Source organism: Meles meles, chromosome 1 (assembly GCF_922984935.1).
Source record: "Meles meles chromosome 1, mMelMel3.1 paternal haplotype, whole genome shotgun sequence".
Taxonomy (NCBI): domain Eukaryota; kingdom Metazoa; phylum Chordata; class Mammalia; order Carnivora; family Mustelidae; genus Meles; species Meles meles.
The window spans coordinates 185765271-185994108 of record NC_060066.1 but is presented as its reverse complement, the minus strand read 5'-3'; the positions used below and the strand labels follow the sequence as shown (position 1 = coordinate 185994108).

Sequence of the window (228838 nt, the reverse complement as noted above, 5' to 3'; positions counted from 1 at the left end):
AATGATCTACCTACCACAACCCTCCCCAGCGCACAAATAACTCTGCCTCTCCCAGGATTTGCTGTCTCTGTAAGTGACATTACATTCCCCAGTTGTTCAGACCAAAAACTCTGGAGTCATCCTTCCCTCCTTTCTTTCACTTCCAATCCACATCCAATCACATCAGCAAGTTACACTCATTATCTGACAACTTCTCACCACCTCCAGTGTTACCATCCTTTTCTGTCATTATCTGTACCCAGTCTGTACCCCAGACGTGAGGCTGCAGCTCTCCCTGCTCTCCTCGTCTTTACTAGATTCCAGTAACCTGGCCTGCTGTTCCATGAGCCTATGAAGCAGATTTCCACCTCCAGAGATGTGGCTGGTGCTGTTCCTTCTGCCTGGAATGCTTTCCCTCCAAGCATTTGCCTGGCTTAAACTCTCTCTTCAATCTAAACTCCATTCAATCACTACCTATGCAGAACTTTCCCCAAACAATATATGTAAAACAAATGCTTTCACGGACTATCTCCTTTCCTGTATAAATTTCCTCCTATTGTTTTATGTATCTGTTTGTTACCTGCTTTGTAAACTACATAAGAACAAAAACTTTGTCTTGTTTACTGCTGTATCTCCAACACCCAATGACTTGTGTTACGGCACAAGTAGTGTAAGTAAACCGTATTTGTTGAAGAAATGAATGGATGAATGGATATCAGATATGGGTGGAAGACAGTTGTGTGTTTGATTGTTTCAGGATGAGAGGATGTGACTCTTCCCTTCCCCACCCCAGCTTCTGTGCTCACCTGAACCACACTTTAACAACCAAAAGGTTTTTTCTTAGGGTGGAATCAACTAAGTGGGTATAACCTTAGATCTACTATCCTTTCAGAAGGCAGGCAAAGAGGATCTCTCTGTAGCCCCATGAAAGTACCAACTGATCCAAGTGAGTCCAGCACCTTATCCAATAATGGAATTGTGAATGCTGCTAGTGGGTCCCTCAACTCCTATCTGTCCTGGCAAGCCCAGCTTTTATGGTACCACCTGCTACCCGTTTCTAAATCCTGGTCAGGCTCTGCAACTCTGCCCTGCTTCAGGATCTCAGGTGACTGAATACACAATTCATAGCCTCAAAAACCTAGCCAAATATCTTGACTTCTCTGCAAACCTCAAGACCAGCCATCCTCTGAAGATAGGAAGAGGGTAAATCTAAGACAGGTAAATCCAAGCTTTCCATCATGACCTCGGAACCCTAAAGATTCTGCCTCCATCTGTCTCTTCAAACTCATCTTGGACCACTTTCCCTCTTGCTCACAAAGTTCTAGCAGAAATGATCTTTCTGTTTTCCAAATACCCTAAGCTCATTCTCACTTCCAGGCATGGGCATTGCCTCTCCCTCCTCCTGGAATGTTCTATCCCCAGATCTTTGCATGACTGGCTCTTTCCTTTCATTAGTTTTTCAGCTCAAATATCAGTTCTTCAGAGATGCTTTCCAAAAGACCATCCATCTCTATGGCATCATTGTCTTTTTTAATTTTATTTTATTTATTTATTTGACAGGCAGAAATCACAAGCAGGCAGAGAGGCAGAAACAGGCTCCCTGCAGAGCAGAGAGCCCCACGTGGGGCTCTATCCCAGGACCCTGAGATCATGACCTGAGCTGAAGGTAGAGGCTTAACCCACTGAGCCACCCAGGTGCCCCGCATCATTGTCTTTTAATTTTCTTCATAGTAATTTCTATTCTTGTCCATTTTTGTTTACTTGCTTATTGTCAGACTCTTTTCTCTAAAATAGTGCTGACCAATAGAACTTTCTGCAGTGAGGGGAATGTTTGTATATCTGAGCTATCTAGTACGGTAGCCACTAGTTGCCAAGTGACTTAAGCAGTTGAAATGTGGCTGATGCAACAGAGAAAAATAAGTTTTAAATTGTATTGCATTTTAATTAATTTAAATTTAAATAGCCTCATGTAGCCAGTGGCTATTGTACTGGGCAATGCAGTTCTGGAATGTAAACTCTTAGAGAACAGAGACTTTGTTCATTTTATGCTTTGCTGCATCCCCAGAAATTAGAACAATTAAATAGTCCTAACCAAGATATTCTCTAGAAGATGATTTCTTGCCAACCAAGGTCTAGGGTGTGGGTTGATACAGCTAGCACTAAACCCTCAATTGCTTTGACTTTTGTCTTAAGAACAGCAAAGTGAAGGTCAAGATCCCCTTTCTTAAAAACAAAATGTTGTGAAAAGTCGGTATAACAATATTGAAAAGAGATTTTAAACAAGTAACTTCACAATTCTTCCAGCAAACATTGCAACTATTTTTATTTTTGCATACCATCTTCAGATTTTGTCCACATGCAGATAGATGTCTTTTCAACCTTTCACAAACACAGAAGATACCATCAAAATTTTGCCCCCCCCCCAAAAAAAAATTCTGTCCCTGGGGAACAACTCCAAGGCTAAGGTCTATGGCTCAGGTGGAGCTTGATTCCAGAGTCATTTGCCTGTGGCTCACCCAGGGAGGAGCTTCACTTCCCACAGGCACTGGGAAAACACTGTGAGTGGAGACATGGGAGTTGGCCCTGGGTTTGCCGCAACTAATGATCCCGTGGAGCCAGACAGGGACCACAGCAGGGATTCTGCTCGTTTATTCATTCATCCAATAACCACTATACTCTGCTGCAGAATCTCTAAAATATTCTCTTTGATTCTATGGGCTCTACCTTTTCCCCTTATCATCAGTTTATTAGACCTATTATGTACTCATCTTTGGACCTTACAGAATTTTGCAATTGATCCTTCCTACATGGAACTTTTTATTTTCATTGTACCATTACCTTATAGTGTAGCAGTTAGGAGTGCAGGTTCTAGAAAGAGAATGTCTGTTTTTTAACACTAGTTCTATGACTATCTGTGGTGCTTTGGACAAATTACTTCTCTGTCTCAGTATTTCCTCATTAATATAGGGTCACTGGGATGACTGGGGAGCTCAGTCAGTTAAGCATCTGCCTTCACCTCAGGTCATGATCTGAGGGTCCTGGGGGATGGTGCCCCACATCAGGCTCATTGCTCAGTGAGGAGCCTGCTTCTCCCTCTGCCTGCCACTCTCCCTGCTTGTGTGTTCGCTCTTTCTCTTTCTCTCTGACAAATAAATAAAATCTTTTTAGAAAAAGATTTAGAAAAAGATTTCTAAAAAGATTTTATTTATTTGTCAGAGAGAGAGAGAGTACGCACAAGCAGGCAGAGAGGCAGGCAGTGAGAGAGGAAGAAGCAGGATCCCTGTCGAGCAAGGAGCCCGATGTGGGACTCGATCCCAGGACCCCAGGATCATGATCTGAGCCGAAGGCAGTGGCTTAACCAACTGAGCCACCCAGGCATCCCTAAATAAAATCTTAAGTAAAATAAAATAGGGTCACTAATACCACCATACTTGTAGGTCCTCATAGGACCAACAATCCCTTTTTAACAATTTATTCCTTAGTATATCTCATCGGTCACAGGAGTCAGTTGGTCTCTAATAGGGGGAGCTTCAGGGAGGCCCATTGTTTCTCTGCAGAGGACACGCAGTGTTCCACCAGACCCATTCTCCTCATTAACCAACAATCTTGCCATTAACTAGAACCTCTCCCAACATAGTCTTTCTATCACGAAGTACTGCAGCATTTTATCTGGGACATGTACTTAAAACACAGAACAAGAAAATTCTTTGAATACATGCTTTCTTCTTGATCTTTGCAACGCTGTTTGGGCCTGGGAATTCTGCCAAGGCAAACATGTCCTCTACTTCAGGGAAGTTCAAGGTTCTTCACCATCTTTGAGGTCTTTGAGGGTCCTACTCCAGCCAACAGTTCCACAGCATGCTCACAGGATAGCTTTGGGTTGACAAGACCCCGCCTTACAGACAATAAAGCACCAACTGGAAAGAAACCATCACTACCTTTTCCTAGGAGGACAGTGTTTATTAAAATATATGGAATGTTGTCATTGTTATGGTTGTATCTTTTTTTGAAGATTTTAAAAAATATATTTATTTGTTTGAAAGAGAGAGAGAATGAGAGAGGGAATGAGAGGTCGAAGGGAGAGGCAGACTCCCTGCCAAGCAGGGATCCCTATGTGGGACTCGATCCCACTACTGCAGGATCATGAAGGAAGTTGCTTAACCAACTGAGCCACCCAGGAGCCCCCTATAGTTGCATCTAAGTAAACGGAGGATGACAAGCAGATAAGTCAGTCACGTGCCCAAACAGGGACCTCCCAGTCCAGAGTCTAAGCTCTGTCAGTGCAACACAGAGGATCAGGATCATCACAGTAACCAGATTCCCAAGAGTCTAAGCTTTCATAAAGGAATTCTGAAGGTTCTTGTTTGTGATAGTCATGCCCTGAGAGATGAGAAGAGGAGTACAGGTGTTCATGTGGGAAAAGGGGATGGTTCGGTGGCTGAGGAGACTGGGTGCCCTGGGGGTGGGCTCCTGTTGGTGCATCCTGCTTGTTCAGATGATACCCTGAGACCACAGATAACTCGGTGGCTTTATTCCTTCTAAAAATAGTCCAGGAACATCTGCGGTCCAGGAGGAGCCACTCTCAGTACTTCTAGCCACCCCCATCCTGAGGGAGAACTCTGTTGGGAGAAGCATGAGCAATTAGGGAGGTTGAGGTTATTGGTGTTAGTCCTTCTTTCTTTGTCTACTGGTTCCCAGTAAACAAGCACCCTTCCCCCTCTTATTAATAGCCTCATGTTAGGAGGGATCCATTCAATGGTCTCTTGTGGGTGAATTAGGAAGAATTGGAAGTTCTTCTGTCTTTAATTCGTCTAGCTCATTTGGGAGCCATTTAGGACAAAACAAATGCCAACTTATTAATAAATATTCTCTTTGATGAGATAATCTTGTCTGCTGAGAAGCAAAATAAAAGGCTAGCCATTTAGCCCTGAAAAGCCCTGGGATGCTTCAGGCTGGGCTTTATTGGAGATCAGCCAGAAACCTAGGCCATTAGAGTAAACAGAGTCTACTGAAGTGGACATAGTTCTTTTCTTAGGAAAAAAAAAAAACCCTGTTATTTCTAAGCAAAATAGAAAATGCACACAAGATTATTTCACCATAAGAGCAGTTATCAAAATGTACAGACTACCCAAGGTAATTAAATTATGCAGAGGTCAGCAATCCCTGATTGCTTGCTGGTTGCCCTCAGAGTCATCACAGTAGGAAATTTGGAGAATGTAGCTTGTCTCAAGGATACCTCCTATTTGGGACTCATTCTTTTTAAAGTCACTGTTGCCAGCAAATCAGAAGGTCAGAGTGCTACAATTTTACCAGAGAGCACAAGCTTCAACTCTATGCTGCCAACACCCATTAAAAGTCTATTGTAGGGGCGCCTGGGTGGCTCAGTGGGTTAAAGCCTCGGCCTTCGGCTCGGGTCATGATCCCAGGGTCCTGGGATCGAGCCCCGCATCGGGCTCTCTGCTCCACAGGGAGCCTGTTTCCTCCTCTCTCTCTGCCTGTCTCTCTGCCTACTTGTGATCTCTGCCTGTCAAATAAATAAATAAAATCTTTTTTAAAAAGTCTATTGTAATAACTGTAAAGCATATTTTTCAACTACAAAATAATTTTTAATATTAAAGTCTAACAAAAAAACTTATATTTATGGATGATTCCACGAGCAACATTCTCTTCAAAACATGTTTTTTTAAATTCCTACTATATGCCAGGCAGTATGCTAGAACCAGGAGATGGAAAAGTAAGGGGAAAAGAGTAGTAGGGCCCTTCCTTCTTGGGGCCTGCACTTTTGTAGGAAAACGGATACAAATGAAATAACTAGGTAAAAAATATAAAATTACACTTCTGGTCAGTTCCATAAAGAAAAGATAGAGGAAGGGGATTTGACTTAGACTGGGAGGTCTGTGACTTTTCTTACTGAAGTTACCCTTGAGCTGATCTCAAAGATATGTGTACTTAGCAAAACTTGAATTGGAGATGAACATGGTAGCATTTTTTAAAAAGACTTTGTTTATTTATTTGAGAGAGTGAGAGCACGTGCAAGAGCACAGAGGGAGAAGCAGACTCCCCACTGAGTGGAGAACCTGATGCAAGGGTTCGATCCCAGGACCCCAAGATCATGACATGAGCCCAAGGCAGACGCTTAACTAACTGAGCCACCCAAGCGCCCCATAATTGGATTTTTAAGACAATTCTTGATTTTTAAAATCTTTTGGAAATTTGGGATTGGTAGCAAATAGAAAATAACTATATTTTAAAAGGCTTTTAGGGTGCCTGTGTGGCTCAGTCAGTTAAGTGTCCAACTCTTGATTTCTCTCAGGTCGTGATCTCTGAGTCGTGAGATCAAGCCCTGTGTCAGACTGCCTTCAGGTGTGGAGCTTTCTTGAGATTCTCTCTCTTGGGGCACCTGGGTGTTTCAGGCAGTTAAACATCCAACTCTTGGTTTCCTCTCAGGTCATGATCTCAAGGTCAGGAGATCCAGCCCCGCACTGGTTCTGCAGTCAGCACGGAGTCTGCTTGAGATTCTCTCCCTCTCTCTGCCCCTCTCCCCTGCTTGTGTACTCGCTCTTTCTCTCCCAGTCTCAAATAAATAAATAAATAAATAAATAAATAAATAAAATCTTTAAAAAAAAATTCTCTCTTCCTTTCCCTCTGCCCCCCCCCACTCTCTCTCTCTCTCTCTCAAAAAAAAAATGGCTATGGAAATGATCAAGTTCATCTATTTAATTCATTCAATTAATATTTATCGACAGCTCCTATATACCAGGTATTGTTCCAGGCACTTGGAACAGGTGAGTGAGCAAACAGGACAAAAATTCTTGTGATGCTTATAGTAGGGGAAATGGACAACAGTAATAAAAATAAATAAACAAAGTAACTCAATAATGTGTTGAAGGGTGATAAATACAGTGGAATTTAAAAAATAGAACAGGGTAAGAAGGATGCTAGTGCCTGTGAGGGTCTTGTCATTTTAAATTGGATGGTCAAGTTAGGTGTCATTGAGAAAGGATATTTTTTTCAAAATCTTTTTAAGGAGGGAAATTTAGCCATGTGGTTCTGGGGAGGGGAGGGGAAGAGGCCCTTAAGCAGAGGAACTAATATGTGCAAAGCCTCCCAGGCAGAAGTGTGTCTAGTGAGTTTGAGAAACAGCGAATAGGCCGGTGTGTCTGAAGGAACAGGAAGCTGAAAATAGGGACGACCGGCACCAGATCAAGGAAGGAGAGCTTCATAGGCAATTGTAAGGACTTTGCTTTTTTTGCTCTGAGTCAAAGTGGCTCAGTCTTAGCACTGTTGACACTTTTGGCAAGACAATTCTTTGTTGCAGAGGACGAAAATATGCATTCTAAGAAGTAAGCGGCATCTTTGGCCTCTCCCCACTAGATGCCAGTAGTACCCTGCCAATGAGACAACCAAGAAGGTCTTCAGACAATGTCCAATGGCCCCTGAACAGAACTTTCTTCCTCTCCCTGGTCAAAAACCACTACTGTAGATGCTATGGGAAGCCACTGGAGGGTTGTAAGCAGAGGAGTGACATCTTACATATTTTTAAACAGCTTTATTGACATATAATTACATATCATAAAATTCACCTGTTTAAAACGTATATTTCAATGCTTTTTAGTTTATAGTTATGTAGTCAAACCATTTGTTGTAAAGACCATTCTTTCTGATTTAATTGTTTTGATACCCTTGTCAAAATCAATGGACTGTAAATATAAGAGCTTATTTCTGAGCCCTCATTTCAATTCCATTGATCTGCTTGTCCATCTTCATGCCACTACCACACTGTTTTCATTACTGTAGTTTTGTAGTAAGTTTTGAAATCAGGAAGTATGAGTCTTCTAACTTTATTCTTCCTTTTCAGGATTGTTTTGGCTGTCTAGATCTCTTGCATTTAAAAAAATATTTATTTATTTATTTGAGAGAAAGAGTGTCAATGGGGGAGACAGACCAAGAAGGAGAGAATCTCAGATAGACTCCCTGCTGAGTGCAGAGCCTGATGCAGGGCTGATCTCACAACCCTGAGATCAGGACCTGAGCCAAAACCAAGAGTAAGACACTCAACCGACTGAGCCACCCAGGCACCCAGAGGGCTCGTGATTTGCAAATGCATTTTAGGATCAGCTTGTCAATTTCTGCAAAAATTCTGGCTGGGATTTTGATAAGGATTTCACTGAATCTGTAGATCCAGTTGGGGGATATTTCCTTAGCAGCATTGACTCTTATGATTCACTGACATGGGCTTTTTGTTTGTTTGTTTAGATCTTTAATTTTTTAACAAAATTTTTAGTTTTTTTTTCTTTTTTTTAAGATTTATTTATTTCTCTGAGAGAGGGAGATAGTGCACAAGCAGGAGAGGCAGAGGGGGAAAGAGAGAGAATCTCAGCTTAGAACTCAATATAGGGCTCAAGACCTGAGGTGAAAATCAAGAGTCTTCACTCAACCAACTGTGCCACCCAGATGCCCCGATATTTTTAGTTTTCACTGTACAAGTCTTACACTTCTTTTGTCAAATTTATTCCCAAGTATTTTATTCTATTTGGTACTACTATAAATGGGCTTCTTTTCTTTCTTTCTTTTTTTTTTTTAAGATTTTACTTATTTATTTTGACAGATGGAGATCACAAGTAGGCAGAGAAGCAGGCAGAGAGAGAGGAGGAAGCAGGCTCCCTGCTGATCAGAGAGACCAACGTGGGGCTCGATCCCAGGACCCTGGGATCATGACCTGAGCCAAAGGCAGAGAGGCTTTAACCCACTGAGCCACCAAGGTGCCCCTGGGCTTGTTTTCTTAATTCTATCTTTGATTGTTCATTGTATAAACACACCTGATTTTTTTTTAAAGATTTTATTTATTTATTTGACAGAGAGAGAGATCACAAGTAGGCAGAGAGGCATGTGGCGGTTGAGGGGGAAAAGCAAGTTCCCTGTTGAGCAGAGAGCCCATTGTGGGACTCGATCCCAGGAGCCCGAGACCAACTGAGCCGAAGGCAACGGCTCAACCCACTGAGCCACCCAGGCGCCCCACACCTGATTTTTTTATATTAAGGAAATAACCAAGGTAGGGTTTTTTTTAACATGATCTTCTTAATGTGAAAATTCAAAAGAGAGGTGAAAATAATTGAAAGGTTTTATTCACATAGTAAAAATAGCATAAATTTAAGAAATATGGTTAATTATGGGATGTCTCAATTTATGTTTTAGCACCATGTTAGTGACCTAGTCTAGTTCATAGGCAGCTATTTGTTATGATACGGATTTTATGCAGTGTTTCAATGTTTCTTATTCTGTGTAGTAATCTTTTTGAATCAAATGTATATTGTTTGTCAAATGACTCTATATGCTAGTTCAAATGTCTAAAAAAGTATCTTATTTGAATCCTATGTACCTGTCTCTGAATATTTCTTTATAATGTCCTTAAATAAGATCAATTTTAGTGAATTTGATATTACTACTAACATCTTTTTTTTTTTTCCTTTTTATTTGACAGAGAGAGACACAGCGAAGGAGGGAAAGGGAGAGGAAGAGCCAGGCTTCCCGCCGAGCAAAGAGCACGACCCTGGGGTCATGACCTGAGTGGAAGGCACTGAGCCACCCAGGCACCCCTGCTACCTAATATCTTGAATCCATTGCCTATGAATATATTAATATTCAGTTGAGTAAACTGGAAAAGTTAAATTCAGAAGTCTTACAAGAATAGGCCTCTGGCCAAAGGAAATGAATAATCATAGCATAAATTTAATGGAAACAAGCTGCCATATTGAAAATGGAACATAAATGTTTCTGAAGTTTTGGGTTACACTGTAATTTAAACGTATGAATTTGTGTGTGTCAATGTCTGTCAGTGAGAGACCAGAAGGAAAACACCTGTAGATAATCAAAGCAGGGTTTATTGACTCATTGCCATCTGGGAGACAGTAAGCCGTGGGATCCATGGGGTGTCTCCATAAGATGTCATAAAGGATTTACAAAATGTGAGCTTGGGCTGGATGATTTGGGAAAGGGTTTAAGGAAGTGTGACTTTACTTTGGGTTGGATACTTTCAGGAAGCAGGACTAATTCTATGATTGAGTATCTTAATAATTTTTATCCAGAAGTCAGAGGGAACAGAGTAGAGTTAAAGCTGTACTGGTAAAGGAGCAGTAGTCAGTCATATTATCTGGAAAAAGGGCACGTACTCAGTCGCTTTTGTGATTTTGTGTCATGTAGACGACATTATTGTTTTCGTCTATTCAGTTGTAATCATGGCGTAGTCTTGTTTCGTCTGCCTCTATCACAGAGTGGCCTTAGCTGATGTCTGTATTCTGCAAAGTGTTTTATGGTCAGCAGGAGAACACCATGGCTGAGCCAGGTGGCCAGCTCCCAGCTGTGTTAAGGCCGAGGTGGGAGTACCAGCACAGCTCCCCATGGAAGGGGCTGCTTGTTTCTTTCTCATGATATTAAGAATGTGTATGGTATGGGGGCGCCTGGCTGGCTCAGTCGGACGAGCTTGCAACTCTTGATCTTGGGATCATAAGTTTGAACCCCGCATTGGGTGTCGGGATTACCTAATAAATAAAGTAAAAACTTTTAAAAATGTATGTGGTATGGATACAGCACATATTACAAATTAAGCAGCTGACAGTTCATATAAGAAAATAAGTGAAAACTGAAAGAAGTATATTGAAAATTTTTAGTACCATGGTAAAAATAGAGCAGATAAGAGGAAATGTTACAGAATTGCACTGTTAAAGGATCCAAATTTTTGTGTAAATTTTAATTTGTGTTTAAATTATTATTTGTATTAGACTAAGATAAAAATAATGAGGTGAGGGTTAAAGGGAACTCACGCCTGAAAGCCTTCCACTCAGTCCATAAGATGATTAATGTCTGCTTTGTTCTGGGCCAGCTGACACCCTGTAGTTACTGAGAACGATACAAATGCAGCCTTAGGTCCTAAATCCCCCACATTCTCCTCCATGAAAAGAAACCAGGGTTTCTTGGAGGGCAGCCAGTGCCAAATCTCCAGGCAGAGAAACTCCTGGTACATTTTGTTACTGACAGGAAACAGCAACTCTTTGAGGATCTCACTCATGGCATTGGAGGAGGCAAACAGGCCAGTGTGAGAAGAAGATGTTCATGCTCAGGGACAGTTATGCTGTGACAAGCTGAATATTGGAATCAATGACTGTCATCAAATGGAACAAGATTTTTTTAGATTTTTAAAATTTATTTGGCAGAGAGAGAGAGAAAGAACACAAGATAACCAGGGAGCCCGATGCAGGACTCGATCCCAGGAGTCTGGGATCATGACCCGAGCCCAGGGCAGACACTTAATGACTGAGCCACCCCGCTGCTCCTGAGAAAAAGATATTAACAAGGAGTAGATTTGTTTTATATTTCAGTCGTTTTTTTAACGGGAAGTAGGTTTAAAATACAATTGCAATGTAGAGGTAAATGATCCATGTATGTTTATAAATATTTGGAATTATCATTTACTGATTAAGCCAAATCATGAGAAGTCTACTTTAAAGCTAAATAATCACAAATTGTGACCCTACAAGGCAGCACTACCCAACAGACATAAAATGTGAACCACATATGTAACTTTAAATTTTCTAGAAGCCACATTTAAAAAGTAAAAAGAAACAAGTAAAATTACATAGGATATTTATTTCATCCAGTATATTCAAAATATTATGACTTAAACACGGGATCAATGTAAAATTATTAACCAAATTTTTTCATTCCTTTTTTCATGCAAAGACTTTGAAATCTGGTGTGTACTTTATCATCAGAGTTCATCACAATTTGTACTAGCCACGTTTCAAGGGTTCAATAGCCATAGATGTCCACAGGCTACCATGTTGAACAAAACAACCACAGGCCTTGAAAGCCAATGGCTTGGATGAAGATAACTGTGGAAAGAACACGATGCATGTTATGACAACAAAATCCTCATAGGTCCAAACTGTGAAGAAAGGCAAGATGCACCTAATAAAGGGGTGGGCTTCCAAGGAAATCACAAAATCATCTGTTTATAACAATCATCAACACGTATTTATAGCACTTTCCAGGTGCCAGATGCCACATCAAGACCTTCCTGGGGTGGGGAGGAATCTCATTTATCTTAATCCTCTCAACACCTGATAAGGTAATAATAAAGGCTGACATTGATATGCCATTGTTTTAAACATTTTGCATCTATGCATGCATTTATTTGATCTCAGGCAACTCTGTGATGTCTTTACTGTTAATATTCCATTTTAAAGACGTAAGACAAAGAGATTAAGAGCCTTATCAAGTAAGTGTAGCACTAGAGTCTCTAAACCTCTTTGTAAAATATACATTATTTATGACTTTTCTTGTCTTAGAAAGAGAAAAGTCATGGTGAATGCATGTCAAATGCATTGTTTGGACAAATGAATCTGAGATCACTTCACTACACTGCTAAGTGATAATGGGCCATAAAAGACAGCGTGATTTTGTAGTACTTGTTAAAGTTTTTTTTCCCCCAGAGGTAAGATAAAAGCAATCCTATCAAGAACCACTAAATTCCTCATAGCTCTGTAAAGGCCTTTGAAACAAACAAACCAATGAGAGACGCGGTCTAGTTCTGGTGTAATTGCCTTAGGAAAGTGGACCCAGAGTGTTAGTGAGCCTGCTTTCTTATGGCTACAAACCAGGGAAGGGAGATCTTGTAAAATGCTGTTTTGGGCTTTTCAACTTTTTCCGTACAGGGATCCAGTACCATTATGACGTTTCTCAAAAGGGTCCCTAATTTCACATCTATGGTCAGTTCGTGACAAATTTTTTTTAAAAAGATTTTATTTTTAGGTATAGGTCATCTTTATGCCCAATGTGGGACTCCAGCTTACAACCCCTAGATCCAGAGTCACATGCTCTATGGACAGAGTCAGCCAGTCATGACCATTTCAGGAGAACTTTGAATTATAAGAATGTGTACCATTTCATTCGACAGAAAAATATCTTTCAAACTATGTGGTTTTATAGAAACATCCATCTTCAAATTATATTGAATCACAAGGGACCCCAAATAGTCAAAACAATCTTAAAAAGAACAATATTGTATGTCTCACAGTTCCTAATTTCAAAACTTAATCCAAAACGTCAGGAGTCAAAACAGTTTGGTACTGACATAAACACAGACATAAAACCAAAGGAACAGAATAGAGGGCCTGGAAAAAAAAAAACAACTTCGCATATACAATCAAAAAATTTTTAATCTTTGTTTTAACTGAAGTATAATGGACACAAATCTTATATTAGTTTCAGGTGTACAATACCATTTATATACATTACCAATAGTAAGTGTAATTACCATCTGTCGCTGTACAAAGTTGCTACAATATCATTGACTATAGTCCCTGTGCTGTACCTTCATCCCCCTGACTTATTTTTTACTTTTTAAAGATTTTATTTATTTGAGAGAGAGAAAGAGAGTGAGGGAGGGAACACAAGCTGGGGGAGAGGGAAAGAGAGGAAAGAGAGGGAAAGAGAGAAGCAGATTCCTGGCTGAGCAGGAAGCCTGATGCAGGGCTCTATCCCAAGACCCTGAGATCATGACCTGAGCCGAAGACAGATGCTTAACTGACCGAGCCACCCAGATGCCCCGACTAATTTATTTTATAACTGGAAGCATGTATTTCTTCATCCCCTTACCTATTTTGCCCAATCCCCCAATCCTCTCCCCTTTGACAACCGCCAGTTTTTTTTTTCTCTGTGCTTATGAGTCTGTTTCTGTTTATTTGTTTGTTCATTTGTTTTGTTTTTTAGATGCCACATATCCTTGCAGGTCCTTTCAGTAGTACTAGAAAATAGGACATTGGCTAGGAAATAGACTCATGGACACACATCCAAGCAAACATAGATATCACGTGCCTTCTAAAGTGTTGGGCTGAAGTCAGCTCATAGGGTCTTGCAAAAGCGCGATGTTGAATATTCAAGAATTCTGCAAGCAGCTGTTAAAGTGATGGTGGTTTGAAATCGGCCGTAGTAGGAGTATTTATACCACGGAAATCAGTAAATGCTGCTTATTGGTATGTGTTTTTTCTAATCAGAAAGCCACTTTACCAGCACACCACTAATGTGTATCACGTACGTGTATCTGCACTTCTCTCTCTCTCTCTCTTTATAGATGATAGTTTTTCTTAACTCTATCTCTGTCTGCATACAAACATGCACCCATATGTACACATACACAAACACCATAGGCTCACACTTCTACCTTTAATTTTTTTTTTTAAAGATTTATTTATTTGACAGATAGAGATTACAAGTAGGCAGAGAGGCAGGCAGAGAGAGAGAGAGGAGGAAGCAGGCTCCCAGCCAAGCAGAGAGCCCGATGTGGGGCTCGATCCCAGGACCCTGGGATCATGACCTGAGCCGAAGGCAGAGGCTTTAACCCGCTGAGCCACCCAGGCGCCCCTAATTTTTTTTTTTTTTTAGATTTTATTTATTTATTTGAGAGAGAGAAAGAGAGAATGAGCAGTGGGGTGGAGCAGAGGGAGAGAAGCAGACTCCCCACTGAGCAGGGAGCCTGATGCAGGGCTCTACCCCAGGTCCTGTCCAACAGCAGATGCTTAAAATTGACTGAGCCACCCAGGGGCCCCATTCTACCTTTAATTCTATTTCAACATCAGAGTTTGTTCTAGTCTTTACCATTTCCATATTTGTAACTCTATTCTCCAACAGTGAGAATTTTGGCTCCATTATTCTTGGTATATTCACTTTTTATTCCATCTCCTGACCACAAGAGCCATCTGCTTGGCCACATCCCCACTGATTCTGACTGAGAGATGCCTCCTTTGCCCTGAGGGCCTACCGGACCTTTCAAGCCACACAGTCCTGACCCTGCCAGCCCAGGCCAATCTACCAGAGTTGCCTTCTTAGCCTGGGCCCCATTAGCCCTGAACTCATTAGCTAAGTCTTTTTTTTTTTTTTTAAGATTTTTATTTCTTTATTTAACAGAGAGAGAGATCACAAGTATGCAGAGAAGCAGGCAGAGCAGAGGGGGAAACAGGCTCCCTGCTGAGCAGAGAGTCCGATATGGTGCCAGGACCCTGAGATCATGACCTGAGCCAAAGGCAGAGGCTTAACCCACTGAGCCACCCAGGCACCCCCCCTTTTTTTTTTTTAAGATTTTTATTTATTTATTTGACAGACTGAGATCACAAGTAGGCAGAGAGGCAGGCAGAGAGAGAGAGGAGGAAGCAGGCATCTTGCCGAGCAGAGAGCCTGATGCGGGGCTCTATCCCAGGACCCTGGGATCATGACCTGAGCTGAAGGTAGAGGCTTTAACCCACTGAGCCACCCAGGCGCCCCTAATTGGCTAAGTATTGACTTTAATTCCTTACATTTCCTTTCTTGTCTCTCTTCCCATTCAACATTCCTGTTTTCCTATTGTTTTTGAGCTCGTGGTATTGAGTAGTTAATTTAATTCATTCATATGGGCTTCCAGATAAAATACAGGAAGTGCCAGTGTGGCTCAGGCCCTGACCCCAAGGTCCTGGGTTCGAGCCATGCATCAGGCTCCCTGCTCAGCAGGAGGCCTTCTTCTTCCTCTCCCACTCCCCCTGCTTGTATTCCCTCTCTCTCGCTGTCTCTCTGTCAAATAAATAAATAAAATCTTAAAAATATATACATATTTAAAAAAAAAAAAACAGGAAGCCCAGCTGTGTTTGAATGTGGGACATACTTGTACTAAAAAAGTGTTTGTTGTTTATCTCAATTGGAAATCTAACTAGATGTGCTGCATTTTAATTTGTTGAATTTGGCAATCATAGTTAGAGAACTGCAAATCCTAATCAGTCCCTGGGTCATCTGAAACGTGATCTGTAACTCCAGACTTCCCTGTACACACTGGCCTTCTAGCTCTTCCTGGACCAAGTCCCATCCAACTCCTACCTCTGCTTGAAAGGCACACGTAAGTCCCCACCCCCAACCCCAGTCTCATTTCCTGTACAGCATCTTTTCTCCATCCTTGGTCTGTACGTACTGCTTTGGCTCCCCACCAAACAACTACCGGAGTTATAGACAGGAGCACACAGTTTAGGAGACAACTAGAGGGTTTGGTTTACTAATGAGTTTGTGTCTTTTTATCCTGGAATACACATGAGATGAGGCTGCCCCATCAATCCTCCAGGAAGCTTTACCTTCGTTAGCTAGTAGTCTGTAGTATTCCAAAGACCCACTGCATTATTTTCATCCCTCTACTATGATTTTTACCTCCTTATATTGAAAACTCTGTTTGGAGTGGGTCGGTGCCCCCCCCCCAAAAAAAAGAAAAGAAAAAAAGAAAGAAAACTATCTGTTTGATATATTTTTATTTTGTTATGGGATTATCTCCAGAGTAGAGGTGTTAAGGTAAAAAAAAAAAAAAAAAAAAAAGGCAAGGAGAAGAACCAAAATAAAGAGAGAGCAAAGCTACTATATACAAAGCTACCATATACATATACCGTATTGAAACTGGGGGACCAAGACAGGGATCACAGGGATACTTATTTTTTATTTTCACTATCTATTTTTCTGTGCAGATTTTTAAAAATCAAGGGCATTTTTAATCAATTATTTTAAAATCTGTAATTATTTTATTTTAATTTTTTAAAAGATTTTATTTATTTATTTGACAGACAGAGATCACAAGTAGGCAGAGAGGCAGGCAGAGAGAGAGGGGGAAGCAGGCTCCCCGCTGAGCAGAGAGCCTGATGCGGGGCTCGATCCCAGGACTCTGGGATCATGACCTGAGCCGAAGGCAGCAGCTTTAACCCACTGAGCCACCCAGGCACCCCTAAAATCTGTAATTATTTTAAAAAGAAATTATCTATTTATGTGTGGGTCCCTCCCTGCACAGTAAGCTGTTACTTGAGGTGAGGGGCCATGTCTATTTCAATTTGTATGCCAAGAGCCCAGCACTGTAGTCCAGGCTGAGTCATCATCTGGGCTGTTTGTATATATAATAAAAACAACATTTTCATTTCCGCTGATTCATTTCCGTTACTATTACTGATACTATGATATTATCATGATATTTTAAGATAAATTAATATTTATTAAATTATTTAGTTCAAGCATAAGTTAATGAATAATAAATATAATTTCAAGTTTAATTACTACTTGAATTAATTTAAATAAAAGAAGTAAGAAAATAATAAAAACTGGGATGCCTGGGTGACTTAGTCGGTTGGGTGTCTGCCTTTGGCACACGTCATGATCCCAGGGTCCTGGGATTGAATCCCACATTGGGCTCCTTGCTTGGTGGAGGCTGCCTTTCCCTCTGCCTGCTGTTCTCTCTGCTTGTGCTTTCTCTGACAAATAAATAAAATCTTTAAAAAAAAGACTATGAAAAGATTGGATTTTAAAAAAGAATCAGTTCTTTTGAGGTAGAACTAATATACAGTAAAATACCCACATAAATGTATGGTTCAGTGAACTTTGACAAATGTACATACACATGTAACAATGACCACAATCAAGGTATAGAACATTTTTGCCAACACAGAAGGTTCTGTTTGTCCCTTCTCGATCGTTTTCTATTCCCTAACCCTGGCCACTGGCAATACTTAATAATTATATTATATTTATTAATGGATTTTTAAATATATTTAACTTCACACACTTAACAGAAGGTCTATGTTATCTTTTTTTAAAATGATTTTATTTATTTATTTGACAGTGAGAGAGGGAACACAAGCAGGGGGAGTGGGAGAGGGAGAATCAGGCTTCACGCTGACCAGGAAACCCGATGCAGGACTTGATCCCAGGACCCTGGGATCATGACCTGAGCCGAATGCAGACACTTAACGACTGAGCCACCCAGGCACCTCTGTGTATTCTTTTATTAACTCAAAGAGCAAAGGACTGCCTACAAAAATAGGCTACTGCCTACAAAGGACTGACTTAAAAAAAAAAAACCCCAAAACATACTTTGACCATATTCTTGTTTTAATCCATTTTTTTCAGATTCTCTATTTTTAGAGAATAAATTTGCCATTTGGCAAAAGAAAGAAAAGTGGAAAAGCTGCCTAATTTTCAAGGACAATGGTACCAGATGGCAATTATTGAGGATCTACTATGTACCAGGCACCATATTTACACTTTACATAAATCCATCTTCTCATTTGATCCTCACAACAACACTGAGAGGTGGGGATTTCTTATTACCTTCATTTAATGTGTGGCTCAGAAATACCCATAACCTCATCTAATCATGATTGGCACAAATGTACCACACATGTAGCAATAACCCAAATTTCTAAGCTCTAAGCAACCCACCAAATGCTTAAGTGGCAATAAATCTGGACTTTCAACCAGGTCCCCTCCCCAATTCTCAAAAACAACTAGAACTACCACTGTCACCCTGCTGCTCAAGGATTGCTGCCCTCTTCCAGGCCACTGAACTCTTTATCTGTGGCCCACAGTCTATGTGCCCCCACCCCGCCTCTCTGCAGGAGGTCAGTGTAGCTGGCAAAGACCTTCAAACATTCCTGGGATTCTGAGTCCACTACTCCAGAAACAAAAGCCCTCTAGGGGGCAGTGTAGCCTAATACCATGGCCCAACCTAACAAGGTACCTGTGCCCACGTTAAAATTCTGTTAGAAATGAAGCTCAGAGGCTCAGAGAAGTTCAATAACGTGGTCAAGATGGCCTGAGAGTCAGTAGCAAAACTGGCAGTCGATCTCAGTCTGTCTGAATGCAAAACAGTAATGGCTTTTCATTCTGTGGGGCTATCTTGCCTCACCATTCATTAGACTGAAGGGAAAAGGACAGAGCAGAAAGCGATGAAATGATTATATATGGAACAACCATTGTGTGCCACGCCCCAATTCATGAAGGAAACAAAAGAGGAAAGGCAGCACTTGAGGGGAGGGGAGAGCCAGGTGTAAGTTAACGCAGAGAAGAGACTGAGAATACAGGTGGTTTTGCTGATCATGGACTATAAGTTCCAAGCATTATAACCGATCATCAGTCGCTCGGGCATCCAGAGAATGTTCGTGCTTGCCATGCCGTCTGTGTTACGCACTGAAATAGAGCTGGGAGCACATAGGCTGGCACATTTGTGATCTAGTGAGGTGGTAGGGGGTCTTAAATAAACGAATACTTACATGCATAATTACAGATTTGGGTAAGCACTAGGAAGAAAAAAAGAACAGGCTGCTAGAAGAGAGACAAGTGAAGGACTTACTTTAAGAGAAGAACCCTGAAGATTGAGAAGGGGCTGGATAGGTAAAGAATGTTCCAGAAAGACAGAACAGCAAATACAAAGCCCTTGAGGTAAGAAAAAGATGAGGATTTGAGGGGCTGAAGGAAGGGCCAGTCTACTATGACTGAATAATACTATTTCTTCATACCATTTAGTCTAAGTGGCAGGGAGTTCCATGAAGAGGTGACAAACTGAGCAAAGACACAAAGGTAGAAAAACTGTATAAGGGGGGATGGTGACATATTTGGGGGCTAGCAAAGAACTCTGTGCTCTTAGGAATAGCAAATGATGAGTGGCTGGATTTAAAACCCAAGCTGAAGATTTTTATTCAATTTGAAACAAGAAGGGGCTTAACATTTTTAAGCCATGGAGGTGAATTTAGGAAGACGGATTTCAGGGAACAAGTGGGGTGACCTAGAAGCAGGGATAACTGTTGGGACACCCTTGCAATAGCTCAAGCAAGAGAAAAGTAGGACTTGTCTAATGATGGAGTGACAGGGAAGGAATCGGTCCTTCAATAAATCCAACAAATGTAAAATCCCCCCAAAAGGAAGAGCAAAGAATAGCTTTCTGGGGGACAATCTCTGGCAGGAAGAAGACTGAAACAGCATCTGTGAGGTTTTCGAGTTTGCATCTCCTCTGAGGGTTCTCTGCCTTTGGGACCCCCAGCCCTTCGTCAAAACACAACAACAAAGCCTCCCAGAATGGAACGCTAGGCTCCTGGGATCCCAGGGAGGTGGTGAGTCCAAAGGAGAGAGACTGGGAATGTGTGGTGACAATCATGGGGGCTAAGCATTCAGAGGTGGTTCTGGAGTGTAGACACTGCTCCCTCACCTTGCAGCTACGCTCCTCCTCCTTGCTCTTTTCAGATCTTTAGAGGACGTTATGCTGTGTTTCGTATACGTTCCCATTCGCAGGGCATGGATAAGTGGGAATGGGTCAGAGAAAAGATGGATAGAAGGAAGTTTCCTGAGGATAAATGGGTAGGATTTGGAGTCTAACCCGATTAGATCTTGAGAAAAGGAAAGAGAGAAAATAGAAAATAATTTTGGGGGTGCCTGGGTGGCTCAGTTGGTTAAGCGTCTGCCTGCATTGGGCTCCCTGCTGGGGGAGGGTTTCTATTTCTCCCTCTGTCCCTCCCCCTGCTCAAGCTTGAGTGCTCTCCTTCTGTCTTTCTCTCTTCTCTCTCTCTGAAATAAGTAAAATCTAAAAAAAATAAATTAAATAAATACATAAAAATTTAAAAATAAAGGAAAATAATTATGAAGAAGCCTGGGTATGGAATGGGTGGTTTAAGATCTTGTAGCTCCCTTTACACCCATCCTACTTGCCCTAAGCAAACTTCTGATGCTAATTTTGTTTCCCAAGTGGACTTTTCTATAGGGACGCCATTATATTTCTTAAGGTGAATTAGTAAATTGGGCTCTTGTGACTTAATCACCACCTAGGTGAAATGATAGAGTCAAGTACTTGAACTTGCAAATCGGAAATTCTAGCCTAATCAGCAGCTTTAATGATCCACAATATAGGTCTGTCATCTGACATTTTATGTCTCACACAACAGTCATGAAAATAGACTGTTTCCATAGTCACTATGTGTGGGAGTCTACCATAATGGAAGCTAAAGTTATTCTCCAAGACTCAACCTCTTAGAAACAATAGTAATCCTATTTATTGAGCACTTACTATGTGTCCAGCCCTCTTTGGTCACTTGAACAATCTCTCTCTCTCTCTCTTATTTTATTATATTATTATCGTTTAAGAGGTAGAGAGGGGCAGAGGGTAAGGGAGAATCTTTAGAAGGCTCCACACCGAGTGTGGAACTCAACACAGGGTTCAATCTCACACCTCTGAGATCATGACCCGAGCCAAAATCAAGAGTCAGATGTTTAACTGACTGAGCCACCCAGGCGCCCCTAACAACAATTCTTTAGATACATGCTAGTATTATGTCCATCCCAAGATGAAGAACATGAGGCTCAAAGAAATTAAATGATCTAAAGGCACAGAACTAATAATGTAGTGGAGCTGGGATTCAGACCTGGCAAACTTGACTCCAGAATCCTCTGCTTTTCACGTATTTTGAAAAGAAGTTACCACAACCGTGGTAGGTAACCACAAGTTTTTCTGAATCTGAAAAAAATGATCTGCAAAATGAAACTACCCTAAATACTCATTTGTAGATGTATTACTGATGGTGTATTGGGAAATACCCAGCTTCATCGAGAACTGGGAGTCTCTGTAGAACTAGAATACGACTCAAGACAAAGAAGTTAACTGTATTGTAGATCCTGGGGGGAAAAGTGCAAAACCCAGGGATTCCTTTATTCATGACACTTTTTTTTTAAGTATGTTCCACAACCCATGTGGGGCTTGAACTCATGACCCTGAGATCAGGAGTCACATGTTTTACTGGCTGAGCCAGCCAGGTGCCACTGTTCAATGACCTATTTCTGCCTCAAGGACAGTACCTGAAACATAGCAGACTGGCCATGAGTATTTGTTAAACAAATGAAGAGTGCCACCCAACACGGTGGCCCTTCAGTCTTCATGCACACATTTAGTAAATATTCATTCCTATCTCACTTTGAAACAGCTCTAACTCTAAAGTTTCTTCTCTCCTCCAATGTTCAAATTTGCTTCTTCCCACCTCCTTGCTGTCAGTTCGACACTTTATCTCGTACTTCCTGGAGGAAAAAGCACTCAGGCAGCACTCTAGAATCGCCCACTGCCACATGGGCACACCTCCCCCCACCCATACCCATGTTTGCCAGCATCTCTCCAGTTAAAATAAAAACGTGTCTCTCATTTCTACCCTAGACCAAACCTTTTCCTATATTCTGGATACCATCTCCTCTCACCTTCTCAAGGACTTTTCTCTTATAGTTTGCCCTCTTTTTTTTTTTTAAGATTTTATTAGTTTATTTAAAAGAGAGAGAGGGAAAGAGAAAGAGAGAGACCACATGAGTAGGGGGAGGGAGAGAGGGTGAGAGAGAGGCAGACTCCCTGTTGAGCAGGGGGCCCCATGTGGGGCTCCATCTCAGGACCCTGGGATCATGGCCTGAGCTGAGGGCAGATGCTTAACCTTAAGACTGAGCCACCCAGGTGCCCCTGTCCTCTTTTCAACATCACAGATTTTCCTCTTTTCTTGTATCATTTCCATATGTGTACAACCATACTGTTTTGAAGTAAGGTAAGAATTTCCTTATCTTTAAGAATCCCTTCCAAAAAATCTCACAACCCCATTTTTATGTTCTTTTTTCACAGAAAAAACTTCCCAAAAGTTAAAACTTCCTCCCCTCCCCATCCTACCTTTTTCTTTAACTCTCTCCGATCAGGCTTCTGTACCAGAGATGCACAGAAACTTCTCTAGTCAAGGCTATTAACATTACCAATGATGTCATTTCAAGTGGTCACTTTTCTGTCCTCATCTTACCCAAACTGTTGTTAGCAGTCTACACACCTGACTATTCTCTTTCTGCCACTTTCTTCTTTTGTCTTCAGGAGTATTATATCCTTTTGGTTTGCCCCTGCCTCTATGTTGACTCCTTCTCAACATTTTTGCAAGCTAGAGCCTATCCTTGTATGTTTTGTGTCTTGTGGGGTGATCCTGGACCCTCCTCCTTTTTTATGTTTAAGGTCACAAATTATTGGTTCATCATCCAATCCGAATGCATAGGTGGACATTATATGGCCTGTAGCTTTAAAAATGGGAAATTGTATTTAAAAACCTGGATTTCCAATTTCTCTGGGAGAATTTGAAGATCTAACAAAATGGGATCTACATTTCCCCACATCAATAATTTGCTGGAGTATCCAATGCCTGGGTCATTTCTTAATCAGTTTTACTATTTCAAACATCTGATATCCAGCCTGCTTCATTCATTTAGGTTATTTGCCGAAGGTGTATAAGAATATGAGGTTACTGGGGATGCCTGGGTGACTTAGTTGGTTAAGCATCTGCCTTCAGCTCAGGTCATAATCCCAGGGTCCTGGGATCGAGTCCCCGAATCAGGTCTTTGCTCAGTGGGGAGACTGCTTCTCCCTCTGCCTCCTGCTTCCTCTGCTTGTGTCCTCTCTCTCCCTTTCTCTCTCCCTCTGACAAATAAAAAAAATCTGAAAAAAAAGAATATGAGTTTGTGACCCTTGATTCACGCTTTCCCTAAGATAGCTCCTCCAAGCCCACTTAATACTACAAGCTTTTAAAGTTTCTTCTTTCATTTAACAAACATTTGCCCACAATATGACAGGACCTATTGTACCAGAGACCCTAGGGTTACAGTATTGATAAAGCAAGTCACCCTACTTTCAAAGACCTTATCTTCTCTTATATGTCAGTTATAGCTCAATTGGAAAAAAAGCTTACCTCTAGCAAGTGGAGACACACGAAATAATGATAATATAAAGCCAATTCATATGAAAAAATTAAAGAAGAGCAAGGGGATAGAGAAAGCTATTTCAGATAGGTTCATGAAGAAATGCCTCTCTGAGGTGGTAGTTGAACCTGAATAAAATGAGAAAAGCAAAAGTACACCAGAGAAAGCAAACAGTAGGTATGAAAGTCATGGGCCTGGTTTGTCTTGTTCAATCATGCTAAGGCCAGTGTGCCTGGAGCCACAATGGAGTGAGTAAGAAGTGGTGGGGACGTGAATTTGGTGAGATAGCAGGGGCCAGTAAGGTAGGACTTCGTGGACTCTGGGTGAAGGTAAGCCACTAGAATATTTTGAGCAGAGAGATGCAATCTGTATTATGTCTTAAAAGTATTAATGTGGCTGTTGTCTGGAGAATTGAGTGCAGAAGGACAAAAATAGAAATAGCTAGTCTACCAGAAGGATTATCATGCATGTTTAGATGGGGGTGGGGAGTGGAGGGGCATTAGTGAAGAGGTCTGTGGGTAGAGCTGAGGCGGATTTGATTTGAGAATACATTTTCAGCCTAGGGCGTGGATTAGATATGGAGTGTGTGAGGAAGAATGGAGATGAGCATGACTCCACAGTCTTTGGCTTAAACAGCTGAATGAGTACACAGTCATTTACTGGAAAAGGAAAAGTTTGGGACACTTTTTGTGTGAGATGCCTTCTAGATATGTAGAGGGCACAGGAGGCTGAGTCTGGATATGAGGACAGTGGTGATAGTTAGCAGGTTAACTCTTACTCTTTGTAAGGTCAGGAACAAGAGTACAGATGGTGATCCTTATACCATATGTCTAGCTATTTAGAATTTGTGACTAGAGGTGCCTGGGTGGCTCAGTGGGTTAAGCTTCTGCGTTTGGCTCAAGTCATGATCCCAGGATTCTGGGATTGAGCCCTACGTGGGCTCTCTGTTCAGCAGGGAACCTGCTTCTGCCTTTCCCTCTGCCTGTGGCTCTCCCTGCTCATGCTCTCTCTCTTCCCCTGTTAAATAAATAAATAATCTTTTAAAAATAAAGTAATATATAAAATATAAACTGCCAAAAATTGTTTTTTGTCTTAAAACATTCAAATTATCTACTAATATACAAAATAAAATACAAAAATATCACTTTTAAAGATTTATTTATGTGTCATCTCTAAGCCCAATGTGGGGCTTGAACTCACAACCCTAAGATCAAGAGTTGCATGGCTCTACCTGACTCAGACAGTCACCTCCAAAATAATCAGAATTTTAAATCAAAATTATACAAACAATGCTGGAAATAAAAAGTTAACTTTATTAAGTTATTGCCTTATTAAATATTTTTATACAAATAAAGTTATTGTGGATACATTCCCAATTCATTGTAATCTATTGACTATGGAAAGAATCAGTCTCTCCACCATGTTACAGGCAGACAAATATCATACGAATATAACATTTAAGGGTCAAAAGAATTGTTTAGGATTGCAAAATTTTCTTCAGCCACTGTGGAAATTGTGCTAATTCATCAATTGTTTCCAAACCATGAATCTGAAGAAAAGAGGCAATTTTTAAAAAGGAACATTCACTACTACTGGAAAATAATACTTGGTTATGCAAGAATATGCTGCATTTGTGCTAAGAGGAAGAGCATGACAAGTTAATTTGTGTTTTCTCTTACCTAAGTACTTCTGCTGTTCAAATTCTCTTGGCATTGCAAAGCGATGCCTCTTTCTCTTAAGTGGTTCCACCCAAAACCAAGGCATTAGGAGGCTGTTGTCTTTCAGGTTTTTTTTTTAAGATTGTGTTTATTTATTTGAGAGAGAGGGAGAGAACATGTTTGGGGGCCAGAGGGAAAGGGAGATGTAGGCTTCTTGCTGAGTAGGAAGCCCAACCCCAGGACCCTGGGATCATGACCTGAACCGAAGGCAAACGTTTAACTGAATGAGCCACCCAAGTACCTCTCAGTTTTTTTTATATTGTGATAAAATATGTATAATGTAAAATTTACCATTTAACCATTTTTAAAAAGATTTATTTATGTATTTGAGAGGAGGAGGGACAGAGGGAGAGAAAAACCCAAGCTGACTCCATGCTGAGCCCTGGGCCAGACATAGGGCTTGAACTCACCACCCTGGGATTAGGACCTAGGTGGAAACCAAGAGTCAGACACTTAATCAACTGCACTGCCTAGGCACTCACCATTAAACCATTTTTAAGTATTTTTAAGTATATGGTTCCGTGGCATTAAGTATATTCACATTGTTTTGCCACCATACCACCATTCATCTCCAGAACTTCTTTATCTTCCTAAATTGATAATCAGTATGGGACGCCTGGGTTCAGTACAGTTAAGCCTCTACCTTCAGCTCAGGTCATGGTCCTGGGATGGAGCCCCACATTGGGCTCCCTACTCAGTGGGGAGCCTGCTTCTCCCTCTCCTCCCTGCTTGTGCTCTCTCTCACTATCTCTGTATCTCCCTCTCTCAAATAAATAAACAAACAAACAAATAAATAAAATTGTCAAAAAAATTGATACTCAGTACCTATTAAATACTAACTCCCTATTCTCCCTTTCCCCAGCCCCTTAAAATCACTGTTGTTTTTGTCTCTGATTTTAAATTCTTAAGGTACCTCACATAGTTAGTATCATTAATATTTGTCTCTGGGACTTACATATTTTACTTTGTAAAACATCTTCGAGTTTCATCAATTGTGTAGCATATGTCAGAATTTCCTTCCTTTTCAAGTTTGAGTAATATTCCGTTGTGTATATTTATGTATATATGCCACATTTTGTTTATCCATTCATCTCTCAATGGATGCTTGGGTTGTTTCCACATTTTGGTGATTACGAATAATATTGTTGTGAACATACGTATACAAATATCTGCTCAAGTTCTTGCTTTCAGTTCTTTTGGCGCCTTTCAGTTGAGGACATAGAGCAAAAGAAATGGGAAAATGTTCCTGACCTTGAATAGTGGTAGTTATAAAAGTAAATATTTAGAGTTGTACTTTTTGGTGAGTGCTGGATCTTGAAAGATAGAGAAGCTTGTGTTCTTTAATATAATTATAAAGTGTATGTGTGTGTATGTGTACAGAGAGAGAGAGATTTTTGCCAGGGCAGGGTGCCTTTGGATGGCATTAATGGGTGTAAGTATGTAAGTGGTGTTAGAACTGGGTGAATATAGCAACGATTATAGATAGACAAGAGGTTGGGGGAGCCTGGCTGACTTAGTTAAGCATCCAGCTCTTGATTTCCACTCAGGTCATGATCTCATGGTCATGGGATTAAGCCCCATGTTGGGCTCTGCGCTCAGCATGGAGTCTACTTGTCCTTGTCCCTCAGCTCCTCACCCTGGTCGCAATCTCTCTCTCAAATTATTAAATAAAAATCTTTAAAAAGGATTTTGAGGGCTGTGCTTGGAACATCTAGAAATCAGAAAGAGAAGGGAGAGCAAGAAAAGAAACCAGGAAGAAACACCAGGAGACCATGGAGGCTTGGAAGCCAAGTGATATCCAATACTGGGGAATGATCAACAAGCCCGAACACTGTCAAGAGAGTAGATAAAGGACTGATACTTTGCCATTTGATTCAGCACAAGTGGAAATTACTGGTAACATTAAAAAGGGTAGTTTCAGGGATGCCTTGGTGGCTCAGTCAGTTAAGTGTCTGCCTTTGGCTCAGGTCATGATCCCAGAATCTTGGGATTGAGTCCCGCATCAGGCTCCTTGCTCAGTGGGGAGCCTGCTTCTCTCTCTGTCTGCTGCTCCCCCTGCTTATGCTCTCTCTTTCTGAAAAATAAATAAAATCTTTTAAAATGATATAAAAACTTAAAAAGCAGTTTCAGTTAGGCGTGGGGATGAAAGCCTGGCTGAAAAGTGTTCAAGAGAGAATGAGAAGAAAGTATAAACAGAGGGTTTGGCCAGCGCTTTATAGGAGTTTTTCTAGAAAAGAGAGTAGAAAAATGGGATGGAAACTTAGAGGAGGATGTGGTGGAGTCAAAGAAGGTTTGTGGTTTTCTCTGTTGTTGTTATCTTACAGCAGGAACATAACTGATGGCTCTGTGTCTCCAGCCCTGCTCTACCTGAAGTTCCAAAGACATATATCCAAGTGCATCCATTTGGATATCTCATAGGAAAATTAAAATTAACCTGTACCTGTCCCAAGCAGGACTCTTGGTTCTCTCTCCCTTTTTCCCCAATCTGTTCTTTTCTAATTCTTCATTTTTCTCGGTAAGCCTCATTGCCAACCATTCGACCCAAAAGCCATGTGGCCACCTCAGATTCCTCTCTTTGCCTCACGCCTCATAACCTATGCATTTTCTGTTAGTTCTGCTTCCAAAATCTGTTTATCTTCACTATTGGGACTGCTACAATAGCTTCATTCTTGCCTCCCACCACCTATTCTGCATATGGTGGCAGCGAGGGTGTAAATCAGATGATATCACACAACCACTTAACACTTTTCAGTGGTTACGTGTCACATTTTATAAGATTTATTTATCTATTTGAGAGAGAATGAGAAAAAGAGCAAGAGAGAGCACAGTAGGAAGGGGGACAGAGGGAGAGAGAAGATCAGCAGGGAGTGTGGAGCAGATGACGATGTGGGGATAGATCTCACAACCCTGAGATCATGACCTGAACCAAAATCAAGAATCAGATGCTTAACCAACTGATCAACCCAGGTGCCCAGACCCGTCACACTTTTAAATCCCCACTGCTTGCCTTGAGCTATAAAATCCTATATTATCTGGCACTTTTCTCCTTCAACCTCATCTCCACCACTTTTCCTATATGGAACCACACTACAGATACACTGACCTTCTCTCCATTCCACCCAATCTCGCTTTTTTTAAACCTAATAATTTATATTCTAAAGATACCAAAAAAGCACAAAGAGTATTATAGAAAACCATGTTCCCACTACCTAGACCTAACACATTAATATTTAGTCACATTTGTCCATTAGAATATGTTGTTCTCTGAATCTCTATTACCTGAGAAAGTGTTCAGTGTGCAATAGGTGCTAATTAATCAATGTTGAGGTATGCAGTTTACTATGCTAATATATGATGTTTTCATTCATTCATTTACTGGCTATATATTTCCGTGTGTGAATATACCATAACTTGTTTGTCCATCTCTCTTTTGTTGAACATTTAGGCTGTTTCCGATATTTTATCATTATAATAGTGTTACAATGAACACCAGCAACATAGTGGTTAAAAGGTCAGATTCTTGGGGCACCTGGGTGGCTCAGTTGGTTAAGCGATGGAGTCTTGATTTTGGCTTAGGTCATCATCTCATGGTTATGAGATCAAGCTCACAGGGCTCTGTGCCCGTGAGATTCTCTCTTTCTCTTGCCCCACCTAAAAAAAAAGAAAAAAGAGGTCAGATTTTGGAGCAGACTACTTAAGATTGAAGTCCAGGCACCATAATTTGCTAGTTCTGTCACTTTGATCACGTTACTTAAATTCTCTGTGTCTGTTTCCTGAATTATAAAACGAAAGCAATAATAATAACTTTTCATGGTAATGTTAGTAGGATGAAATGATTTGAAATATGTAAGGAACCTTAAAAACTGCCTGACACATAATAAATCTCAATGAGTTATCAACTCTTATTATCGTTAGGAATTGCTGAGTCACAGGACATGTGTATCTTCAATTTTATTAAATATATACATTCTTCTAAGTGATGTATCAATAAATGGCTCCACCAGCAATATATAAATTCAATATTCCTAAATCCTAAAACATGGTACTAATTTAAATTTTCTGCCAATCTAATGGTATGAAATTATATCTACATATAAGTTATCTAATCTCTATACCCAACATAGGGCTGGAACTCACGACCCTGAGATCAAGCATCACATACTGTTCTGACTAAGCCAGCCAGGTGCCCCATATGTTGTTTTAATTTGTACTTTGAGTTACAGTGAAGTTAAACATCTTTTCATGGGTTTATTGGCCATTCATATTTCTTTTTTGGTGAACTAGCTCTGTATACCCTTTATTTACTTTTCTACTAGATTGTATTTTTTTTTTTCTTTTTGATTTTGGGAACTTTTTTTGGATATTAATCTTTTGATGGTTTTATCTATTTGAATACCTTCTAGTTTTTGGCTTGTCTTTGTGTTGCATCTTTTCAAACTTATGTTGTTACAGAATTAACAAATTTTAATGCAGTCAAATCCAACAGTATTTTCCCACATGGTTTGTACTTTTCGGATCTTATTTAAGAAATTCTTCCTTATTCTGATATCATACAGATGTATTTCCTGAAAAATATTTCGAGGCCTTTAATCCATCTGGGATTTATTTTTGGATATGGTTTGAAACATTTATTATTTTTCTTTCCTTCTGGAAAAAATTTTCTCAGCACCATTTCTTGAAGAGTTATCCTTTCCCTACTGACTTGTAATGCCCACTGTTAAAAACCACTTTCCCACGGAGCTAGTCTTCATTTCAGCTTCATGACCTTTGCTCATGTTCCTTCTACTGGTGATGCTTTTCCCTCGTTCTTGAGATCGCAGCTCGTGTCATCCCTCTCATATCTGGGTTATGTCTACATGTATGTCAGGTTCAGTGACTTCGTGACTCTAAAGAGTCTAGAAGGGCTGAGGCAGGTAGGACTGAGGCCAGTAGCCTCCTGACTGTTGCCAGGGCGGCTGTTGGGAAGGCCGCCGAAAAGAGGAGTACCCTGAGACCCAGTGACGGAATCCGGCCCGCGCCCGCGTCGCCAAGGAGTGCGTCACCACGTGCGGTCGGCCGGGGGCGGGGCCGGGGCTAAATCACGTGGCTTGGTTGCCTACGCGCTGCTGGGCCGTGGGAAGATGGCGGACGGAAAGGGAGACGCCGCCGTCGCCGCCGGGGCCGGGGCTGAGGCTCCGGCGGGAACGGGAGCCGGAGACGGAACCGAGACTGAGTCCATGGCTCGGGGTCATCGCCCTGCATCTCCGGCGCCTGGAGCCCCGGGACTGCGACCGTGTCTGTGGCAGCTGGAGACAGAGCTGAGGGAGCAGGAGGTGTCGGAGGTCTCATCTTTGAACTACTGCCGGAGCTTCTGCCAGGTGAGGGGCTGGCTGACTGGCTGGGTGAGGGTGGCGGGGTGGGGAGGCCAGGGGAAGAGGTCCCCGATCCGTTGCCGCAGCCGGGGCCGGACTGAAAGGCGCCACCTTCGCGTCTCGCCGCGCCCCCGGGCCGGGAAGGCCCAGCTCGGGAAGCTCGACCGCTGGCCCCCCTTCACCACTGCCCGACTTTGGCCACCGCCAGGGCGGGTTGTGCTGGGCCAGACTGAGAGCCCGGAGGGCGCCGGCGGCTCCTTGGAAGGGCCGTGCCCTGTCGCCGTTGCCTGTCCCCCTGCCGGGTGGTTGTAGCGCCATTGCCTCCTGAGAGATTGATTGCTCGTTCTGCTGGGAGATGCTTTTTTGAGTGCATATCTCCAACCTGGAAAACCTGGGTTTTCCTGAATAATCCGGAGATATATGTTGAGGCCAGAGACTTATCTTTGAAGTCAACGTCATTTGGGCTCCTAAAAGGTCTGACAGTTGGCTTTGAAAGGCGTCTGGGGCTTTCTCATTAGGGATTGTGGAGCCCATTGGTTGTTTGGTTTTTAATTTTTTCTTATTTTCTTTTATTTTTTTGAAGCGGGGAGGGGGGAGACTGTGGAGCTGTTCTTTTCACCTCTCCTGTATTCCTTTGAGGCTTGTGCTACCAGGAATGAGGCTATTGAGCTTTGTAGTGGCTATTACGATCTTTGAGTAGAAGAGGATTGAGAAAGGTGGGGGGAGTGTGGTCTCTCTTGGTGGTGGTATGACCATTTCTGTGCTATAGTGGGTCCTAATCTGTGGTTATATATTTATTGGTATGTTTAGATTGGTCTGCATGGCCATTTCGGGATTTTTCTCTATAAAGATATGCCATTATTACTTCTGCTGTTTGTTCTACCACGTTTCAGGGCCAACCCTCTGCTCCTCACCTGGTGTATCTTAGAGAATGCAAAATAACAGTAGTATGTCGGTACTTGGACACTTGATGAGTAGTCGAGTTTGCTGAATAAATTGCCGTGTTCCAAAGTTGTAATTTTAGGGGACAATTTGCTCTGGTGGTCCAGTGGAAAATAAAAAGTAGACTTGCGGGGCGCCTGGGTGGCTCAGTGGTTTAAGCCGCTGCCTTCGGCTCAGGTCAAGATCTCAGGGTCCTGGGATCGAGTCCCGCATTGGGCTCTCGACTCGGCAGGGAGCCTGCTTCCTTCTCACTCTCTCTGCCTGCCTCTCTGCCTACTTGTGATCTCTCTCTGTCAAATAAATAAATAAAAATCTTAAAAAAAAATATTAAAAAAAAAAAAGTAGACTTGCTTGATTGCTTTTCTACCTCCTCTATGCCGAGCCAGAGACACCTCATCTCTTCAAATGAAATTTTGTCCTTGCTAATACATTGTATCATTACAAAGTTTTTATGTCTACACCCTACTTCGTTTCCCTTCACTAGGAAGTGTTGAGGTGTAATTGTTCTTTGCTTTTTCTCTATTAATAAATATTCCTACTTACTACACACATTTATTTTAACAAACTTTTACTAAATGCATTGGATGGTGTCAGGCACTTCACCAGGTGCTGAGCAAATGAGTAAGACAGCACTTTACCCTTGATGAGCTTACAGTTAGGAGGAGGTGGTAGAAATAACTATTTCCAAAACCAGTTTTGGTAATGATGGAAAAGGAGGTGTTGTAGAGACAATGTAGAGGGGAAAGCCATCATGGGACATCCTAATGGGAACGACAGTTAACTAGTAAAAATAAATTAAAAGTTTAACTGTGATTTGTAGTTATGAACTTAGAAGTAACTGGGAGAGGCCACTTTAGATAGGGTGGTCTAGGAAGCCCCTATGGCTGAAAGGATAAAAATGCTTCATGGCAATATTGGGGGAAGGGAGGGCAGCGGAGCATTTCAGTGCCAAAAGGTAGAGATGTGAAGGAAAATTGAAGCTTTGGGAGAATGGAGAGCCAATGGACAAGGAGGAAGAGTGAGGATGACGAGAAGATGTAGGTTTGGGGGAAGCCTTCTAAGTTTGTGTTGTCATCATAGATAACAAGAATGGATGTAACTAGTCAAATTGAAGTTTGTCAGAGGATACTATATATATATATATATAATTTCTTTTTTTCTTCATGCCTGGTACTTGTGGCTCTCGTCTATCTCATTTTAACTGAATGTTTAAATGTCTTGAGTCTTGGTGACACCTAGAAATGTCAGGGCACAGAAGACTTTCAGAGGGAAAGTACTTTTGTAATCTGTCTTTTCTATGAGTTTTCCTTTTGCCTAAAATTTTTCCCAAAATATTTTTTTGGACTAATAAATGAAATAAGAAAGATGTTCCTGTGATGACTGATATAATAGGAAGCACATTGGATTGAGAGCTAGTTGGGTCCTAATTGTGACTCTTCCACTTATTAGCTAAAAACCTTGGGTAAACTGTGCCTGTGGAATTTTTGTTTTCTGGCCTTTATCACCTTGTAATGCTTTATACAAACCGTAGACTAGAAAGTTTATAGACAGCTCTTCACAATATTTGCCACAATATTTTTGTCACTTTTTTTCCCCAATAGCCAAGATAAAATCAATTCAGGGTGTCCTTGTTCATAATTTTATGATGGAGGAACAATGTCACCATTCAAATTTGGTTGAATGGCTCCTGGTTTCACATTTGAAAGTTAGAATAAGATTTATTCATCCCCTTACTGTGGTGTGCCTGATATTGCACTATGTGCTGGCGACAGGAACATGCCCTCTAGAAGCACTTAATATGTAAAGTAACCTGACTTGTGTTCTCTGGGATACATAACTGCCACAAAATATTTTCATCAGGTTTTTTTTTTTTTCTTTTTAAAGATTTTATTTATTTATTTGAGAGAGAGAGAGAGCACAAGCAGGTGGAAGGGCGGAGGGAGAAACACACTCCCCTCTGATCAGGGAGCCAGACTTGGGGCTTGATCCCAGAACCCCAGGATCATGACCTGAGCCAAAGGCAGATGCTTAACCAACTGAGCCAACCAGGTGCCCCATCAGGTATTTAGTTTAGAAGTGTTCCAGAGACTTAGGTTGTACCAAGTAGATTTCTCCTGCAACAGGCTGGGACCATATTCTTTCCAGCTCTTGCAGTATGGCTCTATCTTTGGAATTGCACCAAATCAAGAAATAAACCAACATATGAAAGGATAGAGAGCTTGTCTCATTCTGGGCATGTTTTCAATTTTCAGAAGTTTGTGAAGATGATAAAAATGAAACTTCAGAAGTAATAGTTACTAAGAAAACGATACTTAGATCAACTTGTATTCAGTGAACATTTGTATTCAATGACTATGGGATGTGGCTTTTCCCTCCTTTCCCTTAATTCCCTTTCTGAAAACACTGTCTTTCAAACGGTGTGGATGAGATTAACTCCAGAAAAAAGCCTTTCTTTGTTTTGTTGAAAAATTGATAATATCCTCTCAAGTTTTTGCTTTTTTTGGGGGGGGGGCATCATGATTCCTAAAGTTATACAACTGGTAGTTTTCTTTGTAATACGTATTTTGAAGGCTTTTTAAGTAACCTTAACAAACTTGAAATTACTGAGTGAATGATTTTACTATGAGAATACCAAAGTAGTTTTATGAGTAAACCTTGTTTATATGAAAAACTTTTGGGTTGTAGGCTAATAGTGACTTTATAGATTTTTAAATGTTAAAATAAGTAAAGCATATATTTAAGTTTCTCCTAGGTTAGTAATTGAGTTCAGAGGGTCTAAAGCAGATAGACATACAGGCTTCACCATTTAAACTAGAGAGGTACCTTGGTATGTTATTTTCTTTAACCCTTAGTTTTCTCGTTGACAGAATAATAATAGTACTTACTGTTATCCTATTAAATGTATTGTTGTATGGACTAAATAAGATAAACTGTAAACTACAATGTTCCTGAAATTGTCTGAGTTTTCTAGATTTCTTAGCCTTAGAATAAAAAGTCTTCACCGCCTTACTCCCAGTTTACTTATCAGCTCTTAGCCTAGCCAATCCCATCATCATAATCCTATTCTTTTTTTTTTTTTTAAAGATTTTATTTATTTATTTGAGAGAGAGAGCATGAGAGGGGAGAAAGTCAGAGGGAGAAGCAGACTCTCCAAGGAGCAGGGAGCCTGATGTGGGACTCGATCCCAGGACTCTGGAATCATGACCTGAGTTGAAGGCAGCCGCTTAACTAACTGAGCCACCCAGGCGCCCCCATAATCCTATTCTTATTTAGCGGTACTGAACTTGGAGTTCTTGGACCAAAATGCCATCTCAGTTACTCCGGTTATTAAAATTATTAAAATTCCTGTAAATTTCCAAGTGCATTATTTGGGAAAATTAAGTGATCTTAATTTTCATTTGATTCTTCAAGATCCCTCTTAGGCTTTCAGTAAATATTTACCAACTGCTTGATCTCCAAAAGGATAGAATTACTACTTTTACAAGATCTTAGGTCATTAAGCATTCTGTCTTCCCCTCCCACTGTGTTGTTCTGTCCTCTGTCCTTTTCTCTCATTTTCTGTATAGCAAATTTTCCTTGTTTAGGGCCCACGGCACATACCACCTCCTGTGAAGCTTTCTCTGATTTCACTGGATAGATTTCTTTTTAGATGTTTGTGTTTTTTGACACTTTGTACATACCTATGCTTTTAACTCTTGCTTTTCATTCTGTCACTGTCTTAGTTCAGGCTTCATAATGTCCTACTGGAGCAGTCTGTTCATTAATCTCTCTTGCTTTCTGACTGGCTTCATCTACAGTCCATTTTGGTGTTCTTTCTAAATTGTAAATATAATCTCATTAGGCACTTTATTCCCTAAAATTCTTAAATGGTTTCTTACTCCAAAGACAAGATAAAAGTCGGACTTACTAGCCTAGCCTGGCAGACAAAGCCTTTTAGAATCTGGCCACTGCCTCCCTCCCAGCTCCCATCTCCAACCTTTCCAGTTTCCTTTTGGATGGGTGGGAGGGAGTCTACCTTCACTACAGTATCTCTCTCAGTTGGCCTCATTAACCTTAAGGTCCTTCCTTCCTCATCTGCCTATTTATCCTTTAAAACCAGGTTCAGATATTAAGTCTTTCAGAAGTGTTTTCTGATTTCAGCAGACAGAATGAGGTGATTCTTTCACTTACTATACTCCAGTAGCATCTTTTATGTAAGTGTGGTACCTGAATAGTTGTTTCTTTCTTTGTCCCTTGTATTGACTAGTAGACCAACCTGAGTAGGGATCTTGTTTCGTCTTTTTTGTATACTTGGTACCTAGCAATTAATACAGTGCCTGGCACAGAAAACTAATTTGTTGAATGAATTCCATTGTAGAACTTAATGATATACTCAAGAGGTGAGTACTTCAAAAGGAACACTTGATGTAAAATCCGATATGTTAAAAAGCAACTTTATCATAAGAAATTACTGTAAAGGAACAGGAGAGGACACTTTGCGCATTTCTTGGAAACATACCTTATCAACTTAGCCTACATTCTTATAATAATGTACACATTTACATGTGTGGAATGAGGAGTAGTGTTTTTGGAGGGAGAAAATTGGAGGCATTATAGTATTGAGGAAGAGTTAGTAGCCGAATAAGGCAACAGTTTGAAGATGTTGAGATGGAGAAGATCTGTCTTCCTAACTCCTTGAGATTGGTGGCCATGAAAACTTTAAAGTTCTTGAACTCTTTATCTTAAAGGATTTTTAATACTTTATCTTTTCTTTTTGTGCTGCCTTCTCTTGGGAGATGTCTAAATAGAGACTGGATGACAGGTAGTTATAATGGCAGAAGCTAACATTGTACCGCATATGACCAAAACGTAATTGTAAATACGACTTGTGAAGCAGTGGGAACTTTGATGCTATCATTTACTTGGTACCACCCAGTCTCTTTTATAGTAGTGATTTCTGTATCTACCTGTTGATCGTGCTCTTCTGAACAATGTTAATAAAAAGTCTAATAGAAAGCACCACTTATTTCAAGCCTGCAAAGGCATTGGTAAACTAAAGTACGCTTTGTTTTCACTTAGTTCTAGACACCTGTCACCTCTCCCAGAGGCCTTTCTTGACTATCTTATCTAAAACAAAGCTTTTTCTGCTTCTTCCAACACCTTAACACTGATTTCTGTTTCTTTAAATTACTAACTACTATCTGATATCTTATGACAAATGTGTCTATTTGTCGGTCTCTGCATTTGGAATGTAAGCATCATGAAGGTGTTGACTGTTTGTTTACCCAGTGCCTAGAATTGTCCCTGGCACTTAATGGGTATTCAAGATTTGTTAGTCTTTTATCTCCTTCCTTCCTTAAATCCCTGACTAGACTTCTTGAGAGTAACAAGTTTTACACCTGTCTTTATTAAGAAATGGGGACATTTTTGGTTAGCCAGTTTATGTTGCTTCCCCACAGGGATCTGTTCTTACTCTTTGTGTCTTGATTACTGAAGAGTAGAAATTAATTTTATTTATGCTTCTTAAGAATTTCCATGGTTGGGGCGCCTGGGTGGCTCAGTGGGTTAAGAGTCTGCCTTTGGCTTGGGTCATGGTCTCAGGGTCCTGGGGTCCAGCATCAGGCTCACTGCTCAGCAGGGAGTCTGTTTCCCCCTCTCCCTCTGCCTGCCTCTCTGCCTACTTATGATCTCTCTCTCTCTGTCAAATAAATAAATAAGATCTTAAGAAAAAAAAGAATTTCCCATGATTGTCTATATTCCACAAATATTTAAAGACTTTTTTAAAACAGGGTTTGCTTAGCCAGATTGAAACATTTATTTTGGATATGATTGACATCAAACTGGAAAACTTGAACATAGATAAGGGATTGAGCAAGATGGTATATAAAAAAATAGATTCCTCAAACTTGGATTGCTCACTAAAGCCAACATATAAAATATAAACCATTACATGAAAAATTAGAGGGGCTATTTATTTACTTACTTATCAGTCAGTCATCTTTTTTTGTGCCAAGCACTCAGGTAGATGGTGTTATTTTCATTTTGCAGATAGAAAACTGAGGCTCAGGGAAGTTAAGTAACTTTCTCAGGGTCACACAGTTAGTAAGCTGTGGCAGAGTCTTCAGACTCCCAAGACCATGCTCTCTTTCCTGTATCAGCATTTCTTTTTTTCTTTTTTTTTTTTTTTTTAAAGATTTTATTTATTTATTCGACAGCGCGCGCGAGAGAGAGATCACAAGCAGGCAGAGAGGCAGGCAGAGAGAGAGAGAGAGAGGGAAGCAGGCTCCCTGCCGAGCAGAGAGCCCGATGCGGGACTCGATCCCAGGACCCTGAGATCATGACCCGAGCCGAAGGCAGCGGCTTAACCCACTGAGCCACCCAGGCGCCCCTGTATCAGCATTTCTTAAACTGTGTTTTGTTCCATGAGTTCTATGTATTAGTAAGTACTTCTTGAACTAAGGATTCTGTGTTCATATAAGTTGGGATACATATTTTTTAATGTGTCTTATATATGTTAAGATGCATTATAAGTCTCCTAGAGAGCATTAAGTGTTGTGCAGCATTTGCCAGACTTAGCAGGTCCAGAACATTTAACATTTTGCTATGTTCTAAACCTGATATCACCCCCAAATTCCATGTTTTTCTTTCACTATAGCAAAGTAAATCACTGGGGAAGAGTGGATTGCTGTATGTGTACATACCACTGAATTTTGATTCCCGAGTTTCAGCTTAAAACATGATAATGAGCTTTTTTATGAAAAAAGTTTCCCTTTAAAGTTTTTGCAGGTTTTGAATTATACTGTCCCATATGAAAAATATTTCAGTGTATTGTAATTTTTTTTGAAATTGAGATTGAATTCTATTTCAGACATATCTTGAGTTCAAGGTTATTCATTTAGTTTTACCTGAATTTCTGCAGTATAGCTAGCTGGGGAACTATGAATTGTCTCTTTCTTCTCGGTTTTGTGCTGTGTCTGAATTCTTTAATATTTTTTTTAATGCCTTGCTTGTCCTTTTTGGGGTGATCTATTAGGCTTTTGTGCTGACACTTGATTACATAGTATTTTTACTCCCGAGGAAATAGCCTGAATGTGTCACATTAGCCAGTACAGTAATGCTTTATTAATATGGACATATGTAGGAATTATTACCAGATGTGATAGGATGAATGACCTAGTTTGGAAACTGCATTTTTATTATATATGGTTATATAAAATAGGCATATTTTTAATTGTGCTTTCATTTTCTTAAATTTGCTTTTTAAATATGTATGCTTAAAATACATAAGATATATCTTAAAGTAATAAAACTAAATATGGGGGCCACTAGGTGACTCAGTTGGTTAAGTGTCTCACTTTGGCTCAGGTCATGATCTCGGGGTCCTGGGATTGAGCCCCATATCAGGCTCCCTGCTCAGCCTGGAGTCTCCTTCTCCCTCTCCCTCTGCTCCTCCCTACCCCGCCTCGCTTGGACGTGCACACATTCTCTCTCATCCTTTCTCAAATAAATAAATTCTAAAATCTTTAAAAAGAACTAAATATCTACATTTTAAAATTTTTGTGACTCTTACACGTGCTCATTCTAAAAGCTTAAGACAAGATGTATAAATGCAGAAAATGAAACCACCATGTAATCTCATTATTAATAGCTTGGTCTATTAGTCTGATTTTTGGAAAAATATATATACAGTATGTGTGTATATGTAAGTATTAAAAAAGAAATTTTGAGTATAGTTGACACACAGTGTTACATTAGTTTCAGGTGTACAATGTAGTGATTCAGCTTCTCTATATGTTATGCTATGCTCACAAGTGTAGTTACTATCTGTCAACCATACAACGTTTTTACAGTGTCATTGAGTATATTCCCTATGCTGTACCTTTTATTCCCATGACTTACCCATTCTGTAGCCAAAAGCCTGTATCTCCCACTCTCCCCACCTTTTTTTCCCCATTGACCTACCCCCCCCTTCCCCTGGCAACCTTCTGTTCTCTGTATTTATAGGTCTGATTCTCCTTTTTTTTTTGTTTATTCATTTGTTTTGTTTTTTTAGAATCCACATGAGAGTGAAATCCTTTGTTATTTCTCTTTCTCAGTCTGCCCTGCTTCACTTAGCACAGTACCCTCTAGGTCCAACCATGTTGTTGCAGATAGCAAGATCTTATCCCTTTTTTATGGCTGTGTAATATTCTATTATATGTATGTATATGCATTTGTCTGTTGATGGGCACTTAACATTGCTGCCATATCTTGGTTATTGTAAATAATGCTATAGTAAGCACAGGGATGTATTTATCTTTTTGAGTTAGTGTTTTTGTTCTCCTTGGGTAAATTCCCAGAAGTGGAATTATTGGGTCATACGTACTTCTGGGGATTTTTGTTTTTGGGGGGTACTTCTATTTTTACTGCCCCCCCATTTTTACTTTTTGAGGAGCCTCCATACTGTTTTCCTCATCCTTACCAACACTTGTCATTTCTTGTCTTTCTGATTCTAGCCATTCTGATAGATGTAAGGTGATACCTCCTTGTGGCTTTGATTTACATTTCCATGATAATTAGAGCTGTTGAGCAATTTTTCATGTGTCTGTTGATTAGATACCTACATGCTTTTTTTGGGAGAAATTTGGTTCAGGTCCCCTGCCCATTTTTTAATTGGATTGTTTGGTTTTTTTTTGGTGTTCGGTTGTTTAAGTTCTTTATATATTTGGGATATTAACCCCTTAGCAGATACATAATTTGCAAGTATCTTCTCCCATTCAATAGGTTGTCTTTTTGTTTTGTTGATTGTTTCCTTTGTGGTGCAAAAGGATATATTCCCAGGAGTTGATTTTTGCTTTGTTTTCCTTGCCTTGGGATATATATCAGAAAAATGTTGGTATGGCTGGTGTTAGGGAAATTGATACCTATATTCTTTTCTGGGTTTTTATGGTTTCAGGCCTCACATTTAGGCCCTTAATCCATTTTGAGTTTATTTTAGTATATGGTGTTAGAAAGTGGTCCATTTTCATTCCTTTACATGTACCTGTCCAGTTTTCCCAGCACCATTTATTGAAGAGACTGTCTTTCCCCTATTGTATATTCTGGCTCCCTTCATATATTAATTGACCACACAAGCATGACTTTATTTCTGTGCTCTTTTTTCTGTTCTGTTGATCTGTATGTCTGTATTTGTGCTAGTATAATACTTTTTGATCATTATAGCTTTGTAGTATACCTTGAAACCTGGAATTATGATATCTGCAGCTTTGTTTTTCTTTCTCAAGATTGCTTAAAGATTGGAATTTTTAATTGTCCAGGCAATTCATGAATAGAATCTAATTGCAAAAAACTGGAACAGTGTAAAAGAAGAGCGAGGATGACAGTTGTCACATAGCCTTATACTTCAGTACTGTGTTTTTCTAGATTAATAGTTTTCTTTTGGTAACAGTTTGGGAATGTATACTTACAGAATTATTTTGTGTATACACACACACACACACACACACACTTTTAGAAAAATAGTGTTGAGGTTATATATTAAACCCTAATACATCTTTCTCGTGGAATATACACATTTACTATTTAAAAAAAGAAAACATAGTATTCCATTGAAAAACACCCTTGATTTTAAATTCTGCAGGTAGCAAAGCCTTCTGTGCCCTTTTTAAAATTAGTGAATTAAATATATTTTAAAAAAATTATTTATTTGTTTATTTGACAGACAGAGATCACAGTAGGCAGAGAGGCAGGCTGAGAGAGAGAAGAGGAAGCAGGCTCCCTGCGGAGCAGAGAGCCGATGCGGGTCTCGATCCCAAGACCCTGGAATCATGATCTGAGCTGAAGGCAGAGGCTTAACCAACTGAGCCACCCAGGCACCCCTAATTAAATATTTTTATTTTAGAGAGATTGAGAGAGAGAGAGAGAGAACACAAGTGGAGGGAGGGGGAGAGGGAGAAGCAGGTGCCCTGCTTAGCACCTGCTAAGGGCTCTATCCCAGACCCCGGGATCATGACCTGATCTGAAGGGAGCTGCATAACTGACTGAGCCACCCAAGTACCCCTCAACACTCTTTTAACTAAAAAAAAAATTTTAAGCAGTGCTTTTATATCAAAAATACATAGTGCTACAGGAAGGCTTAAGGAAAAAGTAAAAGCCCTCTTTTGCCTTTAGTCCTTCTAGTCACTCCCAGAAGAGTTAAATCTCTTGTGTATTCTTAAAAACTCCAATCTGCAATTTAGATTTTAATTTAGTGTATTGAAAACAATTTTCTATATCAACACATGTTGAGCATGTACCATAATTAAATCATTGTTGTTGGTTTTTTTTTTAAGATTTTATTTATTTACTTGACAGACAGAGATCATAAGTAGGCAGAGAGGCAGGAAGAGAGAGAGGAGGATGCAGGCTCCCTGTTGAGCAAAGAGCCCGATGCGGGGCTTGATCCCAGGTCCCTGGGATCATGACCGGAGCCAAAGGCAGCGGCTTTAACCCACTGAGCCACCCAGGTGCCCCAAATCATTGTTCTTCTTTATTATCATAAGTAAGGTTGCAGTGAACATCCTTAAACATTAAGCAGTGGTTTTAATACCTGTAGTATAAACTTTTTTTTTTTTTAAGATTTTTTTTTTTTAAGGTTTGACAGAGATCACAAGTAGTCAGAGAGGCAGGCAGAGAGAGGGGAGAAGCAGAGAGCCTGAGGCAGGGCTTGATCCCAGGACCCTGAGATCATGACCTGAGCCAAAGGCAGAGGCTTTAACCCGTTGAGCCACACAGGCGCCCTCTTATAGCATAAATTCTTGGAATTGAAATTACTGTGTTAAAGAGAATGTTTATTTTAAATTTTATTGAATACTAGCCTACAAAAAGCAGAATATGTACTTTTGTCAGTAGTGTTTGGGAGTCCCTGTTTGACAAGATCCTGGTGTTATTAAACTTTTTAATATTGGCCAGTCTGATAGTGGCAAGTAATTGCTCTCATACCATTTTACTAATTTTCATCTTAACAGCATTTGCATGCTTTTTCATGTGTATTAGATACTTGAAATTTGTCTTTACTTTTTTTTTACATACCTGTATTTTAAAATGTTATTAGTTGAAAAAAAAATGTTATTATTTGAAAGTCATTAAAATCTGCTTGTCTAAGGATGCCTGGGTGGCTCAGTCAGTTAAGCCGCTGCCTTTGGCTCAGGTCATGATCCCGCAGTTCTGGGATCAAGTTCCGCATGGGGCTCCTTGCTCGGCGGCGAGCCTGCTTCTCCCTCTGCCTACTCTGCCTGCTGCTCCCCTGCTTGTCTTCTCTCTCTCTCTCTGACAAATAAAATCTTGAAAAATAAATAAAAATGGGCCAAAGACATTAAAAATTTTTTTGATTGTCTAGTCTTGGAGAGTGATGATGTAATCTTAAGATTCCATGCTGCTTTGAAAAGGTTCTAAAGAAGCATAGTTAGTTGCAGCCTAACCTGAAGCCATTGGAATATATGATATAAATTAGTGTTTGCTTGTTGCTGTGAGAAATGCCCATGTAGTCATTTTCCAACAAGCGTTTATTGATGTTATATACTAGTGCTACTAGTGTCTAGGTAGACTTAAGTCTTAGCTGAATAACTGGAAAGACCCTAGTGCTTTCCATTAGCTAACTTTTTCTTATATTGTTATTTTTATGTGTTTTAAGTAAGATGCCACTGAATGGATGTATGAATTGGGCCAAATCAGTTTGTTTTGGGGGTTTCAGATTGCTGCTTAAATGAGATTTGATTCTCCTTCAAAATTACATAATTTTTCTGTTGAAAAACATTTGCAAAGGATTATTTTCTAAGTCTCCACACATTTGTTATCCTTATTGAAATAAATGAATAATCTTTTATTAATGCAGTGCCTATATTATAAGCAATCACAGAAAAATATTAATGTGATGAAATTTGGGGGGTTAAGTGGTTAAGCATGTGCCTTTGGCTCAGGTCTTGATCTCAGGGTCCTGGGATTGAGCCCACATCATGCTTCCTGCTCAGCGGGAGATTGCTTCTCCCTCTGCCTCTCACCCCTTTTGTGCATGTGTGCGAGCTCTAATAAAAATCTTAAAAAAAAAAAAAGATGAAATATTTGAAAATCATTTAACATGTTAATAATTTCTGCCTTTAGTGGGTTATTGCTTACCCCTGTAGTATAAATGGCCACCCCAGTGGAAACCACTTACTAATTTGAACTGAAGTTATTTGTTTACATTAGTTATGTTCATTGTCCTTATTTGGCTTTTTCCTTCAGAGTGAAATCTTTATTTCGGTGTGTAAGGGACTTGATAAATGAAGATGTTAAATACAGAAGAATTATCCCACAAAGTTCTAACAGTAAATGTGGATACATCAACTTTGATCTGTCTTTATGTTTTATTGTCTTATGAAATGGAGAGCATATCCAATAGAAGTTAGGAGATTTCACTCTAAATATGCTTTCTAACATTCTTGTGACCTTAAACCTTGCCTTGGGTCTTTTTCTTGAATGTAAAATTGGAGGTAAGAGAAAGCTCCCTGATAGGTGATTGTGAATATTAAGTGGGACAGTATATATATATTGCCATTAGCCATTAGCATAACTTTTGATAGCAGATAGGTACCCAGTGTGTCAACTTCTTTGTTTCCTTTCCATCCTGAATAATGTCTTAAAGTACTTCCTGTAGGGCAGCTTTCCACCATTTTCCTATCTGTATACAGCTCATTAAAAGAAAAAAGTTTCCTAGATGTTTATAGAGCATTTGCAATGTGGTTTTAGATTCAGAGAGCCAGTGATGAGCTTTGTAGACTGGAAGTGTAATTTACAGTAATTTTTTTTTTATGTTGAAACAATATGGATGCCCTTTGGGATCCATATCTAGTGGAAATAATGAGTTTGACCTGTTTAATAGATCATTCTGTATACAATTTTTTTATTCCCTCGATTATTGGTTTTAACCTGGTTTATTGTTTGGCATTTAAATTATGTATCTCATTTTATTGAAATCCATACATACCAAAAGTGATTTGAATTTGTAACACATTGAATTTGAGTTCCTGGGTAAAAGGTGGCCATGTTTTCATAATCATATGTTTGAGGGAAGAACTTTAGAAGTTATCTAGTTCATTCCCTTTCCAGCTTAAAACTTTTAAGGGGGAAACTCCTCACTGTAGGATGTGGGCTGAGGATTCAAATAGGCGGTAGTATCAAAAAAATTCTGAACATTGACATATTTATTTACCACCAAACAAAATTCATGACTAGCATATCATTAATCTGTGAACACCCATCTAAAAAATTTCCTTGTAAAAATTCTCATTAGTGCAGTTTGGTCAATATTATGCTGCTCTCCTTTGTAGGATTTGAATGAAGCAGTGAGAATCTGGAACCAAATCTACTTAGTTGAATTTGTTTTATTTATTTACATATTTGTTTAGAAGATTTTGTTAGAGAGAATGCACAAATGGGGGGAGGGACAGAGGGAGAAGGAGAGAAGCAGACTCCCTGCTGAGCAGGGAACCTGACACAGGGCTCAATCCCAGGATCCCCGGGATCATGACCTGAGCTGAAGGCAGACACTTTACCTACACTGAGCCACCCAGGCACCCCTGAATTTGTTTTAGTATAGTCATATTTTACTCTCATCAAAGATGTGTATCTGAAAAACTTTTTTTTTTTTTTTTTTAAGATTTCATTTATTTATTTGACAGAGAGGAGGACAGAGCAAGAGGCAGAGGGAGAGGGAGAAGCAGGCTCTCCACTAAGCAGGGAGCCATGGGAGGGCTCAATACCAGCACCCTGGAATCATGACCTGAGCCAAAGGCTGATGCTTAACCTACTGAGCCACCGAGGCTCCCCTCAAAAACTGTTTTAATCAAACTTCAAAAATAAGTTAGCAAATCCTTTAAAAATAGTACCAAGCATCAGAAGCAAGTCATTACAGAATACCTGCTATATACTACTAAATATGCTGGGTTCTGGTCTACAGTGATGAGAAACCAGATATGGTTCTTGCCCTCCTAGTTTATTGTGTAGTGGAGAGGATAAACATTAAACACTGACTACAGCTCTATTGTAGCAATAAGCAAATGTTACGTTTGCTTATTGCTACAATAGAGCTGTAGTCAGTGTTTGATGATCATATGTATTTATCCACCTTCCAATTAGCTTGCCCTTAGGTAAGAGGAGTGTAAATGAAACAATTCCATGTTTAATTATTGCTTAATAATTTTGAGGTCTAATATAAATGGGTTTGAATAAACAACATTGTTCTTTTCCAGTTTGTATAGATTATAAATAAATGATTTTCCTTGCCACTTTTCTGTAGTCCGCTTTGTTGACCTCGGTTCCAAGCTAAAAAATTGAAGCAAGTATATGGTTAAGAAAGGAAGACCTTACTAATTTAAAGGAGAGTAGGAATGCAGAAATCTTTTATATTTTAGGCTTGGAAATGCCAAAAAATTAAGTACCCTTTGAACATCGCAAAACCAATAAGACATTTTGAGCCCAGGAGATTACTACAAAGAACTTGGAAAGCTTTTGTTTATGTACCTAAGGCATTTGTACCAAAATATTTTTAGGGTTTATTTGGAGGTTGGAAATTGGGAGTGGAATTAGATGGAATACAAGTGTGATTTTTCACTTCCTTCTTGCATACAAAATTTTAAAGTGGTAGGGTTGTAGGTGGATTTTACGTTTTTGTTGTATTTCAGTATTTTTTAAAGTAAAATTTAAACAGATATGGTAGTGCCAAAGGTATTAGTATGAAAGGATATCCAAGATAAAAAGCAGTGATGTATAGAAAAATTTTTGAAAGAATTACTTAAGTGTTATGTGTTGCATGAATTAGTGGGACATTCATTTTGTTTCTTGGGTTTTTATATGGTTTATACTTAACCTTTTACCTTTTTATTTTTATTTTATTTTAAAAAATACTTTATTTTAAAGTAATCTTTACACCCAACATAGGGCTCAAACTTAAACACCCCAAGATCAAGAGAATACAAGAGTTGTATTCTTGATCTGAGCCACTGACTGAGCCAGCCAGGTGCCCCACCCATTACCCTTTTAAATTTTATCATTTTTATTTTATCAGCTGTTGTTTTAAAACATCTTTTCTTCTCTTCCTCTTCTCTGTTTCCTACCCCCTGTGTCCTTTTCTCCTTTTACTCCCTTACTTTGGGTCTGAAGGAATACTCTCTAGTAGCTTTCTGAGATCTCTCCTATCTCTTGTTTGTGTTAGGCTGGGTGAAAGAATCTAGGTTGAAAATCAGTTTTGCTCAGGACTTTGAAGCATATGTTAAATGTCAAATATCTCCAACATAGAAAACAGTAAAGAGAGTATAAAATGAACCTGACCTAAGAAATGGAATGATTGAAGCTACCTATATACCCTTTCACAGATTCTTTTATCTCCCACCACCATCCTGATTTTGGTATTTAATTATTCTGCCGCATCTCTTTACTTAATATTTGTGCATTTTAATAGAGTCTGTAGTATTATTCTATGTGTTTTTCAGCTTTACTTTAATGCTGTACTATATGTATTCTTCAGCAGCTTTTTAATTCAGCATAATGGAAAAATAAATTCAACATAATGTATCTAAGATTTATCTGTATTTGTTTTATAGCTTTGGCACATTCATTGTTCAGTGGCATGTAGTGTCTTATTATGTAAGTATATTACAATTCATTTGTCCATTCTTTTGTTAATGGATTTAGAGGCATTTATTTACATCTGTTGAGGAGGACATCTTTCCAGTATATCTTGAGATGCATGGGTACAAGAATTTCTTTAGAGTATATGCTTAAAGTGGAGTTGCTGGGTTCATATATAGGTCTGCTTTCAGCTATAATAAATACTGCCAAGTTATGCCACTTATCAGTGTATGAAACTTAACATTGCCCCACGTTCTTGCCAATACTTGGTGTAGTTAAATTTTAGCCATTTGCATGGGTGGACTGTGATATCTCATTGTGGTTTTAATTTTTTTTTCCTGCTTACTTGTAAGGGGTTACAGGTTTAGTTATATTTATTGCTATTCATATTTTCTCTTCTGTGAATTTCTTTTTCTTATTTTTTAGTTGGGTTATTTGCTATTTTATCTTAGATTTTATTTTTAAGTAGTCTCCACACCCAGCGTGGGGCTTGAACTAAGAACCAAAGATCAAGATTTGCATGCTCTGCTGACAAGAACCAACCAGGCATCCCTTATTTGTCTTTTCCTTTACTTTTTTTTTTTTTTAAGATTTTATTTATTTATTTGAGAGCAAATGAGAGAGAGCGAGCATGCAGAAAAGTGCAGGGAGGGAGAGGGATAAGCAGACTCCACACTAAACAGGGAGCCTGCTATGGGGCTCAGTCTCACAACTCTTGAGATCATGACCTGAGCTGAAATCAAGAGTTGGCCACTTAACCAACTGAGTCACCCAGGCTCCCCGACTTTTTCTTTTTTTTAACCCCAACTTTTTCTTTACAGTTTTTATGAAATTATGTATGTTAAACATGAATCTTACTGGTCATATATCTTAGAATTATCTTCTCTTCAGTTTATCTTTTCATTGTTTACATTATATTTATGCACAGGAGTTTTATATTTTTTACAGTAAAAATTACAAGTCTGATCTGACAATTGAAACAAAATTTATTTAAAATTCCTTTTACAATTTTTGTGTACTTTTGGCCCATGTCTTCTTTTTTTAAATTTTATTTTTGGTGCACCTGGTTGGCTTAGTCAATTAAGTGTCCGCTCTTGATTTCAGCTTAGGTCTTGATCTCAGGGCCATGAGTTCAAGACCATGTTGGGTGTGGAGCCTACTTTAAAAAAAAAAAAAAAAAGATTTTTATTTTTAAGTAATCTGTATGCCCAACGTGGGGCTCGAACTTAAAACCCTGAGATCAGGAGTCACACATTCCACTGACTGAGCCAGCCAGGCACCCTATAGCCTGTATGTCTTCAAAAACAGCTTTGTTGAAGTATAATTGACATACAGTAAACTGCTCCTAGTTAAAATGTGCAATTTGATAAGCTTTGGCATATCCAAACACCCATGAAATAATCAAGATAATGAATATATTCATTACCCTTAGAAGTTCTTTCTCACTCCATTGTGTTTCCTCTTTCTTTCCCAACCATCTTTCCACTGTCACTCAACTATTGAGCTGCTTTCTGTCTTTATAGATTAGATTGCATTTTTAAGAATTTCATATAAATAAAACTCTACAATGTCTTTGACTTCTTTGACTTAGTATAATTATTTTGATATTCATTCAAGTTGTTTATATTACTAGTTAGTTAATACATTTTATTTTATGGTTCTGTCATGATTTGCTCATTCATCTGTTACTGATAGACATTTGGCTTATTTCTAGTTTTGGGCTATTACAGATAAAGTTGTTGTGAACATTAGTGTGTAAGTCTTTGTGTGGACAGATGCTTTCTCTTGGATAAATACCTAGGTGGAATGGCTGGATCACATGACAGGTCTTTCAGAGTAGTTGTATCATTTAACATTCCTACCAAATTTTCCACTTTCTGATCAACACTTGGTGTGGCCAGTCTTTACTTTAGCCATTCTGAAATTAGTAGTACCTCTTTGTGGTTCTAATTTACATTTTCCTAATGACTTATTTTTATTTTATTTAATGACTGATTTATTCATTTGAGAGAGAGCGAGCACGCAGGGGACGGGTGAGGGAGAGGGAGATGTTTAACCACCCAGGTGCTCCTAATTTTTTTTTTTTTAAGATTTATTTATTTTTGAGTGAGAGACAGAGAGGGAGCTATCCATGCGTGCATGCGTGAATGGGGAGAGGGGCAAAGGGAGAGGGAATGGGAGAGAGAGAATCTTCAGCAGATGTCCCACTAAGTGTGGAGCCTGCCACAGCTTGATCTCACCTAATGAGAGCAAGACCTGAGCAGAAGTCAAGAGTTGGGTGCTTAACTGGCTTAGCCACCCAGGTGCCCCACTAATGAGTTACTATATTGAATATTTTTTATGTGCTTATTTGTCATCCTTACATCTTTATTGGTGAAGTACCTTTTCAGATCTTTTTTTTTTTTTTTTTTTTTTTTTAAGATTTTATTTATTTGACAGAGAGAGATCACAAGTAGGCAGAGAGGCAGGCAGAGAGAGTGAGAGGGAAGCAGGCTCCCTGCCAAGCAGAGAGCCCGATGCGGGACTCGATCCCAGGGCCCTGAGATCATGACCTGAGCCGAAGGCAGCGGCTTAAACCACTGAGCCACCCAGGCGCCCCCTTTTCAGATCTTTTGGCCATTTAAAAATTGGGTTGTTTGTGTTCTTATTGTTGAGGTTTGAGAGGGATGTGTGTGGGAGTCTGTTTCTGGACATAAACCCTTCGTCAGATATCTATGTGTGTGTGTGTGTGTGTATACACACAAAATATATATATATTTTTTCATGTTGAGGCTTAGATGGCAAAGAGTGGGCAGAATGGGGATGGTGATTTGTATCACTTCTAAGTTATACACATTCTGACTGTGGTTCAGTTGGGACTCTGGAGGGAATACCCTTGGACTTGACACAGATTGCATTGTGGTGATGTGGCCAATGGGGAAAGCCTGAGGTGCTGTCTACCTGCTTATAGGGACCAAATCACAAGGATGAGTTGAGGTGGATGTCACACATTCTGGACTGAACTGTTGGTGAACTTATGTGAGATACCGTGAAGAGCTACTAGGAAATACTGGGTAAGACAGGAGGGAAAAGTCCTATGTAACTAGGTGGGCACACAAGCAGCCAAGCCATGGTTAATTTCTATTAAATTGATCCCTTCTATAAGCATAGAGTTAATGGGGTCAGGGGAAAAATGGAATTGAATATATTCTTTGCCAAAATATTCTCCTGGGCTGTGGCCTTTTTGTTGTTGTTGTTCTCTTAACAGTGTATCTTGAGGGATGCCTGGGTGGCTCATTGGGTTAAGCCTCTGCCTTTGGCTCAGGTCATGATCTCAGGGTCCTGGGATCATGCCCCGCATTGGGCTTCTGCTCAGCAGGGAGCCTGCTTCCCCTTCTCTCTCTCTGCCTGCTCCTCTGCCTACTTGTGATTTCTGTCTGTCAAATAAATAAATAAAATCTTTTAAAAAATGAAAAACAACAAGTGTATCTTGAAGAATACAAGTGCTCGATTATGATAAAGTTCAGTCTATCAGCTTTCTCTTTTGTGAATTATGTTTTTCATGTTATATATGTAAGAAATCTGTCTGTCTCAAGACCATAAAGATTTTCTTCTATGTTTTCTCCCAGAAATTTGTTTGAGGTTTTACATTTAGATCTATGATCCACTTGAAGCTAATTTTTGTATATTGTATGGGAGGTATTGGAAGCTTTTTGTGCTTTTAAAATAAATATCTAAATATTGCATTCGTTTGTTGAAAAGACTGCTTTCTCATTGAATTAAGAAATTGCCTTTGTACTTTGTTAAAAATCAATTAGCCATATGTATGTAGGTGTACTTCTGGCCTCTCTTCTGTTCACTGATCTATTTGTCTACCCTGATGCCATTTATCATACTCTTGTGCTGCTTTTTCAAACAGAAAATATAATATGAAAGCTATATTGCACATAGACACAGAAAGTAGAATGGTGGTTGCCAGGGGGCTGAAGGGAGGGAGTATTAGGGAGTTACTGTTTAGGTGAAAATTCTATGGATGGATGTTCGTAGTGGTAGCACAACAATATAAATATACTTAATGCCACAGAACTGTACTTTGAAAAATGGTTAGGAAGGGGTTTTTTTGTTTTGTTTTTGTTTTTTTTCTTTTTTACTGAACTCGTAATTATTAAAAGCTATATTGTATAATGTCTGGGGAAAAATGAATACTCAGTTTCAGGTGACAGATTTTAAAGTAATCAAGACCCAGAGAGGTCAGCTGGCAAATAATGAGGGTAAGAAGTTTGAATGTACAACCACAGGACATAGCATTTCCACTGTATTACATGGCTACGTCCAAATTGTAATACTTTTCCCCAGTGTGATAAGGCTTGGATTTTAAAATCTCCAAACTTAAAAAGTATTCTAGATCAGTCCTTTTGGTAATAATGATTCATTAAAGCAGAAATGGAGGGTATTTGAATTTATCCTCTTCTCCCCATCTTCCTGCTGTATGCTCGCTCACTCATGTTTCTTGAAAGTTGCCAATCGAAAATGACATGAGGTTGACTCTTTTTTGTTTTTGTTTTTAAGATTTTATTTATTTATTTGACAGAGAGAGAGAGAGACCACAAGCATAGGGAGTAGCAGAGGGAGAGGGAGAAGCAGGCTCCCTGATCAGCACAGAGCCTGATGTGGGGCTCAGTTCCAGGACTCTGGGATTATAACCTGAGCTGAAGGCAGACACTTAACCAACTGAGCCACCCAGGCACCCCTTTTGGGGTGTTTTTAAAATTGTAGTAAATAATAAATTGTGCATAATATAAAATTTACCATTTTAAGCATTTTTAAGTGTGTATTCATTGGTGTTAAATATTTTGCATTGATAGGAAACCATCACCACCATTTATATCCCGAATTTTTCATCTTCCCAAACCAAAACTCTGCATCCATTAGATACTCATTCCCCATTCCTCCCTCTCTCCAGCCTCTGACAACCATACTTCTTTCTGTCTCTTAAGAATTTGGCTATGGTACAACATAGGAGTGGAAACCATTATTTGTCTCTTTGTGATTTGCTAATTTTACTTAGCATAACGTCTTCAGGATTCATCCATGTTGTAGTATTGTCAAATTTCCTTTTCTTTTTTTTTTTTTAAAGATTTTATTTATTTGTTAGAGAGAGAGAGAGAGAATACAAACAGGTGAGTGGCAAGTAGAGCAGGCAGAGGGAGAAGCAGGCTCCCCGCTAGTAAGGAGCCCAGTGTGGGACTCAGTCTCAGGACCCTGGGATTGTGACCTGAGCTGAAGGCAAATGCTTAAGCAACTGAGTCACCCACAGGCGTCCTTCACATTTCCTTTTTTTTTTAAATTTCATTTATTTGACAGAGAGAGAGATCACAAGTAGGCAGAGAGGCAGGCAGAGAGAGAGGAGGAAGCAGGCTCCCTGCGGAGCAGAGAGCCCGACGCGGGGCTCGATCTCAGGACCCTGAGATCATGACCTGAGCCGAAGGCAGCGGCTTAATCCACTGAGCCACCCAGGCATCCCTTCACATTTCCTTTTTAAAAAAAGATTTATTTGTTAACCCAGCAGGAGAAGAGAAATCATAAAGATCAGAGCAGAAATCAATGAAATAGAAACCAAAAAAACAATAGAACAAATCAATGAAACTAGGTGCTGGTTCTTTGAAAGAATTAATAAGATTGATAAACCCTTGGCCAGACTTATCAAAAAGAAAAGAGAAAGGACCCAAATAAATAAAATCATGAATGAAAGAGAAGAGATCACAACTAACACCAAAGAAATACAATTATAAGAACATACTATGAGCAACTCTACACCAACAAATTTGACAATCTGGAAGAAATGGATGCATTCCTAGAGACATATAAACTACCACAACTGAACCAGGAAGAAATAGAAAACCTTAACAGGCCCATAACCAGTAAGGAGATTGAAACAGTCATCAAAAATCTCCAAACAAACAAAAGCCCAGGGCCAGACGGCTTCCCAGGGGAATTCTACCAAACACTTAAAGAAGAACTAATTCCTATTCTCCAGAACCTGTTCCAAAAAATAGAAATGGAAGGAAAATTGCCAAACTCATTTTATGAGGCCAGCATCACCTTGATCCCAAAACCAGACAAGGATCCCACCAAAAAAGAGAACTATAGACCAATATCCTTGATGAACACAGATGCAAAAATTCTCACCAAAATACTAGCCAATAGGATTCAACAGTACATTAAAAGGATTATTCACCACGACCAAGTGGGATTTATTCCAGGGCTGCAAGGTTGGTTCAACATCCGCAAATCAATCAATGTGATACAACACATAAATAAAAGAAAGAACAAGAACCATATGATACTCTCAATAGATGCTGAAAAAGCATTTGACAAAGTACAGCATCCCTTCCTGATCAAAACTCTTCAAAGTGTAGGGATAGAGGGCACATACCTCAATATTATCAAAGCCATCTATGCAAAACCCACCGCAAATATTCTCAATGGAGAAAAACTGAAAGCTTTTCCGTTAAGGTCAGGAACACGGCAGGGATGTCCATTATCACCACTGCTATTCAACGTAGTACTAGAAGTCCTAGCCTCAGCAATCAGACAACAAAAGGAAATTAAAGGCATCCAAATCAGCAAAGAAGAAGTCAAACTATCACTCTTCGCAGACGATATGATACTATATGTGGAAAACCCAAAAGAAAGGAATTCAGTAAAGTGTCAGGATATAAAATCAGTGCACAGAAATCAGTTGCATTTCTGTATGCCAACAACAAGACAGAAGAAAGAGAAATTAAGGAGTCAATCCCATTTACAATTGCACCCAAAACTATAAGATACCTAGGAATAAATCTAACCAAAGAGGCTAAGAATCTATATGCAGAAAACTATAAAGTACTCATGAAAGAAATTGAGGAGGACACAAAGAAATGGAAAAATGTTCCATGCCCCTGGATTGGAAGAATAAATATTGTGAAAATGTCTATGCTACCTAAAGCAATCTACACATTTAATGCAATCCCTATCAAAATACCGTCCATCTTTTTCAAAGAAATGGAACAAATAATCCTAAAGTTTATATGGAACCAGAAAAGACCTCGAATAGCCAAAGGAATATTGAAAAAGAAAGCCAAAGTTGGTGGCATCACAATTCCAGACTTCAAGCTCTATTACAAAGCTGTCATCATCAAGACAGCATGGTACTGGCACAAAAACAGACACATAGATCAATGGAACAGAATACAGAGCCCAGAAATAGACCCTCAACTCTATGGTCAACTAATCTTCGACAAAGCAGGAAAGAATGTCCAGTGGAAAAAAGACAGCCTCTTCAATAAATGGTGCTGGGAAAATTGGACAGCCACATGCAGAAAAATGAAATTGGACCACTTCCTTACACCACACACGAAAATAGACTCAAAATGGATGAAGGACCTCAATGTGAGAAAGGAAGCCATCAAAATCCTTAAGGAGAACACAGGCAGCAACCTCTTTGACCTCAGCCGCAGCAACATCTTCCTAGGAACAACGGCAAAGGCAAGGGAAGCAAGGGCAAAAATGAACTACTGGGATTTCATCAAGATCAAAAGCTTTTGCACAGCAAAGGAAACAGTTAACAAAACCAAAAGACAACTGACAGAATGGGAGAAGATATTTGCAAAGGATATATCAGATAAAGGGCTAGTGTCCAAAATGTATAAGGAACTTAGCAAGCTCAACACCCAAAGAACAAACAATCCAATCAAGAAATGGGCAGAGGACATGAACAGACATTCCTGCAAAGAAGACATCCAGATGGCCAACAGACACATGAAAAAGTGCTCAACATCACTCGGCATCAGGGAAATACAAATCAAAACCACAATGAGATATCACCTCACACCAGTCAGAATGGCTAAAATTAACAAGTCAGGAAATGACAGATGCTGGCGAGAATGCGGAGAAAGGGGAACCCTCCTACACTGTTGGTGGGAATGCAAGCTGGTGCAACCACTCTGGAAAACAGCATGGAGGTTCCTCAAAATGTTGAAAATAGAACTACCCTATGACCCAGCAATTGCACTACTGGGTATTTACCCTAAAGATACAAACGTAGTGATCCGAAGGGGCACGTGCACCCGAATGTTTATAGCAGCAATGTCTACAATAGCCAAACTATGGAAAGAACCTAGATGTCCATCAACAGATGAGTGGATAAAGAAGAAGTGGTATATATACACAATGGAATACTATGCAGCCATCAAAAGAAATGAAATCTTGCCATTTGCAATGACCTGGATGGAACTAGAGGGTATCATGCTTAGTGAAATAAGTCAATTGGAGAAAGACAACTGTCATATGATCTCCTTGATACGAGGACGTGGAGATGCAACATGGGGGGTTAGGGGTATAGAAGAATAAATGAAAGAAGATGGGATTGGGAGGGAGACAAACCATAAGTGACTCTTAATCTCACAAAACAAACGGAGGGTTGCTGGGGGGGGGTGTTGGGAGAGGGGGAAGGAGGTTATGGACATTGGGGAGGGTATGTGCTATGGTGAGTGCTATGAAGTGTGTAAACCTGGCAATTCACAGACCTGTACCCCGGGGATAAAAGTACGTTATATGTTTATAAAAAAATAAATAAATAAAAATTAAAAAAAAAAGATTTATTTATTTGTTTGTTTTAGAGAGAGAGTGAGGGGGAATGGGGGCAGAAGCAGAAGGAGAGAGACATTCAAGCAGATTCTGCACTGAGCACAGACAGAGCCCGACACGGGGTTCAGTCTCACAACCCTGAGATCATAACCTGAGCCAAAACCAAGAGTCAGATACTTAATTAAGAGAGCCGCCCAGGTGCCCCAAGTTTCCTTTAATTTTTAAGGCTGAATAATAGTCCATAGTGTGGGGCGCCTGGTGGCTCAGTAGGTTAAAGCCTCTGCCTTCGGCTTGGGTCATGGTCTCAGGGTCGTGGGATCCAGCCCCACGTCGGGCTCTCTGCTCAGCAGGGAGCCTGCTTCCCTTCCTCTCTCTCTGCCTGCTTCTCTGCCTACTTGTGATATCTGTCTGTCAATTAAATAAATAAAAATCTTTTTAAAAAATAGTCCATAGTGTGTTCAGACTACAGTTTATTTATTCATTCATACATTGATGGAGTCTTGGCTTGCTCCACCTTTTGGCTATTTTAAGTAGTGCTACTGTGAACATGGGTACAAGTACCTCATCAAGTCCTTGCTTTTGATTGTTTTGGGTGTATATCCAGAAGTGGATACTGGATCATATGATAGTTGTTTAATTTTGGGGGGAACTACCATGACATTTTTTGCAATGGCTACACCATTTTACATTCCTGCTGACAACACAGGGGTTCCACATTCTCCATTTCCTTGCCAGTACTTGTTATTTTCTGTTTTTGATTTGTGTTGTTTGGTAATAGCCATCCTAATGTATAAAGTGGTTATCTCATTGTGATTTTGATTTGCATTTTAAAAAGATTTAATTTATTCAAAGAGAGAGCATTGGTGTGGGGGAGGGGCAAAGGGAGAGGGTGAAAGAGCATCGTAGGGAGACTTAGCACTGAGTATGGAGCCCAATGGAGGGCTCAATCTCACAACCCTAAGATCATGACCTGAGCCGAAACCAAACCAACTGAGCTGCCCAGGTGTCCCTGATTTTCATTTCTTCTTCCTCCTCCTCCTTCTCCTCTCCTTCTTTTTTTAAACATTTATTTATTTATTTGAGAGAGCACACATGTGCATGAGCTGGGGGAGGGGCAGAGGGACAGAGACTCTCAAGCAGATGCCCCACTGAGTGTGAAGCCTAATGCAGGGCTGGATCTCATGACCTGTGAGATCATGACTGAGATGAAATAATGAGTCAGGCACTCAACTGACTGAGCCACCCAGGCATGCCACTCCCTGATTTGCATTTCTTAATTGGTAATGTTAAGCATGTTTTTATGTGCTTTTTGTCCATTTGTGTATCTTCTTTAGAGAAATGCCCGTTTGAATCCTTTGCTTATTTTTAGTTGGGTTGTTTGGTTTTTTTGTTGAATTTTAAGGCTTTTTAAAAATTTTATTTATTTATTTATTTATTTGACAGAGAGAGAGAGAGAGACACACACACACACACACACACAGAGCAAGAGAGGGAACTCAAGCAGAGGGAGTCGGAGGGAGAAGCAGGCTTCCCACTGAGAACGGAGCCCAATGCGGGGCTTGATCCAGGGACCCTGGGATCATGACCTGAGCCGAAGGCAGACTGAGCACCCAGGTGCCCCAAGACTGCTATGTATATATCACTTAACAGATACATGATATACAAATATTTTCTCCTGTTCTTTGGGTTCCCTTTTTACCGTGTTGATAGTGCCCTTGGGTGTATACAAGTTTTAAGTTTTGATATAATCCAATTTGTTTGTTTTTACTTTTGTCACCCATGCTTTTGGTGTCTTACTTAAGAAATCATTTTAAAATCCAATGTCATGAAGCTTTTCCCCCTGTGTTCTAAGAATTTTTAGTTCTAGATCTGTATTAATTTTTGTAGATAGTCTAGGGTAAGAGTCTAATTAATTCTTTTGCGTATGGATGCCTAGTTTTCTCAACACTTGTTTGTTGAGAAGACCGCCCTTTCTCTCATTGAATGGTCTTGGCACCCTTGGGGAAACTCATTGACCATACATGTAAGGGTTTATTTCTGGGCTCTCTGTTCCATTGGTCTCTATGTCTGTCTTCTTGCCAGTATACAGTGCTTTGATTACTCTGGCTTTGTAGTGGATTTTGAAATCAGGAAACATGAGATCTATAACTTTGTTCTTCTTTTCAAGATTGGTTGGCAATTCAGGGTCCCTTGGGATTCCATAACAATTTTAGGACGGATTTTTCTGTTTCTGCAAAAAAAAAAAAAAAAAAAAAGTAATTGAGATTTCGATAGGGATTGCATTGAATCTGTAGATTGCTTTGGGTAGTATTGGCATCTTATTAATATTATTAAGTTTCCTAGTCTGTGGACATTTCCATGTCATGTCTTTCCGTTTATTTGTGTCTTTGATTTCTTTCAGCAAAGTTTCGTAGTTTTCGGTGTGCAAGTTTCTTTGGTTAAATTTATTCCTAACTAGATTTTTGATGTTACTGTAAATGAAATAGTTAACTTTTCAGATTATTCATTGTTATTGTATAAAAAAATCAGCTGACTTTTGTGTGTTAATTTTGTATCCTGCAAGTTTTCTGAATTTGTTTATTCTCACTGTTGATCTTAAATGTGGAATCTTTATCATTTTCTACATATACAGTCATGTAGTTTGCAGACAGTGGTGCTTCTACTTTCTCTCAGATTTGGGTGCCTTTTATTTCTTTTTCTTGCCGAATTGCTCTCACTCGGACTTCAGTACTGTGTTAAATAGAATTGGTGAAAGTGAGCATTTAAAAATTTTTATTTTATTTATTTATTTTTAAAGGCTGAAATTTTCTTTTTTTTTTTTTTTTAAAGATTTTATTTATTTATTTGACAGAGAGAGAGATCACAAGTAGGCAGAGAGTCAGGCGTGGGTGAAGGGGAAGCAGGCTGCCTGCTGAGCAGAGAGCCCAATGCGGGGCTCGATCCCAGGACCCAATCAAAGGCAGCGGCTTAATCCACTGAGCGACCCAGGCACCCCGAAAGTGGGCATTTTTTAAAAAAGATTTTATTTATTTATTTGTCAGAGAGAGTAAGCACAAGCAGGGGGAGTGCAGACAGAGGGAGAAGCAGGCCTCCAACTGAGCAAGGAGCCCAATACCAGGCTACATCCCAGGACCCTGAGATCATGACTTGAGCAGAAGGCAGATGCTTAACTGACTGAGCCACCCAGGCATCCCTTTTTTTCTCAATCTTAAAGGAAAAGCTTTCAGTCTCACTATTAATATTAGCTGTGGGTTTTTCATTTATGATTATATTTTATGCTGAGATCGTTTCCATCTATTCCTTGTTTATTGACTGTTTTTTATCTTGAAAAGTTGTTGAATTTTTCAGATGCCTTTTCTGCACTAGTTGAAGTGATCTTGAGGGTTTTCCCCTTTATTCTGTTAATTAATCATTATTACATTGATAGATTTTCACACACTGAACCATCCTTGCATTCCGGGAATAAATCCCACTTGGTCATGGTATCTAATGCATTTTAAAATATCCTTGATTTTAGTTTACTAGTATTTTGTTGATTTTTTTTTAAAAAAATCAGTGCTTATAAGGGATATTGATGTGTAGTTTTCTTTAGTCTTTGTCTGGTTTTGGTATCAGAATAATGCTGATGAATTAGAGAATGCTTCTTCCTCTTTGACTTTTTTGGAGGATTAAAGTTAACTATTGGAGCTGTCCTCATCCAAGCTTTCTTCCTTACTGTTATTAACAACTCAGATGAAGACCCTGTACAGATGCTCTGGTGATTTTTTTTTTTAAGATTTTATTTATTATTTGGTGAGAGAGAGAGCACAAGTAGGCAGAGGAGCAGGCAGAGGGAGAGGGAGAAGCAGGCTCTCTGCTGAGCAGGGAGCCCGTTGTGGGGCTCGATCCCAGGACCCCAGGATCATGACCCGAGCCTAAGGCAGCCACTTAACCTACTGAGCCGTCCAGGCACTCTGCTATGGTGATTTTTTAAAATGATTTCATAAAAGAAATATATGAAAATTTTATACAACTTCACCAGTATTGAAATGACTGTAAATTGAATAAACAAAATAATTGTATTTCTCCTATCCAGTTGATACTCAAAAAATTGTATTTAGATTATAATATACAATAATTTTGACAACTTCCAATTTGTAACTGTCTTAACACTAATAATAGGAATGTAAATTGGAACAAATTTTCTGGAGCACAATTTGGCATTATGTGAAGCCTTAAAAATAATGCAGCCTTTGACCCAGGAATTCCATTTATAGGATATTATCTTGAGAAAATTGTCATGGATACATGGAAGAAGTTGGAACTGTGCTTTCAACATTATAATAATGCAAAATTAAAACCATAATGTCCAGAAACAGAATTTGGTAATAAATTGTGGTACATAACACAGGCCATGCAGCAATAACATACTGATGTTGGAGAAAATTTTATAAAACAATGTGTAGTATAATGCAACTAAAATGCTTCTATTTAGGCATTATTAAAAAAAAAAACAACTTTCAAACTTAGTATTACTTCTTAACAGTGGTGTATTACCTGAATGAGAGTAAGGATTCTTGATTTTTTTTTTTCCTTTTTTTTTTTTTTAAAGATTTTATTTATTTATTTGACAGACAGAGATCACAAATAGGCAGAGAGAGAAGAAGGGAAGCAGACTTCCCTCTGAGCAGAGAGCCCGATGTGGGGCTCCATCCCAGGACCCTGGGATCATGACCTGAGCTGAAGGCAGAGGCTTTAACCCACTGAGCCACCCAGGTGCCCCAGATTCTTGATATTTTTATTTCTACTTCTCCATCTCTCTTTTTTATTTATTTTTTTTTTTTTTAAAGATTTTTTTTTTTTTTAAGATTTTATTTATTTATTTGACAGAGAGAGAGATCACAAGTAGGCAGAGAGGCAGGCAGAGGGAGAGGGGGAAACAGGCTCCCCACTGAGCAGAGAGCCCAACGCAGAGCTCGATCCCAGGACCCTGAGATCATGACCAGAGCCGAAGTCAGAGGCTTAACCCACTCTGCCACCCAGGTGCCCCTCCATCTCTCTATTTTTTAAACAGTAAATGATACTAGTTTTATGACAAAACAATAAAAGGTATTAGAATTCAAAATGGAAAGATGCAAGAAGTATAGTTAAATCTTATGGCAGAATCATTATCTAAAAATAATCTTGGTAGGCTGGGATGATGGATTGAATCCAGTGAAGTTTAATCAGGATGGTTGAATTAGGTAGATACGATAGAGTAATAAGTCATACTTTTCTGGACTTAAAAAACCAACTATAACCAGTATGGAAAGTATGAGGTGTGGGGCTCAGTAGCAACATATGTGAAAGACTTAAAGGTTTTAGTTGACTTAGCCCCCTTCTGTGTGTGAGCAGCCAACCATTTTCCTCCCCTTCTATTTCATCTCGCACCCAGCTTAGTCTCTTCATGGGAAGCCTCCATTGTTTCCTCACTGAGTTGTTATTAAGTCTTGTTACCATTTGACCCCATTTGTTTTAGTCATTTCTGACTTTGTTCAACATTGCTGTCTCTTTGGAGTCCTCCTGTTCTTTTGCTTTTTCAAACTTGACCCATACTGCAGAAACCAAACTTATTCTTGCTGGAAGCCTGTTTGTCATGGTGCAGTCACATTTTACTCAAATTTATTTAATTGTGGAAATTTTGATATGTTGAAAATTAAAATCTGTAAGGTTTCTCACTTCATGTGCGAAATTTGAAATAATGCAAATCCTCTTCTATTATTAAAAGTGACGATTTCTGGGGCGCCTGGGTAGCTCAGTCCTTAAGTGTCTGCATTCAGCTAAGGTAATGGTCCCAGGGTCCTGGGATTGAGCTCCATGTCAGGCTCCCTGCTCAGTGGAGAGTCTGCTTCTCCCTCTCCCACTCCCCCTGCTTGTGTTCCCTCTCTCTCTGTGTCTTTCTCTGTCAAATAAATAATTAAAATCTTAAAAAAAAAAAGTGACAATTTCCTTTTGCCATAGGACATGTAGCTTTTTTTTTTTTTTTTTTTTTTAAGATTTTGTTTATTTATTTGACAGAGATAGAGATCACAAGTAGGCAGAGAGAGAGGAAGGGAAGCAGGCTCCCTGCCTAGCAGAAAGCCCAATGTGGGGCTTGATCCCAGAACCCTGGGATCATGACCTGAGCCGAAGGCAGAGGCTTTAACCCACTGAGCCACCCTGGTGCCCCGGACATGTAGCTTTAATGATAAATACCAGATACCTCTTTTTATTTCTTTGTGAACCACCAGCATGTCAGTCAGCTCCATTGCTGCAAAACCTTACTAGAAGCAGTCACTTCCATGATACTGGTTGCTGCAAAATATTAAAGATAGTGTGTAGGGGGAAGAAAGCAGAATTTAAAAGCACACTTAAAATAGTTGTAGAATTGTGCTTTCTGAGAAGACCTAAAGCAAAGCCGTGAAGTATGGGCTCTGGAGCCAGATGACCCTGAATTCAAATTTAAATCCTGAATCCAGCAGTTACTTACTGGGTGACTTTGGACAAATAATCTGTGTTTTTGTTTTTTCATTAAAAAAAAAATTTTTTTTTTTTTTTAAGTAATGTCTGCACCCAATGTGGGGATTGAACTTAAAACCCCGAGATCAAGACTTGAATGCTCTAAGAACTGAGCCAGCCAGGTGCCTCTGTTTCCTCATTTTTAAAATGGGCTGGTGATAAATCACTAGTTCACAGGGTTATTGTAAATTGTGTTAGTAGCATGTAAAGCTCCTAGGAGAATGCCTAGCTTATACTATGTGTTCAAAAATACTAGGAGTATTCTATTGGGAATATTCATTTTGAACCATTTGAGTTTTATTTATTATTTTATTATTTTTAATGACATTTTTGAAAAGGATTGATTTATTTGAAAGAGAGCATGCACACAAATGCAGGAGAGCACGGAGAGGGAGAGAATCTCAAACAGATTCCCTGCTGAGTATGGAGCCCTACCTGGGACTCAGTCCCAAGACCCTGAGATCAACAGCCTGAACTGAAATCAAGAGTTGGATGCTTCACTTAACTGAATGAGCCACCAAGGTGCCCCATCACTTGAGTTTTAAATTGTAATACATCTCTACATAAAATTTGACCATTCTGTAAAATGCGCCCTCTTATGGGGCTCCTGGCCGGCTCAGGTGGAAGAGCATGTGACTCTTGATCTTGGGATCGTGAGTTTGAGCATACTGGGTGTAGAGGCTACTTTAAATAAATAAAGAAACTTAAGAAGAAAGAAATGCTCCCTCTTTGATATTTTTAGAAAATAGTAAGGATGCTGCCAATCTCTTTGAAACCATGTAGTGAGGAATATAGATAGAATTTGGATGAGGGGAGGGGCACTGGAGTGAGCCACCCGGGCGCCCCAGAGTGGTATTTATTATTTACCTTCCCTTTCTTTTTCAGTTTTGTTGGTGTCTAAAATTTAAATTCCTAAGAAGAAATAAGACCTCTGTTTTTCTCTCCTGCTCCTGATGGAATGTCACGGATGGCTATAATTCATTTAACTTAATCCTGAATTTTTTTTTAAAAAGGTCATAGTGAGGAAAATTGTTCCAGTGATTCTTTAAATGCTCAGAATATGTCATAATGGATATATTAAAGGAGACTTGTTTAATTGGACTAATACATGAGGGTGAAAAGATTCAGGAATATAAAAATGTATAAGTCAATATAGGGCAAGCTATAAACATAAATACCCATGGGGTATTGGATCTTTGAAATTGTGTAACTTGTAGAAGAAGTCTCAATGGAATGACTGGGTCAGAAGATACTAGAATGGTGTCAGGAGAATTCTGAGTGGGAAGGTGGACTGGAAAGACCCACCTCATCTGTATGCACTACTGTACCCTTCTTTTTGTATACTTCAGGCACCAGTTGGTTAATTTGCATGTGTGGTTTCAACTGTCATTCTGTGTTGACTCATTCTGAAAGCTCCATGAGGATAGGCCCCCCATGTCTTTTTCCCCAGCACTTAGCGGTGTAGGATTAGAGTAGGCTCTCCGTAAATATTTGTCCAGTGAATAAAATGGTGGATGGATCAGCAAATATTTCGTGAGACTTGAGAATGTTCTGTGGTGGTAGAAGTGGGTGGAGAATTGTTAGGCCTGTGAGGATTGATAACACATAATATCTGACCTCAGGGAACATAAAATCTGGTATTTTGTATAAATTTGTCAAGTTCTTTGGTTTTAGATTAACCAGTGCAGACAATAAGTAATTTGCTGACTTGAAATGGGCTTTGTTTCTAACAAAGAGTTTAATAAATTTCTTAACAGAGATTGTATAAACTCTTATTTATATAACAGATAAGCACATATTCTGTGTTCCTTCTCTGTACTCATTTACCTGCAAAAAGGATTGTTACGGAGTGAGTTTTATGATCCTCTGTTATTAAGAGTTTTTTTTTTAATTAAAATTTTTGATTTGATCAAATGAGGACATAATGCTCTTCTGAAAATACAGAAGGAGCTCACATCTCTAAAATGTGGTAGGGTAGCAAGATAATTAATTGAATTGCTGTACTAAAATAAATGGCTTGATCATTCAGGTATGCAAAGACCAGCTAATCTAGTATTATAATCAGATAATCCAGCTAAGCGTTTTTGTCTATGGTATAATTGTTCATCATGTATTTCCTTTAAGGTTTTTTTTTCTTTTTTTTAAAAAAGTAATCAAGGCTATTCTTAATTATTGGAACTGAGATAGGGACTGTTACTTTGGAAACTAAGACTGCAGAGAATCCAGTGGAATCCTACAATGCTACCACAACTATTTGTAGTTCTTTGGGCAAAAAAATTAAAGACAGGAAGTTAGAATTTTTTGAAGAAATTATTCCCAGAGGCGGGGTGGTGGTAATGAATTCAAACCACATGTAATTCACTCAAGACAAAGCTACTTCTGAAAATAAGACTTTACTATAGAAGTAGCCCCAGTCAGGGGCGCCTGGGTAGCTCAGTGGGTTAATGATCCCAGGGTCCTGGGATCGAGCCCTGCATCGGGCTCTCTGCTCAGCGGGGAGCCTGCTTCCTCCTCTCTCTCTGTCTGCTTCTCTGTGATCTCTGTCTGTCAAATAAATAAATAAAATCTTTAAATAAAAAAAGAAAGTAGCCCCAGTCAGAGAGTTAGGATTAGCCCAGTCAGAATGTGTTTCTGAATTTTTAAAAATTTTTAAAAATTAATTTTTAAAAATAAAAGTAGTTAAAAATACAAATATAACATCATTCTTTCATAAATTGGTTAGTGTAAATTAAGCCTAATCAATTCTCTGTATGTAGGAAAAAAATGGATTTTATGGAGTTACATAGCTGAGGGTCATACTCAGGAGTAAGTGTCTTTTTGTAGAAGGCAGGGATCATAGTTTTATTCTCAGATACCCAGTGCTTGGCACATGGTTGGGGCTCAATTTAATGTATTAGTGAAACTTATTATTGAATTTCAGAGATCGAAACTCCCAGACCTCTAGAGAGAACAGCCTTAGATATTTTATGGCTTTACTCTTAGATTTATTCTCGTGTCAGAAGAGCAATTCTGGCTTTTCTTTAACTCAGTGGAATCAATTCATGAAGTGATGAAAATAGAATCCTCTAAACAAATCAGAGCCTAAAAAGTTGTATGCATTTATTAGAAAAGGGAGCAACCACGCATTTGAGAACAAAGACGGTCTGTTTCATTGTTTTTATTGTTTAATTAATACTTTAATTTTATTTTTTAGACCTTATTGCAATATGCAAGCAACAAGAATGCCTCAGAACATATGGTGTATCTTCTGGAGGTATATCGACTTGCCATCCAAAGCTTTGCCAGTGCACGCCCATATTTAACTACTGAATGTGAAGATGTCCTCTTAGTGCTTGGCAGATTAGTACTGTAAGTTGAAGTACTTAAGTCACTGTTAAAATTGAGTACTTAGGTTGTAATGTTTGCCTGACTTCTCTTTACTATGAAATCCTGTTATTCAGAGCACCAAAAGTCATACCTTTGAATGAAATTTCCTTTGCTCTGAGTCTTCATACTCTGGTTCCCAGGAGATTAAGTACAAGTGAAGCTCCAGCCAAACAACATAATCAACATAATCTGTAATTGCCTCCAGAGTCTCTTCTCACTCAGGCTTAGCATCCAAGAATGATACAGTTTCTTTCTTTAGGTATAGATCAGTATAACTAACAGAGTACCTGTAAACTGTAGTGGTCTTTGAGGATCACTTTGAGGGGAAATACTATGAAACTCTGGAGTTCATTTAGGTTATTGGAACTAAGAACAATTTTACTAGCAGAAAATATTAGGATATATATAAGATTACCAGCCTGAGTCCATGATAATTTAGCTGCTGTTTTAATATTTGGCTGCCTAGTAGCAAATAAAATTACACCTTTCATGTAATTTTCATCTGTAAACTGAAGAGGTATAACAGCTATTCAGTTTTTAGATTTGTTTAGCTTACAGATTGTTTGGGAGGATAACTTCTAGTCTGGGTGGTCTTGATATGTTAGAAGTAGAGAAATGATCTTGCCAATCTTTCTGTTCCTTTGCAAGTGACAAGAGCCTACACACATGATAGTTACATATATTTATCTCCTTATCAGCTGAATTGACAGTATCATGAGCTCCTGTTTTTGTCTTCTGGAATCAGAATGGTTCCTATTTGAGTACCCTCCTATATCCTAATAAACTAAATAAAACTGCTTGGAATATGATTTCTAAAAGGAATATATTATTTTCCAAATGTTTTAAAGCCACAGTGTCCTTATAATGCCTCCTGGTTTTTCTTTTTTTCTCTTTTTTAAAGTTGAATAGTCAATATAACTACGTTGAAGAAAATTTTAAAGAGTAAGAAACAAATTTCAGATAGTCTAAATAAATGCGAAACGTATATACAATATCATTGTCATAATGTATTTGATATGCTTATAGCCACATTTATATACTGACTTCATTATTTTACATTATAGGAGTTGTTTTGAGTTACTGCTTTCAGTGTCTGAAAGTGAACTGCCATGTGAAGTCTGGGTACTCTTCCTTCAGTCGCTACAGGTGAGTTGATTTGGGCTGAAAAAAGGCCTTTGTTTAGATATACAAGACACCTACTTAATTTCTCCCAGCAAACTCAATGGAAAATTTTGAAGAAAAACAAGTACCTTGTATATTGGTATTCAGTTCATGAAATTTTGAGAAAGAGGTCTTCCAAACGAAGGGATGTGTTAAAAATTGTTTTTGTCTCTCCTTTGGTTTTGTTAAGCCTTTGTATAGCTTAGGAATCAACACAAGTTTTCATTACTCAGAAACAAAGTTTAAAAACAAAAGCAAAGTTTTTAGACAGAATAAAGCTATTAAAAATATAAAATTGTATGTGGTTATAAGGTAACAGTATTTGGATCATTCTGAGTACACTTATCTAGTAATTTTCCATATTTTGTGGAATAAAATATGGATTGTGTCTAGCATAATGAGTCCCTCAGACAACCAAAATAGTCATCATAGATTCTATTCATGCATTTTACTTACAGAAGAGCTACATTGGCTCTCATATTGGCTTGATTATCAGCTTCCTTAATGGGTAAGTACATCAGAAAGTAGCAAGTTATGGAGGGTAGAATAGGATAGGAGGAATATACTACAGGAGGCAAATTTGCATGTTACTGATAGAGACAGAAAAACTGTTCTAAAAAATACAATAGTAATAGCTGTCATTCGTTATCACTGTATGCTAAATACTGCTCTATTCAATGTGTTTTGTGTCTTGTAATCAAATTACAAACGTTATAATGTAGGGATCATTTGAATCTCCATTTACAAACAGGGAGACAGGCATAGAGAGTATTAATTAGCTTGCCCAAAGTTACACTCAGATTTATACCCAGAGCTTGCTTTTTGCCAGCTACTTCTTGGGACACAAACTCCAGTAGTCTGTACCTGTTTGATGTAGGCACAAGTAAAGATTTGAATATTAACATACATACTTCATTATCTGGACATTTCTTTCCTTTGGGATATATAACCCAAAATGAAATGATAATACTGTTAATCTTTTTGTTTTGGGGAAAAGAGGATTTTGGGGGGGGGGTCCTGTCCTTGGCCTGTTTTAATCCCTATAATGTGATCCTAATTCCTCACATACTCATACAACTGGTAAAATCACCTTGCAAACATAACACACTGATTTTTGTCACACTGTGTTTTGAGGCCTGCTAGTAGTTTTGTCCTGGCATACAACGGTCTAGAAGGGCACATCTTACTATTCTTGTTTGGGTTGTTACTATTTACTTATAATAGTATTCTTTGCAGAGAGAATGTCTTATTTCTTTATTACGTTCTTAGATCATATGCCTACATAAAATACTTGCCGTTTCCCTCTACCTGTGTAACTTTTTCTACTGTTTATCATACAGGATATATTTTTGAATATGTGTTCAATAAAATGAATGCAGTAGAGGTACAGATAAATGTAAGACATGATCCCTATTGAAATCTAAAAGGTAAAAGCCCTGAAGTTTTCTTATTTTAGTGATAAATGGACAAGGCAGCAGATAGTTTTGAGCAAAGTTTTGGTAAGAGAATAGTTTTATCAGAGCAGGCTGCAGAGAGAACACTCTCATTCACTACGTTCAGTTTATGTAACCCTCTCAGATCTTTTGCCTGTGGATATGAAAATATACCCTGAAATGGGTTTTCTAATAAACGAAAATGAGGTCCTATTTTTTGCAACTTTTTTAAACCTAATTTTATCACGGATGTATGTCTAAGTTTGTATCTATAGTTCTCCCTTATTTGATGATTGCCCGCGCTTCTGTTATGTGGTTGCACCGTAAGTTATTTGGCCAAATCTCTGTAGTTTATTGTAAATAGTACTAGGGTAAACTTCTTGTGCTAGTATTTCTTTATTACAGATTTCAAGATGTGGACTCGCATATTTTTTTACCTTAAAAAAGAAACAAATTTAAGTTTTAAAATGATTTTTAAAATTCTACCATAGTTTTTTAAAGATTTTAATATTACCCTTTAAAAGTAACTTTGCTGTAATATATACCTGTTGGTAACAAAGGATTATACACATCATTATTATGCAGAATATACTATATTTTGAACAGATGAAAAACAGAAAGCTGTTTTTATTTTTAACCCAGACTGTGGTCTTTCATTTTAGTTTCTGCGTATCATGGTGGATGGTATTATTTTCTGCCAAAGTGTGATGATACAGGTCTATTAAATATTACATATAATTTACATATGATGTAATCAGACACTGCAGATTCTGAAAATTTTACATGGAATCCTCATCTTCATTGTAGAATAAATGCTTGCATCTTAAGGAGAAAGAAGCCTGAAGAGAGTTCAAGCCCTTAAAGGAAAAATTGCAACATTGGTTGAATACTGCTTTTAGTAAACTGTTAATTGGAAATACCACTTTCTGTGTCAGTTCTAAATTTTAAAACCTCTCTCTTGAGAAGGTAACAGCATATTGGGAGTGCATGTGTGAAAAACCTACAATTTTGACACGAAAATTATGGGAAAAATGAATTTTATTTCTTATATTTCACTTAAGTGAATGTAAGATTATATTCTTTGGTCTGTGAACATCGTTAAATTATATTTTCCAGAGAATATTGCTATAAATGGAAGCTTAATGTTTCATGAGAATTTCAGCGTTCTAAAATAAAAAAAACATTAAAATTTTAGAATATGGGAACAACCAGTAATCCTCACTAGTAATAGAGGACAGTGGAGAAATATACTTAATCATTTATGTCAAATAAAATTTCTGATCCCTTTCTCCTGACCCTTTGTGTACATAATATTTTGAAGAACAAACTATTGGCAGTTATATTTGTTTTCTGAGGAGATTGAGCTAATAACCTAGACTTTCCATGATATTTTGGATAGAGCCACTTTTCATTTTTAAAAAGTCATTTGATAGACTTTTTATGAAAAAATATATCACTTGGCCTCATTAAGTAATACTTCTATTAAAAGGAATTGCCTTTGTGAGTACTATAGAATCCTTTAAAAGAAAGCTGTAAGTGGCCTTAAAATAATTTAGTAATGTGAGATTGTAAATTCAGTTGTGGTGATAATTTTACCTAAGGAGAATTTAGGGAAACATTTTAAAGGTGCCCTTTAATTTAGTGAATACATCCTAGTTTCTTTCTTTTTTTCTTTTTTTTTTTTTTAAAGAAAATAGTAATAGAATTCACAGAGCTTTGAGTTTTTTTTTCTGCTTATTTCTTTTTAGGAAATGCAAGATAGTAGTTCCTTTTGTAGATGTTCAGATACATTGAAAAGGCAAAACTATTTTTCACATTGCTTATTAGCCTATTTTCTGGATATGCTGTTTTTGTTTTAGGAGTCACATGATGCATTATTGGAATTTGGGAATAATAATCTACAAATACTGGTTCATGTTACCAAGGAAGGGGTGTGGAAAAACCCAATTCTTCTTAAAATTCTGTCTCAGCAGCCAGTAGAAACAGAAGAAGGTAAGCCTTAAAACTTTACTGACTATATTGAAGGAAGATTTAGATCTAAGAGAATTAGAATTCATTAATGGGTTAGAATTTTGTGACTTACCACCTGTGTGTCTATACCCAGTCTGTTCTTCTTTGAGTAGTAAAAACTAACCATTAGCATTTAATGTTTTGCCTGAATATTCTTGTTTTAGGTAGTATTTTAAATATTCCTTGTACTTACTTTAAAATGTTGCATTGAGTAACAGTGTTCATATAAAGTTCCTGAGATACAAATGAATAATCTGTTTCTAGTCTTTGGTATATGGTAGAGCTTTGCTCATATGTTCTTCACTGGTTACTACAGCTAAGAACCATGAAGAAAAATTGCTTTTTTATTTTAAACTTATGAAATATTGGAATTTGGATTTTGTAGAGAAATGCAAAGAATGAAAATTTTTATTTGCAAAATCATTAGTTTAAGAACAGACGATTTGTGGATTTGAATTGGTATTTGCATATTAAGCACAAAATATTATCTCATTTGATACCACCAATTGTGATTTTATTTGCTTTAAGTTAGTAGAAAATTAAAAGGATCACATTTTGTTAAGTATGTTTCTGTAATAGAAATGAAGTTCAGAAGAGTTTTTATATTTCTGGTATGTCTTTAATTTAGTTCTTAAACAGACCATTTGAATATTGATGCCTTAGCATATCCCAGTTAACTTATTCATTCATCAAGTTTGACAACCTACTATACACATGCTGTTACAGTGAGAAGATTGGCGATGGGCGTTCTTAGAGTTTTCTCTTGGTTCTTTTTCTCTGCTAATTCTGTCGCTTATTAGGGAAAAAAAGAATAAGAGAAAGAGCTGTTACGTAGAAAAAGGTTGGTTTTATTGTTTTCTGTTGAGGTTCCCCGTAAATGTCATCCCTTTGTAGATATAAGCAGATAGAGGCTACAATACCACTTTTCTTGTTAATAAAAGTTGCTTAGAGGACAGAACCAAATCGTTTCAGAATAATCCCAGAATTGGGCAGATCCCAGTCCAGATGAGGCTTGACTAGGGCCTAGGAGAACGCTTACTCTCTTAGTCTCTATAGGCAGGCCTAAGCCCAAGAGGAAGAAGGGTGGAGTGGTTATTAAATGTCCCCACTTTATTAAATATTCTCTTGATGTGCTAATCAAATACATCACACCATCTCAGAAATTAACAGTATCTAATTTCTTTTCATGTAGAAAAAATCAAGAAATAGGAGAAGTACTGCTCTCCTAACGTCTTGTCTCCTTGCTATTCAATAAAGATTAAGTATCCGCTATCTTAAGACTCTGAATGAAGACATGTATATCTAAGGAATTATTCTGTGAACAGCATATAAGTGGTGGGCAGCCTATATAGTCTTCCTGCTTTCTCATTTGGCTCTTACCCTAATTTCAGGTCAGGAGATGAGGAAGATTCTTTTATGGCTCCACTGCTCTAGTAGCCCAGGTATTAACATTCATTTGAAACTAGAAAGCAGTGACTGTCATCTCATTAATTGTCCTCTATTCAATAAAAGTACCCATTTTTTAGCCTCCAAAGAACTCAATAAATGCTTTTTTTTTTTTTTTTAATTTTAAAAAATATATTTTTCCTGTGGTGCCTGGGTGGCGCAGTTGGTTAAGGGTCCGACTCTTGGTTTTGGCTCAGATTGTGATCTTACAGTGGTGGGATTGAGCCCTGCATTGGACTGCATGCTTAAGAGTAGAGTCTGCTTGAGATTCTCTCTCCTCCTCCTGCCCACCCCCCCACCCCCCCCCGCATTCTCTCTTTCCCTCCCTCACTCCCCACCTCCCTCTCTGAAATAAACAAATAAAATATTTTTATTTATCTTGCTTTGAATTCTTGAATTTTGTGTCCTCCCCATCCCCTAAAAAAACAGTTTATTACTGAAAGTATGTAATAAATACCAGTTGTTGGTGCTTCTACCTGGAATAGTCAGCAGGGAAATAATGGGTTCTCCCACCTAGATTTTAGCCCAGGTACTAAAGATCTTTCCATCCCCAGTGGCCTCCCACAGAAGGTGAGGTGGTGACACCAAGCCCACCTAAGGCTGTACTAATGGTTCCCATTCTGAGCCTCAGCTCACGGAACTGTCCCTCCTCGCAGCAGTGATGGCATCAGCTTCCTAGATCCAGGCAGCCCACTGACCAGGAGACCTCAGCCCACTGTCAACAGTGGGGACCCCCCACCACCATAATGGAGTGATTCCAACTCCCAACTCAAAGGACACCCAGAGCTACCATCTGGTATCTGCTAGTTTTTCCAATTGACGTCTACCCTACCTGGCACCCTCCTCCCCCTACTTTCCCGTAACTTATGACATCAAAACAATGGCTTTTCCCCTTTTTCCTTGAGGCTCAGAGCGAGAGCTACAGTCTTTTTTTTTTTTTTTTTTTTCCTCTCTCTCTCTCCCCTACTAAGAGTTAAAGGAAGGGTTTCACCTTGCTCAGATTCACCAGCTCCTTTCCCTTAATCAAGCTGACAAGGAACCAGCTCCTACACCATTTCCTTTCTTCCCCACCCTATTTTATTTTTTGTGACCCCTCTACCCCCGACCTCTGAAGCCATTTTATGAATTGTCATGTGCCACTTGAGCCTCCAGTAAAAACAAAAATTGGCTTTCCTGTTAAAAAAGAAGACTGCCTTTGGCTCAGGTCATGATCCTGGAGACCCGGGATCGAGTCCCACATCGGGCTCCCTGCTTAGCAGGGAGTCTTCTTCTCCCGCTGACCTCTCTCCTCTCATTCTCTCTCTCTCTCTCCCTCTCAAAGAAATAAAATCTTAAAAGAAAAAAAAAAGAAAAAGGCTGTTTTTAATGACCTTAAATGTTACCATTTTTTATGTGTTGAAGTATACACAGGGTGAACTGTCATGATGTTTACAATTTATTTTTAAATGGCTCAGGAAAAGAAAAACTAAGGAAAGATGACAAAACAGTTCAATTGTTGAATCTAGATGGAAGAAAGGATATATGATTAAAAATTATTTTGTACTAGGGGTGTCTGGGTGGCACAGTTGGTTGAGTATCCAACTGTTGATTTTGGCTCAAAATGTGATCTTGGGGTTGGGTTGAGCCCCGCGTAGGGTTCTGTACCCAGCGGGGAGTCTGCTTGGGCTTCTCTCTCTCCCTCCCGCTTGTCTGTCTCTCAAATAAATAAATGAAAATTTTAAAAATTTTATTTTGTACTAAAATGACAAAAATACAGAAAGGATGAGACTTGTTGGTGTATACTTTATTTTCATTTTAAATATAGAAATGTATAGTTGAATTTCCTTTTTAAAAACAAAGTTAATGGACGCCTGGGTGGCATAGTCAGGTAAGTGTCTTACTCTTGGTTTTTGCTCAGATTGTGATCCCAGGGTTATGAGATGAGCCCCTCATCAGGCTTCCTGCTCAGTGGGGAGTATGTTTGAGATTTTTCCCTCCCTCATCCTCTGCTGCTTCTGCTTGTGCTGTTTTTTTTCTCTCTCTCCAAAATAAAACTTTCAAAAAAATAAATGAAAAACAAAATGTATAATTTGAATTTTAAAATGCAATATTAGGGGCTCCTGGTGGCACAGCTGGTTAAGCAACTGACTCTTGGCTTCAGCTCAGGTTGTGATCTCAGGGTCATGAGCTCGAGCCCAGTGCTGGGCTTTATGCTCAGTGTGGAGTCTGCTTGAGACTCTCTCTTCCTCTGCCCTTCCCCCCATGTGTATTCTCTTGCTGTCTCTCAAATAAATAAATAAATCTTAAAAAATAAAATATAAGGGACACCTGAGTGGCACAGTAGGTTAAAACCTCTGCCTTCATCTTGGGTCTTCATCTCAGGGTCCTGGGATCGAGCCCTGCATTGGGCTCTCTGCTCAGCGGGGAGCCTACCTCCCCCTCTCTCTCTGCCTGCCTCTCTGCCTACTTGTGATCTCTGTCTCTATCAAATAAATAAAATCTTTAAAAAAATAATTAAAATTTAATATTGCTTTTTGTGTTAAAAGTTACAGTGGTATAATTGGTTGTAGTATATTGAGTAAAGTAGTTTTACCTCATAGAAATAATAGCTACAGTTTAGAGTGTTTGTTTTGTGGTAAGCACCATGTTAATGCTTTCCATATCTCATTTAGTCCATAAACCAGGTAAGAGATTACACATGCCCAAGACCACGTAGTTTAAATTGGAGGGCAGAATTTGAACCCAGGTGAGGAGATATTAAAAGTTTATGATTGAAGAGTGATAACCACTCAGTTGCTAAATACATGGTTTTTATTAAACTCTAAAATGTAATCGTGCTTAGCGCAATAGGGAATACAAAAGTTAACGAGAGGTATTTGTTTACAAATTGCTGATGGTATAAGAAGGGAGATGACAGAAACATAATAGCAGCTGGTGTTGAGCGTTTACCCTTTGCCTGGCCCTGTGCTAAGTATCTTATCTGCATTACTGGTATTTCATTTATGATTTGTTCCACTTGAGGCTCAGAGAGGTCAGTTAATTTGTCCAAGGGTCTTACAGCTTTGTATGTGCCAGAGTCATGATTCAACTTCACATTGATGATTCCAGAACCTGAGATACTAACTTCTTTACACTGTAATCCTTTCTACCTGTACTTAAAGAGAAGAGTAAGTATAGTGAAAGAAGTAAAATGCTGGGAAGATTTATAGACGAGGGTAGCTTGTATAGATAACATGCCTATATTCATGGTGGAATTTGTGAATATGCTTACAACATATAAACAGAATCTGAAGTTAGGCAGAATAGTATATTGCTAGGACAGATAAATAGTAGAATCTGATGTTAGGCAGAACAGTATATTGGGTTGGCAGATGTGGCAGGCAATATATGGAAGAAATAGATTGGAGACTTTAAAAAAGAATTGCTAGGATACAATGAGAATGTAATAGTAATTGAGGGATAGAGTTGGTAAGGAAGGATCATGCTAAAATTTCATTTCTGTATGATTGAGAGAATACCATTACTGAAAATAGAAGTGAGGAATGAGGAGCCGTTTTAGTAGGAGATAGGATTTTGAGTTCAATTTGGTGTCTGTGGGACTAAAATGGAAAAATCCATGTGAAAGTGATCTGTTTTCCATTCATACTTTTTGACCTTGACTACATATTAGAGCATCTACGGAATTTAAAACCAACACACACAGTCTCCCTCTCTCTCTTCCTCTCCCCCTCCCCTACTCCCCCTCTGTCTCTCCTTTTTTTTTTTTTTTCTCCTCAAAGATTTCATTCATTTATTTTGACAGAGAGAGATCACAAGTAGGCAGAGAGGCAGTCAGAGAGAGAGAGGGAAGCAGGCTCCCCGCCAAGCAGAGAGCCCGATGTGGGACTCGATCCCAGGACCCTGAGATCATGACCCGAGCCGAAGGCAGCGGCTTAAACCGCTGAGCCACCCAGGCGCCCTCTGTCTCTCCTTTTGTTCCTCCTTCTCCCCCTCCTCCCACCCCAGGTCTAGGCTTCACCTGCTAAATAAAAATCTGCAGAGTTGGAGCTCTAGAATCTAGACCTTTTTGAAGTACCACAGGAAGTGGGAGCCTTCCACCTATATAGAAGGAACTATGTGATAAATTTTAGTAGGAAAAGAAGTAGGTCTTCTGTACTCAGAATATTTCTGGAATGATAAACAAGAAATTGGGGAGGGAGACTAGAGTACTGGAGTTAGGGCAGAAAGGAGACAACTTTTATTGTACACCTTTTTTGTGCCTTTTGAATTTTGTGTCATGTGCATATACGGTATTACCTGTTTCTGGAAAGAATTTTTAATACTATAAACAATAGCCAAACTGTGGAAAGACCCTGCTTATCCACTCACTGATGGTGGATAAAGAAGGTGTGGTGTGGGTGCCTGGGTGGCTCAGTTGGTTAAGCAACTGCTTTTGGCTCAGGTCATGATCTCAGAGTCCTGGGATCGAGTCCCACATGGGCTCCCTCCTCAGCAGGGAGTCTGCTTCTCCCTCTTCTACTCTCCCAGCTTGTGTTCCCTCTCTCACCGTGTCTCTCTCTGTCAAATAAATAAATAAAAATTAAAAAAAAAAAGATGTGTGTATGTATATACACAATAGAATGTTACTCAGCCTTCAAAAAGATTGACATCTTGCCATTTGCAACAGCGTGGATAGAGCTAGAGTGTATTATGCTAAATAAAATAAGTCAGAGACAAATACAATATGATTTCATTCATATGTGGAATTTAAGAAATAAAACATACGAATCTGGAGGGGGAAGAGGGAAACAGACCATGAGACTTAGCAGTGGAGAACAAAATGAGGGTTGATGGAGGGATGTGGGTCAGGGGTGGGCTAGATGGGTGATGGATTTTAAGGAGGGCATTGTGATGAACACTGGGTGTTGCATATAATTGATGAACCACTGAATTCTCTTGAAACCAATGACTGCATGTATATTAACTAACTGAAATATTTATTTATTTATTTATTGCTGTAAAAGAGAAGATAGGCAAGGGGGCAACACTCAGAGATGAAGACCCTTTGCGTTTCTTTGCTCCTGTTTTATTGGTTGGTCCTTCAGGATAGTCCCAAATCCTTTTTTTTTTTTTGAAGATTTTATTTATTCATTTGGCAGGGAGAGAGGGAACACAAGCCAGGGGAGAGGTAGAAGAAGCAGCAGTCTTCCCGCTGGGCAGGGAGCCTGATGGCGGGCTTGATCCTAGAACCACCATGGAGGTGAAGGCAGCTGCCTAATGATTGAGCCACCCAGGCACACATAATCACAAATACTTATCACTGTTTCTCAAGCACAGGATGTGTGACAAGGGGTCTTACAGGAATTAAGAAGATCCCTTTATGGGAAGAAGATCCCTTTATGGGAAAGATACGAAATGCTAATCTTTGTGGTCTTTGAGTTCTGCTAAACATAGCCTAAGGGACAATGTATACATCTCTTAGATCACAGAGTGGCTGTTCTGGGCTAAGAAAGCTTGGGGGCGGGGCGGGGACGGGCAACTCCTCCTGGCATTCCAAAGGCCTAAACCCTTCTCCAAAACCTTCTCTGCCCTCAGGGGTTCTGTGTTAGGTTTTAGCAAGCCAGGTATTAATGGCTGATTTCATGCTCTACATTAACCCCAACATCTCCCCCTTTTTGTTTCTTTAAAGTGGCAACAAGTAGTTCTTGAGACATTGCTCTGTGGACATTGCTCTGTGTACATATGCTTCACATCTCTGATGGTGGATAGGGCATTTATTCCAATTTTGCAGACTGTGATGAGAAGTAAAATAGTAATTATTATTACAATAGCAAAGAATACCCATTTTGTGGAAGAGAACCATGTGGCCAGGTTAAGCCACTCTGGATTGTTAGAAAGAGATGGCTGAGCTTCTCTGTGAAGCCTTACGATTTCCCACCACCATCAGTGTGGTGAGGATTTGATCCTTTAGCTGCTGAATGTCAGAAGTTAAATTACCATGGAGCAATCCATGCATTTGCTTCTTTATCTGTTCCCAATCATGTATGGTCTGGTTCTGGGACATGGGGGTAACACAGATGGATCCGTGAGCCCAGTCACATAAGAGGCCTTGCCCGTAGGCTCTAAGACTTCTTGTTTTTCCCCGAATTAATCAATAGCAGCTCCCATTGGTTGAAGACGTCCTAATATTTTTCATCGATAGTTTGTTGAAGTTGAAATTCCCTTGTGGTATTAATAGCCAGCTGATCCACAGAGGCATCAGTCTGAACCGAGTGAGGAAGAAAGGCAACTTACACGCTAGTGGGGGTAATAATTGAGTTAGCCACGATAATGCCACAGTGAGTTGACCTAAGAAGCACTTGGGTCTACTGATGTCAGATGATGCCTCATTCAGAAAGCTAATGGATTTGGATTCTTCCCAACCTCTTGGTAAGATTAACAGGGATAGTGGCATGGTTGAAAATAGGAAAAGGGGTATCTGCCCAAGTAACAGGTTTCCAGAGGGGTGTTTACAGGTCCATTAAAGGACATGAAGCACCTAGGTGGCAGCAGAAAGACAAGAATACATACCATGGTAGTACTGGGGTTATGCACAGATACCATAGCCAAGAATATGTTTTCAGGAATAGAGGGTTTACTAGTCTGTTGTAGAATCTCCTCAGCTTTCTGGGTCATTTTCTTGAGGTCTCCCCAGGTCATGAATTTGGCCTTGCGAGTACTGGGGAAGCACCTGATAGCAGCTGTTTTGCTTCTAGATTCAGGTGACTCCTCTGAGGGCCTGGATTCTGGCTGTGCCAGGCCATGGTAATGTTTAACATTTCTAGCATGGATAGCCTTGCCCACATATGAGGCTTATGGTTATGAGTTCTACTGGTCCCTGCCAAATGCCCATGTTTGGGTCCTTCCAGAGTACTTGGGCTGGCATTTTTGGTGGGGAGTAAGGTTTAAAATGTTTTGCTTTGGCTGGAGTTTCAAAATTAGAATTTAAATTAAAAAGATTTAGAATAAGCAGTGCTTTCTGTAATTGTGCTTTAGGATCCATATCTCTCCCTTTGTGTTTTGTATCGTGCATTTAAGGGTAGAATGTACTCTCTGAATAATAGCCTGATTATGACTGATTTGTCTCCCAATAATTTGCTGTAATTTATTGATGAATTCAATAAAGGATTCTTGGAGGCTCTGCTTAATAGAGGCGAAAGAGCCTTGATGAGTGCCCTGATCAGGGATTCATTCCCAAGCTCAGTATGCACAAAGAGCATTGTTCAAAGAGTAGAGGGTCCATAAGAAGTTGTCCTCCATCTGTGGAATGGACTTCTCCCCTGAAGCATATTGTCGACTCTAGGAACTCCTGCTAAGTGAGTGAGGGAGCAGCTTGTTGTTCACATAAATCATCATACTCAGTATGTCAGACGGAATACTGAGGGTCCCCAAGTACTGCTTTACATAAATGCTTTTGTTGACAAATGAATATTTTTTTAAAGTTTCCAGTTTATTCTTTTTTTTTTTAAGATTTTATTTATTTATTTATTTGACAGAGATCACAAGTAGGCAGAGAGGCAGGCAGAGAGAAGGGGAAGCAGGCTGCCCGCTGAGCGGAGAGCCCAATGCGGGGCTCTATCCCAGAACCCTGGGATCATGACCTGAGCCAAAGGCAGTGGTTTAATCCACTGAGCCACCCATGTGCCCTGACAAATGAATATTTTATCACATTTCTGTAAATCATTGATGTCTTTTTTTTTTTTTTTTAAGATTTTATTTATTTATTTATGGAGAGAGAAACGCAGTCAGAGAGGAAACACAAGCAGGGGGGAGTGGAAGAGGGAGAAGCAGGCTTTCTGCTGAGCAGGGAGCCCAGTGTAGGCCGGGATCCCAGGACCTTAATGACTGAGCCACTCAGGCGCCCCAAATCATTGATATCTTAAGGGAAAGTTTCCTTAATCCTGGAAGAGCAAACATTTGGAGAGTCAGCAGTGATTTAAATAAGAGTCACAAAACTGTAATAATCTCTTAGTTCATTTAGTCCCATGTTAATAATTCTTGTTTAATTTGAATGCACCTTTAGTTAGTTCTGGAAATTTTCACCCATTTCAGTTTTTTTGGTTTTAAAGATATCAAATACCTGTATTTGTCCTAAGTCCTTTATATGAATTTCCTTAAAGATGAAGCTCATTTTGTAAGAGAATAAGAACAATTATAAATGATGAAAACCCAGAAATGGGCATTGTTAATGATCTGATATGAGAATTCTTTATGATGCTGTTGATAAGGAAGGAAACTCAGTTATTTCTGTAACACATGAAACAATTCAGTAGCCAGAATATTGAGTGTTGATGGCCTCATACCAGAAGGTAACATACCAGACAAGCCTAATTAGTCAACAAGACTTTGTTCATGATTTAAATCTTGGGAAAGTTTGTTAAAAACCTTGGAAAGTTTGAAAGGACATGCCTAAGTGGGATTACAGATCTTCAAAGACTTAATAAAGGCAAAACATAGAAACTTTTTTCTGGAGATAGCAGATTTTCAGTCTTATAATATACCAATCTACTTACAAAATCCCTTTATTTTTTTTTAAAGATTTTTATTTATTTACAAAATCCCTTTATTTTAATCTTAGTCTGTCCTGACCACACCTAAAATTCCTTTCCAAAAATTTTTCCTTCACAGACTTTCTACAACTTCCTTTTGCATTCAGATTTTGTCCCAAACCATCTCTTTCCAAACAACCAGTCTCATCTAGGACAAAATTATCTTCTTTTTGCCTTCAGCAAAAATGTATTTCCATTCCTTATCTTTCTTACATATCTCCTACTTTTCTACTTACAGAGTTGCCAAATTTTGCACTCTTAGAAATCTTAGTCTCCAGTGAAGACTAAGTAGTAACCAGTTCTGAACTGTTAACACCAAAACTTTAGACGGCAAATTTGTGAATCAGTTAAGTGCAAAGCATGTTTACCAGCCGACTTAAATATCCTTAGTTTCTTTCCAGTAAGTAGTGAAAAGCAGAAACCTATGTCCAGTAATCAATGATTTAGGACCTTATCCTATTTGGAAAAAACCTAGATGTCCAGTGAATTTAATCGCACTTGCCATCCTAGCAAAACTTTAAAGTTTCAGGTTACTAAAGACTTTGAAAGCTATTTTAACAATCACCCATGAAAACTTTGAGACAGACAATTAACCATCATTTTAAGTTACATTTTTGTTAAAAATTGCAGCGGGGAAAACACGAACTTATTTGGCCTTCAACAGATTTTGGTGGAATAGATGTTTCATATTCAGCGCTGGTAACTTTAAATACATGTCTATCTTAATTAAACTGACAACTTTAACTTAACTGCTTTAACTTAACTTTAAATACTGAATTATGTTCCACCTGGATGCTCCCATTGTCAGTTTTTACCTGAGATACGGTGGGGAATTCTAGAGTGAATCGTGTTAGGTCCAGGGGGTGCTCTTCTTGCTCCTTGATAGTGAAGGGAGAATCTTGGAGCCATGGTGCTTGAGGCACCAAGGATGGTCTGGAAGCCAGTTACGCAGGCTGCATCCAAGGTGGTGCAGGAAGAGAAAAGGGAGGGGGAAACAAAAGAGGCAAAGCGCTGCCAGAAGGCAGAGAAGAAAGGATTCCTGGTTCTAGAGCTCATCAGCTCCAACAGAGGCACAAGTGCCGTGTTTTCCTGACAACAAGGGGGAATAGACACAGTCCATGTCAGGCTATAGAAGACAGAGAATTTCTCCAAAAGAAAGAGAGTTTCAGCAGCTGCTTGGGAATGTTCCTTAGAGTCCCCATCCTCAGGTAGACTAACCACAGTTGGCTCCAGATATAGCCATTAACTTGAGAAATAAGTGAGGGAGAAGCTCCACATCTGTTAAAAACAGTGAGAGAGTCAAGAGTCCCCTTTGTCTGGGATAGCCTGTGTTTCCTCCAGTAACGTGGGTTTACTCAGAGGAGGCCGATTTAGATAATTATCATGCAGTATGTCAGGAGGGAGTTTACTAGCCAAACACATTCTGCAAGAGGCTGTTAGAGTGCTGGTATAGAGCAATGAAGATACCCTAGGTAACCTAGATCTCTTTGCCCTAGAAGAGATCTAACTGATAGATCCCAGATCAGTCGTTTCTTAAATTTGGCAATCCAAATTGTTTCCAGTGGGTTAAAAGGCACCCTGAAGGAGAGTCCTTAGGAACAGAACAGAAGGTCCGTCACCTAGAAAATCCACCTGATGACCAGGTTGCATCCAGCACGGGATGTCAGAGGTTCCTGGTGTCAGACCAACCCGAGGTGTCCCCAGAACAAAATCCCTATGACCACTGCCACTGATACAGGTCCTTATAGGAGGGAGGCCTGCCCTCTTCCCTACTAGACTACCGTGGGTACCGGTGTATAGACCTAAATACTGTGCCATGAAGGTCATGCCTTATTTTACCTTGCCTTGAAGAACCTGCTGTTTTTAACCCATGGAAAACACTAGAAGTTTTACAAAGGGGAAGTTGTCCAGTTTTATAGGTTAATTAGTTAGTAGAGGACATTGATGGAAAACAATAAAGATAGTCCATCATGGTCTGAGTAACTTTCCAACACATGTAATCTTTACAGCCAACTTCTAGCCTGGGAAATGGTCCCATGAAGTATAGCTTGCTAGATGTAGCCCCGAGTAAGGATCGATTAAGTGGAGGGCAAAGGGAGCAAGGTGGTGGAATCTCCTAGTCAGGGGTAAGAGGGAGCTCTTCCTCTTTGTTGTGTCCAACTTGAGAAGTTAAAGGGCAAATTTGGGGAGCCGGAGGAGTTGTAGTTCCCCTTTTTTTTCTTTAAAGACATTTGAATTGTCCTTAGTATGTGAAGGGACCAGAGCGGATCTGACTAGACCTCAGATAGTTAGAGAAGCAAGGCATACCTTTTAACCTTGTTTATGGCAGTGTTTCACGTTCTTTCCAGTTCTCTTCCATATTTCTATTATCTAATGTTCCTCAGTCAGGGAACCATGGTTTCAGTTTAGTAACAACCTCTAACAATCTCCAAAGTTGGTCCTCCGTTACAGAGGCCGTGCTCAGCTTAAGGAGCTGTTTCTCATTTATAGTAGCCCCGTTAACCTTTAAAAGTTGCTTTAAAACATGTATTGTCACTGTCCAAGAGAGAGGCTTTGCCCCGTATCTGGAGTTCTTAGAGAACTTTTAATTCCGTAAAAATACCTAAGCCTAAAACTTCCCCACACTTGACCATGACCCAATGCCAACTTACTGCGCACAGACTTTTCATTTTTGGGGCCGGGGGTGGGGTCCGTATGGTGTCCATTGCAAGATGGTCATGTTGGGGTCACCACATGCTGGGAACAGTCAGCAATCCCTATACCTAGGGATGAAGGATTACGCCACACTTCACTGTGAAAGAGGAGAAGGCAAGGGGGTCAACACTCAGAGACGAAGACTAACTAGTTAGAATTTAAATAAAACTTTGAAAAAAATAAAAAACTGTACAGTTAGTTTTGATGTAGCTAAGACTGGGCCAGTGGTTTATACCTCTCCCTGCAGTGGCTTATCATTAATATTAATGATTTCTGCTCCATATATGGCCTGTGGGCAAGGCAGCATGGGTATCATCTGAGAGGCTTGTTAGAAAAGCAAAATCTCAGGTCCCATTCCAGACCTACTGAATTAGAATCTGCATTTTTAAAAATATTTTATTTATTTTATTTGACAGAGAGAGAGGACACAAGTAGGCAGAGAGGCAGGCAGAGAGAGAGGGAGAAACAGGCTCCCCACCGAGCAGAGAGCCCGATGCGGGGCTCGATCCCAGGACCCTGAGATCATGACCCAAGCCGAAGGCAGAGGCCTAAACCACTGAGCCACCCAGGCGCCCCTAGAATCTGCATTTTAACAGGATAACCCCTGGTTATTCAGAAGGCACTTTCAAGTTTGAGAAGCACTATTTTAGATGAAATACCTAAAGCAATTTGTTTGCTCCTGACTTGTCTTGACATACAGTATTCTCACCTCTATTCTTGAAATAATGGATGTCATATGCTTGTGGAGTATCTGCTATTCATAAATTGAGGGATTGTCTGGAACACGGTAAAAGTCAGTGCTCAGATGCCTAATACTTAGTACCGCTCAGAGCAGCGTTTTTCAAAGTGTGTACTGAACCAGGAACATATATTTTACATTGTACTAATAATATGTGTAAAAGGGTTCTCTGGTCAAATCAGTTTGGGAGACATTGGGTTAAATAAAAGTGAACAATTTTCTTTATTGCAGGACTGTTTAGAGATTTGACCAAGGAATCCTTTTTTTTTCTAGGACTATCTCTCAGGTCTTTTGGTCGGTGGAACACACTTTGAGAAATTCCTGGTTTAGAGGAAAGAACACCACTGGCTTTGGAATCCTTGGCAAGTTACCTAATTTCTCTGAATATTAATTTTCCTAACCTTAAAGTGGGGATAATAATACTTGCCTTGGTGGTGGTGTGAAGAATAAATGAAAGGTATATAGAAACATTCAGCTTAAAGCTTGGTAACTCAGAAAAGTGTTCACGTGGTAGTTGTTAATGTTTCATAGGTCACTACTTTTTCTTGCACTTGTGCTTACAGATCATTTCCGTATTCCTTAATATCCTAATCAGAAGAGAGGGAGGAGAAAGTCAAATAATTAATTTTGATAAAATGTTAGTAGTTTTATTAAGAGGTTTGGTGTTCAGAATAAAACTGCTCAGTAATGTGGGACTCATTAGCAAATTTAATTTATTTTGCCCTATGCTCTGTTAGATGAGTATTGAGATCAGAATAAATTCCCAAGTCATATCAGCTGAACTTTTATTCAGCTGATATAACTAACCAGCAACAGAAGGTATCAAACTTTGATCACTTTGATCTTAACCTTGATGTGTTATGAGGTAATGTTATCAAATTTTTATTTTTCCTTTTTTCTAGTCAATAAATTGATTGCACAAGAAGGACCTTCCTTTCTGCAAATGCGAATAAAACATTTGTTGAAATCTAACTGCATCCCTCAGGCCACTGCTTTATCAAAACTGTGTGCAGAATCTAAAGAAATTTCAAATGTGTCATCTTTTCAGCAAGCCTATATCACATGCTTATGTTCCATTCTCCCTAATGAAGATGCCATCAAGGAGGTGAGTAAAGCAAATAACTACTCTTGTCGTTCACAGTTACTAAGTAGATTTTGATAAATATTGCAGAACAGGATGAAAACCAAAACTCATGTTTTTTCTGACTACTGAAAAGTGCCGTTTTTAATTGCATATAACTGTTCAACAGTTTGAATATAAAGTTTGTCTTGTAGGTGGATTCGAAAAGTAGAGAATATGCAGATGGGTATTTATGTGTTTGGGCAGTGGTTTGCTTTGAAATCTTTAAATGTGAAAGTTATTTTTTTAAATTGATTTCTCTGTGTTTGGGGAATGTAGAAATTATTACTGACATCAAAAGATAAACTAAACAGAATGGCGCTTAGCTGTAGTTTAAGTTACTTCATACATGTAAGCGTAAGCAGAGAAGTATAGGACTTTAGAACCCATGAATACATTTTGAGCTATTACTAAGTGGATAAGCTGGATACCATGGAAAATAATAACAGTTGAGTCTTTTTAAGAACCTATTTTATCAGATTGCATTTTTTTTAAACCTGAATCATTGTCTTTAAAAAAGTTGGAATTTGCTTTCTCTAATAGTTTTTAATAAATTATATGGAGAAAGATGAGGAATTCCTAGCTATGTTCCATCATCTACCTATAATTCTCTTAGATCTGATACATGGATTCTCATTTTACCTGTACACTGAATTTTTCTTATTAAAGGTAAGAATCCCAAGGGTCTGGCTTTATGACATAGTAATTCTTATTAAACTTTAATGACAATTTCAGCTTACAGTTTTATATATAATTTCCTACTCCAAACGCAACTCTCTTTCTAACTCCCTCATTCTCCAGGACCAAAAATCTGTTGATTCTTCACCTGTGTCACTCTCCCTCATCCTTCTCATGTACTCACTTCCCTCCTTACTCTGCTTTTCCGTAGTCAGTCAAAATTACCACTCCCTCACTTTCTCTACTGGTTTCTCCCTTAATTGTACTTAATTTGACTAACCAGCATCCTGATTATCCCTAAATCTTTATTGCCTCTATGTCTTTACCTGTACCAGTCAGTCACAGTAAATTTTTTAAAGCCATTCTCTTTCCACTTCATAGATTACTATTTCATACTTTGTCATTTTTCTTCAAACCAATACTGTAATGCCTTCTGTCCCATTGCACTTTCCATTGATGAACTTTCTCCCTATTTCTCTGAGGAAATTGAGGCAGTTGAAAGAGAATTTCCATAAGCTGCTTCCATGACATCTCTTCGGGTACCTGTATCTATGCATGCACACCTTTGCTTCCATTACTAAAGATAACTATCTGTTCTTTTACACAAGGCAGTCCCCTTGACTTCAGTACCACATCCCATCTGCTCTCACCCCCTCAAGAATAATGCTACAGTACTTCTTTTCTCTACCGCATCATCAGTTAGACCCCACTGCTGAAACCATCCTGTCAGAATTTATGCTGTTCATTCTTTCATCTTTAAAAAGATTCCACTTCCCCTTCCAGAGACCACCCGATTGTTCTCCTGGCCTTTCAGCATAATTTCTTGAACAAATTATGTGAGTTTGCTGTTCTAACATTTTTCTCTTTGAACACATTATTTGTTTTATAAGGTTTTATTTATTTAGAGCTCAAGATAGGGAGAAGCAGAGGAAGAGAGAGAGACAGTCTCAAGCAGACTCTGTGCTGAGCACAGAGCCTGACATGGGCTTGATTCCATGACCCTGAGATCATGACCTGAGACAAAATCAAGACTTCGATGTTTAACTGACTGAGCCACCCAGGTGCCCCTCTCCTTGAACACATTGTAGTATGGCATTTACCCCTGCCAGTCTACAACATCGCTAAATCTAATGATGATTTCTCAGTATTCATCTTACCTAGTCTGACTTGTTTGTCTTTTAAACTTTTAACAGTTTTCTCACTTAGAGTCTAGGATATCACATTCTTTTGGTTTTCTGTGCACTTGATGGGTTAGTCTTTCTCAGTTCTACCTCGCTATTCCTCCTCATCTCTCTGATGAGTAAATGTTGCAGTACTCTAAGACTCTCCTTGTGTGTCCTCTGTTTTTACCTATATACTCCATTATTGATCTCTTTTAGACTCATGGCTTTAAATACCAACTATGGTCAGAATCTGAAATCTCCAGCCCAGCCCTCTGCTCTGAATTCAGACTCATATCCAGTTGCCTAATCACTGTCTCTACTGGCATGGCTAATAGCATCTCAGACTTCACATGTCCATAATTAAGCTCCTGACTTTTCCTGATATTAGGGCTTTTTTTTAATGAGCTTTCTTCTGAATGAAGTCTATAGCTGTCTAGTCTCTGTTAAGAAGTGGAGGTAGGCAGGTAGTGAATAACCGACTTTCATTTTTTGGAGTCCTTATTATATGTTAAGCACTATGCTAAATGCTTTATCTAGATTGTCACATTCAGTTCTCAAAACTCCATTTTATTAGTGAGGAAAGTGAGGCTCAGATCAAGTAATAGGTTTGTGCTTACATGAAAGTGATTAAGCTGAGATTCAAACCTGAGTTTGGTATATGATTACTAATATTATATAACAGATACAGAATAAATATTATCCTAGGTGATAAATAGCTAAGGGTTTATATGCCAAATGGTGTCTTAAGCATTGGGGTTACAAAGATGAATCCACAAGCCTCTGAACTGGCCTACTTGTTTTCACTCTTGCCCTCTACATTTTATCTTCCCAAAAGTAAATAGAATAATCTCTTTAAAATTTAAGTGGGGCCATGTCATTCCCTTGATCAGAACCACTCAGCAGCTTTCCATCTTTTTCAGAATAAATCCAGAAGCCTTTATTCTGTGTGTGATGGCCTCTGCCTACTTCTATAAATATCTCTGACAGTATCTTGTAGAACTTAATGCTCACTGCTCTCTAGCCACCCTGTCTTTGCTTAAACAAACCAAGCATATTCCTGCCTTAGAGCTTTATAATTGCCATTTCTTCTGCCTGGAATGCCCTTCCGTAAGATCATTTGGATGGCTTGTTCCTTTAACATCATTCACATTCCTCCTCAATGTTGCCATACCAGGGAGACCATCCTCACTGTCCCATCTAAAATAGTATGCTGTCCCCCTACACTGTGCTATTTTTCAAGTAATACCTGTTGCCCTTATTAGAAATAAATACCGATACATCTAAAATGGTCCCTTTCATCCTCTGTTCCCTTACCTGCCTGTTTCTTCTTTGCGTTTGTATTACTGCTTCCACTAGACTTCATATTTGCTGCTTCTCTCTTTCCTCCCACTAGATTGAAAACTGTAAGGATGGAGACATAGGTTGGTTCACTGCTGTATCTCTGCATTCGAGAAGAATACTTCGCATAATAGGCATTCATGAGGGACTAACTATAAACCTGTATGCTAATTTATTTATTTGCATTGTTGGGAAGGGTAAGGAGGTAAGAGACTGCTTACCTCTAATAACAGCTGCAATATTTTGTGTTTGGGAAACTTAATCAGGTTAAATTATAGTAATGGTTATTTTCAGCGTTTGGTATATGCCAGAAGAATTCAGAAGTGAAAATACTAGACATGAATTGATTCCTCTTCATTCTGTAATAATAACAACTTTTCCTTTAATGTCTCAGCCTTTGTTTATTTAAAACTTACTTTGTAGCATTGTATGAGACATTGGCAAAAACAGAAGAATATGTATTACCTAGTTTGGTTGCCAGAAACAATTCTAGAAATAAATACTAAGCTGTATGCTACTACCCCTAAATTCAGGAGAAGTGTATAATCTTTGTAGACTGGCATAAAAAGCTTTATAAAAATCGATCCTTTAGTTGGACCTTGAAATGATGGTAGGGTTTGGATAAGTAGAAAGAATGGTTTTGGGACAACTGCCTGTGATAGTAAAGGCAGAGAAATGAATGTGTATGTTACAGGGGCCCAGTAGAGCACACCTTGCCACGGCAGAGTATACGTGTTGAGGTCTTATGAGAAATAAGACCTTTTGTTTGGGGAGAAGGGAAGTCCTTTGGGACTCTAGTGCATTAGAACTTAGATTTGAGGGGCATTTCGTGGCTCAGTCAATTGAGCATCCAACTCTTGATTTCAGCTCAGGTCATGATCTCAGGGTCATGGGATCAAGCCCCACATCAGGCTCTGTACTGATGGAGTCTGCTTGAGATTCTCTGTCCCTTCTCTCAACCCTTTCCTCTGCTTACATGTACTTTCTCTCTTAAATAAATACATATTGGGGTACTTGGGTGGCTCTCAGTTAAGCATCTACCGTGATTGGATCACGACCCTGGGGTCCTGGGATCGAGCCCTGCATCGGGTAGTGGGTAGTCTGCTGCTCCCTCTTCCTCTGCTCCTCCCCAGTGCTAGTGTGCTCACTCACTCTCTCACTCAAATAAAGTCATTTAAAAAAAATAATAATAATAAATTTTTTCTTTAAATAAAGATTTTTGCAGTAGAAAGTAGGAAGGTTTTGAAGGTGGGAAGTAAAAATGACTCAAACTGTGTTTTAGGAAGCTTAGAAAGGGTATATTAGGTTTAGAAGAGGTTGCATTTAGCAAGAGGAGAAAGAACAGGACTTGCTGACAGGACCGAATTAAGAGGATAATGTGCGGAGACACTATCAAGAGGCTCATAGGGCCTGGGAGACCAGAAGAATGGCAGTATTCTGCTAACTGACTAGAGTGGCAGAGGTGTGGACAACAGAGAGGACTTGGGAGAATAATTGGCTTTGTTTTATTGATGACCTGCCCCAGTTTATTGATAACAAGACAACAAAACAGGATTTTCCCCCTGAAGTTACATAATTCATTCCTTTCAGCAAATTTGTTGAGTTTGTAAGGAACAGGTTTAGAGGAAATGTGATTTGGTTTTCCACAACAGAGATTGGAAAACTATGGCCTATAGGCCAAATCCACCCCAGCTGCATGCTTTTGTAAGTAAAGTTTTACTGGAACACAGTCATGCCTATTTGTTTATTATTTGTGGCTGTTTTTACTCTACAGTGGCAGAGTTGAGTAGCTGTAACAGAAACTACCAGGCCCACAAAGCTATAAATATTTTATATCTGATACTTTATAAAAAATGTTGGCTGGCCTCTAGTCTATAAGAATCAGATTTTCCAGTGTATAGCAGACATTAAATATCATTTAATGTAACCCTTCGTGTTTTACTGGTGAAACTGAGGCCAAGATGATAATGTTTCCAAGGCCCTACCTGCATTAAACTAATTAGAGAGTTCAAACTCAGGTTATAACATAGATCTCCTCGCTTCCTGGCTGTACAGTACAACTTATTTCCAGTTGGTAAACATGGTGAGCCATGTTAAAATAGGAAACATCTTAGTGGTATATCATTCTGTTTGTATTTATATATTTATGTATAGATGTGATTTAAAACAGTTTTATGATGTTTGGGATTAGTTAAATTTATCAATGTAAAAACATTTAACACACATCATAAAATTATTTCACTGCTACCGTCATAATTAGTCTCTTCTCCAGTGATGTTTTCTTTTGCAATTCTGACACAGAACTAAAGAGAATTTTTAAAATTTGCTTTGGAAAAGTACTAATGAATCACTAGATGTTCATTAATTGGAGTTTAAAATCAGCATATGTTCTAAGGTAACGGAGTTCTATACACATTTGCACTCTATTTCAACTGAGTTCAGGAGAAGAGTCAAATTAACTTGAGCAACAGCTGGGAATAAAAGTACTTGTATGTTGGCTCCTGTGGGTATCACTGTAATGGGTGTGTGTAATAGGAGACCTCTGCTGGGGAAGATTTAGCCAGACACATACAATTAAGATTAATTGAGGGGATCAGCTTGAAAGCCAGAATTCAGAACCCCAAATTCAGAACTCATTGGAATCCTCAAATTCTAGTTTCATTTAGAGTTGAATGAGATGATATTGCTATTAATTTTATAGATGAAAGGTTTTTAATTAAAGTTACAGACTTGGCTGTGGCCTAGTGAATGTTTCCTATGTTTTTTTCATTACTAAAAGGAAATCTTTTCAGAGGTCAAGTTTTCCACATATAATATAAGGATAATGATGTTTTAAACATGGAACATTTCTTTTATTTATGAAAAGCCAAGGAATCTGTCAATAAAACTCCTGGCATAGTTAAAATAGGTTCATTCAGGGATTAAAACTGAAATGTTTTAATCCCTGAATGAACTGTATCTTCAGTGTCTGATGTTAATAGACACAGCAGGAGAGGTTTGTTTCTTCTGGTGATGGGGAAATGAAAAGACAAACAGGACTTAATTTACTCACTAGTCTAACACTATTGGGAATTGACACAATCACTAGGTATAGATGATAAACAGAGCAAATACTTATAAACAGGACCCATTGAGAATTCAGTTTGGGAGTAGAAGAAAAAGTAAACAGGAGCATAGAAATTTCAGGTGTAGCTTAAATAAGAAGATTAAGATGGATCCTAAATAAGGAATAATAACAGTGTATAATTAAAAATAAAATCTATATAATTTAATTTTATTATATGGGAAATGAATGGTACACTCAAAAAATACATTAAAGGTCAAAAGGCTGTATGAAGAAATTGAGGATTTGCCTATTTAAATATTTTCTCTCCTAAGGCAGAGTTCTTTTAAATAGGTCTGAAGAGATATCTTCCCAGGTGCCCCAGTTCTAAAAGTCTGTTATGAATAACAAATTCTTTGCATTATGCCTCAGAACTGATCAGAAAAATACTAAATTGAAAACCACTAATCTAGAGAAAGATAAATGATAAAATATTGCAGTAATGGCACTGGCCAGAATACTAGTTTACCTTGGTACCCTAATCATGAAAACAAGAAGGCAGATATCCTGCCTGTGCTCACCTTCTCTTATGTATGCCTCTTGGCTACCTGTTATACCATTGGTGTTCAATTGGCTGATTATTATGAGTCTTCTCTCATAGAAGTCTTCTAAGAGTCTTCTCTCTTCTTGCATCTGTTCTTGTCCCTAAGGTTCATTTTCTACAATATCCAAGGTTATCTTTTTTCTTTTCTCCTTAAAATGAAAGTAGACATTGGGACGCCTGGGTGGCACAGTTGGTTAAGCATCCACCTCTTGGTTTGGGCTCAGGTTGCAGTCTCAGGGTCATGAGCTGAGCCTTGTGGATGGGCTATGCCCTCAGCACAGAGTCTGCTTAAGATTCTCTGTCCCTTTGGCACCTCCACATGGCCTTGCATGCTCTCTCTTAAATAAATAAATTAAAAAAAATAAAAGACACTTTGTTTTGAGATCATTTTACATTTACATATTATTGTAAGAAATAATATAGATCTGTTTTCCAGTCACTTAACATATATTCATTGGAGGACTCTGTTAGACACTAGGGGTATAACAATGAACAAGATGAAAGGGAGAAGAAAGGAGACAGAATTCACGTACTGTGAGACTAAGAGGGAGAGGTCTGAGTTGGAAATTAAAAGATCCAAGTCATCAGCATTTGAAACCAGAAAGCGAATAAGATTAACTTTTTCAGAACCCCAGAAATTAGCTAAAGCTTCACCTCAAGGATGTTTTATTCAAGGAAAACAGAGGAATCTCACTGAGAACAGTGAAACTGGGTGGCATTTTAACTTGCCCTACTTCTTATGTCCTCCCCAGCTTCACAGTAACCATGAAAACAAACACCTTCGAAACTACAGTAGTTATGAAAACAAACAGCCCAGCAGCCAGCTGAGGAAGCAGAATGGATTTTGGAACGCTCCAAAAGCCTGTCCCCAGAGAATTACCAGTATTTGATCTTTCTGGCATCTTTCTGAAAAACTCCATTCTCCAGAGTTGTCTTTATTTGACTCACAGCTCATCATGCCAAAAGCTCTGTCCTGAGTGTATTTGTCAGAAACAATCAGTGGTAATTGTTTAACATGACGGTTTTCCTCAGACAGTTGTCTGAGGAGTCATTACCAGTCAGGCTAATGAGACTGACCGAAAGATTGAAAAGAAAAGCTGGGATATAGGATGTCCATAGGGAATTTTGAAAACCTCTCATATATTCCTAGAATTCTGTAAGATAGCATGCATGTACAGCATGTCTGGTGAGGAATGGCCCAGTATGGCCCTAATCCCTCACCTCTTACATACTTACATACTTACATACATACATACTTGAGACTCTCTGCACAGGTAGGGAATGAAAAGGAAGGCAAGGGGCGCCTGGGTGGCTCAGTGGATTAAGCCGCTGCCTTCGGCTCAGGTCATGATCTCAGGGTCCTGGGATCGAGCCCCGCATCAGGCTCTCTGCTCCGTGGGGAGCCTGCTTCCTCCTCTCTCTCTGCCTGCCTCTCTGCCTAATTGTGATCTCTCTCTCTCTCTCAAATAAATAAATAAAATCTTAAAAAAAAAAAAAAAAGGAAGGCAAAATTTTAAACTGCCTACTGAAATATTGAAAGTATGCCTCAGTAGACAGAGCCGCTTGGCAAAAGCAGGAACTTCTTCATGCATTTAAGTAAATCTCTTGAATATGTTGAACATGTAGCTGACCATTAAGCTAACCAGGTGGAGACTCTAGTGGCCATACATATGACAAAGAATACAGACTTTACAGAATTATAATAGGGAAGTCACTAAACAAACAAATAGTAACAACAGCAAACCCTAAAGAGGTGGGGGAATCTGATTTCCACAGTTGCCACAGTGTGTTACTTAAAATACCACTTACCATGTAAAGAAACATGATAGTCCGTACACAGGGAAGACAGCAGCTAGTAGAAACTTCTCCTAAGAACACCGAGATATTTGGACTTACTAGACAAAGAATTTTTTTTTTTAAAGATTTTATTTATTTATTTGACAGAGAGAGATCACAAGTAGGCAGAGAGGCAGGCAGAGAGAGAGAGAGGGAAGCAGGCTCGCCGCTGAGCAGAGAGCCGGATGCGGGACTCAATCCCAGGACCCTGAGATCATGACCTGAGCCGAAGGCAGCGGCTTAACCCACTGAGCCACCCAGGCACCCTAGACAAAGAATTATAACTCAGCTACTACAAATACAGGCAGTTCTTGTCATTTGTGGTAGTTATGGTCTATATGTTGACTGCAAACACTGAATTACCAAATACTGAAACCATTGCTCCTAGAGGAAATATGTGGTTAGGTTCCTGCAAGACTCTGGTCATGACATTTTTGTCAGCTGATCAATACATAATTTTGTTCCTATGTATGCTTCTGTTAAAGACACCTTGTTTAATATATATTGTTGATTCATTAACATTGAACTCATAGCCAGCAGCATGGTAGCACAAGCCTGAGGGAAGCTTATCTAACACATGCGTTTTCTCCCTAAGGCATTTCAAAGCTACTGTTAAGATGAAGGTGGTGTCCAAATTGATCAACAGATTTAGTGCTATCTCTGTCAAATTACGCCTTCCTCTTTCGCAGAAATTAAGAGGCTGATCTTGAAATTCATGTGGAGATTTGAGGGACCCAGGATAGCCAAAACAGTCTTGTAAAAGAACAAGTTAGAGGGGCACCTGGATGGCTCAGTCAGTTTAGCATCCGACTCTTGATTTTGGCTTAGGTCCTGATCTCAGGGTCTTGAGATCAAGCCTGGCATTGGGCTCCATGCTAGAAGCTGCTTAAGATTCTCTCTCTCCCTCTCCATCTGCCAGCCACCCCCCACTCATGGGCCTTCTCTGTCTTTAAAAAAACAAAACAAAACAAAGTTGGAGGACTCACACTTCACTAAAAAGTTACAGTAATAAAGTCAGTGTGTAATGGCAAAAAATAGAAAGATCAGTGGACTAGAATATAGGAATAAGCCCTCACACTTACAGACAAATGATTATTTATATGAATACCAAGACAGTTCAGTGAGGGAAAGAATAATCTTTTCAGTGAATGAGTCTTTGACAACTGGATATCCACTTGCAGAAGACAAAGTTTAACCGTTAACACATATATAAAAATTAACTCTAAATACATCATAAACTTATATATAATAGCTAAAAATACAACATCTTAGAAGAAAATACAAGAATAAATATTTAAGGCCTTGGATTGGCAATTTTTTCTTACATTTGACATCAAAAATAAAAGTGACAAAAGAAAAATAAGATTTCATCCAACTCCATCCAAAGAACAACTTAAAGAATGGAAGAAAATATTTGCAAACCAAAAATCTTATAAAGGACTTGAATCTAGGCGATATGAAAAACTCCTACAAGTCAACAATCAAGAGACAATCCAGTTTGTTTTTTTTTTAATTTTATTTATTTATTTATTTTTATTTGTTTATTTACAGCATAACAGTGTTCATTGTTTTGACATCACACCCAGTGCTCCATGCAGTACGTGCCCTCCCTATTACCCACCACCTGGTTCCTCAACCTCCCACCCCACCCCTCCACCCCCCACCCCCCCGCCCCCCCCGCCACCCCTTCATAACCCTCTGGTTGTTTTTCAGAGTCCATAGTCTCTCATGGTTCATCTCCCCTTCCAGTTTCCCTCAACTCCCTCTCCTCTCCATCTCCCCATGTCCTCCATGTTATTGAGACAATCCAGTTTTAAAAATAGTAAAGTCCTTTTTGTTAAATTAAGACTTTTTTTAGGGGGCGCCTGGGTGGCTCAGTGGGTTAAGCCGCTGCCTTCAGCTCAGGTCATGATCTCGGGGTCCTGGGATCGAGTCCCACATCGGGCTCTCTGCTCAGCGGAGAGCCTGCTTCCCTTCCTCTCTCTCTGCCTGCCTCTCTTGTGATTTCTCTCTGTCAAATAAATAAATCTTTAAAAAAAAAAAAAAAAAGACTTTTTTTAAAAGCAGAAATGGTTTAAGAAAAATTGGACAGTACAGAGCTCCCAGGTATATGTCCCAAATCCCTAGTTTTACCTGTTAACATCTTGCCATTAATCTGTTTTTGTTGTAATTAATGAACTAATACATTATTACTATTAACTAAAATCCATAGTTTTAAAGTTCAGTCTCGGTATTATACCTTCTGTGGTTTTGACAAACATACAATGACATGTAACTACCATCACAGTATCATAGAGAATAGTTTTACTGTACTAAAAATGTCCTGTTCTCAACTTAATTCATCCTTTCCCCTCTCCCCCTAAGCTCCTGGCATCCACTGATTTTTTTTTTTTATTAAGATTATTTATTTGAGAGAAAGAGAGAGAGCACGAGAAGGGGGAGGGTCAGAGGAAGAAACAGACTTGATCCTGGAACTCCAGGATCATGACGTGAGGTGAAGGCAGTCACTTAACCAACTGAGCCACCCGGGCATACTCCACTGATCTTTTTATTGCCTCCACAGTTTTGCCTTTTCCAGAATGTCATATACTAGGAATTATGTAGTATGTAGATTTTTCATATTGGTTTCTTTAACTTAGCAATATGCATTTAGTTCCTTTATATCAGTTTGTGACTTTATACCTCCTTACTTCCTTCTTTCTTCCTTTTTTTTTTTTTTTTTTTTTTTTTGGAGAGGGAGAGAGTAAGCAGGAGCCTGTGAGCTGGGAGATGGGGCAGAGGGAGAGAGAGAATTCCAAGCAGGCTCCATGCCCAGTGCAGAGCCCGAAGTGGCGCTTGATCCCATGACCCTGAGATCATGATCTGAGCTGAAATCAAGAGTTGGACAGTTAACTAACAGAGGCACCCTGTCGCCCCTCTGCTCTTCCCGCCCCGCAAACCAAAGTCCATGGTTAGCGTTCAGTCTTTGTGTTGTACATTCTGTTATCTGATGTTCTTGGAAGTCTCATTCTGCTGCTTATTGTGTATGCTGCATTTTCTGGAATGACTGGTGTATTTGTGCTTTTTATAGTTTGGGATTTTGAAGTCAGTTTTGGTGGGGTGGATGGGAATAAGGAGTGCTTTATTTCTGAGAATTCTAATAGGCCTTAGTTAGCATATGTCTCTATAAATCAGTTTTATCTTAGCTTCTCCCAAGTGATTCAGAGATGTTACCAGCCAGAACCTTCTTTTTAATTTCTTTTTTCCTCATTTTGCAGTTTTTAGACAATGGCGTAGTAGTGTTAATGGCAAATTCCAAGTTTGAAGGACAGGTTATAAATTCTTAAATATTTTTTTATCCCAGCAGAACGCAGGATGAGATTGCCATCACTCTTTCTCTGAGTTTTTAGCTCTTTAGGAGTTCTAATTTTATGCAGAAGGTCTCACTGCCAACTTCCTGTCCCTCAGTCCAAGCTTTATCAACTCCCAACCAGGAGTTGTAAAACACAAACCTCTTAGTGAAATTAACAGTGATCTAGCAAGTTAGGGCAGTTGTCCATTCACACTTAAACACTCCCCCCTCCCCCCAGTGATTTATTTTCTTAAGATTTTATTTATTTATTTGTCAGAGAGTAAGAGAAAGCACAAGCAGAGGGGAGGCGCAAGCAGAAGGAAAAGCAGGCTCCCCAGTGAGCAAGGAGCCTGATGTGGGGCTTGATCCCAGGACTCTGGGATCATGACCTGAACTGAAGGCAGATGCTTAAGTAACTGAGCCACCCAAGCATCCTGATTTTATTTTTTCAGTGTTCCGCTATGTATTCAGTAAAAGGCATTTCTGTTTTACTCATGATTTCTAAGTGCTTTGCCACAGGAGAACTTACAGGCTTACTCTTGTCAGGTCCAACTCTTTATTCCTTATTTAGTGCCAGGGTTGGCAGGAAGGTATGTAACTATATATATATATAGTTACATATATATATATATATATTTACATATACACACATATATATGGTTTTATATATATATACACACACACACATACCCCACAGATGTATATGTTTTCATATATATAAAATTCATAGGGTAAGGTGGTACATTTTCATCTTTGCTACCAGAGTTTCCAGCATTTGCCACTTTATTCCTTTTTTTTCTTTAAAGATTTTATTTATTTACTTGAGAGAGTGGAGAAGGAGAGGGAGAAGCAGGCTCCCGCTGAGCAGGAAGCCCATGCAGGGCTTGTTCCCGGGACTTGGGATCATGACCTGAGCCAAAGGCAGATGCTTAACCGACTGAGCTACCCAGGCATCCCTGAGTCAGAGACAGCACTTTATTCCTTATGCTGAAAGTTTTGATTCTTCTAAATACAAATGCCATTGATAGTGCTTATGCATGATTTATATTTTTGTATCATTAAGTTTGTCAGACTTTATTATGAAGTAGATTTTGGTAAGGAAAAATCTGAGGGAACTAGTTGGGATTTTGAGAAGGCTTAGTTGAGTAAATGTCCCTGGCTAGTCTTTCAGGTGCTTTTAAGCTCTTGGCTGGTTCTGCTCACTGTCCTTCCATTTCAGTTCAGTAAATGTTTATTGACTACCCTTAGAAACAAAACAGTCACTTGTCCTCCAGTGTCCCATTATTGTTAGTCTATATGGGACCTTTATGGAAATTGGCAAAAAGTACCTCTGCTTTCACATGATTGCCTTCCAAAGGTTTCCCTTCTGTGAGGAAGAGCCTCATGCCAAAACTTAGGGCTTGGCAAGCTGACTGAATTTCAGCCTCCATTAACCTCCTTAGCTGGTTATCTTTGTGTAGGATGAAACTACGGAACTCTAGGGCATGACCTTATTTAAATCCAAAGGCTCTAACCTTATTTAATCCAACCTTTTATTCACTGAATAGCTTTAGTGGTAAATATAATTCTTTTTTTTTCTTTTTTCTTTCTTTTTTTGAAGATTTTATTTATTTGACAGATATCACAAGTAGGCAGAGAGGCAGGCAGAGAGAGAGAGGAAGGGAAACAGGCTCCCCACTGAGTGGAGAGCCCGATGTGGGGCTCGATCCTAGGACCCTGAGATCATGACCTGAACCGAAGGCAGAGGCTTTAACCCACTGAGCCACCCAGGCGTCCCTATAATTCTTTATAATTATTATATCACATAACCTTTCCCCTCTTCCTATGCCATGATTACTCTCACATTTATCATTTTGCATTTCTGGCATCTTTTTTTTGTTTATTAAGGTCATCCCTGCCCATATGCGTCTAGACCCTCATATTCCCCCAAGAGCTATTTTCCTCAAACCCTTCTTTGCTTACTCTAGTTCACATTAATTTTGTCTTCATTCTCTCCCACTTATTTATCCTGTGGCCACTATGTTATTTATCTCGTGATTATCTTTTATTCCTACAATTATTTATTGATGTTTCCCCCAGATGCCTAGTACCATTATAGGCGCTGAAGATACAGTGGTGAATAAAAACAAATGTTTGCCCTGACAGAACATATATTGTACTAGGCAAGATGGACAGTATGCAAAGACTTCATTATTTGATGCATGTGTCCTACTCGTCTTAATAGCTATAGAATGTAACCACAGGGATATGAATAATATTTAAGAACAAAAAAATTCTTTCAGTACCTATGCAGTATTTCCTAGATACTTATTAAAATTCTCAGAAGCTTGTCAGTGACCTTATTTTATTTTAAAGATTTTATTTATTTATTTGACAGATCACAAGTAGGCAGAGAGTAGGCAGAGAGAGGAGGAAGCAGGCTCCCTGCTCAGCAGAGAGCCCGATGAGGCTTGATCCCAGGACCCTGAGATCATGATCTGGGCCGAAGGCAGAGGCTTAACACAGTGAGCCACCCAGGCGCCGTAGTGACCTTATTTTAATTTACAGTAGCTGAAAAGTATTTTATGGCATAAACTTGGTTTTCAGTGTGTCGTTATAAGGTATTTATTAGAAAAGGTTGAGGACCAGTATTATAACAACTACTTATTAGTAAAGAGCATGCATGCCCACATGAGCAGGGGGAGGGGCAGAAGGAAAGGGAGAAGAGCAGGCTCCCAGCTGAGCAGGGAGCCCCACATGGGGCTCATGACCTGAGCCAAAGGCAGACAATTAACCAACTAAGCCACCCAGGCACCCCCAAAGGTAGTTTTAAAATATTATGTACATTCCCATTGTGGCAGTTAACATACATCGTAATTTCAGCCTGTTTACTCATTTATTATCTGTGACTCAAATGTGAGTTCCATGAAGGCAAAAATCAAACTGACTTGTATCCCCACTATTTTGTAAATAACACTGCTTTGAAAGAGATGTACATTTTAACTTTAACCATGGCTGTTTTTTTCCTGTGGATTTTGTGCACTGAGGATTTTGGGTATCATTTATAAGACTGTGCTCTTGTCTTCAAGGAATTCATAGCTTAAAACAGGAAAATAATAAAAAGGCCAGTATGAGTCACTAGTTCAAAAGCTGGCCCAGAGTGGAATAAAAAATAGCCCAATTAAAAATGTTGATAAGATGCTGTGAATTCACAGCAAGGCAAGAGATCTTGGACACTAGAGTAATCTGTAAGGAAGACTTCATGATAAAAAAAGTTTCCACTGAGTGTTGAAGGATGGGGAGGATCAGCTTGTCATGCCAGAGGAGGAGAGCTGTTTGTTTAGGCTTATTATGCCCTATTGGGTAGTGTTTATCTGTCGAGTATTTGTAATAAATGGAAATAATAGAACTATCTGTGCCTTGTAAACTACTAATCTGGGGGCACCTGGGTGGCTCAGTGGGTTAAAGCCTCTGCCCTCAGCTTGGGTCATGATCCCAGGGTTCTGGGATTGAGCCCTGCATCAGGCTCTTTGCTTGGCAGGGAGCCTGCTTCCCTTCCTCTCTCTCTGCCTACTTGTGATCTCTTGTCTGTCAAATAAATAAATAATAAAATATTTTTAAAAAAAAAACTAATCTGGATTTTTCATATTCCTCCTCCCCCATCATTTTAGGTTAGTGAATTTTGACTTGATACCTGTATTTCTAGCTTACTTCACTTTTGTCCCATTTTTCTTAACACTTTGGTTCCAAGGTGAAAATTCTCTCTCTCTGAATTGTACTCCTTTAAAATGTAAGAGCTTCCTTGTGGGAATAAAAGGACATGAGATTCATTTTTCATTTTGTTTTTTCTTCTGATTATTAGCCACAGTTCTTTAGGCTCATCTTTTATTTGTGAAGTAAAAATAATATTGCCTGCCTTGCCAATTTTACGTATTTGTCATGCTAATAAAATGAGATAATAAAATTATCTCATTCAAGTTATTTGAAATGGATGAAAAATGTTCTAGAAATGCAAGTTGTATGTTCATTCCATTCTAATTTATATGTCTGACTTAGAGAATTTTTCATGCTATTTCTCAGTTTAGAGATGTTGCTGTTACATTACAAAATCAAATTTTAGAATTCTTGGTTTTGGACAGGAGCTTGAACATGTTCTGGACAGTAGATGGTTGCTCTGGAACAGCTGTTTTCATTTGCTGTGGAATTCTCATTTTGGTCCCTCAGTCACTGTAGTTTTAAAACACCCTGTGTTGGGCCTTTTGTCTCTAGATGACCCTTCTGATACATTTAGCTGTGAATGCGGTTATGGTTGATTAGGGCATCAGTGGAATTCCATCTTCACTAAGTATGATGAGGTATTTTTTTTTCTTTTTTATTTACCTGAAAACTGAATTTAACTTTGTGTTTTAGGCATTAACAACTTCACCTCCCAATACCCCTTAGAAATCAATTTGCATCAGGTGTGATCTTGCATCTCAGAGTGATCTTTTTTTTTTTTTTAATATTTTATTTATTTGACAGAGAGAAATCACAACTAGTCAGAGAGGCAGGCAGAGAGAGAGGAGGAAGCAGGTTCCCTGCGGAGCAGAGAGCCCGATGTGGGGCTCGATCCCAGGACTCTAGGATCACGACCTGAGCTGAAGGCAGAGGCTTTAACCCACTGAGCCACCCAGGCGCCCCTCAGAGTGATCTTTTGAAATGCTTTCTAGTATTCTTTTTTTTTTAAATTTCTTTTCACTGTAACAAAATTCATTGTTTATGCACCACACCCAGTGCTCCATGCAATACGTGCCCTCCATAATACCCACCACCAGCCTCCCCCAACCTCCCACACCCCCCCCCCCCGCCCCTTCAAAACCCTCAGATTGTTTTTCAGAGTCTAAAGTGTCATGGTTCATCTCCCCTTCCAATTTCCCTCAACTCCCTTCTCTCCATCTCCCCGTGTCCTCCGTGTTATTTCTTATGCTCCACAAATAAGTGAAATCATATGATAATTGACTCTCTCTGCTTGACTTATTTCACTCATGAAATGCTTTCTAGTATTCTTAAGGTTGACTTTCTTTTTTTCTTTTTCTTACATGTTTCATGAAAAAGTTTTTAACAGCTCTTTAACATGCTCCAAATTCCTTTGAGAACATATTTTTTTAAGATTTAGCTGTAACTTTAATAGGCACAAATACCACATTTTTATTGAAGTATAATTGACATATTAACATTGTATTATTTCAGGTGTACAACATAATATTTGATATCTGTATAAGTTGTGAAATGGTAATGAAAATAACTCTAGTTGATGTCTGTCACCAAATATAGTCACAATTTTTTTTTCTTGTGGTAAGAACTTTTACAGTCTGTTCTCCTAACAGCTTTCAGATATGCAATATAGTATTAGCTTTAGTCACCATGCTTTACTAAAACATATTAAATTCTTAAAACTCCATGAGACAGGTCCTTTTATTTCCATTTTACAGATGAGGAAACTGATACATAGAGTTACTGAGAAGTTTTGACTTACCCAGGGTCACACAGCCAGCAGCTGTAGAGCTGAGAAGAGAATATACCATCTGGTTTTAGAATAATTGCCTTTAGCCACCATACTATACTGCTTATTGTATCATTGCATTATCTTCAAAAACATTAGAAAAGCACAGAATTGTTTGAGGTTCACTTTGTAAACATGAACATTTTACTCCTCTACTCCATTCATCAGCATGTACCTACTCTTTTACGTGTTTCAGACAGTATTAGGTGCTGAGTTTTGAACAAGGTATACATAGCCCCGATCTCATTAACTTTACATTTTAGCAGAGAAAACAAATGCTAATAAGTTCTTCATCTAATGATTGAGTTGCGGTTGTGATAAAAATTACAAAGGAAGAATTAAGAGTAGAGTTTTTGTATGTGGTTTTGTCCTTTTTTTAATTGAAGTATAGTTGACTTTTGGAGGAATTGTTTTTTTGTTTTTTTAATTGATAAGAATAGAGATTTTGGTGGGGATTCTACCATGGTCTTAAAAGTGAGATGATTCTATGAAGAAATGACATTTGAGCTATACTTTGAAAGAAGCCTTTCTGTGCCTACCTGAGGGTCTGACTAAAATTACAGACTAAAACCACATATTGGAACTGCATAGCACTTTGGAAGAGATGAGATAAAATTTAATTACCTCATTTGCTCTGATAATGCTTTATTTATCCTGAAATTTAACATTGTTTTGTACATTTGGTGTCTGGCATAATTAACATTTATAATACTGACACATAGACAAATGACAAAGAAATTATCTTTCATCTTCTTTATTAAGGTAGGGAAATGATAAAATAGAGTTGAGAAAGGGTCTTTAAAGGCCTTATTCTCCTGTTTTATTAGTATGTAAAAAGAGCCCCAGAAAATTCTGATTTGCCCAGAGGTGGTTTTAAGATTTCTATAAATACCATAGATTAAAAACATAGATTTCTATATGTTTCAGTTGTTTGAAAATTCACTTATACCAAAAAAAATTTTTTTTTCTTAACTCCATGAGAAAGTGATATGTTACCAGCATTTGAATTTAAAATATTTTCTCAACCAGTCTCCTTTAGCCTTACTGGCAGTAAGGATAGCCTTGTATTTTTCTGTCTGTAACTAGAGTGACTTGAATAATATTGAAACAGAAATAGGGGCATCTGGCTGGCTCAGTTGTAGGAGTATGTGACTCTTGATCTTGGGATCGTGAGTTTGAGCGGCGCATTAGGTGTGGAGATTATTTTAAAATAAAAAATATATTTTTTAAGATTTTATTCATTTGACAGAGATAGCGAGAGAGAGGGAACACAAGCAGGGGGATGGGAGAGGGAGAAGCAGACTCCCTGCTGAGCAAGGAGCCCAGTGATGTGGGGCTCAGTCCCAGGACCCTGGGATCATGACCTGAGTCAAAGGCAGAGGCTCAATGAATGAGCCACCCAGGTGCCCCTCTTTAAAAAAAAAAAAAAAAAAAAAAGATTTTATTTTATTTATTTACTTTTTTTAAAGATTTATTTATTTGACAGAGAGAGAGGAGGAAGCAGGCTCCCCGCTGAGCAGAGAGCCCGATGTGGGACTCAATCCCAGGACCCCAAGACCATGACCTGACCCGAAGGCAGAGGCTTAACCCACTGAGCCACCCAGGCACCCAAAAGATTTTATTTTTAGGGGTGCCTGGGTAGCTGAGTCGTTGAGCATCTGCCTTTGACTCAGGTGACTGAGCCCCATATTGGGCTCCCTGCTCGGCAGGGAGCCTGCTTTTCCCTCTCCCACTCCCCCTGCTTGTGTTCCCTCTCTCGCTGTGTATCTCTGTCAAATAGATGAATAAAATCTTAAAAAAAAAATGTGTGTGTGTGTATATATATATATATTATTATATTATATATATAACATACAAGATGTTATATATAAATAACAAAATATATATATATATAACAATGGTACTTCAGGTGAGGTGAAAATAATCTGAAATTAACTATGTTTAATTTGACTTATTTATATGGTAGCAGTATTCATGAATAATTTTTTTTAAAGATTTTTATTTATTTGACAGACAAAGATCACAAGTAGGCAGAGAGGCAGGCAGAGAGAGGGTGGGTGGAAGCAGGCTCCTTGCCAAGCAGGGAGCAGGGAGCCCAATGCTCAATCCCAGGACCCTGAGATCATGACCTGAGCGGAAGCCAGAGGCTTTAACCACTAAGCCACCCAGGTGCCCCATGAATAATTTTTTTTTTAAGTAAGCTCCACACCCATTTTGGGGCTTGAACTCACAGACCAGAGATCAAGAGTTGGGTGCTGTATCGACTGAGCCAGTCAGGCACCCCATGAATAATTTTTTTTTTAACTGTACAATAATGTTTTTATCTGCAGTCTGCTCTTTTCTCTGTAATTTTTTAAAAGATTTTATTTATTATTTATTTGACAGACAGAGATCACAAGTAGGCAGAGAGGCAGGCATAGAGAGAGGAAGGGGAGCAGGCTCCCTGCTGAGCAGAGAGCCCAATGCGGCGCTAGATCCCAGGACCCTGAGATCACGACCCGCGCCGAAGGCAGAGGCTTAAACCACTGAGCCACCCAGGCGCCCTCTTTAATATTTTCTAATATGAAATATTCCAGAAGACTCAGCCATGAGTTAATAGAAGAAAATTATGTCCTTCTAATTGCCTCATCAGTTATCAAAGATAGAAAACATTAAAAGAAGCTTCATATTGCATAACAGAATTTACAGGAAAGTCACCATTTTCTTTTCTGCTCCCATCTTCTCATTTTTGATAGATTGCAAAGGTCGACTGCAAGGAGATACTAGACATCATATGTAATCTGGAATCTGAGGGTCAGGATAACACAGCATTTGTTCTTTGTACGACATACCTTACCCAGCAGCTCCAAACTGCAAGTGTATACTGTTCTTGGTAAGTATATTTACTTTTTATTCTGTTTGTTTAGCGCAGAGTATGGCACTTAGATTTTATGTAAAACATAGGCTTGTTTCAAATCTAATGCCTAACTGATAACATGATAAATCTTGCTTAGAAGCTAAAGCATTTAATTAAAAAATGTTACTGGTTTAATCTTTTCCAGAAGAGTCCAGAAGTAAAGAGAAGATAAAAAGTTTGAGCTTCTCTTGATCATCTTATAAAGGGTTGTCTGTTAAGATATGTTGTCTTTGTGCTCGCTTCGGCAGCACATATAATAAGATATGTTGTCTTTGAAGATAAAGTTATGGCAACATGAAACAAATTGGTGTTAGGTCTTTTTCCTTAACACTTATTATACTTTCTGGTAGTCATTTTCCCCCTCATATTCGGAAACCCACTAATTATGTAGGTTTTTAGGTCAACCTTGCCCTGGAGAAGGAAATCCATTTGAATAGTATTCTTGCAACTTTGGTACTAAATAGCAGAACCGCACTTAAATTTTTAGTTTTAATTCAGTTTATATGTGTTTGCCTACAAAATAGTTGCTAAAAAAGAAACAGTAAGTGTAACCCACAGTTCTTTCATTCTAGCTGTATAGAATCTATTTAGACCAAAAGGACAGACCTGGTACACAGGAAACCTCTAGAATGTAAGACTGTGAATAAGTATCATATCAGTAGTATGGATAATGCTGTAGGATACTAGAGAAAGGTACTTTCACTGTATGTTTAAGAAAGGTGTCAAGGAGGAGGTATTATCAGCTTTAATTCAAAGAGTGGGTTGGATTTGCCTGATCTTGATGGGATTAACTTGAGCATTTTAGAACCTAAGGATGGCTTGAGGTTGAAGATGAGCATTTTGATTACAGAAAAACCCAGTAAAGCCCTTCATGTACTTTAGCCTTCATTGATCTCCTTTTGGAGCTTCTGTGTGTCTTCGTACAATTTTATTATTGTTAGCATTATTTCTTTTTATTTACTATTTTGTATAGAAATATTATTTATATACTATAAATTATCTTACCCAATCCTCATAATTATCATTGTGCAGATGAGGCAGTGGAGGACAGAGGAATCTAAGAAGTCTTGTGATTGCCCAGGGTCTCAAGGCAAAAGTGACAGAGCTAAAATTCACATCCAGAATTTTTGACTGCGAATTCAGTTCTTTTCTTCTTTGGTTGTTTTCTTGGTACAGGGCAAGAATTCAGATTGTAATCTTCTACCACTGAGTCCACTATGCCAGAGTTGTATCTCCTATGAGAAAGGAGATAGTGGAATAGGAAGTTAAATATATTTTGCAATAATCATTATGGGCATTTTGTTAAGAAACTAAAAAGAGGTGATAAAAATAAAAAGTAGCAGTGAGGGTTTTGATTATTAATTTAAGTAGAGGAGTTTTGTTTTGTTTTTCATACATTATAGGTTAGAGATTTTAGCCTCAGTATTCTGATATATAAAACAGATGTATTTCTTAAGGAACAAACACCAGTTTTTCTTGTTACAGTTAATTTCTTTGCCTGTAATGAAAAAGTACCTGCTAATGATACCTAGGTTTTCAGGGCAAATAAATGTATTAAATCACATATGGGACGTGTTATAGGTTACGGAGGTTTGTTGTTTTTTTTTTTTTTAAGTTTCAGATGTACAAAATAATGATTCAACATTCCTATACAGTACTCAGTGCTCATCACAGTAAGTGTAGTCTTAATCCCCTTCATCTGTTTCACCTGTCCCCACTCTCACTTTCCCTCTGGTAACCACCAGTTGGTCATCTGTAGTTAAGAGTGTTTTTTCCGGGGGCACCTGGGTGGCTCAGTGGGTTAAAGCCTCTGCCTTTGGCTCAGGTCATGATCTCAGGGTCCTGGGATCAAGCCCCACATCGGGCTCTCTGCTCCGCGGGGAGCCTGCTTCCCCCTCTCTCTCTGCCTGCCTCTCTGCCTGCTTGTGATCTCTCTGTCAAATAAATAAACATAATCTTAAAAAAAAAAAAAAAGTTTTTTCGGGGCCCCTGGGTGGCTCAGTGGGTTAAGCCGCTGCCTTCAGCTCAGGTCATGATCTCAGGGTCCTGGGATCGAGTCCCGCATCTGGCTCTCTGCTCAGCGGAGAGCCTGCTTCCCTTCCTCTCTCTCTGCCTGCCTCTCTTGTGATTTCTCTCTGTCAAATAAATAAATAAAATCTTTAAAAAAAAAAAAAAAGTGTTTTTTCATGTGCCTCTTTTTTTTCTTTGTTCATTTGTTTTGTTTCTTAAATTCCACATATGAGTTAAGTCATATGGTATCTGTCATTCTCTGCCTGATTTGCATTGTACCCTCTAGATCCATCCATACTGTTACAAATGGCAAAATCTCATTCTTTTTTATGAATGAGTTATAGATAGATATTATAAAACATATATATTATATAATATATATCATTATATATATCTCACATCTTATACATTTGTCTGTTGATAGATACTTGGGCTGCCTCCATATCTTGGCTATGGTAAATAATGCTGTAATAAACATAGGGGTGCACATATCTTTTTGAATTATTGTTTTTGTGTCTTTTGAGTAAATAGTAGTGGAACTGCTGGATCATATGGTAATTCTATTTTTAATTTTTTGAGGAACCGAACTGTTTTCCAGAGTGGTTGCACCAGCCTACATTCCTACCAACAATGCATGAAGTTTCCTTGTTCTCTACATCCTAGCCAATAATTGTTATTTCTTGTGTTTTTTATTTTAGCCATTCTGGCAGATGTGAGGTGGTACCTCATTGTGGGTTTGTTATTTTATTTAAAAAAAATTTTTAAGCGAATATTCGAGGGGAGGGGCAGAAGAAGAGAGAGGGAATCTTAAGCAGACTCATGCCCAGAGTGGTGCCAGTGCTGGGCTCCAGCTCATGACCCCAATATCATGACCTAAGCCGAAATTGAGAGTCAGACACTCAGCTTGACTGAGCCACCCAGGCATCCCTCATTGTGGTTTTGATTTGCATTTCCCTGATGATTAGTGATGTTGAACATCTTTTCAGTGTCTGTTGGTCATCTCTGTGTCTTCGGAAAAATGTCTTTTTGTATTCTCTGCCCATTTTTTTTTTTGGAAGGATTTTATTTATTTGTGTGTCAGAGATACAGAGAAAGAGCGAGCTAGAGCAAGAGAGCACAAGCAGGGGGAGCAGCAGGCAGAGGGAGAAGCAGGCTCCCCACTGAGCAAGGATTCCGACGAGGGACTCATTACCAGGACTCTGGGATCATGAACTGAGCCAAAGGCAGATACCTAACTGACTGAGCCACCCAGGCATCCCCTCTGCCCATTTTTGAATTGGGTTATTTTTGTATGTGTTCCATTATATAATTTCTTTAAATATCTTCTCCCATTTAGTAGCTTGTCTTTCCATTTTGTTAATGGTTTCCTTTACTGTGCAAAAGCTTTTTATTTTGGTATAGTCTCAGTAGTTTAATTTTATTTTTGTTTCCCTGGCCAAAGGAGATTTATCTAGAAAAATGTTTCTATGGCTGATATCAAAGAGATTGATTACTGCCTATGTTTCCTTCTAGGAATTTTATGGTTTCAGGTCTCACATTTAGGTCTTTAATCCATTTTGAGTTTATTTTTGTGTATGGTCAAAGAAAGTGGTGCAGTTTCATTCTTTGCATGTAGCTGTTTGGTTTTCCCAACATGATTTGTTGAAGAGATTGTTTTTTCCTAGTGTATATATTCTTGCCTCCTTTGTTATAGATTAATTGACCATGAAAGTGTAGGTTTATTTCTGTGTTCTTTATTTTGTTCCATTGAATAATGTGTTGGTTTTTGTGCCAATATCATACAGTTTTGATTCCTATAGCTTTGTAATATGATCTTGAAATCTGGGATTGTGATACCTCTAGCTCTGCTCCTCTTTTTCAAGACTGCTTTATCTGTTTGGCTTCTTTTGTGGTTCCATGCAAATTTTAGGATTATTTGTTCTAATTCTATGAGAAATGCTATCAGTTTTTTAATAGGGATTGTGCTGTGTAAATTGCTTTGGGTACTATGGACTCTTTTTTTTTTTTTAAGAGAGTGGGAGGGGTCGGGGAAGGGCAGAGGGAGAGGGAGAGAGAATTCCCAAGCAGGTTGCACGCCCAGCATGGAACCTGACACAGGGCTCAATCTCAGAACCCTGAGATCATGACCTGAGCCAAAATAAGAGTCATGCTTAACTAACTGAGCCACCAAGGTGCCCCAGGTAGTGTGGACATTTTAATAATAATTGGTTTTCCCAGTTCATAACCATGGAATCTTTCCATTTGTTTATTTTATCTTCAATTTCTTTGATTAGTGTTCTATAGTTTTTAGAGTACAGGTCTTTTACTTCCTTGATTAAGTTTTTTCCTACGTATTTTGTTCTTTTTGGTGTAACTGTTAAATGGGATTGTTTTCTTAATTTTTCTTTCCACTATTTTATTAACGTATAGAAATGCAACAGATTTTTGTATATTAATTTTATATCCTGCGACTTTACTGAATTCATTTATCAATTCTCTAATAGTTTTTTAGTGGAATCTTTAGGGTTTTCTGTATATAGTATCATGTCATTTGTAATGATTTGGATACCTTTTATTTCCTTTTGTTGTCTAATTGCTGTGGCTAGAACTCTCAGTACTGTATTGAATAAAAATGGTGATAGTGAATCCTTGTCATGTTCCTGATCTTAGAGGAAAACCTCTGTTTTTCACCATTGAGTATGATGTTTGCTGTGGGTTTTTCATATATGGTCTTTATTGTGTTGAAGTATGTTCTTGGCCAAATAAACCCACTTCATTGAGAGTGTTTATCATGAATGGACATTTTGCTTTGTCACATGCTTTTTCTGCCTCTGTTGAGATGATTATATGGTTTTTATCCTTCCTCTTATTAATATGACATATCATGTTGATTGATTTGTGAATATTGAATCACCTTGCATCCCTGGAATAAATACCACCTGATCATGGTGAGTAATTTTTTTTTATGTATTGTTAGATTTGGTTGCTGATATTTTGGTGAAGGTACTTGCATCCTTGTTCATTAGAGATACCATCCTGTATTTTTCTTTTTGTGTAGTGTCTTTGCCTGGTGTTGGTATTGGGGTAACACTGGCCTGCCTCATAGAATGGATTTGTAATCTTTCCATCCTCCTCTGTTTTTTAGAATAGTTTGAGAAGAATAGGTACTAACGGTTCTTTAGATGTTTGGCATTTCACCTATGAAGCCATCTGGTCTTGGACTTACGTTTGTTAGGAGTTTTTTGATTACTGATTCAGTTTCACTGCTGTTGGTTGATCTGTTTGTGAACAGATTCTTCCTGAGTTAGGTTTAGAAGATTATATGTTTCTAGGAATTTATCCATTTCTTCTAGGTTGTCAAATTTATTGGCATGTAATTTTTCATAATATTCTTTTGTAATCCTTTGTATTTCTGTGGTGTCAGTTATCTCTTTCATTTCTGATTTATTTATGTGTACCCCCCTTTTCTTTTTTAAATGAGTCTAGCTAAAGGTGTGCCAATTTTGCTGATTTTTTTTTTTGTTTTTAAAGAACCGGCTCCTGGTTTCATTGATCTGTTCTATTTTCTTTAGTTTCTATTTCATTTATTTCTTCCGTTATCTTTTTTTATTTCCTTCTGTCTACTGGCTGTGATCTCTCTTCTTTTTGTAGCTCCTTTAGGTGTAAGCTTAGGTTCTTTATTTGAGATTTTTCATGATTACAAAGTAATTTTAAAACTGTAGTCACACAGTTCTTTTAATATTCCTGATAGAGTTTCCCTTTTAGAGTGACCCATAACTTTTTTTTCTTCCTTTCTTTACTCAGCCACATTAGTCCTTCCAAGGATGTTAGTGGTTCTAGGATTAATGCTGCTCTGCTGCAGCAGGAAGGGATTAACAGGGATTTCCCTTTTATTGGCCTCCTGAGGAGCTGTAATGAGTAGAGGAAAGAAAATATTAAGTCACTTCACACTTTGTTAAAAGTAAGCTTCTTCCAAGCAATTCAAAGGGAAATAGGATCTAAAATTTTCAGATTTGGCAACTTTTTTTTAACCCTTTTGTTGTTTCATAGGTGTTTGTTTTGCTCTTGGGATATTGAAATTAGAATAGTTATAACATAAAACAGTGAATTTTACTAAAGAAAATGAAACTCGGGAATTCTGTTCAGATAGGATAGATTCTTTTGTTGTGCTAAAATTTCCTATATTAAGATAGTGGGTATGTGGACTAGGACTATTTGTCTAGAAAAGAAAATTTCTTTAAATTAAATGGTATTTTTCATAGTAGGTATTTGTAAAAATGTGACAAATCTGGAATCTGACAAAAACAGTCACTTATTTTTATTTTTTTATTAATTTTTTAATTTTTTAAATAAACATATAATGTACTTTTAGCCCCAGGGGTATAGGTCTGTGAATCGCCAGGTTTACACATTTCACAGCACTCACCATAGCACATACCCTCCCCAATGTCCATAACCCCACCACCCTCTCCTGATCCCCCTCCCCCCCAGCAACCCTCAGTTTGTTTTGTGAGATCAAGAGTTTCTTATGGTTTGTCTCCCTCCCGATCCCATCTTGTTTCATTTTTTCCTTCCCTACCCCCACAACCCCCCATGTTGCGTCTCCACTTCCTCATATCAGGGAGATCATATGATAGTTGTCTTTCTCCGATTGACTGACTTTACTAAGCATAATACCCTCTAGTTCCATCCAGGTCATTGCAAATGGCAAGATTTCATTTCTTTTGATGGCTGCATAGTATTCCCTTGTATATATATGCCACATCTTCTTTATCCATTCATCTGTTGATGGACATCTAGGTTCTTTCCATAGTTTGGCTGTTGTGGACATTGCTTCTATAAACATTCGGGTGCTTGTGCCCCTTCGGATCACTACGTTTGTATATTTAGGGTAAATAACCAGTAGTGCGATTGCTGGGTCATAGGGTAACTCTATTTTCAACTTTTTGAGGAACCTCTATGCTGTTTTCCAGAGTGGTTGCACCAGCTTGCATTTCTACCAACAGTGTAGGAGGGTTCCCCTTTTCTCCACATCCTTGCCAGCATCTGTCATTTCCTGACTTGTTAATTTTAGCCATTCTGAACAGTCATTTATTTTTAAAAACATGTACTGGGGCGCCTGGGTGGCTCAGTCAGTTAAGCATCTCCCTTCATCTTGGGTCTTGATCTCAGGGTCCTGGGATCTAGCCCCACATTGGGCTCCTTGCTCAGTGGGAAGCCTGCTTCTTCCTCTCCCTCTGCCCCTTCCCTCACTTGTGCTCTCTTTCTCACTCACTCTCAAATAAGTAAAATCTGTAAATAAATAATTGTATGTATGTATGTGTGTCTGCCTGCCTGGCTGCTTTCGGCTCAGGTCATGATCCCAGGATCCCATTTTGGGCTCCCTACTCAGCGGTAAGCCTGCTTCTCCCTCTCCTTCTGCCTCTGCCCCCCTGCTTGTGCTGGCGTGCTCATTCACGCTCGCTCGCTCTCTCTCTCAAGTAAATAAATAAAATATTTTAAAAGAGAAATTTCCTTCAGAGGTATTTATAAACCACAATAAAATACTACTTTATAGCAGTCACCACATTATTGATTTCAAAAGGTTTATTGCTTAGCTTATTCATTAACCCTGGCCCCAAATGAGTTTTGGCTCTCTGCAAAAATCAAAGATGTGTTGGAGGAATGAGTTTCTTATAGCTGTTTGCAGTGGTAGTATTAGAGCAGCCACGAAAATAATAAAGATAACCATTTTTGAATGGGACAATATGCATAAAGATGTGTAATTACTATTGCTACTTTTTTATTTTATTTAAATTCAAGTTAGTTAACATATAGTATATTATTAGTTTCAGGGTTGGAATTTAGTGATTCATCAGTTGCATATAACACCCAGTGCTTGCTTATATATCAGGTGCCTTCCTTAATATTAATAAGCCCATCATTACCCATACCCACCCCCAGCAACCCTCAGTTTGTTCCCTGTAGTTAAGAGTCTCTTGAGGTTTGCCTCCCTCTCTGTTTTTATCTTATTTTATTTTTACTACTGCTGCTTTTAAAATAAAGTTCATACAGGTGAACCTTAAACCTCCACACAAAGCTTGCAGCAAGTATTTGATAGGTTGACCTTTGCTTGCTTGCCTTTTTTTTTTATTCATTTGACACAGAGGGAGAAAGAGAGAGGGGTCACAAGTAGGCAGAGTGGCGGAGACAGAGGGAGAGAGCAGAAAGCCCAGTGATGCAGGGCTTAATCCCAGGACCCTGGGATCATGACCCTAGCTGAAGGCAGACTCTTAACTGACTGAGCCACCCAGGGGCTCATGACCTTTGCTTTCTTAGAACTGAGTTTAAATCTTGTATGTTGTACATTTGTGTTTTTCAGATGTAATTTCATGCCTGTTCTCTCCCAGCCTAGACTATGATGTACCAAGGTTGACATGTATGTTGCCCTCGGTGCCTGTCAAAGACCAGATGTCTATATATGTTTTATTTAACCCAATTTTGTTGGAAATAAAAAGTAAAAAAAAAAGTGGTCACGAGAATCAGCTACTGTTTTTGCAGGAGCCACCTTTAGGGATGGTCACTCCTTAATTCTACAGAGTTTTCTTTGGCTTATTCCCCAAATGCCTAAATTCTGGGTATCAGTGTGACATATTAGCTGGACTCCACAGGCTTCCTGCTGTGCCATAACACAGTGTAGCTTAAAGCTCTTGCTTGGTAGCTAGATCTCTGCCAAAATATGTTTCCCACTATTAATAGAACTAAATTTCCTTTCCAGTTTTTATGAATTTGTATATAATTTATTGACTTATGGTAGGCAGGGAGCTAATTTGAGGCATTGGGTTAATAAATTATCTGAACGCTAGAAGCATCCATATAGTAGAGTCATTTTCAGTGTATTCTTTAACAACTATCCATTTTTAAAAATCATGTGAGTGTGGTAATTGAAGAAGTGTTTGTCCTTCCTAGTGCTGTATATACGATCCAGCAGGCTGAGTTACTATTTATTGGTGGTTTCATTTTTTCCAGTGTGCAGATTTGAATGGATGGCATCATAGCATTTTTAGGAATAATATACTGTTTGTTTTGGTTTCATTCAGGCAAGTTTATATGTTTGGGTGGGTAATAGCAGTTCTAAATTATTGAATTGTAATTGTGTAAATATGTATAAAAACAAAATACATGATAAAAATGACCTTTTTTGGTCATGGTTATTTGGATTTGAGATAACTATATCTTGAAATATTTCATCAAAACCACAATGAGATACCACCTCACACCAGTCAGAATGGCTAAAATTAGCAAGTCAGGAGGAAATGACAGATGTTGGCGAGGATGCGGAGAAAGGGGAACCCTCCTACACAGTTGGCGGGAATGCAAGCTGGTGCAGCCACTCTGAAAAGCAGCATAGAGGTTCCTCAAAAAGTTGAAAGTAGAGCTACTCTATGACCCAGCAATTGCACTACTCTGTATTTATCATGGGGTTACAATTGTGATCTGAAGGGGCACATGCACCCAAATGTTTAGAGCAGCAATGTCCACAATAGCCAAACTATGGAAAGAACCTAGATGTCCACCAACAGATGAGTAGATAAAGAAGTGGTTGTATATACATACGATGGAAGACTATGCAGCCATCAAAAAACATGAAATCTTGCCATTTGCAACGATGTGGATGGAACTAGAGGTTATTATGCTAAGTGAAATAAGTCAGAGAAAGACAATTATCATATGATCTCTCTGATAAGAATTTGAGAGGCAGGACAGGGGCTTGTAGGGGTAGGGAAGGAAAAAATGAAACAAGATGGGATTGCGAGGGAGACAAACCGTAAGAGACTCAATCTCAAAACAAACTGAGGGTTGCTGGGGGGTGGGAGAGTAGGGGGAGGGTGGTTGGGTTATGAACATTGAGGAGGGTATGTGCTATTGCGAGTGCTGTGAAATGTTTTTTTTTCTTTTTTTCTGTGAAATGTTTAAGCTTGATAATTCACAAACCTGTACCCCTGGGGCAAATAATACATTATATATTAATGAAAATAATTTTTAAAAATATGTAATTTGGAATAAATGAAGCCCTAGACATTCTGATTTATTAAAAAATGTATTTATTTTTTATTTATTGGAGTTGGAGAAAGAGCACACACAAGTGGAGTGGAGTGGGGTGCAGAGAGAGAAGAAGGCCCCCTGCTGAGCAGGGAGCCTGATGCTGGGTTCAGTCCCAGGACCTTGAGATCATGACCTGAGCTGAAGGCAGACACTTGAGTGGCTCAGTTGGTTAAGCATCCAACTTTTGATTTTGGCTCACAAGTCCTTTTTGGTCATGGGATCAAGCCCCGTGGTGGGCTCTTTGCTCAGCAGGGAGTCTGCTTGAGATTCTTTCTCTCCCTCTTACTCTGCTTCTCCCCCCTAAAATAAATAAATCTTAAGAAAAATTATTTGAGGGGCGCCTGGGTGGCTCAGTGGGTTAAAGCCTCTGCCTTCGGCTCAGATCATGATCCCAGAGTCCTGGGATCGAGCCCCGCATCGGGCCTGCTTCTTCCTTTCTCTCTCTGCCTGCCTCTCTGCCTGCTTGTGATCTCTGTCAAATAAATAAATAAAATCTTTAAAAAAAAAAAAAAGAAAGAAAAATTATTTGAGAGACTTTAATTCTCAGCTTTACTTATCAGTTTATCAAATTTGCCTAACTTTAAACTTCTAGCTAGTTGATGAATTTTAGATCCTAGGTATTCCTTATTTTTTTCTCTTCATAATCAGGTTTTACTGTTTTTGGTAATTTTGTTCTTCTCAGATAGGATTTATTTTATACATATATTTTGATTGAACTCCTTTTTATCCCTGAGCATGTATAATTCTCTATTTCCTTTGTTATTCTGAATTTTGCACTATTCTCAAAACTTTTTATTACTCAGGTACTTAATATCTAAAAGAAACAATCTTGTGAGTTTAAAAGTGAACAGTCATCCCAATTACTTGCCTGGCCAGTAGCTATTTTCAAAGGAGACCTGTCTCACTTTTTATTTTCCTGGTTAGGAAAGCAACAGTAGTCACCAAAGACAAATATTTAAAGGCATTTCAAGTTAATTTTGTTTATTTCAACTCAAATTTGTCACTATGAAATATTATAAGCTTTCATCGTGCATCTTTTAAGGTGTATATCCATTTCAGTCTTTTTGGCAAGTTTTATATGTTCGTAAGAATTTCATCATATGAGAATCCAAGTTACCTCTTTATAAGTTCTGTTAAATATGTTATAAAAAGAGATATGTTCATTTGTTAAGCTTTGTATTTGTGCCCAGCTTCCTAGAATAGTGTTTTAACAGCAGTAATATATTAGTGTTGTAAAACTGGCTTGTGGAAATAATACTTTTTTAATGAAAATTATTTAACAAATATTACCCAGTAGATATTAGAGTGTACACAAAAAAAGTCCCTTTTTTTTAAGTGATAACATTCTTTCTTTGTTTTTACTAAGTAGCTTACCTTGCATTCATATTTCACATTCATAGTAGCATTTTTATCACAGGCGTTTTTTAGTTTCTGGTACTTTTCCTTAAGAGTATTCTGTTAACCCATTCAGTGCTTTTAATTAACTTAATCTTTCCAACCTCTTGTTTCCATAATGAATATTTGTAGGATTCTTGTATTTTAGCCATTTCCAAGAATACAATTTTACTAACTGTATTAGTAGTATTTAAACATCCCCAAGTACATGCCTAAGTAGCATCATAACATTTTAGAGCTGGAAGGGGGCAGGAAATTCGTGTGGAGAAGTATACTGTTAGGATATTTATTAGTTGTGTATATTTTGTTAGCATTGTAGGGATATCTGATGATCCCTGCCCATTAGGATAAGGTTTAATTCAGTCAATATAATTACCACTGTAAGGGGTAAAATCTTTTGGAACACAGTGGGATCTAAGTGTTTTAAAATGTCAATGTAAAGGGGCGCTTGGGTGGCTCAGTTGGTTGAGTATGTGACTTTTGGTCTCAGCTTGGGTCTTGACCTCAGGATTGTAAGTTTGGGCCCCTTGTTGGGCTCCATGCCTAGCCTAGTGTGGAGCCCACTTTAAAAAAAAAAAAAAAAAAAAAAGTCAACATAAAGGGAGTAGTCTTTGTTGTTTTTACTTTTCCCCACCACAAAGAAGAAAGAAGTGGTGGAATTTTCAGGGAGAATTCTCAGCAATTTTACCAGTTTGAGAGGACACAATAGGGGATATAGATAGCTTCTCCCCCCCCCCTTAGTTTTTGATTGCTATTAACTTATTTTTACAAATAAAACACCAAAATGGGGTGGGGAGGTGGACAGCAAGTACCAGTTACTTTAAATGTTTTACCTTAATCTTTCTTTTTATAGGGAATTGACTCTCTTTTGGAGTAAACTGCAAAGAAGAATTGACCCTTCTTTAGACACTTTTTTGGAGCGCTGTCGTCAATTTGGTGTCATAGCTAAAACACAGCAGCATTTATTTTGCCTGATTAGAGTTATACAAACTGAAGTGAGTAATTTTGCTTTTTTATGATTGTCCTGAAATGAAGAAATGAGTGGGGAGGTAACTTCTCAGGCAACTCCTCTTAGATGAGGGAAAATGAGAAATAATGGGCTTTAATAAGTTTTGGAATTGGACATATCTAGCCATTTCTGCAGATTGATCTTCTGGAATCCACAGCTGTTCTTAATGGAAAATAGTGATTTGAAGTGACAGACCATTGTAGGAAAGGAAGGTTATGTTTTGGGGCTGTCGCCTCAACCACCCTATATCTACTTTTACTAGAACAGTTTTCTATTTTTTATGCAGGCATGTTTGCATATTAAAATAAATTTTTTTATAAATGAAAATTGGATTTTTAATATTTTCCTTGAGAATGGAGTGATACATTTTCTAACTTTTAAAATAATAGAACGGTTCCAGAATTAATTTTGTGCAAATTATAAACTTTGGTTTAAATCAAAAGCAAATATTTATTTCCTGAAGAGAAATAAAGTGCCATATATAAAGCCTTGTGTTTTGAGGTCAGCCCTATATATGTATTGTATTAAGACTACCAGCCTGGAGATTCAGGATGAATCTTATCCTATGCTCTATTTTTATGTTGTTTTTAGTATCTGCTCATAACTGAGCTCTCAGTATACCCATATCTGTAATGGCTAATGGGTATGTTTTATGGGTTACTTCTTTGACAACATCCAAGGATTATTTATACTAAAGGCACAGTTATACTTTGATACATCCTGTCTCCTTTAATGTTGTAAACATCTGTATCCTATACTTTATTTGATATATGTTGTTCTGGTCTTCTCCAGTGAATACAGGAAAAGGTAAAACATTTTATTAAAAGCAAATTCGTGGTCAGATAAGTTAGGTGGCAATTATTTCTAATCACTGTGAATGCAGTTGTATCTCCTATCACAGAAACAACATGTACAAGTAATTATATTTTAAAAATTAATTTTAGAACTGGTGTTTAAAAAGTTTTGTAATCTTTAAAGAAAGTATTAGTTTTTTCATTGCTGCATAAGAAATTACCACAGACTTAGTACTTAAGACAACACACAATTGTTAGCTGCAGTTTTGTATGACACAGTGTAGCATGGTGTGGCAAGGTTTGCTGCTCAGAGTATCACAAAGGTGAAATCAGGGTGTTGTCCAGATTGTGTTCTTACCTAGAAGCTTTGTGGAAAATCAGCTTCTAACTTCATTCTTACTGCTGACAGAATTCAGTTCCATTTGATTGTAGGACTAAGGTCCTCATTTTTTGCTGGCTATCAGCCACATTGTTTTCAGCTACTAGAACCAGAACCGGTTTCTCTATAATCCTAGTCTTAGGGTACTTTCCACTATAATCATTCATGGTAACTAGCCTGAATGTGTGATGTGAATGTAGAAAAGATGTGGACTGGTAGGTGGAAGGGGAGTGAGTGTAGAATAACTTTCAAATTGAGAGACTTGCCTCTAGGTTTGTAGAGATGATCTAACCTATTGCAATTAGGATCTAGTTCTGCAATGAATGGTAGATATCCCATAATAGTAGTGGTCTAAAGAAGATGGAAGTTTTTACCCCTCTCATATAGGTAGATAATCCAAGCAGACAGGCCAAGGTTGCTTTTAATGGCTCCACATACCAGAAAGCCAGGGGTTTTTTTGTCTGTCTGCCATCAACACAGTTTCCATCTCATTCTAAGACCTATATATTCTAATCCTAGGTATCATGTCTCCATTCTAGATAGCAAGGTGGCAGGGGATGAGGAGAGAGGGCAAACCACACTATGATACATCTTTTCCTCACTCCCTCCAACACACACACACAGGGCCATATGTAGCTGCAAGGGAGAGGAGATATGTTCATTATTTCAGGTTATTTTGTAACCAGATAGAAATCAGGCATTCTGTTTTTTTGTAAAAGAGGGGAGAGGATATTAGGAGACAACTAGTAACCAGTGACATAGCCCTTGGAATGGAATAGGTTAATGATGCTAAAAAGGTATGTGGAGTTTAGGCCTCTTGGAGGAGGCAACTGTGAGTGTATAATGGCAAGGGCTTTATAATAGTACCTCTTTATTTTCTGGGCTTCCATTTTCTATAAATAGCTTATACCAGATCATCACATAAAGGTGCTTAGAGTTGGGGCATCTGGGTGGCTCAGTTGGTTAAGCATCTGACTTTTGATCTCAGCTTAGGTCTTAATCTCATGAATTCAGGCCCTGAGTTGGGCTTCACGCTAGGCATGGAGCCTACTTTAAAAACAAAACAGAAGGTGCTTGGAGTTGTTAGACTTTAAAAATAGTATGACAGAATGGATGTAGATGAGGTTATATATTGAAGTGAAAGTAACAAGAAGAGGGATCATCTTGAATCCAGTTTATTTGGCCGTATGGCCCTTTATGGTGGAACATGTGGTGCTTACTGTTTGCAAAACAAGACTTTGTCTAGTTTAATTCCTTCTCTTTAGTAATGAAGAGGTTGAAAATTGGAGGTGTGTGACTTGTAAGGATCATAAACCTAGTTTGTAGCATAGTGAAGACTAGCTATAGATCTTTTGACAAATTGCATAATGTGATAGAAGATTATCACTTCTAAATCAGAGCACAGGGGACTTGGAGGGTCTGATAAGTTTTAAAATAACTCATAGGTTCTCAACAAATTATTATTATTTAACTCCTTTTTGGAAGATGAAGATAAACAGCAAAGAATGCCCATTCTGTCTTAAATAGCCAAATTTGTTTGAAATGGTAAAATCTGTGAAATCGTTAAGCGCTTTTCTTTAAAAAAAACAGTCTAAAAATACTGTTATACATTCTGAATAGCTATAACAAGAAGTCACTGGTTGAAAGAGTGGTGAATAAATTAGAATTAGGATATGGAATGTGGAGCTGAATTTTGAAGGCATTGTTGGACATGACTAAATGGATTTTAAACCAGGTATCTGAACAAGAGCGGTGTGGCATATATATCCAGAGCACATAGATTATAGCCATGTTAGATAACCTTTGGAATTCTTACTGGCAATAAAGTGGTTAAGAACTGAGGTCATGCATAAAGATTGCTTTAAGTTTAGGGGCGCCTGGGTGGCTCAGTGGGTTAAAGCCTCTGCCTTCGGCTCAGGTCATGATCCCGGGGTCCTGGGATGGAGCCCCACATCGGGCTCTCTGCTCCGCGGGGAGCCTGCTTCCTCCTCTCTCTCTGCCTGCCTCTCTGCCTAGTTGTGATTTCTCTCTGTCAAATAAATAAAATATTAAAAAAAAAAAAAAGATTGCTTTAAGTTTAAATCCTTTTTCCTCTGCTCACTACTTGGTGATTTTGGGCAGTTAACATGATAAGCCATGGTTTCTTCATCTATAAAATGGGGATAATATATGAAAAAATGTATTTGGAACAGTTCCTAGAATGTAGTAAGGGTTCTGTAAATTGATGATAGTTATTTCTTTGTGTTCTTAGAATTTGGAATGGTGCCCAACACAGAATAATTGCTTAACAGATTGATGACCAATTTGAACAGAACTTACCCTCAGTTATTTTACATGGTATTCTGATGAATACTTAAGATGTGCTAACAATGAAGAAAAAAAAAAAGATGTGCTAACAATGTAGTAATTATATTATCTTCATTTTTAGAATAATGTTAGGAGGAAAATCTGATATTATCACTGCTGTTAGCGTTTTATAGATGAGGCAGCAACAACTTGGGAGTTAAGAACTCGTCACTGCAGTGAAGCTGGGGTTCAAAGGCCTCAAAGTCTGACTGAAAATTCTATGGTTTTGCGGCACCTGGCTGCCTCAGTTGGTAGAGCATGCGAGTCTTGATCTCAGAGTTGTGAATTTGACCGCCACTTTGGGCATAGAGATTCCTTTTTTAGTTGTTTGTTTGTTTGTTTGTTTGAGGTTACTTTTTTAAAAACTTTTTAATGCTCCTAAGTACCGTATTTTAAGCCACTCAGCCATATAATTCCACTTGTCTTTGTTTATAATAATTTCACATTCCATTTCAGCCTCTCATATAAGTCGTTAGTATGCACTAGCATTTTATCACATGACCAGACCTCTTTCCTGATTTTTGATTGGTTCTGAGAACCTGTTGCTATAGAGAGATTTTAAAATTTCTGTTGTTGTTCTCCATGGGAAGCTGAAATACATTACACCTATAGACCTATAGCTAATTAGTATTAAAGTACTAATTCCTTTAGGAGAAAATGCGGAGGAGCCCTTGGGTGGCTCAGTCAAATATTGGGCTCTTGATTTCAGCTCAGGTTATGATCTCAGGGTTTGTGAGACCCAGCCCCACGTTGGGCTGGTGCTGGGCATGGAACCTGCTTAAGATTCTCTCCCTTGCTGTGCCCCTTCCCCCTCTCTTTTAAAAAAAAAAAAAAAAGGTGGGGGAGGAAATGGGGAGAAACATTTATTTTAGCCTTAAGATTTTGAAAATACCCAGCTGTTCATGACACATGTGTTTCTTCAATTGAATTGATTCCTAAACTCACTTTTATACAGGTACTTCCTCTTATACCCATTTATTTAAACCCTGTCCTTCCTAACCAGCTCAAGACAGTTCTTTTTTGAATCCTTCAGTGACTTTATTTATCCTGAATTCCTTTGAGTTCATGTACTATATTGTTTATACATTTGACATATATTCCTTAAGGGTTAGAGATTGCTTTGGTATGCAGTGTCTTATAAAGTTGGACATTCTATAAATGTATATTGTAACTGTTCGTGGTTGTAACATTTAATCCAGTCCTTTGCATGTTGAGACAAGGAAGGATCTAAATGTAACTTGCAGGAAGAAAGATTAAAGATAAATTTAAGAATTCTAAAAGTTTTGAGATGTATATGTCTTACTAGTGAAAGTTATGCAATATTTCCATAATGAAAAGGAATAATAACTCCCCTCTCCCCTCCCCCCGTTTTTCTTATAGGCACAAGATGCTGGTCTTGGGGTGTCAATTTTACTATGTGTCAGAGCTCTTCAACTCAGATCAAGTGAGGATGAAGAAATGAAGGCATCAGTTTGTAAAACAATTGCTTGTCTTTTACCAGAAGATTTAGAAGTCAGACGAGCCTGTCAGCTTACAGAATTCTTAATTGAACCCAGTTTGGATGGATTCAATATGTTGGAAGAACTGTATTTGCAGCCAGATCAAAAATTTGATGAAGAAAATGCACCAGTTCCAAATTCTCTCCGATGTGAGCTCTTACTAGCTTTAAAGGCCCACTGGCCTTTTGATCCTGAATTTTGGGACTGGAAAACTTTAAAACGACACTGCCACCAACTACTAGGACAAGAAGCCTCTGATTCTGATGATGATCTAAGTGGCTATGAAATATCAATTAATGACACAGATGTTTTAGAGTCATTTCTCAGTGACTATGAAGAAGGTAAAGAAGACAAACAATATAGAAGAAGAGATTTGACAGATCAGCATAAGGAGAAAAGAGATAAAAAACCCATTGGTTCTTCTGAAAGATACCAGAGGTGGCTTCAGTATAAATTTTTTTGTTTATTATGTAAGCGGGAATGTATAGAGGCCAGGATTCTTCATCATTCTAAGATGCATATGGAAGATGGAATTTATACCTGTCCAGTTTGTATTAAAAAATTCAAGAGAAAAGAAATATTTGTTCCTCATGTGATGGAACATGTTAAAATGCCACCAAGCAGAAGGGACCGCTCTAGAAAGAAATTACTATTGAAAAGCTCTCAAAAAGGAATTTGTCCCAAGAGCCCCTCTGCAACCCTGGAGCAAAACCAGTCATTAGATGAACAAGCCAAAGGAGAGTCTCATGAATATGTCACATTCAGCAAATTAGAAGATTGCCACCTGCAAGACAGAGATTTGTACCCATGTCCTGGCACAGACTGTTCCCGTGTATTTAAGCAATTTAAATACTTAAGTGTGCATCTTAAAGCTGAACACCAAAATAATGATGAAAATGCCAAGCACTACTTGGATATGAAAAACAGAAGAGAGAAGTGTACTTATTGTCGACGACATTTCATGTCTGCTTTTCACCTGCGGGAGCATGAACAAGTGCATTGTGGTCCTCAACCTTATATGTGTGTATCTATAGATTGCTATGCAAGGTTTGGATCAGTGAATGAACTACTTAACCATAAACAAAAACATGATGATCTGCGTTACAAATGTGAATTAAATGGCTGTAATATTGTTTTCAGTGACTTGGGACAGCTTTACCACCATGAAGCACAACACTTTCGGGATGCGTCTTACACATGCAACTTTGTTGGCTGTAAAAAGTTCTATTATTCCAAAATTGAATACCAGGATCACCTCTCGATGCATAATGTTGAAAGTTCAAATGGAGATGTGAAGAAATCGGTGAAACTTGAGGAGGCTGCACCAGGTGAAAAGCAAGATTGTATTGATCAGCCCCATATACTTGACCAAACTGATAAATCGCATTTACCGGAGGATCTTTTCTGTGCAGGATCAGCTAGTTCTCAAATAGAAACTACAGAAAATCTGAAAGAAAACAGTGACAGTAATTCTAGTGATCAGTTAAGTCATAGCTCTTCAGCTTCCATGAATGAAGAGTTAATTGATACACTGGATCACTCTGAAACCATGCAGGATATATTATTATCTCACGAGAAAGTCTTCATGCCCTCCAGTTTAAAAGAAAAATGTTCCAATATGGCAGTTTGTTTTGATGGGACTAAGTTTACCTGTGGTTTTGATGGCTGTGGGTCCACGTACAAAAATGCAAGAGGGATGCAGAAGCATCTCCGGAAGGTTCATCCATACCATTTCAAACCCAAAAAGATAAAGACAAAAGATCTCTTTCCCTGTTTGGGTAATGAACATAATCAAACAACTGAAAAGTTTGATGCAGAACCTAAACCCAGCTCAGATACAAATAGTGACTCTCCAGATGAAGGTCTTGATCATACTATCCATACTAAGTGCAAACGAGAATATCAAGGTTATTCCTCAGAAGCTTCCATTTGTGCTTCTAAAAGGCCATGTACAGAGGATACCATGTTGGAACTCTTGTTACGCTTGAAACATTTAAGCTTGAAAAACTCAATAACACATGGATCTTTCTCAGGGTCATTGCAGGGGTACCCATCCAGTGGTGCTAAGTCTCTTCAATCAGTTTCACCTACTATCTCAGACCTTAACTTTCAGAATCAAGATGAGAATATGCCAAGTCAGTACCTTGCACAGTTGGCAGCTAAGCCTTTTTTCTGTGAGCTTCAAGGATGCAAATATGAATTTGTGACCAGAGAGGCTTTGTTAATGCATTATCTTAAAAAACACAATTACTCAAAAGAAAAAGTCCTTCAGTTAACCATGTTTCAACATCGGTATTCCCCATTCCAGTGTCATATTTGTCAAAGGTCATTTACAAGAAAAACACACCTTAGAATTCATTATAAAAATAAACATCAAATTGGCAGTGACAGAGTAACTCACAAACTATTAGATAATGAAAAATGTGATCATGAAGGCCCATGCTCAGTAGATAGATTGAAAGGTGATTGCTCCACAGAACTTGGCGGTGATCCCAGCAGTAACTCTGAGAAGCCACACTGTCACTCTAAAAAGGATGAATGCAGTTCAGAAACAGATTTGGAGTCATCCTGTGAAGAAACAGAAAGTAAGACCTCTGATATTTCATCACCAATAGGTGGCCACAGAGAAGAACGAGAAGGACGAGAGGGACGAGGTAGCAGGAGAACTGTTGCTAAAGGAAATCTCTGCTATATTTTGAATAAATACCACAAACCATTCCATTGTATCCATAAAACTTGCAATTCCTCATTCACCAATCTAAAAGGCTTGATTCGTCATTACAGAACTGTACATCAGTACAACAAAGAACAATTATGTTTAGAGAAAGACAAAGCAAGAACCAAAAGGGAACTTGTCAAATGTAAAAAGATATTTGCTTGCAAATACAAGGAATGTAACAAACGCTTCCTATGTTCCAAAGCTCTTGCTAAGCACTGTAGTGACTCTCATAACCTAGACCATATCGAAGAGCCTAAAGTGCTTTCCGAAGCTGAATCTGCAGCAAGGTTTTCCTGTAACCAGCCTCAGTGCCCTGCTGTTTTTTATACATTCAGCAAGTTGAAGCACCACTTGATGGAACAGCATAATATTGAAGGAGAAATACATTCAGATTATGAAATTCATTGTGATCTTAATGGCTGTGGTCAGATCTTCACCCATCGCAGTAATTATTCTCAACATGTATATTACCGACATAAGGACTATTACGATGATCTGTTTAGAAGCCAGAAAGTGGCAAATGAAAGGCTACTAAGGAGTGAAAAGGTGTGTCCGACGGCGCTTGCTCAAGGGCATGGACATCAGACTACCAGGAGATCATTTAATGCTAAGGCTAAAAAATGTAGTTTAATCAAAGAAAAGAAGGCACCAATTAGTTTTAAAACAAGAGCTGAAGCTCTTCATATGTGTGTGGAGCAGTCTGAGCACACACAGTATCCCTGCATGGTTCAAGGATGCTTATCTGTGGTGAAGCTGGAGAGCAGCATAGTGAGGCATTATAAACGTACCCATCAGATGAGTAGTGCCTATTTAGAGCAACAGATGGAAAATCTTGTTGTCTGTGTTAAGTATGGTACCAAAATTAAGGAGGAGCCCCCTTCTGAAGCAGAGCCCTATATAAAGAAAGAAGAAAATAGCTGTGAATCAGAGCACACAAAGCACAGCCATTCCCCAGGTGACAGTAGCGTGTCTGCCCAGAACACGGATTCCCTTCATCCAGGCGAAAGGGAAGGAGGTCAGAAAGGATGTACAGAAAGCAAACCAGTGTTTGATGGAGATAATCTGCTCTACAGAGGAACTTTGAAATGTAACCATAGTTCAGAAACCACTTCTTTGGAACAATGTAATATAGTTCAGCCTCCTCCTTGTAAAATAGAAAATTCCTTACCTAATCCTAGTGGGACTGAAAGTGGGACTTACTTCACAAGTTTCCAGCTGCCTTTACCAAGGATCAAAGACTCTGAAACTGGGCAGCAAAGTTCAGGGCAAGAAAACACTGTAAAAAATCCAACCCATGTCCCAAAAGAGAATTTTAGGAAGCATCCACAGCCCAGGTCATTTGATTTGAAGACTTACAAACCTATGGGATTTGAATCTTCATTTCTGAAGTTTATTCAGGAAAGTGAAGAGAAGGAAGACGATTTTGATGATTGGGAGCCTTCGGAGCACTTAACATTAAGTAATTCTTCACAACCCAGTAATGACTTAACAGGGAGTGTTGCGGCAAATAATATGGTGAATGACAATGACCCTGAAGTTGACATACCTCATTCTTCCAATGACTCTGCAATTCATGAGAACCTGACTGCAATCCCACCTTTGATAGTAGCTGAGACAGCAGCAGTTCCTTCCTTGGAAAACCTGAGGGTTGTATTGGACAAAGCATTAACAGACTGTGGAGAGCTTGCCTTAAAACAGCTTCATTATCTTCGACCAGTGGTTGTCCTTGAAAGATCTAAGTTTTCCACACCAATTTTAGACTTGTTTCCAACAAAAAAGACAGATGAGCTTTGTGTAGGAAGTTCCTAAATAGCAATTTTGTTTTAGAAACAGACTGGCTCCAACACTGCAACATGGGGACAATTGCCAACTTGAACAAAGGCTGAGAACCAGCCACACCGTTGTTTAGGGTAGAATAGGCTGTGTATTTACATGAATGTATAATATCTATGTCAGCAGTATTGGCTGAGTCCATTAGCTCTCCAGTTGGTTTATTGATTGGGGGTTTTTTTTGTTTGTTTGTTTATTAAAAAAATGGAACTGTACTCTTGTTTGGTGCTAATTAATACATCAAAATATACTGGGGCTTCCTTTTTCAAATTAAGTGTGCATGATTGTATATGGAACAAATACTAAGATCCCAGGGTGGGAGGGCTAGGGAAAGGGATATGGAGTTCTTACTTGACTTGAATGTGCACCTGAGGGTGCTTTGTGTAATATATTGTACACTACAGCATCTTATATTTTTTGAGTTGAGTTTCAATAAATTACAATTTTTCACCCATTTCTTGTTTACTCATAATGAGTTTTCATGCTATACATAAACTGCACTTGTATTTTCTGGAATGTGCACTAGTATTTTGCCCCACTAGTTTTTTGTTTTTATTAACCAAACCACTTAGATCAAGCTTCTTTCTGAATGACTATTGTCTTAAATTTTTTTGTGCAAAGAAAATTCTGAAATTGAGGAATTAGCTCTGAGAGTCAAGGTAACTCCCAGAAGAGGATGTCCAGGAGTTGTTGAGGTAGAAGAAAAGTTGTCTGGGTAGAAAGCATAACATGATGGGCATAGATGGATGCAATCATGTTTCCAGGGAACTACAAAGAATTTGGTAGGCTGCAGTGAAAGGGGAGCACTGAGGTGATGAGATTATTACAGAGCTAGTTGGGCAGGAGCCCACCCATGAATGCTGAGGAGTTTGGACTTGGGTCCACAGACAGCTGAGAGCCTTTGAAGTATTTGAACAAAATAACAATACTAACTTTAATAATGTTAAATTAATAATTTGTAGATCATGAGTATGATTTGAGGGGCTGAGAATGGAAACCGGTACTAAGACTGTTGGAAGTATGAGAGGCAAATGTGATGAGGCTTTATACTGACAGCTGCAGAACAAGAAAGAGGAGAAGAAATTGAGAAATTTTTTAAAGAGAGGGTTACTAGGCCTTGGAGGGTGAAAAAATTATTTTGAGAAAAACAACGATTTGGTAGTGATGCATCCAATTGAGGAGGAAATTCAGAAGGTGGAAATGAATTTGGGGAAGAGGATGGAAAGCCAAGATGAGCTTGGTCTTTGGATGTGTTGAGCCTCAGTGGATTGTGAGCCATGTATGTCCGATGACAAAGAAAGCAGTGTGTTCTTACAAATAACGGCAGCTTTATTCTCTGTTCTTGTGAGATTCTCAGTCACTTTCATTAGCTAGCAGTGAAGTGATTCAGACACTCCTAACATCCTTTTCCATGTCCATGGTTAGGATTTTAAGATCTTTTCTCTGACTCTTAAACCTTCTCTTCTTTTGTCGGCTCTTAAGGAATTTAATTCTGCCACCTCTTATTCTTAAGTCTAAAGCACACCCTTTCCCTATAGGAACCTTCTTGGTTCAGATCCCAGTAGGTAACAGGGGGCTCTCAAATAAGGATCTTTTGAAAGGAAAAGTGGCAAAAACCGTGGAACATCTTAGAGGCTAAGGCTACTACTGACTCCTTGGGACCTTTAGCTAATTTCTGGTGACTTCAGTTTCCTCATCTATGGGGAGATACAGGATAGCCTCTTGAAAAAGTCACTGTGATCTGAGTATGAGAAACATCTGGTGGCTTCATTCTTAAAATTCCTTATACTAGTGAATTTTAGCCCAGAACAAGAGAAAGTTGCTAATTTGCTTAAGACTGAACTACATCCATTCACCTACCCCTAATTTCTATCCCCTGAAAGGACCAAGTGAGTCTGTTTGTGGTGGAACCAAACCCTATTTTTCAGAACGCTTTTGAAAGTTTGCTACAAGTGCAAGCCAAAGTGGTTCATCATAAGATTACTTTCTGTTCCAGCTGGAGCATCTTGCTTTATTTGATTTTTATTAAAAACAGTTTTTTATGTCAAATGTAGCATGTGTAGTTCTATGATAATACAGAAGGTCAGAGAGTTAATTCTTGTAGCTTTTAGTACTCATTTTTACTTGATGCATCTTTGGGATTTGTCCCCATGCTGGTACAAATCTGGAAGCATTGGCTTCGTTTTTAAAGCCTTTTTTATTTAAAGATTTTTATTTATTTATTGGAGAATGGGGAAGGAACAGAGGGAATGGAAAACCCACACTCCATGCAGGACTCATGACCCTGAGATCACAACCTGAGCTGAAATCAAGAGTTGGAGACTTAATTGACTGAGTGACCCAAGTGCCCCTCAGAGCCTTAAAAAGGCTTGAATTTTAAAAATTCAAGAATGCCCCCTAAATGATGGGTAAAAGTTGGGAGTGCCCAACACTTTTATTCTATCCTTTTACCCAGAATTCCCTGTTTCAATGTTTCCCCATGTTCATGAACACATGTGAAAGAGGGTGGAGAATGATGGAGAAGAAAGTTTTTTATTAGTATTCTAGAGGTTCCATCCCAAATCTATCCTCTCTTCTTTGTCCCAGGTTGCCTACTTCTGACCTGCATTGCCAACACTGGAGGATGGAATTAGTCATTAACCAAATATTTAAGTGCACCCATATTTTGAGACTGTTTGAGATGCTTTGGGTGATAAAAATACCAAAGTAAATTTGTCAAAGCATCTCCCAGTGTGAAGCTTTCATGTGAGGGCTGGGGTAGCTTAAACATTGTTAATCCAGGTGTGATAGTGGACAAGCAGCATTGGGCATCACCTTGGAGCTTGTTAGAAATGTTGACTGTCGGGCCAGACCCCACTCCAGACCTTCTGGCCCCAAATCTGGATTTTAGTAAAATCTCTATAGATGATTCATAGGCATGGAAAATTTGTGAAGCAATGACTAGAACAAAGTGGAAAGTACTGTGAGAATTCAGGATAATAAGGATGATTATAATTACACTTTTTCTTGTTTTGTTTTTGGTAAGAGAGAAAGCACAAATGGGGTGGGGGGAGGGGCAGAGAGAGAGGGAGAAGCAGAGCCCAGCTCAACAGGGAGCCTGACTCAATCCCAGGACCTCGGGATCATGACCTGAGCTGAAGGCAGACACCTAACTGACTGAGCCATAGATTTTCTTACCGAATTTTCATAACTTCTGTATTGGTACTTTTACCCTCATTTGACAGATAAAAACTTAAGGGTGAAGTGTTTTTGTCTAGCTGATAAAAGCTGGGTATGGGTGGAGACTTGTCTCCCAATTTCTTTCGACTAGAAGGATATCAGAGGAACTTCATGTGAAGGAAGAACATTGGAAAGTTACAAGTGGCATTTAAAGTACAAAAAAACCACAGTTCTATAATTAAACTGAGCATATTGTTTATGGAAGTGAATAATGGGAGATAAAGTTTGAAGTGTAATTCAAAGCCAGGTCATGCAAATCCAGTTCCAATTACACATCTATTATTGACATTTCCTCATTTGAGGAAAGAGGAAAACTTTCATTTCTGAGAGAAACTTGGGAAAGTCAGAAGTGGCTCAGTTCCTTCTCCCCACCTCCCACCCCTACAACAGACTGTGGTACCTCATGGCTTTCTCCTGCTGACTGAGGGGCAAAACCTTCTGTTAGGCAGAGGTGAGTCTGGAAAGAGTGCCCCACTGTAATCTGACCTGCTTGGTCTACACCTGCAGGAATAGATTCTGTGACAGACTGCATTTGGAGGTCTGAACCACTTTGAGAAAGGTAACCAGGATAGGAGATTTAAAAACCTGTCAACCTGTATTTGACAGGTTTAGCCTGGAAAATAGAGAAGACTGGAAGTGCAGCAAAGATATATCCAAATATTCACTTAAGCCCATGACATCTGCTAGCTCCTGGGTGTTGAACATTGACACAGTAGGTTTCCTGCATTGTGGAGGTTAGAGTCTAGGATCCTAAAGAAAACAGTCTTCTTCTATCTAAAGAAGATAGACAATCAAAAGTGCTGTGGCTGTGACGGGACCTCAAAAAGGCCAGGAAACAATTTCCTTGAAGTGATGTTTGAACTGAAACCTGAAGAACCAGTAGGAATTAGCCACCAAGGTAATCCTGTTGTGCACTAATGCTTTGTGGTATTTTCATGACACTGAAAAGTCTGCTATAGCTAGTGTTGAGAGTAAAGATGGGAAAGAAAGGAGAGGAGGCTGGGTAGGTCAACAGCAACCAGGTAGTTTAGTGTCATGTAACCAGCTTCTACAGTTTGGATTCTGTTTGAAAGGCAATGAAGAACCTTCTAAAGGTATGAAAGTAGGCATTGTACAAGTCATTAAGCTGCAGTGTATGCCAACAAGTCCTGAGACAGTCTGATGTGGAAGACTACTGGGTGGAAGGAAGCGACTGCTGGCTGGATGGCTGGATGGATGGGTGGCTCTGACTAAAGGTGGGCTGAGATGCCTTGCATAGTGGTAATTCTTCACTGGAGGTTTTCAGGTATATAAGAAGGCAGTCAAACTATAAATGGGCTTTTCGGACTAGCTTCTTTTTTTTTAATATTTTTTTAAAGATTTTATTTATTTATTCTGACAGAGAAAGATCACAAGCAGGCAGAGAGGCAGGCAGAGAGAGAGGAGGAAGCAGGCTCCTTGCCGAGCAGAAAGCCCGATGCGGGACTCGATCCCAGGACCCTGAGATCATGACCTGAGCCGAAGGCAGCGGCTTAATCCACTGAGCCACCCAGGCGCCCCCGGACTAGCTTCTTTTAAGGCATTTTACACTACTGAGATTGATAATACCTTCTATTTGGTCATGGATGTCACTACAGATAATAGTTGCAACTTACCTGTATGGGTAGCTTGTTCTTTTATACAAATTACCAAATTCTCATTACAGGCCTACAAGGTAGGAGTTACTCCCAATTCACAAGTGAAGATATTAGGACTCAGGTTAAATATAATCTGCTCAAAGTAACAAGGTTAGTGAATAAGAGAGCCAAAAATTTTAACCCAGATCCATTTGCACTCCCAAAGGCCTATCCTCTTAACAGCTACTCGATAAAGATTCTATCTGAACAAGTGTACAAATACAGTAATAGGCACTTGATGAACGAACAGATTAGGCCATAATGATATTTAGAATTCTTCCAGGGGACTTTGTAGTCACCAAATATTTAATGTCCGCTCTGTGCCAAGCCATAGAGTTACAGTAGTCAGTAAAAGGGACATGGTCCCTGTGTTCCTTAGGTTTACAACAGTCAGGGAAGACAGATGTTAAGCTAAAAATTGCACAAATAACTTTAATTGTTAAGTGCTTTAAAAGTGAAGTGTGAGGTGCCATGTAATAGGGAGCTCTTCTCTAGCATCGAGAGTCTCAAATAATGATTTAGTTGTCACAGGCCTATCTTTCTCCAAAGTTTCTGGTTATCATTCTTTAATGGTTCCTGACCTATATTTAACCTGTAATAGCCAAATCCGAAGTCTTATCTGAGTCACTGTTATGCCTTGCTAGAGAGGATTCTGACTGTTGTCATTCACTAGCAGTCTACAGATTCAACATCAGTAGCAGTCACTTGTAAATCAGTACGTTATTTCACGCTGACATAAGTACTACATTTCCAACAGCACACTAGACTCCGTTTTCTGGATGTATCTCTAACACCCCAAACAACTTGCCATACCACCCCTTCCTGCAAGAACAGAACAACTATTCCTCCTAACCAAGCCCCCCTATTACTGTTATTTCAACCAGAATGAACAAATTGGAATAGCATCAGACAGTATTTTTCTAAAAATTGTCATAACTGACCCTTTGTCCTCTTCCTTTTTGCCTCTCCCCCTCCTATTGGTGCAAATGCTCATTTGGATTCTTGCTGTCTTCACAATTGATCTCAATTTAGAATATAAATGTGTATGAACTATTTTCTCATGAGTGTTTTGGGTGTGGACCAGACATACTATGTTTTCATACCTCCTTGCTGAATGTAGATAGGTACTAGTCAGTAAATAATTGATTTGATAATGTGCCATGTAAGTTATTGTATAGCACACTATAGTTTACAAAGTGTTTTGAAAATTATACCATCTGTTTCTAATATAAGCTTTGCAAAGGATGTGGAATCCCCATCTGTAAACAGATGAGCAAAATGAGGCTCAAATATATTTAAATAGTCTCCCCAAAGATCACAGTTTCTAAGCGATAGTGACATGTGAAAAAAGGGAATGCTGCAAAATAATCCAGTAATAACCTCCCTCCAAATTTACTGAGTAAACTATTAACTCTTTCGGAAAGCTTTCTTTAAACTCTCTCCTCAAATCTCCACTTAACCTGTTTTCTCATTTGCCATGGGGCGCCTGGGTGGCTCAGTGGATTAAGCCGCTGCCTTCGGCTCAGGTCATGATCTCAGGGTCCTGGGATCGAGCCCCGCGTCGGGCTCTCTGCTCTGCAGGGAGCCTGCTTCCTCCTCTCTCTCTGCCTGCCTCTCTATCTACTTGTGATCTCTCTTTCTGTCAAATAAATAAATAAAATCTTTAAAAAAAAAAAAAAAAAAAAAAAAAAAAAAAAGAAAATAACTGCTGTCCCTTCCATGCATCATTGGAAATGTTCTATAACTACACTCTTCAAGAAGGTAACCACTAGCCACATTGGCTACTTAAATGTAATTAAAATTAAATAAAATGTAAAGGGGCACCCGGGTGGTTCACTGGGTGAAAGCCTCTGCCTTCAGCTCAGGTCATGATCCCAGGGTCCTGGGATTGAACCCCGCATCGGGCCCTCTGCTTAGCAGGGAGCCTGCTTCCCTTCCTCTCTCTCTCTGCCTGCCTCTCTGCCTACTTGTGATCTCTGTCTGTCAAATAAATAAATAAAATCTTTTTTAAAAAATAAATAAAATGTAAAATTCAGTTCCTCGGCCACACTATTTACATTCCAAGTTACTAGTGGCTACCATATTGGACAGAGCAGATACAGAATATTCCCATCATTGCAGAAAGTTCTATTGGTGCTGTGCTATAGCTAGAACGTGTCAAAAATCAAGGAAAGCAATATGACTGAACTGAAAATCCAAGCCAGTGAGAAAGTTCACCGGGTGAGTGGGAAGCAAGCTGACCTTTAGAACAGTGACATCATAATGCACAGTTCACAATGGCTCTAGAACACCTGGGCTCTCAGGTTGCTCTCACTAACTCACATCTAGGTTCCTGAAGCCTCTGTACATGTAGTTCCTGGAGCTGCTCTCTTATTAAAATGTCGACATCTTCTTCTTCATCTTCACCTGTCTGGAACAACATTGTAGATTATCTTTCCTTGAGCTCGATATGGAATTGGCTGCAAGCAAGTCTTCTGGGAGACACTAGTCCACCTCAGCAGACAAATTTGGGTCTGCTAGATAATCTTGCTCCAACTGTGCAAGTTATCCTGGGGATTTTCTTTTTGCTTTTGTTGGCAATAGGAGTATATGCCATATGGAAACGAAGTGTTCAGTCAATTCAGGTCATACTCTTTTGTTACAGAGAAATTTAAATAGTTCTAAATTGAAATTTGGTTATCTCTCTCCTGTATTGCTGCTACCCAATTTTAAGACCATGCAGATGAGCAAAGGTGAACCCTAGTCTCTGAAATTGGTTGAAACCAGGTTAACCTTAAAAACGTTTGCCAATTAGGTTTTGACCATAAAATGCTCTTTCTCACAGTGGTCTTTGGCTTGTTTTAGAATAAAATAGATCAAAAAAATTCACAAACTGAGAAGGCAACCTAACCCCAAATTTATTTGATCACATATTCATCTTTGATTTCCTACTGTGTGCCGGAGACCGTGAGAGGTACCTTTTAAAAGACTAGACATTGCAAATACAATTGGGATCTTGGGTTTGGCCTTTCTATTCTTACTGTGACATTGTCCTGTAACTGATGCCAAGGCATGTATATTCATTTAGGTGTCACAATATTTTCATTATTTCCTTGTTTTAACAATAACAGGCTCAATATATATACTGGAGTTCTTTTGGGGACTAGAAGTATAATTGGCTGGGATTGTAAGAAACATTTAGGATTTTACATACTTCTAAACGCCAATAATAATAACTTAATAGTTTAATCACCAGCAAAATAGTTGTATTTACAATATAGTCAAAATGCTTTTAGAATCCCAACAATTTTGTGAGATGGATAGAGGTTATTTTCATATGACAAACAAGTAAACTGAGGTCCATTGAGTTTCAGTGGAAATCTTAAGGGGGTAGGATTTTAAAAGGACTTTCTTAAGGTTTATTTAGTAAATGCTGAGAGAAGTTATTACTGTATCATTTTGTAGCATTCACTTTTTTCATATATCACTACTGTCGAGGAATCAGGGTCACATGCATTCTCTTAACCTTTCAAAACCCTGCAGTAGGGAAGGTAGGGAGTATCATGTCCGCCTTGTGGGTGAGGGAACTTAGTTACTACTGAACCAAGTTGATAGATGGTAAAAACTGGCAAATCTGAGATTTGAACCTAATTTTGGGATTCCAAATTCAAATCTTCTCCAAAATCTTTACTATAACCCAACTAACCTAAATACCCAACAAGGATATGTGGGTATATACACATTTCAAATAGCTAATAGAAGACTATAAGGTAAAAAATAAATAAAAACCCCACACTATTATCTATAATTCTGGGTTCTGCTCTTGTTTGGTTAATGTTCAATTCAATTAGATGAATTTGCAGCCCTCCAGACACCTCAGCCAAGAGAGAGGTAGTATAATAAGTGGTTAATAGCACGAGCTCTGGAGTTGGACTGCTGGGTCTCAAACCTTGGTCCTATTACTTACTGTGTGAACTGAGAGCAACCAACCTCTAAAAACCCCGCTTTCCTCATCTGTAAGATGGGATTGTCAATAGTGCCTGCCTCAGGGTGGTCGTGGGGGTTAAAGGAGATACTGTGTGAAGAGAAGCTCAGCATATGATGAATACTCAGTAAACAGTGCCAGTTACCATAATAAGGAAAAAAGATGATTGGTTTTTAATTTGTCTCCTGACAGCAATCTGTCCTAGATCATTAAAAAAAAAAAGTTTTTCCCCACGACCAGCAAATCTAGTTTTTCCGACCCGTGTCCTGAGGGAACTTAACATGGAAGTCAGAATTCCTGGATTTCAGCCCTGGCTCTGTTATTCCAAGTATATGACCTTGGACAATGTCAGGGTCCAAACTGGAAGATATTTAAATGGCTACCCAGTTCTGGGCTGTTTCTACGTAAATAGGACACTCGTAGGCAAAACAACCTCCTAGCACAGAGCCCTGCATGTGGCAAATTTTTAGCAAATGGTATCTGTTATTATCATCTTTATTAATTAAATGCAAATAACAATCCTTGACCTGCCTATCACTCTGTTTGGTGATAAAGATCAAAGGACAAAATAGATGTGAAGATGTTTTGTGAAACAGAGGTTTGGCATAGGAATGAGGGATTATTGTTACTATTAGGTTTTTGTTTTGTTTTGAATTGAGGCATTCCTATGAATAAACAAGTAACGCTCAACTTCTGTTGTTTTGTTTTAGAAAATACTGTTGTTTGTAATCACCCTCTACAAACTTTACAAGAAAGGCTCAGATTTTTTTCAGACTCTGCTGGTCAGCCCAGAAGGGAATCTTCCAGTTCAAGACAATAATCTCTTCCTGTCCTTGGACCTGCAAGAGAGAATTTTGAAAAAACTTCAGGCAGTGGAAAACAAAGTGAAGGACCTGGAGGGAATGATCATTTCCCACAAACCTGCCACAAAGAGGGATTGCTCCTTGGAGCCTTACTGCAGCTGCTCTGACTGCCAGAGCCCCTTGCCCACATCGGGGTTTACTTCTACATCTGAAATGTGATGGACTTCAATCTTTCCCAGAAAAGCACTGTTTTTCCCTCATGTGTGTGGTGGTGTATCAATAAAGATAAAGAACTATATTGAAATTACCCTGCAAGGACTGGCTTTCTCTTCGGTAGGGTTCACCTTCTACTTATGTGTGTGGTGTGGTAATGTAGGGTGTACTACTTGTCAAAAATGTCTCAGAGAGGGATGCCTGGGTGGCTCAATTGGTTAAGCTTCTCCCTTGGGCTCAGGTCATGATCCCCAGGGTCCAGGGATCAAGTCCCACATCCGGCTCCCTGCTCAGCGGGGAGTCTGCTTCTCCCTCTGACCCTCTTCCATCTTGTGTTCTCTCTTTCTCTCTCGCTTGCTCACTCTCTCTCTAAAATAAATAAATACAATCTTAAAAATGTCTCAGAGAGGGGTGCCTGGGTGGCTCAGTGGGTTAACCTTCTGCCTTCAGCTTGGGTCATGATCTCAGGGTCCCAGGATCGAATCCCACATCAGGCTCTCTGCTCAGCAGGGAGCCTGCTCCGCCCCCCTCTCTCTGCCTGCCTCTCTGCCTACTTGTGATCTCTCTTTGTCAAATAAATAAATAAAATCTTTTTAAAAAATAAAGAGGAACATTTGTTATCATTAAAAAAAAAAGTCTCAGGGGCGCCTGGGTTGCTCAGGGTGTTAAAGCCTCTGCCTTCAGCTCAGGTCATGATCTCAAGGTCCTGGGATTGAGCCTCGCATCAGGCTCTCTGCTCATCAGGGAGCCTGCTTCCCCCTCTTTCTCTGCCTGCCTCTCTGCCTACTTGTGATCTCTGTCAAATAAATAAAATCTTAAAAAAAAAAAAAGTCTCAGAGATAATGATGCCACTCGGTAGGCTGGAGGCTATAAACAGCCATATGTTAAAGGAGAGCCAAACTGGAATCCATGGGAAAAAAAGGGAAAGTGGGCAGAGAATATGGCCTTGAGCTCCATGCTGAAGAGGTTGGATTATATATAATAAAAAGAGCAAAATAGTGCTGTTGAAGGGCAATGCTATGAACTGTCCTGTAGAGATAGGCCAGTTTTGTGCTGGCCTTCAGCCTAAGGGGAGATATGTGGCCTATGAATCTGTCTGCATTAATTACCCAGAGATAGACAAGGATGGGGTGGACCTAAGGGCCACTTTATTTTATCCAACTTTTATTGATACTCTGGTCTAAGCATTATGATAGTCCTTGGGAATCTAGCCTTTGTGCTTCAGGAACACCCAGTTTGGCTGGTTGGGCAGGTATTTTCAGAACAAGGAGTTATATATAATACAGTGGGATCACATCATCTTGAACTTAGCTGAATTCTCCTTTGTGAATCCCAGCTTGGGGAGGCAGGGAGGTACCTACCTGTCATTTCACTTGATGACTGTGTACTCTGATGGGGCGGGGCAGGGGGCGGGGAGGATGGCCATAGACCATCCCCTCAGTGGGTACATCTCAGAGTCCACAAGCCTTATACTGTGTGCATTTTTGCCACAGTAAATGTGATTATACAGTCATTGAAATACTTTGTAACTATCTGACAGCCAAATGAAATATTTCATTTGTGCAAAGAAAGAAGCAGTGATGTATTGCCATGCTGAAGACAAAGCGACTATGCAATGCAACAGGAGACAATATAACAATCTCCCTGGTGTCATCTTCCTAAGGGATTATAAGGGTAATTTTGATCATAATTTTTGTCCAGTGTACTGTTATCAAAATGCAACCTCTGTGTACTATAGTGTACTCAGTGTAAACAAAGGTCTGAATGCAGGGTAGGGCCAGGAAAGGCTTTGCCCAGGAAGTGACACGGAGTAGTCCCGTAAAGGGTTACATAGGCAGACAATGAAATGGAAGGTATTCGTGCTTCAGGAATTACCTTGGAGCCATATAAAAAGGAGGGTGGCTTGGCTGGAGAACAGGAGAATTTCAGGGTGGCTGAAGCCCTGGCTATTTCCTGAACTACAACGAAGAATTTTGGCTTCAGGGTAAGACACTGATCTTATCCTCCGATCAGCTCTAATTCATGATGTGGTGAACAGAACAGATGAAAGTTACTGACAAGGTGCATTATCTGGCAGTGTAGGTGAGAAGTTTGTGAACTCTGCCGCTGAAGGAGTGCCACACGATCTTTTACAGTCAATTTCTCAGGGCGCCTGGCTGGTTCAGTCGGTGGCACATGTGATTCTTGATCTCAGGGTCATGAGTCTGAGCCCCACGTTGGGTGTAGAGATTACTTTGAAAAAAATTAAAAGAAATTTGGACAAACTGAAGTCAATGTCTCACTTTTTGCACTGTCTACATTTCAGTGTCTTCCCTTATAGTTCTAGTCATCTTGTCTTAGTTACGTCTCTGGGGTATTTCAAAGGGAAGTGTCAGAAGAAGGGCCTAGACAATAGACTGATGTCAGATAATGAAGGCACTTAGAGGTCATACCATATTGTTGGAAATGGGTCACTGTAGGTTGTTAGACAGGGGAGTAACATAGATACGGTATTCTGTGTGGGAGACAGGACAGAATGAGCTAGATATAGAAGATAGAACAGGCTGGCTGCTTCTCTGAGGAGGCAGTGTGTGGTAGAAACTGAGGGAGCCACCTTGTTTCTGGTTCTCAGCTCCCCAGAAAGGGTGTGTGATTCACACCACAATCACAAGAAATTGACACTGAGTATTCATTCCCAGCATGGGGAGTGGGTCATTCTTTTTTTTTTTTTTTAAGATTTTATTCATTTATTTGACAGAGAGAGATCACAAGTAGATAGAGAGGCAGGCAGAGAGAGAGAGGGAAGCAGGCTTCCTGCTGAGCAGAGAGCCTGATGCGGGACTCCATCCCAGAACCCCGAGATCGTGACCTGAGCCGAAGGCAGCGGCTTAACGGAGTGGGTCATTCTTAAGACCAAAGCACTTAGGTACAGGGCATCAGTTAAGGAAACTCGGACACATGGTAAGCAGAGAGTTAAGGCAAAATGGAGAAAGGGCTTGAGAGCTACTTTATCCTTCAGGTTAGATGGGGTAGATGAACTATCCTACACCAGCGTCCACCACTCTAGAGAGGAAAATCCTTATCCTCCAAATTCAGTCTGTCTCCTTTAGCAAAGCCCTGCCAATAACTTGTTTTTTTTTTTTTTTTAATATTTTATTTATTTGACAGAGAGAAATCACAACTAGGCAGAGAGGCAGGCAGAGAGAGAGGAGGAAGCAGGCTCCCTGTGGAGCAGAGAGAGAAATCACAACTAGGCAGAGAGGCAGGCAGAGAGAGAGGAGAAAGCAGGCTCCCTGTGGAGCAGAGAGCCCGATGTGGGGCTCGATCCCAGGACTCTGGGATCATGACCCGAGCCGAAGGCAGAGGCCTTAACCCACTGAGCCACCCAGGTGCCCCCAATAACTTGTTTTGAGGCTCCCATTTTGATCTTCACACACACCAGCCCCTCTATTTACAAACACTATCTTTCTGCACAGGGAAAAAAATGATTCACTTTCCCTACTTTACTTCTGTTTCCACTGATACCACCCTAGTCTAAGTCCCCATCACTTCTCAATTGGATTCTCAAAATGGCCCCTTAATTGGACTCCCTGCTTCCATCTGGGTCCCCATTCAATTTATTCTTCACTCAGTGGGCAAAGAGATGTTACTTTTCTGCTCAAAACCTTCCAATGGCTTCTTATTTCACTCTGAGTAAAAGTCAAGCTCTTAACTGAAGGATTGTGCATGTTGATGTGATCTGCCCTCCCACTCCTTCTGACTCTCCTCTTTCCACACCCTCTTATTCCTCAAATATGCTAACCTTGTTTGGCCTTAGGGCCTTTGCACTTGCTATTCACCATGGCACACTTTGCTCACACACCCATGTGGCTTCTTCTCTTTCTTTGGGTTTATGCTCCAATGTCAATCTGAGAGGTCTTCCTTGACTATTTTAAACTCTTTTTAAAAAAGATTTTATTTATTTATTTATTTATTTGAGCAAGAGAGCGAGAGCAGGGGGAGGACGAGAGGGAAAGAGAGAATACCAAGCGGACTTCTCGCCGAGCCTGGAGCCCAACACGGGACTTGATACCACCACCCAGAGTTGAAATCAGGAGTTGGATGGTCAACGGACTGCCATTCAGGCACCCCTTCCTTGACTAATTTATATAAAGAAGGTACCCCTCCTGCCAACATGCTGTATCCCCCTTTCCCTGCCTGTTCTGCCCAGCACCTATCACTTCCCCCACTTTTACTCTTACGTATTTGCATATTATCTATCTTCCCCTCCAGCCCACGAAGAATGTAAACTTCAGGAGACAAAGTTCACTGTCTAGTTCACTGCTATTCACCAGGAACCCAGAACAATTCCTGGCACTTAGCAGATATTCATTATTCACTGAGTGAAAGAGTGAATTCCAGTCTTCACTTTTAGAAACCTCTTACCAGCTTCCTGTTCCCTTATCTCTTCAGACACCTGGTGACAGATAACACTGTGAGGCATTTCTCCCATTACCGCGAGCTAGTAGCTAGTCTTTATAAAGCCAGACACATTGCCAAAAGCTTTATACGATTTTTCTCATTTTTTCCCTCACAATAGGAGGTGGTAAGTATTATTCTTTTAAAAGATTATATTTATTTATTTGACAGAGAGAGAAAGAGAGAGATATCACAAGTAGGCAGAGAGGCAGGCAGAGAGAGAGGGGGAAGCAGGCTCCCCGCTGAGCAGGGAGCCCAATGTGGGGCTTGATCCCAGGACCCTGAGATCATGACCTGAGACAGAGGCAGAGGCTTAACCCACTGAGCTACCCAGGTGCCCTGGTGGTAAGTACGATTATTCTCATTTTACTGATGAGAAACTGATGCACAGAGAGGATAAGTAGCTTGCTGATACTTGGTGGAACTGTGACTGGCACTCAACCAGCCTGATTCTAAATCTGTGCTCTTAGCCACAGTTTGGTTGGCAGGAGTTTCTCTGAGGCTTCTGGACAAACTGCAGCAGGATGGAGCTGGAGGAACCCAGACAGATGAAGACAAGAAGACCAAAGAGGGCATGGCAATGACACACTAGGGAGAGAGAATTTTGAAAAAATGTTTATCCCCTCATATTTTTAAGTAGATATTTAAAAATTTTCATCATGGGGCAGCTGGGTGGCTCAGTGGGTTAAGCCTCCAACTCTTGCTTTCAGCTCAGGTCATGACCTCAGGGTTGTGAGCATGGAGCCCCACTGGGCATGGAGCCTGCTTGGGATCTCTCTCTCCTTCTTCTCCCCAACCCTGGCACTCCCACTCATGCACACTCGTGCATATGTGCGCACTCTTTCCCTCTCTAAAAATTAAAAAAAATGTTTCATTGTAAATTTATTTATTTTTTTATTTTTTAAAAAAGATTTTATTTATTTGACACACAGAGATCACAAGTAGGCAGAGAGGCAGGCAGAGAGAGAGAGGGAAGCAGGCTTCCTGCTGAGCAGAGAGCCCGATGTGGGGCTCCATCCCAAGACCCTGGGATCATGACCTGAGCTGAAGGCAGAGGCTTTAACCCACTGAGCCACCCCGGTGCTCCAACGTAAATTTAAATAGTTGCAATAAATGTAAACTCTGGCAAACTGTAAGTAATGACAATTTGAGATAAAACTTTTAAATCACTTTTTATAATGTAGGCAACAGACTCTACATAACAATGACTATCATAATCCATTTAAAATTACACAAATGAGGTCTTTAACATTTGGTAATTCTATATCATTCTTTCATCATCTCTAAATTATATTTATTTTCTACTCCCCCATGTTATCCAAAGGTAATAATTTTTATGTTTCAAAGACCTTTTATTGATCGCTTATTCGTGATAAAAATATGTATTAAGGGAATTTAAAAATTCTTCCTGTCATTGTATAGCTCTGAGTATTAGAATTCTTGTGAATTGAGTAGTCATTACTATTATCTTTAACATACAGCTGCTCAGAATGACACAATTATAAGTTTTGATAATACACAAATATAAAAGGTAACGTTCTACTGGAAATGCTTTCTCAGTGAGATGGATGGGGCTTCCCCACCAATTAATCCATGTATCTAAATGATTATTTCTTAATGGTTAGATTAACAGGGTTCAGTTTCAGTTTTCTCTTTCCATAGACACAGTGCCAAGAAATACTACTCACATAAGTAAATGGGAATGCTGGTAATTTTGTTATAGAAATGCCAGTCAATTCTTTGGTTTCCTTCTGAGTGGTAAGCCAAAAGTCAAATAGCTCTCCTTCCTTCGCTGACAGGTCAATTAGGTCTACTACTAATTCTGTTGAAGGCAAAGAAACAAAAAACAAAACGGAAACAATCTGTCTAGAAAAAGAATGTTATCCTGTCATTAGAGTCCTTCACTTTCTCAAGTGATTTTTAATTATACTGATTACTTTCTTTTAGAGGCATTTAGGAAGAGTCGGGAAGTTGGACATGTTAATTTCAACCATCTTTAGCATTACAATATTACTGTAATTTAAATATATTTTAGATGCAGCTGCAGATTTAGCTCAATTTATTGCAAATAATAATTATGCAAATTAGCAACGCCAGTCTCTTCGACAAACCAATTAACCAAATTAGACTCTTCTTTGGTGAGAAAATTTTTCCCTTTTCAAGTCAAATAAATGTGTTAACAGGTGTTCCCGTCACCCCATTTCACTTCTCAATTCCAAGATAAACAGGGCCCTGGTCTTTAACCTGAGTTTGTCCTTGGAGAAAGCAAGGCCCTTTCAGTTTAGGTGTTTTTAACCTATGTTTTCTGGTTTGCTCCAGAATACACTCTCAGGCAAAATGCCACCCCCACCTTCACCTGGGGTGGGGGGGGGAGCAAAGGCGACGCCTTTAAATGAACATCTGATCACTACCGCGCACTCTCTAACAGGCCTGCACTCGGAACACCCCAGTGGGGTCCAAAATCCTGCCCTTTTAGTTCTTAGTCCCGCTGTTAGATATCCCTTTGGCCCTCAGGTCTCCCGGGCGTGGGCACGGATCGTGCTTCCCAGCCGCGTCAGGGCTCTGTGTCAGCCCCCGGCTAAGCCAGGGCGAGACCCAGCCCGAAGGATGCGCCTGCCGCCGGGGAGAAAGCGAGAGCTCCACCGCCCTGCCACCCCAAAAGGAAGGCCGGAACCCCCTCGGCGGGAACCGAGCGTGCAGGGGAGGGCAGGGGAAGAAAGCTGGTGTAACGCAGCTCAGTACGATCGCAGCACGCCGCCGAGTCGGGACTGGCTGAGGCCGGAGCTCGGCACAAAGACTCCGGTCGGCCTCGGGCCGGAAGTGGGGAAGGCGCGATTGTCCTTTTCCGGCAGAAAGTAGGAGGCCCTGGGGGCGTCGCCATGGGGAAGAGTGTTGGTGTAACACTGCGGGGTGCGCGGAGGGGGTGGGATGGAGGCGGGTGTCGGTGTAGGGGCGCTCGGAAGGGACGGATATCGCTGTGGCACTGCGGGGACGGTCTGAGGGGACTGGTGACGGTGTGGCACTGGTGCACGCTGAAGGAGCCGGCGGAACCGGGTGGCCATGGGGATGTGGGCGTCGCTGGACGCGATGTGGGAGATGCCGGCCGAGAAGCGTATCTTCGGGGCCGTGCTGCTCTTCTCCTGGACAGTGTATCTTTGGGAAAGCTTCCTAGCACAGCGGCAGGTGAGCCTAGACAGGGCCCACCCGACCCCGACACCTGGGCAGCCTGGGCCAGCGTCGATCTCGACCCCAGGTCCTTGGGGTATTGCTGCGGCCCCAGCACCCGCTTCAACCCCGTGGGGTCCCTGCGAGGCCTCCTGACTTGGCCCGAGGGCAGGCTTGGCCTTGAGGGTATCTTGTGCCTCTGGGAGGTTTTCCGCAACGTGATCCTGGGACCCAGGCCGCCTAGGGCCCGATGAAAGGGAAGGCAGGGCTGCCGCCTGGTCAGACTTCGGGTGTGCCTGGCCCACAGCTTTCTTTAGGGCCCTCGGGCCCGGACTTAACCTCCTTTAACTTTGGCAGCGACCCATGTGCCTTCAAAAGGAAGAGGCAAAATTTTTAGAACCACAACTTCCCCATGACATTCGTGTAACCATGCTCAACCACGGGGTTAGGAAACCATTTTCTGAAAATATAAAGATTTCACAGCCTTTCCGGAACTTTTTTTCTTAAAAAAAAAAAAAAATGGAAACAGTATGTTGTTTTGCCCAAAGAGCAGTGTTTTCTTGTGTTACTTAAAACGTCTTTATCATGGTTTAAGCGATTAGAACTGTAAAGCCGGTAGTGAATGTTACTTAATAATTTTCTGGAGATAATCATAATGAACTCGCTGGATTAGAGATCTGAACTTCTAAATGAGGTTTTAAGTTTGTCTGCTTTATTGCAGTCTCTCACTGCTGATGTCCTTTACCTACACTCTTCTGTGTTGTCATTGAATTGTGTCAACCGTGATGGTTATTTTATGAGAGCCTTTCTCTTCTTAACTGCTGGAACTCTTTCTCTTGAGCATTACAGCCATTTTCCTCTGCAAATTTCTTCTCGGATTACATTCTCTGTGAGTCTTTAAATTGAAATTTTAGTTCATCAAGAGCTGTATCTTGATCTCTTCTTTTAGGCAAGAATCCTTATTTATTTATATTTAGATAATATTTTGAGTCATTTTGTTTGTCTTTTTAAAATTGATCTCTGTGCCCAACATCAGGATGGAACTCAGGACCCCAGGATCAAGAGTCACATGCTCTACCAGCTGAGCCAGCCAGGTGCCCCTAGCCCAAGAGTATAGCACTAGATTCTCTGACACAGATACGATTGGCTGATTCAATAGTCCACAATCTTGAGGGCCCAAGAAGATCCTTTGCATAAAGTAAACACACAGTATATACTGTTGGAATTGGGAATGGGTTATTGAACTTCTGTCTTACTTTAATGATAAGCCCAAATACAGTAACTACTTTTCATTAATGTCTCCTTTACTCTGTTACGCTTTAATTTAATGCCTTTTATTGAGGGTTTGGTAGAGTGCCCAATAATATATAGAGAAGCCATGTGTCATGAAACCATTGCGGGAGATGCTGTCCATTATATTGCTTAGTTTCTGTGCCCTGTATTATGTCCCATGGGCTGAAATTACTGTCCAGAATTTGGTGTAATTATAAAGTTTGTCTTTCTTGAAGACCTGATCTGTTTCTATTTGTCATTCCTCAGATTTCCCTTAATTTGGTTTCTAGGACCATGTTTAATAACTAGTTACAATATCTGTTAATAGTTATGGCTGGCATATTTGCTTCCTTTTCCTTTCCATAAATTTGTTTTCTAAATTATATAGGAGGTATGTTTTGCTTGGAGTGAGTGGAACCCTTTGCCCTGTACCGTTCTGGTTCACATATGCATACTGAAGTGTAATGACAACCCTGATTTTAATTTTACCTAGTCAACTGGCTTCAGCTTCTCGTACTACTTTTACTTTCCTGAATCAGTTGTTTTAGTGGTCAATGCACTTGTTTAAATGAAATATTTTTGTGTATATAAAGCAAATTCAGTAGGCTTCAGTGATAATAAATGCTATAAACCACTCAGTATTTGATCATAAATGACTGCTGCTGTAATAAAAAATGAGTTGATTTGACCTTCTCAGAGTGTTTTCTTCAAAATATTTCAGAGACGGATATATAAAACAACAACTCATGTACCACCGGAATTAGGACAGATCATGGATTCAGAAACCTTTGAGAAATCCCGACTGTATCAGCTGGATAAAAGTACTTTCAGCTTCTGGTCGGGACTCTATTCAGAGATTGAAGGCACTGTGAGTAATTTACTTCTTGGAGAGACAATCTATCATATTGTTTAATACTTTGTAATGTTTGTTTTCATCTTGTATTTTTGTGACACAAAAGAGGGTACTGTATCTATAAATCCCAGAATGCTTTCTTTTTTTTTTTTTTTTTAAAGATTTTATTTATTTATTTGACACAGATCACAAGTAGACAGAGAGGCAGGCAGAGAGAGAGAGAGAGAGAGAGAGGGAAGCAGGCTCCCTGCTGAGCAGAGAGCCAGATGCGGGACTCGATCCCAGGACCCTGAGATCATGACCTGAGCCGAAGGCAGCGGCTTAACCCACTGAGCCACCCAGGCACCCCCCAGAATGCTTTCTTAACCTTCGTTATCAGTAGTAATGGGTGTAGAGCAAAAGAGGCTGAAACGTAATTGTAAGGGAGCCAAAAACTGTGGTGTGTGATAACTGTCATAGGTCAGGCTTGTGAAAAACAACCTCGTATTGTTAAGTTATCCTTTTTCTTTTTTTAAAGATTTTATTTATTTGACAGAGAGCACAAGCAGGGGGAGCAGCCGAGGGAGAGGTAGGCTCCCTACTGAGCAGGGAGCCCGATGTGGGACTCAGTCCTGGCGCTCCAGGATCATGACCTGAGCAGAAGGTAGTTTCTCAAAAAGCTGAGCCACCCAGGCATCCCTTGTTAAGTTATTCTTGTAGCAGTCCCTCCTTGTCTTCCTGCTGCCTTTTTTTTTTTTTTTTTTCCCTAAGATTCAGTTTGTTTATTTATTTGAGGGAGAGAGGCAGAGGGAGAGGGAGAAGCAGGCTCCCTGCTGAGCAAGGAGCCCAGTGCCAGGCTTGATCTCAGGACCCTGGGATCATAACCCAAGCCAAAGGCAGGTGCTTAACTGGCTCACCCTTTTTTTTTCTCTTTTTTTTAAAGTAGCAGCCCTTCCTCCTGTTTCTGTCTCTCTTTTTTAAAAAATATTTATTTGTTTAAGTAAGCTCTTCACCCATCATGGGGCGCAAACTCACTACCCCAAGATCAGGTGTCACTTGATCACCAACTGAGCCTGTCAGATGCCCCTCAGAATAGTTTCTTTCTTTTCTTTTCTTTTTTTTGTAAGATTTTATTTATTTGAGAGAGAGCACAAGCAGGGGGAGCGGCAGACTTCCCGCTGAGCAGGGAGCCTGAACCAGGGCTCCATCCCAGGACCCCAGGATCGGGACCTGAGCCAAAGGCAGACACTTAACTGACTGAGCCACCCAGGCATCCCCTTCCTGCCTCTTTTTTTTTTTTTTTTAGCAATTTTTTTTTAAAGATTTTTATTTATTTGAGAGAGAGAGTGTGCAGAAGCACGAGGGGGCAGGGGGGACAGAGGGAGAGGGAGAAGCCAACTCCCCGTTGAGAAGGGCGACACTTCTTGCCTCTGTCTTAACTCTTAACTGTCCTCCACATTGCAGCCAAAGGAATTCTGAAGCACAGTTTCCTGATCATCTTATTCTCTTATATAAAACCTATCACTGTTTCCTTCAGGGTGAAGCCCTATTTCTTCGTATGGATTTTTGAGGTCCTTTTTGACCTGGCCATTGCTTACTTCAGCTTAATCTTTTTATTTTGTCCATCTCAAACCCAGCTTGGTTTTCTGTGACTTTAAGTCTTTTCACATGCTGGTATCTTCCAGTATCTTTAGGGCCACTCTCACTAGAAGCTGATTAATCCCCACTCTTCCCATTAGGTTCCAGCTGAGATGTATCTCTTCTAAGAAACAGTCTGAAACTTCCCCTGTCCCTCAGGACTGAATAAGATAGCATTCTATCATTATTCCTATCAGAATACTTACCACATATTATTGAATTTTCCTGTTCAGTTGACAGGCTGGGAGTTCCTTAAAGAAAGGATGCTTTAAGGTTTTGTAATCTTTTGGTACCTAGTGCCTGGCAGAAAATTAGCATATATTCCATATTTATTGAGTGAAACGAGCGACTGTTCATTTTTACTTAGTAAAACAGAGCCGGTCTTTCCCCCATGCTAAAAGAAGAAAAGCTTTGTAGTGTAGAGCAGTGTTCTCGGTTTTTTTTTTCATGATCAACTCTGGCCCCTGGCCCTGTATATTTTTAGACTTTTTTTTTTTTCTTTAAGTAGGCTTCATGCCCAACATCGGACTTGACAAAATCACGACCCTGAGATTGAGGGTTGGATGCTCTCTACCAGCTGAGCCAGCCAGGTACCCTAGGACATTTTTTCTTAATCATCCATCCATGAAATTTTGATACCACAGATATATTGTGTATCTGTTTCTGAACTATATGTGTGTATATTTGTGCTTTATGAATAAAATGAGTAAGATTTTTTTCCATTCCCAAAAGCCAGTTCTTGGTTTCCCACCTCTGAGAATAATTGAAAACACATGGTGCAGAGGTTAAGCGCAGACTCTGAATTCAGAGTTTGAATCTCAGTTCTGTTGTACCAGCTATGGGACCTCAAGCAAGTCACCACTTCTGTGCCTCAGTTTTCTCATCTGTTAAATTTGTGTGGTAATGGGGCCCGTGGTGGTCTGCCTTCAGCTCAGTCATGAGACTGAGGTCCCTGTGTCAGGTTCCATGCTTGGCGGGAAGCCTGCCTCTCCCTCTGCCTGCCACTCCCCCCTGCTTGTGCTCTCTCTCTCTCTCTCTCTCGCTCTGACAAATAAATAAATAAAATCTTAAAAAAAAAATTGTGTGGTAATAATTCCTCATTCATAGTGTTGTTGAGAGGATTAAATGAGTTAATATATGTAAGATGATTAGAACAGTGCTTGATCATTGTAAGTGGTCTGTAAATGTTGGGTATTATTATTTTTATCATCAGGATCATGATTATCATCACTTTCCCTCCAGAATTCTCTTAGATCTCCCAGTAGCACTAAGAGAAAGACTCCTATTGAAAATAGATGAGATTGGCTACCACGACTGTTTCATCAGTTAAAGAGAAGAAACCAGCTGTTCATGGCTTTGTTAAGTGATGAAAATATTATCTAGCTAGTTATAAAATTTTCTGACAGTTATGAACTAGTACGGTTAGGACCAAATATTAGAAGACTTTCCCATTTCCTCAGGGTGATGAAAAGTAGCAAAGAGTTAAGAAGTTGAGTTGAATCTTGGTATTTTAGGAAAATTTGTAAATGATCTAAAAAAAATTGCTTTGGTTTTTGGCATACATAGCAATTGCTAGTTATTAATCTTTTCAGTGTTGATTTTTTTCCCCCAATATTGATTTTTTAAAAAAATTTTATTTATTTATTTATTTTCAGCGTAACAGTATTCATTGTTTTTGCACAACACCCAGTGCTCCATGCAATACGTGCCCTCCCTATTACCCACCACCTGGTTCCCCCAACCTCCCACCCCTATCCCTTCAAAACCCTCAGGTTGTATTCAGAGTCATAGTTTCTTATGGTTCGCCTCTCCTTCCAATTTCCCTCAACTTCCTTCTCCTCTCCATCTCCCAATGTCCTCCATGTCATTTGTTATGCTCAAATAAGTGAAACCATATGATACTTGACTCTCTCTGCTTGACTTATTTCACTCAGCATAATCACTTCCAGTCCCGTCCATGTTGCTACAAAAGTTGGGTATTCATCCTTTATTTCTTTTTTTTTTTTTAATAAACATATAATGTATTTTTATCCCCAAGGGTACAGGTCTGTGAATCACCAGGTTTACACACTTCACAGCACTCACCATAGCACATACCCTCCCCAATGTCCATAACCCCCTCCCCCTCTCCCAACCCCACCTCCCCCCAGCAACCCCCAGTTTGTTTTGTGAGATTAAGAGTCATTTATGGTTTGTCTCCTTCCCATCCCAATATTGATTTTTTAATTGTATTTTTACTAGTACAAGCCTGGTTTAGTTATTGAGACATTGAAGATTGGTATTGAAACCTGATGTTTTCCAACCAAGCCAGGAAAGGTAGCTTTATTTTGGATTATATTTGGCTTCGGTTAATTTATCTGAAGCATTTCTTCTGTTAGGGTCCAAGTAGATAATCAGCCTTTAGAGAGACATGGAAGTAGAGGTGGTAAATTTAGACATCATCCTCTTTCCTCACTAATGTTTGATTCTGTGAAATTCTTTGTCTTACCCCTCACAGGTGCATTATAAGAAAAAAAGACAAAATATTTTGTCAGTCCTCTTGGTTGTCACTAGTAAACAGTTCCAGGAAAGAAGGGCAATAGCTTGGTTGGTGAGCAGGGGGATGGCTTAGTTTGTTCTAAGAGAGGACAGAAGCAGGGAGAACACATATAGAATGAGAGCTTCATAGTGTTCTGTGGCTCAAACCAGAAGCAGTACTTGTTTAGTACTGGGCTAAAGCTGGGGACAGTAATTGTCACCATCATCACCATCGTATGGGTAGTAGTGATTTTCACTTCATATATTGCTTTTATATTTATCGTTTTGTTTGATATTACAAGAGTGCTTGGAGGTAGAAAGTGTAGGCATTGTTAGTCCCCTTTTACGGACGAGAAAGCAGAGACTCAGAAATTAAATGGCTGGTCCATTTACTGGCCAAGTGACATTAATAAGTGGGAGAACTGGTTTTCAAACTTTGCTCTTCTGAGTCTTTAAAATTACATTGAAGAAACCATTCTTCTTTTAAAATTTATTTATTTTAGAGAGAGAGCTGTGGGAGGGGCAGAGAGAGGGAGAGAATCCTCAAGCTGACTCCCTGCTGAGCCCACAACTCTGAGATCATGAGCTGAGCTGAAACCAAGAGTTGGATGCTTAACCGTCTAAGCCACTCAGGCGCCCTGGAGAAACTATTAAAACTCCAGGGACCACATCCTAAAAAGTGCTATATTTATTCTTGGGGAATTCATAGCTATATTTGTCATTTGACAGGAAGCATTTTGTGTTACTTTGAAATCCTGTTCTGTTTGAAAGGAGGTTCATTCATTCCTGTTTTGTATTGATTAAAATTAATAGGTTTTTATCTTTTGGTCACAAAGAACAAGTGCAAAGATTAATTTAGACTTTTTTTTTTGCCTCCTTTTTTCTGCCTGAGAGAATATAAGCAGAGGCCTTCTGTGACCAATTACAGGTGCCGCTGTTCACACAAATGTGACAGAGCACCCACAGAGAGGATGGCCAGCCTTTCTGAGATAGACTTTTCCTGATACCTCACAGATGTCAGTGAAGACCCGTCAGGAAGTGGAATGGCTGGCAGTCAAGGAGGGCAGTGTAGAAAAGTTCAAATTGTTGCTTCTCCAATTTCTGCACATTTTTGAGTGAGCACCTTAGACTTTTTGAAATTCATTTTTTTCCCTCTTTAACATGAGAAGGTGAGGGGCACCTGGGTGGCTCAGTCTGTTAAGCATCTGCTTTTGGCTCTATTCATGATCGCAGGGTCCTGGGATTGAACCCCACATTGGGCTCCTTGTTCAGTGGGGAGCCTGCTTTTCCCTCTCCCTCTGCTGTTCCCCTGCTTGTGCTCTTTCTCTGTCAAATAAAATCTTAAAAAAAAAAAAAAAGATGAAAAGTTGATCCATCTTAAACCATGTCTCACATGATTTGTGGCAAGGACTAGATGAGTGAGACAATGTAAATGAAGCAGTTAGTACAGTGCTCAGTACATAGCAGTGACTTTAACCTCCCTGAGTTTCAGTTGTCTCTTCTAGAAAGCAGAGATGACTGTATGCCGTGCCTGCTTTTTAAGACTAGTGAAATCGTGTATTTAAAAGGTACTGGACTTGTTTTTGTTGGGTTCATTAGTTTTGTTCTGATACAACCGCAGCAGCATGCTCAGTGAGATTATCAATAGAAAGTTTCCTGTTCACTGGGCTTTATATTTCATTCCCCAAAGCATACTGAACAAGGCTTGCAATAGCAGTTTCCAAAAGCATTCATAGACGCACGTACAGTTCATATTAAAGCTACCCTTGATGCATACTTAAAAGCTGGACTTTTAATAATAGGTGTTTCAACCCTTCACCAGGAGATTTATAAATCCTTAACTTTGCATTATTTATTAGTTTTGAGAATAGGATGAAAGAAGTGCCATCTCAAGTCAATTAGTTCGACAAGTGGAGCTTATACCATACAGTGGTGCCAAAGCATGTCTTTCGGGAAAACAGGGTTTACATCCAAGATTGAGTCGGGTGAAGAAAAGTGGAAACAGCTAGACATAGGGTTAAGGAAGCCTTTAAGACAGCAATTTATTAAACCAATGATTTTCAGATTTCAGTGTATATCATTTTACCTAGAGACTGCTGGGCTCCACTTCATTTTCTGATTCGGTGGTTCTGGGGTAGAGCCTGAGTATTTGCATTTCTGACGCATTCCCAGGTATGTATGTATCCATAAATACTATGGTGGTTTATATATGCTGCTGCTGCTTCTCAGAGACCATATTTAAGACCCATTGTATTAAACCAAGCCAGCATACAGGAAAACATCTAAAAGATGTTTGAGATTATGGGGAACAGGAACCATCAGGTACTGCTGATGAGAGTGTAATTTGGTATAAACACTGTAGAGAAAGAACAGGCTGATAATATATTGAATAAAGGGGGCACCTGGGTGGTTTAGTTGTTAAGTGTCTACCTTCGGCTCAGGTCATGTGGGATCGAGCCCCACATCAGGCTCCCTGCCCTGCGGGAACCCCGCTTCTCTCTCTCCCGCTCGTCCTGCTTGTGTTCCCTCTCTTGCTCTGTCTCTCTCTGTCAAACAAACAAACAAACAAAGAAAAAATGTATATATACTGAATAAAGTTACAGATCACCATGCCTGGATCTAAAAATTTGTAGAGTATAAAAAGCAAGTTGTAGAATGATAAATACAATATGATGTCATTTATATATAGTCTTAAAAAGCATATATAAACCACCATAGTATTTATGGATACATACATAAAAATGGAAAGTACATTGGACGCCTACCCATGAGATATATAATAAGTGCCAGAACTCCTCAAAAACCACAAGGAACCATGTGTGAACCAGTGAGAAAATTGTGCTTCTAACCATGGAGTGTGATTGATCGTTGTGTTCCTGAGGCTCCACAGAAAGGAAAAATAAATTGATTCCTTTTGAGTTCCATAACTTTAATATCTGGTGGGGGAAGTTGTATTTTATAAGCATGTATTCTTTTCAAATTTTAAGACCAGCTCACTCATTCGAATGACGTGATTTTTTTTTTTAATATTTGATTCATTTTCTTGACAGAGATCACAAGTAGGCAGAGGGGCAGGCAGGGGGAAAGAGAGGAGGAAGCAGGCTTCCCACTGAGCAGAGAGCCCGATGTGGGGCTCGATCCCAGGACCCTGGGATCATGACCTGAGCCAAAGGCAGAGGCTTTAACCCACTGAGCCACCCAGGCGCCCCAAATGACATGGTGATTTGGTGAATGTCTTTATTCACCTTATCTGCCCAAGACAAAGGGTGGTGCCAAAAAGGGGGTCTCCTCCTATGAATTCCTGATTCCTACCTCAGGATTCACTTTTCATTACCTGGGGAAAGCACAGATACCCCATTCTGTCTCTCAGTTTGGTAAGTGGACCTGACTGTCCACTTACACTGATACGAATACTTTGTCCTGATTGACGGGGACTATTTCCTTTCAAGGAAAAGACACTTACGTAGCCACATAGGCTGGTTCATATCCCATTTATGTTACTCATCAGGTGTGGCATTCTGGAAAAATGCTTACATTTTCTCTAATCCTCTTTCCTCATTCAGAAGGCCTTTGTTGTGGTCTTTGGCAAGTTTTTTTTTTTCCTTGCAGCTTTATAGAGATATAATTCACATGCCATAATTTATCCATATAAAATGTACAGGCAAGGGGCACCTGGGTGGCACAGCTGGTTGGGTGTCCGACTGTTGGTTTCAGCTCAGGTCTTGATCTCAGGTCATGAGGTCCGGCTCCATGCTCACTGGGGAATCTGCTTGAGATTCTTTTTCTTCCTCTGCACCCCACCCCCGACACACTCATGCTCCCTCTCTCTCAAATAAATAAATAAATCTTTTTTTTTTCCCAAAGATTTTATTTATTTGACACAGAGAGAGAGAGAGAGACTGAGAGAGAAGGAATACAAGCGGGGCAGAGGGAGAGAGAGAAGCAGGCTCCCTGCTGAGCAGGGAACTGGGCTTGGGACTTGATCCCAGAACCCTGAGATCGTGACCTGAGCCGAAGGCAGACGCTTAATGACTCAGCCACCTAGATGCCCCTATAAATAAGTCTTAAAAAAAAATTAAATAAAATGTACAGGCAAAAATCATTACAGGTCTAAACGTAGTATCTCTGTTGGTTTGTATTCATATAAATGCATAGTTTATCCTAAATAAGATAGATCTCTTTTTTCTGTAGAGATAATTATTTCATCCTTATTTTCTTTATAAAATGCTCTCATCTCATAGTTTCTATTCTGTTCAAATGTAACCGAAGTATGTCTTGTTTTATAGCTTATTCTTCTTTTTGGAGGAATTCCTTATCTCTGGAGACTTTCTGGACGGTTCTGTGGCTATGCTGGCTTTGGACCAGAATATGAGGTATGTGATGCATTAGCATATATTTTTTTAGAGTCTTTTTGCTTGGCCAGCTTTATGTGAAAGTTAATTTTTTGGCTCTGACTTTAGGCTTGCTTCTCTGTTTGTACAGTCCGTGTCCACATATACTCTGTTAGGGTAATGCTGCTTATTGTAGCAAACTCCAGAATTCCAGTGGCTTATCTCAATAGTTTATTTCTCAATCACATAATAGCCTAGTGTGAGTATTTTTTGGTCAGCAGGTGACATTCTTCTACGTGGGAAGCCAGGGACCTGGTCTCTTCATCTGATGGCCCTGCAATCCCTGGATTGCCCCACAGTTCTCTGCATCCAGCAGGCAGATGGAATGAGGGCGTGGGGAAAGTACATCCTCTTCTTAACTCCCTTGTCTCTGAAGTATCCTTTGCATTCACATTTTGTTGGCGAACCAGTCATTTAGTCTCAGATGGAAGGGAACTGGGAAATGGTGGTCTCTGGTTAGGTGGCCATTTCTCAGGGACAACTCCTTGCGGTGAAAGGAGAAGCCTGAATTTTGTTAAACCCACTAAGCAGATACTCTGTACCATAATCACTTAGAGATAATTTCATACAAGGACAGAGAGTGTAACTTCAGAATCTCCATGGAGCCGGTTGAGCTGACTATCCAGTCTTACAGAAGCTCCATTTACTGGGCAAAGCATTAAGTGTGAGACTCCACACCTGTGGTGGATGATAGGACACTGTCTCCCAACTTTTTCTTGGAAATTGCCAAGTCTCTTCCCTCTTTCCTAATTATTTACTTTAAACGATGGCTCTTTTCTACATATATAAGTTATCTTGGGTTTAATTCAACTCATCCTGTGTCCCGTTTCCATATACCTTTTTCTAAAGCAGCCAAATCCTTTGAAGTACTCTTCTTCCTGGGATATCTCTATATCTTCATTGACTCTTGTCCTGGTCTGCTCTGTGTGGCATTGTGGTTTACTTACATATTCTCTGCCCTGTTTTCAGAAATTTGTAAAGATTTTATTTTTTTAAAGTAATCTCTACCCCCAGTGTGGGACTCGTACTCACAACCCCTAGATCAGGAGTCAGATGCTCTACTGATAGAGCCAGCCAGGTGCCCGATTGTTCCAGAAATTATTTAAGGTGGTTTCATGTAAACATCATGACTGACTCCTTATGCATTTCTCTTCTTAAATGTGTCTTTCTCAGAGAGGCCCTCCCTGACCACTCCATCTAGAGTAACAATTCTGCTGTCACTCTTCAGTGACACACATCACGTTATTTTCTATATAGAAGTACTCAACACTCTCTGCAGTTACCTTATTTTTTTTACTTATACGTATATGCCTTGTTTATTTATTTTTTATTAAGAATTTTAAGCTCTAAGGGGACAGAGACCCTATATATTTTCTTTACTGCTGTGTCACCAGTGCCTTCAAAAAGTTTGATACCAGACATTACATTTTTTGAGTTCATGAAGAATGAATGCACAGACGCATGTATAAAGCGTTCAGTGTAGCATTGGAATGACTGCTGTCATGGAAGTGGCCTAGGTGTCCACTTACACAATGGAATACTCTAGAGCTGTTAATAAGGAAGAAATAGCTATATATTAATATGGAAAATTTTTATGAAATGTTATATGAGAAAACAAGTATTCACAAAGTCATAATGATTGCATTTTTGGAGGATGGGATTCTGATTCAGTAGTTTTGAGGAAGGTCCTAGAATCTCTTTTTAAATTTTTTCCCCCATTTCCTGTTTGGGAACAGTGCTGAAATAAACCACAAGGTAAAATAAACCACCCTGCATGTTATAGCCAGACAAATCTTCCTTTCTCATCCCCTCTCCCTTCTTCCTCTGGTTAGAAACTTATATTGGCTGCACTTTGTTACCAAATCAAATGTGTTTTGGTGGTATGTAGTATACTCACATTTACCTTAAAAGAATTTCATTTTACACCATCTGGTGAGAGGGAGAGAGCAAGGATTCTATTTGCCTCATCCCTCTTTCTCCCTCCCCCAGCTCCCTTCATACTAAGTAGCCCATTTCCTCTACTATCCTAGGAAAAGTTTGGAAAGAGAAATGCAGTTCTTGGCTTTTGATTTCCTGAGGATCTATTGTGAAGGCACTTGAAGTAGTTCTTGATGGTAATTTTCTCTATTGGTCTTTGGCTTCTTGTGAAAACTTTAGGACACCCCACCCCACCTGTCCCAGTCCAGCTTTTTTTTGATGCTCTGGGATAAATTTTTCTGCCTTATCCCAGCCTTGTCCCAAAGCCTGTCATTGTGTCCTCTTCCTCTTCGAGGGTGCTTATTTCACAAATTGGAAAACATTTCTCCTCCTTTCCTTGTCTTCCTGTCCCATTAATTTACCTCTTTCTTCACAGTGGCATCCCGAGTCTTCTTAGCCTCCTAGTAAGCCTTGCTTGAATTCACCAGTGTATGTGGTTGTCTCTCATTTTTTAGTTCTTTGTCTGTGTAGCTTTAGGTAACTTTCACATAGTGCCTGTATAATAAAAGAGACATTGTTTTATTGCTTCCTTCTCTCACAGGTCAACTTGGAGAATAGAGATGATGTTGTCAGACCTTGTATTACCCATAGAATCAAGCACATGGCTTGAAAAGTATTTTTCATTTGTTCACTAATCATTCATTTGAAGAATGAATTAGTATTACACTATAAAAACTGCCATTTATTTCTTCTTGTGTTTAGATCACTCAGTCCCTGGTGTTTCTCCTGTTGGCTACACTTTTCAGTGCATTGACTGGTTTGCCATGGAGTCTTTATAATACCTTTGTGATAGAAGAAAAACATGGTTTCAATCAGCAGGTAAATTAGAGAACACATATGTTCTCTTTTAAACATAAAGACGTTTTGTGCATTTTCCCCTCTCCTGGTAATAATTGAAACATAATTTGCTATTTTATTTTTTTAAGGATTTATTTATTTATTTAAGAGAGCAGGGGGAGGGGCAGAGGAAGAGGGAGGGAGAGAGAATCCCAAGCAGACCCATCACTGAGTGCAGATTCTGACTCGGGACTCCATCCCATGACCCTGAGATTATAACCTGAGCTGAAATCAAGAGCCACCCAGGTGCCCCCATAATTTGCTATTTTGGAGCAAGAATTAACTGAGGGAAAGGGAACTGCAAATATGGTAAAGATGATAGCTTGAAGTCTTGCAATAAGCTCTTCTAATACTAAAGTCTGGTGTTTTTCTGCTAACTTTGAAATGGTGTATTTTGAAATGGTGTATTTTGAACTATAAAATGCCAGACACTTGCTTTTTTTTTTTTAATATCTTAATTTTATTATTTTTTTAAGTGTTCCAAGATTCACTGTTTATGCACCACACCCATTGCTCCATGCAATATGTGCCCTCCTTAATACCCAACACCCATCCCCCTCTCCTTCTCCCTTCCAAAACCCAACTCTGATGACAGACATTTACTTATGGTCTTAGGCTACCCCTAGTGTCATATTATATAGACTCACTACCTTTTAACTTTTAAAATTGCTTTAATAATGTATCCTTTGCATACACTTTTTATTTTTCAGGTTTTCTTTTCTCAGTTTCTTGTGATCTTTTCTTTTTTCAGACTTTGGGATTCTTCATGAAAGATGCAGTCAAGAAATTTATTGTGACTCAGTGCATTTTATTGCCCGTGTCTTCACTTCTACTTTACATTATTAAAATTGGGGGCGACTATTTTTTTATATATGCCTGGCTGTTCACATTAGTTGTTTCTCTGGTGAGTAAAATCTTTGTTTTGTTTTCTTCTACAAAATTTCCTTGGCGAGATAACTCTGATTTAATCTTCATTAGCATGCGAACAGTTCCTAGGAAGCAAATGAAATATAAATAAGTGGTCATATAAATTTCCCTCTTGGTTTCTGCTTTTGGGTATAGAACTAGGAGAGCTGACTCTGACCATGGATTTTCTTCTTCTTAGGCTGACTCAGATCCTAGAAGCTGATTGTTAGTTATTGTTCATGGTCCAGTTGTCAGGCAGTTTTGAGCTGTGCATTTGTGAGTTGTCACTAGAATGGATGACTGAGTTTGATCATGTAATGACTCTTTACTGAGCTCCCGTGCCTAAACATTGTGGATGTTTTGAAGAGAGACTAGATTTAAGAGGGATGAGAAAAAGAAACTATAAACTTACCTGATTTTTTTTCTGCCCTCTTGCCCCTACCTTTCCTCTCCTCCTTTCTCCCTTCTTTATCCCTTCTTCTCTGTTCCCTTCTCTCTTCCTCCTCCCTTCCCTTCTCTTTTCTCTCCTTCCCTCTCTCCCTTCTCTCTCCCTTGTCCCCTCACTCCCCATCTTCCCTTTCTCACATCTTTGCTGCTTCTCTCCCATATTGTAAATCACTTCACAACACACAGTACGACACAATGAAAACAGTCTGTTCAGAGCCTCCAGAAAATAGCATCTGTTAGCTTTTCAGCTCCGGATGATGGGGTTTACTTTAGTCTGAATTGCCGTGATACTCTCTGCTTCACTGTCCACTGGTGGGATCAAGCTCTGAAAACAGGTGCTAGTTGGATTTATATACATCTGTGTATGGCAAATGAAGTAAGAGGAAAGAGAACAGAGGAAATGCTCCAGAAATGCTTAAGGAAGTGCCGCTTCAAATACAATGGATAGTTGTGCACTGCAGGTAATTAATTTTAGCAGACCAACCAAATAACACACACAGTCAAGCTCTAGTAATTATTTTCTAGCAAAGACTGCAGGTCTCTCATGATTACTCTCAAAGGCAGAATTCTAAGTTATGATGGGCTTATGAAGTGTCAGAAATTCCCAAGATAGTTTTGAATGGACCATTTGACTTTTGAGTTATTACCACATTAGACTACTCATTTTGATTTGATTTAACAAACAGATTTTGAGCACTTGCTATCTGGTATTATTTGGGGCTGGGAATACCAGAGCAAATAAGAAAAGATCCAAGTTCTCAAGGCTGGATCACATAGTTGTTTTACTATAATCTATATAAATAGCAGTTTTTCTTTAAGAACATATTCATAGGTTCTGACATTTATTTTTCAGGTGCTTGTCACAATTTATGCTGATTATATTGCCCCTTTATTTGACAAATTCACACCTCTGCCTGAGGGAAAGCTTAAACAAGAAATTGAAGTAATGGCAAAGAGTATTGACTTCCCTTTGACTAAGGTGTATGTTGTTGAAGGTAAGGCTACCTGGGGGTAAGGAATTTTTATTCACATGATTTGATTTGTTAGGGTTTTATATTTGGGCTTTAAAAAGCCAGATTTCTAGGAATTGGTGACATACTCCAGGGATAGAAATTTGTAGCCTATTACCAATCCTCCTCTGACCTACAGCTGTGTTTGGTTGGCTTTACAGTGTTGTTTGGCCAAGGCCTTCTTCACTCCTTCTTATATCTTGTATATTAGACTGATTTATGAACTTAACATTACTTGCCTGCCTCCCTCAGGTAATTGAGCTGGTCTTTTGCATAGTCAAGTTCCGTTTAGCGCTAGTTTGGGGGCTCATAAAGAAAACCAATGTTACTGCCTTTGTCTCATCCAACAAAACTTTCAGTGTTCTGGAGGCGTCTGATTTCACTTGCACATTACCAAAAGTGTAGTACCATCGGACTTCAGATCAGTTATTCTCTGCTTTTATGATAAATGCTTTTGAGAGTTAAGCTATATGTTAGCTTACATAAGACTACTAAAGTCTCAAGCCCAAAAAGATGTAGAGTAAAACCATTGTATGATACCATGACTTTCAGAATCCATAAATTAAAATCCATGTAAATGCGTGAGACTGGTTCTGCCTCTGCCACTTAGCACCTGTAGGATCTTGAATGAATCCCTTCACCCTCCAGGTTTCAGTTTTGCTTCCCCTAAACCATGGTTTGGCAAACATTTTCTGTAAAGGGCTAGTCAGTAAATATTTTAGACTTTGTGGGCCACATGGTCTATCTCTGTCACAACTGTTCAACCCTTCCTTTAGAGTACAGAAGCAGTCATAGATAATACATAAACAAATGAGCATGGCTGTGTTCTAATAAAACTTCATTTATAAAAATAAGTGGCAGAGTAGATTTGGCCTGCAAACAGTATTTTACCCATCCCTTCTCTAAACTAAAAAAAAAAAAAAAAAAAAAAAAAAAAAAAAAAAATCACCAGTGCAAAACAGCTGTATTGGATGAAGGAGTAGAAACTGAGAAGTAATTATGGGATCGGGGAGAATAGAGATGGCCACAATGGGAAAGAATGAATTAACAGCGACTAGAAGAGTATAGAAGTCTCAGACATCTAGTGATTCTGAGGTAACAGCCCAGCTAAAGGCATGGTTGGGACATCTCTATGGCAGAAATGGTAGAATGACAATTCCTACTACTTTTTAGGCTCTGAGGTTACTGCTCTTAGTTAATAGTAAACTAGAAGTATATCAATCAGTACAGTAGGACTGTCTTTTAGGGACTTTTACTGATGGGGCAACCTAAGTTGCTTATCACTTAAGGGATAATCAGATAATATGAAACGACAGCTAATGATATCACAGTAGAGGTGATTGATAAGATGTGTAATATATACTGGCAGTGCCATGTGGTTTTAGATGAAATAGGGAAGGCTTTATGGAGAATTATAACATGAGCTGGTACTTTATGGAATATCAGGATTTAGCCTTTTATTCCTCGCTCCCCGACCATCTTTCGGGGCCAGCCCACACTTAAGGCAGGAAGACAAAAAAGCCACTGGCGTTGATCTCATTTGTGCTCCAAATCAATATGAAAAGTAGAAAGTATGTGCTGGGGTGCAAGCAGACTCTGATAATGATCAGACATGGCAAAGTGAAACCACCAGCCTTGAGGAAACCTCACATAGAATATTATGCCATGTTGGCCAAAACTGGTGTCCATCGCTACAGTGGTGGTAGTACTGAATTGGGCATAGAAAATGGGAAGTACCGAGGAGTATGCCCGCTGCCTCTCATTGCTCGAAGTGATTCTCGTATCATTAGAAGCATGCCAGGACAGACTGATGAAAAGTGAGTCATACAAGGCTTTTTCTTTAGTAAAACTGGCCAGAGCTTGTTTAAAAAAAAAAGATTGAGTAAGTGGAAGGTAGCATTTCAAAGGTGAGGCTGTGGGGTCAGTAGGTTTTTATCCCGGTTTTATCACAAATCACCTGTTGTGACTTTGGGAACTTACCTTTGCTAAGTTTACTGGTCTGTAATGTAATTTTTTAAATAATAGTAATAATGCTTAGAAATATTTTGAATGATTAAGTGTTGTACTAATAATAACAGCATACATTATGGATCTGTAGGTTGATAGGGATATTGTAGTGAAAAACCCACGTTGTGTTCTAAAAAATTATCAGATAGCAGGTGTTGTGCAGAGAACGAAGCTAGTGTGATGTGACCAAGGATGACTAAGTAGATAGATACTTTAGATTGGGTCATCAGGCAAGAGCTCTCTGAATAAATAAATGAATTTGAGCTGACGCCTAAAGGAAGAAGCCATCCATGCTGAGATCAGTGGGAAGACCTTCTAGAGCTTTGTGTCGGCAGGAAACAAAAGAAAGCCCAGTGTGGCTACAGCACAGAAGGAGGGTGTTAGGACGTGAAGTGTGAGACACAGGCAGGAGTCAGACCACATAGGCCTTGGTGAATCAGGAGAAGAGCTTGGGTCTGTAAGTTCGGGGGGGAAAAGCCATTGAAGGTTTTAGTGACATGGTCTGGTTTGTAGTTTTTAAATACTGTGGGTTACTCTCTGGAGAAAAGGTTGTAGTGAGAGGGCAAGAGTGGCAGCCGGTGAGCAGTTCAGAGGCTGTGACTGTGGCTGTGGCCGTGGTCAGGGCAGAGATCAGGCGGCTTAGATTAGGACATTACAGTAGTAATCTATGCAGAGAGGTAGATGCACTGGGATCTGGTTCAGAGGGAGAGTTGAAGAAATTTACTCACAGATTGCCTGTGAAGGAATTGGGGAAACAAGAGGCATTAAGGGTAATGGCCTAGATTTTTGACCTGGCTGCTGGATAAATGGTGGTTTACACAGATGGGAAAACTGAGTGAAGAGCAGGTGTGGGGTGGGCGGATTAAGTTCTGTTACATGTTGAGGTATCTGTTGAACGCTGTATTAGAGTTCCTCAAGCAGTGGTTAGCTCCGAGTAAGCAGTGAGCCACTATGGCTGATCGAAGCAGGAAGATTTCTTGTTGAGACAATCTTTGATAGCTCACAAAATCATCAGGAAGGTTAAGTTTACAAGCTTGGAAAATGGGCTATTCCCAGGGAGAGGAGGAGCTCAGAATCTCACTGTAGAACCAGTCTGCTGACAACCCTGCTATTGCCTCCTGCTGTTGCAATTGGCAGTTTGCTCTCTTAACATCCTGCCACTAGCACCCATGGCATTAATTCCTCACTGCCCTGCTTCTTTGCATAATTAGCTCAATCTTCAGAGTCCCCAGTGGGTGGGTGTATCTGATTGACTGAGCCAGGGCGTGGGCCACGTGCCAGGAGTCTCCCACAACACTTACATGGTGAGAAAGTCCCTGAACACTGAAAGGAGAATTCAATACTGGGCAGGGGAAAAGCACACACACACGCATACACACACAGGAATATAAACCACAAATCTGCATTACACACATCCCTGTGGAGATGTAGGAATGGCAGATAGGCAGCTGGATATATGAACTTGGAGTTCTAGGGAGAGGTCAGGGCCAGAATATTGATAGGAAAGCATCTGACACAGATGCTGTTTAATGCCATGGATGGGGGCATTTAGAGAAGAGAAGGGGCTTCAGGTTGGCGTCAGCAGGAGAGGAAGAGCCAGTAATGGAGGCTGAGGAGGAGAGACCATGGAGGTAGGAAGAAGTCCAGGAGAAAGTGGTATTTCTTTTGAGATAGGAAAAGAAAGTCTTTCGAGGAGGGAGTGTTCAGCTGTGTCAAATGCTGCTGAGAGGTGAAGGTAAGATATCATTAAACAGAAAGACACAGATGGCAATGCCTTACATTGGTTTTCAGAGTTCTTAAGTATATTACTTCAAGTGGCCTCATCAACCCATTCTGTAAACGCTCATTGAATATATATTATATGCCAGCACAGTGATACAAAATGCTTATGGTCTAGGGCAGGGACCCCTATAAGCTTTAGTGACTGTAAATATTTTCAGGAAGGTTTGTTCCAAGACATTCTTGGGCTCCATTCCCAGGTGTTTTAGTATCTACTTTTAACAAGTGCCCCTAGATGATTCTGGTATAGGTATTCTTTGGGCTATACCAGTGGGAGATATTAAGATATTAATTTTATTTTATTTATAAGTGTACAGTTTGCCTGTTTCCATAAATAACTTAAGGCAGCTTTTAAGAAATACTTGTATTTAAAAATTAGAATCAGAGAAGACAGAAATGAGAGAGAACTGTAAGACCTCTGACTGATACATGATACTCCAGATACTGAGGTCCTATACCACTGTCAGAATTGGACCACATGTTTGGCTCTTCTAGGCAATGAAACCAAAAAATGAGAAAATAATAAAATAAATAAGCTACTACTTACTAAAGCCTTCCTAAATTCTAAACATACTCCGGGCATACTGCTATATATGTAGAATATACTGTATCCTAAACCTACTGCTAACCATAATTTATATTAGAAGTATAAGTAGATATAGAATATGTATTTTCTGTGATATCTCAGGTTCTTAAGAAAAACAAATGTTTTATCATTTCTTTTAAAAAATGTGTATAAGTAATAGTAGTAGTTTATGGATCAGGCAGCATATGGATTGACTCGCTTAGAATTTATCATGTAATCTTTAATCCAGCTCAGTCAGGTAGAGATTAGCCTCATGCCATAAACTGGTAAAAAAAAGCTCAAGGAAGTTAAGGAAGTTTCTTATATTTACACAACTACTACATGGCAGAGCCAAGATTTGAACCCAAAGTCTGCTCTTAACCACAAGGTCCCTGCACAGTGTAGAACATTTAGAAAATAAAGAAAAATATAAAGAAGCAAATTTTAAAATTAACTATAGTTCAGTTCTTATTAGCCATATACTGTTAGGCATGTTTTTTTCCCCAGTCTTTTTAAAAATAGCTTTAACTTTTTCTGATTATAGAAGTAAGTATACTTATTTTAAAAAGCCTTAAAAAGTATAAAGGAGGGAACAAAATCCATAGTTCTAGAAGCCAGTGGTAAACACTTCAATATTTTGAAATATGTCTTTATAGGCCTGTTCTATGCTTTTCTGTTTACATGTACCTTTTTTCCATGACAATAATAAAACTATGTATATATATGTTTTATATCCTCCACAGTATATCGGTGAGCTTTTTCCTGTCTTATTAAGATTCTTCAGAAGTATTGCTTTTTTTCTGGCTGGTTAAAATTCCATTTCACAGCTCTACCATAATTTAATCATTCCACTACTGTTGGATATTTAGACTTTACTTACTTACTTATTGCTATAAAGCTGCGATGAGCACAAGTATTTGTTGGCAAAACTTTAGGGAAGCAGATACTCTCCATTGCAGGTGGTGATTTATGTTGATAACAGTTTTCTTCAGGTATTAAACAGTTTGAAAATGTTAATGTCCTTTCCAGTAATGCAATTTCTAGGAGTCTCTCCAAAGAACCCCAAACTTTTTAATTATTTTCCATGCTTTGAACTGTCTTTTCCTTAGGATCTAAACGCTCTTCCCACAGCAATGCTTATTTTTATGGCTTCTTCAAGAACAAGCGAATAGTTTTGTTTGACACTCTACTAGAAGAGTATTCTGTACTAAACAAAGACATCCTGGAGGAGTCTGGCATGGAACCCCGCAAAGATGGAGAAGGGGACAGTGAAGAAATAAAAGCTAAAGTTAAAGTGAGTTCTTCTTTTCCTAAGAGACCCTGGCTTCGTTTTTATAAACAGTTCCTATGACAACTCAAAATAACATCAGTTTCTATGTAGTGAGCAGTAAATTCAAGGAGACTGTCAGATAAGAACCCCATGGCCCCTTTATAATTCTGGTATTTGGGAGAGATTATCACTATTATTATATGCTAACTACCTTGCAAGCTTTTCTAGAACATACACATGAAACTTGGAAGCATAAGATAGGAAAATTCTTATGACTATAAGCTATCTTTAAAACAGGGACATTGTATATATTCCTTATATGTTTATGTTCAGAGAATTCACCTAGGCAGGATAAAGAGAAGATAAACATCTGATTTTTAGCTCATTGAGACACGCTAGTGATAGGCTTCAGTACTGGAGAGACTTGGATTTGAATCCTGGTTCTGTCATTTAGTAGCTGTGTGTCCTTGGGTACACTGTACAGTGTGGTCAATTTTCTTTTGTTTGTTTGACAAATATTTATGAAACACATTTTGTGCTGAGACACTTTGCCTGGCACTGGAAGAGTAAGAATAAGAGGGAAACTTCGCTCTCGAGGAGCTTATGGTCTAAAGAGAAGAAGCCCAGTACAATATGATAATTGTAACAGTGAAGCTGTGTGTCCGGATGCAGTGGGAGCACAAGAGAAGACTTTCTTTTTTTTTTTTTTTGAGAAGACATTTCTTAAATCTGACTTAAGTCTCAGAAACTTTTTCTGAATTCTTTCCTGGATGAGGTGAGCCGAGGCTGATAAGCAAGATCTCAAGTATCAAGACTAAATGGGGGAGAAGGGATAGTGATAAGAAACAACCCAGATTTTATCAGAGACAGCTGCCAGTATTTGTATATGTATGGGAATGTGCTATTGGCTTTGGTGTCATTCAGAGATGATTTTGAGTTTACGTAACTCTGGGCAAGTAAATTAAGCTCTGTTCTGGATTTCTTAACTAAAGGGTGATATTAGCAGGGTTTCTCACCTTGGCACTATTGACATTTTGGGCCAGGTAATTTTTGTTGTGGGAGGGTATCTTGTGCATCATCGGGATGTTTAGCAGTATCCCTGGTCTTTCCCCACTACATGCCAGTATCAATCTTCCCTACCCCCAACAATTGTTACAACCAGAAATATCTCCAGACATTGCCAGATAGCCCTGGTGGGGGATAGGGTAGGGTTTGTGGGGCAAGGTCATTCCTGGTTGAGAAATACTGGGCTATAGATGCCTGCCTTTTAGGGTTGGGAGGTAAATGAAACAGTATAGGGGAAAAACCTTGTACTCCATTTTATATATTTTAACTACCAGAAAATAACTATAATCTTTTGAACATCCATTTTGAGGCTAAAAAATATAGTCAAGTAAAGTGCCTAGCCCATTATATATATGTTCATGAGGCAAGAGTCTGTGAAGGGATTAAGTAGCATTGGGAGAGGGCTAACTGCTTTCATTTTGCTTGTTTTTGAAGTGGGGTTATCCTGCTAGTTAGGATGATGGAATAAAAGTCACTTTGGTCTGAATTAGCATCCGGATTTTAAGCTAGGAAGAGATCTTAAGGTCATCTTATCAGTAGGAAAACTAAAGTCCAGAAAGGGTAACCCAGAGGCAGCACGGCGGAATCATTAAGTTGAGCAAGTCAGGCTGCTTAAGAGGTAACCACATTCAGGGGTGTGGGGATGGGGGCAGATAACATCATAGCCAAACAATGATGTTAAGTAGTGGTCCATTTAAAACAATGTAATGAAATTACTGACCTTTAGTATCTAGGGGAACATTATTCTTTGGCTTAAATCCTACAAAAGATTAGATAGTCTTTATTTATTTATTTATTTTAAACTTTTTTTTTTTTTTTTTTTTTTTTTAGATTTTATTTATTTATTTGACAGAGAGAGATCACAAGTAGGCAGAGAGGCAGGCAGAGAGAGAGGGGGAAGCAGGCTCCCCGGGGCTCGATCCTAGAACTCCAGGATCATGACCCGAGCCAAAGGCAGAGGCTTTAACCCACTGAGCCACCCAGGTGCCCCAAGATTAGATAGTCTTTAGAAGTGTGTTGAGTGGAGTTTGAGTTATTTTGCTGACTTGAAAAGCCTGCTTAATTTCATTGATAACTACAGATAACTACAGATTTTTAGCATCTAGGTATAGGTTACATAACAAAGATACATTAGATATAGTGCTGCCCTGAAGAATGGGTAGTAGAGGAGACTAGCCATGAATACAAATAGCCCATAAATGAAAGCAGGGTGTGGTAAAAGTGGCTGTAATAGTGTGGCCTTTAGAAGTTAAGAAATTACTGAGAATTCTAATAGACAGTTTTCTTAAAAGAGAAGATATCTGACCTAAGTAGAATTTTGACTGGGAATGGGGCTTTTCAGGTTGAAGGTATGGAATGAATAAAACTATAGAGATTTAAAACAAAACAAAACAAAACAAAACTACATGTTGACTATCCTAAGACTAATAATTATGTGGATTTTTATAGATGGAAATAGAAAGGTAGACTGGGATCAGTTTGTAAAATTCTTCCTGAAGATATCGAGTGGTTTCCAGTGGCTTGGAAAGGTTAGATTGATTTGGGTAGAAGTCAAAGCTTGCTTTAGGAAAATTACAATTTAGTGGCAGGATGAGCAGACTGGAGGCAGGGTGACTTCTAGGGGCCTACTGCATTAAGGTAACCAAGATAATGAGGGTCTGCACTAGAGTGAGAATCAGAATAAGTGCAAGAGTCATGGTACTGGTCCTGGTGATTGCTGTTGTGGGGAGCGAAGGAAGTCAAAGACTGACTCAACACAGAGAAAGACAAATAGCATATGATTTTGCTCATATATGGCATTTAACAAACAAAACAAACAAGCAGAGAGGAAAAAAAAGAGAGGCAAAGCAAGAAGCCAACTTTTAACTATAGAGAACAAACTCATGGTTGCCAGAGGGGAGGTGGGCAGGGGGATGGGTGAAATAGGTGATGGGGATTAAGGGACACACTTGTGGTGAGTATTGGGTGTTGTATGGAAGTGTTGAATCACTACATTGTACACAAACTAACATAACACTGTATGCTAACTATACTGGAATTAAAATTAAAAACTTCATAAAAACAACAACAAATTTGACTCAACACTCATTAACTGTTGTGCTTTCCAGTGCATGTGCTATACCACTGTTTTCGGTAGCATAGCAGTATTTTAAATGTGAATAGCTGTATATTTATTAAGGTACATTAGGACAGAGATAGAACTAGCATACAGCGATTTCATGAATATGGCCATTTAGGACAAGGCTAAGTTTTAAAAAAGTGAATTGGTTTAAAGAAAGCTATTGAGTAAATAATCGCACAGAGAGCACACAGATGTAGCAGAAGTTTAGGAAACAGTGGTTTAGTCACCTGCTACTGAACGCCTACTGTGTACAGTGCAGTGGGGCGGGGGGATGCAAAGATGGTTTTCAGTCTGGATGAGGGAGCGAAAAGGAAGCATTTCATTTTTTTTTAAAGATTTTATTTATTTATTTATTTGTCAGAGAGAGCACAGGCAGGCAAAGTGGCAGGCAGAGGCAGAGGGAGAAGCAGGCTCACCACTGAGCAAGGAGCCTGATGTGGGACTCAATCCCAGGACTCAGGGATCATGACCCGAGCCAAAGGCAGCCACTCAACCGACTGAGCCACCCAGGTGTCCCAGCATTTCATTTTTAACAGAAGTTCGAAAAAGGAGGGGCACCTGGGTGGCTCAGTGGGTTAAAGCCTCTGCCTTCGGCTCGGGTCATGATCTCGGGGTCCTGGGATCGAGCCCTGCATCGGGCTCTCTGCTCTGCAGGGAGCCTGCTTCCTCCTCTCTCTCTGCCTGCCTCTCTGCCTGCTTGTGATTTCTCTCTGTCAAATAAATAAAATATTAAAAAAAAAAAAAAGTTCGAAAAAGGAAAACTAAGCGATCTGAAATCCCTCCTCTCAGAGAGCTAGTAACATTTTGGTGAATGGCTCTATACTGGTTATTAACATTTTAAAAGATGTTGAGGAAACTTAACTCTGGCATTTTATCCTTCTGGAGACAGACAATATTTGGAACAACCTGTCTCAAAAGTAGTTTGAGTAAAAGGGAAAATAAAACTATAGAAAAGCTCCCCCTTGGGGAAGAAAAGAAGTATGTCCCAGCAAGTGCTAGGGTTATGTGTAAGTCTTCCCAGTTAATAAGAGTAATAGAAAGGGCACAGGTCCTAGAGATGTGAGGTCAGGATTTACCTACTACTCACTAGCAAGATGATCTGAAGCAAGACATTTTTAATTTGTCAGCTTCCTTTTCTTCATCTCTAAAATGAAGATAATAACCCCCCCCCTCCTGCGCAGTTTGGTGGTGTTGGGATCAAACAAGTCAGTGGGTAAGTCTTGTGAAAAAGAAAGTGATATAGAAAAGTAGAAGATGTATGATAGTTCTCTTTATTCCTTTACTTGAAGTTACTTTGGGAAGTAAAGGAAATCTAATTTCGTCCAAGAATCTATCACAAGGAAGTAAGTCTTCTTTGTGTGGGAAGTGATCCTCGTATATTAAGCTCTCATCATTCCAAATCTTTGTGACTCTGTGTACTTTCTAATAGTGTCCTAAAACCAGCCTCATGCTAGAACACAGAGGCCTATGCTATCTAGTAGAGAGCTGGTTCTGTGAAAGAATTCATAGTTCATATTGGGAAGCTGGCAGCTAGTGAAAACAAAGTCTCAGGGCCACGTTACCGTATCTACAGTGAGACTACTGATGGCTGCCTTATTGTAGTAGAGAATAGTGAACTGCATGTAAAATGCCTGATACATCCAGTGTCTGCCACATAGGCCATTATGGAATGGGAGCTATTACCATTATTATTATTATTATTACTATTATTATTAAACAAAACAGCCACATTTTTTGCTTATTATGAAAGCAATAGAAAAGTTAGAAAGCTTGAATAATTCAGCTGACCATAAATATCTTCCTATGTATTTCTCATCTTTATAAACTGTCATTTTTTTTCATCATTCTCCTCCTATTAGATGTATGGATTGTTTCCAGTTTTTTACTATTAAAAATATTCTTGTTGTGAATCTCTTCGTATGTGAATTTTCACTCTTTATTTCCCCCTTAGAATAGACGTCTGTTAATTGGTGCTTAAAATTGGTACTCTTTCTTAACAGCCCTGAAGGTATAGGTACACATGTGTCTCTCTGCCTTTTAAAGAACTAGGTCAGTTTTCTCATTCTTTTCTTCGCCTACCAGATGCGCTCTGACCTAAATTCTACTATTTGAAAAGAAAAGAGATAATAAATGTCAGTACTATCTTGCAAATCTGTTTATCCTCTTTCTCATTTATCTACCCAGAGGAATTGGGGAAGGAGGGGGAAAGTGGTAGAATAAATGTGGCCGTTTGTGTTCCCATTAGGTTATAATTTTCTGAATTGTATAAAACAAAATCAGTTCCATATTCATCTGGTTTTTTTGTACTTCACCCTTTTAAGTAGCTGCAGTTTATTTCAAAACCCTTAGCCTTCATTTCTCTAGGATGCATATTCTTCAATTCTTTGTTGCAATATACTGTGTGTCTGTAGATCAAGCTTGTTTATTATTTGGTTCTGATCTTTCTATCTCTTTGATACTTTATTTGCTCGATGTTTCAGTTATTGAGAGAGTTATGTTAACATCCTCTATTAATAGATTTGTCAGAACTGATATATTCCTAAGAAATAGTATTAGGTACATATAAATTCAGAATTAATGCATCTTCCTGGTAAATTGAACTTTTGACCATTCTGTACTGACCTTCTTTAATAATGCTGTTAAGTCATCTTCTTTTTTTTTTTTTAATGATTTTATTTTTAAGTAATCTCTACCCCCATCATGGGGCTCGAACTTAACACCTCAAGATCAAGAGTTCCATGCTCTACCAACTGATCCAGCCAGGCACCCCTTGAGTCGCCTTTTAAGTTGATTTTGTCTGATGTTAATATAGCTACACCAATTTTCTTTTGGCTAAAGCTTGCTAGGTGTCATCCATTTACTTAAAAAAACCAAATATTGAGCTAAAACGTCCTATTTTTAAATGTACGGTGCAGTGGTTTTTAGTATATTCGTCATGTTGTACAGCCAGCCACCACAATCTCATTCATCCTTTTACTTCCCACCTTACCATCCTCTGTCTTAGATGCCTTATACAGAGCATATAGGTAGGTTTTGTTTTTACAGTTGTTTTTATTTTTATTTATTTATCTTTTGAAGATTTTATTTATTTATCAGAGAGAGCATGAGTGTGGGGAAGGGCAGAGGGAGAGGGACAAGCAGACTCCCCACTGATTGGGGTGCCCAACATGGGCTCTATCTATCCCAGGACCCTGAGATCATGACCTGAGCCAAAGTCAGATACTTAACTGACTGACCTACCCAGGTGACCCCTTATGGTTGTTTTTAAATCCAAACTGAGAATCACTATCTTTTTTTTTTTAAAGCTTAGTTTATTTATATATGTTGTAATTACTGATATATTTGGGATTATTTCTACCATCTTATTTTATACCCTTTTCTTCTGTCCTTTCCATACTCCCATCCTAATCCCAAACATGCATACGTACACTTGCTGCTTTTTTTTTTTTTTTTTAGAGCTGTATCAGGGTTTAAAAAAAAAATTATATTTGAGTTGTTATTTAGGTTGGAAGGTCTTGTATGATTGTTCTTTCAATGACTGCTGTTAAAAATTAAGCTTGCCCATGTAACTTAAAATCTTAAAATATTCAGTATCTTCACTGCTTCCTGACCAATCCAGGGACCATATACACTTTAACCCAATTATTCCTTTCATCTTGTGTTTTAGTTTTATTTTGTTTAATTTTTACCCCACAAATTAGCATTATTATTTTATGCAGTTATTATTTAGATTTATCCCAATGCTTACCTGTTTCTTTGCTTACCATTCCTTATTTATCTTACACCTTCCTTTTAGACATAACTTTCCTTCTTCTAGAAGTATATGTTGCTAAAACATTTCTGGGTTTTGTTTTTTGGACATTTGGACATTTCTGGGTTTTGTTTTTATTTCATTCTCATTCTTGAATGTCAATCCAAGACTTTCTTATTGAGTTATTTATCTTAGTACTTTATTTTTAAATATTTATTTATTAGAGAGAGAGAGATAGTGAGAGAGAACACAAGGAAAAAGGAGAGTGAGAAGCAGACTCCCAGCTGAGCAGGGAGCCCCACCTGGGGTTTGATCCAGAACACTGGGATCACGACTTGAGCTAAAGGCGGACACTTAACTAACTGAGCCACCCAGACGCCCCGTTATCTTAGCACTTTAAAGATGCCATTCTAGGGCGCCTGGGTGTCTCAGATGGTTAAGCGTCTGCTTTCAACCCAGGTCGTAATCCCAGGGTCCTGGGATTGAGCCCCACATCAGTCTACTTCTCTCTCTCTCTGGCCTTCCCCTGCTTGTGCTCACTCTCTCTCTCAAATAAATAAAATTTAAAAAAGAAGATGCCATTCCATTATGTTGTAGCTTACTTTGTTCCTGTTGAAAACATCTGCTCTGGGCCTATTGTCATTTCTTTATAGCTCTCTGTGGTTGTTCTTAAGATTTCTCTTTGATTTTCATATTCTGCAGGTATGGACTTCTTTATCTCAGTCCTACTTGGGATGTATTGTTGTTCCTATATCAAAAAAATTAGGTCTTTCCTGAAGTTTTGAGAATTCTTAACCATTTACACATTCAATTGTTGCCTCTTTCCCATTCTCACCAGTCTGTCTTTCAGCAGTTCCAGTTAGTTGAATGTTACATCCATATCCATATCACCAGTCTATCTTTCTGCAGTTCCAGTTAGTTGAATGTTACATCCATATCCATTTACATGAATGATACATACATAGCTCATTCTGTCTTCCATAAGTGGTAATCACTCTTTTATATTTTCCGTCTTTTTGTCTACATTCCAGTGCACTGATTCTTTCTCTGGGTATATTTATTCCATTCTTTATCCAGCCAATTGTGTTTTAATTCTAAAGCTCTGTTTGTTTCTTTTTCAAATCAGTTTGATTGTTTATGGACATCTCCTGTTCTTCTTCATGTTCTTAGATCTCTTTTTTGTGTAAAGTATGCTTTTAAAAATATTTTGTATCTAGTAGTTCCATTATCTAAAGTCCTATGGAGCTAATGAAGCTCTTTATTTTTTCTGCTCTTACTCATTGTTCCATCATTTTTTGAAGTCTTTGGCAATTTTTATTGTGAGCTCAAAATGCATCACTGATTTTAATCTTTAGGAATCCTCAGGGGTCTGAGTTTAGGGTACAGTTCTCATTTAGAGGATTTGCATTTGCTTCTGTCATCTGTCCCCAATGCTACCAAACTGGAAGTACTTTAATCTGTCAGCTTGGGATTTTTCTGGACCATACCAATCATGATTTTGATTTTGATTTGATTTTTTTAAGATTTTATTTATTTATTTGACACAGAGAGAGAGATCACAAGTAGGCAGAGAGGCAGGCAGAGAGAGAGGGGGAAGCAGGCTCCCTGCCAAGCAGAGAGCCTGATGCGGGGCTCTATCCCAGGACCCTGAGACCATGACCTGAGCCAAAGGCAGAGGCTTAACCCTCTGAGCCACCTAGGCGTCCCATGATTTTGATTTTTAATCAGAGGCTTTTTAAAAAAAAATTTATTAATTTAAAAAATTTTTTATAAACATATAATGCATTTTTTTCCCAGGGGTACAGATCTGTGAATCGCCAGGTTTACACATTGCACAGCACTCACCATAGCACATACCCTCCCCAATGTCCATAACCCCACCGCCCTCTCCGGACCCCCCTCCCCCCAGCAACCCTCAGCCTGTTTTGTGAGATTGAGTCTTTTATGGTTTGTCTCCCTCCCAATCCCATCTTCTTTCATTTTTTTCTTTTTCTACCCCCCAAATTCCCTCGTTGCATCTCCACTTCCTCACTCCCACTTCCTTCCAGGGAGATCATATGATAGTTGACTTTCTCCGATTGACTTATTTCGCTAAGCATAATACCCTCTAGTTCCATCCACTTCGTCACATATGGCAAGATTTCATTTCTTTTGATGGCTGCATAGTATTCCATTGTATATATATATACCATATCTTCTTTATCCATTCATCTGTTGATGGACATCTAGGTTCTTTCCGTACTTTGACTGTTGTGGACATTGCTGCTATAAACATTCGGGTGCATGTGCCCCTTCGGAGCACCACGTTTGTATCTTTAGGGTATATACCCAGTAGTGCAATTGCTGGGTCATAGGGTAGCTCTATTTTCAACTTTTTGAGGAACCTCCATGCTGTTTTCCAGAGTGGTTGCACCAGCTTGCATTCCCACCAACAGTGTAGGAGGGTTCCCCTTTCTCCGCATCCTCGCCAGCATCTGTCATTTCCTGACTTATTAATTTTAGCCATTCTGACTGGTGTGAGGTGGTATCTCATTGTGGTTTTGATTTGTATTTCCCTGATGCCGAGTGATGTAGAGCATTTTTTCATGTGTTTGTTGGCCATCTGGATGTCTTCTTTGCAGAAATATCTGTTCATGTCCTCTGCCTATTTCTTGATTGGATTATTTGTTTGGGTGTTGAGTTTGTTAGGCTCTTTATAGATTTTGGATACTAGCCCTTTATCTGATATGTCGTTTGCAAATATCTTCTCCCATTCTGTCAGTTGTCTTTTGGTTTTGTTAACTATTTCCTTTGCTGTGCAAAAGCTTTTGATCTTGATGAAATCCCAGTAGTTCATTTTTGCCCTTGCTTCCCTTGGGCGATGTTCCTAGGAAGAAGTTGCTGCGGCTGAGGTCAAAGAGGTTGCTGCCTGTGTTCTCCTCAAGGATTTTGATGGATTCCTTTCTCACATTGAGGTCCTTCATCCGTTTTGAATCTATTTTCGTGTGTGGTATAAGGAAGTGGTCCAATTTCATTTTTCTGCATGTGGCTGTCCAATTTTCCCAGCACCATTTGTTGAAGAGGCTGTCTTTTTTCCATTGGACATTCCTTCCTGCTTTGTCGAAGATTAGTTGACCATAGAGTTGAGGGTCTATTTCTGGGCTCTGTATTCTGTTCCATTGATCTATGTGTCTGTTTTTGTGCCAGTACCATGCTGTCTTGATGATTACAGCTTTGTAATAGAGCTTGAAGTCTGGAATTGTGATGCCACCAACTTTGGCTTTCTTTTTCAATATTCCTTTTGGCTATCTTTTCTGATTCCATATAAATTTTAGGATTATTTGTTCTATATCTTTGAAAAAAAATGGATGGGATTTTGATAGGGATTGTATTAGATGTGTAGTAGGTTGCTTTAGGTAGCATAGACATTTTCACAATATTTATTCTTCCAATCCAGGAGCATGGAACATTTTTCCATTTCTTTGTGTCTTCCTCAATTTCTTTCATGAGTACTTTATAGTTTTCTGAATATAGATTCTTTGCTCAGAGGCTTTTTTCCCCCCATTTTAGGTAAGACTTGACACGTTTGGGTGATTTTGCCACGGTATTTTTTTCTAGCTCATGTAATCTGACTCAGTGTAGTTCTTCATGGAGTTGTGCAAAGGATCTCAATTTCCTTTGGCTTTCCCTTACTCTCTGATGAACTAAATTATATGTCTAAAAGGATATTTATGGGGCTACTGAGTGGCTCAGACAGTTAAGAGGCTGATTTTGGCTAGGTCATGCTCTCAGAGTCCTGGGATTGAGCCCCCATGCGGGGCTCTCTACTCAGCTGGGAACCTGTTTCTCCCTTTCCCTCTGCCCCCTCCCCACTCGTGTGTGCACTCTCTCTCTCTCTTTCTCTCCAATAAATGAATAAATAAAATCTTTTAAAAATTTTTTAACAAGATATTTGTAACCTGTTAAGCATTTTTAGACATCTGAGAGTTTTTCAGGCTATTTAGTTAGTAACATTGCCAGAAGCTAGCATCTAGTGGTGGGTGTATGTGTGTGTGTGTGTGTGTTGATGAGTGAATATGTGTGTATACATGTGTGAGTGTGTATAAGATTACATTGTTCATTGTGTATTGCACTATTTACATTGAATCTGGAAAGTTTATAAACAATTTTTTGTGGCTTAGTAAACATATTTCATCACTGATATGACCATCTGCCATTTATGTTCAATTATTTTGCGGTACTGTGATAATATGCAAGTGGTTACACGTGTGTCAGCTAAAATTATTTTATTTGATTGATGAATGTTGAATAATTTACTTTTACATCCATAGTTGTGTAGAAGTTGAAAGCCCAGGTCTCTGGCACCAGATTGCCTAGCTTCAAATGCCACACTTTGGCTGTGTGGCCAGAGGAAAATTAGTTAATTTCTCTGTGCCTAGATTTTCTCAACCATAAAGTGGAAATAATAAGAATTATGTCATATGGCGGTTGTGGTGTATAAATGAGATAATTAAGTATTTAGCACAGAGGGTCTATGTAGTCATTGTTTAATAAACGTTAGCAATTTTTGTACTTTTTTTTTCACCTTTCCTGGCCCAGTCTTCATATGTCTTGAAGGGTTTTGAAAAATTAAAATTTTCTCCTAATATAATGTCTATTTCTTCCATACTGCTCTTTTTCTGGATCTCCCATCTTAACAACTCCCCTCATAGAGCTGGTAATTCTTGGTTGTCTACTCCTTAGTAGGAGAATGGGACTAAAAACTTGATTGGAATCTCTGAGCCTGTCGATAAGGCATGTTCACTTTGGGCTTCTCTATAGGCTGACCTGGGTGGGCTTCTTGGCCGGACAACACCTGGTGTTAGTACCCTCCAGCCTTTCCTGGTGGAGTGGTCAGAGTTCCCAGGGAGTACTGTTTTGATCTTCTGCCTGGAGGGTAGTGTTCTGGGAGCCAGGTGCAGGGAGAAGACTGGGTCAGGAGAGAGGGTTGTCAGTATTCAGCATACCCTACCTACAGCTGACCAGTTACATAGTCTATTGCTAGTGTACTCTAGCCCTCCACTATCCCCAACCCTTGTTGGAAAGGTTCTCTTCTTTTGCCCTGCCCAGAGAAAATAAATGTTTGGGCTCTTGCCGCAATGAGGGAGGAGCAGTTGCCTTTTGGTGTGGAGTTGAAGAAGGAATCTGGAGCTTTAACCACTTCTGAAACCTCTCGTACCCAATTCTTATTGTAGGGCCTTCCCCTTTTCTCCCAGTTCCAGAAGTACCTAGTGTTGTTAGTTTGCAAGCCCTTTGCAGACTGTGTGGTGTAAATCAGGCTGGTTCTCTTTGGTCTACTGCTGCCTTGTGAGTCAGCTTTCTTTATCTGCTAAGTCTGTTTGTATGCCCATCTGCTTTCCTGCTTCCAGAATGTTGCTGTAGTCACCTTTCATGTTTTCCCCATCCACGTGGGTTTATATCTTTTAAAAAAGTTCCTTTGACTATAGTTTTATTGGGGATTTTGGAAGGAGTCACATTAGTTGTGAGTTGTGAATGTTCTTTCTGCCATCTTAACTTGGAAGTCTCAATTTTTTAAAGGGCAAGTCATGGTGTATTGGGGGGTTATCATAAGTGATACGTGCTTATTTGTAGGTAATTTGGAATATAAGAAAGATACAGAACAGTTAAATATCACTATAATTGTATCATATAGAAAAAGCTGCTGTTAACATTTGATATACATCCAGCTTGTTTTCTGTATTTGTGTTTTTATTTTACATTTACACTTTTTCATAATTAGAATCATTATTTTTAGTTTTAATTAGAATTATTATTTTTAGTTTTGTATCATGCTTTCTTCACCTAATAAACCATTTTCCCATGTCAGAACATAATTTTGGAAACAATATGGCTGTCATATAACTTTGTCATGAGTTATTTAAATATTGTCTATTGATATTTATATTTTTAGCATTCTTTTTTCCTAATCCAAATTGGACTGTAAGCTTCATGAAGTCAGGGAATATCTGTCTTGTTCATGATTCTTTCTCCAATGTTGAACCCAGTGTCTACTATGGAGTGATTCAGAGAATGTTTTATTAAGTGGATGAGAAGTTTTGCATAAAGGTCTGATTGTTTTCTTAAGTTAGTTAGAATCTAAGAAGGCCTCTTACTGGGTTAAAAGGCATAAACTTTTTGAAGGTTGTTAATTTATTTTCAATGTGTTCTTTGATTTAGAATAAGAAACAAGGATGTAAAAATGAGGAGGTGCTTGCTGTACTTGGCCATGAACTGGGGCACTGGAAGTTGGGACACACAGTCAAAAATATCATTATCAGCCAGGTAAGTGGGAGTGACAGTTCTCTTTTTATGGCATGATAGTCAACGAAGGGGAAGTATGGCAGGCAGGAGAGGTGGTCTGGTGGAGAGGTGGCTTCATCTCACGGCTCCCTGACTTACTACCTGTGACCTCAGGCAAGTTCCTTAAGCTTTCTCTGTCTCCGTCTCAGTCTTACATCTTGACTGATGTGAGAATAAACGAGCTAAGGCATGTAAAGAGTTTGGAGTAGTGTGTGGAAGCGGTAAGGACTGTGTCAGTGTTTATTGCTGTTGCCACCATTGTGGCCACCTCCAGAGTCACTCAGCTCTCGGAACTGCGAAGATCAAAAGCCGTGTGCCTTGATAAGCTGGACATTAATTAAAATGCTTTCTTTTTAAACTTTCTTTCTCATTTACAAGCCACTATTGAAGAGACCTGTAGTGGCTATAGAGAAGAAAGTAACAATTCCTATAACATTCCTCCTCTGGGGTCTAAATCAGCTGTAAAGAAGCAGTTACCACAGTTGTCAGGCTTTGGGCAAAATAGCATTATATCCTGTTGACTGCTTCTGAGCAGATGTGGCCTTAAACCCAGTCTGAAGTGGGTGTTTGTTTTTGTTTTGTTTTCCTGTCAGAGGGGTAATGTGCCAAGGTAATAAGATTTAAGGGAGGCAGATGTCACACAACAGCATAACCATCCAATCACCACACTTAAGAACTATATAAGGATCAGAAGTGGGTCTTCATACCTTTCTAAAGGCCCACCGGTTCTGGTGACGGTCTGCATGAAAAGGCTTGTGAGCCCCTTTGGGCCCTTCTGTTGCCTTGCATCTTTCAGTAGAAAATGAATCTGTGGCTTGAGGCTAGTTGTGTGGATAGATGGCAGTGAGTAAGACAGTAAATAAGTCTAAATCCGAGTTCAAGTATTTGGTCTAAAGAGGAAAATCAGTGCTGTTTTCATAAAGGAAGGGGTGCAGTGGAATCAGGCTACCGTGAGGTAGTGGGCTGGTCTGTGATGTGTGTGGTGCCTGATCCAGGGTGGAGTTCACTGCCCCTTCTAATAGATTGTGCACTCAGCGAAAGCCAGTGGGGGGATATCTGGGTTGTTGACAAATGCACTGACTCCAGCCCTGGCACCTTGGCCACATTGTTCAAGAGCTCCTTGACCGAGTCCTAGAGTGGCTGGGGAGAGAAGCCGACTAACATCCACAGAGCAGGTATCTTCTCTACCTTATTGACAGTTTCCTTTACTGTGGAGTCTTTTTTTTTTTTAAAGATTTTGTATATTTATTTGACAGACAGAGATCACAAGTAGGCAGAGAGAGAGGGGGGGAAGCAAGCTCCCTTCTGAGCAGAGGGCTCGATCCCAGAACCCCGGGATCATGACCTGAGCTGAAGGCAGAGGTTTTAACCCACTGAGCCACCCAGGCACCCCTACTATGGATTCTTTTAGTGAACACGTTGGGCCAAAGTATTATCATACTCTGGGATAATTTTGGAACTTTTCCCACATACCTCTTTTCCAGATCTTGTTAGCCGTCCTGGAGTTCATTCCAAGGCCCTGATCATTCAGCCATACCATTATTTGCCAATGATTATATAGTCTTAGCTCAGACGTTCTATCCTTCCAGACTACCTGAAATTTAGATATATTACCTAAAATTTCCCTCACTGAGAGTATTCCTTCACCGCTGTTTTCCAGACACAGCCCCAAGGGATATTGTAATGCCACAGCAATCTCCTTTCAGCCAGTGCCAGCATATTTGTATTATTTGTAAAATGTGCTCAAGTTTTTTATCCTCAATTAATGATCATAGGGAGCTCCCCATGAGGAAGGGTTGATTGAGGGCTGGCAGAGTGCAGGAGTTGGGAACTGGGAGTAGGAGCCACTTGCTCATTTAACTTCTCTCTTCGTGACATCCTTCGTTCCCACTCACATGTATGCCACTTAGCCTGATGTTGGAGTGCTTCAGGGCGGAACAGTTTCCTGGCTATAGGTGGGTCAGTTTAGGAGGGGCAGCTCAGAATGCAGGATCCTAGTGTCCGATGGTCAGGAATCAGTCTCTGGATGGGCCCAGTAGCAAAGCAAAGTTGATTTTCAAAAGGCAAGTAGTTACTTGACATAAATGTCACGCATAGCTTATAATGGTAGGAGCCTTCCCTGTGCGTGAAGTTTTCTGTTGGAGCTTGTCATGTTGGCTCCACTGAGTTACCAGGACTAAATAGCAGAGCTGCTTGCACTCCTTCCTGGGCCAGCTGGCGAACCTTGTGCCTAGCCTCACTCTTAGCTGATAGCTTTGGGGTCATCTGGCAAATGGTTTGGAGCAGCACGTTCACATATGGTACCTCTGGCCTCCCAAGATCCTGACCTGCCAAGGGGAAAAATGGTATTTGTTCTCCAACCTTACTCTAGTACCCCTTTACTCATATTTTGGCGCAGACTTTTGATTTTTTTTCCCTCTAGTTTATCGTTAAAGATACAGCTACTTTTTTCTTGGACCTAACTACTCAGTACAGTTCCAGTGGTCCTAAAGAGTATTCAAGGTGGGACGCCTGAGTGGCTTAGTCAGTTAAGCATCTGCCTTCGGTTCAGGTCATGATCCCAGGTTCGAGTCCCACATCGGGCTCCCTGCTCAGTGGGGAGCCTGCTTCTCCCTCTGCCTGCTCTGCCTGCTGCTCTCCCTGCGTGTGCTCTCTCTCTAACAAATAAATACTATCTTTAAAAATAAAAAAAAGTATTCAAGGGAATCTTGTTTTTTTGGAACTTCCATATCAAGGTGAGGTGGAAGGCCTTGTGTCTGATTATGATTTAGTGCAAACAAAGCCAGAATCCATTCTAGCTCTTCAATTTTCTATAGAAAGAAGATACTCCATTGCTATTGGCCACTTCAAACCCTCAGTCATAGGAGGCTCCACTTAAGCCTGTTCTTATAGAAAACTATACAGCTTAGACATTTGGGGAAATTTTACTTTTCTTTCTAGAATAACTTTTTCTGTGATTACACTAACACCATTCTTTGAATCACACCCTGCTGTCTGATTCTAGTTTTTTCATGCTTCTGATCCCACAGTGAAATTACCTTATTATGCAGTTAGAAATTTTGTGTCTGTCTTTCTAGATGAATTCTTTCCTGTGTTTCTTCTTGTTTGCCGTATTAATTGGTCGAAAGGAGCTTTTTGCTGCGTTCGGTTTTCATACCAGCCAACCCACTCTTATTGGATTATTGATCATCTTCCAGTTTATTTTTTCACCTTATAATGAGGTAATGTATAATCGTTAAAATTATCTCACATATGCCCTTGCATTTCAAATCTAGTACCTTTAGGATAGTGAAAGAAATAAAGAAAGCTATAGTTTTAACAAGTAGATGAAACAAAGTCTTTTAGTTCCTTGATTGACTGGCACATCTAAGAAAGTAGCAGAAAAACCCAAGCCCAAATGAACAAATGCTTGCATACTATTGCGGGGGGGGAGATGGTGCAGCGGGGTGGGTTGGGGGAGTAGAGGACTAGACTTTGGTGGTAGAAACCTTGATCTAACATGTATCTCCGAGACTTGGTAGATAGAGATTAACTATTGGAATGCTATGTCCTCAATCACATATTCCCCAGTGCTTGGCAGAATATGTTCTGTGTGTGAGGGAATGGAACAGTGATAGTTGAGTATATATATGGCTAGATGTGGGAGGCTGTATGACACTGTTCCTCTGATCTGTTCTCTTGACTGCCCACTTCAGAACAGCCTTAGGGGTCCCACCACAGGCCCTTTAAATCAAAATTGGGTGTATTATGGTAAGTAAATTTTAAGAACCACTACTCAGATTGCTCAGTAGGGGGACTCCATGCAGGTGCTAAGGCATGGATTGATGCAACTGTGTATTAACAAATCTGATGGTGACAACATGTATGATATTTGATAAATTAAGCCAAATTAAGACAAGAAATCATTAAGCCAAGAAATAATATTGGGGGTTTTGAGATGTCTCCATTCAGAACGATTCTTTGAGACAGGTTATAAAGATTTTGAGATAAACCAAATGTATCCTGTTTCTCCATTACAGAGGAGGAAAAGTTTGGAAAGAAAAATGGAGAGGAATAGATCATATTTGCATAGCATTGTCCACATAAACTAAATTTTAAAAGTTTTCCAGAGCACTGAGATTTACTACCTTTAAAATCTTTTTTTTTTCTTTTTACTGAAAATATTTATAAAAATGCTTTATGCAGTTTGTTACTGCTTAGAGGTTAGAGACACATTTTTTTTTAAGATTTTATTTTTTTTTTTTAGAGTTTTTTTTTTTTTTGACAGAGAGAGATCACAAGTAGATAGAGAGGCAGGCAGAGAGAGAGAGAGGGGGAAGCAGGCTCCCTGCTGAGCAGAGAGCCCGATGCGGGACTCGATCCCAGGACCCCGAGATCATGACCTGAGCCGAAGGCAGCGGCTTAACCCACTGAGCCACCCAGGCGTCCCTAAGATTTTATTTTTAAGTGACCTCTATACCCAATGTGGGGCTTGAGCTCACAACCCCAAGATCAAGACTTGCATGCTACACCGAGTGAACCAGGCAGGCGCCCTGAGGGAACATTTTTTAATGATACTACCGTTTCTGTCTTCTGTCACAATTCAGGCAGGCCTTAGGGACAGTGAGCTATGTATACTCAATGACCCCCCACTGCTTTGCTTTTTAAGCAGTTGTGCTGTTTATTTAACTTTTTTTTGTCTCTTTATCACTGTCCGCCTGATAATCCTTAACTACTGTCAATGTGACTTTGCCTTACATCTTTATCCTTTTCTAGTTTTGATCCTTAACCTACCGTAGATGGGAAAACCAGATCATCAGATTCCTGAAGTAGCAGTTACTAGATCTGGCCTGATTTGAAGGGTCCTATTCGAAGTAGAGGCGTGCACAGTATTAGCGGTTATCCTTTGTGGCAGCTAATGCGGCTGTGCCGAGGGTTTTTGTTTGCTTGGTTGCTTCCTTATATTGAATGGTTGAGTTCACTTCCAAAACCACCTAAATAAATGTTGGGTATTAGAGTAATTTGAAGTGTGATTAATCTGCAGAGATGCTAGCAACTGCTTAAAAAATCTTAGCCCAGAAGATTTGTTTCAAAAGGACTAGATATTTAAACAAAAAAAACTTATGCTTAATGTCAGTGTTTAAGAAAGCATGATAGGAGGGATGCCTGGGTGGCTCAGTTGCTTAAGTGACTGCTTTCTGCTCAGGTCATGATCCCAGCGGCCTGGGATTGAGTCCTGCATTGGGCTCCTCACTGAGCAAGGAACCCACTTCTCCCTGGGCCTCCGCTCCCCCTGCCTGTGCCCCCACCCTGACAAATAAATAAATAAAATTTTAAAAAAGAACCCAATATGACATTCTTTTTTTTTTTTTAAGATTTTATTTATTTATTTGAAAGACAGAAATTACAAGTAGGCAGAGAGGCAGGCAGAGAGAGAGAGGAGGAAGCAGGCTCCCTGCTGAGCAGAGAGCCCAATGCGGGGCTTGATCCCAGGACTCTGGGATCATGACCTGAGCCACCCAGGCACCCCCAATATGACATTCTTTCTTTAAAAGAAAAAAAAGAGGCATGATAGGAAAGAGCTGTTTTCCTGCGAAAATTGGGAAAATTGCCCTATTAAGAGTCTGGAAGCCTACAGCAGAGCAGGAAGGTGCAGGTATAGTATCTTCTTATGTTTTTACTTACATGTTTAGTAAGAGATTCAGATAGGTCGATAGGGACCAACCACATAATGATCCTATCCTAAAAAGCTATTCAAGATGTAGAAAGAAATTGCAGGCAGAATTCAGATAATAGCTTTATATATGTTTAAGAAGGTATTAGGAACTCCCAGACTTTATTTTGAAACTCTATCTGCTAGTAGCAGTGAGAGGTACAAATAAGAGACTTATTTTTTGTTTTAATGCTGAAGTATTTCAAGGTAAGAACTAGAATTCATGTCATTCATCCTGAAGGTCTTCAGTGCACAAAGAAATTGTTTTTTCCCTAGAAATTTGTATTTTCAAATGAAATTTGACTCCTTTGTAATGGTCATTCGTCTTCAATGACTGGATACATATTCTGGCAATGCTGCCATAGCTCAGGACACTGTAGAAAATTCAATTTTGAGGTTGTCATTAGAGACTGTAGCCTCTTATGTGGAATTAGTGAGCAAAAATACGTATTCATGGAGAAAGAAAGAGTCTAAATGGAAATCACCACGACTTAATGCTGACACTGAGGAAGGCATGTGCGTGGTCGGTGGAGCCACCGAGACTCTCCGTGCCAGCACCTTCTAGCTCTGTGACTTCCACTAAGTTACTTCACTCCTCTGAATGTCACCTTCCTCGTTTGTGAAACAGCAGTAAGAGTAATCCCATGTGGGATTGTTGGGGAATGTGTACAGTGCCTCCCTCAGTGGCTGGCACATGGCAGATTCTTAAAAATTCATGTTTTTGTCTGTCAGAATCACATTCATTGGGATATATATCTGTTACTGGTCTGTTCGCTTGTGTGGGGGGGGGGAGCTCAGCGTCCCTAAACAGGAGTGATCTTTCTTTGCGCCTGCTGCTCTGCTTATCCTGAGCTGACCTCCCCTGCAGCCTTGCTCATGCAGCCGTCGGGGGCAGTGCTTAAAACCCTTCTGTTTACTGTTTTAGGTTCTCTCGTTCTGCCTAACCGTCCTAAGCCGCAGATTTGAGTTTCAAGCTGATGCATTTGCCAAGAAACTTGGGAAAGCTAAAGACTTATATTCTGCTTTAATCAAACTAAACAAAGATAACTTGGGATTCCCTGTTTCGGACTGGCTGTTTTCAATGTGGCATTACTCTCACCCTCCGCTACTGGAGAGGCTTCAAGCTTTGGAAAACTCAAAACAAGACTGAGGTACCCAGGGTCTACGGCTGAAGACATTTCTGATTATTTCTGTCCTGGCAGCATGTTCCAGCTCTTGATGTTTTTAAACTTTTTTTTTAAAAGGAAAACTATTAAGTACAGAAAAACCCAGATTTAAATACATTTAATATCTCATGTCAAAAAATGATTTTAATAATCCATTTCTTAAAAAAAAACACCAGATGAAATTTTGAGGCTTAATGTTTTTAAAAGGCATGGTTTTATCTCTAGCATCTAATTTACCATCGACTTTTAAAATTACTTGAGAAAATACAAGACTTGTTTTATTTTCACACTTATATGGAATCTGCATATAATGTGTTCGGGGGCGTATGTTTAAAAGAGGAACAACCCCTCAGCGTCCTCTGTGTGAGGCAGAGACAGGGGTCCCAAATCATTGTGCTCATACTTAAGTTGAGATTTATTTTTGCTTTCATGCTATTGTGATCTAACGTGGCCAATCAATGTTTTAAATAAGGAAGAAAATAATCGGTAAGGCTGGTGTTAATTAAATGAAAGCAGTGAGGAATACATTCTACTGTTCTACCAAATTTCTCGGTTCCCTCTCTGGCTTCACACTGATCAGGAGCTTCTAATACTGCTTTTAAATTATAAAATATGTTTAGAATGTTTTAAATCACTGGGTTTTGTTTTTGTTTTTAGGAAAATACCAGTCTTTATCTTTCTTTCTACATGGTGGATATGATCCTGTTAGGGGTAAACTAGTATTTTTCAGAACCTTCAGCTTTTTCCTCATTTATACTCTTTTATTCAAAAACAGTACATCCTTTCACTTAGCAGAAATTGCCGTATTGAACAGGTTTTGCTATTTTTAAAGTGCCAGAATGTGGAAAGAAGAAGAAAGGAAATGTTAAGAGACATAAGGGTGAAATACTGGTGATTCTCTTAAGGTATTTCAGGAAAAAATATAGTTTTATATCTCTTTCAAGGACAGAAGAGATTTAGTTTTTATTTTTGTAATTTTTATCAGGAGGTCATAAGTACTATTTAATCAGGCCTGATTCCATTTTTGAAAATTACAGTTCTTGATATGCAGCTAATTTTTATTTTCAAAACAAATATCATGAAAGATTTCCAGTTTTCAGAGCTGTGTGTTTGACTGCTTCAAATTTCTGTCCATTTTTTGAGTGAGAACTGACTTTGCCTAGAGCTCCCACTCTCTGGTAGTGTTTCCCTTCTGGGTGTTTATTCCAAAGTGAAATCAACTGCACCTTTGGTATCTGGCCAGAAAGTCTTTTACTCAGCTCATACTAGGTAATGTCTTTACATGGAAATACAATAAAAATAAAGGTCTAGTTTAGTACTGCATTATTTATTTTCCTAAGGCTAAAGAGGAGCAGTCTTTTGCTTTTATCCAGCATCCTTTATTCATGAATTCACGCTGTGATAACTGCCTTTCCTTCCTTCTGTGCCTTTAAATACAAATTTCAGTTCTGCACAAGTGAAACATTAAAAATTGCCAATGCAGATTGATGGACTTTGTCTTTGATTTGACAAAATTGTGTGTCATTTGTGATCTAGATGTATGTTTATTACCCTGGAAGAGCTGAGGGCTAGTCATGAAGAGTAGGAAGCAGTAGCCCCACCGCTGAGTGACGTCAGCGCCACCCGTGCCTCAGCCGCTCCCGTCCTTCTCAGTGCCTTCCTCCTGCTCCGCTCCAGAGTGCCGCTGGTTCTCAGAAGCTTTGTCTGGAACCCCTCCTCCATTTCTGTTAGCTCAGATGGTCCTGGGCCTGTCTGGTCTGCTCCACCTGCCTCCTTGGGCTCCTTTACCTGGGGCAGCCATCACTAGCTAGTTAATAGGTGATTATTTTGACTTAGTCCCCTCCAGTTTACAGATGGCACAGGCATAGGGATGGCGGACAGTACCGGTGGGTTCCCAAGGTATTGACCAATCAGGGGCAGGAGGAGAGAGGCCAGCCAAGGAAGTAGGAGACCTTCTGTACCCTGACACTCGCTGGGATGGATATGCAGGGGCAGGACGAAGCAGATCCAGGCCTTGGGTAAAATGGCACAACCTCAGCGTGTTGATCTCCGAATTGAAGGTAGAGTCTCCACTAAGGTGGAGTATAAGCTGCTTTTGTCTAACTTGGCCCTTGCAGAAGTCTGAGAGCTTCTAGTAAACCTTACCTCTGTTTAGGATAGGAATAGAGTTCCTAGGATTAAGTCAATAATTTTAGTTCCACTGATGGTGCCAGCTTGCCCTTGGCCTTTGTAGTCTCACTGTCATTCTTAATCCTTCGTGTGGCATTCTCTCCCCGAGGAAGCCTTTTCTGCTTGGTCTTCTTCATCAGTCCTTTGGATTCTTCTGCACATATATGCACTATGTTGCTTTGACTGTTTTGAGTGTTTTCTCATCGCTAGCAGGAAGCTTACTAAGTACTACCTGAGAGCCTTACGTTCTGTCCTAGGTGCTATGCAAAGAAAACACGACTGAGCCTTCAGTTCTCCACATGTTACTTAGCAAATACCGAGTCCCTGCTCTGTACCAAGGTGTGTTCTCTCGGTGCGGGGGGATATGCTAGTAAATAGATGATAGAATTGCTCCCTCATGGAGTTTACATTCTAGTGTGGAGGAGATAGGCAATAGAATATGTATAAAATAGATATTAAACAGTGATACATATTTGGGAGAAAAAGGAGAGCCTTTACAGGTGTACATATGTGTGGGGAGTAGAAGTTGCAATTATTTTTTTTAAGAATTTATTTTAAAATGTTTTAAAGATTTTTTTGTAAAGGTATCTTCAAGGCTGAGCCAACAGGATTTGCTGATGGAGCAGATACGGAGCATGAGAAAAAAAAAATAGAGGATGATTCCAGTGTACTTAGCCTCAGTAACTGAAAGCACAGAATTGCTAGTAACAGATGGGGAAGGAGGAAGGAGATGGGCATTCTGGAGGGGCAGGTGGGGACTCACACGGTGGACGGTGGGCGGCTTAAGTTTGATTTGCCTACCAGACTTCTCAGGAGAGATGTTGAAGAGGCACTTGGAGAAATGGATTGATTTAAGAGGTGAAGTCTGGGTCAGGGATGTAGGGATGGAATTTAAAGCTATGAAACTGAAGGAGATCACTAGAGGAGTGGGAGAACAAGAGTCCAAGGACAAGCCATGTAGCCTTCTGACCTTCGTGTATGGGGGAGATGAGAAGTCAGCAAAGCAGTCTGAGAAGGACAGTGTTGTAAGCTAGTAGCCAAATCAGACAACACTCTGTTCCCATAAAAGAGAGCAAAACTATGCGATGGTAGCTCCAGGTAGAAGTGGGGTCGAGAGAGTTACTGTATTTTTTTGTTGTTGTTACTGTATTTTTTAACATGATGAGTGGGGATAACACCTGTGTCACAGGGTTGCTGTGAGGGCAGAATGAGATCACGTTGGCAGGGTGCTTAGCAGGATATCTGATCATTAAAGCTCAGTAAGTGGTTAATAGTAATAGTTACTGTTAATAATAACAGTAATTGGTATGATGCAAATAAGCACAAGTAACAAAATAACAAAGGTGCCTAACCGAGCTGGCAGTTGGGAAGGAGGAGAGGATCACCAAAGGACATGATCCAAGTTTTGAAAGAGGAGTAGGAATCCACTGAAGAAGGGTGGAATTCCAGGGGACAGCAGGTGTAAAAACGTCAGAACGTGGGCATTTTAGGAATTGCAAGAAGTTAGGCGAAATGAGCCTGCAGAGGAAGATGGGCCAGGCCCAAGGGGTATGTGTGCCATAATAAAGCAGATATTTTCCCGAATAATACTCATTTAATAGGTATTAAGTTCCTGCTAAATACTGTATATTGTTGAAGGCCTAGAGGATACAGCAATCCAGCAATGAGCAAAACAGACAAAAACACCCTGTCTTCATAGAGCTTACGTTCAAGCTGGGGAGACAGGAGTATTTGTGGAATGAAGGGATATTTGCTGAACAAATGAGTGAAAAGGAGAGATCGAGGGGTGCCTGGGTGGCTCAGTGGGTTGAAGCCTCTGCCTTCGGCTCAGGTCATGATCCCAGGGTCCTGGGATCGAGCCCCACATCGGGCTCTCTGCTCCGCGGGGAGCCTGCTTCCTCCTCTCTCTCTGCCTGCCTCTCTGCCTAGTTGTGATTTCTCTCTGTCAAATAAATAAAATATTTAAAAAAAAAAAAAAAAAAGGAAAGATCGACCTGGTTGGTGATGAATTAGTGATGGGGTGAAAGCCAAAGGAGTTAAAGATGACCCAGGTTTCAGGTCTGGGCACCCGGTAGATGGTAGAACTAGTTACTGAGATAGGGTACGGTGAAGAGGCGGTTTGGTGGCAGGGGAAAGTCTTCGGTTTGGGACAGGTTGCATTTGAGATCTTTATCAGATAGGGTAGGCAAAGGGGCATAGGACAGATTTCTCCTCATCCACCTAGAGCTAGACCCACTAGACTTTGTGACCTCATGGGCAACATGACAGGCCCAGAAACCAAAGCAACTGGCTGTGTGGGTTCTTGTCCTGTGGGTGAGAAACAAGGTCACCATTTATCCTGGGAATATCTCTGCGCTTCTCCAGATACTTACGCATAGCCTCTGGTTAAGCACAGCCTCTCTGCTGCCCTGCTGTTCTCATGCAGTGCTTTACCGGCAGAGGACCTCGTCTGCTTCTGAGCCCACCAGATTCCACCAGATCGATGGCCACTTCAGAAAGTGCCAAAATACCCAGCAGCCACCTCGAGACCGTGTGTGTCAGTAAAACACCAAAGCTCTGGCTGAAAGCCCTGGTCACTGTTGATTTTAGCAGTGTGGGTTGGAGGCTGGCCATTTGGGTTGGAAGATTAATGACTAAGTTACTTGAAACAAAATCCCAACTTCCAGGCTCCTGGAGCTCTGCCAGGGGCAAGTTTGGGACCTTGAGTCCTCAGAGGCTACATGATGGAGGAGAAGCCGCTGAACCTTTGGAGGGAACTGGGCTGACTTGATGCAAGGCCCCGTTAGGTGTCCTGAATCCCTCTTTTCCTAATTGCAAACAGGGGAGTTGAGTTCCTACTTCATTTTTGTTACACTAGACTTTGTCTCTTGGTTCAGTTGGGGAGATTCCTTCTTGATGGTGAAAGAAGTTCCATCTTGGAACATGCCTCAGCCCCACACAAGCTGAGACCAAATTCCTTCCTGGTGTGCTGATGGGTGGGGGTCTTCCTTCCTATGTATTGAACGCTTGCTATGTGCCAGGCATCTTTTTTGTTTGGTTTTGGTTTCAGTTTTGAAACTTTTCTTTTCAGGTGCTTTTTCTTTGTGTGTGTAGGGGTGTGTGTGTGTGTGTGTTTACCCTTAAGTTCTTAGCAAGTTTTAATTATACCATACATGGTTCCCTGCTGTAGTCATCATGTGATTAGATCCTCACACCAGGCAGTGTTTTAGGTGCTGGGGAATGGAGCAGCAAACGAGGGACAAAAGTTGCTGCCCTATGGAGCTTACATGATGTTGTTGAATAGTGACAAGTACAAAGGGGAGAAAATAAAGCCAGGGAAGGGAATCTGGGATATCAGGGTGGGGATGAGAGAAGGTCACTCCAGAGTAAAGACCTGCAGTGAGGACACTGGCGGGGATGAGATGGTGGGGAAAAGCAATCCCAGCAGGGGTGCAACCTGTGTGAGGAGCCGCCTGGGCGCTGGCATGGCTGGAGTGCAGTGTAGACATGAGGTCAGAGAGGCTTAGGAGAGTCTTGTGCATCAGACTAAGGACATGGAATTTTCCTTGGTGAAATTCAGCCTCCAGGAAGTCTTAGAAAGGTTATCGGGCACTGGTGCCTAGGAATCATCAGCCCCCTTTCAGTCCTTTTAGATGCCTGAGTCATAGAAATGAGGTGTAACTCTGCCTAAGATTCAAAATCAAATCCTCCAGTGGTAACTGAAATCCTCCAGTGGACCTGATTTCTGGAAAGTTGCAGAGAAACCCACGGAAAGCCCAGGGCCAGTACTTGAGGACATCTCAAGGCGTACACTGGCTAAGCTCAAGGCTTCCCCGACGTGACTCCACCTAGGAAGGGGTCCCTCCTCCCCACCAGGTACAGATTGCCTCCCTGCGCTCCCACCCTCTTCCCTTCCTCCCCTGAGCCTGCTCCAGTAGCCACTGTGGAAGTGGGGCCTCCTGGGGGCGGTGGGGGGCGGGCTGGGATGCTGTGATACAGGATTTCTCCAAGCATTGAGGCTGAAGCCACCTCTGGCCTGCGGGGCTGCCTCAGCTTATCTTTCCTGTTTGTCCCTCAGTTGGGATAAGGGGACTGAGATGTCACATGTGTTTGTGTGGTTGTGGGTGTGGGGGGCAGGGGTGGGACAACTGGGGGTGGGCTAGTGAGAGGAGTTCTTTGCCCTGCTGGTCGGAGAAGGGTGTCCCAGCTTGGGTGGGGACCTAGTGCCAAGTTTAGGGTGAGGCACGGACTCCATCAAATGGTTGGATCTTAGACTGGAATCCTATGCCTTCAGGAGGGGCTGAGGCCTGCAGAATGCTTCCTTTGGGAACAAATGCCCCAATCAGTAATAGGAGCATGAGGGTTGGTTACTCCCTGAATATGAAAAGTTCCCATCCTTGCATGAGTCCGAGGTGCCCGTCCTGTCCTTACCTGCCCCTCCTGCTGCTCCGAGCAGCTTTGCTGGCCTACAAAGCTATGAGGCTGGGAGTGTGTGCAGGGGTACCCATCAGATCTGAGCCAGTCTCCCCAGATGTCCCGAGCGAGAGTGGCGTGAATGCATGTCACTTCTGCTCTCATCATCCAGGTCCCACAGACCTGGGAGCCCCTGAAGGCAAAAACCAAGTCTTCAGTCTTGCATGACCAGCTCTTCCCCAGGGCCAGCGTATGGTGCATGCTGGCTCTCAGGAGGACCTTCTGAGTGTTGGGCTCTGGCAAGACCCCAGGTGTGTCCTACTGGGACACGACTGAGTCCCTGCCGTAGCCATACCCCTGCGAAGGGATCTGCCCAAAGTTACACAGCAGGTCACATCCTGACTCCAGCCCAGTTCCTTCCCACAGACCTTTCTCAAAGGCAGCATGCCGTCCTCATGCTCACAATTCAGGGTGTGCCCAGAGGAAGGTGCATGCCTCCCCTTGAGGAGACCCTGACCATCCGGCCCAGACAGTGATGGCCCAGTGACAGCCCACCACCCTGGGACCACCAGGATTGAAGCCCAGCAACTCCCAGCCTAGTTTGTACCCAAGTCAGGGGTTTTTATTTACAGAAAGGCCGGGATGGATCTCAGGGTGGGTGGGTGGGAGGGGGTCATGCCAGGAAGAGAAGGGGGATGGGTGTTTAAATACTCAGATGGGAGGGAGGCAGGGAGGAAGTAGTGGGGCTGGCTTCAAGACAGCCACCTCTGGGTAGTCACCCACCAGCAGTCACCCAGCAAGTCCAGGGGAAGGAGGTGGGTTCAGGGACCGTCAGAGACCTCAGTACACCCACCCCAAAGAGGATGGCCACTGGAGGATGGCAAGATTAAGGAGATGTTGGTTTTGGTAACTTCTGAGTTGGGCTCTGGGAAGGAAAGCCATCCATCTCTTTGGAGCTGGGACTCTCCAGTGACACTTGCCCTGTGTGTTGGCTTCACCTTCTCATTCCAATGCCCTCCCTTCCCTTCCCCCACATTTTAGAATTTCCTTTTTCTCAGAACTCCAGGGTGCAAGAGGAAGGTCCTGGGGAGGCTGGCTTCCTGGTCTGAGGCTGGAATGCATGTCCACCCAGAGGGAACCCAGCCCTTTCCCCCCAGGATGCCCGCCAGGCTCTATCCTGGCCTCGCGCTCATGGCCCTTTGATGGATCCAGGCTCCATGAGGCGTGCGGAGGCATAGGCTGAGGCTCCAAGGCAGGCTGCAGGCTCACAGAAGCCTGGCAGCCCCACGGGGCCTGGCAGGCCTGGCCGGCCTGCTTCTCCCGCGGCCCCTGGGGACCCTCGAGCTCCATCCTTGCCGTTGATTGCCTGGCCGGGCCGGCCAGGGAGTCCTGTGAAAGGGAGAAGACCAAGACATCAGGGCCTTCTCCTGTCTCAGCCATAGGATTCCAAGTCCCGTTTTTCAGGGAGGTGGGGGCCGGATGAGATCGAGATGGAGGCCTAGACACAGGGTCTGAGAGTTACATGACATTGTCCATCACTCCTAACTCCCATTCAGTGAGTTTGGGGAGCAAATGCCTCCTCATTTTCCTCCATGAAGCAGATTTTGGTGCAAGCCAGGAATTCCTCAGCATCTCAGTAGTCCAGTTCCCAGCCAGACCCCACCCAGAGCTCCTGGGTGCCTCAAAGGGGCATCAAAGCTGGAGGCTTCAGACTGAGATGGCCAAGCAGGAGGCCTCCATGGCAGAGACCCAGGTGTCTGCAGGTCAGGAATCAGAGCTGAGGGTCAGGGCTGCTAGGCAGGGTCAAATCTTACCTGGGATCCCCGGGGGCCCTGGCATCCCTGGGTGCCCGCGTCCCATCTCTCCCTGGTCACCCTTCTCTCCACGTTTTCCTGTAGAGAAAGAAGCCGTCATTTTTCAGAACTGGAGAATGTTTTTTTCTACTTTGGTTGCTATTTCATTTCAATTTCATACAGCAATTATTGCCGGTTTGTTCTAGTTTATACTAGGGGAAAGTTGGAAATGTCTGCAGAACTGGTTAAAAAAAGGAAGGTCCAGGCAGGATGGAAGGCGACAGCCAATCAAGTTCATTACAGGAAAAGCATCTAATAATAACCATAGCATTTACTCTGTGCCAACTCTACATAAATTACCCCCACATGTAATCCTCAGGCCAGTGCTATGAGGTGGTTGTTATTAAATCCCCCATTTTACAGATGATAAATCTAAGGTCCAGGGAGATTATCAGGTAAGTTGTCCAAGTCTACAAGGACAAAGTAGTAGAGTCTAGACAGACAGCTGTCTTGTGACTCGAGTTTGCTTGCTTTACTACATTGCTGACCTGCCTCTGGGCTTCCAGAGGCACAGAAAGATGTTTATGGGGCACCACTAAGCAAATCTATAACAACCCCCCCAAAAAAACCCCAAGTTATAAAATTAATACATTCATTTCCATTAATTTGCTACTGAGAAAGCAAGCCCAGGAGTCACATAGGACTTCTGGAAAACTTTAATGTGGGAATGGGGGAAAGTGTACCTCATCCTGAGAGGGGGGATGATGAAAGAGAAAAGAGGCTGAGCCATCAGTCCACATACCCATAACCCATAACCCAACCCGGCCTTGGCCAAGTCCACACGGCCCAGCCCCCACTCACACCACAGAACAGCACTCACCCTTGGGCCCTGTGTTGCCAATCTGACCCACGGCTCCCACGATGCCAGGGACACCCCGAGGGCCAGGGTGCCCATGGGGTCCCTGCTTGCCTGGATACCCAGGAGGCCCAGGGGGTCCTGGAGGACCCACCATTCCGACTGCACCCAGGGCCTCCCGCTTGGCACTCACAGCGACCTCTGCCAGTTGCTCTGGAGGAGGGGAGGGAGATGAGAGGTCTGTGGCCTGGGGGTCAGCTCAGTGAAACAGAGCGTCCCTAGGCCCAGCCCCTGGATGTGCAGAGGCAAAAGCAGTGTGTTTCATCTCCCCTTCCTCCTTGGTCTGCGGAAAGATCCAGGGAGGACAGAGATGTACAGAGGCTCCCGGCCTCCCCAAAGCAGAGCTGGAATGAGTACCCGGGCCTGCAGCCCCTTGAGCAAGGCCACTGGGAGAAGCTGCTGAAGGGTGGCACGGCGCGGCGGACTTGGATTGGGAAGAGGAGGGGTTGCCACCCGGCTCTCACCTTGCATCATCTTCATCATCACAGTCACGATGTGCTGGTCACTGGCATCTCGACCCTGCAGGCGGACAAGGCCTTCCAGAAAGAAGCCCCTGGCTTGCCCCCCATTCTCCCAGCGGAAGTCCATTCAGCATCGGACTGAAATCCCTCCTGCCCCACCCACCCCCAGCCTGCCCGTTGTGGGGCCTGGAACGGGCCTCGGGGAAGCCAGCTGGCTCCAGGAACTCCCCGCCTTTGGGGAATCAGCAGCACCCGCAAAGGGATTTCCCCGCGGGCTCCCCGCTCGGCCGGGCCCACTCACCGCCACTCCCTGTCTCCCGGGCAGTCCGGGCAGACCTCGGTCTCCAACCAGTCCTCGAGGGCCGGGGGGCCCGGGGTAGCCCTGCGCCCCCGGGGCGCCCGCATCCCCGCTGGGGCCCGGATAGCCGGGTTCTCCGCGGACTCCTTGCTGCGGAAGGGGGGAGCGGTGCAAAGCGGGGATAAGACTTGCCGGTGCGGGTGAGTGGGGGGTGGCGGGGAGGGGAGCTGGTAGGGGACGGCGCGGGGGGGGCGGGGGGGGTAAGGAGAGGAGGCGGGACAGGGGCTGGACTCACCTGTCCCTTGGGCCCCGGCTCGCCAGACTCGCCCTGCAGGTACAAGGCAGCTCGGTCAGGAACCGAGGAAGCCCTGGGGCCCGCCCCCTGCCCCCGTCCCGCCAGCCACCCTGGCGCAGCCCGCTCACCTTCTCGCCTTTCTCTCCCCGGAGGCCGGCCACCCCCGGGTCGCCCTGTAAAGGAAGCACAGCGAGTCAGGGTACCGGGGACCCCTGTCCGCCGCTGCCCCGCACTCCTCCTGGGACGTGGGTAAGGGAGGCGCTGGTACTCACCACGCTGCCGCGGGGTCCGGTCTTCCCTGGGGAGCCCTGCAGCAAGCGGGGAGTCAGGGACTTGCTGAGTTCCCCTCTCCCCGGACAGCTGTCCACTGGGGTTCCCGCAAACCCCGGGTCCTGGCCACACCCCTCTGCAGCTCCGCCTCACCCCCACAGGGCCCCGCAGGACCTGCCCTAGCCCTGGAGTGAGGCTCAGGAAGTACCTAACAAACAGCCCCATGCCCTCCCCCCGCCACCCCGCTCGCAGGACTTGGGGCCTCTTTTCAGGTATTTTCCAGCCCCATTTGGTACCTTGTCTCCCTTGATGCCTGGCAAGCCTTGGGGCCCTGGAATTCCGGGGGGCCCTTGCTCCCCTTTGGGTCCCTGAGGAAAAAAGAATCCAGAGCAGTAAATCAAATGAAGTGCCCAGACCTGCTCCCCACTGCCCCTCACAGCTGGCCTCCACTAACCTGCCGTCCTTGAGGGCCTGGCTGCCCCACAGGCCCTCTCTCACCCTGGTCACCCTGAAACAGAAAGAAAGGATGACCCGAGGACATTCAGCAGGGCCACCCCCTTCCTCAGCCCCCTCTCCAGCCCCCAGCCCCTGCTGGCCAGGATGCCCTCCATTCCCATCCTCCCAGCATGGAGGTCCCTTGCTCCACTTCACAGACCAGCAGACTGGGGCCCTTGTGGGAAGGCCTCACTTAGGCTGGGCAGGACTAGGCAGGTGCTGGAGCCATTGAATGGGCTGGAGCCATTGATCCTGCGTCCAGTAGAGCTGACTGCTGCAAATGCCCCTGGGGGAGGGGGAACCACTGTTACCTTCTGCCCTATGATGCCTCGGGGTCCGATTTCTCCTTGAGGTCCTGGCTCTCCCTGGGGGACAGAAATTGGGAGTGAGCGATAGGCCTGGTGGAACCCCCGCCCTGCCCCCGTGGAACCTCCTGGGTTCCTCGAAAGCTAATCCCGTACCCAACCTGGGTCTCAGCTAACTCACTTCCTCAGGGAAGCCCTCCCTTATCCCCTGTTCTTAGGGTCCCCATAATTTTCCTTCAGTAGGACCCCACACAGTTGTAGTCAGTCATCATGTGATCATATATTTAAGATCTTTTTCACCAAACTGAAAGCTCTATCTGAGTAGGAGACTATCTCAGCATCTAACACGTTGCAAGGATTTGGTGAATGTTTATGGAATGAAGGAATGAAGGAATGAATGAATAAATGACTCTGCTGGATTCTTTGCCCTAGTCAGCCTGGCTGTCTGAACAGATCACGCCCATACAGGACAGAAGCAATCTCCACCATCACTGCATTGTACATAGAGAAACAAAGACCCAGAGAGGGAAAGGGAGTGTCCCTGGGTCAGTGGGTCAGTGGCACAACCCAGACTAGGTTCCTGATCACCCCCAAAACTAGGGCTTCACCCCACACTCTCACCCAGGCCCCCATGCTGAGTGCAGGGTCTTCAGGCCTGGGGGGGGGGGTGACCAAAGCAAGTGTCCTGTGTCAGGGGAAGGGCACTTACCTCCTTCCCAGGAGGACCAGAGAATCCAGGGAGGCCCTGCTGGCCTGGCTCACCCTGCAGGAAAACAGAGATTTAAGGTGAGTCTGGGGGAGGGAGCAGAAACAGTGAAGCTCTTGACCTTGGAGAAGCCTGTTGAACCCTAAACAGAATCTAGAACCACGTGACTTGGGTAGAAAGCGTTCTTGGTCAGGTCCATGCCATCCTGTCTCCACAGGCGTTGGGAGGAAGCAGCAGGAAGGAGGTGGTTAGGCCTGAGGGATTTGTGTCCAGGCCATGTCTTTGAACCTGGGGTGAGGCCTGGGTCTTGTAGTCTTTTAGCCATTACCCCTGGACCCTGCCTGCAGGGTCCCTTTCTGATATGAAGCCAAATCTGTCCCCAGCTTGGAGTCACCTTACCTTGTCTCCTGGACCTCCTTTTGTCCCGGGCTGGCCTGGCACACCCTGGAGAAGGAGGTTGATATCACTTTCTCCCCTGGCACTGGGGAGCCCCAGGCACCTGCTGCTTTACCTCCCACCCCCAATCCAGATTCCCTCCCTTCTTCAGTCCTGGCCTGTTGGAGCCAAACAGCAGAAGGCCCAGCCATGGCATCACAAACTTGACCGTGCCCTGAGCTCTGTGTACACAGGAGCCCATAGTCTATAGGGAGAAGAGGAGCACCCCATGCTACAGGCACATGCAATATGGGAACATGATCTGCACCTGGGCGTGATATCTGGCTTTGGCCTCAGTACCCCCAGCAGGGAGGGAGAGGGGCTCCCATGGACTGGGCTCCCAGAAGGTATGCAATGGAGGTGGAAGGCAGAGAGAGATGGGGAAGGGCATTCCAGGCAGAGGCACCTGCAAAGGCCTGAAGGTGTGGGGGTAGAAAAGGCAAGGCCGTGATGAGAAAGGAGAGGACACAGAGGCACAGTGGCTGATGAGGATGGAAGGGTAGGGGTCCGATTACGGTGATCCTTGAATGTGAAGATGAGCTGTGAGGACAAGCATTGTGGTTTGGGGACTCAGGAACTACTTCTTGGATGATTGGATGGAATGACTCCCCTGGAGGCAAAGAGGGCCATGGAAGGTGCTGTAGCAGGGAGCAGCCAACATGGAGAACTAGAAGGGTCAAGGAGAAGGCTGGAGCAACTGTCCAAATGAAGAGGCCTAAGCCAGGCCAGAGGACACAGAGGTGGTGATGAGGCCTGGGCTGGGTAGGGAAAAGGGACTACAGCAAGGACCCTGGGTTTGTGGATTTCCGCCTCATCAGACACTCATCCCACCATGGGGAAGTGGTCAACATGGAGGAGGAGAAGCAAGTTGCCCATGGGGCAGCCCCCGGTACTCCACCGTACACTCACCGCTAGGCCCTGGTGACCTTGGTTTCCTGGCCGCCCCGCCTGTCCTGCACTGCCCTGGGAGAGACAGAGAACCACAGGCACAAGTGAAAGCTCCAGCTAGAGAGTCCATGGCTTCAACCCAAGTGCAAGTAGGGAAACTGAGGCCCAAAGGTGAGGAGGGATGTGTCAGTGACACACTTGAGGATCTCAGTCTCCTAAGCCTCTGGGATCAGTGTGATGAGACTCAGGGCCTGAGCTGGGAGGGGCCCTGACCCTCCCCAACCAACCAGCAGTCTCCACACCTACCTTCATGCCAGGTGTGCCTGGGGTCCCATCCTTGCCGTTGATCCCTGGAGGGCCCTGCTCAGAAGAAAATTTGAAGGGAGACGCATAGTGAGGAGATGCCTGGGGTCAGGCTGCCCAGCCATATCCCTCTGTGACAGCTGCCGTTTGCAGGTCAGAAGTGGGTCTGGTTATCTCGAGAACCCCCACCAGCCAAATGGAAGAAGGGAGCAGAAATGGGAAGAGGATTTTGGGGAATGGACCACAGTCCTTCCTCTGTGTGGGTGACAGGTGTTCCAGATGGCCACAAGCTTCCCTAAACCTCTACTACATCACCACATGCCCTATTTACAAGTGAAAGAACTAAGGCACAGCAAGAGGACATTTGCCAAGGTCATAGAGCAGCCCGCCTGCAAAGGAGTTCAGTCTAGAATCCCAGGCTCCTCATCCTCTAAGAGCTTGGACAGAGATGACCCTGCTCTCTGTCTGGGTAGGTCCAGGCCACTTACGGTTGCTCCCTTTGGGCCTGTTATTCCCTGGGGTCCTTGAACACCTTGGCTGCCCTGCAAAGTAGATAGAAATGAGGTTACCTTCAGGATGCTGAACCCCCATCTGCCTGTTCAGAGAGGGAAGCAGCTGAGAAGAGTGACTTCCAGGTCCCAGGATCCCTCTTGGCATAGCCCACACTGGCAGGGGCTGGAGGAGAGAGGCCTGGGAGGGAGTCAAGGTCAGCGCTGAGTTGATGGGCTTGGGCCTGGGCCAGGCTGGGCAGTGCAGGGGAAGGATCCAGTGCTCACTGAGACCTCCCTCACCTGCACTCTGAGCACCACTTATTGAAGAAACACAACAACTAAATACAATGTGTGGACTTTGTTTGGGTCTTGATTTGAACAAGAACCCTGAAGAGACATTTTTGAGATAACTGGGAAACACGGGACACAGACTGGTTATTTGCTGATATTAAGGAATCATTGATAATGTTGTTGGTCTGATAATAAAGATACTGGGGTTATAGGAGGAAAAGTCCATGTTTTTAAGAGAGGCATACAGAAGATTTAGGGATAAAATGACATGGTACTAAGGGATTTGCTTGAAAATATGAGCAACAGTGGTGGCAAAATGTCAATTTGGGGAGACAAGGATGTGGAGGTTCATTATATATGTCTCTACTTCTATGTATGTTTAAAAAGTTCCATAATAAATAAAAAGGCTACTTTCTGCTCAATTTTTCTATAAATTCAAAACTTCTCAGGAATGAAGTATATTAATTAAAAAAAAAAAAGTTAAGAGAATTGGGCTGTGGACCAAATCCCATTAGCCCCATGGCTGATTCGCTGGAATTTCATTGTCTGGTCGCAAAGAGCCTGGAACTGGATCCCATGGCTTCTCCCGAATTGAATTTGATCAGCACAGGCTGGGCTTGCAGGAGTGGGGGGTGGTGGAGTGACTAGGCCCCTAGCACAGAGGCTCCTGCCCCACACTGGTCACTCACCCGCAGCGACACACAAAATAATGCTCGCACACACACTCATGCAGCCACACAGACACAGAGTAGCACACATTTGCACACATGCAGCCTCAAAGACACACAGGCTAATGCATGCACCAGCTCACACAGGAGCCCTGGCCGGTGGGGGGGAGCTGAGCCTCTCCCAGTACTCTCCAGGGCCCCTGACTCCACAAGGGGTGGCTGAGTACTCACCACATCGCCCTTCTCCCCTGCTCGGCCTGGTGGCCCCCGTGGACCTTCCTCACCCTGGCAAGAAGGACAAACGAATTTAGATCACATGGGCTCCGGGGAGCCACATTCCCTTTGCAGCCCCAGGAGCTCCAGCAGGAGGAGGTATGTGTGCAGGAGCAAGAGGGTACTTACTGGTGACCCAGAGGCACCAATGGAGCCCACCATGCCTTTGTACCCACGAGGACCCTGGGGAGAGGAAAGGGTTACAGTCAGTCCGGGCTTGACCCCAGAGGCCAGAGCACTGGTCGTGACAACCCTTGCATTTCACGCTCTACTTACTTACCGTCTCTCCTTTGGGTCCCTCCATGCCCGGGTAGCCCCTGATGCCCTGGGGACCCTGTCAGACAGAAGAATGACAGCAATGGCAATTTCAAGGCCCACTTCATCATATCTTCTCTGATCCCCACCCCTGATCTTCACAATGCCCCTTGGAGGCAGGCAGCCTTATCTCAGAGAGGGGACTCTGAGGCTCAGCGATGGGGGAGGGGCTCACCAGGGTCACTCAGGGGACAGTGGTAAAGCCAGGGCCTCGGCTGGGTCTTCTGGCTGAGAGCCTTGGTTCCTGTCCCCCAATTTCTGACAGCCTCAACTGCTCTCTCCCCACCCGGAGACATGCCAATGGGACATAGGTGTTTCTTCTACAGGTTGGAGGCCAGACCATGGGAATGGCTCCACTAAGATCTCCTGGGCTGGGGAGGGGAGGGCTGGGGGAAAGTGTTCCTTACCGGTGGTCCGGGGATGCCTTGCTCTCCAGAGGCACCCACATCTCCTTTGGGACCCTATGGGGCAGGAATGAGTGATCAGACAGGCAGGCAAATGGAGAGACAAACATACAGACAACCAAAGATACCGTCCCCAGAAAAAGCAGACAGGAAGGACCCTAGAACCCATGTAGTCCCTTGTGACAGATGGGGCATTTGCCTGGGGCAAAATGACCTGGAACATAGATCTCCTGCCTCTCCGCTCAAAGCTCAGTACCCAGAGACCCACAGGGGAAGGAGAAGGGGTGAAGAAGGGAAGGCTCTTGTTAGGGCCTCGTCCTACACACTCACCGGCTTCCCCTGGCGGCCAGGATCTCCCAGAACCCCACGTTTGCCAGGATGCCCCTGGAGGGAAGGAGGGAACTCCATGTGGGGTCCCCTCCCCAACACCTGCTCTGCCCCCCACAAAGACTTGGGCCAGTAGCTTACCTTCACTCCCTGCAGCCCTGGGGGGCCTTTCACCCCCGCTGGACAGTTGGTTGGACACTGGAAAGAAAATCCCACCGGGTTCTGTGCTTACCGGCTTGCTCAGGTCAGCTGGGCAGTGCTGCCCCAGCTTGCCAACTCCCAAATCCTCCTCTCACCCCACTTGGTTGAACCTCTGTGCTACAGCCCCTCCCCAGCGCCCTGACTCTACCTCGGAAGAGGACCCACCCCTTCCACCCATTAGCCCCGCCCCACGGCCTCCTCACCAAGAATTCTGCGCTGCCTTCCAGGCCCTGGATGGTTCCAGGTCGGCCCTGAGAGGAGATGTATGAAGATGGAGCCTGACCCGAATCTTTCCATCCCAGGTTTGTGCCAGAGACCCTTGTTCTTACCCATGTGGGAAGTTTGAAGACACTTACCGGTTTGCCGGGTGGCCCCGGGGGCCCCGATGGCCCCTCTGGTCCAGGATCCCCCTGGAAGCAAAAGGGGCCAAATCATATTCCCACCCGGCTCTGCCATTCCCCCATTCTACCTTCCCCATCTTCCCCCCACCCCCCACCCCCGGGGTCCCTGCTACTGTCCAGCCGACCCTGTCCTCCAGGTCACCTTCTGTGATCTGGGATGGCCCCAGCCCTTGGTTTCCCTTAAAGACCTAGAGACGAGTGGACTCAGCACAAGGGGGTTCTGCCCCAGACCTACAAGACCCCTCTGCTGGCCAGAAGGAGGCCCAGGAGCTACTGGCGAGACTCCCCAGCTTGCCAGCTTGGAGGTAAAGGGCAGGAGGCGGGGTGAGCAGAGGGGTGGCTGGGGCTCACCTTGGGGCCTGTGACTCCAATCTCGCCTGGGAGGCCGACAGGTCCGGGTGGCCCCTAAGAGCAGAGGCATCACTGGCCAGACTGCCTCGGAGGGTTAGCCCACCCTGACACAAAGATAAGCCCCTTCCCCACTTTTACTTTGCAACCAAGCCCAGAGAGACCGACAGCTTCGGGCTTTAAGGGCCAGAGAATCCCAGGGCCTGCAGACAGGCCCTGTGTGGCTGGCCCAGAGTTCTCTGGCACGTCTGCCCATTCCTGACACCATCACAGTGTGCTGGCCCCTCCCCTGGATGGCCAGTCCCCCAAAAGCCCTTCTGTTTCCTTCCCCAAGAGTCCCAGGGGCCTTGCCCCATCCAGGAGGACTTACAGGAGGTCCAGCAAAGCCAGGGCCCTGAAACAGAAGGAAAGGAGATTGGGTTCATGTCTCCTTCTGCAAGTCCCCCTACCCCCCCCCCCCAGGGTTTCTTGAAACCCTTGCAGATTACACTCACTGGCAGACCAGGGGGACCTGGGAGACCGGGCTGGCCCTGAAAGAGCAATGGAAGTGTTTTAGATGCTGGGGTCTCCTGTGTCCCCGCTCCTCTTACTATAGCCCCTTCCTAAGACTGCCCAAGCTAAGTCCCCAGCAGGCCACTTACCTTGACTCCAGGGATCCCCATGGGGCCAGGCTCCCCCTTGGCTCCAGTTAGACCCTGAGGAAGAAGAAGGTAGATCAGTGAAGGGCAAACCTGACCCCTGAACCATGGGCAAGCCAGGGCCTGAGGTCTCCTGGGTGGGACCAAGCTGCCTTTGACCCCACTCCATGAAGGACAAGGGGCCTCAACACCTTGTTTTCTCTTGCCCCAGTTCCCACAGCAACCCTGGGAGGCAAGCAGGCAGAACGATTACCCTCTTTCAAAAGATGAGAAACCAAGGCCCAAAGATTTATCTGCATAGGCTTCACACCTCCCAGTTTAGGAGCCTGGAAGACCTAGATGTAGGTCTGGGTGGGCCATTTCTTGACATCTGCCCTTGGCAACTTTTCCTGAACCTTAATGTTCACATCTGTAGAATGGGTTAATCATGTTCACCTCTCTGCATACATGTGAGAACCATTGTGCTAGTGGAAGGCCATGTGCTTTTTTTTTTTTTAAGATTTTATTTATTTATTTGACAGAGAGAGAGAGAGGTCACAAGTAGGCAGAGAGGCAGGCAGAGAGAGAAGCGGAAGCAGGTTCCCCCCTGAGCAGAGAGCCCGATGCAGGGCTCGATCCCAGGACCCAGAGATCATGACCTGAGCCAAAGGCAGAGGCTTAACCCACTGAACCACCCAGAAGCTCAAGGCCATGTACTTTTTAATTTTTGCAGGGCGGGGAAAATTTGGAGAGGCCGTGGGGCTGCTCATAGCCCCTGTGATCCCTCTTGAGGCAGCAGGACAAAGGCACTTCATGGGATGTCTTTTCCCTCCCATCTTTTAGTGATTGACCCAAGTGTATTCCTCAATCAGATGACTGTCCCAACGGTCCTGGCTATGTCCAGAAGCTCATGGCCTTGGAGCCCCTGGGAATTCTGTGGTATCAGCCAATAATCTTCCTTTCCTGAGTTGCTCCTGGGGCTGCAAGGGGGCAGAGTAAGGCAGGGAAGGGGGAAGGAAAGGCCAGCTCCACCCATAGGATTCATTCTGATACTTGGAGGCCAGAAATGTGAGACTAATTCAGCTGCAGGTGAACAGAACCCCTCTTTGGGCCCCCATGTGCCCATGACTCATGCTTCTGGGGCAGCCGTGAGGTCACGGGTCATATGAAGGTGAAGGGAACTCATAGCTTTACAGTCTCCATCCTGCTGTCCTGCTCTGAACAGAAGAGCAGGGAAGATGCCTTCTCTGGGCTCTGGAATGGGGCTCTGGAAGTCAGTGAGTGAAGCCCAAACCTGCTTTTTTATTTATTTATTTTTAAAAAGATTTTATTTACTTATTTGACAGAGAGAGATCACAAGTAGGCAGATAGGCAGAGAGGTGGTGAGGGAAGCAGGCTCCCTCCTGAGCTGAGAGCTCAATGTGGGGCTCGATCCCAGGACCCTGAGATCATGACCTGGAGTGGAAGGCAGAGGCAGAGGCCACTGAGCCACCCAGGCGCCCCCCACACCTGCTTTAGCCGACACTCAGGTACTCACATCAATCCCAGGCTTCCCGTCGGGCCCATCTGGCCCCGCTTTGCCAGGCTCTCCCTTAGGTCCCTTAAAGACAGAGGTGGGCCAAATATCAACCAGGGGAGGGCAAGAACTGGATGGGTCAAAGGCCAAAGGTGAAAAAGCACTCACCGGAGGGCCAGCTTTCCCCGGGGGTCCCTTGTCACCCTGAAAGATACAAGTTGGTCAGACAGCCCCCTGTGGCTCATGCTACGGCAAATGGACACATGTAGGCCCTGGCTGGTCCCACATTCTGCTCTGCTCACCCTCTTTTCTTCTGCTCGGGTCCCCTCAGCCTTGCTTTTCTTTTTTTTTAATTTTTAAAAATTTTAATACCTTCCTTTCCCTCAAAACAAAAACAAAAGCCGAACAAAACTAAAGAACCCCCAAACCTAGGTGGATTGAGACCACCTGCACCCAGGCCTGTGGGTTACAGGCACACGGGTGTCGCTGAGGTGCCAGTGACAGGCCTGCAGAGAGAGCTGCTGGCTCCGAGTTACCTCAGAGAGTGGGTGCCTCTTGGATTTGGGCAAGGGTGGGAGAAATTTGGGACTTTCAGAAAAACATGAAGGGGAGGAGAGCTGGGTGGGCAGCTCCTCTTTTTTGGATTGGGGTCAGGAAAAGAAGAGATGGGGCAAGGACAAGGACCGAGAGGGCCTGCGAAGGGGGCCGATTCAGTCTGTTCCCAAGGCAGGCAGGACGTCCTCTCCCAGCGACAAAGGACTCATGGTGGCAGATAGACATGGCCTGTGGAGTCCCAGTCCACCCCAGAGAGGCCTTTAAGCCGTCCAGGGCCTGCAGCAGCCAGGGAGCCTGGCGGGGACCCAGCGCCCTGTGTTTGGAGGGTGGGGGCAGCAGGTTAAATAGAAGTCGGTCCAGACGGTAAACATGGAGCTGGCCTCCTGGGGGAGCCTCCTGAATGAGGCGTTTAACCCTCCCCATGCTAGGGAGAGCAGGGAACAAGGCCTGCTCGTTCTAAATCAGGGAGAAAAATGCAAAGGGAGAGACAGGAGTCTGGCTTCGGCTGGTGAGCGGTCTGACCAAGGCTTCCAAGCCACCCTGAAGAAGCATCCGGACGTGCCAGGGGGCAGAGCGAGAGGTTAAGGCGTCTCCCACCCCAAAAAAGACTGGAGAGTAGGGGTGGGGGATAAGGAGTCGCTGGGAGCTCCGCCGGGCAGACGGAACAGCAGCTCCTTGTCCGCAGGCGGCTATAACGGGCTCGGGGCTCCCCATCTCAGGGCTGGTTTGAGGTTTTCCAAGAACAAACGGGCTCCTTGTGGCGCAGGCCGGCGCCGCCTACTCACCACAGGGGTCGCTGCATCTGCAGGCACCGACCCCACCGCCGCGGCTTCCAGTCCCCCACCCCCACCCCCACACCCGGGCTCACAAAGTTCCCCTTTGTCCGCAGCTTCCCTCCTCCTCCCGTCCCAGGTTAGAGACTCACGTCGATGCCGTCAGATCCAGGCACTCCCGGCGGCCCTGGGGGGCCCGGGGGCCCCGGTTCTCCGGGCGGACCTCTCTGAAAACACACACAGGGGTGCAGCCCTCAGACTGTGCAGGGAGCCAGGCGTCCCAGCCGTGAGCCTCCCCGGGAAAAAGCTGCGTCCTTCTTTGTACCGAGAACCTGCTGTGTGCCGCACCGTGCGCCCCGAGGTATATTCATGTTACGGAATGCTCAGACCGGGGGTGGGGGTGGGGGTGGGGGTGGGGGTGGGATACTAGGACGAGCCCCAGTTTGCAGTTGAGGACACAGGCGCAGAAAGATTAGGAATGATCGCGGAGAGTAAGCGGTGGAGCCGGGACTCCGGGCTGGGGCCGCCCGCCTCCTTCCACGGGACCACGGCTGCCCTCGCGCCGTTGCGCGGGGAAGAGATGGAGATGCTGATGGCGCAAGGAGTCAGGGCTGGCAGGCGAGGCGGTGCCCAGCGACGTTGGCTCCAATCAATGGTTGCTCGTATTATTATTTTTAGGTGAACAACAGGTACCCCTCCCTCCCCTCTCCCCCCAGTGCGGGTAAACCCGAAAGAAAAGTGGGGGAGGTGCAGGGAGAGGGGACATAGAGAAGGGAAGTGTGTTCTCCCTTCCCCTCAGAGCACCCCTCTCCTGCACCTTTCCTTCGTCCTCCCCTGGGTTGCCCTCATTTGGGGGCCAGCCGACCCAGGCAGGGGGCCCGCGCGCCCCAGGTGCCCGCGTCCTCCCGGGCGAGAAGTGCCAGCCTGGAGCCCGCGCCCAGCACCGTCGTGCCCCCGGCCCATTAGGCACCGCCAACCCCCCCCCCCCCCGCTACCCTCGGCACCCCCCCCCCCCGGCTACCCTCGGCACCCCCCCCCCCCCCCCGGCTACCCTTGGCAGCGCGACGGGGGCGCGAGAGCCGGAGGGAGGCGGAGGGGCAGCAGCCGGGCCCAAGCGGCGTCTGGCTGGAACCGGCGCCCCCCGAGAGGAAGCGGGGCGGAGGTTCCGGAGCCCCGTGAATGGGCACCATTGTCTCCCCCGCCACCTGGGCTCTCGGGGCTGCCAGGACCGGGCGCCAGCTCCTGGCCACGCTGCGTGTCCCAGGCTGGGCCGAGCGTCTGCGGACAAGGTCCCTCCGGCTCCCCGGCTCGTCTGCCTCCTTTCGCGGCGCCGGGGCGCGCCCTGCGTGCGCACCCACGGAGAGGACGGGCGCCGCGGGGCTGCGCCCAGCCAGGGTAGGGGGTGCCTGCCGGACGAGCGGGGAGACAGGCCGAGCCCTTCACCAGCCTTCCTGGGTCCCGCACCCCAGACCCCACTGCCGGCAGCCCGGCCCCCGCGCAGGGGCAGCCGCGGGACTTACCATCTGCGCCAGGGCGAGCCCGAGCACCTGGAGGAGCAGCAGGAGGCTGCGGGGGGCGGCCGCGGCGGCCATGGCGGGCAGCAGGGTCGCGGAGGACGGGTGCCCAGGTCCACGCTCGTACCGGTCCGTAGAGGCTCCGGGAGCGGCGGCGCTGGCTGCTCTCCGACGGGCAGGCCGGGCGGCCGGAATATGCGGCGGGGCGGGACGGGGCGGGGGCCGCGGGGTCTGTCACCTGAGAGCGCGGGGGGGAGGAGGGCCGGGGGTGGGCGGCCGGCGCCCTGCGCCCAGCTCCGCCCCGCTCCTTCCCGCCGCCAGCGCCCACCCTCTGCGTTCCGAGGAGCCGCCGGGGCGCAGGACTGAGACCGCGGTCCGGTTTCTCTGGGAGGAGGCGCAGGGCCGTCCGAGGTCCCCCTCCAGCCTGACCTCCAGGGCCCGGCACCTTCCCCCTGACCCGCAGCCCGCGCCCGATCGCTTGAGCCGTCCTCAGCCACTTCAGCCGGAGAGCCCCGGCCTGGGTCCGTCCTCTCTCCTCCAGGGCCCAGGCCGCCGAGAGCGAGCCTTGGGTCCTGCAGACCGTGGAGCAGAGGCCCCCACCCACTCGCCCAATTCCACAGACCATCAGTCCTCTAACGTGTGAAAACCCACGCAAGCCCTTCCTGGATTAACCATCCCCGGAACACCCCCATCCACCTCTTCCTTCTTGCTTCACTGCCAACCGCTTCACTGCCAACCCCACAGTGGAGTTGACTGTGCCCTATCTCCAGACTCCCTCATCTCCCTCTCTCCTCCCTGCTTCCGCCCAGCTCGGACATCAGTCTTCTTGGAGGCCGCCGGTGAGGCCCAGCTCCTCTTCAGTGCCCCCTGAAGCACTGTGTTTTCGGTGCTCCTGGAGCTGCCCTTGGCCATTCTCTCCGTGAAGCCTTCCCTGCCCAGGCCCCCACGGTCCTGCCCTCCTCCTTCTTCTGTTGACTTTTCTTCACTGCAGCTTCTTTAGGCCCTGGAGTCTCTAGGGCCTGGTTTTCTCTCCGGGGGGTGGGGGGGGGGGTGACCTCCTTCATGATACCACCCCCCCATTCAGAGTTTCCAAAGCCCACCTGTCCAGCATCTCCTCTCTCCCAGTCTCTTAGATTCCTCTTCATTCACTTAAGCGATAATGGTAAAGGGCTTTGGAATCTGACACTAAGACCACAGACACCTAAAACTGTATAGTGTCTCAGTTTCCTCATCTGTAAAAGGGGATAATGATAGTCCCCACCTTACAGGGTTTTTGTGAAGATTGGATGAGATCGTGCCTTATGAAGTAGTTAGCTTTGCTGAAGCACGTAGTAGGTGTTTCATAAAGTTTAGCTTTCATTATGATTTTTAAAAAAGATTTCATTTATTTGACAGAGAGAGACACACAGCGAGAGCGGGAACAGGGAGAACCAGGCTTCCTGCTGAGCAGGAAGCCGATGCGGGCTCGATCCTAGGACTCTGGGATCACGACCTGAGCTGAAGGCAGATGCTTAACCGACTGAGCCACCCAGGCGCCCCACTTTCATTATGATTTATGGAGGACACTGTGTTTACCAGCCCTGTACCCAGTGTGGGGGAGAAAGCCACAAGATCAGCCAAAATAGACAAGGAGAAAACCCTCAGGAACCTAGGAAAGTACAGTCCCATGCAGCACGTGAACAGAGGGCACTGGGCTTTGAGAGGGATTCCTGGAGCTGAACTGGGAGAAAGGGGGCTTGAGAGAACTTGATTGCTCTGCTTACTGGAGTGAGGAGGAATTTGGAGTTTACAGGAAGTAAGATGAGAGGAGGTGGGGAGTGATGGTGGGCATTGCCCCACGTGGGAGAGTAACAGGTGGAAGGGGCTTCTCTGAAATAGGGTGGCCAAAGTTGCTGATTTTTATGTTGTTCATTTCTTCATCGCTTTGTGGGCTAAACACACGAGGGCCTCATGGGAGTAGGTTTTCTTCTGTGTGTGTGTGTAAATTATGGAAAGGTGATGCTCCTTATATCCGGATAGCACACATGAGTGTATTAGTTGTCTATTGCTGCGTAGGAGGAACTCTGAAAAGCATAGTGGCTCAAAGCAGCAATTTCTTGGAGCAGGAATTCAGGAGTGTCTCTCTTGATCAAGGTCTGTTACGAGGTTGCAGCCAGTTGGTGGCTGGGCTTGGCTCGTCTAGAAGGCTTCTTCACTCATGTGTCTGATGTCTGGTCTAGGAAGCCTCCGACAGCTGGAGCCGGAACAGGTGGAATTTCTTGGGATGCTCTCTCCTTTATCTGTTTGTGGGCTTTCCATACGGTCTCTCCAGCACGGCAGCTTCAAGGTAGCCGAACTTCCAACAGAGCAGCTCAAAGAGAGAGGGAAACACCAGACCGCAGCAGAATTGCTTCTGAGGACCAAAGTCACACAGCATCAATGTCACCACATTCTTTTGGTCCAGGCCATTTCAAGGGGTTGCCCAGTTTCAAGGGGAGGCAACAGAGACTCTACCTCCTGATGAACCAGTATCAGTGTAACAACATTTCGGGGCACCTGGGTGGCTGAGTAGGTTAGGTGTCTAGGCGTCTACCTTCGACTCAGGTCATAATCCCAGGGTCCTGGGATCGAGTCCCACATTGCATCCAGCTCCCTGCTCAGTGGCTCAGTGGGGTGGCTGCTTCTCCTTCTCCCTCTGCCTGCTGCTCCCCTTGCTTGTGCGCGCACGCGCTTGCGCGCGCTCTCTCTCTCTCTCTCCCTCTCCCTGGGTCTCCTGTGCACACACACTCTCTCTTTATCAAATAAAATGTTTTTTAAAAAATGTAAAAACATCTCAAGAGGAGCGTGAAGTGTATGTGTGTGGGGGAGTGGGATAGAACACATACCCGCGCAGCCACCTTTGGATAATGTAACATATCACACTTGGGCTTAGAACCTGAACCATTTCAGTGGAAAGTGAAACTCAAAGCAGGGGCTGATCAAGAAAAATCGTAGGGAGGGCTTTGGACCCACAAATCATGGACTAGAGGTTGGGCTAGTCATATATAGCTCTTAAGGGACAGGGAGAACCTGAATAAATGGAAGGTTATATACCCACATTCCTGGATAGGAAGACTTAATGTCGCAAAGATGTCAAATTAACCTAGGGGCACCTGGCTGGCTCAGTTGGTGGAGCATGCAACTTTTGATCTTGGGGTTGTGAGTTCAAGCCCCATGTTGCGTGTAGATATTCTAGGAGAGAAACAACATGAAATAGTCAAGAAAATTTGAAAAAGCAAATGAGAAATGTCTTTCCCCACCACAGATCAAAACATACTATAAGGGAGTGATCTGAATAGTGTTTTATCAGCCCAAGAATAGATTTTTTTCTTTAAAAAAGAAAAGAGAAAGACCACACACACACACACACACACACACACTTATCATATCTTGTTTAATTTATGAGAAAAGTGTATATATTTAGTTTATGATAAAGGTTAAATTTGAAGTCATTGAGGAGGGGAACCTAGGTGGCTCAGTCAGTTAAGCCTATGACTCTTTTTTTTTTTTTTTAGATTTTATTTATTGATTTGACACAGAGAGAGAGATCACAAGTAGGCAGAGAGGCAAGCGGGGGCGGGGTGGGGGAGGAAGCTCCCTGCTGAGCAGAGAGCCTGATGAGGGGCTCGATCTCAGGACCCTGAGATCATGACCTGAGCCGAAGACAGAGGCTTAACCCACTGAGCCACCCAGGTGCCCCAAGCCTATGACTCTTGATCTCAGCTCAGGTCTTGATCTCAGGATTGGGAGTTTAAGTCCCATTTTGGGCTCTACACTGGGCATGGAGCTTACTTAAAAAAAAAAAAAAATGTCACTGAGGAAAGAGTAGCCCAGTCAGTACATGTTAATGCAATTGGATACATAGTCAGAAAAAAATTCGAGTTATGGGACACCTGGGTGTCTCAGTCAGTGAAGTAAGCATCTGCCTTTGGCTCAAGTCATGATCCCAGAGTCCTGGGATCAAGCCCCAGGTCGGGCTCCCTGCTCATCAGGGAGTTTGCTTCTCCCTCTACCTCTCCTTGTACTCATGCTCTCTCTCTCTCTCAAATAAATAAAGATTTTTTTAAAAAATTCAAGTTAAGGGTGCCTAGGTGGCTCAGTGGATTAAAGCCTGTGCCTTCAACTCGGGTCATGATCCCAGGGTCCTGGAATCGAGTCCTGCATCGGGCTCTCTGCTCGGCAGGGAGCCTGCTTCTCCGTCTCTCTCTGCCTACGTGTGATCTCTGTCTGTCAAATAAATAAATAAAATCTTTCAAAAAAATTCAAGTTAAATTTCTATATCAGTATACAAAAATATATTCCTGGAAAATTAACTAGGGACCTAAATATAATGATAACAAACTATTAAAACCTGGAGGAAAGTGTTTTTTAAAAAAAATTTTGTAGTAAAATAAATCAATAAATCAATAAAAACAAATTTGTGGTAGGGAAAACTTTCCTGAGCAATACACAAAACCATGAAAGGATGTTCAAGTTTGACTCCATAACCTTTAAACATGTCTTTATAATAAATATGTATGGGGAAAATTAAAAGGCAGAAAGGAAATATTTATAATATGTATTACCAGACAAAGAATTAATATGGATAGCTTACAAAGAAGTCTTACAAGTCAATAGGGCAAGCTCTAGCAAACATTTATTTTTTAAAAAAGATTTTATTTATTTATTTGAGCTAGAGCAAGAGAGAGAGAGGGAGAACACAAGCAGGGTGGAGGGGCGGAGGGAGAGGGAGAAGAAGGCTCTGGGCTAAGCGAGGAGCCCAATGCAAGGCTCGATCCCAAGACCCCGATATCATGACCTGAGGTGAAGGCAGACACTTAACTGACTGAGCCACCCAGGCATACTTCTAGCAAACATTTAATGGAATATCTAATTTGAATCTCCTACAAGCTTTTAGTGAATGAAAGAATACAACACTCAAACTCATTTTGTGGGGTTAATATACCTTTGATTTTCAAACCAGTGATGGGAAGTATGAAAAAGGATATTAGTGGCCAATCTGTCTTATGAATACAGATGGAAAAGTCATGTAAAGTATTAGCAGACTGAATATAGCAACCTATTGAAAGATACATCATGACCAAGTTGGTTTCATAGCAGGAAAGTAAGGATGCTGTAAAGTTAGAAAATCTAGAGGGGCCTGGCTGGCTCAGTTGGTGGAGAGTGCGACTCTCAGTCTCAAGGTTGTGGGTCACTTTTCCTCACTCACTAATGATTTGGACACTTGGGTGACACCTTCCCCTCCTCTCAGAGTCCTGCCATTTGGGGTTCTTCATTATCTTCTCGAATGACTCCAACACCTTGGATTCCCAGTGCCTTAACCACCTCCTTCTTCTCTTTCTTTCCCTCTCTTCTTCTTTTTCTTTATTTCTTGAGAGGGAGAGAGAGAGAGACAGTGGGGTAGAGGCAAAGGGAGAGAGAGAGAGAGAGAATCCCAAGCAGGCTCCACGCCCAGCTGGGAGACCAACATGAGGCTCAGTTCTCAACACTGAGATCATGACCTGAGCCAAAACCAAGAGTCGGGCACTCAGCTGACTGAGCAACCCAGGCGCCCCTAACCACCTCATTTCTAGTGACTGTCTCCTCCACTCCATGTCAGCCATATTCTCAAGGCCATCCCTGGGGCTTTGGTCTCATTTAGAAGTGCCTCATCTCTGATATATTAAAATCAATCAACGCTGGGATACCTGAGTTGCAGTGTAAGAAGTCTGACCATCCTGCTGGGGAGACTACACGGAGAGAGAGGCCCAGCTGAGCCCAGCCTTCCAGCTGTCCACATCAAACGACCAGGCATTTTGAACTTTCCAGACCAGACTGATCAAGTGCTAAGTGCCCCTGAGGGCTTGATCAAACACCGCAGGGGACAGAAGAATTGCCCATTTAAGCCCTAATTCCTCACACAAAAAACTGTGAGGATTTCTTTTTAAAAAAATTTTTTTTAAGATTTTATTTATTTATTTGACACACAGAGATCACAAGTATGCGGAGAGGCAGGCAGAGAGAGAGGGGGAAGCAGGCTCCCTGCCGAGCAGAGAGCCTGATATGGGGCTCGATCCTAAGACCCTGGGATCATGACCCAAGCCAAAGGCAGAGGCTTAAACCACTGAGCCACCCAGGCGCACCTCTTTTTAAAGATTTTAAAACATTGTTTATTTTGAATAATTATAAACTCGCAGGGAGCCTCAAAAATAGTACAGAAAGGTCGCATGTTCCCTGTACCCAGTGTCTCTCAATCATAGTTTCTTACATAACTATAGAGCAGTAACCGAATCAGGAGATAACAGCACGATCCCCACGCATCATGATTTCCAGCAAACATGTACTGCATGGGTTCTGATAGTAGTTCTGTAGTTTTGTTATATATTATAAATATGCAATTTCTAAGTGATTGTGAATGGTACTGTATTTTTTTTATTAGCATATAATGTATTATTTGCCCAAGGAGTCTGTGACCAAGCAGGTCTGTGATTCATCAGTCTTACACAATTCACAGCACTCACCATAGCACATATCCTCCCCAATGTCCATCACCCAGCCACCCCATCCCTCCCGCCCCACCCCCCAGCAACCCTCAATTTGTTTCCTGAGATTAAGAGTCTTTTATGGTTTGTCTCCTTCCCAATTCCATCTTGTTACATATTTTCCCTCCCTACCCCCCAGGACCCCCCATCCTGCTTCTTAAATTCCTCATATCAGAAAGATCATATGAAAATTGTCTTTCTCTGATTGAACTTATTTCACTTAACATAATACCCTCTAGTTCATGCATGTCGTTGCAAATGGCAAGACTTGGGTTTTTTGATGACTGCATAGTATTCCATTGTATATATATACCACCTCTTCTTTATCCATTCATCTGTTGATGTATATCTAGGCTTTTCCCATAGTTTGACTATAGTGGATATTGCTGCTATGAACGTTTAGGTGCACATGCCCCTTTGGATCACTATGTTTGTGTCTTTTTTTTTTTTAAGATTTTTATTTATTTATTTGACACAGAGAAAGATCACAAGTAGGCAGAGAAGCAGGCAGAGAAAGAGGGGGAAGCAGGCTCCCTCCTGAGCAGAGAGCCTGATGTGGGACTCGATCCTAGGACACTGAGATCATGAGGCTTCAACCCACTGAGCCACCCAGGCGACTCTTTTTTTTTTTTTTTTTTTTTTTTTCATTTGTATCTTCAGGATAAATACTCAGTAGTGTGATTGCTGGGTCATAGGGTAGCTCTATTTTCAACTTTCTGAGGAACCTCCGTACTGTTTTCCAGAGTGGCTGCACAAGCTTGCATTCCCACCAACAGTGTAGGTGGGTTCCCCTTTCTCCACATCCTTGCCATCATCTGTCATTTTCTGACTTGTTAATTTTAGCCATTCTGACTGGTGTGAGGTGGTCTCATTGTGGTTTTGATTTGTATTTCCCTGATGCCGAGTGATGTTGAGCACTTTTTCATGTGTCTGTTGGCCATCTGGATGTCTTCTTCGCAGAAATGTCTGTTCACGCAGAAGATTAGTTCCTAATTTCCTTGATTTTTCTCTATTTTCTGTTTTCAATTTTATTTCTCTTGTTATCTTTGTTGATTACTTCATTGTTCTTGCTTTGAATTTTGCTCTTCTTCTAGGTTGTATGGTGGGAGCTTTTGAATAGACTCTTAACCATGTTTTTCTGGTTATTTTTAAGTCCTTGGCTGCTAATCCCAATATCTGGGGGTTGTCTATGGCTCTGTCTCTATTGACGTACTTGTATTTGACCTCACATTTTCCTGGGTTTTGTTTGCTCATTTTGCATGTCTCTTAGTTTTTATTGTATATTGGGCACACAATGATGTGTTGTAGAAATTGAATTGTGTTATAGTCCTCTGGAGAGTGTCCAATGTTTTTTTCAGCCAACAGTCAATTTACTGGTGGATTATCTTGAACTTGTGTATGCTGAATTTTACTCATTTTTAGGGTAATTCTACTTTTGGCTTTGCTCCTAATCCTTGGGTATGTCTCTTAGTTACATGATATAGAATTTTCTCCTAAGGTATCACCCTTCTGGGACTTTAACAGAATGGCCTGGGTGTTTACCAAGCACTTATACATTGGCATAACTTAAGCTCCAAACTCTTCCTTGCATTAGGCAGTAGCTGAAATCTTGGCTCAGTTCCTTGATCCTTCCAATCACTGATTTCCACGTGGGTTATTTGGAATCTTGTCTGTGCATGTGCAGCTCAGAGGTTAGCCATGAATTCAAAGGGGGTTAGCTGATGGACAGATTTTTGGCCATCCCTCCTTGTGACTTTTTTGTATCTGGGTTTTTTCCCTCCATCCTTTATCCACTGTGGTAGCCCTGAACTCTGTCTTCTGATTCATCAAACCCATAGAATCCTAGCTTTTTACTTGATTTTTAGCTTGTCTGTTCTGTGAAAACTAAGGGATCCCCTTGGCAGAAAATCCATATAAATGTGGACCATATCTAATGTGGTTCTCTTCTTTTAAATGCTGAATCCTCCTCCAGTTCATGGTTGCTTTTGGTCACTTTACAGTTTTTTGTTCTATATTTTGACAACTTACTGCACCATGACCAGAACTGGAATTCAGCCCTGTTTAACAATTAAACAACTATTTAGTGAACATCTGCTTTGTACAAGGTATGTATACTTTTTAGTAATATAGACACAGTTTCTGCCTTGACAGTGCTCACACTGGGAGACAGGGGCTCAAGTAAGAAAGAAGTGTGCTGAGGGCTGTATTTGGGGAAATCTGGAGGACTGTAGGGACCTAGAATCTATTGATACCAATTCTCTACTAAGCATTTTGATAGAGGTCCTGTTTGTAGCCCCTTCTCAGAGATCCTTAGTGGAACTCAAAACCTCCTTGAGATTTCTTTCATTCTTCTCTCTTTCCTTTCCTTCCTTTCTCTCTTTCTCCCTCATTTCTTTCTTTCCTTCCTTCCTCATTCCCTCTCTTTTTTTTCTGTCTGTCCCTAGGCACTGTTCTGTAGTCCAAAGAAGGTGTGATCATCCTCAGCTAGTCCTTAAAGACTCCACCTCCAGCAAGTCTTTCCGGACTCTACAAACTGGAGCAGCCCCGAGAACGGGACTGAAATTCATTTTTATTTATTTTATTTATTTATTTTTTATTTTTATTTTTATTTTTTTAAAAGATTTTATTTATTCATTTGACAGAGAGAGAGATCACAAGTAGGCAGAGAGGCAGGCAGAGAGAGAGGAGGAAGCAGGCTCCCTGCGGAGCAGAGAGCCCGATGCGGTGCTCGATCCCAGGACCCTGAGATCATGACCTGAGCTGAAGGCAGCAGCTTAATCCACTGAGCCACCCAGGCGCCCCTATTTATTTATTTTTTTAAAGATTTTATTTATTTATTTGACAGACAGAGATCACAGGTAGGCAGAGAGGCAGCCAGAGAGAGAGGAAGGGAAGCAGGCTCCCTGCTGAGCAGAGAGCCCGATGCGGGGGCTCAATCCCAGGACCCTGAGATCATGACCAGAGCCAAAGGCAGAGGCCTTAACCCACTGAGCCACCCAGGTGCCCCTGAAATTCATTTTTAAAATGTTTTATTCCACTAATATTTCCCAAGGACCTGCTATGTATCAAGCCTATAGTGTGAGGAAATGATTAAATAATTGACATAATTACAAAAAGGGTAGCTAGGAGCTACTAATTATTGCAAAGATTTTGTTTGTTTTTTTGTTTTTTTGTTTTTAAAGTAAGCTCTATGCTCAATGTGGGACTTGAACTTGCAACTCCGAGATCAAAAGTCCCATGCTCCATAGACTGAGACAGCCAGGTGCCCTTCGGAACTACTAATTAGTGCCAATAAAATGTATCATCTGCATAGTTATGTGATTATAATTATTTTATATTTATAATCATACTTATTGAGCACCTGTTGTAGGATGTTGTATTAGTCCATTCTGTGCGTTTTGTTGCTAAGTCCCCACAACACTCAGTGAAGTAGGTCTCGTGATTATCCCCATTTTATGTAAAGACTAAGGCTTAGAGGAACAAATGGTTTTCTCAAGGGCACCCAGTTGTATTTCCACTATTTCTGGCTCATGGTAAGTACCAAATTATGTGCATTTCCTCCCTCCCCCCTTCCCCGCAATGATCACAGCAACTGGGGCTCCGCGCCAATGATGACAGAGACGAGAGTGGGGTTGAAATCCAGCCCCAGCCACAAGCTTGCTACAAGCTTTTATTTTGCTGGTCCTCGATTTATTTGCTGGTCTTTAATTGGGCCACTCCAGTGTACGATCCTCAGACCTCTAATCTCTAACCTTCGGATTTCCTGCTCTTTTCTTCCCAGCTCTGATGGGGAGGAGGGGTGGGCATGGAGAGCAAGAAGAAAAGGGCAGGCTCCCTTGTCCACCGCCCCCTCCTCCCGCCCCCACCGCGGTTCCTGTCCTTCAGGTAGTCCAACTCCTGGTCAGCAGGAAATCAGGCTGCCTGGTACTCTGGCGCCACCTAGTGGTTCTATGCTGCAGCACACAGTGCCGACAACTTGACAAGTTGAAAAAAAGCCTCTTTTTTTTTTCCTTGTAATTTATTTATTTATTTTTCAGCGTAACAGTATTCATTGAGAAAAAAAGCCTCTTTCTCAGAAAGAAAAATTCGCGGGGACATGAAATGGGGAGAGAAGAAAATGAAACGCGGTGGAAACTCAAGGAGGGAGAGATCATAGCTTTTGGGGAATTAGAGCTTAGAGTTTGTGTTCGGATAGACTTGGGTCCTGATTCCACTGCATACGAATCGTGTGAACTTGGGCTAGTCCCTTCACCTCTTTGAGTCTCCGTTTCCTCACTGGCAAGATGGGGAAAACACCAATGCCTCTTGGTGTCCCGGAAACGCTTAGCACAGTGCCAAGCAAGCTTTGGATACTTATTTTAGGCAGAAGGAACTTTGTAAGCAAAGGCAGGGTACAGGGCTAGTGTTTAGAACACAGGGTAGGTGACTTGATCCCCCTTCCCTGCTAGATTCCTTTCCTGGAAGGGAACCAGGTGCCCATTCCAGGCTGAGCTCCAGTCCTAAGCAGGTTTGCTCACTCTGGACTCCGGCTGCTGTCATATGCCTGGGCAGAAAGTGCCAACCTCTGTATTCCCTTCTTGCACTGGAGCAGAGCTCCTCCAAACTCCTCTGAGTTGCCGAACCCTGCTCCTGGTTCCATCTGACCCCCATTTGTTCCATCTGATTCTCTCCCAGCGCTGGTGCAACACTGACAGACTGTGGTGCTGGCTCCCATGAGCTATTTTCTCCTGGTTTTCCTCCTACCTCTCTGGCTGTTCCTTCTGATGTTCCTTGGTGGGTTTCCTTTCTCTGCACACCCTCACTTACCACTCCGAAGCATCCTGTCCTGTCCTTCTCTTATTCCTCATGTTCTCCCTGGGCCATCTTACCTCCTCCCCTGACTTTTACTATCACTTCTATGTCTTCGGCAGAGCCTCAGACCCGCTTATCCAACAGCCTCTTGGATGTACCATAGGCAGTTGACACGTTCAAAATGAAATTATCTGTTGGCTCCCAAACCCATTCTTCTTCCTGTCTGACCTACACAGCCAGTGGTTTCTCTGCCCTATTGCTTTCGTCAAAAATATGGGTGTCAGCCTTGACTCTACCCTCTTTCCTCCCCCGGCTTTATCACCATGCTCCACTCACTGTCCTCATGTATGTTTATCTAATTCTTCCACCTCTCCCTCCCCCCTGCCTCTGCCTCAGCCTGGACACCATCCTCTTTTGCTCATTGCAGCCGCCTCTGAATTTGACTGTAGGCTTCAGTTTTACCCTTCTTTGCTTCTTGTGTTCCCTTCTGGAAACTCTAGGAGAGAGTCCATTTCCTAACACTTTTATCTTTTAGAGGCCTCCCACATTCCTTGATTTATGACTCCCTTCCTCTGTCTTTAAAGGCAAAAAAGTTACACCTCTCTTATCATTCTCCCCTGGTCAAAGGTCCCTCTACTTTTCTGCTTTCCTCTTCCACTTTTAAGGACTCTTGTGTTTGCACTGGACCCACTCATTTAATCTAGTGTAATCTCTCCCTCACAAGATCCTCAGCTACTTTATATCTACAAAGACCTTCTTGCCATGTAATCTAACAAATTCATGGTTCCGGGGATTAAGGTGTGGACATCCTTGGAGGGCTCCTATCCTCCTACCACAGTCTTCTCTCTGACCCCCAAATATTCATGTCTCTCCTGCACGCAAAATACACTTACCTCGTTCCAAAGAGTTCCCAAAATTGTCTCAAAGTCTCAGCCCATTAAAGCATCAACTCAAAGTCCAAAACCAACCTCACCAGCTCACTTTCCCGGGTCTCATCATCAATATCATCTCTATTAGGTGTACAATGAGACTCAGTGTGGTCTATGCTGAGGTAGAGCTCCCCTCTCTGTGTGGATCCAAGAAACTAGAAACAAGTTCTCTCTCCCAGAATAGAATGTCCGGACCTGCATATGGTCAGAGTCACAGACATTCCTGTGCCAACAGAGAGCAAATGGGAGAAATAAAGGAGTCCTGGGTCTCATGTAATTTCAAAATTAGGTTGGTCAAACTCCATTAGGCTTCAAGTCCTGAGATAATTCTCTGTAGTTTAAGGCTCAGCTCTCTGAGTCATTTTTTTTTTCTTTCTCATGAAAGTCAGCACCTGCTTTCAGCTGGACCGTTTTTATCAACCTGTCTCCTGCCTGCAGAATTTTGGGAGTCCTGCTGCCTTCTTTTATTTCAGACTCTCTCTGTCCCTTTCAGTCCAGGTGCCCCTGTTTCACCTGGTGTAAACGTCTCAAGAACCCTGTGGGTCTCTCATGTATGTCTCAGGGATTCGCTCATACCAGAGGCTCCTTCACAGATGCTCTCTGGATGATTCCATTTCTGCTTTTGGCTTCCATCGTGACAGCTGATGTGATCTATGAGTCACACGCTAAAGCTCTTCAAAAAGCCTTTTTACGTGACCACCTACTTGGACCTTCACATCTTTCAGAGATGCTAACAAAAGGTGGCCCAGGCACACCCTCAGCTTTTTCTCTAGAACACCCTTTTCCTGACAGTGACTCTCTTCATATTAATATCATTTGTGATCTAGATAGGCTGCGAAATCCCCCCCAGCACCAAGCCCCGGTTCATTTTTGTTTGATGGTTCTTTTCTCAGTGTATCTCTGTCCCCTCCCGCTTACTGCCAGGCCATGCCCTTAAACACTTTGTTTGGAATCTTCTCAGCAAACTACCCGAGTTCGTTGTCCATAAATTCTGCTTTCTACATGACAGCAGACATGCAATTCGAGGCTTCTTGCTACCGTGAAATGGGTTTCCAATCACATGTTCTCATTTCCTTCTTAGCTGTTATGGGCAGAGCCTTAACATCCTTTAACATCCATAGTTCTTTCAAACTGGGATAAAATAAAAATGTGAGCAGGTCTGCCTTCCTTTCTGAAGACTCTAGGGGGAATCTATTTCCTTTCTCTTTCTACCTTCTAAAGTCTTCCCATATCCCTTGGCTTGTGACCCCCTTTTGCTATCTCCAAAGCCAGCAACCGTACATCTTTGTCTCCCATCACAAAATCTCCTCCGCCTCTCTCTTCTTCCTCCCTCCTCCCCTGTCGCGACGCTTGTGGTTACATTGAGCCCAGCTGGTTGATCCAGGGCAGTTTCCTCTTCTCAAGAGCCTTAATGTAATCACCCTGCAAAGCCCCTTCTGCCTTGTCATGGAACATATTCACTGGTTCCAGGCATTGGGATGTGGACGTCTGATGGAGCACCGTTCTGCCCACCACACCCTCCAAATGTTAGCCAGTGTGATCTCACTGAACAGACTCGGTCATATTTGTCTCCTGTTTTAAAACTTGTAATGGCTCCATATGGACTTCGGGATACAGACCAAATTCCTACCTCGGCTGATCTAGAACAACTTTTGTGATCTGGTTGTTCTTGCTGTTCACCAAACACTGCCTCTCATCTTTCCCTCCCTCCTGCTTCTCGCAGCCACACTGCCTGTTGGCAGCCTCACAGTTTCCATGATGCCATCAAGGTCATGGTTTAGCTTGCTCCCTCTTATTGTTCTTCAGGTTGAGTTTAGGCTTCATCCTCTTCCAGAAGCCTTCCCTGGGTTGTGTGCTCCCCTCCCCCCACCTCCCTCCTCTGCAACCTGCTCCAGCACTTTCCCCATCACAGTGTACCGTATGGCATTGGCATGACCCTGAACTTCTCAGCCTTCTCTGGTAGACCGCAAATGCCATGAGGGCAGGACTGTGTCTGCTTCTTTGCTACATCCTTGGGGCCCAACCCAGGTCCACTATAAGAGAGGCTCTTCATGAGTGTTTGCTTTGAGACGTTAACGGGCAGGATTCCTCCCAACTCACGCTTCCCGTTCTGTGAGGTCTCATGGCAGGACAAAATCCTCATTGCTCAAGGACTTTGGCAGAGGTGTTGAAGGCAATCATCATGCCAGTAGGAGCCATCTGAGCTGTGAATGGGAGTGGCAGAAGTGAGAAGGCTGAGCGGCGGGCCAGACTGCTCACTAATGACTGCTGGTCTCAGCTCATCCAAGCTCAGGAGACAACACGGTGACCTGCTGCTGTCACACTCCAGATTAGTCAAGGAGGAGTTTCCTTCTGTTGCTGGAAAGGGACTTGAAAGGTTGGTGCTTATTTGCTTTACTTTGCATTATTGTTTGTAAAAAAACAAAATAATAAATAGCATTCAGATTCCCACCTCTTAAAAACGTCCCCTCTCAGCTTTCTTGATAAACTTGACCAAAGAGGTAAAAGACCTAAACTCTGAAAACTATAAAGCCCTGACGAAAGAGTTTGAAGATGATACACAGAAATGGGAAGATATTCCATGATCATGGATTGGGAAAACAAATATTGTTAAAATGTCTGTACTACCCAAAGTAAACTACACATTTAAAAAAAAAAAAGATTTTATTTGTTCTAGAGATTGAGAAAGCATGAGTGGGGGAGGGGCGTGGGGAGGGGGACAAGCAGACTCCACGCTGAGTGTGGAGCCTGATGAGGGCCTTGGCTCCATCTCACAACCCTGATATTGTGACCTGAGCCAAAATCAAGAGTCAACCGCCTAACAGACTGAGCCACCCAGGGCTCCAGCAATCTATACATTTAAGTCAATCCCTATCAAAATACCAATAACATTTTTCACAAGACCAGGACAAATAATCCTAAAATTTGTATGGAACCACAAAAGACCCCAAATAGCCAAGGCAACCTTGAAAAAGAACAAAACTGGAGGTACCACAATCCTAGATTGCAAGATGTACTACAAAGATGTAGAGATCAGAACGGGATGATACAGGCACAAAAATAGACACATAGATCAACAGAAAAGCAGGGACAATAAGTAAGCCCATGATCATATGGCCAGTTTATCTATGACAAAGGAGGCAAGAACATGCAATGGGAAAAAGAAGGTATTTTGGGGCACCTGGGTGGCTCAGTGAGTTAAAGCCTCTGCCTTCAGCTCAGGTCATGATCCCAGGGTCCTGGGATTGAGCCCCACATCAGGCTCTCTGCTCAGCAGGGAGCCTGCCTCCCCTCCCCCACCGCCACCTGCATCACTGCCTACTTGTGGTCTCTGTCTGTCAAATAAATAAATAAAATCTTAAAAAAAAAAAAAAGAAGGTCTCTTTAAATTGTGTTGGGGAAACTGGATAGCTACATGCAAAAGAATGGAACTGGACCACTTTCTTACACCATACACAAAAATAAACTCAACATAAATTAAAGACCTAAATGTGAAACCTGAAACTATAAAAATCCTAGAAGAGAGCACAGGCAGTAATTTCTCTGACATTGGCTGTAGCAACATTTTTCTAGATATGGTTCCTGAGGCAAGGGAAGCAAAAGCAAAAATAAACTATTGGAACCACACCAAAATAAAAAGCTTCTGTAGAGTAAAGGAATTAATGAATAAAACTAAGAGACAACTTACTGAACGGGAAAAGATATTTGCAAATGGCATATCAGGTAAAGTGTTAGTACCCAAAATATATGAAAAACTTATACAACTCAACACCAAAACCCCCAAATAATCCAATTAAAAAATGGGCAGAAGACATGAACAGCTATTTTTCCAGACAAGACATACGATGGCCAACAGACACATGAAAAGATGCTCAACATCACTCATCATCGGGGAAATGCAAATCAAAACCACAGTGAGATATCACCTCACCCCTGTCAGAATGGCTGAAATCAACAACATGAGAAACAACAAGAATTGGTGAGTATATGGAGAAAAAGGAACCCTTTGGTGGGAATGTAAACTGGTGCAGACACTGTGGAAAACAGTATGGAGATGCCTCAAAAAATTAACAATAGAGCTACCATTTGATCCAGTAATTCTACTACTGGCTATTTACCCAAAGAATATGAAAACACTAATTTGAAAAGATATATGCACCCCTATGTTATTGTAGCATTATTTGCAATAGCCAACATATGGAGGCAAACCAAGTGTCCACTGATAATTGAATGGATAAAGAAGATGTGGTATGTATGTGTGTGTATACGTGCAGACACACAAACATGCAGACACACAGACACACACAAGGGAATATTACTCATCCATCAAAAGAAAGAAATCTTGCCATTTACAATGACGTGAATGAATCTAGAAGGTATTATGCTAAGTGAAATAAGTCAGAGAAAGACAAATACTGTATGATTTCATTCACACCTGGAATTTAAGAAACAAAACACATGAACAAAGAAAAAAAGAGACGAACCAAAAAACAAGACTACTAACTAGAGGGAGCAAACCGAGGGTTACCAGAGGGGAGGTGATGGGGCAGATGGGTGAAATAGGCAAAGGGAATGAAGAGGACACTTACAGTAATGAGCGTTAATGTATGGAATTGTTGAATCACTATACTGTACACCTGAAACTAATTTAACACTGTATGTTAGCTATACTGGAATTAAATTTTAAAAGAAAGAAATCCGCTTTTTTTTTAAAGGTTTTATTTATTTATTTCACAGACAGAGATCACAAGTAGGCAGAGAGACAGGCAGAGAGCGAGGACGAAGCAGGCTCCCGGGTGAGCAGAGAGCCCGACGTGGGGCTCGATCCCAGGACCCTGGGATCATGACCTGAGCCTAAGGCAGAGGCTTTAACCCACTGAGCCACCCAGGCGCCCCGAAATCCGCTTTCTTGAATCTCACTCAGCTCTAGGCTATTTCTACCAGGTCATGCTGACCACCCCCACCCCCCCCCACCCCCCCAGCAGGAAGCAGCTGGCTGAGAGCGGAACACTCAAGTTTACAAAATGGGCTTGTGTCATAGTCTTCTTTTTCAGGTCCCAAGTTTCCTATTAAATCTCTCTGAAAGAACCAGTCATGTCTCCATTTGACTGCATCCCATTACTTATTCATTCTATAAGCTTTTTTTGGAGTGCTCAGTACTGAGCCTGCAACAATGAAAGTGATGTTTTGGCAGTACTGTGCAGATAAGCAGAAACACGATGGACATTTCCTTGAGTGTCTGGAGCAAGTTATTAATTTGGCACCACGTAAGCCAATAGTCTTTAAACATTTATTCTAAATTTATTTAGCAGAGAGGATGAATACTATAAAAAAAAAGGTTGGAGAAGAAGATCTTTGGGGGAAGTGTTCTCTTTCTCTCGTATTATATCCTAAGCAATTCAGCTCTGGCCCCAAACTTGCAGAACAAATGTTCTGCAACTGACTAGACCCACCCACCCTCTTTATCTTTTTATTTTTTAAAGATTTTATTTATTTATTTGTGAGAGAGGGAGAGAGAGAACACACAAGCAGGGGGAGTGTGAGAGGGAGCAGCAGGCTCCCAGCCAAGCAGGAAGGCTGATGCAGGGCTTGACCCCAGGACCCTGGGATGATGACCTGAGCCAAAGGCAGACATTTAACTGACAGCCACCCAGGAGCCCCTCACCCATCTTCTTTAGAAGTTGGCTGTGGGGTGCCTGGGCAGATCATTTGGTTAAGTGTCTTCTTTCAGCTTAGATCATGATCTCTGAGTCCTGGGATGGAGCCTCACATCAGGCTCTCTGCTTAGTGGGGACTCTGCTTCTCTTCCTCTGCCACTTGCCTTGCTCATGGTTACTTGCTCTCTCTCTCTCTCTTAAATAAATAAAATCTTTTGTGTGTGTGTGTGTGTTTGCATTACCTTCAGTGGTTCCTTGAGCAAAGTCTTGGGAGTCTCACGCCTTACATGCACACCCAACAGTTATACACAGTTCTCTTGAAAGGAGTTTGACTTTTTTTTTCTTTTTTAATCCAACCAGTATTTATGTTTCCAGGGTTTCCGCTTATTATTTGGGGTCTAGATCTGCATGGGAGCTGGCCAAGGTAAGAGGAGAGATGAGGTAGGGATGAGGAGGAACAGCAAATGAAGGCCCAGAGGGGAGGAGAATCCTGACCCTTAGAAGAACCGAAATTGCATCTGGCTGGAGGGCAGAGGTAGGGAAAAGTGTGAAGTCAGTTTTTTCCTCCTCTTATATATCCTATTAGAAAAATAGTCTTCAGGGGCGCCTGGGTGGCTCAGTAGTTAAGCAGTTGCTGTTGGCTCAGGTCATGATTACAGGGTACTGAGATCAGGCCCATGGGCTCCCTGCTCAGCGGGGAGCCTGTTTCTCCCTCTGCTTGCTGCTCCCCCTGCTTGTGCTCTCTTTCTGTCAAATAAAGAAATACAATCTTTTAAAAAATTTTAAAAAAGAAAAATAGTCTTCACACTATATGTCATACTTTTTAAATCATTTTAAAAAATATTTTATGCATTTATTTGAGAGTGAGAGAGAGTACAAGTAGGACAGAGGCAGGCAGAGGGAGAAGCAGGCTCCCCGCTGAGTAGGGAGACTGACATGGGACTCAATCCCGGGACCTGGAGATCATTACTCAAGCTGAAGGATGCTTAACGACTGAGCCACACAGGCTATCCTCAAATCATTTTTATATCTATCTGTGGTATCCATTAGAATATGCATGAGGAACCAGATGAGATCAATGCAACCAGTCTCCTTGCCCTCTTCCTCCACCCCTACAGAAACACATTTCTTAACTAGCTCCTACACTCGCAAAACTGTGAATAATGCTGTGAAGAAAGTTACAATACATAATTCTTAATGGATTTGGGGGATTGTTTCCTTTGTATAGTGCTAGAATTGGAGCACAGGGTCTGATCTGTTTTTTATATTTTCATTCTCTTAATGATATACTTAGGAGTGGAATTGCTGGGCAACAATTTTAATCTTTAATATTACATGCTTTTTAAACTTTATTTTTAATTAATTTTAATTAACATATAATGTATTATTTGCCCCAGGGGTGATTTTTTTAAAGCTATTTAATATACTGCTGGAGGTTTTCCAGAAAAAATTTTTAAACCAGTTTAAACTTCCAACAACAGTTAGTGGAAAATATATAGTTCCCTATATACCTCAATAACACTGGGTATTATAATTAAACTTCTTTTGCTGACTTGGTGCATTTCTCTTAATAAGGCTAAATATTGTTCTTATGTTTATTAACTTTATTAACCGCTTATACTTTTTCTGTGAATTGCCTTCAGATAACTAACTCTTTGTCTTTTTTCTATTGGAGGCTTTTTTATTTGTAGTGGTAGGACCTTATTTTGCCAATTTTGTGGTGCATATTCAAAATCAAGCTTGTAGCTTGCTTTTAAACATACTTTTTGTTTTTTTAACATACAGATTTCATTCTTTTGGCAATGTGAATTCTACTATAGTTTTTATCCTTAGGAAACTGTGGTGGTAACCTCCAGAGAGAGTCACCTTTTAAAAATTGATTTTGGTGTGTTTCCAGTTTTTCAGTATTATAAATAGTGCTTAAAGAATATCCTTGCATTTAGCTATATTTACAGCTTTAGGATAAATTCCTGAAACCAGAATCATCATGGATATGCATTATTCTAAGATATCTAACATATATTCCTGAATTGTTCCCCAGAATTGGGTTAATAAGTCACATGCCCCTGGGGCGCCTGGGTGGCTCAGTGGGTTAAAGCCTCTCTGCCTTTGGTTCAGGTCATGATCCCAGGGTCCTGGGATCGAGCCCTGCATCGGGCCCTCTGCTCAGGGGCAGACTTGTTCCTCCTCTCTCTGCCTGCCTCTCTACTTGTGATCTCTGTCTGTCAAA

The 228838-nt window shown here is 41.3% G+C and overlaps 5 protein-coding genes and 1 non-coding gene across 9 annotated transcripts; 4 read left to right on the top strand and 2 right to left on the bottom strand.

The window, feature by feature from the left end:
• Positions 1-30383: 30383 nt before the first annotated feature.
• Positions 30384-127708, top strand: RLF (RLF zinc finger). Its single transcript, XM_046023362.1, has 8 exons — positions 30384-30622; positions 65478-65632; positions 66715-66796; positions 70104-70236; positions 84582-84784; positions 105049-105185; positions 117532-117673; positions 122587-127708. The coding sequence occupies exons 1-8, from the start codon at positions 30386-30388 to the stop codon at positions 127231-127233; spliced, it is 5736 nt and encodes a 1911-aa protein (XP_045879318.1). The 5' UTR covers positions 30384-30385; the 3' UTR covers positions 127234-127708.
• Positions 127709-134388: 6680 nt separating this feature from the next.
• On the top strand, positions 134389-137146 carry TMCO2 (transmembrane and coiled-coil domains 2). The gene is made up of 2 exons (XM_045978441.1): positions 134389-134752; positions 136803-137146. Exons 1-2 carry the CDS (start codon positions 134507-134509, stop codon positions 137112-137114), a joined length of 558 nt encoding a protein of 185 aa, XP_045834397.1. The 5' UTR covers positions 134389-134506; the 3' UTR covers positions 137115-137146.
• Positions 137147-141587: 4441 nt separating this feature from the next.
• ZMPSTE24 (zinc metallopeptidase STE24) lies at positions 141588-187754 on the top strand. 4 transcript variants are annotated; one of them, XM_045978583.1, is made up of 10 exons: positions 141588-141672; positions 146704-146850; positions 155256-155342; positions 158040-158156; positions 158926-159078; positions 160381-160522; positions 165998-166182; positions 179292-179396; positions 182492-182635; positions 186032-187754. In XM_045978583.1, the coding sequence occupies exons 2-10, from the start codon at positions 146755-146757 to the stop codon at positions 186254-186256; spliced, it is 1254 nt and encodes a 417-aa protein (XP_045834539.1). In that variant the 5' UTR covers positions 141588-141672; positions 146704-146754; the 3' UTR covers positions 186257-187754. The 4 variants fall into 4 exon arrangements, with proteins under 4 accessions (XP_045834539.1, XP_045834536.1, XP_045834523.1 ...); XM_045978580.1 differs by lacking the exon at positions 141588-141672 and adding an exon at positions 144257-144400; XM_045978567.1 differs by lacking the exon at positions 141588-141672 and adding an exon at positions 144487-144728.
• LOC123947392 (60S ribosomal protein L30-like) lies at positions 161957-162358 on the top strand. Its single transcript, XM_046013578.1, has 2 exons — positions 161957-161964; positions 162046-162358. The coding sequence occupies exons 1-2, from the start codon at positions 161957-161959 to the stop codon at positions 162356-162358; spliced, it is 321 nt and encodes a 106-aa protein (XP_045869534.1).
• Positions 180002-180102, bottom strand: LOC123928892. The gene has a single exon (XR_006815845.1). It is a non-coding gene; the product is annotated as a small nucleolar RNA U13 (small nucleolar RNA).
• Positions 187755-193499: 5745 nt separating the features above from the next.
• On the bottom strand, positions 193500-209114 carry COL9A2 (collagen type IX alpha 2 chain). The gene is made up of 33 exons (XM_045990598.1): positions 209021-209114; positions 208699-208930; positions 207331-207405; positions 206019-206054; positions 205872-205934; positions 204359-204412; positions 204212-204247; positions 204088-204111; positions 203721-203774; positions 203325-203378; positions 203172-203219; positions 202909-202965; positions 202771-202824; positions 202444-202497; positions 202002-202055; positions 201851-201904; positions 201680-201733; positions 200487-200540; positions 200002-200055; positions 199717-199770; positions 198772-198816; positions 198376-198429; positions 197673-197726; positions 197321-197374; positions 197163-197234; positions 196869-196904; positions 196725-196769; positions 196597-196629; positions 196305-196451; positions 196007-196061; positions 195507-195695; positions 194648-194725; positions 193500-194222 (listed from the first exon to the last, which is right to left on the bottom strand). The coding sequence occupies exons 2-33, from the start codon at positions 208768-208770 to the stop codon at positions 194023-194025; spliced, it is 2067 nt and encodes a 688-aa protein (XP_045846554.1). The 5' UTR covers positions 208771-208930; positions 209021-209114; the 3' UTR covers positions 193500-194022.
• Between the last annotated feature and the right edge of the window lie 19724 nt (positions 209115-228838).

Coding starts and splice junctions, on each gene's coding strand:
- TMCO2 (XM_045978441.1), top strand. CDS start 134,507: ATGTCGACATCTTCTTCTTCATCTTCACCTGTCTGGAACAACATTGTA. Junction 134,753..136,802: donor GAAGTGTTCAGTCAATTCAG/GTCATACTCTTT, acceptor GTTTTGTTTTAG/AAAATACTGTTGTTTGTAAT.
- RLF (XM_046023362.1), top strand. CDS start 30,386: ATGGCGGACGGAAAGGGAGACGCCGCCGTCGCCGCCGGGGCCGGGGCT. Junction 65,633..66,714: donor GTGCTTGGCAGATTAGTACT/GTAAGTTGAAGT, acceptor TTTACATTATAG/GAGTTGTTTTGAGTTACTGC. Junction 117,674..122,586: donor TTAGAGTTATACAAACTGAA/GTGAGTAATTTT, acceptor TTTTTCTTATAG/GCACAAGATGCTGGTCTTGG.
- ZMPSTE24 (XM_045978567.1), top strand. CDS start 144,606: ATGGGGATGTGGGCGTCGCTGGACGCGATGTGGGAGATGCCGGCCGAG. Junction 158,157..158,925: donor AACATGGTTTCAATCAGCAG/GTAAATTAGAGA, acceptor TTCTTTTTTCAG/ACTTTGGGATTCTTCATGAA. Junction 182,636..186,031: donor TTTTTTCACCTTATAATGAG/GTAATGTATAAT, acceptor TTACTGTTTTAG/GTTCTCTCGTTCTGCCTAAC.
- COL9A2 (XM_045990598.1), bottom strand. CDS start 208,770: ATGGCCGCCGCGGCCGCCCCCCGCAGCCTCCTGCTGCTCCTCCAGGTG. Junction 207,406..208,698: donor GGCTCGCCCTGGCGCAGATG/GTAAGTCCCGCG, acceptor GTGTGTTTTCAG/AGAGGTCCGCCCGGAGAACC. Junction 197,235..197,320: donor CAGGCCCTCAAGGACGGCAG/GTTAGTGGAGGC, acceptor TTTTTTCCTCAG/GGACCCAAAGGGGAGCAAGG.